Below are 245,484 nucleotides of genomic sequence, written 5' to 3'. Positions count from 1 at the left end.
GGAGCATTTTGAAGAGGAGCTCGGTGATAAAGTAGATCGGTCACATTATTGAACTGACCTTTAGAAAAGGTTTGAGACTTTGATAATCACAGTTTCCTCATCTAGTTCCTTCAAAGCTTATGAATACCTGTTAATTATTCGCAAATTCATCACACATTTTGTATCTGTTCAAAATGTACCTTAAAGGGAGATTTGTCAAGTATTTATTACTCTTATCAACATGGCAGTGGTGCTTGCTTTATGCAAATGTATGTGTATATATTTATTATTGTGAATTAACAACACAAAACAATAACAGATATTGTCCAGAAACCCTCACAGGTACTGCATTTAGCATAAAACAATATGCTCCAATCATAACATGTCAAACTGCAGCCCAACAGGCAACAACAGCTGTCAGTGTGTCAGTGTGCTGACTTGACTATGACTTGCCCCAAACTGCATGTGATTATCATAAAGTGGACATGTCTGTAAAGGGGAGACTCGTGGGTACCCATAGAACCCATTTACATTCACATATCTGGAGGTCAGAGGTCAAGGGACCCCTTTGAAAATGGACATGACAGTTTTTCCTCGCTGAAATGTAGCGTAAGTTTGGAGCGTTATTTAACCTCCTTTTCTTACAAGCGAGCATGACATGGTTGGTACCGATGGAGTCATCAGGTTTTTTAGTTTCATATGATGCCAGTATCTTCACTCTTCTCTCTTCCAACTGAGCCCGCTACAACCTCCCAAAGATCTATTGCATTAATGCGTTACAGAAGTTAGTTGAGTTAAAACGAATTTGCGTTAACACGTTATTAGCGCATTAACTTTGACAGCCCTAGAATTAATACAATACGTTTGGGTTCATTTAGATTAAATGTTTTAATTTTTGTAGGATATAATGAAGGAAGTCAAGACAACAGGGTGTGGTTGACTGTAAAGTTTATGAAAATGAACACAGTGCGGCCACATTTCAACATCATATGAGTCAGTCTGCTGTAGTGTAATTATACATCACTACAAAGGAAACAATCAGCAGTGAAAACACATGCCTTTAGGTTACATGTGGTGTCTGTGGGTAATTACAGTATGTCCAGATCACCTCAATTAAATATCAACTACTTTGCATGTAATTAATTTTACTGCAAGTTTTAAGTACAAGTGTCTCAACATTGCACTTGTCCAGTACCTGCCAATGACCACACAGCCAGGTCCTTAATGAAATGGTTCTCCCAGTTTGATGCATATAGACTGTATTTAAAGATGGACGACATGACACCTCCCCAAAAGTGATGTTAAAACATCTGGATCGCCCCCTGGTGGCTTGCTGGCTGCTGTATAGGTCATACATCCCTCAATGTTAGCGGATGGGACATGGGCCAAAAAAGTCAAAGTACACGTCCAGAGATGGTTTCTGTGATTAATTGCGATTCATTATTTTAATCGAATGACAGCCTTAATTCAGATTAGATTTTTTTTTGTAATCCAGTGGATTACGTTACTAATTAAAATAATTGTCATGCAATTTGTATTCGGCAACACCCTAACCCTGGTGACCGACCTCACTAATGCTCTTGTGGCTGAAATATAAGAGTCAATTTTTGGTATCTAATTTTAAATATCTAGGATTCTTAATTGATGACCACTTGTTTTTTAAGAAGCACATTCAGTATGTTGTAAACAAGCTGAAGCTCTAATTAGGATTTTACTACAGAAACAAGTCTTGCTTTTCTTTTTGTGTGAAACAGAAACTGGTGGAATCGACCTTTTTGCCTGTTATTGACTATGGAGATGTGTTGTATATGAATGCTTCTGCTCATTGTCTTCGCATGCTGGATAGCGTCTATCACGGGTCACTGAGATTCACTACAAACTGTCATTCTTTGACTCACCATCGTGTACTCTACTCTAAAGTGAATTGGTCATCCTTATGTGTCATTGGTACGTGTTTGTGTACAAAAGCATTCAGGGTATAATTCCTTCTTACTTGTCTTCTCTTTTAAAAAGGAAAACTGGAAGTCATAATCTTTGTTCTATGGACATTTTGCAATTTATTTTTCCCAAAGTACGAACTGAATTGGGAAAGAAAGCTTTTAGGTTTTCGGCACCTACTGCTGGGAATAATTTACAATCTGATCTTCAACTTCAAAACTTAGTTTCCTTGGATGAGTTTAAAGCTCTGGTGAAATGGCTGCAGTCCAGGTTGTCTGTGTGCAAGTGTTTTGTATGAGCAAGTTTTATAATGTTGTTAATTTACGTGTTGTCTGTTACTTTTACTATAACTGTCTTGCTGCTGTCTTGGCCAGGTCTCCTTTGTAAAAGAGATCTTTGATCTCAATAGGACTAACCTGGTTAAATAAAGGAAAAATAAATAAATAAAAAGACATTGTTTTTTCCAATCCCATATCGGTGTATTGTTAGGCTTACTTTTAGCTATATAGTGTATGTTTTCTTTGTTCAATATTAATCTGAAAGCAGTATAAGGGTGCAAAAAGTACAACATTTCTCTCTGAATTGTTGTGGAATAGAAGTATAGAGTAGAATTGAGTGTTAAAAGCACTGCATCCCTGACAGTCTGCTGCTTGTTGTAGCTCCATGTTTGGTCAGTAGGTGGCAACAGTTCACCACTTTTCTGCCTGTTATGAAGCGTGAAGTTGTGTGTGGTGCAGGTGTGGCTGTCAGTGCTGTATCGTAAGATATAAATATTAATATATCAGTCTTTTAACCAAATATCACTCCCCTATTCCCTTCATGCCCCACAAAGACTGTAAGATATTCAGGCTGGTGGGAAGAAGGTTCACTTTATCCTGATATCACTAATACTAATAATAATGAGCAGCTCAGCAGCCTTCCCATTTCAAAGAAAATTATATTCTGTGGGAAATATAATAAAAATCATTCTCTCTTTGAAGTAAACTCTCCTCGTGCTTGAACATCCACTACCCCAATTTGATCGCCTAAGTGAGACAGATGGCAGTCAGGCTGATTTGACAGTCGGCGAGCAAACCGGGGGTTTAATGTTATTTTGCAGTATATGCCGGATTTCCCCGGTGACGGCGAAAGGCTAATGTCCCGTTACCGAGCTCATTTGTCAACACCAATCCAGCAGACAGTGGCTCATCTATTCTCTCCCACCCCCTGGTCCCTAAATCTCTCTTATCTCTCTCTGACAATGACAGAGTTGGATACGAACAACTGTCAAGCCGTGGCTTGGTCACACCTAATTGATTGGGATTAAAAGTCTGAGTGTTTGTTTTAGAGACAGAGGACGAGAGAGAGTCTGGATGTGTTGCATAATAGAATCATTTTAAAAGGACACAAGCAAACTAATTCTCCCTCCATCCATCCATCCATTATCTGTTACCGCTTATCCTATTCAGGGTCGCGGAGGGGGCTGGAGCCGATCCCAGCTGACATTGGGCGAAGGCGGGGTACACCCTGGAGAGGTCGCCAGACTATCACAGGGCTGACACATAGAGACAGACAACAAGCCACGCTCACATTATTCACACCTACGGGACAATTTAGAGTCAACAACGAACCTGCATGTCTTTGGTCTGTGACAGGAAGCCAGAGAACCCGGAGAAAACCCACGCTAACATGGGGAGAACATGCAAACTCCTCCCAGAAGGTCCCCAAACCAGATTGGAACCTGCGACTTTATATTGTTTACACATATAAAAAAGGTTGATATTACATAAATAACAACAAATGTGAAGGAGAGGCTCGATCAGGGCACTCAATCGATTGAAAAAAAAGAGAATGCAATATTAAAAAAGATGGTAAAGAGAGAAAGAAGAAGAAGAAAGAAAAAGATAAGATTACAGACATTAGCAGACACCCATATATACAAGTAGACAAAGTGATGAAGTAGAATTAAGATTTTCATTATTATATTATCAGTAAAAAGTAGGGCTGTCAAAGTTAACACGATAACGCAAATTTGTTTTAACGCCACTAATTTCTTTAACACATCAATGCTATTCGATCTTTTGGAGCTTGTAGGGCTCAGTTTTAAATCTTGAGTGAAAATACTGGCATCATATGAAACTGGGAAACCTGATGAATCCATCGGTACCAACCATGTCATACTAGGTTGTTGCGAAAGAGGTTAAATAACACTCCGAACTTAGACTAAAGTTTGTCAAGGAAAAACAGTTATGGCCATTTTCAAAGGGGTCCCTTGACCTCTGACCTCCAGATATGTGAATGTAAATGGGTTCTATGGGTACCCACGAGTCTCCCCTTTACAGACATGCCCACTTTATGATCATCACATGCAGTTTGGGGGCAAGTCATAGTCAAGTCAGCACACTGACACACTGACAGCTGTTGTTGCCTGTTGGGCTGCAGTTTGACATGTTATGATTGGAGCATATTGTTTTATGCTAAATGCAGTACCTGTGAGGGTTTCTGGATCAATATCTCTCATTGTTTTGTGTTGTTAATTTGCAATAATAAATATATACATAAAGCAGCATATTTGTCCACTCCCATGTTGATAAGAGTATTAAATACTTAACATATCTCCCTTTAAGGTACATTTTCAAAAGATAAAACGTGCGATTAATTTGCGATAAATTGCGATTAACTCTGGACAATCATGCGATCAATCGCGATTGAATATTTTAATCAATTTAATTGATTCATTTACAGAGATAATCCATAAGGAAAACGTTGGGGAGATAAAAACAAACTGTTACCGGCTTTCGTAAATTGTTCTGGTGCCAACTTTAAAACATGGGATGGCAGAGCGTTCCATGAACCTCGGTAAATTAAACCAAACTGTAACTGAGATGTTCGACTCACACATCGAGGTCTGAGTTTGGAGTTCTTTCGAGTCGAATAATTGTGACTTGTTGATTGTTGAGGGAAGGTTCCTGTTCAAAGAGCTGCACACAAATAAAGCGGTCTGAAGTTGGTTAACTTGACAAAATGACTCTTTACATCCAATCTTTAGCACAATTACAGTCAAATCAACTGAGTTTTGACCACACAATATATGTTTGTGTAACCTCCCTTATTTGTAGCAACAGTTTAGAGCTAAAGGTGCACACTGTCTCTCTCTCTGTGATGATTTATATGCACGCGGTTGGTGGCATTTTGAAGCTGGCTGTGTATGACAGGGACTAAATGGCAGTGAGTCCAGGTCATTAGTATGTGTCTTGCTGGGCGCTTCTGACATATCATGCCCTGTCTGTGGCCCTGCCTTTGAGTCTGGACTCTCAGTCTGATCTGTGATATAAAGCCATAAATTAGGCTACAGGAGTCGCCCAACAAAGTGTAAATCAATCCTCTGAACTGGATGCTAAATGTTTTGACGACCTTTCAATTTGAATGAATTGTTTAGTTCTGACGTCAAGTCTCAAAAAGAGAAGGGCGTTGGGTGGGAAATGCTACCGACTGGGGGGACAAACTGGGAGTAATCAGGAGCTTGCACCATCAAGCAGAAAGTGTATGAACAGACATCAAGGGCAAAGACGGGAATAAAAGCACATCAAACAGGCTTTGAAAACCTGCAGTTACCCCGACCTGGCCGTCATTAAAGCACATGCCTGTTGCTGGATATACCAGCAGAGTATAATACGGTACAATATGGTGCAATCCAGTACAACACAAACTATATGCTGCCTCTTAGTTTTGGGATGTTTGATCCCACACAAGCTGCAGCTGTGCAGGTCCTGCTGTTCACTTAACATATTTGTAAGTGTACATATAAACACAGATTAAGGATAATATTTTTCTACTTTTACTTATTTTTTACTTTTCTATCATTGAGTAAACTGACGACCCCTGACTAAGTGACATATTTTGTGGATATTTCATATTATATTTGATGCATAACAATAACGGCACAGAACAACTGATAAACTGTACAATTAACCCAAATAGTGAACGCAATAACTGCAGGAAGTTTGTGTAAAACGAGCGATTAGATCAGATTATTTCTTGTAGGGATGTCCACAATTAACCGTTTAACTGTTTAACCATTAACCGACATTAAGCATTTTAACCGAGACCAAGATGTGACGGCCAAAAAGGAAGATGGCGACGAGCAAAATGCCGAACTCAGGGGTTCAAAACTGTAGTCCACAAACCAACGGGTGACGCCACGGTGACTACGTCCACTTCTCCTACAGTCTTTGGTTGAGAGACGGAAATTTGTGTTTACTACTGTATTTTGTATTTTTGTAAAATGAAAAGAGGTTTAGAAACAAAAAGGACCATAAAGGAGACACAAAGGTGAAGATACGAACAGATATATTAAAGACACAGAGTAGACTAATAGGAAATGAAAAAGAAGGAAGGAGACAGCCTAAGAAAGGAGGAGAGAGAGAGGGTGAGAAAAAGAGAGACACATCCTGAGTAAAGGACAGAAACAGACGGAGAGGAGGAGAGAGGACCAGATTGAGATAGAGAATAGGAAACAGGGAGACAAGAGAGGAGAGAAAGAAAGCGGAAGAGAGCATATTACTGGTGGCAGACTCTGTCATGGAGTTAATGGGGTTTTGCCACTTCCTATCATCCCAGTGCCTTTTGAACCGTGGCCTTTGCATACAGAAAGATCATTAACTCTCAGCTCTGCCTCCTCCAGGGGCCTCGTCTCCTCTTTGTCTGCGGGACGACTTGTCAGCAAAAAGCCTGGTGTCTGACTCCCCTGCCTCCATTTAAATCTGCACTGCATACTTTATGGAACAACACAACAGCATTAGCAGCCTAAATCACAAATTAGAGGCTCTAACGCAGAAGACAGAGCCATCATTTCCTCTAATTGAGACGCTGTAGAGTCTCTCTATTTACCTTCATTGAAATTCAGCTGTTGGATATGCAAACGATGCTGGGTATTATCATGGAAACGTGACACACAAAAGCTCACTGGTAGAAAAAAGAGTACTAAGTATACTAAATGTTAGTATGCTACAGCACACTAAAGTGTACTAGCACACAGACTAGTAATTATTATACTTAAAGAGTGTTAAAACGGAACAACTATTTTTGAACTTATTATACTTTAGTTGTACAAAAGCTCAACTTTAAGTGGGTTTAGTTTACTTTACTGTACTAAAATGGGACTATTTTAAGTATACTTGGGTACACTACAAATATACTACTGCATATGCATTGTATACATGCTGTACAGTGAAATTAAAATACATTTTATGAGTACTACAATAGCATTACAATTTCACTTTGAGCATATTTGAAATGTACTAGTAATAGACCACTAATATATACTCCAATATACCCTGCTACACATTGAAATACATTACAAATGAACTTGCAGAATGTAATCTATGTTATTTGAAATATTACAAATGTAATTGCAGAATAAATTTGTTATTTCAAATGTGTATTAAGTACACTAATGCAAGGCAAAACCATGTTTTAAGTCCTACTTTCTAACTACTATTATTTTATTTACAGAAAATAATATATTAAGTTTACTTGTTTTTCATATTGCAAATAAACTTATACGATACATTTTTAAGGGTGTTAAAAATACATTTGAATAATGCCATCACTAGCTATGAAAAATAACAATTTTCACTGAACACTGTATGTCTAAGGCTTTTAATTGTGCAAGATGTTGTCTTTTAACAAATCAATGAATACAAATGTATAAAAAGCAGAACCGCACTGGGAACCATCAGATTATTGCTGTTAAATGCAACTGGCAAGCATAGAATTCTTTACAAAATATATGTTCAAGGAATCTATAGTTTCATGACTTTACATGACCTGATGTCTGACCTCAGTTCGCATCGGAAAGTCCAGTAGTTACCTCATTACCGCCTTCACCTATGTACCTTCACCGATTCACCTATGTATCGCGATTTAAATTTTTTTTTTCAACGCCAGAATCAATATATTTGCTTCATTTGAGTCTATGTGGAGGTAGAAGGTAGTTACCGCTTTTATTGTTGTAGTCTGAGTAATGTGACATCATATCCGTTCCGTATCCGTCAACCAAAACTAACCGCAAGTGGTCGCAACAAGCCGAAAAGACAAAGTAGAAAACAACTGAGCGTCCGCGTGGATACGACCTGCACCCTCACATGTTAAATCCAGCGTGGTAAACCCTACACATCCAGTAAAGGATGGAAACACTTTGGGTTTCAGACATTGACAGGAAAAGCAGAGCTAGACATCACGGCTAAAGCTGCATGCTAACTCTGTCACGGACAGGAAACGTTATCGTATCGCGGTAACGTGGCGGTCGAGCCGGCCGTCGCTCTCATCTCCGTGGTCAAATGGGCCGACGCTACAACTGTAGAGCACCCATATACTGACATTTATGTTAAATGCGTTCAGACGGCCCCGATGGAGCTGAACATGGATGTATAAAGAGAACGGAGCTGACGGGAGAGCTAGAGACCACCTTGGAGAAGTTAGAGGAAGTAGACACGTGTGACTACGTCTGGTTTTCAAAATAAGGTGTTAACAAAGGGAACTGTAGATACTAAATACATCTATGGAAATAAGATTGATTGGATTATATTCCCCAGAAGTATAAAACATTACATGTCCCTTATAAATTAAAAAGAACATACCACTAATTTGTGAGGGACAAGTCTTTTTTCTTTGATTTTTGGGTTGCTGGGAAAAAAATAAATAAATAATGCCTGACAATGACTGATATATTTGACTTCAGGACATCTCTGAGTACATACATGCTGAAAATCAAACACTCTTACTGTATTAATTTAGATATTTTCCAAAGTAAAAGTCTTTAGAAGTGTATGATTCAACTTTTTCCCCATGGTCTAGTGTTAAAAAGTTAACAAAAATTGCAATATCGAATCGCAATACATATCGAATCGGCACCCAAATATCGTGATAGTATCAATCAGGAGATAGGTGAATCTAAGGAACACATGGAGATAATAAGGTAGATATCACCCTTTTGGGTAGTTTTTTACACAGTTGAACAGATCCATAAACAGGAACTGCAACCACCTCACATCTGCATTAAAACAGGTGAAGAAGTTAAGTGCCTTGCTCAGGGGCAAACACACAGCTGCTCCTGGGGAGGTTAAGGTCTTGATCATTTTAAACTGCAGCATGCCTGATATTATAAGCAGCTACTGTTGCAATAAGCTCTGGGTCACGGACTGAAGCCCAAAGGTGTTTATGCTGAGCGCAGCAGGGCCGGGACAGGGATGAGCAGGTGGGATACCTGCTGGGTAATCAGGAGGATAAATCCTCAGTCAGGCAGTGGAGAGATGAATGAGGCGGAGAAGGAGGGCCAGAGCCAGAGGGAGGTCACTGTCATACATCCCCTCCCTTCACCTCTCCTCCTCTATCGTAGCAGATTTACTTCACCCTGCGGCGCGCTGGGCCTCAACACGACTCACACAGGTTGATTCAAGATGTGTGAGTGTGATTGAACTCAAGGAGGAGAAAAGGGAAAGTAACTTCCCTGTCCTCTTATCTAAGCTTGAAATTGATTCAAAAGACAGCTTTCATGCTTACACAATTAAACACCTCGCCTCGAGTTAGACAGGAGGAGAATTAGGCACAACAAATAATGCCGGGTAGCTGATTTTGGGCCCGATTCTCCCATCCTGACGATCGTCAGCAAAGCCCTGATTGGTTGATGGTTCTAAAGATTGTCTTTCCAGATGTTCCAGTTGTTTGAGTCATGTTAAGAGTGTTTTTTTTACATCCCCCACATCCCAAGTCCATCCTGATTGCACTGATTTCAAATCGCAAAAATAAACATGTTCACGATAGGATATCCTGTTGTGTGTGTCGGGAACCCGGAGGACAGCCGATGACGCAGTCACGTGGGAAAGAACAACAGCCATTTGAGAACCAAGCTGACTGAAGAAGGAAGGACAACCGCCGTCATGGCGGCCGCAGCTAATGCTAAACGTGAAGCATAAAGTAGCAGTAAGATGGAGCTCAGAAATGGAGGACGGACTTGTTGATTTGTGGCAAAAACGTGTTTATTTAACGTGTCTCCATGACTTCATCTATCCATTCATCGTCTATTTTCAGTACAATGTAAAAACTAACATCTCTAACTCTTCCTGCCCGTCGTCTACCATGTTTGTTTACACTAAAGTCACGTTTGATCGCGAGAAATTAAGCGCGATTTTCATTTTTGATGAATGAATGTGTTAGTGTGTGGTGTGCTGTTTTGGTCAAATCGTTGCTCTCCACACACTATAGGAACAAACTGGTTAAACATGTCGTTATGTGTATCTGTTAAGATTTGAAAGAGGCCCTGACACACCAAGCCGACGGTTGGGCGTTACACAGTTTGGGGCCGTTGGTGAGCGTCCGTTGGCCTAGTTTTTGCGATGTGTCCCGCACCGTCGGCTCTAGTCTGAGTTGAATCGTCGGCGCTCCCCGTCGGTGAGAGAAATCACTCTGATTGGCTGTTCAGCTTAAACAAATCAGTGCACGAGAAGAGAAACGGACGGGAGGAAAGCAAGCCAACGAGTAAAGTCAAGAGGACACACACAGAAGGCTCTTCTCATTTTTCATCTTCATCTCATCTGATCATTCCAACACACGGATATTTTCACAATGAGAAGTGGTGAGTGAGAGTGGTGTGAAAATGGTCGACAGATGCCGCTTTGTTTCAGGTACGTATCATAACAACGGCTTGTATATCCGCCGTCCTCCGTCTTCCTGTTTCCCTTTTTGAATGGCGAATACAGACTACTGCCACCTGCTGGTGTGGAGAGTTATTTCATCTCACGCAGGCGCAGAATGTACGTGCTAACTGGCCGTCGGCTGTAGGCTTTGTGATGTGTTCAAGTGCAACTTGTCGGCAAAGACAAAGGAGACGTGAGGTGACGTAAAAGTTGGCCTTCATCACCTCTAGTTCTTTGATGTCGGCTTGTTGTGTCTGGGCCTTAAGATGCTGCTAATGCAAACCCAACATTTCCCACTGCTGCTGCTTCCATTAAGAGCATTCAAAACATGGTTGGCTTTTATTGTGAAGTCGCCACAGGAAACGCAGATCATTTACAAAAATCTCTAAATTTTTTGCACTTCACTTCCCGCCCCTCCTTCTCCTCGCAGAGCAGATTTATTAACTTCACATTCACAATTACAGGACAGCTCATGGCCTCATGGCCTCATGGTCTCATGACTCGTTTCCTGCCGTCACACCTGACACGACTGCCCTCCCAGGTGCTGACACGAGACAGAGCCCTCACACTGTGTGGAGCTGACACTGACATATGGCCTCCTGTGAGGAAACTTCCTCAGCCTGAGAAAAGGGAGAGTCTCTGCTGCTGCCGCTGGAACAGACATCACAGTCTTCCTCCCCTTCCCAGGACTTAATCTATCCAGCCTTAACCTTGACTTTCATGTGCGCTGCAGGGGCTTGTAGCGTACATCATGTTCCTATTTGGTTCATTAATCATTACTACGTGACAACACCATCAGGATATTCCTCATCTGGCCTACATACTCGAGCAAACAACGCTGGATAAATAGTCCCCTGTGATCTATCTCCACCATCCTGATCGCCATGCAGGTACATACAACCAACAAGCGAGCTCGCCAACGCCTCCATAAATAGAAGACATGTGTTATTTCAACACGGCTTAAGCATGTAATCCGTGTGTCGTGCCCTTCTGCATGCACTCCATCAACATGAAATGATCAATGATACGAGGGTGGTGTTTGTAAAGAGGAAAGCGTGTAAACAGAAGGAGGGAATACATGAAGCAGGAAAGCCTTTATGGATGAGAGGTGAGGAGGGCGGTCCATTAAGGATGGATCCACAAGGATGCTCTTATCTGCCTCTGCTGCTGCGGAGGAGATGAATATGGATCTGTGCGTACTGCACTCGCTGTCATTTATCAAGTTGGGATTGTTGCATCTTTGTCTGTATTCTCCATCTGAATTGCATCTCTCATAATAGACAGAAGGAATACGTGTCCTTACTTTCATTTTAACATAGTGACAACCTCATTTTCTAGTTCTACGTGCACAATGTAGAATGTGTAAGTTTGTCTTTATCAGGAAAATCCCTGAGGTGGCTGAAGTTTCTCCTGGAAAAAATGTGGGGGGGGGGAAACAACCAAGACTTACTGTCTGGCTCAAGGCCCAGACACACCAACCCGACATTAAGGAACACCAAAGAAAGGGTTGCGTCGCCTCACGTCGGCTCAAAAAGTGGCAATGGAACACAACGCAAAGACTACAGCCGACGGCCAGTTAGCACGTACGTTCTGCGCCTGCGTGAGAGGAAACAACTCTCCACACCAGCAGGCGGTGGTAGTCTGTATTCGTCATTCAAAAAGGAAAAACCAGGAAGACCGAGGACGGCGGATATACAAGCCGTTTTTATGATACGTACATGAAGCAAAGCGGCATCTGCCAATCGTTTTCCCACCACTCTCACTCTCACTCAACACTTAGCTTCATTCCCGGTGGCCATGTTGTTGTTAGAATATCCGTGAACACCGCAACGCGTGAGAGACGCAGCGGTTCAGTGTGGCCCGGGCGTCAGATATAAAACCACTTTTACTAAGCAGCCAGAGGCCGCGGGGTCAAGAGAGGAGTGTCTGTATCTAATCTAACCTTATAACCTCATAACAGGTGCTGTAGCGTCGGGCGCTATTATCTGTGTGTTATCTATGACACAGACACTGATGTGCAATTCAAGGCCACTTTTCTCTAACCTTTTCTGCACAATGCTCTTATTGTTATCACCAGCCATTATACACACACACACACACACTATACTGTATGTGGTGATAGTGAGTGGCGTCATTATATGTTATATACTGTTTATAATATGTTGGGAACTCCAGCGATTTAGTATTGGACTTTTATGAAGTTGGGGGACTCAGAAAAGACAGATTTAAAAAAAAAAAAAAAGGATGGTTTAACAGATGCAGCAGAGGCCAGAATATCCTGACGTTTAGTCCCTAGTACGGGAATACTAATTGATTTAAGTAAACCCAGCTTTAACGCTATGTGTGGAAGCACATTATTTTAACCAACAATTTTTTTCTGTGTAATTTAAATCATTGTGTTGAGTTTCACAGGAAGACAAAAGAAAAAAAAAACTTCTCACAGCATACAAATGCAGGCAATTTAGCCATTACAGCCTCCATAAAAGCTTCAAATTCAGCATCAATTACCATTTTCCCAGCATCGCGGTCTAGAAGTGTGCAACTAAACGCTTCCCTTGATAAAAAAGGTGTTTTATTTAACCGGCCTTCCTACTGTGATCCTCTACAGTCCTAATCATCTATCCCATTGTCCTTCTCTTAACATTTTCTTCTCTGCTCCACTGCTTCTCATATTGCTGTTTTCTCCCCCTCCCACCTTCATCACGCTGTGAGCAGCAAATATTTACTGGATGTTAATTAAAAGCCACTCTAATGTGTGTTTGTGCATCCTTATTTTTCTATTTTGTAAGGACCAATTTAAAACCTCGTAGAGGCGTTTTGAGAGAGCGAGGTTAGTCGGCACTCGTTACAAATGGCTGTTAGAGGGTTAAGACCTGGTTTTAGGGTTAGTGATAGGTATTTAGTAGGGCTGTCAATCGATTAACATATTTCATTGTGATTAATCGCATGATTGTCCATAGTTAATCGCAATTTATCGCAAATTAATCACATGTTTTATCTGTTGAAAATGTACCTTAAAGGGAGATTTGTGAACGTGGCAGTTGACAAATATGTTTACTTTATGCAAATAGATGTATATATTTATTATTATAAATCAATAAACAACACAAAACAATGACAGATGTTGTCCAGAAACCCTCACAGGTACTGCATTTAGCATAAAACAATATGCTCAAATCATAACATGGCAAACTGCAGCCCAACAGGCAACAACAGCTGTCAGTGTGTCAGTGTGCTGACTTGACTATGACTTGCCTCAAAATGCAAGTGATTATTATAAAGTGGGCATGTCTGTAAAGGGGAGACTCGTGGGTACCCATAGAACCCATTTACATTCACATATCTGGAGGTCAGAGGTCAAGGGACCCCTTTGATAATGGCCACACCTGTTTTTCCTCGCCGGAATGTAGTGTAAGTTTGGAGCGTTATTTAACCTCCTTCGCGGTAAGCTAGTATGACATGTTTGGTACCGATGGATTCATTGGGTTTTTCTAGTTTCATATGATGCCAGTATCTTCACTCTTTTCTCTTCCAACTGAGCCCGTTAACTTTGACAGCCCTAGTGTTTTGCTGTGATAGTTAAGGTTAGGGTTTCACCGAGAGAGTCCTCACAAGTGTGGAACAAATACAGATTTAAGAACACAAAAGTGTGTCTGCGTGCACGAACACAACAGCTGTGTGTTTATGTTTGGGCGTGCACAAGATATACAAGGATGAGTAGTTGGCAGTTATAGTGGATGAGTGATAAATCTTTGATCTGTTCAATTTCATTGCAAGTGTCAGTGTGTGTGTGTTTGTGTGTGTGTGTATGTGTGCGCGTGTGCGTGTGCGTGTGTGTGTGTGTGTGTTCTGTACAGTTTGGGCGTGGGAAAGGACGATTAAACTGCGTTCTGCTTGGTTAGCGACTGTTTCCTCCATCTACTGGCAGAATGTCTTTGAGTGTGTCCTGTACTGTATTTGTGTATTCCCAGACACACACAGACGAGGCACCTTGAATGTTGTCCTTCATTATTATTTACCTGCCAGCGCTGAACTAATCTTCATCTACAGTTATCGATTACTCATCTGTTTACAGCATCCATCCACTATCTGTGACTGCTCTTCCTTTACAGTGGGCCTGCACGATATTGGAATAAACCTGACATTACAATAAATGCATCAATCTGATGCACTTTGACAGAAAAGTTAAGACGCTAGATGTGTAAACAATGTTGTGTTCTAGTAAACAATTTTATCACAAACTAAATGGTGATGACAGCAAAAAAGTCACACCCACAAAGGCTGCCGGCATCATGGCAGACCCCTCGCACTGACTCAACGGTCTGCCCTGGTTGAAAGTCGTGCCGGGAGCTCCGTCCCTCCCCGCATGGCCCCGGGAATTGGCGAGGTCCGGGCTAGGCTTGCTGCGGTAGTCAGTGTTACCGGTGTTACACGGTGGTCGGGCATTTTTTTTTTTCAAAAGCAGTTTGCTTTTTTTTTACAGGAATAAAACCCATTTAGTTCATTTTCTCGTATCAGCGCCGTGTTATCAATAGATAGTCAGACGACAGACGCTATAGTGAAAGTGTCTGCTCCGCACAGTCTCAGCTCAGAGTAGCAGGAGTCAGATTTCACACACGAGACGAGAGAGAGTTGACAGACAAGACGATGACGGAGGATTTGGTGTCGAAGCGAAAAGCAAAAGCACCTATTTGGCAATATTTCAGATTTAAATGTTATAAGGGAACCGTAACGTTAATGAGGTTATCGCCTTGAGGAGGACGGAGCGGTCACAGCCGGTGTGCGCTGTGGAGCAGCGCTGGGTGGAAACCTGCCGCTCCCGTGTGCCAAGCGTGTTGGAGAGCTAAGTGGCCAACGCAAAAACACGAATGTCCCTCTCTAGAGCCATCTGGAGCTGAGTGTTTAGAATGTGTGTATGTGGGAAGTGAGTGCTGAAGCGAGAGAGAGAGAGAGAGAGAGAGAGCGGCGGCAATCAAAGCGAGTAACGTTATCGACTCCGGCCCAAGCGGGAAAAGTTAACAGTTTGGTTTATCCGTTCTGGGCTACTGTAGAAACATGGCGCCCTCCGTGGAGAGAGGACCTGCTCCCTATGTAGATATAAACAGCTCATTCTAAGGTAACAAAAACACAACAATTCTTATTATCAGGTGATTATACACTAAAGAAAACATACTTATTAGTATTACATCCCATTTCTGCCAACAGATCTACCTGATTGTGAGACACAGGTCCTTTAAGGAATGTCTTTTTTTCTATGATTTTAAAACAGATTTATGTACGTTTATTCTCGATGAACATCAGGGACAATAATATCCTCGGAAAATGTGAGTCACACTGAATCTAAAAATATGTTTGTGTGTTCAGATTTAACAGAGATATGACTCAGAGATTATTAGACGCTCAGAGCAACGGACGCAGTATAAAGAGCGAGAAAGTCCGCTAAGGCCAGGAGGGAGGGGCGGTGGAAGGACTTTTACTCAGGGAAACAGCGTTCGTGTCCAGTGTGAAAGCAAAAGTTCAGTGACCTTTTACCTTTTACCGAGTAGTTTTGTTGCCTAAACCTAATCGCCACCGTATCACAACATTAACTATGACAAGTCACTCTCCCCCCACAAACACAAACAAAAACAGACAATCTTAATATGGCTGGGGCCGTAACAACACCTCTCCATCAACGTTCATTATCTCTCTTTCAGATTTTGGTGTGTACACATTTCTGTTTCTGTTTACAGAAAACGCTGCGAGTGTTTAATTGGGTAAATGCAAGAGTCTCTCTAATCAGCCTGAAGAGGAAGTGAACAAAGCTGAGCGTTACAGTCTCCCTCCTTCTCCTCATAACGCTTTCCCATTTTTATACCTCATCATGTAGATAACAAGATTACAATGACGCTGTGGGAGGCGCTACTTTACATAAACTAAATAATTGCTTTGCTCCTGCCAGGTGCGTTTATCATCGCCGAGACCCCACCTCCCTCCCTCCACCGACGGAGCTTTCATTGCAGCAACAATAGCTTTCACTATTAATGACAGAGAGGGTTCACCACTACAGTGAGCACTTTCACCAAGCTTCAGTCTATTTTTACTGAAGCATGCATGTGTGAGTGAAGACCGGGAGGGACATATGGTGTACGTTATCATGCTTCCTTTTATAGAACTGAATGAATTAAGCTTTTAACTGCAGTGGGATCAATGTGTGTAAGAAAGTGAGGGAAAGAACGACAGTATATTATCATACTCCCACTTTTAGAGCAAAATTAACAATCTTACTTTACTGAATTGATCCCTTTTCTCTCGCTGTCTTTTTGCACGCTGTATGTGGGCATAGGGCTGCAGAGGGTGTGTGATTCCACTCCTTTATACAGTTCTGCAATGTTGTTTTAATGCACCCATTTTGAATGGTATCAGCTGATTGAATGGATGGGCGTTATCAGCGGTTATCACTTCCATTCTAATGCTTCAGACGGGCCAAACGGCCACCTCCACGTTGTGAATGGGAAACAAAACAACTTTAGTTTTTAGGCAACAAAACTACTTGATTAGGTTTAGGAGAAGGTCATGGTTTGGGTTAAAATAAGAACATAAGTTACATAATAGAAGTATGGTAAAATAGGACAGCGTTGACTTTAGGTTTCACACGGAACACAAAGGGAACTACCCATTGTTCGGACGGCCCATTGTCCGGCTCCGAAAATACACATTCTCTGTGCAACAACAGAAGCATGTGGCTAATTATTATGCATAATTACATCATCGGACCTTCGTTGCCTTGAATGCCTGCGTTGGTTGGGTTGGTTAGGTTTAGGCATGAAGAGTGACATTAGTTTAAGTTTGCCACGGTAGGAAAACAAATATTGGGGCCAGGAAGGTCCAATGACGTCATTTTGCATAATAATTAGCCATGTGCTTCTGTTCGGGATAAGGGACATTTTTCGGACTATTGTGGCTTTGGAATAATGGGCCGTCGGAACAATGGCGTGGCGCCCACGAATATCGGTCTCCTGGGTGAAAGTCCCGTTTCTTTGACCCATCCGCCATCGGCCCCGACTGCCACCCGAAACGGGCTTTGTTGCTCTCCATACTACGTCACTCGACGTCCTCCTTTGCTCCCGTCATAATTACTACCGCCGCTAGAGGTCGGCGTCGTCATCTTGTATTTGTATCGCTGATCAACCATGTGAATGGATGCGGGTGTTTAATGTGATATTAATGGCAAGAGACAACCACGTCAAATCCATAGAATGAAGAGAGAAATAAAGCATGAGGGAAAAAAAGGAAAGCTGAGATTGCGTCAGGAGTTTATTCTGATATGAACAGAGAGAAACGGAAAAGAGAGAAAACAGAGAGGGAGACAAAGTGAAACAAAAGAAAAGACAAAAGAAGAAAATTTAGTCGTAATTAGGTTTGACTTGCTAACATGACATTCTGTGATTCAAGAAAACCTTGTCTTCTCTTTTATCTACATAAACTGTCACAAACACAACTTAACTCCCTTTGAAGTGGGTTAAGATGGCAGCTACCGCTGTGATGGTGTCAGCTGTGAAAGCCAAGGGCAGCAGATGAACTGAACTGCACTAACATCCAGGCACTTTAGATAAAAGTGTCCACCATTGGTAAAGTATTAACCGTTATTGAAAATTAAACTGGCTAACGCCTGCTGTCGAGGCATCCGCCGGGATTAGCAATTTTCACACTGAGAGGCATAGCATTTTTTAAGAGGTTTATCTGAGTTATGTAATGTGGATGGAAAATTATTGCCCATAAACGTGACAGGGGAGATAGTGAGAGCCTCTGCATATATTTGCTCTGGAGAGGCTTTGGTCTGCGGCAAGCTGTGAGTTCTGAAATGAAGAGCAGAGGCGAATGTGAAGTGTGGGCCGAGGCTTAAACCCCACTTGATATGTTGCAAATGCATATATGGCAAAGGGGGAAGGGCGGAGATTGGCGTTTTGAGTTTGATATATATGTGTATATATGTGCCACGTTGCATGTGTGGGTGTATTTGTGTGTCTTTCCATTTATATTTTCATGAGGGAATGTTTTATTCTAAGGATACAGGGGAGAGGAAAATCCTAAGAGGACAGTTTGCCACCTTCACTTCTAAAGGGGGTGATTCAGCCATGTAGGTTTTTTATTCGTCAAGGTTTGGAAATATCTCTCTGAGATTTCAATCAAATACAGGAAGGGAATGGAATCTACCTTGTGGTGCTCAAAGCATTAAAAAATCCCATCTGTAAAACTCAACATGAAACTGTCAACTGTTTTCATACAGTCTATGTTGTCTGTATAAATAAATAATTAAATATTCTCGATTATTTGTATTATTTGTGCAATAATTCAACTGTCATTAATACTGCATTTTTTACTGTACATTTAAAGAAATATTCTTATTTATATCATTCTTACATTTATAGTTAACACATTTAATAGATCCCACTTCTCAGCATTTTATATTTACTTATTTGCACTGTGGTTATAAATCATATATTGCATGTCTTAATGCAAATATTTGTACATATTTCTTATATTTTTATTTCTTATTTTATTTTTATTATTTACTTATAAATAATAATAAGTATAATAATATTTCTCGACATATATTGTGTTATATATTGTAGCATTATGTACATAATTTACATATTAAATACTCTCTTATTTCTTTTTCTCTTACCTTTATTTATGTTTATATTAGAGCAACTGTAAGTCCCCCGGGGATCAATAAAGTATTTCCGATTCTGATTTTGATAAAGTGAAAATGTCCATATTTCAAGGTCAATTACTTATTTGTATATTAAATTGTAGATTAATTTTATCTGGATGTGAGGCATGCAAAAGGGAAAGTGTTGTAATGTGTCCTCTGGAATTTTCTATCGTGTCTCATCTGCCCTCTAGTTCTCCTCTGTGACTTCACCTTCTTTGGAGACCATCTGGTCCAATCACCGGCTCACTCAGCTGCATCTCATCAGCAATCAACCACAGCATATACAACATGTATTATACTGTATATATAGAGGCCAGTGGAGTTGTAGAGAGACTGTGTGTGTTACTAAGTGACTGTAGGATTCCAGTAAAACCTGTAACCTTCCTGACAAAGTGATGGAGGAAACGCAGCTTTCTGAAGCAATTGAATTTAACAATGTTCATTATTTTAAAACCTATGAGACAGTCAACATGACCATTGGTGGAGCTTGTAAAGTGTCATCTTTGTTATAGAGCAACTTTGGTACTTTTGCTGCCTTGCTGGCCACAGTATTGGTGTCTTTCAACTGGCAATACCAGAAGAGATCTAGGAATCCACCCACCCATTTCATCCATTATTTGCCATGCAGGACTATGAAATGGCAAAGGGGCCAGGAACAGAGGAAACTGATAGAATCTGATTGGCAGTTGGCGGTCGCTGACAGTAACAATTTGACAAGTTCACAATCTTATTCCCGTCTGAACGTCTTCTGAAATCCTGCCGTTGTCAAACGCATGAGTACCACAATCTGACAGCTTTTTTTTATTCTGCTGCCGTCCATCTACCTTTTCAAGAGAGAACATTTATTAAGAAGTACTAAAAAAATATTATGCTGTACGATACAAAAAAAACACAACTACAAGCAAACTAACACGCAGGTAATAGCAAAGTGTCAGAGAACACAGAGTGTTCATACTGGGAAGTTGATTCACCTCCAAATAAATTATCCGCTGAGTTACAGACGTCTCTTTCCCAATGTAAGTCTATGGGAAAAAGTATTTTTGGGCCCAATGGCATCACGTGACGGACACGGAAGTTGTAGTATCGCCGTTTGGCCACTAAGAAAGTTGGGATCGACGACCGGCGTTAGCATTGTGACCCGTACAGACCTCTGCTGGCAAACTTTACCTGACTCGGAGCTTTCAAACCAATCTTTATTCGCAACAGTCAACAGCCAGAACGGCCCACAGGACCCTACCCTTCTATTTTACTCGTACAGTGTGAGCACTCAGGTCGTGAGCTTTGGCTTTACATGGCAAACGATCTACTCGTACAGCAGGAGGAGGAAGTATACAACAACATTTCTAAAATCATACAGTGAATGTAAGGTCACACATGCATCAGAATAAAATGTGGAGCAGACCGAGGGACTGAGGTGACCTATTGTCTGTCAGTCAATAAGCTGATATCACACAGAAGTAGGGGTGGTGGTGGTGGGATGGCAGTGATGTCATGGTTCACTGCCCTGATTGGTACAGAGACAGACGCTGTCCACTCTCATCCAACAATACCATGTTCACTGGTCTGAGCACAAATCACAGCTGATTGAGCTCGGACCTCTTCCTCCATGTTAATGCCTTCCTCAGTATTCACCAGCCTGGTTAAGTCTCTCAGTGAAATCAATGCTCAATCAGTGGCGCTGTGCACCATCAGTTTGATCACATTTAGGTTAATAGATTCAAACGGTTGTTCAACATCACGGAATGAAACAGAACACATAAAATGCAGGAGCAGAGGAAATTAAATGATTATTGTCTTTAAGTGTGCATCAAATTCTGCTCTGACATATAAGAATCAGGATGTGTGTGTACCGTAGACCATTTATAAGACGTGGACGTAGTCGCCGTGCAGGCTGGTCTCATACACTGTTCATAGCTACACATACTAAAATGGAATGCACTGTAATTTGTGTATATCCCTCAAAATCAATTTGTGTGTAATTTCCGTAATCGTGAACTAGGAAATATAAATAGCGGCGAACGCTGCGTAAGGAGGAGGTCGGGGTGGATGGGTGGGTTTAAAAATACTGGACTTTCGCCCAGGAGACCGGCGTTGGTGTACCGCGTGAAACCAGAAGTCGACGTTTATTTATTTTTCATGTAACTTCCGTACTTAAGTAACATCACTTCCAGAATTATTTTAAGCCAAACCACCATCTTTTCCTAAACCTAACTAAGTAGTTTTGTTGCCCAAACCTAAGGAAGATGTTTCCTGTGAAGTTTACTTTGAAAAGACTGTATAACGAGCGGATATTGACACATGTTGCTGGTCATTCGTAGCAAAACGAACGAAAAAGGAGGAATAACTTTTTCTTAAGAAATCGTATAAACCGTTGCATGAGAATACGTAGTCACCGTGACGTCACCCGATGGTTCGTGGACTGCTGTTTTGAAGCCTTGAGTTCAGTATTTTGGCTGTCACGATCTTAGGTTTTCTTGGAACCAGGAAGTGACACGAGAGGGTGGAGCTAAGTACAACCGAACGCTGAATAACACATTTTTAGGCGACCAAAATGTTACAATTAACTTTCCTGAACTAAAAACACACTGAAAAGATTCAAGTTCGAAAACACGGACAACTCCCAGACTGGAAAACGCCGTGGTAGCGATCTGTCAATCACAAGGTAGCCCCGCCCGAAAGCATCCCCTGCTTTACGGTCTATTTGACTCTAAATGGGACCATAATTTACTAAATGAACACCACGCAGTATTGAAGAAGACTTGAAACTAGCGATTTGAGACCAAAATAAAAGCACAACGTAATAACTTGGACTTCCTGTATAAGCCCATTTTCTTGAACTTAACACAGTCAATTCACTTGTGTGTGTCTTTTTCCATCTTAGTGAGAGGGATGGCTCCCTCACAGCCGCTTTTGCCTCTAGTCATTTCACGCCGTGTTGTCTGTACTGACTGCATCTGCGTGAATATGCTACACGCAGTGACGTAGAATCAAAACTGAGAAAGACTGCTTACGGGCGGGAGGGAGGTGAATGGGTGTCCCAAAGTGTTAAATTATTTTGAAGTTACGTTAGTGACGTTTTTGACGTGTTTTCCGTACTTATTTTAAGCCCAACCATGATGTTTTTCTTAAAACTAACTAAATGGTTTTGCTGCCTAAACATAACTGTGGTCGTTTCACGGTAACGGCGTGGCGTGAAATGCCACGCAAAAAGCCAAAAATGCCACGCAGAATTTCGTTAAAATATTGTGCTATTTCTACACCTTTCAATAAGATCAGGTTGGGACAACGCTGTGGTAACGACCTGTCAATCACAAGGAAGCCCCACCCTAAAGCATCCCCTGCTTTGACTCTAAATGGGACCCTAATTTACTAAATGAACATCATGCTGTATTGAAGAAGACTTGAAAGTAGCAATTGAGACCATAAACTCATATTTACAATGTTTACTGAGGTAATAAATCAAGTGAGAAGTAGGCTCATTTTCTTATAGACTTCTATGCAATCAGACTTCTTTTAGCAACCAGAGGAGTCGCCCCCTGCTGGCTGTAGGAAAGAATGCAAGTTTAAGGCACTTCAGCATTGGCTTCACTTCTCAGACCCGGAGGTTGCCGCTTGGTGGGTACTCATCTTATCTCATCTTTTTATACACATTAGTGTTAAAACAGCTTTATCTCTCTCCAGTCAAACAATCCATATGTTATTATCCATACCTCCCTACTGTCCATCCACTCATTAATGTTGGGGGCTGCAGTGTTGAGTCGAGGACTCTGTTGAGGGCTCCAGAGCTCTGGGTTAATCCTCTCTCTCTCTCCCCTCTTTCCTCACTCTCCACCACGGCCAGCAGATGTTTGCCGTTAATTAACAAGCTGTGATGCGGCAGATGTAGAGGTCGAGAGCTTGATGGTGTTCACGTCTGCCATCTCACTGGGTGCCAAATGAAAAACAAAAAAAAAAGGTAGAGGGCTCTGTGTGCTGGACCTGAGGGGTTAGTGCATGGTGGGAAATGCCTCTGGAGTGCGTCTGGAGAGGTCGAAGCAAAACACGGTGGCCAATTAACGGCTCAACAAGAGATAAACCTATTTGTTGCTCTCGCTGAATTCAATCTGTGACATGTCGGATGTGCGGATGATGAAGGCCAACGGGCGAAGAAACGCAAATGCAAGGAAATAACCACTCGCATAACGGCTTCTGAAGTTACACCAAAATGACACAGCTGTTGTTAAATAAAAGCGGCTCCAGAGATTTTTACTACATACAAGTATAAATGAGGCACACCGACCTGTTGTAGTCCTTTTATCTGATCCCTGATCAATTCAGTCACTGGATGGTCTCTAGCATTGATCTGTATGGGTGAGAGAGACGCATTAATGAGAGCTGAAACTTTTGTCTCGCTCAAAGTTCATAAATATGATTTATCCATCCGTGCATGTAGCCCCGGGAAAACCAAGACGCATTGCAATTAGATTTGGGATCTGGCCGACGGAGACACATTCGTGTGGTAAGTTTGCCTCTGAATTTGATCAGCATACAAGTCACCTGAAGCGTAAATGGGGTGATAGTTTAGACCCAGGGCTGATTGTAACAGTTATATTGTGACCCAATCCCATGGTAAGGCGTATAAATAGCACAACATTTCTATGTGTCATGATAACGCGATTTAGGCTTTTTGTGTGTCATTTATACACCATGTTGTTACCGTGAAACTGTCGTGGTTATGATTAGGCAATAAAACAACTTATGTTTAGGAAAAACATCAAATACGTGTGTAACATAAGTACGGAAAACATGTCACAAACGTCACTAACGTAACTTCAAAATAACTCAACAACATTGGGAAACAAACATCGGTATCCTGATTGAAGGTCCTGTGTTTGTTGGACCCCTCCACCTCCCCTCCCACCTACCGTAAGCAGTCTTTCTCTCTTTTTATTCTAGCTCTGAGCGTAGCATATTCACGCAGATGTGTTTACATTGCAGTCAGTACACATGGCGTACACGTGACACACCAAAAGCAAGAACTGCATTGTTATTGCATGCAAAATTACTTAGAAATTACCATGCCATTCTGCAAACGGGCTTATATTGCCTATGCCACCTGGATGATTTACATAGTAAATATATATCTGATGTGGGGTTTGTGGGAAGGGTCGTCCCTGAGTTAAACTGGCAGTTCATAACCAACAGATGTTTTTCTTGGATACAACAACCCTGGAGTGTTAATCAAATTAGTCTTTGAGGGATGTTTAAATCTCTGTTTTTGCACCTCCAGATTTGTATCCAAGGACAGGACACAGAACAGCCTTTCTATTACAGGGTACAGCAAATCATGTCCGACAGTAATCCGCTTCACAATCAGACTTGAATGAGGCTAGCCCGAGCACTTGCCATTGGTTGCTATTGGTTACAGTGTACACTACATTTATGGCTAACGGGATTGGTCATCTTGCACGACTCATTAAAAAAAAAACTTAAATATTCTGATGTATTGTTCTTTGACTTATTATATATGAGCAGTTGAATCAGTAGCTTAAACTGTCAGTCTTAATTTGTCAGCAGCAGAAGAAAGACAAGTGGTAACATGGCAATTCAGCTTTGACAGCTGCGGATCAATAAGTCCAACGGACTATCAGCCTGGCAAAGCTAATGAGTTCACAGTGGGAGTTCTTCCAACCGCGTGACAGCAAAAACACTGAAATTCACAAGGACCTCCTATTTATTTATTTATTTGAATTCATTAAAACAAATGTATTATTTATTTATTTATTTATTCATTTATATTTTATTATTACAACTTTTTTTCTCTCCTTTGTTTTTGAATAGATTGTTTTTCAATTTACAGTTACTATCTGTTATATGCACATATTATTGTATTTGTTATGGTTTGGGTTGTTGTAATCTTTTTCCCTTAAGGAAACAATAAAAAGCATAATAATAATTAAAAAAAAAGAAGAAATTCGCAAGGACCTGCAACCTAAAACTGTTACTAAACTGCCGTGAAAGCATCATATCGAATCTGAATTGAATAATCATAAATTATAGGTGAGAGGAAACATTGCAACGGTCTTCTTCTACTTGTCTCTCCTCCATACAACACAAACAAACACGACCAGTTCATTTCCCTTTGGTTATATATATATATATATACTGTATACATGCTCAGTTAGAGACATCCTTCCATCTCTTCATCATTCAGATATCATTTGCTGCATTTACAGCTTGTAAAGGAGAAGATGAAAGAGAGAGAGAGAGATGAAGGGGGAAAGAAATAAGAAGAAATCAGAATTCACCCTTTTCCTCTCCATCTCATCACACATCTATAAGGTTTGTTGATTAGATGCAGTTAAAGGCGTTTTTTTCGCTGCTGTAAAGCAAAGGGCAGCCTTGAGCGCTACAGTAACAGAGGGCTCAAAGAGGGCAAAGATGTTACATCATGCTCCTCGTGCAACAGTCTAATTATCCAGCTATAACCTGGAGGAACAAAGGGGAGATCAAGTTAACATCAGTGGAACATTTAGGATGTTTACTAGTTCACTAAAGGTGCTGCTTTTTTTTTTTTTTTTTCTGTGTACAATGATCATTTATAATGATTTTTGCTTTAGTTGTCCACGGTTCCCAAACAACTGAAAAGTGCCTTTTAGGAAGTTAAGTGTTTATTAGAATAAGAAGACTTTATTGATCCTCAAGGGAAAATTCAATATTTTCACTCTGTTGATATTTACACAATACATGCACACACACACACAGGCACAAACAGGACCTATACGTAGTATATTTTCTTATGCTAAATGGGTTTTATAAAAATGGGTTATATGGGTACCCACGAGTCTCCCCTGAAAAACGTCCAAAAAATGTCAGAAAAAGTCTGAAACATATTTTTTTTAAAAGTCTGAAAAATATTTTTTTAAAAGTCTAAAAAATACTTTTTTAAAAAGTCTGAAAAATACTTTTTTAAAAAGTCTGAACATTTTTTTTTTTTAAAGTCTGAAAAATATTTTTTTAAAGTCTTAAAAAAATATTTTTTTAAAAACTCTGAAAAATATTTTTTTAAAGTCAAAAAACTGTCTGAAAAAGTAAAAAAAAAATCTGAAAATGTCCGAAAAAGTTTGAATTTTTTTTTTTAAAAGTCTGAAAAATATTTTTGTTAAAAGTCTGAAACATATTTTTTTTAAAAGTCTGAAAAATATGTTTTTAAAAATCTGAAAAAAATATTTTTTTTAAAAGTCTGAAAAATATTTTTTTAAAAGTCTAAAAAATACTTTTTTTTTAGGTCAAAAAAATGTCTGAAAAAGTCAACAAATGTCTGAAAATGTCGAAAAAAGTCTGAATTTTCTTTTAAAAAAAGTCTGAAAAATATTTTTGTTAAAAGTCTGAAACATATTTTTTTTAAAAGTCTGAAAAATATTTTTTTAAAAGTCTAAAAAATACTTTTTTTTTAGGTCAAAAAAATGTCTGAAAAAGTCAACAAATGTCTGAAAATGTCGAAAAAAGTTTTCTTTTAAAAAAAGTCTGAAAAATATTTTTTTTAAAGTCTGAAAAATAAGTTTTTTTTAAAAGTCTGAAAAATATTTTTTTAAAAAGTCTGAAAAATATTTTTTTAAAAAGTCTTAAAAAAATATTTTTTAAGTCTTAAAAAAATATATTTTTTAAAAACTCTGAAAAATATTTTTTTAAAGTAAAAAAACTGTCTGAAAAAGTAAAAAGAAATTCTGAAAATGTCCGAAAAAGTTTGAATGTTTTTTTTTAAAAGTCTGAAACATATTTTTTTTAAAAGTCTGAAAAATATTTTTTTAAAAGTCTAAAAAATACTTTTTGTTTGAAAAAGTCAGAAAAATATCTGATAAAAAGTCTAAAAAGAAAGGTCCCTTGACCTCTGACCTCCAGATATGTGAATGTAAATGGGTTCTATGTGTACCCACGAGTCTCCCCTTTACATACACGTTATGGTAATCACTTGCAGTTTGGAGCATATTGTTTTATGCTAATCGCAGTACCTGTGAGGGTTTCTGGACGATATCTGTCATTGTTTTGTGTTGTTCTTTGTTATTTCCAAATTTGCATAAAGCAGCGTATTTGTCCACTCCCGTGTTTATAAGAGTATTAAATACTTGACAAATACCCACATACCAATGTAGTTAGATACATAAATACTCCTTGGCTTTGGAAGCAATGCTAATTAGCTGGATATGCTAACACTTGCATTTTACATTGAAGCAGAATATCACATTTGTTAATCCATTCCTTACACTTTGCTTCTTGTGTTTCTGCTTTTGACAGGCGGCGTGCCCAGTTACAGTTGCTGAGATATGATTGGACGATTGCTGTCCGGGGGAAGGGTTTAGTGAACTGCAACAAGGGTGGCTGTATGTGACACAGAAAAACGATGATTGCACTGTAATGCTTGTCAGAATGCCTCCTCCTCCGTATGCACACACAACACACACAAAACATGCAATTTGTCCATGGAAGGAAAGGCGACACGGATGTCAAAGTGCTATCACGGTGTTCTACGGGAGTCATTATAATGTAAATAGGAGAAGAGGCCAAACAGAAGACCAACCTTGTGACCCTGTTTTCTCATTTAGCTCCTCTGGGCTCGACTCCCAAGACGACCGATGCTTTTGTCCTTTTCCTTACTAGGTTACTGCGCCACCGACCAAGCGGCGCTCTCCTCCGCCTCTCATTCCTCCCCGTCAGGCCATTTAGCCTGGGAATTACAGTTTAGCTGTATTTACAAATTACGTGATAGGATTCACACAACGATGCCCTCAACTCTCAATCACAATGATGTGCACAGGCAGGCATGCACACACGCACACACACACACACACACACACACACCTCTCCAGTCATTCCACTTGAGAGCCCACAGAGTCATTGCAGTAATAACATGGTTCATTTTCAATCTGCCTCTACCCCTCTTGAGCCTGCTTACACCTACGTACATGCTTTCATATACAGCCACACACTGGCACTTAATACATGCATATGATTAGCATTTGACAGCAAACTTTCACACCAGATTAAATTAGTTCAATTGAGAGGAACTGTCGCTATCAGAAAACTAAAGTAAATCTGTGATGTTCCCTTTGAACAAATGCTGAATAGATTTTTTTATTATTCCAGCATCATTTTGAGGGTTGGAAAGAAGTAAAGAATGTTAACTTTACAACCCGTTCTCACTCCCAAATCGTCAAATTTGTCTGATACCGACGCGTCTCTGTGTGACGCACCAGGCTTTCAACTAATGTAAACTCATCTGCGTCAATATTAGACGGTCAGAGCAACTGACGTAGTATAAAGAACGAGAAAGGGAGGAGGTCCGGGTGGATGGACGGGTCAAACAAACACAGATTTTCACCCAGGAGATCGATGTTGGTGCCCCATTTGAATCCAAGTCAACATGAACTCATTTTACCTTACTTTTGGTAGCTTACTAACTAACGGCACGTACGTAAGTTACGTAACAAGCATACTTATTTTAATCCAAACCACAATATTTTCCTAACCAAGCACTTTTGTTGCCCGCATCTAACAAAATAGTTGAAATGGTTCAGACTACATGATATCAACCTGATTATAGCCCAACATGGCCATCGACGACAATGAGTGTCGTGTGCGACAATCGATCGTTTATCTTGTGTAGTGTGTCATAGTAGACGTAAAACGATGCCGCGTCTGGGACGCCTCACGACAGAAATTCTAGCATGTTTGATTTCTTTTGCCTTCCACGATGTGTTTTGTCACAGCCGTGACTTACTGTAAACATTAACGAGGCAAAACAGGAACAATGTTGATGCTGTGAGGTTGAATTTGTGAAATGGAGGAAACATTTGTGGAGCTATGGCATCAACACTGCAGCCTTTTTGATGTTTCCTCGAGGGACTACCACAACAGAGTGAAAAAAAGAAAAAAGATGGCATGAAATAGGAGAGGCACTTCAGCAGCCCAGCGAGTAGGCTACCACCATTAGCATGAAGCTTCCTTCCTGATGACATCATGCAAGTTCGCCAGTGATGATTGGTCGGGGACTGACGTACGGCCTGTCATGTCTCTCGGCCAAATCACGACAAGCATTTATGACTCTCAATTGCCGAATCTGACATGGTGACAATCGTAATTGACAGAAATGTTGTGTAGTCTGAACCAGGCATAAGTAAAACTATGTTGGAAGTTTATTTTGAAAAGACACTATGCATGTAACGAGTGGAAACTGACACGCCGTCCCTGACACGCCTAAAAACTGAGGCTATAAGCTGTGATATTTGACGAGTTGGGAGTGAGAACGTGTTGAACTTTCCACTTTCAAAGTCGTGAATACCACATCAGAGGGTCGCTCAAATACACTCCGTGTGAACGTGGTAAACACGTCCGCTCAACACACCACTAATTGCAGCATCTGGTGAAATTTCGCTCAAACACTTTATGGCGTGACTGAGACCTTACAGGGTTGAATACATCTGCCCGGATAATGTTGGCATGTGTGTTGACAAGCAGAGAAACAGATGCTGGAGGTGGAAATTAGAAATGACTGGCTGAACCGCATCATTTTATTCAGTTCAGCTTGAAGATTTAGTGTAAAAGCCCCCCTGCAGCCAGTTTTACTTCCTGTCTTGTGGTTAACGTTCTTTCTCAAACAGAGAACGGGGGTGCGGTTAATAGTCAGACGTAATCCATTACCATGGCAACCAGATTGCATTGTTTTTTTAACCTAGTTTAGATGAATTTACTGTTCATCAGACCACAAATGAGACAAGAACTAGCGTAACACACCGACTCTCTCTCTCTCACTCTCTCTCACTCTCTCTTCTTCAGCGTCTCCTCCTGGCGAGGCGTCCATCTGGCTGCTGCTGCACCAAGGAGCCGCACCACATCACGCCGGCCACAGCGCACCTGAGGATGGATAGACGTGTTGCCGTGGTCACGCCGTTTGAAATGCAATTTCGGGACAATTTGGAGGTGCACCGTCCACCAGCACCGGCCGCTCTCGCCTCAGCTCCCAACACCGACACCGCTCTGTGCTGTGGCTGCTCTGTGATTCGTTTATTTCTCTAACGGGACTTTTCTCTTGTTTTCTCTTGAGCTGAAAGTAGTGCTCCACATCGTCCAGACCTGTTAGAGGCCCGTAAACCTCTGGTATCGGCTGCTTTCCGTTAATTTATCTCCAGCAGGAGGAGACGGTAAAGAAGAGAGTGAGTCAGTGTGTTGTGTTAATTCTGCCGGTGGGATTTTGTGTAATTCACTGCGTTGACTGCAGCCGTTCACCGTACATAAATGCAACAAGTTGGGCTAGCTAACTACACCTAACTAGCTAACTAAGTAACTAAGATACTAAGATAGATAAACAGATTTATCGGTTTGCTGCTCAGACTCAAACGAGCATGAGTTAGCCTGCAGCTTGGAGGATGACCTTTGCCCTGCAGCTCCTACTATAGTCATAAGTCATATTCCCATTTCATCAACAACCTTCTTTTTTAAAATTTCAGCACAATATTAAGTAATTTATCAAAAAGAAATTGGTAAATAGTGTGGCTAATCAACTCAGGAAATGACTCAAATAAATATGTAATATAGAAATGCCAAAACACACTGGAGGGGGGCTTTAAAGATTCATTCATACACGTACTTAACTCCTCTGCACAAACACACAATATCCATTCATGTTTAACTGCAGTTTCTATACACTAACATTTAGAAAGCAAAGCTGTGGGTTTTGTGTGATGGCCCCTGTATATGTGTGTGTGTGTGTGACGGATACAGTATGTCCATATGTGCATGAGTCACTGCATCTGTCTCTGCCGGCACTGATACAGAGGCCATCACTCTTCCATTGTCTCCCGGCCCTCGCTGGCTGCAGAGACACTGATGTGCCAGACCGCGCACATGCCTGGCACCTCCACACTGCTCATCTCTAAGCACTTCCTCCCATTGTGTCCTCCCGCTCTGCTCTGAATGTGCCGTCGGTGTGTGAGCTTTAAGTTAAGCCTGAGCCGGAGATAGGAGGAGGTAGGGATGGTAATTGCATGTCGTGCTCTGCAGCCCCCTCCTTTTCCTTGCCCTCGGCGGACTCTGATTGTGCAGCACGGCGCAGACGGAGAGGAAACACGCGTGAGGCCATCCCTCTGATTAATTGGCTATCTACGTCCCACCAGTTCACTCTCTGTGGCCTAATTACGTTTTTTTAATGGGAATCCGAGTTAAATTGAGAGAGTTCTTATCTTGTTATTGCACTGTGAATTCTATCAAGTGGACACACAGGGTTTGTCAAAGATGTGTGTGTTCAGTCCACTAAAACTAGTTTTTTCTCCAAAGAAATGATAGCAGCGTGGACCACAGCTGACCGGACGGCAACCTCCGAGAAGTGAAGCCAATGCTGAAGTGCCTTAAACCTGCATTCTTTCTAATAGCCAGCAGGAGGCGACTCCTCTGGTTGTATAGAAGTGTAGGAGAAAATGAGCCTACTTCTCTCTTGATTTATTACCTCAGTAAACATTGTAAACATGAGTTTATGGTCTCAATCACTAGTTTCAAGTCTTCTTCAATACAGCATGATGTTCATTTAGTAAATTATGGTCCCATTTAGAGTCAGATAGACCATAAAGCAGGGGATGCTTTAGGGCGGGCCTACCTTGTGATTGACAGGTCGCTAACACGGCGTTGTCCCAACCTGATCTCATTGGAAGGCGTATAAATAGCAAAACATTTTAACAAAATTCTGCGTGTCATAAACGCATTTTAGAGTTTTTGCATGTCATTTCACGCCACGTCGTTACCGTGAAACGGACGCAGTTATGTTTAGGCAACAAAAGCACTTAGTTAGGTTTAAGAAAACCGTCATGGTTGGGTTTAAAATAAGTACGTATAAAATATACCGTAAGTACGGAAAACACGTCCCAAACGTCACTAATGTAACTTCAAAGTAACTTAACACTTCGGGACATGAATACCCGTCTCCTGGTCTAAAGTCCTGTGTTTGTTGGACCCATCCACCTTTCCTCCCGCCCACCATGAAATGACACGCCAAAAGCAAAAACAACGTTGTGTCATTCGGATGCCATTTGGTGAAACCGGGCTGGTTGTAAGGTCTGGGAGTTGTCTGTGTTCTGGTCTTAAAAGTTTAACCCTTTCACAGTGTGTTTTCAGATCAGTTCAAGTTAATTGTAACATTTTTGGTTGCCTAAAATATGTCTTATTCAGTGTTCAGTTGTACTTAGCTCCACCCTCTCGTGTCACTTCATGGTTCCATGGTGACGGCAAAAAAATACTGAACTCAAGGCCTCAAAACCAAAGTCCAGAAACCAAATGGGTGACGTCACGGTGACTACGTCCACTTCTTATATACAGTCTATGTTCCTGACCCTGTTGCCACTTTGATATACTGACTGAGAAAACAAATTATAGATAATTATAGGTTATATTCTTATTACTAAACTATATGTGTAGGACCGGCACATTTTTCTGAAGGGGGTAATTTTGTATTCATCACATTATGTTCTAATCCACTGTTGGAGCTAAAAAAGTCACAGATGGCTGGATCGGAGCTGGTTTTGAAAATTAGCCTGTGGGTTGGACTCTTTATTTTAAATTATTCTTCAGAGGGAACTATTTTCAAGAGGCATGCGAGGCAATTAATTCTCCTTAATGAAGGGCAGGTCTTCTAGAAGTGAAGTTGTTGGCTCAAGTGACCAGCTTGACTCTCAGTCAGCGAGGCAGAGTGAAGTCAGTGACGAGTGACATTCATGTTTGTGTCAGATCACCTGTTGCTGTGGCATTTAACATTCAAGGGGATGACAGCTGTTTGAACGTTTCCTTATTAAAGTTCCCAATTAGGAGGCGCTGAAGCTCACTGCAGGTGGGCTCCTCCTGAAGTGGCAGGTACAAATGCTTTAACTAATGTCACAGCTGATGGAGACTTGTAGTATAATGCCGTGAAGGCTGTGAAGGCTGCTCTCAGCACACATACCTGCAGTGAGGAGCAGATGTGGAGCAACAAGATGAAGCTCTGAAGGCCTCACAGCTGTTCAACATCTGCAGCAGCTGGTGTCTGGCTTCTATCTCTCTCTGTCAGTGTCACAGTTTGGGAGGTTGGTTGAACTTTTTGAGGGATGACTCGACTGAGGGCATTGTATATTTCAGGGTTGTGTATTTTAGGACTCAAATACAGCTCAAAGAAAAGAACACTAAACGTTTAGATTGAATATTTGTTTGGTCTGTCATCGCTTTACCTCGCCGCCAGACAGCCCTTTCCGACGGGGAACTGAAGCTGTTATATCGCTCTCTTCAAAGCCACCAGACTCCATTGACAAAAACAGTAATTTTACTTTGCAGAACATGGACGTTGCTGGTCTACTGCTGCCTCGGTCGGTTAGTTCAGTGTGCCTGCTAGCAACAAGACTGAAAGCTCAGGATGAGGTTATTTTTTTTCTAAATAAAAGCCCCATAGAGTAACTGTATCTCAACAGGAAGCTAAGGGTGAGGTAATTTTTTCAAATAAAAGCCCCATAAAGTAACTTTTTCTTAATAGGAAGCTCAGAATGAGGCCTCAATTTCAAAATAAAAGCCCCCAACTCTCACTGTCTGTTAACAGGAAACTAGGGATGTAGCTAGTTTTTCAAAATAAAAGACCCATGAAATAACTGTTTCTTAACAGGGAACTCAGGATGTGGATGTTTTTTTTTTCAAAATAAAAGCCCCATACAGTTACTCTATCCTAACTGGAAAAGGGACACTGTCAAAATTTCTTGCAAAGTTTGTATTATTGTGTGACTTTGGTGAATCTGAACAACCCTTTAAAACCAAAGTCAAAAACACATTTTTTTTTTTTTTTATCTGGAGCATCAACTCCAGAAACTCCGTTCTTAGTGTTTTCCGCCATACTCCTAACTGCTCCTCCGTCACTATGGTCTCTCCCACATGATAATTACTCTCACTAGCTACACCCATTTTACATTCATCTATTTATACATTCATCCATCAATTAAACCACTCTCCCTCATTTAGCAATGACGTGACAGGTCTCACTCTGATTCCTGGTCATATTCAATTGATTAGGCTCTCACTACACACTGATGAATTAATTTGGACACCCCATACATGTGAGCCTGCTGTCTGTACACATGCTGCCTTTGATTGGATTACAGATTACGTCCCAGGAGACCTCCAGGTGAGGTGTGAGGTCTGCTTCATGCTAATGCTGAGTTGTAGCACGGCTTGGCACAGACTCAAGCAGTTACTTAAAGGTCACCTATTATGCAAAATGCACTTTTCCATGTCTTTTAAACATCAATATCTGTCCCCAGTGTGTCTACAGGCCACCATAGTATCATAAAAGACCATCCTCTCTCTTTTTCTCCTGCTCCGTTTGTCCGGAAATGGGTGCAGAAAAAAAATTCGCTTTTTTCCTTGTATTCTGACGTCATTAGAGAAATGCAAGCCATTTAAGGGTTTCCTGGTCGAACCAGAGAGAACCTTCAGTAGCTGACCCCGCCCCACAGCGCGTCACTGTCTCTCCTCCTCAACCTAACTTGAGCAAAGTAGCTCCTACAGTTAGTCTGCAAGAACCAGCAGAACAGGCTTCATGTACTCCCATCATCTAAATATAACATGTTCATTCACAAAGGCTTTATGTAATTACACTGTTTAAACAGATGATATTTATATATTATATATATATTTGATGTCATGCATGTAGCAGAGTACAGGTAGTAAATAGTGACTTGTAAGCAACACAACACATTTCTGTTTCACAGTCAAACTTTATTTGAGTAGACAGATGACAATATTAATTATTCACAGCATTTGTAATCATCTCACCTGTTAGTTAGTTATGTTAACATGGTACAGGAGAAAGTCTTCAGCTCTGGTAAACTATGGTAAGCTAAGCTCCGGTGGTCTGTAGTCATGGTAACACAGAGACAGCTACTACTGTAAATAATATACCATTACTCTGATCTTCCATACATTTATCTTTTAGCAGAAATAATGAACTGACTACTGTTTCACATCTTCTATTTTCCACCCTGATGGTCGCTGTGTTTACACACCGTGTCATAGCGGTAGCATGTAGCTAACGGGTTAGCTACATGCTAACAGGTTAGCTCTGTATCTCCATGTAAACAGAGCTAACCCGTTAGCATGTAGCTACATGCTAACGGGTTAGCTCTGTATCTCCCATCTGCTCACAGCTGTCTGCTCTCAGCTGTCTGCTCTCCTCTGGGATGATTCTGTCGGTCATTTCTCACAGATGGATCTGTAAAGACAGACGTAAAACAGAGTGTATGTTTACGGTTTACAGAGTTGATGCATGAGGTAAACACTGAGTTAACTAACAGAGATATAAATAGTATTATTTACCTGAGAGAAACCGTCAGGAAAACCTGGAATCTGGACCGCAGATGTTCATCATGTGTCGCCGATTTCTGATCAGATTCCTCCGGTAACGTGCGCTGGGTGAAGTTTCTGGTTTATAAACTTTAAAGTGGTTTATAAGCTCTATTCTAGCTCCTCTCTCTCCCTGCTCTCAGGGGGGCGGGGAGGGTGACGCTGTTGTTGAGGACGTTTGATTGACAGAAAACGCTGACCAATCAGAGCAGAGTGGGAGGAGACAGAGGCTACAGACACAGAAATCAGCACTTTTGGAAATGGGCTGAAACAGAGGTTATAGAGACATGCTGGAATGCATGATCTGATTGTTTTTTTGAAAAAAAAACTTCAGAGACATGGTTTGGAGGTGTCTGAGACCTATAATAACTAGTTTAAATGGAGTATAATATGTGACCTTTAAAGTCTGTGTGTGTGTGTGTGTGTTTGCAGAAGCTTGCTCCCCATGCATAACAGGATTGGCTTTGCTGGCGGAATTTTTTAAGTGACTTTTACTCAACCAGAGTCTTTCCATGTCCTACGACCAGAGACATGTTTGGCAGTTTTACTTGTGCATGCTGCTGCTCAGCTGTCAGTGCAGGAGAGCTGGTGAACCTCCATATCAAAAACCCAACCTGTCGCTGTATCAGTATTACACCTAGTGTTTATTCCAAAATCACCAATACCTAAACTGCAAAGAGCTCATGCTTGTCCATCATAACCATGTAGGTTGTTAGCTTTACTACCTGTTGCTAATGGCAGGCTTATCACAGGAGCCCACATCTGCTGAGTTATTCTGATCAGATAGTGGTATAGAAATCTAGTTCTTTAAGACCGAGCCAAGGAAACGTCTGTATAACAAAGCAGAACTCTGTAACTTACGTCAACATAACAGAACGTTGCCCCTGAGCAGATTGCCGTTGGCGCCAGTCTCCGCTCAGCATTTCCCCAATGTGTGCCAGCTGTGACAAAACAGATTATTACCCTGAGAAGGATGAATCCTACTGACTTTGGTGATTCACTGACTTTTCATCTGGCACATTTCAATTTGTCCAATACTTTGATTTATGGCCAAAAACCTGCAAAAATAATCAGTCCCTTCACAGCTTAGCGTACTTTCATGTGGACATTGATAATGATTGCCTTAGTACTGCGTTTATCTCGATTCAATTGGCTTCTCTCAGAACGTACATAAAGTTACCCACTGTTTTAACCCTAACCCTCGACCTTGTTCTGGCATATGGCATTGATACCGAACATTTCATTGTCTTTCCACAGAACCCTTTTTTATCAGACCAAGGAGTTTTTCCTTGCCCCTGTTGCATAACAATGCAGGCTCATGGGGGATCTCTTGTTGGGGTCCAGACCTGCTCTATATGAAAAGCGTCTCGAAATAACTTCTGTCATGATTTCACGCTATATAAAATTGAATTGAATTGACGTAGTCACCGTGACGTCACCCATTGGTTTGTGGACTGCCGTTTTGAAGCCTTGAGTTCAGTATTTTGGCCGTCACCATCTTGGTTTTTAGCATCCAGAAGTGAGAGGGTGGAGCTAAGTACAACCGAACCGAATAAGACATTTTTAGGCGCACAAAATGTTACAATTAACTTCTATGAACTGAAAACACACTGTGAAAGGGTTAAAGTTCTAAGATGAAAACACGGACAACTCCCAGACCGGACAACGCCGTGGTAGAGACCTGTCAATCACAAGGTAGCCACGCCTTAAAGCGACCTTAACCTATAGACCGACATGCATAACCGGTCAAAAATGTTGTTGATGGTTAACCGATTAACGGTTAACCGTTGACATCACTAATTACGATATTACAAAATGGGTGATGGCATGCTAGAATAATGACTCTTCTATATTCAAATGCAAAATGAATCAAGATGACACTGTTTCTATTAGCACACAGTGTGAATGCACTGCTAATAAAGCACCGGAAACATGACTGCTGTGTGGAATGAGGTTGCCAAAACTATTCTGTGAATGGGTGACTGGTCAGTCCTGTTGACTTATAATAGTATAAACTCCAGAAGCACGTTATGTTAATCCGATTTTGGTTATTTGATAAACTGTGAATTTGCCTGGGAGGGATCTTAAGGCATTATTTCCTATCTTGAGTCCCTGAGGTGTAAAGGGTTGAACCATTTTTCTCACAAATACATGTGATTAATCAAATTACTATTCATTAATTGACAGCAACACACCTTGGGTGCAGGAGGTATTAAATGTAGGAGCACTGTATAGTTTCTGGAGCTTTCTGCAAAATATATGTGGTCTGCGGGTTGCACTGTACTCGATGGTTACTTGCAGACGGAAGGGAATAATACATAATGCACATCGAGGGAGGGGACCAGAGCTCATTTTTGCCCCGCGGCACCCTACCGTTTTAATCCAGCCGTGCTTACAAATGTAAATGTGTTCTCATTCAGACCAAAGACAGAAACTACATAGGTGTAGAGCTGCATCTCTTTGTTCATTTATAATAACCTCCATGTTCTTTGTTGGTGCCACATGGAGGTTATTATAAGAAAGGTTCCACTGCTTTGTTATCCAGAACCTGGGAAAATGAGCAGAAAATAGAGTTAGAATTAATGTCTATGGGGGGTTATGCGATAGCAAAGCTGTGTCAAATATATTTCGCTAATGACATTTCTTTCGGAGTTGGCAGCTCAGCACCGTAATGGCCCCGGCCCGGGTGAGATCAGAGAGGAAAACAAGAGATGAAAGGGAGCGAGTGGCATCAGAGGGAAGAGTGGAGGCGCTTAATGTGGATTTGAGTGTAACTGAGGATGGATGGAAGGGTTAAATAGGGAAAAAATAATAAGAAAAAGAGAAAATGCACATGGAAGGAACACAGGAAGGAGAGCAGTTAGATGAATTTATTAAATACTGTGTTAAAGTTTGTGATTCCTCACTGTCTGGTGCTGCTGTAACATACCAGCGGGATATATTAGACAGCAAGTGAACATTTAGAATTTTGAACTTTCTGCTGGAAGCAGAAAAAAATGGGCCAGCGCAAGGATGTGAGCGACTTTGACAAGGGCCAAATAGTGCTGGCTGGACGACTGGGTCAGAGCATCTCCAGAACTGCAGCTCTTGTGGGATGTTCCCGGTCTGCAGTGGTCAGGACCTACCAAAAGTGGTCCAAGGAAGGAAACCGGTGAACCGGCGACAGGGTCAGACCCGAGGCTCATTGATGCACGTGGGGAGCGAAGGCTGGCCCGTGTTGTCTGATCCAATAGAAGAGCTACTGGAGCTCAAACTGCTGAAAAAGTGATTGCTGGTTCTGATAGAAAGGTGTCAGAACACACAGTGAGGAGCAGTTTGTTGCGTAATGGGCTGCGTAGCCGCAGAGCGGTCAGGGTGCCCTTGCTGACCCGTGTCCAACGCCAAAAGCACCTTCAATGAGCACGTGAGCATCAGAACTGGACCACGGAGCAATGGAAGAAGGTGGTCCGGTCTGATGAGTCACGTTTTCTTTTACATCATGTGGATGGCAACGAGTTGGAGGTGTTGACTCGGCCTCCAAATTCTCCAGATCTCAATCCGATCGAGCATCTGTGGGATGTTCTGGACAAACAAGTCCGATCCACGGAGGCCCCACCTCGCAACTTCCAGGACTTAAAGGATCTGCTACTGACGGCTCGGTGCCAGAAACCACAGCAGATAGGTCTGGTGGAGTCCATGCCTCGACGGGTCAGGGGGACCTACTCCATATTAGGCAGGTGGTCATAATGTAATGGCTGATCGGTGTATTTCAGTCTGGACTAAAGTGGTAGTCAGACTGACCCGTCCATGACCGTTCCACTAGCATAGCTAAAGACAAGCAGCGGCTTCCTTGTCAAATCTTTTACCACCTAACAATCTTTTTGCTTTGGAGACATGAAAGAGAATAAAAGAATTAACTTCATGCGTGCAGAACCAGAAAGAATGAATTCCGGTGTCGGAAAATCCCTGGGAACAACTAGATCAAAGACTACTCAAATGAGTAATATTACGATATATCCACACTCACAGTCTCCGTTGTGATTCAATTTGCCTTCATGGGTCAAAGCTGTTCTGTTTCAGAAATACGCTTCCTAAAAAAAACAGTCTAAGTTCCTTCATCTTACAGATCCAACATCTAAAACAAGCTGCAGCTTTTTTTTTTTAAAACAAACAAGAGTTTTACAGAAAAAATATGAAATATGAAGCAGTGATAGCAGAGCCCACATCTACTGTTTACAATGTATAAATATTTGTCTCGGAGATTATTTCCCAGGATCCCCTCAGACAGAAGAACAGCAGAACAGGGAGCAGAGAGCATTTCTCATTGTGTGTGGACAGTTCGATACCAGCTGAGGAATCTGTTTGCTGAGCTGAAACTAAATAACGCCGGAGGTAAAATTCTCTTTCTATCCAGGGAAAGAGGGATTCTGTATCAAAAGAATCAAAAGCTTGTGTGACTTATTAGAAGCAGTAAATGTTTATAGATCCATAAACCAAGTCAATGCATGTTCACTGAACTGCTATCGCTCCTTTCATCCAACCCAGAAAGGAAACCAGCAAATATTCTAAGTAGTAAAATAGCAGCTGAGTGTTATAGTGTAGTCTCTCTTCAGGGGACATAGCAGGAGAGGAGAGGCATAGAGTGCATCTGATCAAACACAAAGTGGGAAAAGATGCCAAACAGCCGTGTGTGGATGCTTTGCTCCTTCAGTTAGATTATCTGTGGATAATAAAGAAGGCGGAGGGAGAGTTTTCAAAGACTGACAGCTGATTGGGCCACACAGGTGGATCTCATAACATATCCTCCATAATACTAAAACATATATACCATGAACTAATGTTAATAGTGCATTTTTGTCAGTTTCAAATAAAAGTGTTTACCATAGATTTCGGTAACTCATCCATTTTTTCTCTCAACCCGAATATAATCGAGAATGCTAGCCGGCAAACTTAATTTTGCCTTTTTCTTCTTTTTAAATAGACAAAAAACGTAGAGTCGGTATGTATTAAAGCTGAAACATTAGGAGTCCCAAGTGGAGGAGGGGGGTTTTAGACGAAAATCCTGAGGCGATGCTACTTTCAAATTATGCTAGATTTCCAACATCGTCGACCCTATCTTACATTCGAAATTTAAGATTGTGAACACAGAGTTTCACGCTGTCTATACTACAGCACCTGACTTCCGCTTTTACTCCTGTCATCATTACTACGGTCGCTGTCGTCTTCTTTTATTCCTTCTTTAGGTGATCGCCCCTGTGAATCGATGTGTAATCGATCAATAAAACCTACGAGTGGGTGTAGCAGGCCCCTTCTGACCCACATCTATGAGGCTTATAACCATTGAAGCGCCCATTTAATGACCTGATAACAGTTTAACCGGCTGAGAAGTCACGGCGTCATATCGCATCATACAGTATCATTGGGGTACAACACGTGCAGAAAAATCTGGTCTGCATTTGCCAAAAGTTTCAATAGCTGACGCACGATCATAGAACATGAGGATGATTCATTTGTTTTACTGAGGCGTCCGCAGTCGGTCTTGGATCGGGATATGTTTTATACAAAAAATAAAGATATGAGGAATGCGGCTCGTGTCAATAAATTAGTCTGGAAGTCGTTAGTAGACTTACTTGAAGAGACTTGGGGGACTTGCTTTTCATGAAGTCGCTTAAATTAAATGTTAATACGTAACAGAAGTTCTGTCAGGCCAAGTAAGTACAGTTACGTCCCCGTTTCCCCAGTCAGTCGCCAGATTGTTAATGTTGCTTATGTCTTTGCTTCTCAGCCACCTGAACCCTTAACTTTAAAACCTTTACCTGCCTACAAGCTTAGGCTTCGTGTCTTCACTTTGTCAGTAAATCGATGAACTCTTACTCTCTGCATTTAGGTCCTTCCCCAACCGCTTCACAGATACTGTTGGAGAGAGGCTTAAATGTCAAATTCAACAAACGATTTGCTGCACATCTGCAGCAGATCAAAGTTGGTAAGTTATGAGAAAGAAACAAGAATTGTGGTCAGAGTTCACCACCAAAACATGCAAAATACAAGACCCAACATAGCAGTGCAAAGGTGGAGTTTAGTAATCAAACTTCTTTTTAAAGAAGCAGGCTTGAAAAGCTGTGAGATACCCAACATCCACATGAACAGAACCACGGGGCTGTGCTGTCGGCCAAACCTTCCATTTACCTTTTGTTTCAGTGCTCAGATGCTTCCTCAATAATGGGAACTACAAAGGAGCCGAACAAATCTTCTGGGTGCAACCTGACATTTAGGAAAAAACAGGAGAATAACTGTAACACTGCACCTCATCATTTGTGTCTAAATCCGCCATGAGCAACATTTTACATGAACACAACAATAAATTTAACGTAATGTGAATCTAATCCTAAATCTATAACATTAAATGCAAACGAGTTGGTTTTTGGTGTGTTTGGTGAGAAAGTGCACGGCTGTCCTGTAAAAATGAAAGCTGTAAGAAAATAAACAACGTTAAACATGAAGTAGACAAGACTGGTTAAATGGTGCATTTGACGTTTTTTTTAAAGACTACTTGTCTGGATGGTTTGTGCTCTTCTTGCATCTTGAGGGCTGAACTCTTCAAGGTATCAAAATGAGTGAAAGTGATGCAGAAGGAGCTTCATCAACTGTGGAAAAAGAGGACAAAATAACAAACCATTTACCTGCTTCAAGGCAAAACATGTGATGCTAAGAAGTGAAATCTGAATTATTCATTCAGATCAATTTAATTTAGTCCATTACAACAGTGGTTCCCAACCTGGAGTTCCCCTTAGAGGTCCGCCATAGATAGGTTGTCGAAATTCGATTTGCACATACATAACTAAAAGTCAATACCGGATAATTAATACAAAAGACTATATATAAAACTATTAAAACATATATATTTATTTGCTACTTAGTGGCAATATATTCAGCTTCAGTCCATATTTGTTGGCATTTAGCCTTTCAAAAACACTGTGGTCAAAAACCTATTTGCTCTCCCGCTTTACGCACGTATTAACGGGGCGGTCTAGGAGCAATCTAACAAATATTACATTACATTTATTTAACCACAATAAGAATTAATCTATTTAATATAACTAACTTTAATATAGTAAATTAAGTGTTTACAAAAAAAGATCATGTTATGTATCTGAATTCACTTGGCAAATCCGTCAAGATGTCATCACTTTATTTTTGTAAAATAAAGAAAGTTGATTTATTGAAAAAAGACTCATTTAATACACCGAGTCATTTCATCCAAATTGAGGATTTGAAATATTTTTTTGGTGTGACTCAGCTTTTCTTCGATCTAAGGAAAATGCATTACAGGACACTGCTCGATAAGATAAATTAAGCTTTTGGACTGAATGAAAAAGGAACCAACGTTGAACTTTGACAACCTTGAAAAACAAAAACAAAAAAAACATTTGAAAGAGAAACTTCAGGAGTCAGAGGTTGAAAAGCTATTTCACTTTTATATGACACTAGAATGACATTTAAGAGAGAACAGAAAAGAAAGAACCCACATGCATTTTGGCGAAAGAAAATCGGGGCGGGAAGAGATGGAGGGAAAAAAGAGAGAAAACACACACTCCAACACTCTGGGAATACATGAATACATCATCATCATCATCATCATCATCATCATCATCCTTTCAGTGACCTTTTGAATCTCGGTGACGTTTTATTCTAATACATGAATTCATAAATATAATCTTCTCTCACCATATTGTCTATCTATACGAGTCTCATACATCTAACTGTACATCTACTGTAGCATATTGCATATCTCGAATAGAGAGTGTGTGTGTGTGTTGGGGGGGGGGGGGAGGGTAGTCAATAGTCATTTAATGCTCCGGCTTCCCTGTGGAACGGAGATAACATAACTGAATGAGAATAAGGAGGGGGACGAAGACAGCGGAGAGGAAGAGATGAAGAGGTTTCTTCTGCCTCATCTCAAACAGAAACATCCTGCAGTGTTTTGACGTTGACATCTTTGTATGATATGTGTGTGTATGTAACATGTATGTATGTATGTATGTATGTATGTATGTGCTTCAATGTGTGATACTGTGTGTGAGTGCATATGGGTCCACCTGAGGTCTACCTGCTCTGGATTTTTCAATGATTATGACATACTATATGATGGGTCTGACAAACAAGTGCTCAACGTTACACCGATCTGGACCACATTGCTCGCAGGGTATTTTCGAATATCTTGCTACACTCAAGCAGACCTGAGTCAAATAATCATTTGGGTTTAATGCAGCAAACAAAAAAACTGTGAATCCCATCGTCTGAATGATTCCTGGAAGTCTGACAGAGAACTGAACCTACGTACACATGCTGGGCAGCACCCTCAGGTATATTACTATATCTGTTAAAGTGTATTCTGGGCCGTTTAACGATGGCAGAGGGTCATAAAGGCAGTTTGATGTCATTCAGTTCGCCCTGAATCTCCAGACTGGTCCCACAGAGCAGTGTATGTATATATGTCGATGTCCGCTCTTAATTCAAACTGGTGTCAGTGCACCGTCGCTTGGTTGGCGGCCCTACGGTTCAAACTATGACGCTCTAGGTACCCCTCTAGCATCAGTTCTGGACGTGTCAGTTTCCACTTGTTGCATGCATAGTGTCTTTTCAGATTCAGATCAGTTTATTATCCCACACGGGGAAGTTTGTTTGATCCAGTGCTTCCAAATAAACATTCGTGTTCACAGGCAACGTATCCTCACACAACGGTTTGCATGACATCTTACGAAAAGTCATTCCTCATTTTTCGTACGCAATTTAATCTATTTGATAAAACAAAGTATTGGATGAACTCAAATGTTGACATCATGTTGGCGCTGGAGGAAACATTTCAAGTTATTACACGTCATACTGAGGGGAACATGAATGTCATGAATGTGCAAGGTTTTGTGCTAATCCATGCTGTAGATGTTGAGATATTTTAAGTGATCTTTGAGATGCTGGTGGTGCTACGTGAAAATTCAGGGGACAATTAAAGTTATTGGGGTTCATTATCTGGACACCATGGATGTCTGCACAAAATTCCATGGCAATTCATTGAATAGTTGTTGAGATATTTTAGTCTGGACCAAAGTGGCGGACTGAAGCCAGACAATGCCATCCCTAGAGCCATGCCACTATCGTGTCCTCTAGGAGGGCTAATAGCTAGGTGTTTTTCAGTTGCAAACAGATGACATCAAACTGCCTCCTTCTGTTGTAAAGCCTATAATGTTCATGTTATATTGAGATGTTTTAATAATATTTGGTTTCCCCTCTGCCTTGCAAAGTCTATTTTGACCTGAAGGAGTCACTGCTCCCCTTTTAACATGCAACTAGAGGGTGCAGCTCGGATCTGTTAAATACATCTTTCAGGGAATTTGAAACATTTTCTGCGAAACAGTTTTACAAATCAATGTTCATTTCAGTGACACATCTCTCTTACATTTATATATTATTATTATTATAGCATCAGAAAAGTCTTTCTACCCAACAGACACTTTCAAACAGTGTGTTAGGCAGCAAAGGATTATCTGCCGATAAGGTTTTGGCCCAGGTCTGCACTCAATACATTTTAGCCCTTTCATGGGTATGTAGAAAGCACAAAGAGTCCACTCTGAGAGCGGCCAACGCTTCCACACTGACAACCCACATGTATTCTCAGCAGCAGTCACGTATCCAGTCTGCTATTCAAAGAGAGGCCCTTTTGTCAGTTGTCAGACCGGCCAGGCTCCTCGCTTGTCTCGGTCCCTCACAGACGGAGACAGACGCGTCTACATTCAACACAACTTCAATACATTGAAGTTGGAAAAAGAACACAGGAAATATACGACCTTTCAATTTCTCTGTTACCCACCGAATCTGCTAAAGAGGAAAAAAAAACAGGTTGGTCGATGCTACTGTTAGCGATGGTTATTACAACAACAAAAAAATGGCTGTACAAAGTTCAGTTCTTCCTCAAAAGAAGCTTCAGTTTGCCATCTGTCCGTGGTGACGACACTGTTTTTGCACAGAGGTTGAGGGCACGTTGGGTCAAGCAATTTTTGATATTGAATTTTTTCCGTTTTAACTTAATAAATAACATTTTAGTTCATCAATCACTGTAATTTTCAGGCCTGTCTTTCTAAATGGCTCTAATGTAAAGCCCAGGACGGCCACATCTTTCAAAGCTGAGTCCCGGTTACGCTAAAAGGCTAAGCCCCTCGTCATTAATCTCTAAGTCCTTTCAAAAGAGCGACCACATATCCCATGGAAAAGAGAGGATGTCAAAACTCAGAAGCAACTGTGTTCTTTTGAGAAATGACTGATCCCAAGCAGCCAGATCCGAGGAGGAATAGAGAGGGAACGCACGATTCAAAGAGGGTTCACAGGACGTGTCATAAAAGTCGCTTCCTGTTTCTGTTCAAGGTCCACAAATGCAAAAAATGCTTAAAGAGTTCCACTACGGAGAGGCAACGAGTGTTTCATCTATTCTTCCTGGAGCTTGTGTCTGTGCTGCTTTTCATGCTGAAGCCTGTGATATCACTGTCCTCCTCCTCGCCGCTCGCCCTTCCCTCCGTCCAGGGGTTGGACAAGTAACCGTGGGCGTCAATGCCGCAGAGGTGGCGGCCGTCTTTACTCCGGGCGGATAGATTAGTTTGGTCCAGTGAGCCGGTGCTGTTGCATTTCTTCACCAGCGGGGGCGCCAGAGAGTCCGGGGTGAGCAGCGACGTCAGCGAGAGACTGTTCAGTGTTTCTGACAAGTGTTCGCTGTTGAGGGTCTGGCGGCAGCCGTCCCCGGCCGTCCCCGTGCCCACGTCCTCGTCCGAAGGGTCCATGGAGTCCTGCCGGGGGCAGCCGGGGCTGGTGCTGCCGCCGCCGCAGCTGCTCTGGCTCCTCTGATGCCCCCTGGTGGCCTGGAGGGTAAAAGTGGTGCTGCGTCTCTTTAGTAAAGGGTGGCCCCGGTTTCCCGTGGCCGGTCCCTGGGGGTGTGAGGGGTGGCTGGGGAGGGGGCAGAGGAGAGGCACGGGGAGATCCAGATCTCGAGGCGGGGACACGCTGAAGCTGAGCCCCTCCTCCAGAGTGATCTGCAGGCTGCCCTCCGAACTGCCCGTGGCCAGGGAGGAGTCACTGTGGGACGGGTGCTGCACACGGAGGAGGGAGGTGGTGACAGAAAATACATTCAGTCTTTAGTAGGTCAAATATTACTGGGTTGCACATTTTAACTAGTTTAGCTAAACTTCCTTTAAAATGATTGAACCAGGTTTTAAATGAATCCCATCTGTAACATCGCTTAAAATACAGTATGACAAAATATATTTAACTGTTATTTGTATCTTCCCTTCAAGGCCCTGCACACCAGCACAAGTGTTTTCACTTACTCTGGTCGATCAGACCTCTGCTCAGGTTGAGACGGGCGGAGATATTGTGGTTACCAAACTCAACGTACCAATAAGACTAATCAAGGTGTAAAGACTCAGACATATTGCATTGGTCGCACAGACACGCACGAGGTTCCTTTCATATTAAAATTGAGGGTCCGCGGCGGACTGGCATTCCACACATGCACATTTTCCCGATCCACACACCATTTCGTTGTTTGCCAGGAGTTCAACGCCATTTGTCTGTCTTTGTATTCCTTTGAAGACAAATTATATAAATGTGGGTAACGGCGGATCTCCTCTCACAACCTCTCTTCAAAACAAGCATCCGCTTTGTTATCTGCTTCTTCTTCTTCTTCTTGGTAAACCAGCTAGAGGTGCGTACGCCACCAACTTGACTGGAGTGTGGAACGAACCTGTAGCATGTGCAGTAGGCATGTTCGGATGTATTAAGAGAACTGGATACAGCGTTGGAGGCGGGGCCCCGTTCATTCCTATGAAAGTTGCTCAGTGGTGCATGAAGCCTAAATGGCTCGACTTCCGTCTGGAAAAGTACCTGGATCTTGCGTACATTGAACATGCGCAGTAGCGTCCACCCGGTCACATGACTCGGTCACGGGGTCCCAACGTCACGCCATCGTCACTGTTTGCGCTCCAGCCTCGGTCTGGGTCTCATTCACATGAACGGAGGATGGGAAATAACTCTGGATTCGGCTATTAATGCGTTTTACAACTTTTATGACCTTCATTTTTAAATAAGGGCTATTTAGAGTGTTCATACTGGGAAGTTGATTCACCTCAAAAAAAATTAGCCGCTGACTTACAGACGTCTCTTTCCCAATGTAAGTCTACGGGAAAAAGTATTTTTGGGGCCAAATGGCATCACGTGACTGACACGGAAGTTGTAGTACCGCCGTTTGGCCACTACGGAAGTTGGGATCGACAACCGGCGCACTGCCTGGGGACTTGATGTGGACGTCTGCTGGGGCTTGGTCCACATGTCCACATAGGGTTGGACATAAAAAATGGCTTCGACCCCAGAGGTTTAAAACATAACCTGCTAAATTGATATAGTTATTTAAATAGGTTTACAGTTTTGGTGCAACAGAATTGTAAAATAAATACCAAAAAATCCCTGGTTTTAAAGTTTGTCCTGACTGGTGCAACCCACGCAATGTGTCATATAGCATTTGTGTCATTGGAAATGTTACATGGGCAGCAGGGAGTTAGTCATTACTCCTAATCCCAGCACTCTCAGTATACAAAACCACATGGGAGAGTAAGAGATTATGAAACAGGAGAAATGGAGGGATTGGCAGAAAAGAGAACCAAAAGATAAAGGAGGGGAAGAAGAGGCGGTAGAGAGATGGACCACCAGAGAAAGACGTAAAGAGGATAAAGGAAACACAATAAAACAGAAGAGAATGTGAAAAGAGAGTGTGAGCCAAGAACAACGAGCGTCGGCATCGGGCTCAGGGCTGGCCGGGATAATTAGCTGAGTGCCGCAGAGCATTACTGTAGCAGCTGAGGATCACAGAGGCACTCAGGCAAGAGCTAAACAAACCAAACAGGTAGAGAGGGGGGAAGAAAGATAAACGTGTCTCCATGGTTACACTGGAACAAGAACTAAAATAAGGGCCTTTTTCATTCCCGTTTGTTTCGTTGCAGAAGCCAACACAGGGGAGGTGTTAGATTCAATACGGATGAGATCATAGCTTTAATTATAACTAAATAATTTAACAGCAGGACATCAATGGATGCTGGTTAAGTGTCATGTGGACGTTCACAATTCCAACACAACAAGATGCCAAAGGGATGTTGCAGCTCAGCTACTGCAGACAGACTGGAATAAAATCATTTAAGTATCTTTATTAAAGCTGGGCATACACTGTAGGATTTTAGAGATGTTGTTGTGTACTTCCTGCTTCTTCTGGACGAGTAGATCGTTTGCGATGTAAAGCCAAAGCTCACGATTTATGTGCTCACACTGTACGGATCCGATCGTCAGCCACGACCTGAGTCATAAGTGGTCTGTTGAAACGTCTATAAAAAAAAGGTAACGTTATATGGATTCTCTGTGGCGAGGAAGACGTGGACAGTATGTCCTGTCCATTTGCAGAGAGAATTGGAGGTAAGCTAGCTACCTTTTACTAGCTATATCTATTATAGCCTTCATTGCTATCTTGATAGCTGCGCTCTGATTACTACGGAGCCCCCCGAGACCCCTAGGAGAACATTTTCATTAATCCGTGCCCTCTAGTTAGTAATGAGGGAACTACTTCATAGTGCACTTCTTCCAATCATTCCTGAAAGTCCACGCACTGCTGATGTACGAAGCCCCCCTAGATGATGTACTTTGGTAAAGTTGGAGAGATATTGACAGATTCAAACTTCCCGGATCAATAACTCATAACAGAAAACGTTGTTAAAACACCAACGAGAGCTCTTTCTAACCGTAGTGAGGTAGACAACGTGCTATAACCTAATTTTAATCACAACGAGCCTTTAGTCCTCCGAGCTGGACACATTACATCGGTCTCTATGTGCAGCCGGCTCTGAGATGAGGGGTCAGAGACCGTCTACAAAGTGCAACGCCGTAAAGAGAAAGATATTCAATAACTTCAGTATTATACAGTGTCGTACCACCAAAATTACTTACATAGTTGTACTGCAACACTTAGTTTGGAAAAATATGCTTTTGCATAATTTCGGTGAATTTTTAATAGGAGGAATATTTAATAACTTCACTTTAGGGGGAGCCTCCGTAGATTACTGTAAAAAGAGAAGAAAAAAGGCGTTGACGTTGGAGAATCTGCTTGTGGCTCTTCTTCAACTGTGTGAGAGCTTGCGGGCGTACAACAAAAATTTCGGACATGTCAGAAATTCATCCGACTGTCCAACAGCAGGTCTGGAGGAGTTTATCGGTCCCCCCCCCCCGTACACTGCACGGCAAACAACGCCCGACGAAGCTGAAATTCGGTCCAACTCTAAAATGAGTCGTGCAGCTCAAAATTGGGGACAGAAATGGGCTAAAATCGTACAGTGTATAACCGGCTTTACTGTGTGTAGCCTTGTATTGAGGCATGTTACAGTATGAAGCTTCCAGATCACCATATTTGGGCCCACAAGCTCAGTCTACATTATACATCGTTTAGCAAATCCCATCCGACTGCCTGAAGTGTTTTTGATGCATGACGACTCTGGATCAATGAGCGTTCTCACAGGAATGAACTGTTTACACTGCTCCTTCATGTCTCTGAAGGGTTACACAGAGGCACTGATGTCAGGTCTGTATGTCCATCCATCCATCCATCCATTCACCTGTCCATAATACCTGAGAGCTCAGGGGCCTGCTGTTGGCTCCGGGTGAGCGGAGGGAGGCCCAGGAGGCCGGGGAGGGCAGCCTGGACGTCCCTCTGTCTCCGGGGCTAACGCTGTTCCCAGGACTGCCTGGATGAGCCGCGGCAGCTGGGTGGAAGAAGTCTGCTGGGAGGTGGAAGACGGGTGAAGACCCGCCGCCACCTCCACTGCAACTTCCCTCATCTCCATCTGAAAGAAAAAAAAGTTATAGTTTAATACAGATTTGTCGGTAATAATGTTCATATTCTATATAATAATCAAATTATAGTTTGATCTTTACATGAGATAAAGAATAACGTTTTTTTCTTGGCAGGAAACACATCATGTAAACATCTCCTCCATGTCGTCAGTGACAGTGTGTGATGTTGTGTGCTGTTGAACAGTCGCCCTGAGTTGACTTTGCCTCGTATCTCTCCATCTGTCCCTTTGATGACGGTCACGTTACGGCGGGCAGTGAGCCATCAGCTATACCATAACACGTCGTTTCATCAACATCTATGTGCCTGCGACGCTGCTGGCCTCATCTATCACCGCTTTAATTGCAGTGGAAGTCAATCAACGGCGTGGAACATGAGACGCGTCCTGTGTGTCTCGTGTGTCGACTCCAGAGACGCTTCTGAGGAAAAAAAGCCTCGTCTTATTTAAACGATACTATCAATGTCACGTCAAAGTCACGGTTTAATGAAATCGTGGTTGGTTAAATACCAGCGAGGGGTCACACAGAACACTGATAAGGATAATAAGGAGCGCTGATGAAAGGTAACCCTGAGAGGGATTATTTTAATATGATTGGATGATGTGAAAGATTCAATTGAACCAATTCCTCTGCAGTTGGATAAAAAAAATGACAAAAAGCAGGTTTTACTGAAAAGAAAAACTGCTCACATTCTCATTTACATTTTTATTATTGAAACAATATAATAGGAATCTATATAGTAGCACAAAAGCTTGAGGGTCACTCAACAATAATGGAACATACTCAATAGAAAGCACTCCAAATATACTGTTTTTGTGATTTACACTACATTTATCCACCAAACTTTACAGGCATTTGGTAAAACTATGTTTACCGCTGGTCGGTCCAGATAGATTCACATCAGTTTTCCACTAACCTTGATGGCTGCACAATTTCTCAGACCCACACAGTTAGGAATCTGGTCATAGTGTATGCTATCCGTCTCTTACATTTGAACCACACATCAAGTACAAACTGTCTTCTTCCACCTTCGTAAAATAGCTCAAATACGCCACATTTTGTATCAAAATCAGACTCTGAAATCCTCGTTCATTCCTTCATAACATTTAAAATAGACTATTGCAATGCACTTTTCTCGGGCATACCTAAGGGGCTGATCACGCCAAGGCGCGTCGCAGTGGGGCTGCGAGCGCAACCAAGCGATTAAATGCGATGAAATGTGGTCTTTCTCTCTCTCTCTCTTTTTCTGAAAGACAGTAGCCTACATGAAACTATCAAGACATGAGATATGAATATCCCCCTTCCCCCTCACAGTCCAACAGCTAACTAGTTAGCTAGCTAGCCCTACCACATCTGCCGACATCTAAGCGGGAACAAAGTGGTAAAGTAATAAAGCTCGCCTCTTGCTTGATTTGATTGGCTGTTTGGGGCTAAGCTTGACATTTACGAGCAGTGCAACTCCGCGCCCGGTGCTGAAAAGTTGAGAATATTCTAACCGCTAGGAAAACAGTGTAATCAGCCCCTAAGAGAGCAAGAAAAGTTCTCCAACGGGTCCAGAACGCAGCTGCCAGAGTCTTCACAAGATGGAAGAAGCTGGATCATATAGCACCGGTACTGGTGTCTCCACATTAGTTACCGCTTCACCCAACAGCTGATTTTAAAAATCCTCCTTCTAACCTGATAAGACTTTAAATGAGCTGACTCCTTCATACATCTCCAGCCTTATTTCCCCATATGCTCCATCATGTTCCCTTGAGGTCTGTTACTGAACCATTCCTCGATTTAATAACAACTCTTATGGTGGTCGAGCCTTTGCCCACCGAGCTCCACTTCTCTGGAAGAATATCTGAGACTCTCTGAAGGGGGAGACATCCCGGGCAAAAACGTTGTTTTCCATGCATGCACCGGTCAATATTGAGATTTTGCTTCCATAACATGTGTTCTTGTTCAGACTAGTGGAAAGAAAACATCCAAAATACACATCTAGGTGTTTATTTTACTACTTTAAATTCACCAAAAGTTAGCGTTAGATAACGCCTCATTTGTCTTAGTTAAACATTTTTACCCTGTTCAACTGTCGTGCCTTCAAAATGTATGGCATTTTACAATCCATACCTTTAAAGGGGACATATTATGCTCATTTTCAGGTTCATGCTTGTATTTTGGGTTTCTACTAGAACATGTTTACATGCTTTAATGTTCAAGCAACACGTTATTTTTCTTATACTGTCTGTCTGAATATACCTGTATTCACCCTGTGTCTGAAACGCTCTGTTTTAGCGCATTTCAATGGAATTGTGTTGCTAGGAAACAGCTTGGGTCCATGTTTACATCCTGTCAGCTGATGTCCTTCACATACACTGCAACAGGAAATCAACTGGGACATATTTAGAATGTTTACGTTTAAAACTTTGAAATGGTCTAAATATTGTAGATTTGTGACATCACAAATGGACAGAAATCCTAACGGCTTGTTTCAAACGCACAATTTCTGAATATGGGCTGTGTGTGTTTCTCTGTATATTGAGCGTTTTGATAGTTTAACAGTATTTTTATATCACTTAAACCTGCTTTATTATATCAAATACATGTAGATCTTACTTTTACAATATGTGACCTTTAAAGGTCGTTTTCTCTAAATGAGATTTGTTTCACTCTGAGCCAGAAATCTCCACTTCAGCAGCACCAAACTTTCCAGTTTCATTCCTATCTATATTCTGAAGGTTTTTACAGAGGGGTTTGATCATATATCATTCATAGCCTGAACATTTCATTCATAAAAACATTGTGAAAATGGATTTTTTTTTTTTTATGGCCGTTGACAGTATTTTCTGATTTATGGAGTAATAAAGAGAGATATACAAAATTCAAATTCATTCCAAAAGGAACCTGGCTTTAAACAATGTTCAGATTTCTGTGCTGGAAATGTATGCAAATTAGCACAAATTTGATAAGATAATGCCTCATTTGCATATTTCAGAATGATTGTTTAGAAAACCTGTAATGCAAAAAAGTAATAGTCTTAATGTAAGTAATCAACTGGGGACGTTTAATGGTGTCTATCCCATCTATTAGTGTAATCTTTTACCCTATTCACCTGCGGTGTCTCTCCTGAAGTTGAAGTTATGTTCAGTAGCAAAGCATGGAGTATAACAATGTTCTCATACGGCCATAAAAGCTGTTCTGGGGGACTTTGGCCTGAATGAATGGGCATATAAAGCCAATGATAATCTACCTATTTTGTTATTTAGGCGTGAGAACTTGTTGATTTCAGGAAGTGGCACCAAGTAACTCATGACATTACTGACTAACGATCATGTGTACTTCGGTACCTGTGCAATGAGTCGGGCTCGGCTGCTCCAGCGAGGGACTATCCAGCCTAGGATGGACGCCCACCTCGAACAACTCCTGGACCACCTCCTCGCTTCCCGAGCTGGAGGGACGAAACCCTCCGTAGCCCCCCTGGGTGGGCAACTCGTCCGAACTGTGGGAGTCACTGCTGCCCCTCTGAGAGCGTGTGATGGGAAGAGGAGGAGAGAGATTGAACAGAAAGAGAAGGAGAAGGAGAGACACAAAGACGCAGAGAGAATAGAAGCGTGATATCCAGGTGCACCGATGCTCACCGGAGCAGGAAAGATATCAAACTGAAAGCCTTGTCATAATGGAAAATCTGAGAACAATTTCCAATTTCAAAAGTAGCTCCCTTTTCATGTCCCCTTTCTTTATCCATCTATACAAGTCTGATTAAAATTGGATGTGGTAAAAGGAACGCTTCAAAGCTTCAAACTGCTCCGCTCCGCAGTTGTTGTTGGCTGTAAACTGGATCAAATGAACTGGCCTTCAATAAGGCAGTGATGAAACAGGCCAGGTGGAACCGCTGTGAGCTGAGAGCCAAGTGGTCATGGGAAGATGGAGATATAAAAAGACGTGCTGCTCACACACATGCACACTTATCCCAGCATGCCCGTATCAGGAGCACGGAGGGAGGCAGGTGTTTTAATCAGTAAAGCATGTAAATAGTAATTAATGATGATTAGCAAGATGGAAGATGACATGAGGTGTGACTCCCCAAAGCCCCGCAGACATGGACCTGTTAGTATGTGTGTGTGATTATTACAGCGAATGTTACCCGCAATCCCGACTGACTTGCAAATGTGTTATTTTCGCCTATTCTAAAATGAGTATTTGAATATTTCTGCATACTGGGGTCCCTAAACAGTCTCAAAATTATATAAATTGGGTATCACTGTAAAGCTGAGACTCTTGTGGATCCAATGAGCCCAACTGTATTCATGTGTGATGATGTTAGTCCCCATAGTAGCCATTTCATTGTAGTGAGACCATTTTTTGAAACATGACCTCTCTGTATAAAATAACCTGTGGTGACCTCTAGGATAATCACAGCCTCATGAAACTTTACAGCCACAAACTAGAGACCTAGAGCATTCAGAAGATGGATGGCTTTCCTAGCTAGGTTGACAATAAGGGGGTTTCTGAGCAGTTTACACAACGGAAGCGCTTGCCATCCAGTCGCCGAAAAATGCAATTCTTGCAGAAATCTCATAAATGTCAAAAGTTTATTGTCACCAAATCACAGCACGGCTTTTTCTATGGTGTTCCTCAAGGTCTTAGTGTCTTAATGTGGTATTTTCTATCAATTCTCGAGTGGTAAAAAATGGTTAAATTTAGCACCGAATCTGTGTAACAAATGGTATCAACCCCAAAAATTGCTGCAACAATTTATGAGACATAATAGAGCATGGGGATGACCATCATATACTTCTATCATAATGTTCTAAGCCCTTATACACTTTTACAATTCATTTGAAATAATTCATTAATTCATGTTTAATTCTGATTTATGACTAAAGGAACTTGTCACACAGTGCTGAGCTGCATCTCAAATGAATCTTCAGGTTCCAGCTTTTAGATGATGATTTCTATGTGAAGATGGTTTTCAGTAGAGTACATGCAGGCCCACAACATCCCATTTGAACACTGCATTCATTTGCTGGTACTGTATAACAGCCTCCATTCCTCTGGGAAGACTTTTTTTCTCCAGACGTTGGAACCTGGCTGCAGGGATTTGCTCCCATTCAGCCACAAGAGCATTAATGAGGTCCAACACTGATGCTGAGAGATAAAGTCTGGCTCACAGTCGGCCTTCCAGTTCATCCCTAAGGGTGTTGGATGGATTGAGGCCAGGGCTCTGTGCAGGCCAATCAAGTCATTTTACACCAAACTGGGAAAACCATTTCTTTAAGGAGCTGGCTTTGTGCACCAGGGCATTTTATACTGACATAGGAAAAGGCCTTCCATCATGTCTAAAATATGATTGTAGCATTAAAGGGCCAACGTTTGGAGTTTTTGAAGTGGGGTTGTATGAGGTATTTATCCATAGTTGGTGTATTACCTACAGTAGATGATGGTTGGTGTGCCCTCAGTTTGGAGAAACAGATAGGACAACCCTTTCTCCCACAAAATTATGTTCCGCCAAACACCTCCATTTGGTCAGCGCCCTTCGGCATCGGACACCAACGCACGGAGGCACCATTTAGCGACAGTATGGGACAAACCGGGCTTTCAACGAACTCCAATGTAAACCCACCCGCGGCATCATTAGACAGTCGGAGCAACTGACGTAGTATTAATAGCGTGAGAGTCCATTCAGGGCAGACGGGAGCGGTGCTGAATGGGTCAAACAAAAACAGGACTTTCAACCAGGAGACTGCTGTTCATGTCCCGTGTGAAACTAAAAAAGTAACGTTGACTTATTTTGTCACGTCAGCCTTTAGTCACGTGACTCGTCAAATTATGCTAGCTTTCCAACATCGTCGACCCTATCTTTAACGTCAACCACGTCCGTTTCCTAACCCTAATTAAGTGGTTGTGTTGCCTAAACCTAACTTCCTGTGAAAACGGAAGTTTAATTTGAAAGGACGCTATACATGTAACGAGCGTATCTTGACACGCTATCCCTGACGCTTCCAAAAGTAACACAAGAGCCTGTGTGTCGGTCTCTGATGCCAAGGGGCGCTGACCAAGCGGCGGTATTGAACGAGTCGGGAGTGAGAATGTGTTGACCATACAACTAAACTGAATTTTCAATTACGTTTCGAACGAAACGTTTTTTTCTCTCCTGGCTTATGGTCACAGCTTTAAACATTTGGTTAACGTAGTGAATTGAAGCAAAACAAAAAACGCAACCACACTATTTAGTTAGGTTTAGGCTACAGAACTATCGTTAGGTTTAATAAAACGACTATGTTTCCTGTGTTTGTCGGACCCACCCACACACCAGTAGTGGGCCACATAACTTTCAATAACTTTATTAGTCCAATCCGTGTGAAACGTGTGTGTGTGTGTGTGTGTGTGTGTGTGTGTGTGTGTGTGTGTGAGTACCTGGCTGTCTCTCCCCAGCAGCTGGTAGCTGCTGTGTTCGTCCAGGCTGAGGTCATCAGGCAGCGCTGGAGACGACGACTTATCTGACAGCTGCTCTGACATCAGAGACGCCTGCTCCACCTCCGCCAGCTGGATCTGTCACACAAACACACACAGCAAGTAACAAGTCAAGTTGTTGCATCTGCAGTCTGACTGGTCAACAGGTAACGTGATGCTGATATGTTTCTCTTTCTCTGGCGTGGACGAAATCACATTTTTATCCCTCAATGTTCTCAAAAGGTGGAAAGGCTTCATGATATATGCACTTGCACCGTGTTATTATTATTATCTGCTCATCCTGTTTTTCATTTCATTCAAAATAAAATCAATTACATGTAATACCCAGATTTTATTTCTGCTATAAAGATAGAAACGGCTATATCCAATATCGGAGGGCTTAGCTGTCAAAGGGTGGAAAAGATGTTCAGACATTTTCTCTGCCTCGTACAATCAGGTCTATCTCAAAGGGGCAATCACACATTTCACCACCAAGTGATTTAAACCACGTGCATTCACTGGTGACGCACGCAGACATGCGAAAACATCAGTCACACATAAGAAATGAAACCAGTTTTAGCTCGGAGCAGAGGTGATTCCATGATTTCAACCTATGTGCAGCATACATATTTAATATCTGTAGCTGTGTATTGTAGGTGTGTCACTGTATGAGTCACAGCAGCTTACTGTAAATGTGTTCTAGATATTAAGATGCACATGTGAAGAAGTGTGATCTATCTGGGTAGCTCTTGTGTGCCGCTGGCATTAGATTAACATACAACATGCAAATAAATATTTAATGTCTTATGGTACTCCTTTATCCTGCAGCACATTGCTGCAGCTCCTCCTCGGCTTCTTTCACTCAGTACAGTCGTAATCGAAGCGTTTGTGGATGAAGGCGTCGCACATATCGCACAGTGTCATTGAAATCAAGGACACTGTGCACAGAAATGTTTTTTTTTTTCAATTACAGTGATTTAATTGCAATAACAAAGTCACCTTCCTCGGAACATTACTGTACATGTGAGCAGGGTTTCATCTCAATCTGGAGCATTGTGGATCACATGAGAGCGATTTTTTGCTGCAAACTTCAGTGACATTTTCTATGAAGCCCATGTTTATAATGCATCATAAACACACTTAAATAATATAATAAATATAATAATGCGTTATAATCTTTTTATAGCACTGTATAGTCATAGTTATAAGCACTAATACATATTCATAATACTTTATAACAACAATCATAACACAGAATTCACGGTCACTCACTGACAATTTATTTTTGCAAGGATCATAATGTATTATAATTCCCATAGTTGTAATACATTCTAATCTTTTTCTTTTATAATGGATAATGATCACTGTTATAATGCATTATAATGTGATTATAAGTGGTCATTGCTTGCTTTACTGTAAGTAAAGTAGAATTAATTTTACAACATTTTGTGTGTTCTTGCATAGATTTAATTATGCTTCTTTTTTTTACCTTAGAGTAACTTAAAATCACATTATAATGCATTATAACAACGTTTATAATGCATTATAAAAAGATTATAATGTATTACAACTATGGGGATTATAATACACTATGATACACTATGAAAAAGTAAATTAATGACCAGCAATGATATGATACTTGACCTTATAAGTCATTATACTTTACAATGTGTTATGATTATTGTTATAAAGCATTATGAATATCTATGAATGCTTATGACTATAATGCTATAAGAAGATTATAACGCATTATAAATATGCTTATTTATTAGATCTTGTTTTGTTTTTACTGATTGCTGCTGTACATTTCCCCGCTGTGGAACTAATAAAGGATCATCTTATCTTATCTTATCTTATAATGCATTATAGACGTGTTGTTACGCAAACTTAATTTTGAAATCATAACACTTCTATAGAATGATAACTTATCTGAAAATGTATCAGGGTTTTCATCAATGTGAAGCTGAACTGAAAACAGCAGCAGCATCACGTTGCTCATAAAAAACAGCAGCACAATATTTTCATCTTGTAGCGCTGGTGCTGCCACTCTGACCCCGAAACAACAATGAATAACTTGGTATATAACAGGTTAAATAAATACAGGAAATTCCTCAGCTTTGGAACAATGTGTAGGAGTGTTTTACAGCTCTTGATATGTATGTGTTGCGTCTTTTGAGCACCCCGGCTTTCTGTCTGCATCGGGATGGTTACACAAATGTATAAATAAATAGCATTTTTCAAACACCTTGGGGGGGGAAACGGAGGATGCTGTGGATTCACTGAGGTGTTTGATCTTACAGTATACTGACTGGGGGGAAATAGATATATGCACATGTGGTTCGGTAGAAGCTCCACACATTAATGAGATTTAATCATATGACACATATATACACACACAGCATGGCTAATGTGATATGGTATATAGCACATATTTATGGGATTAGACACACATGTTTCTTACTCTCTCTCTCTGTCTTCCCACACAGTAACACTGGATTTGTTTATTTCTGCAGACATGGTTTATGTGAAGAATCAAACTGCTTTGATCCTGAACTGTTCAAAACGGCAGAGTTTAGATGTGTCTGTTGTTTATTTTATTACCTCCGTCAAGGCCGAAGGCCTAGGAAGGAGGTTATGTTTTCACCGGCGTTGGTTTGTTGGTTTGTTTGTTTGTCTGTTTGTCTGTTAGCAGGATTACTCCAAAAGTCCGTGGCGATCCGGGCCATGATCCGGATTCAGGAATTTTTTTAAGGATTCCGATCAGCCAGAGCATTAAGACCTCTGGGTATAACACATGCGCAGTGTAACTGATGACGCATTGATGACGCATGACCCCGCCTCTTTCCTTCAGAGAGAGAGACAGAGAGAGAATCTACAAGTGTAGATTCTGCGAGTTCGACCAAAGCACACTTGGTGATTGTTGGAAAGAGTAACGACGACGGATTAGGTGAGTTTTATTTAGTTTCTGTCCAGTTTGAATGAAGTGTTTTACGATGCTCCGCTACGTACTGTACATAAAAAAAGAGAAGGGATGTCAGTGAGTGTGATGTGTGCGACCCCGCTCACCTCCTGTGGGTGGCCCTTACAGTCCTTGCAGACGGGAGGAGAGCAGTAGTGGTGGAAAACTGAACCGGAGAGATTGTCGATCATGTCTCCTTCCAACGAGTCCTTAATCAGCAGAGACACACTGTCCAGCCACTGGCTCTCCTGCAACACACACACAGACAACGTATTGACCTTTTGATCTGTTCGTAATGAGCACAAAGAACAACACAGTCGTGTTTCATTAGAAGACATTATACCAGCCATAACGTGCTATGGATGCATATCATCCATAGCAGAGGGTCGCACTGTAAATGACAGAGGGTGTCGTATCCTGTACAGATTGTAAAGCCCCCTAAGGCAAAGTTGTGAAATGTGATTTGACTTGAATGTTATCAGTCGCTATAAGCCCCATAGATGTGGGTCAATAGGGACCTACTACACCCACTAGTAGGTTTTATCATCTATTCACATCTGAAAGAAGGTACTGAAGTTGTAGTTTTGTTGCCTAAACCTAAAGAAGCCTTTTTGTTTCTGTTCAAAATGTGACGTTTCATTCAGTTTTACATGTTAGAACGTGTTACCTTTAAGTTTCACTTTCACCTTTGCAACATAGTAGGCGTAGTAGGCCCCTAATAACCCACATCTATGGTGCTTATAGCGACTGATAACGCCTTTTTAATGGCTTGATAACAGTCAAATCAGGTGTCATTTCACTCTGAGGAAGAGTGTAAATATTGTAGTGTATTTCCTGAAATGTTGAACTAGTCCTTTACAATTCTGTGTAATTAGGGAGTGCTAGCTGTACACAACCATCCAGCAGGTGTTGACTATGAATATGAACCAACAGCATTCTGGTAACAAGCCCAACCTCCTAAACATGATGATGTCTATGTCACCGTGTGCTCGAGGTGAACCGTTGCGTAGCACGTGTGTAAATTTGACGGTACAGAATCATCTATATCAGAGACTTATCGGCCGGTCACCAGTCATGGTGTCTGGGTGTCTGTCTGTCTGTCTGTCTGTCTGTCTGTCTCAGTAAAAGTCAGCGTCCGGACTCTGGTTTTTCTATCATCAGTTTTCCTGCCGAGGCTCAAAAGACTCAAAGACAGTTTCCCACTTTGTCAATCTGTCTCACGCTTCTTTCAAACAAATTCATCTTTCCTTCCGTTTCATCCCGCTCTCACACTGCAGCTCACTAATGTTAAACATTTTACAGCAAACACTTCCTCTGACTCAGTGTCTCGCCCATCTTTCTCCCCCCAACTCTTCTCCTCTCCTTTCTCTCACTCTTTCCTCCCTACTTATTTTTGTACATCTGTAACGACTGCATCTCGTGTTATTTAATTAACCTTAATCCGTTAGAGCCGGCGTTATTTTTCAGCCGCCGCTGGCAGGTGCAAAACAGAGATCGATGACTTTTGCCCGCTTTAAGCCGAGCCAGAGGGGCAGATAAATGTCAATGTTGTAAGATTAATTGCATGATCCCTTTGAAAAAAATAAATAAAAAAATACACTGGTCTACTTTAGGCAGGCTGATGGCTTAGAATTCCCACTGAGTGGCACCGGAGAACCTGAAGTAATTGGCAGATTCCGGAGCAGAGATTTTACAAAGTCAGCGGGATGCATCGAGAAATCAAATGAAGGGAAGGTCTTCAGGGTGGAATAAGAAATGAAGAGCAGTTTAGCTGTTCAAAGACTTGTTGTCCCAAAAGCACATGAGTGCTTAAACTGTGTGCCTCCCTCTCTCCCTAGTTTCTCCTCCTTGTCCTCTCTTTTCACTCAGGCTGCTCTGTGCTGGACACATCGGCCGTCCAGGGACCCGGTCTCTTTCTCTCATCTGGCTTTCGGTGCCTCATTCCAGATGTTTTGGCTCTTCGTCGACCAGGAGATTCAGTTTCTCTCTCTCCCTCCCTCTGTGTGTGCTTGTTTCTTTTCTCCTGTTTCTGTTTTGCTTCTTGTGTGTTTGTGTCTGTCCTCTTTCCAGGTCTCCACGGTGGAGGAGGTTACGTGGCTCAGGTCTATTTGGCGGCAGCTGGAAGTTGCTTGACATCCTCCAGTATCCATTTTCTACGTTGGTCTATTCTGTACACACAACATCATGTCTGTACGATGGATCCCTCGTCTGTTTCTTTCACTTTTTTCCCTGTTAAAGTTTTTTTTGGTAGGATTTTTTTTCATACCCGAATTGAGGGTGTAAGGACGGAGGGGTGTTGTGTGCTGTACAGATTGTAAGATTTGTGATTTGTGATGTTAGGCTATATGAATAAAATTGACTGGACTTGATAGACTGACTCTGCCTGTAGTGAGCTTCAAAAGACATCATTGACTATGTGAGCAGTTTTGGAAAGTTCACAACATTCTTTTCAGCAACAGACATTCATACGACAGTACATTAAGACAAATCCTTTTTAAATCCATGTGCAGAATCTTCCAGTTACAAATGCACCCATACGGCAGCCTGTATGTATAAAAGCTCAGCTATTGTCATCAAGATGAACACAGAGGTCAGTTACATGTCCTAATCTCTACATTGTACGTATTTGACAAGCATGTACGTTGACGAGGACTGACCATCCACCCTAGTCAGGGGTCAGCAACCTTTACTATCAAAAGAGCCATTTTAGGCATAAAGAAAAAAAAAAAATCTGTCTGGAGCCACAAAACATTTGAGCATTGTGATGAAGGTAACACAGTTTACTTTAGTCTAAGTATATAGTGCATAAGTCTAATGTAGTGAAGTCCAAAGTGCAAATGTACTACAGAGTATTAGGGCCACATTGATGGAAAACAATTTGCGATTTTCAGAATAAAGTCATAATATTACGAGAAAAAAGTCATAACTTTATGAGAAAAAAATTAAATAACACAGCTTCAACTGAGTTACTTTTAGTCTGGATTAAGTGTTTAACTTCTTCGTATTTGTCCAATATAGTTTGCTCTTCCTTTGTAAAATGTGCCGCTCTGCCTGTCTGTCTGCAAGTCTGTGATTGGTCAGATGGTGCAAACACCGCCCCGTTCATGTGAACGTGCTCGTAGCCAGACTGAGAAACCCTGGGTTGATTTACAGAGTTGATAACCAGCGTCGTAGGACCGTTTAGCGTGATCTCGTTTGTTAGGGTTAGTGAAGCCAGATAACGAGAAGATACCCTGGGTATGTTGAACTCGCTTCGTAGTACAGGCCTCAGATTGGTGGGATGAGGGTCACCAGAGCCACCAGTACACCTTCCGTACACAGTGATAACTGATAATAGGCTTGTCTTATGTACATAATGGTGAAATAACACTTTTAAATCTAACTGTCGTCTCTTTATCACTTCCTTCAGTCAGAACATCTTCATGAGAAATTCTTATCTTGTAGATGAGCCTCTTTGTTTCTCTCTCACGATTTTTCAGTATTATTTTTCTATGTCAGTCTGGTTTCTGTCTAAAGTTTTCCCTCCAGTACCTGCAGTTTCCTACTCTTTCCCTCCCTTTGAGAGTTACAGCTAAAAGGTGCGAGGTGAAGAGGGCAGCCACAGTCGATAGCCAGACCTCGGCAGCACACACTAATATACGGTACACACACACACACACACACAAACACACACACACACATTTCGAGTGTCGGGAGATGCACAGCGAGGGGGTGAGGCAGCCTGATTGATTGGCTAAGCTTGAGGCCTTGGTTGTGGTAAATGGTGCCCATGACCCTGTTTGATTCACTGCACTGCCATCTGGTTCCTTCCATCCAGGACGCTCTAATCCACTCCGAGACACCTACTGTGGATCCTCCTTATTTTACAGACACATACTGTATATGCATTTTCACTCAAATTCTGTATATTGAAGATGATTTACTGTATATCTAGTCAGTCTTTCAGTCTTTTTAAATTCAAGAATTTAACATTAGACAAAAATGTGACTCATTAAATAATCAAGATCGATAAAATTAGATAAATAGATAAATAAATAAATAAATAAATAAATAAATAAATAAATAAATAAATAAATATGCCTATGAAATAAATCCTGAAATAAATAAATGAGGCAATATATATATGAATAAATATACGTATAAATATACATCTATTTCATCTTTTATTTCATAATGCCACATTTTGTTATTTTAAGTGTTTATTTCATAGCCATATTTATTTATTTACATATTCATTTATTTATTATTTATGTAATATTGAGTCCATATAAAACAAGAAAACAGGCATCCCTCTGACAACGCTGCACACACCTTTTAAATCTGTCCTTTTGACAATAGATACAACATTATTTGTACCTGTATCCAGATCTGAAACTAATCACCTGTTCCTCGACACATGGCCCAACCTTCAGCACATTTCTTTGAAATCTGTTAACAGGTTTTTTTTTTAGACATCCTGCTGACAGCAAACAAACAGGACCCCAAAAAATAACCTCTTTGGTGGAAGGTGTAGTAATGAAAGTTTTATTAAGAATGTTGTTGGTGAAATCTTACCAAGATTCAAGGTCTTTTAGTTGCTGGAGATTTTGAGTGTAATCACACAGTCCTCCACAGCAGATGGATTTTATAAGCTACACTCAGGTCACACAGGAAGACATGCTGATGCTATCGCCTGCAGAGCAACACATCGATCATATTTCAGCCAGCCGACTCACATGGAATGGATTATTATGTGACGGTAGAAAATGTAGAGCTGATATTTAGTGTCCAGCTCTCTGACTTTGTCACTTGGCGCAGCAGAGAGTGGGGAGTGATGACGCTAATAACCTGCAGTACACTCAGAGCCGACAGGTGGATGCTGGGTGGAGGTTATTAATGCTACATGAACAGCCGCAGTAGCAGCAAGTTACTGTGGCATGAAGAACACTGACAGCTTACGTACACCGTCATCATGAAAAGAGTGCATTGGATATGTTGTAGTGAGTGGGTTGTGTGATTGTAGCAGCGAACTACACCCATTTTCAAAATTCATGCATGTCATTCTACGGTCTACGTCAGTACAAAAAATATTGGTAAAAATTATCATCTCTCTTCCCAAATCCAAAAACTGGAGTGCTAAAACTCAAATTGTTGAACTGTACATAAGAAGAAGTGGACCTAGTCACCATGACGCCACCTGTTGGTTTGTGAACTGCCGTTTTTGAAGCTTTGAGTTTTGCTATCGCCATCTTGGTTATTTGCAACCACAATGGACACGAGAGGGTGGAGCTAATGATGCCTTCAACTGAAACTCGTGAGCTTGTGTTTACAACATGGGAAGTCATGTACACAACATGCGTGGCGTTCAAGTGGTTAAGTCGTGAAGAACACAGAATATTAACGTTACTGTCGGCATCTAGAAGACACAGAGATTAACGATTTAGCAAGCTAGTAATCATAATGACAGAGGAAAAAGATGAGGTCGTTGGGAATATCAACATTTTCCTCAGACATATTATAAAATTTCCAAGAAAAACAATATACGACTAAAATTACAATAAATTCAATTATTATGCACCGAAAAATAAAGTTTCACAGGCTTCGGGGGGCAGTGAAAGGGACAAAAACACGGACAACTCTCAGACCGGACAACGCCGTAGTCGCGACCTGTCAATCACAAGGTAGCCCCTCCCTAAAGCATCCCCTGCTTTATGGTCTATCTGACTCTAAATGGGACCATAATCTACTAAATGAACATCATGCTGTATTGAAGAAGATTTGAAACTATCGATTGAGACCATAAACTCATGTTTACAATGTTTACTGAGGTAATAAATCAAGTGAGAAGTAGACTCATTTTCTCATAGACTTCTATACAATCAGACTTCTTTTAGCAACCAGAGGAGTCGCCCCCTGCTGGCTGTTAGAGAGAATGCAGGTTTAAGGTACTACCGCATTGGCTTCACTTTTCAGAACTGGATGTTACCACATTGGACCACTCCATAGACAGTGAATTGGGAGAGATGTTACAGATGACACTGAGAGAACCAAGGGGAATGTTCTGAGTAGATTTTCTGTTTCAGAAGTGAGAACACTATATAAATAAAGCTCACTTCCCTATAGGCCATGGGAATAACATGTTGGAATTATCTTCTGCTTGATCTAGCTTGCCGACTTTGCTTCATTTCTGTGCCGCTCGTTGTGGTTAACACTTTGTCTGCTCCGGACACACAGGGACAGCAGCGTGCCAGCAGCACAGAAGCAGCAGCTGCAGTCGTCCGTCAGTGTCGTCGACACAGAATCCGCTCAGCCAAAAGCACACCAGAGACTTCTCTTTTCAAGACAATTGAAAAAAGTAAAAGGAGGGATATCCAGGGATGGTTTGGTGCAGCTTTATAGAGCAACAGTGGAGAGCATCCTTACCTACTGTGAGTAATAACTGTGCGGTTTGGCAGCATGTCAGCTGAGGACAAAAGACAGCTGGACAAAGTGGTGCGTACTGCACCCAGAATCATTGGATGTGACGTCCCACCTCCTAGAGGGAAATCTAGAAGAGAGGAGCCTTAAAGCTCTAAAGGACCCCTCTCACCTGGCTAACAACCGTTTTAATCTCCTTCCTTCTCACAAAAGACTAGAAGCATCAACACCAGAACATATATCCTGAAGCTGTCCACCTCTTTAACACTACAAACAGCACTGCAGGCCACTCAGCAGGTTAAATAATAGAGCTAGATAAAGCTCTTTATCTAGTGGGTCGTTTATTGTTGCTGCCAGTTTTCCTTCAGGTGCCAGTGTTTTATCTATGATGTTCTTATGTGTTGGATTTGTTTGATGCTTTTATGATTATTTTATGGGTATGGATATCACATCTGTTTTATCCTCTGTTTAATGTATTATGTGCTTTATGAGTCAGTGGCTTTGCTATTTTTGTCTTTCTCTGTCTTTGCTTAATTAAGCTCACTAACGCTACCTTTCCACCAGATCCGGTGAGGACACCAGTGGACTCGCTGCTCCACTCAACTGGCTGCCTCCCACTGGTGACGTACCCTATCATGGAATGCACCCGATCGGTCCCTGGTTTTCTGCTCAGGCTGTTCTCATACAACGTTTTCTAGCCATACCTACAAAAAGTAAAGCACTGTAATTTTTATGTATATCCCAGAAAAATCAATTCCTATTTAATCAACTTAATCATGAACCAGGAAGTATAAAGAGCGACAAACGCCGCGTAGGGAGGAGGTCGGGCTGGATGGGTGGGCTCAAAAAGACCAGACTATCACCCAGTAGACCGCTGTTCGTGTCCCGTGTGAAACCAGAAGTCAACGTTGATTTATTTGTCACGTAACTTCTGTACTGAAGCAACACCACTTCTGTAGTTATCTTAACCCAAACCACCATCTTTTCCTAAACCTAACCAAGTTGTTTTGTTGCCTAAACCTAACCAAGTTGTTTTGTTTCCTAAACCTAACCAAGTTGTTTTGTTGCCTAAACCTAACCAAGGAGTTTTGTTGCCTAAACCTAACCAAGTTGTTTTGTTTCCTAAACCTAACCAAGGAGTTTTGTTGCCTAAACCTAACCAAGTTGTTTTGTTGCCTAAACCTAACCAAGTTGTTTCCTGTGAAGACGGAAGTTTATTTTGAAAAGACTGTATGCATGTAACAAGCGAAAATTGACACATGTTGCTGGACAACGCACAAAAAAGGAGGAATAACTTTTCATAAGATATCATACAAACTGCTGTATAAGGATACTGTATGTTACTGTAGACTCTGTTACTCACAATCCAATTTCATATTAGCACTATATCGCCTAGTTTGACAGCTTGGTCAGAGTTTCGTGAGCCAGGCGCGTCACACTAGACGGGCTCATTTGCATACAGCACAACCCCGCTCCATACTTGCTGCAACACTCCCGCCATGTGCGAATGCTTCTCCTGCTCTCTATGGGAAATGAATAGAAAGCATTGAGACGCCAACCGTCTCCAGATCTGGTGGAAACATACCAGATCAATCATGTTGGTATGGCAATAACATATTGAATCTTGAATTAAAATACGGCTGCACTCAGAAGCATGTTGACAACACTCAGAGCCCCATGTATAATCATGAAGTTGTAGGTTGAATGAAAAGAAGCTTGAAGCCTAAAAAAAAACTTGAGAGACGTTATGCGGCCGTTCCAAAAATCCCCAAAATGGAGCTGAAACGTGTCCTGCACCACTGAATCTGAACAATCTGGCTCCACTGCATCCATCAAGCCGACTATAATTAAAAATGACCAAGCAGCTATTATTTACCACTCTATAAAAAGTGTTTTTCTCTCTTGGTGTCTTTAACTTTCATTCTCTAATGCACTGCAAGCTTCGCGCCAACTAATCACAACCAGCGTGCGTCCACTTAATGACACTTGATTTCCTTTTTCCCCCTCATCTAAATGTTTTGTTCACAAATCACCATGATCATCTACTGCTGGAGTCATTACGTTCCCATGAATCATTCAACAGTGATGTGAATAATATTGGTCTGGCTTTAGTGCATGTTTTGTTGAGAATCAACTTATTCTAGATGTTGCACTTTCTTTTACATTATACATCTTGGATGGATGTTTTCTGTTCTGCAGGTATGGAGTTAAAGGTGAGTCTGTGATTCTACACCTGAGCTCGTATCTTCATTATTAGCATAATACAGCAGAGACAAAAGGAAGAAATTCACATTCTCCACAGGGAGCCTAAATGCAACTCCAGAAAACGAACGAGTTATTTGCAAAGAGATTCTGTGACTGCAGACTATGCATACAGTAATACGACTGAAATAAGTGGAGTAGTTTGCCCTCTCCACTTGTGCACTTTTTTTCCATGAGGAAGCTGTGTTTATGAGGGTATAAAATCTATGGCTCTGATTACTGCTGGTTTGAGCTCGTGTTGTTTATGATTTCAATCTGTTTTTGTTATTTGTCCCTGGGATGAGAAATAAATATGAGTGAAGTGCTCGACTGCCTCGTTATCACACTTCAAAATAATTCAAACCTGACACGGCTGGGGTTTTAAACGTTCAATCAAAGAATGTGTGACAGGAATATTCAAGGATTTTAGATAACACTTTATAATAACCATCACATATAAATGGTAAATTGATATTTTAATAACTTTAATAAATATTAATAACTTAATAGTTATTTTACTGTTAAAACAATGAAATGATAATTAATGTTAACTAATCATTAGTGATGCTATAATTTGTTATTTTATCATTAATCTGTGAAATATGAAATAATTTATAAATTATATCATAGCATAAGTATGGTGTAAGTGTAACTTCAGGGCGATGAGAGACCCCTCCGCTCCGCGTCAGTTTGCGGCATCGCCCTGTCGGGGTTTATTTCACAACAATGAATGGCTAGCTGTACATTATCCCGCTTATTACACGGCTACTTACTGAAGAAATCAATAATTTGACACAAAAGCTGTCCTCCAGAGTCCGACATCAGCAACGGTTGCCCATAGCAACAGTCTGTTATACATAGCAACGGTCGGTTATACATAGCAACGGTCTGTTATAAAAAAATAACAGACCTTAAAACGCCGTGATTGACCAATCAGAATCAAGTATTAAACACAGTCGTGTAATAGGAGACATTAACAAATACATTCTGATTATATTAGTACAATATCTATTAACAGTTTATTGTCGTACACATAACATTATATACTATATTAAGTATTTGTTAATAATTACCAAATGATTTGTAAACCTTTTAAAAACATTTAGAAACATTACACAGATAGATGAACATGAAATCAATTTTGACAAAACATTAACTATATATGTAAATATTGTTTATAGATGCTTTACAAAGTATTTATTAACCATTTAACAAGATATTATAATCATCAGTTGCAACTTTATAATATCCATCCGAATAATATTTATAGACGGTTTACAAACCAATTATTAACCATTTACAACGTGTTACAAATATCTATGTAATGTTTATAGATGATTTACAAACAATGTGTTAAAGGTTAACACATCATATTGTAATTAACAAATACTTATATATAATATATAACATGTTATAATGTGTGCAACAATAAACTGTTAAAATAACATACATTATTATATAATTTTAATATTATATTACATATATTGACATTACTAACAAAGAGTAAACACTATTTGTTAATAAAACTATAAAATAAAACTATTCACTTTGAGTTTAATGAATTATCAATTTACCATTTATAAATGTTGGTTATTATAAAGTGTTACCAGATTTTGTGACAGAATAAATAAGAAGCTATTAAAATGTCATCCATCATGCTTGGTTCCTGGCGTTTATGTATACAAAGTTTTACATCGCTATTATTTGTGTCACTGGCTGTGTTTTTCTTCTGTATACTTATTTTCCTTCATGTTTGTTGTTTTATCTGACAAGAGTTCTTTAGAAAACAAATCTAAATCTCGACGTGAAAGCAGATAAAAACAGGGCGGAACACTGTGCCTTTATTATGACAAAGCCATTTGCTGGCTAATCGGAGTAGAGATTTAAAGTACAGTGCATGTAGAAAGATTCCTCTGTCTCATCTCTCCTTTTACTCCTCTTCTGGTTAAAAATACCATTAGGCTGACAGACAATGAGCTATGAGCACAATGAGACTGTGGCGGAGCCCGCCACCCACTCACAACCTCCCTGTGTAACCCTTCCTCGGCCTCTCCTCCCTCTTCTCTCTCTCCCACCGAGTCACTGTCACTCTTTAAGATAGATGACGATATTCATTTTCTTTGGTTTGAACCAAAGTACAACTTAGGTTCATTATGTTCACTCTGCACAGTTTCAAACTAATCAGGGCTTAATGGAAAAACAAAATCAGACTTGAGTCCAGATAAATTCAGCATCCAGGGTGTACACACATTACGGTTGTTGGGCAGATTATAGTTATTACAACTGATCGAACAAAGTTGGTCTATTTCAGTCGGGTCCAGATGGGGTTGTTGATAGGGAGATACAATCATACAGAGTGTGGCGGTAATTCATTTTTTAGCCACTTGGAGGCAGCTCTGATAACTGCCCAAAGTCAGACAGATAAAGTCAGCGACGAGCTGGTGAACATAGTGGATCATTTAGCTGCTAAAGAGCCAGATATTTCTCAGACAGAGCTAAAAGAGAGAGAATATTGCACCAACATTCATCAGGTGGACACAGACAGGTCTCAAAATGAATGCTGATGTTGCTTTATATCTGCTGAAGGTGTTTGCTAAGAAGACATCAACTTAAAGGCGATAATATGTCAATGTTCTGTTAACATTTTCACTTTTACAATGTGTTAGAACGTGTTGTTTTTATGTTTCACTTTCACTTTTACAACGTAGTAGGCATAGCAGGCTCCTAATGACCCACATCTATGGTGCTTATAGCGACTGATAACACCTATTTAATGGCCTGATAATAGTCGAATCGGGTGGCCTTTTTGTGCTGAAATTGCAGAGTTTCTTCCATTTCCAATATGTGTTCCTTTCTGTGCATGTTGGTGGTGATGTTTGGGTTTCTAGTTTCTATAATAACGGCCTGTTTCCAGCTTTAACATGAAAGATAAACTGTATTAACGTACTGCACTGTAACTTTATCCGATTAAGAAATAATATCAAGCGCAGCATTAGTCCAGACGGCCTCTTTGTTGCTGTGGCTCTCTATGGCATAAGGCACAGCTGGCAATCAGATGCCAACAGCGAGCTCCTTCTACTTCCACTAATCAGTGTTTGTGTTTACGGGGTCACTTCTAATGAGCCACCTTGCAGTTTACGTGACACTGCTGTCACCTGCCCAAACACATTCAAGTTAAGGAGTAAACACTCCACCGGTGCAAACACACCTTTAGTCACTCCCCACAATCAGTAAGTTGCATCGAGGCAGTCAGTCATTCAAAGAGTCAAACACAGTTAGTCACTCACTCATTCATTCACTTGCTGCAGCCATCAACCATCTTTCCAAAGTACCAACCATTCACTTTTTTCTTTCTCTCCTTTTGTTGCTCTCGATTTAAATTTAGATTTGTTCTATTTTCTCCATTTCCTGATTTCTCTTGCCCCCCCCCCTCTCCCTCCCACACACACCTCTCCTTTGTTTCTGTCTCTGTTTGTTTATTTACTTGTTTCTTTCTCTCTGTGCCTCAGCTTCCTCTGAAACTACCTGTTCTCATCTGCAGGTGCTATAATTGTGTGTGAGTGTGATTATAGATGTAGCTTGTACTGACTTGCTGTTAGAGCTGCAGCAATCAGGGAGCTGAAGAATGAGAGCCACCACCTCCACGGCCGCCTCTCATGGTATTTTTAGAACGGCGGAGACAGCGGCCGTTTAATATCCTTGCACACGTTTGTGTGTGTGTGTGTGCGTGTGTGTGTGTGTGTATGTGCATGTGGGTCCTCTGCAAATGTATGTGTGTGTTACCTTGTAATTGCACAAGTAGGGCAGCGGTATTTCATGAATAAGAATATCTATCTATCTATCTAGCCATGGTCGGGGCCATAGATTCTATCTTACTGATATTTCAGAGCCATGGTCGGGACCATAGATTCTAACTTACTGATATTTCAGAGCCATGGTCGGGGCCATAGATTCTAACTTACTGATATTTCAGAGCCATGGTCGAAGCCTTAGATTCTAATTTACTGATATTTCAGAGCCATGGTCGGGGCCTTAGATTCTAACTTACTGATATTTCAGAGCCGTGGTCGGGGCCATAGTTTCTAACTTACTGATATTTCAGAGCCATGGTCGGGGCCATAGATTCTAACTTACTGATATTTCAGAGCCATGGTCGGGGCCATAGTTTCTAACTTACTGATATTTCAGTATTTACATCCCTCCTCATCCTCTTTCAACTCACTTACTGGGCCTCATGGAAGATGATTTTTGTATGCTTATATCTTAATACTTTCTTTGCATTTTGAGGTTTTGTCTCGAGGTTTATTCGTACTAATGTTCCATGTCGGATTCACCAAACTGTCTTAACTGCACAAACTTGGCATGAACTTCTTTCAACCTGATGAATACCGCTTCTAAATGAGGAGGTACATGCTATAGAGATTAGACTATTTGCATAATCGACGCCCCTGAATTGCTATATAAAGCTACATGTCCCGCTTCGGTTCATTCACTGAAATTTTACCAACATGTAAGAAGAAGAATTTGACACGGCAGAGCTTCAAGTCCTGCTTTCTGAAATCAGCAGGCACAAACAGAACAGATGCAGTGTCTATAGCAGTGTTAGGGGACCACGAAATACAGAGGCTAACAAAGCGTCACCCACTTAGTTCTTGCACGAGGCCCCATGTTTTGTTCTCAGTAGGGCTGCAACTAACGATTATTTTCTTGATCGATTAACCATTCCACACTTTTGGTGAGACAGCAGTGTCTCTTGTTGCATTAGATCAAACTCTCGAGGGACAAAACAACACTTCTCAGGCTGTGACTATCACTGAAGTGGCACTATACACTGTAACTCATAATATGCATCAGTGCTGTCAGTGATTAGATTGGTGATCTTGTGATTATATTGTTGAATGTGATGTTCAGTGGCCGATGACTCATCCGCTTGGCACAGCTATCTGAATTCTGTCAGGGTGTATTGCAGTTAGGAGCTCAGCAGTCTCAGAGCCTCATCAGCTCATCAACTCGTGATCCAACACCACCAGCTTCTGGTGAGAACTGGCCCTGGCTTTGGATGTAAACCAGCAGCATGCAGCTGGATCAGGTGTCTCTCAGCTCAAGGACAGCAAGCTTCCAAGGGGACAAAGGGATCGAATGATTTGCAGCCTCTAATTGTCCAAATTAAAGGCAAATCAATCAGTGTGCGCAACATTTCAAATGCTGCTCTGTTTTGTCAATGCTGCTCAGTCTTAAAAAGGGAAAGCCTGGATATTGTTGCTTGCTAACAGATGTATTCAAATGAATGCAGGCAACAGTCAATAGCCTTATAAGAACTGATTTGGTGATTTGCAGGCCAAGAATGGTCTCAACCTCCTGGTTAATGTTGGATTAAATTTGTTGTTGAAAAATGTAGCGCTGTCTTGGAGAGATGTCTATTTAGATAATAATCATCATCTGTTAAAGTGGCAGTATGTTTTTGGCATCATTGGGCAAATTATGGCTCTTATCTGCGTTGGTGAAAGAAGCATCAGATTATTCTCTGTGAATGTGAAACTCACCTGAGCCGGAGAGTAGAGCCGACATCGAGGGTGCGTGTGCCCCTCATGAGCCGCACCGCCTCCTCCTCCTCCATCTCGTAGTGGCGCCATCACCCCGCCACTTGGACCCACGACCGTCCCGACTGTAATCGCACCAGACGCTCCTCCGCCCACGCCGGACCCGCCCGCGGCGGCGCCTGAGGCCCCGGCGATTGCACCGATGCCCCCCATCATGCAGCAGAGGCCTCCCTGGGCTAGCTCCAGCTCGATCTCGGCGTCCATCTCGGCGTCCTCCTGCGCCTCCTTGTTGGAGTCGTCCAGATGCTTCATGAGCACGGCCACCACCACGTTGATCAGAACAAACTGAGCCGTGAGCACGAAGGAGACGAAGTACATCGGGGAGATGAACTGCAGTCCGGTGTTGCAGCCGTAGTCGGTGGCCGGATGACCCGGTGGGCACTCCCTCAGTGTGTCCTGGTGAGGTGGAGGAGTACAGGGAGAGTTCAGGGTGAGGAAGGGAAAAGGAACGATGGCTGGACAAAATGGAAGAAGAGTAAGACTTCAGGAAACAGGAAGTACAGAGAGAAGGTCAGTTAGGTGAAGAGGAGTTTGTGAAGAGAGTTTGTGCACTCGGGGCCTTCTTCTTCCCTGCTTCTGCCTCACGTGAGTGCACGATACAAACATAACTACTAGTTATCTAAAAGTCCACAGAGTATCTTTAACCCTTTACCTTTGATGATGCTGCTTTCAGCAATTACACTCCCAGCCGCTGGAACAACCTTCCAGAGGAACTGAGACGAGCTGAAAATATTGATATTTTTAAACGTAAAGTAAAAACCCATCTATTTAGTCTGGCTTTTATGTAGTGTTTTATAATTTTATAATTTTATAATTTTATGTTTTTTATTTTTTATACTTATTTTATTAATCATCATCATTATAGTGTTTATTTTACTCTATTTTATTTAATCAACATTTTATTGCTGATCATTATTATCTCTTTTATTTTATTGTATTGTATTACAATTTTTATATATTTTATTATTTTAATACAATCAGCTTATTTTGTGAAGTTTCATAATTTATATTTATTTATTTTTAATTCCTTGTATTTTATTTATCTTTTATCACCTTAAATACCCATCTTTTATTGCTTTCTTATTCAATGAACTTTTATATTTGTTGTTTTGGTGTGCATTAGTCTCTAAATCCATTTTTAACATTTTTGTCAATCGTCTGTCCAGCACTTTGAATGGTATTTGACTTGTTTGAAAGGTGCTATATAAATAAAGTTTGATTGATTGATTGATTTAATAAGCCAATTATTTTTCTGATTAAATGATTAATAATCATTTGGTCCATGAAATGTCAGGAAATATTGAAAAAGACCTATTTTAATTTACCATTGCCCGCGACGACATCTTCAAATTGCTTGGGAGAACAGCAGGGGAGAGGAGCACAGAGCATATTTTATCATAAAGCAGAATCAAATCATGTACATAATATATCATTTATATTGCTTATAGTAGATTATCAGCATTTTTTCTTGCCAAATTGGCTTGTTGCACACGGAGAAAATAGACCAGAAGCTGAAACTACTGTTGCAGATCGCAACCCGGCCGCGGAGCTCCTGTGTGAACAGCCGAATTGGTTTACATGCAGCGTTTCTCCAAAAATCCCGGTGCTTAGCGGCGCTTTCACCTCCAGTGTGAATGCGGCGTCAGACATGGCGGCGAGCCAGCAGAACCCTGAAAACGAAGTAGTTAAATGGAATTCAGCCATCATTAGTTTTAATATTTACACGTGTGCTGGTCCTACTTTGACAAGTCAAAATGTCCATGAAAAAGTTTCAAGTTTAGTTAATTCATAGAGCACATTTATTATCATCAAAAGTTGATAAAAAAAAGTGCTGGCTTATTAAAAAAAACAGGAAATCCTCACATTGAATTCAAATTCTGCCCAACGACTAATCAATTATTAATCTTTCAGAACTACTAAAAGAGTAAAAGAAAGCAATGATTACGACTCCGTTCAGAGCGACAAGTGTGTTTGTTTTACAAGAATCTGAATATTATTTTAAGAGAACAATCTGATGAGTGGAAAGCCTTTATGTCCAACAAAAGAGAGCAATTTGTAACGGTGTCAAACTTTCACAATCCGACCTGTTGAAAGCTCGCGGTCAGTCTCTCTCTCTATAAGAGCCTCATCAGCACTGATTACTGTCTCTCAGATATGAGCTTTGATAACATTTTAAGAGCTCGAGGTACTTGTGTGTGATTAGAGAGTGAGACTTGATTGAGGTGATAGATGCGAGAATGAAGAGGTGGATCAAATAATGTGAATTTAGAATCTTTATTCGTCCTTGGAAGTTTTTTTGTTGAGTGCCACATTTACATTTTCAACTGTGTCTTTGCTCAAGGACACGCTCATTACTCATCTCCCCTTCATACATAAATATCCTCTGGTCCTGGGATCTGAACTGAAGACCTTCAATTACTGTTCTGCTTCTGTCTGTGCTGAGATTGGTTTAAAATAATTTGGGCAGCTTAAAAAAACAATATCTCTGTCTCCTTTCTGACTGACCCTCATTTAAGAACATCTGTGCTGTCTGTAACGCAGGTGAAAGTGAGGAAAGTGAAAACCGAACAGCTTATGCTTAACTTGGCTTAGCCCAGTCCAAGTGACAAAAGTCAAGAGGTAAGTGTGATATGAACAAGTCATTGAACTATTGCATCAGTAAACCAAAGTACCTTCATGATGCCATTCCAGTTGTCGCCGGTGGAAACCTGGAAGAGCGTGAGGAAAGCCATTCCAAAGTTTTCAAAGGTGGCGTGTCGGCTCATTCCTTCACAGGGGTAGTCAGCGTTACACACTGAGAGAAGACACGATGAGACGAGAAGAAGAGGAGGGAAAAGAAAGGCTTAAGAGAGAGAAGCCATGGTAACGTCAACCTTTCATGAAGGTTGTCTGAGAAACATGACTTGGTTTCGTTGGTTAAAACAGTTGCTAAAAGGTTCGTTTTGTTGTTTGTGTCCATTCATACTGCTTCATTACAAAGAGCCAGAACAAAGCAAACACAATTCGGATAGAGGAACACACTGATTTGCAGCCTTTAATAGTTCAAGCATTAGAGTCAAAATGGACAAAGACATAGGGAAAAAAACATATAAAGTCAACCAGACCTTGGATGGTATGTTGAAGAGGATTTCAGATCTATTTTGGGAACTTGTTATCCAGTCAGATTGAATATTTTTTTGCCAAGGAGGAGTGAAAACAACCCTAAATCAAGTCCCTGTAACCTTGAATAAGCATATTGAACACGATTATTTTAATTCTTTGGTTGATTGATTGTAATTTCACATCGGCTGATTTTGACTCAAGGTCCTTTTTCTTTATTTTCACTTCCAGTTGAGAGCAGGATAAAGCTATTTTCAGGCTCCATTGCATCTGTTTGCCTGATAGCAGTCTCTGTCCAGGATGTACAATTTAAGAGATTTCTAGAAATTACCACGGTTAATCACGAAGAAAGAGACAAGTGATTTACATTTCATTCTGATTGTCCAAAGATAATCAGGGGATATCATTGTTTTACAGAGAACTTTCCTTTATTTGACCAGTCAGAAACAAACTGGAAAGCTAAACTCTAATTTAGACAAGACAGCTTAGCCTGGCAGAAGGGCAGCTCTGATGGCTACTGAACAAACACAACGCTGATGTGAACACATGGTGTTGTGATAATTGGTGACAGTGGGGACAATCTTGTTTTGGGAAGTTATTAAAATGTGTTTATCACTTGATCAGCAATGTATCCCCATACAACGGCTTGTATGATATCCTACGAAACGTTATTTACTTATTTTTCGCGTGTGTTCCTACGAATGTCCATCAACATGAGTGATCGGTGCGCCTGCGAGAGCCCCTGCGGTGTTTAGGCAACCTAAGTACTTGGTTAGGTTTAGGTTAAAATAGCTACGGAAGTGGCGTTACTTAAAAATGGAAGTTTCGTAATTTAACCAGATTTGTCCCATTGAGATCAAATATTTATTTTATAAGGCCTGGCCTAGAATAGCAGCAACACAGAGTTTCAACATTTAACATAAAAGCACATACAGTAGATTTGAGTAACATTAAAATGATCAGATAAAACATTTGCAACCAGACATCCTGGACTCACCATAGTTTTAAACTCGTTCAGGGTTACTATGTTACTAAGTTTAAGATAAGTCTGTAGACTGTATATGAGAACAGAAATAAGTTGGTGGTAGAGCAGACTTACCCAGCTCTCCAAACAGCTCCACTCCCAGAGCTGCGTAGATGAAGAACAGCAACATGAAGAGCAGACCGAGGTTTCCCACCTGCCACACAAGAAGGAATATTCACACGTTATATTAACAGAAGTAACTCATATAGTTGTTTTTACTGTATTCAGTCAGGTGTACCTCCGTTCCTACTGCTGTACTCACTGTAACCTTTAAGTGGCAGTTAAATAATAAACGTTTGTGCAACTACACCACATCAGACACTCCTATCTGACTAATATAACAACCAGTATTTTAGGAAACATCCTGTATAAAATGTTGTGGTATTGTTGAGTATAGATGATATATCTTTTATTTTCATTCTGACACAAAACAACATACTAGAATCATAATTTCTTATAAAATAAACAGATTCCAGTATTTCCCCCCATGGGTTTATCATCTTTTCAAAGTGTTAACAGCAATTTTCTGAAGATCTAATAGGAGACAAGAGGCAGGTTTCATTGAAGACGTTACAAACTACAACCAGTGAGGCTGATGAACGATTCATGCAACCCTAAAACGTTATATTCCCATACAACTAAACTGCGTTCTCAATTACTTTTCAAGAGCAAAGTATTTCCTCCCGGATTACAGTCACAAATTGTTTTCCTATAGTTTTAAACGTGGTTAACGTTGCAAATTGAAAAAAAAAAAAACTTCTTGGTTAGGTTTAGTAAAACATCATGGTTAAGTTATTTAAGCTACAGATATAAATTATGTAAGGGATAATGTACAGCCAGCCGGTCATTGTTGTGAAAGAATCCCCGACAGGGAGATGCTGCACCCCGACGCGGCAAGGGTATTCTTTCACAACAATGACCCGCTAGCTGTACATTATCCCGCCGCTTATTACACGGCTACTTACTGAAGAAATCAATATTTTGACAAAAAAAAAGGTCCGCCAGAGTCCGACATCAGAGCTGCGCCCTTAGCAACGGTCTGTTATAGAGAAATTACAGACCGCAGAACGCTGTGATTTACCAATCAGAATTGAGTATTCCTCACAGCCGTGTAATAAAACAAGTGAACATTGACATTTAGTTGTCAGACTTCCACGGAGTGTCATTGCTGACGTGTCTGCGGTACGTCAGAAACAAATGTAATCCGTAACAAAATACGTTTCCGTGGAAACAATGCAGTTTTGTATGGGGACGTAATTTTTTTGGAGACAGGGCTGGATTTATGGTGTGTCAGATAAATACAGTAGATATATATATAAAGAATCTCTCCCTGTGTTTCCCACCCAGCTGGATGGGCAGGATACTGTACAGAAAGCCTTAGTTTTGCATGACATGAAAACAGGCTTACTTTGTGAGAGATGCTCCTGCATTTTTGAAATGCTGCTTTAGGTTTTTAGAGCTTAAATGTCATGAAACTAAACAGACACATCCAGGATCCTGCAAATATTTCATTGAATAAGAAATAGTAGCAAACAGCAACTCTTGAGGTACACACACACACACACACTCACAATGTGAGCAACCACAACAAAGAGCCCTCCCTGCCTCAAATCAAGGATAATCACTCTATTACACGGTTTGGGGAGTATTTTACTAGCTGACTTCTTAACAGGCATGAATCCATGCGTGTAGAGAAAACGTTCCCAGATAGTGATACGTATGCAATGCAAATGGGTAAATGACTCCCTGGGGTGCTATAGCAGGCACTAAGCAGAATGCCATTAGCTAAGTCACCTCACGGGGAAGGCAATGAGGTGCTTTTGAAAACATGTTGAACTGTAGAATTCCATTATATAGCCAAATAAACTGAGAGAGTGGATTAAAAAGGATGAGACATATAGTTTTTATTGGAGGAGAGGGGGAAAAAAGGAGAAAGGGAGGAAATAAAGAGGGAGGAGAGAAATTAGGAAATTTCGAGGCGAAGCTCGAGGATAGAGTTCTTTCTCTCCCCAGTTGTGCATGTTGATGTTTCCTGGCGGATATTAAAAGCAGTGACTTGGCTTGAAGCGGTTTGTAGCATGTAATGTAAGCCCATCTGATGTCTTTAGATCCCTCCAGCAGAGAGGGAAAGCACACCATGGGGATGGGGATGCTGTGGTATAAGAAACAGATTGTTGGACGCTATGGAAGTATTAGAGCCGGCAACTAGGCAACAGAAGCTGCTGAGAAACACAGTTAGAGCGGACTTTGATATTTATGCCTTTCGGTTTCCATAGCGAGCAAACCTGCACTGATCTGCAAACTTTTAAGACTGTTTACTGAATGAGTTCTTTTCTCTACTCAGACTAATGCAACCTTGACTCAGTTATCTGCGCCACACTTTTTTGTTTTCACGCCGACACACGGAAGGTCATTACACCCACCTCAAACTGCAGCGAAAGAACAAAGTCCAACACCAGCATCTGTGATGAAAGAGGATCCTCACACTGTGTTATACAAGCAGCCAATTTAAGGAAATATATAATGTAAATACAATTAGTAGGTTTCGGTGAAACGGTGGATGGAGTGAGTCACTGCCTTAAGCGAGGGAGTTCAAGTGTCTCGGGTTCTTGTTCACGAGTGAGGGTAAAATGGAGCGGAAGATGGACAGGAGGTTTGGTGAGGTGTCAACAGTAATGCGGGCATTGTACTGGTCCGTTGTGGTGAAAAGGGAGCAGAGCCGGAAGGCAAAGCTCTCAAATTACCGGTCCATATACGTTCCGATCCTCACCTATGGCCATGAGCTTTGGGTAGGGACCGAATGAAAGAGATTGTGGATACGAACGGCCGAAATGAGAATCTTTTGTAGGGTGTCTGGGCTCAGCCTTAGAGATAGGGCGAGGAGCTCAGACATCCGGAGGGAGCTTGGAGTAGAGTCGCTGCTCCTTCGCGTCAAAACAGGCCAGCTGAGGTGGATCGGACATCTGATCAGAATGCTCCTTAGAGGTTTTCTGGGTATGTCCAACTGGCAAGAGGCCCCGGAGTAGACCCAGAACATGTTGGAGGGATTATATATCTAGTCTGGCCAGGGAACGCCTCGGGGGTCCCCCAGGAAGAGTTGGGAAACCCTGCTAAGCCTGCTGCCCCCGCGACCCGGCCCTGGATAAGCTAAAGATAACGGATGGACGGATGGTTCCGGTGACCATGGGTAAACCACAGTGTTAAAATGTTTCTCATCATTTATGATTGTACATAGCAAAGCCTCACCAATGTGGCAGGTTCTCATTGGACTTACTCCCAGTCCAATTGTTAAAACCTTTATGGTAGATCTAATTTCCAAGAACAGGAAGCTCACAGTACAGCCGTATATACTGTATGTCTATTTTCTACTGTAAAAGGGTAACAATCATAGATTGTATCACAAGTGGACGTAGTCACCGCGTCGTCACCCAGTGTAACCCCCAACTCGCTGACCGACAACCTATCACTACCTTAACCATTCAAGGTCAATGCCTATCCTTAACCATCTCACGAGAGTTAGTGCTTTACCTTCTAGACATGAACTTTGAAGCATTTTGGCCGTCGCCATCTTGTTTTTTTGGAACCAGAAGTGACAGTGGAGAGGGTGGAGCTAAGTACAACCAAATGCACTAACCTTCACAAACTGAAAACACACTGTGAAAGGGTTAAAGTTCTAAGACTAAAACATGGACAACTCCCAGATCGGACAATGCTGCTGTGGTAGCGACCTGTCAATCACAAGGTAGCCCCACCCTAAAGCATCCCCTGCTTTATGGTCTATCTGACTCTAAATGGGACCATAATTTATTAAATGAACATCATACTGTATTGAAGAAGACTTGAAACTAGCGATTGAGACCATAAACTCATGTTTACAATGTTTACTGAGGTAATAAATCAAGTGAGAAGTAGGCTCATTTTCTCATAGACTTCTATACAATCAGACTTCTTTTTGCAACCAGAGGAGTCGCCCCCTGCTGGCTATTAGAGAGAATGCAGGTTTAAGACACTTCAGCATCGGCTTCACTTTTCAGAACTGGAGGTTGCATGCGACAATGCATGCGACAGAAACTGTACAATACATTTTTGTGAAAAAGGGAAAACAAAGAACTGTTGAGTATTGGTTTGAAACAATATTCTGAACAAACAAAATGTTTTCAGCATCCTTGAGGGAAAAAAATATTTTGGCTAGACTGGTACTGTACTGTTTTTCAAAACACACAGCTGGTAATTTGCAGTCATCCTTGATACCACAAGATTTTTATTATATTTTATTCTATAAATAAATCATGTGTGCTAATGTTCACAACTCCAGCGACACACTCTTAGCTTGATGTGTATTTTTGTTGTGGTCTGAGCTTCCACCACAAAAACAAAACCGATGAAATCTGTCCAAATGAGAGAGCAGGGACTGGAAAGAAAAAACAAGTTAAAGTGCAGGGAGAAAAGGGGACTATTGATTGGTTTGAGGCACGACTGAAGCGGGGGAGACTTCTGTGACTGTAATTCTACCTCAGTGTGTTTATTTGTGTTAATATGTGTGTGTGTACAGAAGTCCTCCCACAGGGGCTCCAGTCAGAGTTGATACAGCAGCAGAAGTAAATCCACTCCCGGCTGTTCAGACTCACTCTTTTATAAATGCCTTTAATAAAGAGGCTGTTTTAAAGAGGGCAGACAGTCCAGATCCATTAGTGCATTTTTTCACATTAAAAAAAAAAGAAATAAAGATTTAGCTTCATATTAGTAAAAGGAAAAGAGAGACAAAACTTCACTTACTACTTTTTATATGTAGAAAATATAAAAAGATATATTACACCACAAAGAAGATGCAGAGGATAATGACATGTCTTTTTATCTTAAAAAGCAAAGAAGTAGCTTTGTTTGCGTACTTTGGTCCTGTGACCTTGTAATCTTATTTTGAAAATCAGATCTGTGTGCCACAAAGCTCCAATGTTGTCCTAAATCTAACTATAAAGGAAGGAATCTCTGTATGTATGTATTTGAATTTACTGAAAGGATAGCTTCTTCAGATGTACTGTAGCATGTGTGTATGTCCTTCACATATCTTGAGAACCGTTCATTCAATCTACTTCAGGCTTGGTGGGCGTATTGCCGGGGACCCAAGGACGTGCAATGGTGCAGTTTGGACACATGTCATGTTCAGTGTTAATAAACTCTGAATAAAGAAGCGATAGCGCTCTGTGCAACAGCAGCGGCAGGGTTTCAGGGCTCTGCAGACTGAGTCCAGCATGTCGTCCACAGCGGGCTGGGCCTTTACAGGCTGCGGTTCATTGACCTTTGCTGCTGGACACACTAACGTTATAACTGAACTCTTCTTCAGCAATCGTCCCGCTCTGAACGGGCACAACTAGTCAAAAATGATGAGCCACACCATTACACTGGCTTACATGTTCCTTCATTATATTAAACATGGGTATTATAGTTTATTTGGAGTTGATCCCACACACACAGTCCTGCTGCTACAAACAATATCAAGCACACCAAATCCGCAGGTGAAAATAGTGACCATAGAATACATGTTTCACTCCTGTTAAAGTGATGTTTGCTAAAAACAACCATGTCCTTGTGTGTTCGGAAATGATTGAAATTATTTTATAAATAAAAGAATATACTTGTGACCCATTCGTAAACATTCATATCTTCAGTGACGGACTGACGGATTGTTGGTCTTTTAATTGGATTTATTGACAATAACAAAACAAGATAGAACATCGCCAGCCTTGTCCTTTAATACACCAAGTAAATGCACAACCATTTGTACATATTAATGGAAAAGGGTATGTCATCTCTGGCTGGACAGATGTTTATTAATAACATGCAAAGCCACTACTGATTAGTTGGGCAATTTGTCAAGCCACATGTGCCAACGACACATCATCATTTAGCTGAGAAAAATCCTTTCTGCCACTAGCTGCTCTATGCTTAATCTGTCTCTATCATCAAATACAGTTTCTGCTTCAGGTGTAGGAAACACAACTAATTAATAACTGAACTGACGGAGGCAGGCAAAGACAAAGTGAAGTCCAGACAGGGACTGAGCAACAGGTCATATTAATGGAGAGATGTCCAGCTGCAGAGGCAGTCAGAGCACAGAGATAGGGGACAAGAAAACACCAAGGACAAGGAAGGCAGCCCAGTCATCAGTAAAAATTTTTGGCATCTTACGTTTATGCAAACCACGGATACGCTGAATGTGGACCTTTATGCATTCGGTCAAAGCAAGTAACGGAGTACAATGGGCGACTGTTATTGAAAGTTACGTGGTATAATAAGCGAGAAAGTCCATTAAGGTGAGGTGAACAAACACACCCAGGAGACCACCGTTTATGTCTCTTGTTTAACCAAAAGTCTATGTTGATTTCATGCTTGTTACGTAACATTGTTCCACTTGTTATGTAAGAAAGTCTGCTCAGGGCGGTTGTTATGTATTGATAATTGTTATGTTGTTATGGTTGTTACATTATTATTTGAACACAAACCATGACCTTTTTTCTAACCTTAACCAAGTAGTTTTGTTGCCTAAACCTAACCAATCGTCTCACAGCGTTAACCACGAGGCATTGTGCGTTTCTGCAACAAGTGTGATACAAGGTTGATATGAAACGTATTTTTGGTTCAGAAACGTCGACATTCAACGTATCCTGTGGTTTGCAAAAACGTACAATAGCAAAAAAAATTCTGCCGTCTTGGTAGAGGAAGGACTTGTGTAAAGTTTCATGACTGTTCCATGATTTCCCACAACCACAAGACATTTTCCCATAAATAACCCTGTTTGTGAAACTCTGTGACATTTACTCAGTTCACAGTGAGAGCTGTTACATTGCATAAATAAACCAGAATTACCAACTCCCAGTTGCAGTTTACATCCAAAATGTCATCACTTCATAATTTTATCCTGTTAGACATTTGGCCCTCCCTTCACACCAGGCTGTTACAACACTGGCTGCTCTTAGTCTACAAATCAATTCTGGGAATGACCCCTTGCTACCTCTCAAATCTTCTGCACATTTCCGACAGCAATCGACGTTTAAGATCCAGTGACTTCATTAGGCTCATCATTCCAAAAGTCCGTACTGTCTTTGGTCATAATTCCTTTCATTTTGCCGCTGCAAATGACTGGAACTCACTACAAAACACGCTCAAACTAACAGCTCTCACCTCTCTCAACATGTTCAAACAAAAGCTGCAACAAGTCATAGTTGACTGCTGTACTTGCTGACAAGCCCTCACTTCTCTCTCTCTCTCTTCCATTTTTACAAAGAACATCCAGTAATCCGCCTTTTTTTGTACATAGTGTTTATTAATTTCTGACCTATTTATTTACCTATGCTGTTTTTAGCCATTTTCCCATGTCTTTTTGTGTGAAATTGTCATAATTAGTAAATTAATTCTTGAGTTATGGCCTAAAATGTGTGTTGTTAGGTCACAGTGACCTTGATCTTTGACTTTAGGTCACCAAAATCTAATCAGTTGGTCCTTGAGTCCAAGTGGACGTTTGTGCCAAATTAGAAGAAATTCCCTCCAGGTGATCCTGAGATATTGTGTTCACAAGAATGTTTCGGACGGAGGGACGGCTCTCGCCGGCACAGAGGCATACAAATGTGTAATCCCACGGTTGAAACGCTGCTCTCAAAACTACCACAGTATTCCAGAAATTCCAAAAACCTTGATATATGGAACGCTGAGCAAAGGCTGCAGAACATAAGTCTTTTAGTGAACCAAGGGAGCAGAACTTTTTAGCTGCTCTTGTCTCATTAGCGACAGTGGGAATGAAACATCTTAAAGTAATGCCACAGAGGTCTTTATATTTCCCGTATAAATGAGAGTAGAACAGTGTAAAGTTAACAAGGTGTCGTAACATTGGGGGTAAAAATTCTGTCATGACCCGCCTTCCAGTTAGTCAGAATTCTCAGGGAGCTTCTATCGACGCCGATCGTTTATCATACTACAAATGTGAATTAAGTCCTCGGTGCTGAGGGATGGCATCTGTGTGTCTGTGTGTGTGTGTGTGTGTGTGTGTGTGTGTGTGTGTGTGTGTGTGTGTGTGTTTGTGTGTGATGACACCTACCTGAGGCAGAGCCTGGACCACCGTGTCTAGCAGAGCTCTCATCCCGGTCGCCATTTTCAACAACTTCAACACTGGAGAGAGAGAGAGATCACAGGGTGAGACGGCGTTAGCACAAACTGTGTATGTCTACATGTGTGTGTGTTTGGATGATAAACAACAGCCTATAGAGGGAGAGAAAGTGAAGCAATGGACAGAAAGACAAAAGACGCCACAGAGGCAGAGGGAACGATCTCAGAGGCGGGCAGAAAAAGAGGATGAGAGGCGTAACAAACAATCAGTTCACGAGGCTCCATTATGGACCCTATACGATTCCCAGCGGTCCAATTTCTGGAGGAACATGGCTGAGGACGCGGCCAGCAGCAAAGAGAGAAAAAAGACCACGGCCGTATTGTGATGGGGAACGGCCTGCAGACAATAAAACCTCCTGGGAGATGGACTTTTGGCAGGGTGGTTGGTGGTGTGTGTGAGAGAGAAGGTGGATGTAGTGGTGGTAATGCATCATGGTTAGAGCAACTCTAAAACATCACTTATGTGACTCTCGTCTCTTTGTTCAATCAATAGCTTCTTATGCTAACTACCAGGTTGTTGGAAACTTCTGATGCAGATTACAATGATAACAGTGACAGATTTATTATTTGTAATTTGCAGTAATTTTTTTAAAGGTACTATATGTAACAATTTACGTGTTTTAATCGCTTGATATTGCCGATGTGTGTACGGATTGTAACGTAACTTTAATACTGAGACCCTCCCCTACTTTCTCGGTTGCCTATAACAGCCTGTGGACTGATTTCTATGTGAAGGACTCGGGGACTGTTTTGCCGGGAAAATCCAAAGAATATGAAGTTTATGTGCGCTCCCGAGTGCCTACCCTCTCTTCAGCTCCCCTAAAGCGCCAACAGTGTTCAGATAAAATACAGTTACATTACAGAACATTATGTAAGGGATAATGCCCAACGAAGTGTCCATTATCAGGAATTAATGGACGACGTGGAGAGACGTCAGGACGCTGACTGCAGTTCACTTAACGGCCACAGGTATCATTAATAACAAGGATCTTCTGAAAGTTACACATAGTACCTTTAATCTATGGCTCTCTAATGACGGCCGTCGCTAGCAGTAGCGAGCATAAGCTTATATTAAAATGCTCATGCTAAAAGACTGAGGCTAAAGCCAGAGGTGCCAGTCAGCATCATCACCAGCCGACGATACGTTTAGAAGACGTGGGAGTAAAGGAGCAGCATTAAAGATGTGATAGGGTAGCATGTCCCACATTTCAATCAATCAAGGAGGACAAAATACATTTCACTTGTTTGATTGGCTCACATCACAATAGACACACGCTTACATGTTTCGGCAGGGAGCCTTTTACAGATCCTGAGAAGTATACCGATTCAGTTCAGTAATATACACAAGGGCAGAGTTAACACACAGCTGGGAGTTGAATCCAGTTATTTGGGAACCAATCACTTTTCTTTTCACATGGCTCTAGATACAGGGACCAATCACAGGCTGGGATGTGATTGTGAGTCCCAGTATCTAGAGACATGTGAAAAGAAAAGTGATTGGTTCCCAAATAATTCCCATAAATCCCATAAAACCTGGGATGTGCTACCCTATCACATGTTTATGCTTATTGGACTTTGGATCTAGCACTCCACCGTGAGTCCCATCGTTGAAGAGGCCATTGATGTGTGAAGTGATTGTGGTGGTACTTCACTGCATAATACTGAAGTTATTGAATATTTTTCCCATTAAAAATTCACCAAAATTATGCGAAATCATATTTTTTTCCAAACTAAATGTTGTAGTACAACCATGAGATCATTGATGTGTGAAGTCATTTTGATGCTACTACACTGTATAATGTTGAAGTTATTGTTACTGTAAAGCCACATTATAATACAGTGAGCTAATGACATGCCCCGTGTCTTTGGAAATAACACTATAGTACCATGGATGTATTCAATATAATACACATTCATTCTAAGACACTGCAGGTGAAATCAGCATTGTGTCGTTTATGTAAAACACATAGTGAGATGAGTACAAATCAAACAGTTGCAGCTTATTACTTTAAAAAATATTCAAAAAAGTGAAGCTAAATCTCTCCTTTTGTTTGTTGTATTTTTTTAATTTCTGCTTTGTGAAAGAAGCAGATGATGATGAAACATCTTAATATTCGTATATTAATATTCTTAGTAAGTAAGTTAACATTCAGGCAGAGTGGTGAAACTGTTATGAGAGGAGAGGGAGAGACTAAAAGTCACCGGTAGCCATCACGCTCTTCATCAAATACCCCTCTTGCTTGTTAATCATCACTGTTTGATTAGCATATTACCCACGGGTCCACTCAGCGGTCCCTGGGCAGTATTACGGAGGGCAGAGGGCGACGGTAAGAGGGCGAAGGATTAAGTGAGGAGTGATGTAATTAGCCGCTATCCTCCTCAGTGAAAAGTTAAGAGGAGTTGGTGCCGCCCAGAGAGCTAGTCCTGTATTCCCTCTGAATAATAAGAACAGAGGGGCTGAACGAGAGTCATATTCAAAAAGTGTAGGAATATCAGCTTTACCTTTATTCAGGGAGAACGATAGGGCGGTAAATGACACATGAGGTATGAGATGAACAGTGTTTCATTGAGCTTTGTCTACATCCTAAAATCAGTTTAAATAAGCTCAGGATGGCATACCCCTGCTCATCTCACCTCAAATCTCCTACTGCTCTTTACGAAGCTTTAACGTGAATTATTTGTGCAGGAAGTGTTGAGTTTCGGTAGAAATCATCAATCGAAACAAGAAATAAAGTCGAAGACTGGAATTAACAGCATTTTTTATATAAAATATAAATAAATAACTCTTAAACTCAGACCTCTATGTCTGTTGAACATCTCAGTTACAGTTTGGTTTAATTTACCGAGGCTCAGTGTTATGGAACGCTCTGCCATCTCATATTTTTAAAGTTGTCACCAGAACAATTTAAGAACGCCGTTAATTTTTGTTTTTATCTCCCCAATGTTTTTTTTCTTATGGATTATCTCTGTAAATTGCTTTCTGATAATGAGTTTTTACTGATGATATTATAATGTGAATCTTAACTCCATTTGACTTTGTCTTTGGAATGCATGTGATGCCAATATCTTTTTCTTTTTTCTCTTCTTCAGTATCTCTTTACCATCCTTTTTAATAATTTATTAACTTTTTAAAATTGATTAAGGTATGCACTGGAGAGTGCCCTGATCGAGCTCCACTGAGGTTTTTTTTGCACCCCTCCATCATATTTACTTGTACCTTTTTTTATATGTGTAAACAAATAAAATCTAAAAAATAAAATCTGAAATCTATAACATGTTGGAAATCAGTGAAATTAGTGCTGGGAGACGTCCATTATTTCTAATTCATCACGACAACTAGTAAACATAAAAGAAGTGTTGAGCTTCAGCAGATAATTAAAACAAGAGCAGAACAGAGAACACATCAGAAGATATGAAAAATAAACCTTTTAAACAGTTTCAAATGCAGTTCTGGGAGAACATGTGTGTGCAGACACCATGTTCGTGTTTGAAATGTGTCTTTGTGTGTGTATACCTCGTGCTATCCTGAGTACCCTCATGATCCTGATGATGGTGGGGTTGATGGGGAGGGAGGCGTTGATCTCAATCTCCTCCAGGGTGATGCCCATCACTGACAGCAGCACAATGGCCAGGTCCAACTGGTTCCACCTACACACACAAAGTCCAAAGTGAAGGTGAGCCATGAACAGGAGTCTTAGCTCTACATGTGGCTACACACATGCAGAATCTGTGTTATGGTAATATCCTAATGAACATTAATGTTCTACATCAACTTCATGCGTACTTTGCATGATTCTATTCAACACTATCCCCACCTTGTAGCCTCACAATCATCACTTCCTGTTTCTGTTTGTTATCTTGTCTCTCGTCATTTCAGGGCTGAACAACAAGCTGGATGTCGGATTGTTTGAATGTGATCACCATGTTTCTACGGTAGTCCAGAACGGACAAAACACTGGCTCTATATCCTCTTCCTGTTTTGGTCACGCAACGGTTGAAGCACTTCCTTTGTGCCGTAAATGGAGACTTTGTTTTTCCAGGAGATCGTACCCGGTGGCAGACAGGATTGCAGAGTGAAAGCGAGGGAACCAATCTAAATGCAGATGGTGTCATTATTCCATAGCCATTACAATGTGCGATCAACATTTACTTCATAATGATGAGTTAAAGCAAAAGAATTTGTCCATTGCCGCTTTAATAAAGTGAACAGGTCCTGTCTTGTGCTTTGAGTCACTGTTGACTTGTTCTGTTCTGAGTGGATAATGTGAGAACACAAATTAAATACGTTGCCGGTGAACGTTTTGAAGATCTTCCTGTGTTTTTTGACTTGCCAGACATTTCCTCATTATGATGATTGAAAACGTAATCCTTGCAGCATTTACATTTTGCAGTTTCAAATTAGTAGTATAAGCACAGTTATTAGGAGACAGGGTTGGATTGGATTTGGATCTCTGATAACACCAAACGACAAATAAAGGAAAATGATTAAACCAAGATTTTGACACACAGTTGACGTCTTAAACAAAGTGGTGATGGTGTTGCTCACTGAATTAAATGTTGGACTGTTAGTTTTAAAAATAACTCATATACACACAGTGTTTTAGACTAAGGAATGATTCACACTGAGGCTGTGCAGGTGCAGAAACTCTTTTGAATATGAATTGATTTCAATATCTCCACCCAACACCTGAACAGTCCAGTGAGGGGTCCTTCTCTCTGCACAGGCTGGTGGAGCAGCTGTGATGGTGTTGGTGAATATTATCTGAGATACCCTACTATGCAGATTTTATTATTGCAGCTTCCGATCCATGTTTAGTATTGTGGGTGTGCTGGAGGAAATTGCTTTTGTTGGTTCTTTTTCTGACCTCCCTTCTTTGCAAAATTGTTTCTTCCGAGCTATTTCGATGCTCTTTGCCTGTCTCACTGTCTCTTTGTCTTCATGTAAACAGAAACATTTTTAGTCATATTATTCCATCTGTCGTTCATATTAATTGCCGTCTCTCTCTATCCTGTTGTCTTTTCATGCTATCACAACCATGGCGTTATTAGGCGACCCCGTTTTGTGTGGGCCAGCTCTGCTGCTCTACAACTCAGATATTATCTAGAACAAGACACCTTAACTGTGGAGAATCATACCCCAGGCAGCAATTTAGCAGTAAATTGAGTTAAAAAGAAAAAAGAAAACTCCCCTAGATCTGGCAAATGTGTATTTAAGTGTTAAGAGTAACGGATTTTTAGACTACTGTCCTATAGTGCTTTTATTTTCCCCGGTAGCTATCCCCACTTACTAAAGATTATCAGTGAGAGTTTTTTGCAGTTCTACTCTACAGTAACTGGCTGGATATTCATATTCATAAGAGATCTTGTTTTTTTCTGTCAAATCGCTCAGCTCATGACCAAATAATAGGTAAGAGGTGTAACATACACTCACCGGCCACTTTATTAGGCACACCTGTTCAATTGCTTGTTAACACAAATAGCTAATCAGCCAATCACATGGCAGCAACTCAATGCATTTAGGCATCTAGACGTGGTGAAGACGACTTGCTGAAGTTCAAACCGAGCATCAGAATGGGGAAGAAAGGTGATTTAAGTGACTTTGAACGTGGCATGGTTGTTGGTGCCAGACGGGCTGGTCTGAGTATTTAAAAAACTGCTGATCTACTGGGATTTTCACGCACAACCATCTCTAGGGTTTACAGAGAATGGTCCGAACAAGAGAACATATCCAGTGAGCGGCAGTTGTGTGGACAAAAATGCCTAGTTGATGTCAGAGGTCAGAGGAGAATGGGCAGAGTGGTTGGAGATGATAGAAAGGCAACAGTAACTCATATAACCACTCGTTACAACCAAGGTATGCAGAATACCATCTCTGAACGCACAACACGTCCAACCTTGAAGCAGATGGGCTACAGCAGCAGAAGACCACCCGGTACTAGCAAGGTGTACCTAATAAAGTGGCCGGTGAGTGTATAAAGCAAGAGTTTTGTCTTCAGTATAATCTTTCAGCACCAAACCAATCCTAAAGATTACTCATGTCACATGACAGGACGTTTAAGGCTACCGCTCGCAGCTATTTGTGAAGTAGCCTCATGGAGAGACAATGGGTCACATTTTGTTCATTAAATTCCAGCAGTGTTAGTAAAATGATGTACATTTAAGAATGTGGTATCATATCAAATGTGCAGGGAGTGTCCTGGCATAGCTTCATAAACCTCACCAACACAACTCTATACAGTTGGGAGTGTCCCCTTTGTACCTGTCCTTGAAGAAGCGCCGAAAGCCAAAGGCCACCAGCTTCAGAGTGGCCTCGATCACAAACGTGGAGGTGAAGAAGTAGTTGCAGTACTTCAGTGCAGTCTCCAGAGACTGAGAGAGAGAGAGAGGGATAAGAGTTGAAGAGGCACAGATGTTAGGAAAAAAGAGAAACAGACAGGAAGAGGAATAGACAGCTAATTTCCTCTGTCTCCATCTCTGAATTCACTAATGAATTATCCTTTGTTCTACCACAGTTCATAGCATAACTACTTCTTTGTCCACAGTAAGATACTGTAAAGCGATTAACTTCTGTCACGTCAATAAAAGAACCTTTTGTACGAGATGAGAGAGGAAGAGAGAAACTAACGTAACGAGGAAGGATGAGAGTTGTTGTTCAGAGAATCTGCTCCGTCATCCTGCCAATGGATCTCTTTTAATAGACGAGAGCTTAATCGAGACCGACAACTAAATGATGTCAGACTCTTGGGAGGAACAGATTTTTTTATCTGGCACACTGGTATTAATGAGTCAAACAGAAAATCACTCTTGTAATGTTCAATGCACATAATTAAACCTTATTATCACAACCGCTGCAGCCAAATGAAGGAAGAACAAAACATATATGCTAAGCTATATGTTTATGCCAACAGTATATAAACAATTCAGTTCAGTAAGTTTATTTACTGTGTACATTAAATACTAATATGTATACATCATACATCATCACTACAAAATATTGCAGATTCAGATCCTTTACTTAAGTAATAGTACTAATACCACACTGTCAAAACGTGGTACCTGCAGTATTAAAACACATTTGCTGTTACCACCAGTAAATCGGGTGTCACCTCTGAAATCTTTACCACTTTAAGTGAAAGCATGTAAATATAATCAGTAAAATATACTTAAAGTAGTAAAAGTATATCCCATGTGACTGTTATACTATTATATACTATATCATGTTAAAGCAGGATTTTACTGTTATAGTTAGAAGTATAAAGTGGCGTAAGGAGAGAATACTAAAGTACAAGTACCTCAAATTTACAGGACTTGAGTAAATGTACTTAGTTACATTCCACCACCGGTGGTGTCTTATAGCTATTGGGTATCCATTCATATCATTAGTCCATCTATAGAATATATAGAATATATCTATAGAGTCTGATCATAGACAAAACTTTTCATTTTTAGTGATCATGGTGTGCTGAATACTCGATTCTGATTGGTCAATCACGGCGTTCTGCGCTCTGTAGTTTCTGTATAACAGACCGTTGCTATGTATAATAGACCGTTGCTATGGGCGCAGTTCTGATGTCGGACTCTGGCGGTCCGTTTTCGTGTCAAAATATTGATTTCTTCAGTAAGTAGCCGTGTAATAAGCAGGAAAATGTACAGCTAGCGGGTCATTGTTGTGAAAGAATCCCCTTCAGGGCAATGCTGCATCCCGATGCGGTGTACATTATCCCTTAGTTAATCATCATGTGTTTCCATCTGAAGAGTTTCCACACAGCCCGCTGATGTTCTGATGTTGTACTGTCTCAGTCAAGCTACGGTGTGTCAAGCTAGTTTGACATTTTGGGAAAAAGGCTTATTCACTTTCTTGCCGAGAGTAAGACGAGGAGACTATGGAAGAGTATCAGGGCAACAGGCATGAGGGAAAACAAATGAGGAGGAAGATTTTTTATTTTATTTTGCATTTTAAGAATAAAGTCAAAATGAGTTATGGCCAAAAAAAGTTCTAATAAAAATTCTAATCAGTTCATCATCCTTGAGTCCATGTGGACGTTTATGGCACGGAGGCAGAATAAGTATGTAACGTGAGTTAACTTACTTTTAGTGTCACATGGGACACGATCAGCGGCCTCCTGAGTGAAAGTCCTGTGTTTGACCCATCCATCTGTCCCCGACCTCCTCCCAACACGGACGGAGTGAATGGACGGACGGAACAGTTGGTCTGAGCGTCTAATATCGCTGCAGATGGGTTTACATTGGAGTTAGCTGAAAGTCTGCGTCAGATGCCGAGGGGCATTACAAAGCATCGACCGGGCTGCATATCTGGTGGTACAGCTCTGCTAAGACGTGGACTCTTAGACCCTTTTCCCCCCTGAGAGGACAATATGGTGGTTCGGTTTACCGCCGTCACGCTACAGGCCTGGTTTTTAAGTTTAACTCAAACTGAATTCATGCTCCAGAGCATCTCTGCCTCTGAGAAACATTTTACGTAACCAATACCCCAATCTGCCAGATTGTTGTGTATTCCAGCACGTGGATAAATGTTTTGCTTGTTGGCAGTTTTTGCTGCTGATTCAGAGCAGCAGGTTGGCAGCCTGTCTCTGGGAGTGCCCACTTTTAAAAAAAACAAAAACCTGCCCAGATGGTGCACCACCACCACCACCCACTCAGGTCTGCCATGTCTGTCTCACTCAACCACCCACACCCGGACCATCCCTCAATCCCCATCGGGACGCGTGTGGTCACCTGTGGCTGGCTGTAGTGCTCCAGAGACATGGTGATGACGTTGATGCAGATGATGAAGGTGATGACCAGGTCCAGGTAGTGGCTGGTACACAGAGTGTGGATAGCCAGCCGCGCTTTGCCGTATGACGCATAGTAGGGAAGCTTCTGGGCCTCTGGAGAGAGAAAAGGTAAAGGAGAAAGAGGTAGAGAAAGAGGAAAACAAAAGAGACGGATGGAAAAAAGTTTAGATATGGAGGAGAAGGGAGTAGGAGGAGACGACGAAAAATTAACCCAGGAGTGAGGAAACGAAAAACAAGAAGTGAAATAAGATATGGAAAAGAGAGAAAAATAGATATTTGGTTTAAGAGTGTGGAGAGAGCAATGCAGGGTGTGATTTATTTAATGATGTATTTATGCCAAAGGGGTGAAAAAACGAGGGGCAGAGCAAATGAAGGAAAGACGGAGAGGGAGATAAAACTGTGAGATAATATGAAGAGAAAAGTTTGATAAATGTGAGCTGGAGGTTAAGGAGTTTTAAATGAGTTGAAATAATGACTTATATAATTGCGAATTTGTAATATGAAATATCAAATTAGACGTCTTGGACACATGCCATTTGGATTATACCCAGGAAAGAGTCCAAAGCTTCAAGTCAACTTTTACTTCTTCTTATTATGTTGCATATTAATTAATTAGCTGGATTACATCTTGTCAGACATTTATGAGAGAAGACATTAGAACTTTATATTAATATATTTGTGTACTGCATACTAAATCTATTCCTGCTAGGGCTGCCAAAGTTAACGCAATAATAACCCGTTAATGCAAATTCATTTTAATGCCATTCATTTCTTTAATGCATTAATGCAACTTTTAGGTTGTAGCGGTCTCAGTTTTAAAGCTAGAGTGAAGATACTGACATCATGTGAAACTACAAAACCTAAGAAATCCATTGGTACCAACCATTGAAGTGAAGGAGGTTAAATAACGCTCCAAAAATATGCTAAATTGTGGCGAGAAAAAACTGGCATGGTCATTTTCAAAGGGGTCCCTTGACCTCTGAACTCCAGATGACCTCCAGATGTGAATGAAAATGAGTTCGATGGGTACCCACGAGTCTGCCCTTTACAGACATGCCCACTTTATGATAATCATTATTTTCTATGCTAAATGCAGTACCTGTGAGGGTTTCTGGACAATATCTGTCACTGTTTTGTGTTGTTAATTGATTTCAAGTAATAAATATATACACACATTTGCATAAATTAGCATATTTGTCCACTCCCATGTTGATAAGAGTATTAAATACTTGATGAATCTCCCTTTAAAGTACATTTTGAACAGATAAAAAATGTGTGATTAATCGCAATTAACTATTTTAATCCATTGACAACCCTCCACTTTTCTTCTATTTGTTTATTGATCCCCTATACTCCTCTTTTCCTAAGGGACTCCCATCACTCCATCATCCAGTCCTCCCTCCGCTCCTCTTCCTATCCCAGGAGGTGTATGTGTCCATCTGTCTTCCTCGCTCCCATCTATCCATATTCCCCTTGACTCTTTCCATCCATCCTCCTTTTCACAGCCTCTTCCTTTCCTGCTCTCCCAACGCTACATTCATTTTTTTTCATTTCACCCCGATTTCTATTCCAAATCCTTCTCTTCCTCTTCATGTATTTTTCATCTCTCCTTCCTGAACTTCAAAGCCTCTACTCCTCCCTGCCATGTTCCCACCTCATTTTTTATCCAAACATCATTCTCATTCTCCCTCTCCCTCCCCTCTGCTTCCCCCCGCCCCCAGGCCTTACTTCTCCTCTTCTTCTCCATGCGACGCTGGCGTTTCTCCTCCCGCCGCTTGGCCTCCTCCACCTCCTGGTGCTGGCGACACTTGTGGAAGTTCTCCACCACTACGCCTACGAACATGTTGAGGACGAAGAAGCTGACGATCAAGAGGAAGGAGATGAAGTAGAGCAGCATCCATGGGCTGTTGTTGATCGACGGCTGGAGGGAACAAGAGAGAGTGGGGAGAGTGGGGAAAAAAGAGATGAGACAAGGAACTATACAAGAAAAGAGAGAGGACTGGAAGAAGACTACCAGGAGAGTCGATAAGACTGTTGTCAGGCTATTAAATAGGCGTTATCAGTTACCATAAGCACCATAGATGTGGGCCAGTAGGGGCCTACAACCACTAGTAGGTTTTGTCATCTATTCATATGGTAGATCACCAAAAGAAGATATACAAGAACACAACAGCAACCTCTATAGACCGTAGTAATTATGACAGAAGTCAGGTGCTGTGGTATAGACCTGGTGTGAAACTCCATAAGTGATGGAGGTCGGGGACAATAGATGGGACACAAAACATTGATTTTCACCCAGGAGATCAGAGTTTGCATCCCGTGTGAAACCAACAATGTGTAGTTGTCTTTGTGTTAGTAGTTATTTTAACCTGAAACACAATGTTTTTCCTGAAACTTGTGTACAGTGTTTTGTTGCCAAACCCCAAAGAAGTTGTAGTTTTACTGCCTAAACCTAAAGAAGTTGTAGTTTTGTTGCCTAAACCTAAAGAAGCCTTTTTGTTTGTGTTCAAAATGTGACGTTTCATTCAGTTTTACATGTTAGAACGTGTTGCTTTTAAGTTTCACTTTCACTTTTACAACATAGTAGGCGTAGTAGGCCCCTTAATGACCCACATCTATGGTGATAATGCCTATTTAATGGCCTGATAACAGTCAAATTGGGTGCTCGGGAAAGAAAATGAAAATAGAGTGATGAGGCAGAGAGGAGAAAGGGACATTATCAGGGGGAAATATCACCAAGAAAAGAGAAAAAAAAATGAAGAATGGATAGAGGAAACCAAAGTAGAGAGAAAAAATGTAAGTGATTGGAAAGAGGAAGAGCGGACAGAAAAAAGTTGAAAAAACAAACCTGGAAGTAAAGTGAAAAATGGAGAATGGATGTACAAGCTGCAGAAGGCAGAGTGGGATAGAAACACTGAAGGAGCCTGGAGGAAGCTCAAGGTAACAACAGCCACCACTGGAGCCCTCCAAGCCCACAACAGCATGTCAATGGCACTCAGTGGAGGCTATTTGAGTTAGTCACTTATGTGTTTGTGTGCACAGGCGACATGTTCTCACTCCTAACTCGTCTCATACAGTATGGACCCCCTTGGTGTCACTTCTGAGCACACTGGGTACCCCTTTAGTGTCATTTTTCAACATGCAGAGTAGTTCGATAGACTTACGTAACCCTTCAGGGCGGGCGGGAGGGCGTGGTGGTGGATGGGTCAAACAAACACAAGACTTTCAACCAGTAGTCCGTTGTTTGTGTCCCGTGTGAAACTAAAAGTAATGTTGACTTATTATGTCATGTCAGTCTTTAGTCACGTGACTCGTCAGTATCTTCAGTCCTGTGAGTCACATGAGTCAATAGACAGTGAAGTTAACGTCAACCGTGACTGTTTCCTAACCGTAACTAAGTGGTTGTGTTGCGTAAACCTAACTTCCTGTGAAAACGGAAGTTTATTTTGAAAGGGCACTATGCATGTAACGAGCGTATGCAGATGACATGGCGATGGTGGGTTTAGTGTTTAAAGGTAACGATGTATTACAGAGTTCCTACATTAATGATATCAACAATCCACTAACATGGTGTCAAGAGCTTTGCTCATAAACGCTAACAAGACTAAGGAGCTTACTGCCAACGATAGGGGGCGGGCAACCAATGTGTCAGCCAATTACAACTGATAGCTGTAGAGAGAGTAGGTATTATAAATATTTAGGAATGATTTTAAACAATAAACTAAATTTTAATCAACTCTCAGACTACATTTTTAAGAAGACAATGTGAAGTTGTTTCTTTTAAGGAAATTAAATAGCTTTGATGTGAGCAAAGAAGTCCTGAGGATGGTTTACATCAGCCTGGTGGAAAGTATTATTTCCTACAACATCACATGCTGGTATGGAAATGTGGGGGCTAGGAGCGAAAGCAAGCTCACAAAAAATAGTTAACACTGCCAGGAAGATTATAAGGAACCCAGAGATATAGCTGGTGGAGCTGTACAATACACAAACCAGGAGGAAAACAACATTAATAGTTCAAGACCCCTTTACATCCTCTGTTTAATGAATTTGATACAGGGTACCCACAGCAACGAGAAACATCTTTAAGGGATCTTTTATTCATCTGATTTTATTAGATATGAGTGACTGCTGCTGTTTCTTTTACGAGGTCTATTTAAGATACTCTATGTATTAAGGAGTAAGGAACCTGGGAGTTGTCTTCGACCAGGATATGTCCTTTAACTCTCACATAAAACAAACCTCACGGACTGCCTTCTTTCATCTACGTAACATTGCGAAGATCAGGCACATCCTGTGTCAAAATGATGCAGAAAAATTAGTCCATGCATTTGTTACCTCTAGACTCGATTACTGCAATTCCTTATTATCAGGCTGCTCCAATAAGTCTCTAAAGACTCTCCAGTTGATCCAGAATGCTGCAGCACGTGTACTGACTAGAACTAGAAAAAGAGATCATATTACGCCTGTATTAGCTTCTCTGCACTGGCTGCCTGTAAAATCCAGAATAGATTTTAAAGTCGTCCTCCTCACCTACAAAGCGCTAAACGGTCAGGCCCCATCATATCTTAAAGAGCTCATAGTACCCTACTACCCCACTAAAGCACTGCGCTCACAGAATGCAGGGTTACTTGAGGTTCCTAGAGTCTCCAAAAGTAGAATGGGAGCAAGAGCCTTCAGCTATCAAGCTCCTCTTCTCTCGAACCAGCTCCCAGTTTCAGTCCGGGAGGCAGACACCGTCTCTACATTTAAGAGTAGGCTAAAGACTTTCCTCTTTGATAACGCTTATACTTAAGCTGCTATAGGCATAGACTGCCGGGGGACTTCCTATGACACACTGTCATAAGGAACTTCCTATGACACACTGAGCTCCCCTCTCCTTCTGTATATACTCATGTCCCATGTCCATGTTGTTACTAACTTCATTCCTTCCCGGGAGTCCTTGTGCCTCCTTGTCTCGCAGCTAACCGTGGAGCGGGATCACACCGGGAGCGAGGTTATACCTGGAGCATGGGTACACTTGGAGCAGGGTCTCACCTGGATCTTGGTGGTCTCCGGTATTGTGGCTGCATCTGCTGCCGCGTCGGTGCCTGCTTGACACCAACTGCTACCATCCCTAATTAACTACGTCTGTACGAGGGACTACCAATGCTAACGAGGGATTTCCAACACCTAGTGACAATGTGGCAGCCTGGAGAATAACACTTCTCAGTCACTGCCAAAGACATCAAGAGCTCCCAGCAAGCATGCTGATGCTGCAGGAACCAACGCACGGGCATCGATCGCAGGGACGTCCCACACCAACACACATGGACGTACTGAGGAGAGATGCTGGACAGTGCTGGCTTTCCGATAGTTGTATTATCACTCTTTCCATCCACCACTATTGGTTTTGTGTTATCAGTCCTACTTGTATTAGCTATTACAGCTGCTAGACTGCTATTGTGGCTGCTTCTCTATCTCTCTATCTATCTCTCTCTCTCTCTCTCTCTCTCTCACTCTCTCTCTATCTATCTATCCCCCCAGCCGGTCTCGGCAGATGGCCGCCCGCCCTGCGCCCGGTTCTGCTCCAGGTTTCTTCCCAGTAATCGGGGAGTTTTTCCTGGCCACAGTGCGCTTGGTGGATCCTGTTGGGTCTCTAAACTATGGTGTACGGTCATAGACCTGCTCTATATATAAAGCGTCTTGAGATAACTTCTGTTGTGATTTGACGCTATACAAAAATAAATTGATTTGATGATTTGATTTGATTAACTGTTAATATTTTAGCTCTTTCATCTCAACCATTTGGCCCACTTAGGCTACTACTTACTTATTTGTTTGTCTTTCTTTATCTCATGTAATTTAACCCATGGCAGAGGAAGCTTTTAAAGGTCCCATATTGTAAAAAGTGAGATTTTCATGTCTTTTATATTATAAAGCAGGTTTAAGTGCTCTATAAATACTGTTAAACTATCAAAATGCTCAATATACGGAGAAATACACACAGTCCGTATTCAGAAATTGTGCATTTGAAACAAGCCGTTTAGATTTTTGTCCATTTGTGATGTCACAAATATACAATAGACCATTACACGGTTTTAAACAGGAACATTTTAAATGGGTCCCAGTTTATTTCCTATTACAGTGTATGTGAATAACATCAGCTGACAGGACGTAAACATGGACCCAAACTGTTGCCTAGAAACACAATTCCATTGCAATTCCATTGCAATTCCATTGCAATTCCGCTAGAACGGAGCGTTTCAGACAGAGGTATATTCAGGCAGACAGTATGAGGAAAATAAAGTTTTTTTTGAACATTACAGCATGTAAACATGTTCTAGCAGAAACACAAAATACAAGTATGAACCTGACAATTGGCACGATATGGGACCTTTAAAGCATATGTATGTCTGTGAAGCTTTTTAAGTGTGTGTGTCTGTGAAGTCAAAGACAAATTTCCAAACAATAAAGATGTCTATTCTATCCTAAAATACAGTGATATGTGAGAGGTGCTTTTTAAATATCAGTTTTATTTTCTCCTGAAAAATTCTATATTAGTTTCTCATTGCTAAAGAAGCAGTGAATGAGTGGAACTCATCTATTTTGTCCAGTTTGGAAGAACATCTGAAATACTACTATAAGCCTCTTACGGTCTTCCAATTAACCAAGCCACTCCACAGCCAGTACTGTCCAAAAGTCCTGGAGCTGCTATACTGGTAAAAAAAAGGATGACAGGGTAAGAGAAGAAAAGGCAGGAAATGGGAGACAATGTGAAGAACAGATCGGGATGATTGGGTGTGGAGGTAGTCATCGCAGGAAAGTCATTACAAAACAAAAAATCAACTTCAGGTGCAATAAAACCGGAGATGAGAGTCAGATTTTCAATTTGGAGGAGCGTTGAGTGTTGAAAGCGCAGGGTGGAGTGCAAATAGGATTAGTCATTCAGAGCCATGTTGGACTGCGGTGAGGTTCCACCCTGAGGCGGGGAAACTGAATCATCCAGAATAATGCCCTCTCTTTAATAGATTCCCTAATAGATTTTCAAATAAAACCAATTCCAAAGGGAACCGTTCACTTTGAAGCCACTTCAGAAGACTGATTTGCATCGTGTCGTCGGACTTTGACGTCATGTGTGTGAGAGTGTACATGATTTGTGCTTTTAAAGGGAAGTTTGCTGAAATTCTGAGCTTCTCTGAACCAGTGCATTACGCATTAGAGTGGCACGACTGTATTTTGCATCCTAACTATCTCTGAAGAGATCGTGATTTGGGTTAAATAAGTCCTATGTTTGTTACGTTACGAACGTTAAGTCCCGTTATGTATGTAAATTAATAATGTAACTTAATAATGTAACTTAACGGTGGTCTCCTGGGTGAAAGTCTTGTATGTTGGACCCATCCAACCCCGACCTCCTCCCTATAAGGACATTGTTGCCCTGCGTCACCTGATTTCCTCCTTTGCTCCTGTCATAATTACTACAGCCACTAGAGGTCGCCGCTTAACTTTGTCTTCTTGTATTCGTATCATATCAACCATGTGAATACATGATAATGGCCTTCTGAACCTACTAGTAGGTGTAGCAGGCCCCATGTAAAGCCTCGGCCACACTGGGAACGTCAGGAACGCCTGGCGGCTGCGTTACCTGTAGTTTTCTATTTCGGCGTCCGTGTTAACAGGTTAGAGCAGCCACACTGCCCGCGTGAGACGCGTGTCTCATATTAACATCATATCAGCAACATTACTACATTTTTTATGTCTGTATCTGTAGAATATGTTACAGAGATGAAAAAAAATGAAGCGTGGACAGAATTCCTTCATTTATTAACACAAGGCTTTTTTCTGAAATATTTGCAGGACAGTGTTCTAGAACATGCAGTGACTTGGATTACGTTTCTCAACCTTTCTCTGTCTAAAATAAATATAAATGATATTTATAATGAAATGAAATGGCCATTAAAAGGCAAACTCTATGTAGAAAGAAAGGGCTGGCAGTAGCAGCAGAAACGCAGCTGGTGTGAACACCCGACGCGTTCTCAGTGTGGATACAGCATAACCTATATCTAACGGGCTGATAACCACTGATAACGCCCTTTAAATCGGCTGATAACATTTGAAGCAGGGTCTTGAAGGGGACCATCCTGTTTTAGTTCATCTATAAGGTGGAGACTGGATATTTTTCTATTGGAGCTAGCTGGCGATCTGATCAGGAAGCCTCCTTGTGGAGGAGTTGTGGGCACATCCAACTGGGTGGAGATCCCGGGGTGACCAGAAAGATGGATTTCATCAGAACGCGTGGGATTCCCTAGAAAGACCTGGAGGATGTTGTTGGACATCTAAGCATGTGGGCTACTTTGCTTAGTTTTTGTAACGGCAAACTGGATCCAAATATGTGTTGGAAAATGGAAGAATGAAGAAATGTCTGCGTCAGTATAATGACACACGTTTGTACCAGTGTTGTATATGTCTGCAGTATGCGTCTGTTATCACCTGCTGGTCTATCCCCACTGCGTCCAGTCCATGGTACATGATGTTGACCCAGCCGTCTTTTGAGGCCAACACAAACAGGGACATTAGAGCCTGGAGGAGACACACACACACACACACACACACACACACACACACACACACACACAAACACAAACACATACAACTTGACTTAGTTCTAAACTACTGCTGCTGATTATTGATTAATATCAAGATATGTGAATGTAAATGGGTTCTATGGGTACCCACGAGTCTCCCCTTTACAGACATGCCCACTTTATGATAATCACATGCAGTTTGGGGCAAGTCATAGTCAAGTCAGCACACTGACACACTGACAGCTGTTGTTGCCTGTTGGGCTGCAGTTTGCCATGTTATGATTCAAGCATATTGTTTTATGCTAAATGCAGTACCTGTGAGGGTTTCTGGACAATATCTGTTATTGTTTTGTGTTGCTGATTGATTTCCAATAATAAAAATATACATACATTCTCATAAAGCAGCATATTTGCCCACTCCCATGTTGATAAGAGTATTAAATATTTGACAAATCTCCCTTTAAGGTACATTTCGGGCAGATATAAATTGTGCAATTAATCGTGATTAACTATGGAGAATCATGTGATTAACTGCGATTAAATATTTTAATCTGAACATTGTGTAGCTGAGCATTAATCTACAGTATCACTCTCTTACTTAGTCTGCTTGCTTGTTAATTCATTATTATTATATTCGTTATTTTAGCAATGAACTTCTTTGTTTATTTCTTCCAAACAAGCTGCTGAATTTCAAACCCTCCCTTGTGTGCCGGAGGACTTTTACCACCCACTGTTTAGAGCAGAAAACATGTTTAATTGATTGTATTATGATATTCAGTAATATAATAGAGATAATTATGTCAGCTGTGACGACGTTGTTTGTTAGTGTGCTATAATAGGGCTTAATTCAACACTACCTTTCCCAATGTATCAAAATATCATGTTCAATATCTTTTTACATTCATATTTGAAGTTATACCTGGATTTTTAAAATCGTTTTTAGAAGCATTCCTTTTGTAATTGTCTATGTGCAGTTTACTATCATAGTTATATCATTTGAGTTATTCTTCTTGGCTAGTATAGTAGAAATGTGTTAATTACTATTACCACTTTTATGTGCACCATTGTTTGTGTTGACGTGAATGTGTTCAAAACAATTCAGACGGGGAGTCAGGGATGTCTTTTCTTCTCTCTTGTACCTGTCCAAGGTTGTCAAAGTTGTATTTGTGGTGAACCCATCGATAGTTGGCAGCCAGACAGTCGGACTTGTTAGTGATGTTCTTCACATCGAAACCCACACAGTAGTAGAACTTCCCTTTGAAGAGCTGAGAAGGAAAAGACACACACACACACACACACACACACACAGAGAGAAGGAAAAGTGAGAGACAGCAGCGGTGCACAAAGATGCATTTTGATGAAGTCATGACAACACTGGTGTGTACCCGCTTCCTGCCATGCAGCTTTTGAAGTACTTTTCATAATTAGTGCTCGGATGAAGCCTAAGTGAAGCACTTGATATGAACAGTGCGGTTTCCCTCTCGAGAGAAAATGTTTTTAATTCTCAATCATATTGAACACATCAAAGAGGGGAGTGAGTAAAATAATGCATAACGGCAGATGCAGGAATAATAATAATGTGAGATTATGTGGGGAAGAGCAGCGTGGGATTGACAACTAGAAGCAAAAGGGAATGCGGGACTGCACTGATGAAATGAAAAAAACAAGGAAAGCCAAGTCAGCTGTACGTTTGCAAGACTTATGAACTCGCCTGTAAATAGGATAAAAAAAAATATAGAATACTAATGACATAGCCTGTTGTGCATCAGCCATTTCTGACGGGACAGTGAAGGAAAGGAAATTAATTGTTTTCCTTTGTTTTTGTGTAGAAATAATATGTTCTGTTCATGGAGAGAGTATAGAGCTTGTTTGAATGTTAATACAAACTTTTGGGACTAACTCTGTCTGTGCTCTTGAGTCCCAAAGTCTCACTACTTAATCCCAAAAGGTACAACACTCATTAAATACCTCCGCTGGGTCAGTGGCCCTACGCTTCAAACTCTGACGCTCTAGGTACCCCTCTAATATCAGTTTTGGACGTGTCAGGGACGGCATATACGTTTCCACTTGTAACATGCATACAGTCTCTTTTCAAAATAAACTTCCAACGTAGGTTTACTTAGTTTTTGGTTTACTTCCGTAACAATCTTGGAACCCAATGGCCAGCGGTCTGGTGACGGATACGCCACTGGGGGCAAGATTTCTGGGGTTCCGGTGTAGCCAGCGGATATCCGGGCCAAGACTTCCTTCTCCGTGTGCTGCTCATGTTTACTCTGTTTACAGTCTGATTAGCAACTTAAGATGCGAGACTGGAGTTTGAGTTGAGAGTCGGCGTGTACAAAAGGATTGTTGCACAAGTAGCCAGTTTACAAACTAATTTCAAACCAGTAAAAAGTTAAATCATCGGCAGATGATAGCCAACGGGTTCCAAGATTGCATTTCGGCCGATGCGTTCTGCCTGTTTTCTCTTCCATTCTCCAGGAAACTTGCGGCGGTGACGCGCTTTGAGTTCAGGCTGGTGCACGCCAAGGGTAGAGTACGAGCAGGGAGGCAGGGAGGCATCTGATTGGTTCTTTCCAAGCGGACCTCGAGGCAGTGATTGGTAGACGTTTTTACAGGATTACAGCAGCTACAGATGACGGCTCTTTTCCGGTCCTTTTTCAGAGCTCATCAGTAATGGATCGCTGTCGGGGTGTAAAGACCATTTCAACCAATAGAACAAATAGTGTTTACTGGAGAACATCGTCAACCCTGCCTCTAATGTATTAATGCAAAATCTGTTTATAGAGATTACCTACGCAAAAAAACCCTACTTGGTTAGGCTTAAAAAAAGATCATAGTTTGGGTTGAAATAAGTACGTTTGTTACGTAACTGGCGTATGTTGGCGTATGTGTGGAAGTTACGTACCAAAAGTAAGGTAAAATAAGTCAACATCGTTTCACACGAGAGATGGACAGACGGGTGAAAGTCCTGTGTTTGTTTGTTTGTTTGTTTTCTCTTCAGTTGCTCTGACTGTCTAATAGTGACGTGGATGGGTTTACATTGGAGTTAGCTGAAAGCCTGGTGCGTCTCATACAAACGTTAAAGGGCGCCTCGGTGTGTCAGTATCAGACGCCGAGGGGCACTGACCAAGCGGCGGTAATTAATGAGTTGGGAGAAGAACGAGTTAAAATGTATGATGCCTTTTTTGCTTGTAGATAGATAGATAGATGTACGTTATTGATCCCAAATCCCAAAAGGATGTAAATGATAGATGAGGTTGTGGATCATTATGTGACTCATGTGCAGGGATAGGTGCAGAGCAAAACTTGGTCTTTTAAACTATGTTAGCGTTACACCTCTTCCTGTTGGATGCTGCTCTAATTAGCCTCCTCAGCCATGCTGTAAGAACGTGCTCTCATTGTGGGTGCAAACAGGGCCACACAGTTCCATCTCATGTCCTCCACAGTCCACATGTTTAATGATTCATCTCTCGGTTTTACTTTTTGCTCTGGACTGAAGTTAAGAGCACAATTGTGAGCTCTACCATGACCTACTTAAATTCCCGTGAATAAAATCTTAATAGGGCCGTGGTGAGCAGAGGGGTCGCTATGTTAGGTCGTAATATATCTGCAATAGTTTGATCACCTCAGGTCCAATTAAAAGAAGTCCTCATAGATTGTCAAAGGCTTGTGAGGTCCCCTGATTAATAAAAGACGGACACAAAAAAATCTAAATTGTACGGCGGAGAACATATGAATCCATATTAGATGGTGTTTACCTGAACGCCAAGAATACCAAAGATGATGAAGAAGGCGCAGCAGATGAGGACGATGTTGCCGATGGGCTTGAGAGACGTGATGAGGGTCTCGACTACCAGCTTCAGCCCTGGAGCTCTGCTGATCACCCTGGAGGACCGAGGGAGAGACGCAGAAGACACGGTTTGTTTTTAAAGTCGGAAAAATTCAATTAAATCAAGTAGACGTTCCGACATTTCCCCTCTTACAAGTTCAGTTTTAATTGGTTTTTAAAATGACGCTCATGATGCAGTATCAACAGCTTAAAGAAAGAGAGATCTGTCTGTACAAGATTGCTGGTGCAGTTGTGGTAATGAATTCATTCAGAGCTAAAACGACCTTAGTTGAATGTAATTTGAGCTCTCTGAACCCTCTCTTCCATCTCAGCTCCTTTCTTAACTGCTCTGTCAGGTAATGTTAGCCACTAAATAGTTAAAAACATTTCTTAAAGCAGGGTCGGGAGCCCCCAAGATGGGGGAGGGTCACGAAATAAATCTTGACTGTCATGAAATGATTAATGGAACAGGAAATCAGAAAGACAATTTCATAGCAGCCTTAACAAAATCAGTTTTGTTTTTTCATACAATTCTCAGATTTTCGGTTTTCAATTAATTAATGAACAATTTTACCTCTTTAAGTTGTTGCTTTTCTTTTGCTTGAATTGCTACTCATAAACATCCTGTATGTAACATGTGTCTAGTGGGGGCAAGTTGACCTTCCCTTATGAGCCACAAAGGTTTGGAAAGACTGTCTTGAACCATATGTAATAAATGCTGTAATATGTTTAGAACAACATTACTAAATCCAAGACAGCAGAAACATTGATTTTGACCAAAATATGTAATCATTTTTATTCTTTCTAATATATGTAATTGTTTACTACAGAGTACATTCTGTAAGTGCCTCTTGTATGCACTGCTTTCCGAAGTAATGACACTCTAACGGCACTTTCATACCAAGAGCGAAGCAATCTTTTTGCAAAATTTGCGTCATTCGATGCAAACTCCATTCAGAAAACAAGCATTTTAAAAGTTGTTTCCTTGTCGTCTTAAAGATAGACCTGACAAAGCATGAATTCAGACTTTTTACAAATCTGCATCATTGTGGAGTTATGTTAGCATCCTTTTGATCTGTTTATTGCAGATATGCAAAAGTGATGTTATGAACCTATACACAAAGGGTTTTGGTTTTCTGACATATCTGGGACTCCCACAATATGTACAACGCAGCAGCAGTGGTTATTTCTTCCATGGTTGATGGCGAAAATGTCGGAAAGAAAAGTTATTGGTATCTGTGGAGTCAAGCTCCTTCTCCTCTCCGCAAATGAAAACAAATGATACCGGCGGTCCAACTCACGCGACTACAGTGAGGCGATAATTTGCTTCACTCTTGGTATGAATGCAACAGTAAGGGAATAATTTGACATATTGGGAAATATGCTTATTTGCTTTGTGGGGTAGCCAATTAGCTTAGCACAAACACTGGCTGAAAAAGGGGAAAAAGCCCTGGCTCCGTCTGACGGTAACTAAATCTGTTTAAAGCTCACTAATCATCATGTTATAGCTTGTTTGTTTAATCCGTATAAAAGCCCAAATGTAAAAAATTATAATTTTATGGGGGGTTATGTGCTGGATTTTTTCCTTGGCTGGGACCAGTAACTGGAGTCTCAACTGGTCGCCTAGCAACTGCTGTGAGAGCAGGTGCTATTTCCCATCTTAATGCTAAGCTAAGCTCTGCTGCTTTAACAGAACAGTGTGTAGCATTTTGGGTGATCTATTATTATAAATGGGATTTAATATTCATAACTATGTTTGCATTAGTGTATAATCACCTGAAACTATGAATTGTTGTGTTTTTGTTAGCTTAGAATGAGCCCTTCATATCTACAGAGGGAGCTGATCCTCTTCACAGAGTCCTTCATGTTGCACCGCCATGTTTCTACGGTAGCCCAGAACGGACAAACCAAAGAGAGAGACTTTCACGATTTGGTTACCTGAAAGCCACCGTAGTTCTCCGACACGCTTGTGAAACTGCGGTAACGTGAGCTACAGAGTGCTAAACCGCCTGCCGCCATCTGAATTCTGTTGCTCCTAAAGTCGTGTTATCATAGTAAGGATGGCCTCTGAGCGAGGTGAACGGCGTTACCGCAGTTTAACACTCGGCGGCTCACGTTACCGCAGTCTTGGAAAGTACTTAGTTGTCTGCAACCTCACCACTAGATGCCGCCAAATCCTACACACTATACCATTAACAGACAGATATGAAAAACAGAACACATGACCTCCTAACCTGAGGGGGCGTAGCGTCCTGAGCAACCTGAGAACACGGAGAACCCCCAGGATCTTAGCCCCGCCCGCCATCGACACCACGATGTCAATCAGAGACACGAATACGAGGAAACCATCGAGAATGTTCCAGCTGCTCCTCAGATAGGCTTTCTCCCCCAGGTACAGACCCATGGACACCACCTGGGGAGATGAAGGGAGACGGACATGTAGAATCACACATAGGTAGTGTGGCCGGACGCACACACACACTTTGATATTCAGATTTATCATTTAGCTTCTCAAACAGGTATTTCATTTTCATGTCAGCAGAGGAGAGGAGAGGAGAGGAGAGGAGAGGAGAGGAGAGGAGAGGAGAGGAGAGGAGAGGAGAGGAGAGGAATCAGGAGAGGAGAGGAGAGGAGAGAAGAGGAATCAGGAGAGGAGAGGAGGGGAGAGGAAAGGAATCAGGAGAGGAGAGGAGAGGAGAGGAGAGGAGAGGAGAGGAGAGGAGAGGAGAGGAGAGGAGAGGAGAGGAATGGAGAGGAGAGGAGAGGAAAGGAGAGGAGAGGAGAGGAGAGGAGAGGAGAGGAGAGGAGAGGAGAGGAATGGAGAGGAGAGGAGAGGAGAGGAGAGGAGAGGAGAGGAATTAGGAGAAGAGATGAATCAGGAGAGGAGAGGAGAGGAATTAGGAGAAGAGATGAATCAGGAGAGGAGAGGAGAGGAGAGAAGAGGAATCAGGAGAGGAGAGGAGGGGAGAGGAAAGGAATCAGGAGAGGAGAGGAGAGAAGATGAGAGGAGAGGAGAGAAGATGAGAGGAGAGGAGAGGAGAGATGAGGAGAGGAGAGATGAGGAGAGGAGATGAGAGGAGAGGAGAGATGAGGAGAGGAGAGGAGAGATGACGAGAGGAGAGGATAGGAGAGGAAAGGAGAGGAGAGGAGAGGAGAGGATAGGAGAGATGATGAGAGGAGAAGAGAGGAGAAAGAGGAAGAGGAGACATCTGAAAGCCAAAAATGAAAGTAATAAATGTGGGAGAATGAGAGGTGTGTGATTCAGGGAGAGAGGTGTTAAATCCAAAAGATGAAAGGAGGCAAGAAATACAAGCAACAGCTCTTAAACCCCAATATGAGAAGAGTCATGTTCAAAATGAAGAGGGAAAGAAAAGACAAGGGGAGGAATAAAAAAAGGAAATGAGGAGAGGAGGGGAAATTAAAGGCGATTAAACGGAAAGCGAGTCTACTACTTTTCTGGCAGTAGTAGAAATCCCCAACACTGGACTGTCTACGAACACATCCACATTGTAATTATGCTTCATGGTCTTTGGAACGATGAATCAGCAGCAACAAAATCAGAGTGTCTTTGTGCAGTTAACCAGCTTTTATGTTGACATTTTGCTGACTGTACTCTAACTGAGAGGAAACGTCTGTTTTCTCTCTTTAAATTTCAGTTACAGTATTTAGGACTGCTGACATTGCACTTTGCCTCTTCAGCAGTCTGTCCCAAATCCTCTAACAGTAAATCAGACACTTCTACACTGTCGGGCCAAGCAAGACGAAATATTGATGTGACTGGAGCTGCAAATATCACAGCTGCACATATTTCACTTTAGTCTTAGATGTATAGTCTGTCACCTTGTAGCTCCAGCTGGATGGGAGGTCTCGCTCACTAGGTGAGCCCTAATGGAGGATATTCCAGAAACGAAAAAGGAGGGTATGGGTGAGGTGGAGGAGCTCAACAAGTTTTGTGGAAACAGTGAGACAGCTATCAATGAGAGGAATGAGATGTGGAAGTCAGGGGCGGAGGAGAAAGGCAGAAGTGGCTCAAAAAAAAATAACAGAAAGTTTTGAAATCAAAAAAGGAGTTGGTGAGGTTGGAGGAAAAGTCGCATGGCAGATGTTTCGACATCATTCGACATCTGTCAGGTGCTTTCCGGGCAAAACAACGCGGCGTGTGGCTGTCATTTCGAAACACAACGAGCTCAAACGCAGCGGGCTCGTCTGCCTTGTTTGGCAGAAAATGCCACCACAGAAATGCGTGGAACGAAGGAAAATTCGGGAAGAGGTGGGATTAAGTGGTGATGGTGTTTCTGCATCTGTTTGGGAACATGGCACAAGCATAATGATGGCACACTGCTGCAAAACAAGCCACTGAAAAATATTTTGAGTATGGAATAGATGCCACCTGTAGAGGGTGAAGGGAGGCTCTGAAAACGCCGTAGCACGCTCCTTCCTGAGCCGTAGTCAGCTGGGATTCAGACGAGTTACAATAGATCACAATAGTGATGCAGAGTTGTCACTGGGAACGTGTCAAACTATATGAAAACATCCATTGAGACTTCTGAAATCACTCCTACAACATGATCCACCAGACGCATCTGCCAGAGCAAATAAAACATGAGCTTGCAGATTCGTCTGGTTCCCAGGCACCATCGGTATCCACGGTGACAGATGCGAATCCAAGCTGACTAAAAATTATGTCCGACTAACTATTGACTTTTCAGAGCCACTTTTCAAGCCTCACACGGAGGCATGTGTTTGATATTTAAAAGATAGATTTTCAGTGGTGTATTTCCTCAAGGGAACAAGCTGAACTCATTTTAATGATCTTACTATACCTACTCACAATTATCCTCTTTTGAAACTGTGCCAACGATGTGACAGCAGCTCTGATCTGAAATATTGTATTAGCAGTAGATATCCCAGGCTCGATCACATCATATAGTTCAGACAATATTCATGAGCGACTGAGTAGGAAAACAACATTGAGGCCAGCCTCTTTGTAATTCCATCCATCCACCCATTATCTTCCACTTTTCCAGTTCACAGGGGCAGCAGGGTTAGCGAGGTATTCCTAGACATTCCTATTAGGCTTCAGTCAAAATCGACCCTGTTATTGTCTTCTAGAAAGGCTCATATAAAACTCTGCTACTGTATCGTGTTGCTGGCAACCCTCAACAACACATCCCACCCTCTGAACAAACACCACGACTGTCACCACAGTAACTCAAAGTGAGTGACGACAGAAGCAGCGGTGGAAGCGTGATAACGGATACTGCCATGCCAACTGTTGTCAGGGCATCCTAACTCTATAGAAATAATGTAGAAGCTGGGTGGGCGTCAAGACGATGACAAAGACAGAAAAAAATAGAGAGAAATGGGATGAAATGAAGTCAAAGTGGAAGAAGAACAAAGACAGACAGATAAAGGGAGAGAAGGATGAAGGAAGACTTATGTACTGTATCAGAAAACTAACTGAAGTTGTCCGTTTGCAGAATTTCCCACAGCCCTGTTTAGGAACAGACGATCTTTCCGCCTTGTTTTGACAGCCAACATGGTCCAAAACTCAAACTGTAAGAAAATATTTCATCTGTCCTCGCCGGTGAGATCTGCACGGCAGTAAGTCACTGTCACATCCTATACGATAGGTCTTTTGTCATGTTTTGACAGGCTGGATAGCGAGTTATAATACGTCTGCTCTGTTATTAATAGTGAAGCTCCTTCGGGACCGTCGGAGCGCCGTAGGGCTCTCCATTAAGCAGATCAAATATCGCCCTGATAAAACATGATGCATGGGCAATCTATAGCAGGTCGATGCCAGCGCATTATCAAAGCCTGCTCTTCTCCTCTCAAAGTACCAGCCGTGCTTTGGCTGACAGGGCGAGTATGTCAGGTTAATATTAAATTACATTCAAACTACATTTGCAATATTACTAAGAAGAAAATATGGCAATCATTGCACTCGTCACTTCAGCGTTAGTTTTACAATCTGATGTTTAAAATGGGATTTTACGAGCTCACATTGCTGCACATTGACTTGGACATGACCATAATGGATCTCTGATGAGTGTCCACTATTCTCTTTATACTTTTCTAACCCACATTTCAACAGTACAGCAGGACTGATTAAATACTACAATGACTTTGGTGATGAGTCTGATTATTTATTTTGGAGAATCTGAGAATGGATGTGAGACATATCTGATCTTTTTGCATTAACATCGGCCAAATTTACAAATAGGCTAGATCAATAATAAACATATTTATAATCATTAATCTAGTGGTTTTTTTTGAGGTAGTCACCAAGGTAGCTGAGTGGGGATAACTGGACCATGATCTGGCACCAGAGAGGGTTAGGGTTAACCGTAACCTCTTTGACTACAAACATGATTGCCGGAGTCAGTAATAATTAACATTTAGACTTAATTAAATTATTACATCAAGTATTATTTGTTCACCAACTTGCTAATTAAAAAGTTAAAGGGACTGTTTGTAACTTTTTAAGCGTATAAATGAACCGGGTCGGGACACAGGCGCGCTCGCTTATGCGCGCTCGCATATGCGCGCTCGCAACGAGACACGTTATCGCCTCCGACCGTTCAGGTATATTTAGAGCACGCGAGCCCGACACTGACTTTCGTTGACTTAACGGCCACAGGTGTCGCTGTTAACAAGCAATTCTGAAAGTTACAAATAGTCCCTTTAAACATTTTTGAATTTCTTAGGTGGTGTGCTCTAATTATCTGAGATGAGTTAAAGTTAAACTAACTATTATATTTTTAAACTTTAATCAGGGGAAATTTGTTGAAAGTGCACATCTGTTTCAGCATCATCTTTCCTTCTGTCACAAAGTACGGAGTTAAAGAAGTGAAGAACGTGAGTCATTTATTTTCCCTGGTTAGTCTGGTACTGACATTTGGTTGCTGCTACCAAAAAAAAAAAGAGTCTTAATGGAGAAGTTGTGACCAGATAACACAAACTGTGAATGCACTTTTAAAAAAATGGCATTTATTGTGGAACAGAGACACGGAGAGTCTAAAGTCTGGACGTGTCTTGAAAGAGTTTCTCACTACTTAAAGCTAAAAAGCAAGAACTCCATTTCCACTGCTTCTTTCAGCTCCTGTCACTACGCTCCTCAGTAAGTGTTATGAGGCAGTTTTAAAGAAAAGACAAAGCGTGACACTTTGATGGAAAAAAAATAATTTTCTGCTGACAACATCAGCTTCACATATTTGAAGCTGTTAGAGTATCTGCAAGTTTTGCCTCAGCCTCGAGCTGACTGTTGTTTCTCGACAGCCCCGGAGCTCGATGAGTAGTATAGTGCTGAGGTAACACACGGACCGACTGAGAGACGTGGAGCTGACAGAGTCTTTACCACAGTGTGATGTAACTATATATTAGGTATGATGACAGCGTAAGCACAGTGACAACAACAGAATGGCTGTCAGGCCTGCTTAGACCTCATAACGGTCTGATCGCTTTTAGCAGGCAAAAGACACGGTGTGACAAGAACGAGTCAACCGTGGACAAGCGTGTGTGAGTTTATGTTTGTGTGTGTGTGTGTGTCTGTGTGTGAGAGAGAGAGACGGGGAGGGGTGGAAAGACAACCAGATCAACACTCTCACACTCCCTGTTTCTAATTAGAGTCTGATGTTCAAGGTCAAACTCACTGTGTGCAGGTAACACTGTTTACACTGATCACTACCACTCATGAATGAGTGTATCTGTGTGTGTGTGTGTGTGGACAGGAAATTAGAACAGTGATGAAGTGTGTCTCAGGGAGGAAACTCTGTTTAATTAGTGCTCCTCCGAGAGTGATCAGACTGACCAGCCTGCAACAACAGATTAAACGCAACAAGCAGAGAGAGAGAGGGAGAGAGAGAGAGAGAGAGAGAGAGAGAGAGAGAGAGAGAGGATGGAAGGATGGAGGGTGAGAACACAATAATGTTTTATTGGTCTTGTATAGAAGAATATGATATATAGTTAATATGTGAATGTGTGCAGCTTCAAGTTAACAGATGATATAATGAAAGTAATTTGCCAATGTGTTGAGAAACTATTCTTCTTATTTCAAACCAACTGTAAAATAATCTGGGAGGGTGACATTTGACGGCTGTTTGAAATTTGATAAACAGATTGACTCTGTTGTTAAAACGGTCTTTTTACAGCTTGGTTTTCTGGCTAAAGTAAAGCCCTTCCTCAATCGGCACGATCTTGAGAATTAGCTGGAGACTTGATTATTGTAATGCACTCAACCAGTTTTCCCTCGCGCTCCTCCAACTTGTGCAAAAATGCTGCTGCTCGCTTTTTAACTAATACTTCCAGACGTGAACACATTACCCACCGTACTTTACTCGCTCCATTGGCTTCCAGTTGGCTTTAGAATCGATTTTAAGCTCTTGATGTTTGTTTTTAAAGCCGTTAACGACCTCACTCCACCTTATTTGTCCGAGATAAGTGAGCATAACGGGGCTTTGCAGTCATCTGGTCAACCTTTTTTAGAAGTCCGAGGTCGAGGTATAAGCTGTGGGGTGATCGTGTTTTGGCTGTCGCTTCTCCTAAACTATAGAACAAGTTACCCCCTGATATACGCACTATCACTGACCTAATACTTTTTAAATCTAAGCTCAAGACCATTTTATTTAGGTTGGCTTTTAATACCTAGTAGCGCTGTGACATTTTGCCTATGCTTTTTATGTACCTTTTTTCAATGTTTTATTCCTGTTATTTCTTGATGTTAATGTGAAGCACTTTGGGTACCTTTTGGTTGTTGTAAAGGGCTATACAAATAAATGTTGATTGATTGATTGATTGATAAATAAACTATGAGGCATTTCTCTGATATATCCTACGTCAAAAGACCAAAAGATCAAGATGATGAATATGAAACTAGTAATTGAGACCATAAACTTATTTTTACAATGTTCACTGAGGTAATAAATCAAAGTGAGAAGTAGGCTCATTTTCTCATCGACTTCTATACAATCAGACTTCTTTTAGCAACCAAAAGGTCGCCCCCTGCTGGCTGTTAGAAAGAATGCAAGTTTAAGACACTTCAGCATCGGCTTCACCTTTCAGAACCGGAAGATGCCGCCTGGTCGTAACCACAAGCTCACATTTGAAGGCTGCAAGTAATGAAGTACGTTGAGTACGTCAGTAATCAATGAAAACAAGCAGTCAAATTGCATTTTGATGGCATCCATTCCTGAGGATACACCGTAAATTGATTCAAAATGAGGATATAAATAAGAAAATAAATACATAAAGGCACATATAAGCAGTTTCCTCAGACCCTTTTTGCAGAGAGAGAGCGATCCAAAGGCACAGACTACTTCAGTTTTAAGCCTTGAGTGTGTGAGGTCGCTACATGACCATGCAGGGCTCTAAACATTATTGCATTATTATAAACGAAGAGTGTCCAAACTGTACTACTGTAAAACAGTAGGTTAACGAGCAGCAGAAGATGTGCTTGGCGAGCTGTTCTCTGCACGGTTTATGAAGTACTGGAACAACTTTTATAGCAGCACTGAGGACAGTATTGCTAAATGAGGTCTTTTCAGCAAGTTAATATCTGTGTTATGCTTTGGAAAATAAATGCCATGACAAGTATATTAACACAAATGAGTGTGTAAGTGTATGGCTTTGACAACACTGCGATACTACAGCTGTGGTAAAGCTCATGTGTAAATACGAAGTGGATGATCAGTCCCCTGATTTAGTGTCGGTTCAATGACGAGACAAATACTTTATTAAAGAGGAACAGCAGCGGTCACACCTTTGAGTGGAGGTTAGTGCTATTTGAGATAAGAAAATGAGCTGCTGGGACCACATTTGAGTGTGAAAATGAAACAGGGCACAGATAACAATGGAGCTTGACTGATTAAATTACAAATGGAGGGACAAAAGAGCAGAGAGATACAGAAGTGAATGTGAAATTAATCAAATGAGTTGCACAGGGAAGATAAAGCCAATGAAAATATGAGGGATCGGAAGGCTGATCAAAGGAGTGGGAGTAAATAGAAAACGCAAAGAAGGAGATGGAGATACAGAAGAAATAACAAACTAACGAGCTAAGTGCAACCAGGGGTCAAATGCATGTATGTGAACTCTGCACCACCGCAGTGCAGAGATGATCTACATATCATTATGCTACACATGTCTTCATCATCCCTGGTCATAAATAAATCACTATAGGGTTTCTAGCAATGTGAAGAACTCCTGGAGACACGAGGCCCTTAATAATGGATGATGCCCTGTGTTCAGGACAAGCAGATTAGTGGATTAAAAAAAAGAGTATGGGAATGCGTGTTTGTCGATGGGAAGTCCATGAGTAGCTAAAGGCCAGCTGAAGAGCGATAGCCTTCTAATTAACTTCGTTATCTAGCTGCCCGTCGCTAATGGGACATGTATAACTGATTAAACCGCAAGTTGCAAAGTTGTCAAGAAAAAGAGGAGGTAAGAGGGGTGGAAAGAGGATGGGAGGGAGAGAATAAGAGCTGGAGATGAAAGGAGAAGAGAGAGAAAGATAAGGAAGAATAAAAGAGAAGGAAACTGAGGAAATTGAGATATAAAAAGGAAGAGAGAAAACTAAACCAGATAGGAAATGAGGAGGGGAAAGAAGGGGACAGGAGCTAGGGGTGGGAAAAAAATGAATTCACTTATGTATCGAGTTTTTTTTATAACGATTCTGAAATAGACTGAATGCCAGAATCGATATATTTGCTTCATTTAAGTCTATGTGGAGGTAGAAGGAAGTTACCGCTTCTATTGTTGTAGTCTGAGTAACGTGACGTCATATCCGTTCCGTATCCGTTCCGTATCCGTTCCGTATCCGTCAACCAAAACAAACCGAGAAAGCACAAAACAGCGTCCGCGTGGATACGACCTGCACCCTCACATGTTAAATCCAGCGTGGTAAACACTACACATCCAGTAAAGGATGGAAACACTTTGGGTTTCACACATTGACAGGAAAAGCAGAGCTAGACAGAGCAGAGCTAAAGCTGCATGCTAACTCTGTCACGGACAGGAAACGTTATCGTATCGCGGTAACGTGCGGTCGAGCCGGCTGTCGCTCTCGTCTCCGTAGTCAAATGGGCCGACGCTACAACTGTAGAGCACCCATATACTGACATTTATGTTAAATGCATTCAAACGGCCTCGATGGAGCTGACCATGGATGGATAAAGAGAACGGAGTTGACGGCAGAGCTAGAGACGGACTTGGAGAAGTTAGAGGAAGTAGACATGTGTGACTACGTCCGGTTTTCAAAATAAGGTGCAAACAAAGGGAACTGTATATGTACAAAATATATATATGGAATGAGATTGATTAAATTATATTCACCAGAAGTATAAAACATTACAAGTCCCTTATAAATTAAAAAGAAAATACAACTAATTTGTGAGAGACAAGTCTTTATTCTTTGATTTTTCAGTTGCTGGAAAAATGTTTATGAATAATGCCTGTCATTAATGACATGATGTATTTGACTTCAGGACGTCTCTGACTACATACATGCTGAAAATCAAACATTTTTACTGTATTAATTTAGATATTTTGCAAAGTAAAACTCCCTAGAAGTGTATGATTAAACTTTCCCCCATGGTCTAGTGTTAAAAAAGTTAAGAAAAAATTGCAATAAATCGTAATATCGAATCAGCACCCAAGAATTGTGATAGTATAGAATTGGGAGATAGGTCGTCCCAGCCCTAATAGGAGCAAAAAGAGGAGGTGGAGACATAAGAGGATGAAGGAAAAGACAGGAAGAGAGGAGTGGAAATAATGTACAGAAGAAAGACGAGAGAAGAGACAACTCCAGTAGAGGAATGGAGATGAGAGGAGGAGAGATAAAAAGTCAAGACGGGAGAGGGAAGAGGACGAGAACACTGGAGAAGACGAGGATGTGATGAGAGGTGAAGAAAGGAGAGCGAAGAAAGTACAAAAGGTGAACATTTTACCTTGACAGTCATCTCCGCAACAAAGATGGCAGTAAAGATGTAGTTGGAAACCGTGAGAAGCAGCCTTTCCTGTAACAAAAGGAGAGAGAAAAGAAAGGGAACGAGTTTAAAGGACGGAGGCAGGAGGAGAAGAATAATTAAAAGAGACAAAAAGAAGTGGTAGCTTCGGAAGAAAAAGACTGACTGCACTTGGCTTTACTCAGAAGCTTCAAAGCAGGATATGAGACTTCATTTGTCAGTGATTTTGCTATTAAATTAGAATTAGATCTTGTTGGCAAATTAAATCTTTCAACTTTGAAAGAGTTGCAACACTTTCATTCGAACGCTTCAAAGGACTTGTTTTGAATAGTGCCTGTCATTCAGCAATTTGCTTGATTGCAGGAAAAGTGTCTTAATGCCAGAATCCGGAGAGAGCTCAGAGCGATGAAAGAATCAAAGCTGCATTTTAAAGTCGATCTAATTCATATAAATAATCGCATGTTTATAAATCATTTGAAGGTTGTTTTTTTTCTAAATGAGCAACATCTTGTTTATATGGAAGCCCTCAAAGGAAAGTGAGAAAGAATATATGGTGATCCATTTCCCAAGTTTGATCTTAGATACATAATTATTATTTTTTTCATCTGTGAAACAGGTGGAAAAAAAATATTTTGCCAGGATAATTTTCTAAGTTGTGAAAACATGTGATATATATGTTTTTAGTTTTCAAAGTTTGCTGTTGTAATCCTCATTTTGAAAGAAAAAAAAAAAGAAAAAAAAGTTACTTAGAAAAACGATACTTGATAGCGATACCTGGACTTTGGGTATCGGCCGATACCGAGTCCAATCCGATACCAGTGTTTAATTAATAAGCTGTATGCCTCACTGTGTGGAAGTGACTGGGTTCATTATTTTATGTGTAAGGCAACATCAGGTTTGACTTGCTTCCTTAACTTTGTTAAACAAAACATAACTAATAAATACATACATATATATATATATATATAAATATACTGAATTGTTATAGAGTATTAAAATAATAAATCGTACACCAGCAACTTAGTAAAAAACCTTCAAAATTAACAGGAATGAGAATTCAAGTGTAAACCTTTTTAATGCAGCAAAAAAATTGGTCAAAACTTAAACAGGAATTAAAATCCCAGTATATAATGTATAGTATATAAACATATAATTGAATTGAAAAGATCAGCCCCATTGGAACCGATACCTGATCCGGTATCGATGCATCCCTAAAAATGATACTGGCAAAACTTCTTTTTTTTTTCCCACACAGATGAATTTCTCAAATTGGTTATTATTATAACCAGAATTACTATTACTGGGCCTGTTCTCATATTAAATTTGTTCTTGAAAGACGTAGTTTAATATTATGTATTAATGTATATATAGTAATATAATAGTATAATATAGTATAATAGTATAGTATAATATAATCTCAATATCGTGTGCAATACTACTTTTTCCATTCTCATGTGCAATATCACTGTTCATTGTGTGCAATATTACTTCCTTTTCTGTTTTGTAGCTTACTTTACCTTATTTACTCATTTTACTAAATGTATCTTACTTTATTGTTATCCTATTAGGCACTGGTGCTAGAAATAGTACTTTTTATTTTATACACTTGAACTTGTTGTAATTTTGAGCAATCTCTGGCACAAGACTTTCCTTCGGGATTAATACATCTTATAATGTATACTCCATATATATATATATATTTACTCTTTTAATTCCACTTTCGTCACATCAATATTTTAAACCACAAAGGCTCTGAGGATGTCCACCTTATATGGCAGTATGAGCAGGCTCACCTCAGATGCACCTGCAGACGGTACCATAATATCCGTTGCATCACTCATGATGAGTAAAAGCAGCATTACACGGCCGATTGTTTGATGATGACACAGCTCTTACCAGACTGCCCTGCAGTATCCTCGGCCTCTCCAGAGCCACTGTAATGCAGTTGAGAAAGATGAAGGCCAGGACCACATAGTCAAAGAGCTTATGGGTGATAATGGACTGGCACAGCTGTCTGAACCTGACAGGAGAGAAACAGAGAGAGAGGGTAGAGGGAAGAGGAGGAGAATGAAAGATCTGTTCATGAAATGTCTATAAGGGTACGCGCTCATGTGTAACTGCATCGAAACAAACTTCAGGCTAAGATACCTTATAATATATGATATTATGTATGAAGGAAATATTGTTTACTGTTGACATCTGATAGAATGTCTGAAGCATGATTAAATGAATCAAGAGCACGTGTTGGGAGCACAAACACCTCCATCGGGCTTAACAGAAGTTTACTTTTTTTTTTTTTGTCTCAGGTAGCCACCAACATCCAATGACAGAGTTACACTCGGGAACATTACCATTAGTCCTGTGGAGGCTGGCAGGTTTAATGCCCCTCCAGAGGAGGACAGACTTTGTTTGTTGTGTGAGCTAGGGGAAGTTGAAAATGATGTTTACTTCTTGTTTTACTGTCCTTGTCTACGAGGACATAAGGGAGGTACTTTTGAGTAAAATGACACATCCATTTATGTTGATTTCTTTTGGCTGGTTGACTATTAAAAACTTGAGTTGTGCTTCAGGAAGGGAACCTTTTTGTCTTGGGAGAGAAGGACCGAATATTACCTTTAACACCGAGCGGTAAAATAACCTGTAATTTTGTAATTGAATGAAATGTTTGACCACTGCAACAATATTTTTGGCATCTTGTAAACACATGAGGGTTCGGCACTTTGTGACATGAAAATAAAGAAATCAATCAAAAATGATACATTTTGTATTTCTTTCTGGAGTGGCGATGCCTCGTCTGTAAATGCACAAATTGTTCATTTCTTTCCTCAACTTTTTTTGTTAAAATGTTGAATATTTTCACCTCCCGAGGCCTCTATTAATTATTCAAATAAAACAATCCAAGGTGTAACTTCTCAGCAAGCATACTGTTGTCATCATGTGATAAGAACTACTGGAGTAGGAACTACCTCTAAATAGACTTTAATATCCTCAGACACCTGCAGCGCTGCTCGTCAAACCCGTCGGCTCCAGAGTCGGTTAAAGGCAGCGAGCTCTGAGTGAAGCCCTCACACATCTCATCTCATCCTGCCGGCTATAAAAGGGAACAGAAGAGACCGACTGCTGCACCTGCTCTCTAGGTGAGACAATCAATGTGCTAACCTGACTGCTTTTCCTCCAGACCTGGCAACCCTCTTCCCTTTATCTATCGATTCAGATCTGGCAACTCCTTGTCCCCTGATATTGATCGTGACCAGCGGCGTCGCTGGCGTCGGCACTTATCCCACCTGAGACACAACTTCTGCAGTTGCGTTTTGTTTGTTTGTCTGCTTTAATTCTGTTAAAGTACACTTGTACACACGCTCACTACTCACTGAGGTGTAAACAAGGCAAAGACGCGCATATGCTCACAGGCTCCCACGTGCACATATGCAAAGTCATCCGCAAACACGCAACCCGACACTACCAGAGATATGGCCTAACGCTACACACACTGCCAACACTCACAGCCTTTTGCTTGACAGATGGCACCTGCCAGGATGCCAAAACACAGCCCTGGGGCCTGGCTTCCCTTAAGTGGCTATCAGCACGCAGGAGAATCGGGTGAGTGAGCGAACGGATGACTGAGTGATTTTTCTTTCATGTTGCTTTCAGGGGCCTTTTTCTACCAGCAACGCATTCAAGGGCTGGAGGAAAACACAATAACACAAACACACACACGACTCGGAGCCCAGAGTCAATAACATTGTCTAGAGAGAGAATAAAAAAAAATGGTTTGGAGGAAACACACAGAGACATCAATTTAACAAGCCATTTGTGAAACCAGAAGACAGCAGTTCTCTCTGTGTGAACAGACAAACGGTTTGACTATGCAGCTCGCTGTTCTTCCACATTATCGGGACAGAGCCGGGGACGTTCGCTAACATTTGTTTTTTGCTTGTCGACTCATCTCTCTGCACTCGGTTTCTCTGCACTTATAGCGCTGAACAAACAAACAAACCAAACCTATCACAAGTACTGACACATCCAGAGAGATGTTTCCTACTTTGTTTTCTCATTGAGAGGTTGAACTTTGGTGCACATTTTGAGTTCAGATCAATTCCCACTGACCAATCTGAAGTGGACCAAGGTTTTAAATAAAAGTCAATGGGTTTTACACATTGCCTGTTTTTAAGAGAGACTTTCCACAAGGTTGGAGGTTTTGGGGAGGATAATCAGAGTAGTGTGTGGTGGACAGAGGTCATCAGCATCCTTCTGTCTATCCAACACGTTCTCACTGCCAACTCGTCAAATACAGACTCTTAGTCAGTGCCCATCGACGTCTGATACCGACGCACCGAGGCACCCTTTAGCGTCTGTATGAGACGCGTCGAGCCAATGTTAACCCATCCACATCATTATTAGACGGTCAGAGCAACTGACGTAGTATAAGGAGCGAGGAAGTCCACTTAGGGTGGGAGGAAGGAGCGCATGGTATGGTCAAACAAACAGGTATTTCACCCAGGAGACCGCTCTTGTCCCATATGAAATCAAATGTCAACGTAACGTACATGACTTCCATACTTTACCAACACCAGTTTCATAACAAACTTGCTTATTCTAACCCAAACCACAATCTTTTCCTAAACCTAGCCAAGTAGTTTTGTTGCACGAGTAAACCTAAAAACTAAATAAACCTACGTTGTTTATTTTGAAAAGAGACTCTACGTTCCCGGAGGGAGGGGAGGTGGGTGGGTCAAACAAACACAAGACTTTCAACCAGGAGGCTGCTGTTCAAAATGAAACTAAAAGTAACGTTGACTTATTTAGTCACGTCAGTCTTTAGTCCCATGACTCGTCGGTATCGTCAGTACCGTGAGTCACGTGAGACTCTAGTCAGTGAAGTTAACGTCAACCACAACCGTTTCCTTACCCTACCTAAGTGGTCGTGTTGACTAAACCTAACTTCCTTTAAAAATTAATCAATTCTTTTGAAACACTATGCATTTAACGAGCGTATATTGACACGCCGTCCCTGGTCCGTCCAAAAGTAACGCAAGAAGGGAACCCCGTGCGACGGTCTCTGATGCCGAGGGGCACTGACCAAGCGGCGGTATTTGATGAATTGGGAATGAGAATGCGTTGATCTATCAGTCCTGAATAAATAAGCAACAACAATATTATATATATAAGTTTAACACTCAAAAAGTTAAGTAGTGGCGTCCACTCACCTGTTCCGAGGAGAGAACATGTAGACGGACCACTCCTCTCTGCTTTCGCACCAGTCCGGCTTGTACACCTCCATCATCTTCTGGACACGGAAACACAAACTCTGGAGGAGAGAGGAGGAAGAAGGGAAGAGAAATGAGCTGTGGGGGTGTTATCTTGAATAAATCTTTCATCTGTGATACGTATCATCCTTTTTCTGTTTTGATTACTGTTTTCAGCAAGTTATCATGTTATTAGCTCTTAGTATAAGCATTATCAGACAACTTTTTAAAGATGCCACATGGATCAACACTCACACTACAGTATATGGATGTTTTTTTTCCAGATAACTCTTTATTTGTATCCCCATTTTATCCATAATGTAAATGCAATTAAAATGATTGAATTTGTTTCTGGCACGCTTGGAGATTTCATAAAGTGACTGCAGAGGTTAGATAAACCAATACTGTTGCCTCATTTGTACACTAACTCCCACGATGATTATGATTAATGTTTTGTTTTGATTTGATTTTCAGTAATACCTACTGTAGACATATCTGGGAGCCAATAAAGAACAGAATATATATATAGCATTAACACAAGAGGTGATGATTATTCATTTATTAGTTGCTTTATGGTATTTCTTCTGTATGAATTCGTCCTGGTGAATAAAGAAGGAACAACTGATAGCTAATGTAGATCACTCACATAATCTGTCTCTTCATCGAGGTCTGCTCTGTCCTTGCGTGCGTTGACTTGAGGATAAACCTCAGTCATCAGCTGAGCGTGTGGACCTGGCGCCTTGCCATTACAATCCCGGTGGTCCACTCCTAAACCACTCCCAGCCCCAGACCCCCCAGTGATGGAACCCGTTGCCCCAGACCCACTCCTCCTCCCGGGGTCCGGCTGGACGGGGGGCAGGCTCGGGGGCAGGCCTGGGGGCAGGCCTGGAGGCAGGCCTGGGGGCAGGCCCGGGGGCTGTCCGCCCGCCCGGAGCAGCTCCGGGAGCTCCAGCGAAAGAGCCCGCCGGTCCCTCCTCGCCGCAATGTGTCTGGAGAGGAACAGCGGGGGCGCAGGTGGATGGTGAGGGGGCAGAGCGTGATGGGAGTGGGGCGGGTGGGAGAGAAGGGACTCCTGCTCGGCAGCAAAGGTGTAGGAGTAGGGCGAGCGGGTGCTGTGCACACGGAGGCTGCCTCCCACCAGAGGGGCCCCGCCGAACCTGTAGCTCCTCCGGCCCAGACTGTTTGAGCTAGACCTGCAGGAAACGCTTTTAATAATCATGAGACATTTTAAAATAAAGAGGTAATCAAACACTTTCTTCATATTGCACATTTAGTCATGAAGCTAATAAGAGCATAAAACAACAGGAAAGGTTTGCTGTTTCCATGTACAGTAGGTAATTAAGGCTTAATGGGGGTATTAAGAATTCATTAAGGCAATAGCTGAGAGTAAATCTGATGGTGTACCTGCGGTTCCAAGCTGACTGTGGATGGAAAGGGCGCCCCCAGTTGTGGTAGTTGGGACTGCGACCATGGCGCTAGAATAGACACACAACATTTAATTAATTATCATCAGTTTGCATCCAGTAAAACAACAAATCTCTCCAAGAACCAAAGACCCCGACTGGACAGTGAAGTCTACAAGAATGCATGAATAGATCTTAAATAATTCAATCAAAAACAATTCAACACAGTAAAGCATCCCGTCCCTCTTTACATCCCTCTATTGCACCATGTTGCAAAGAAACCTGACATTTCCCAGTGAATGTGTGCTGTTTATTAAAGGGTTAAGAAGGAGAATAAGGTGTTGTGAAACAGGTACTGTATATATGGATATATTGGGTTAGTATCTTGTTATATGTTGCTTAAACACCATCTTCCTTTTGATTTTTCCTTCAACATCAGCCTGTAAATCTGACATATTTACATCATAATAACGTTAAATCAGGTATAGTACACCATACAATAAAATGAAGTAAAACTTGCAAAGAAGTTGTGATGTAACTGTAATTTAAATGTACTTTAGCCTTTAAAATGTGACAGCCTCTCTTTGCTACAGGTCGTGGGGTTGCACTGAAGGAACCAAAGAAACAATCGTATTAATGGATCTATTTTTTATCATCCACGGTGTTAATTTGATGCATTTCAATGCATGTGTTACTCTCAATTAAATTTAGTTGTGCAGCTCCACTTTTAGAAATTGCTGCTCATCTTTAAACTCGTCCAAAAGTGAATACTCCTTAATTTGTTAGCCAGAAATGCTGTTGAGCCGGCGTCTCCCACCTGCTCCAGTGGCTGCCAGTAGAAGAGTGGATGAACTGGGCAGCACCAGTATATGAATATATGATCTCATTTACTGTTCGTACTTGTACCTATGGAAAGGACGCCATTAATCACAAGTTAATCATATTTGTTATCTGTTCAAAATGTACCTTGAAGGGAGACTTAGTCAAGTATTTAATACTCTTAGAGGACAAATATGCTGCTTTATGCAAATGTTTATATATATTTATTATTGTAAATCAATTAACAACACAAAATAATGACAGATATTGTCCAGAAACCCTCACAGGTACTGCATTTAGCATAAAACAATATGCTCAAATCATAACATGGTAAACTGCAGCCCAACAGGCAACAACAGGTGTCAGTGTGTCAGTGTGCTGACTTGACTATGACTTGCCCCCCAAACTGCATGTGATTATTATAAAGTGTGCATGTCTGTAAAGGGGAGACTTGTGGGTACCCATAGAACCCTTTTTCAAGTTGAGCGTTATTTAGCTTATCTTTATCTTCACTTTAGCTCGTTGTGTTAATGTGTTAGAGAAATAAGTGGCGTTAAAACTAATTTGCATTAAAGCGTTATAATCACGTTATTTTTGACAGCTCTAGTTGGAATATGTAGCAATAGGGATAAAGAGCACGCCTGCCACTCTACGTCCATCATGTATTAATAAATAAATAAGTAAATGACCGAACAAATGAAATATAAACTGGTCTTTATAAATCTGATAGCAGGCTGTCATCAAGTTTAATATGCAAAACCCCCGAGTGCCAGTTCCGCTTAGAGGAACATAACCAGTTGTGTTTGTTTCCGCATGTCTAATCCTCTCAGCATGATAAACCTAATTATGGGTTTTACCCTTGGAAACGTACATGTCGCCAGTCAGAGCCTGACTCTATAGAAACTAACACGTCGGTCCATGCGGAGCTGCACTCAGGAGGAACACTGAGTGTGTGTTTGTGTATATTACTGTATATGAGACAATTTGTTCCACACTATAATAAACCAGAGAATTGCTGGCACTAATGTACTGAACATTATGAACATATCGCTGCTAAACGTACTGTAACTACTACAACTTTTACTTGCAGAGTAAACAGAAAAAAAACACATTTATACTGCATGTGATTATCATAAAGTGGGCATGTCTATGAAGGGGAGACTCGTGGGTACCCATAGAATCCGTTTTCATTTACGTATCTGGAGGTCAGAGGTCAAGGGACCCCTTTGAATATGGCCATGCCAGTTTTTCCTCCAAAATGTAGCCTAATTGTGGTTCATTATTGACCCCCCTTACCAACATGCTAGCATGACATGGTTGGTACTAATGGATTCCTTAGGTTTCTAGTTACCTCCGCCAAGGCCAATGGAGGTTATGTTTTCACCGGCGTTGGTTTGTTTGTTTGTTTGTCCGTTAGCAGGATTACTCCAAAAGTCTGCAATGGATTTGAATGAATTTTTTTGGAGGGGTGGGATGTGGCACAATGAACAATCCATTCGATCATGATCCGGCTTCAGGATTGCGATCAGCCAGAACATTAAGACCTCTGTGATCAGTACCATCTTACTCGGGCTCCTTGGCGGAGGTCTGCGTTCTCCGAGTGTCATTCTAGTTACATATGATATCTGTAGCTTCCCTCTATCTCTAAAGCTGACCCTGCCACAGCTGCTGAAAGAGTGTAAAGTCGGTCGGGATCACCTGCGATCCCGCAGGTCTCAGGGGTTTAAAATAAAAAAAATGTAAATATGTCTTACACATATTAAGTCTAAAAAACATACTGTATATTTATACAAATTCAGATACTGAAAGTTTAAATAGAACAAAATAATCTCATTTGAGGTAACCCAATCAGTGATGATCTGCTAATATTATTATTAATACTATTATAGTTTTTTTCCTTGTTTATTTAATTTTATTGAGTTAAAAAGCAGACCTTTAACTCCATTGTGTACATTTGTTTCCCCAACTCTTTATGCGTCATTATGTAGATTTCATCAGAAACATGGACAAACACCCCCAACAAAGCAGCACACCCATTAGACTGATGCCGTTTTGATTGTGCTGCAAACACGACAGAGCGATGCATCATTGGCCCCGAGTTTCATCTGAGTCCAATCAACAATGTCTGATGTACTGAGTAAAACCAACAAACCAGCCAACAAACAGATGGAACCGATTCATAGCTCCGAGTGTGATCTCATCAAAGAGGACCAAACGCTATCAGAGCTGCTGATAAAACTGTAGCAATCAGTGCTAATCATGAAACAACTTTCTTTCTTGTTATTTCTGTACTTTTTGTTCCGAGTAATGCGGCGCCTTCTGATATCAATTAAGTCGTAGCGCTGTGAGAGAAGAGGAGGAGACTTCACAGTGAAGTGGATGTTCCACACCCACAGCGTTTCACATTATAACCTCTGAGGTAACGGCGTTGCTAAACTACAGCGTTATCATCGCTCTGTTTTTTTCACTCCCCTCCGTCTTCGCTGTCACTGCATCGCCATCATCTCTCTGTTCTGTTTCCTCCTCTCTACTTCTCCCTGTTGTACTTTGCTCTCTCTACTTCTCCCACTTTCTCTGTGACTGAACAGAAGAGAGGAACAGTCAATTAATACAAGTTGCCATGGCAACTGGATGCTGAGCCGAACCTTGCAACCTTGAAGAACTGTTTCAATTTCTCTCTCTCTCCCGATGGTTTCGGTTCAGTGGGCTCAACACCGGGGCATTCCTACTGTGTTTGTGTGTTTTAAAACCTGCAGAATATAAGCTACCGTATACAGTATGTGTCTGTGTGTTCACTACAGGGTGCAACCATTATCTGATTTGAATAAGGAAGACCAGGCTAGCGGTACAGCAGCTGCACTAATGGGAACATACATGACTCTTTCATCTTTTATGTCAGTGGATCAGAGTATGACCAGTATACCAGAGAGAGGGAGCGTCTCTCCAGGCTGCTCTTGCCCAGGCTCATCACGCTGCTCTTCCTGGACTCGATGGTGAAGCTCCGCCTCTCTGAGGAGTACGATCCCCGGGGCCCCGAATGGGCCCCCAGCTCCAGGTGGCCGTTGGGTGTCAGTGTGCAGATCCTTGGGTCTAGAGGTGGTTGAGCAGAGAGAGTAGGTAAAACAGTACTTTTGTTATATTATTTGTACCATTTATCTAATATGTTGCCAGCTCCCCTACTACCCATTTGGTGGGTTATGCTGTCATGAACTCTTTTTTGCTCGACCACTTTCTATCAAGCTGTCATGTACAATATATATATATCTTTACTTCACCTAGTGATTCTCTACATTTTCCAGAATGACATTTGACAACCCTGCAGGCATCGGGCTTCAATCTGCTGAGGGTTATAGATGGAGGTGCAGAGAGCCATCGCTGCAGTAACACAGTGAGGCTTTAATAAATAGAGAAAGGAGGAAAAACATCAAGCTTACAGAGGTCACACACTTTTGAAAGTTTAAAGGAATACTTCACCCACAAAATGACCATTTGCATATCAATTACTCAGCCTGTGTTACCTTGAATTCTGGGTTTTAAGGTCTAAAGGCCCTGACACAACAAGCCGTCGGTCGGCCAGTTTGTGGCCGTCGGTGAGCGTCTGTGGGTCTAGTTTTTGTGGTGTGTCCCACATCGTCGGCTCTAGTCTGCCAGTGTTGGAGGGTTTTCGGCCGATTCAGCTTGTTGAATCGGTGGCGGAGTCCGTCGGTGAGAGAAATCACTCTGATTGGCTGTTCAGCTCAAACTAATAAGTGCACGAGAAGAGAAACGGACGCGAGGAAAGCAAGCCAACGAAGGCTCTTCTAAGTTTTCATCTTCATCTCATCTGATCATTCCAACACACGGATATTTTCACAGCGACATCAACATCTGGAATGAAGCTAAGTAGTGAGTGAGTGTTCGGCAGACGTCACTTTGTTTCATGTTCGTATCATAACAACGGCTTGTATATCCGCTGTCCTCGGCCTTCTGTTTCCCTTTTTGAATGACGAATAGAGACTACCGCCGCCTGCTGGTGCGGCTAACTCGCCGTCGGCTGTCGTCTTTGTGGTGTGTTCAAATGCAGCTTGTCAGCCAACCCAAAGAAGACGTGAAGCGACGCAACAGTTGGCCTTCATCGCTGCTGGTTCTTTGATGTCAGCTTAGTATGTCTGGGCCTTTAAGTTTTAACAAAGATGCATGTGTTTGGGAAGTAGTGACCATACAACTGGATAAATGAGACTTTGGTTACACTGTACAAGTTGTACGAGAGTTTGTAAAAAGGGTGTTTTGATATAGATTTTTTTGTTTTTAAACGCGTGGAGGCATGTGAGAAAAAACAAAGTTTGCTTCAAGAATTCAAGGTAACACGGGGCGAGTAATTGATATACAGATGGTCATTATCTTTGTGAAGTATTTCTTTAAGACAGCTCATAGATTAAAATGGTTTGCATTCTGATTTTTTAAGCCTCCTGTTAGTGGAAAAAGGTGTAGCAATCTAAAAAGATAGATGTTTCTGAGACACTGAATTTGGATTTTTTTTTGTTTTCACTTCATAGCTGAAGATATTCCTCAAGTGGAAATACACAGAGAAAAAGTAGGATATCACCCTTGGCTCACTTCTTAAGCTTCTTAAGACAAAAAGAGGGATACACAGATTCAAAAGATGTAGAGAGAGACAGAATAAAAACTCACTGCCCACTCACACAAAAAAAGAAAAGAACCAAAGTTAAAACCTCTGTGCTGTGTAAGTGGACAGACTTTAAAACACATTGTTGGATTTCATCTACAGTATATAGGAGCCGACTGCAGGGTTTCTTCCTTTGCTTCCACTGCACTGCAGAGATCACATCTCCTCTGCAGCAGCAGCAGCCCACTCACACTGTATAGAAGTGATCCCTCCAGTCTGTGAACTGGTTTTTAATCCTCTCTGAACTGCGCTGTATGGCTGGAACAGGTTCATTGTGAGCTCTGGATAAAGATAGAGCTCATTCATATTTCAAGACGGCTGGTTATTCTCTGAGTTTTTCTAAGGCTTTGGCACAGACTTCTCTCTTACGTTTGTTTTTTTGGGGCTGAGCACATGAATAAGCCTCACTGGGAAACAACGAATACTGGCTTAAATGTGAGATGCAAGCAGATTGTTGGGCAGATTGTTGTTCAGTTTCGACATGAAGAGGAAAATCAGAGATTTGGCATTAGTGGTGAGTCAACTTCCAGAAACCAATGATTTGGTTTTAAAATCTCAAGTCAAGTCTAATCGCCAAAGACTTTGCACTATTCTTCTTATCATACATCATGTTATAAATTATTGTTCAATCGATACGGGGTCTCTCCTGATTGAAATCGAAATGTCAAGGAAAAAGTTGAAATTTCAGCATATGTGCAAGTCGTTTGATTTATTCTTGAAACGGTATTTAAACATTATTCTCAACAGTTTGACTTTGTTCCCGTCATTTTGGCTTTATTCTCAAAATGCAAAAAAAATCTTCCTTCTCTGATTTATTTATTTGTTCTGCCTGGCACTAATACTGAAAGTTCGACATTACTCTCGAAGGTTCGACATTGTTCTCGAAATGCAAAATAGCTAATTTTTCCCCTTATGCCTGGCCCCTAATACTCTTCCATAGCTCACCAGACAACTTTATGGAGTCGTGCTTCTCGCTCTCGTCAAAGTTGGAGGAGGAGCGGTCGTCATCCGAATAAGAGCGGTTGGCATCACCCTGGAGACAAAGAGGGGGGGTGAGAGATAGACAGAGATAAAAAAAGAGAGACAGGGAATTACACAGAGCTCATGCTATGGGGGGCTCTAAAGTGCACTGTAACTGATTTCACAGATTTTGTTTGACTCAGGAACCTCTAAAACTCTCCCACCAACTATCAAACATATTTGAGGTCATCAGGGTGGATCAGATCTGTGTTGTGAAAATCCTCAAACTATACACACTACTCCAGTGACCCCGCAGGTTTGGTTAAGTTCAATGGGATTCCCCTTTGGGTCTTCACTATGGGAACATCTGGAGTAAATTGGTTCAATAATCCCCAGTGTGTAGCAGTAGTAGGAAGAAGGTGAGAGAGAGAGAGAGAGAGAGAGAGAGAGAGAGAGAGAGAGAGAGAGAGAGAGAGAGAGAGAGAGAGAATGAAAGGCAGACAGACAGTGGAAGGCTGTGTTTTGTTTTGGCGTTTCATAAAGATCAATCATAAAGCATCATATCATAACGTGATTTGTGTCAGTGTTCCCCCTCCAACTCACGTGCCATGAATACGGCGCCGCTCTGATCCGTGTACGAACAAATCAACTGGCTTACTCAACCGCTATACAATTCTCCAACGATACATCTGTGAGTCTGACAGTTGATGGCAGATTGACAGCATCGTTTTCCACTGTTTTCCCACAGAGATGGATGGCTTCACAAATTACACTGTTGTGTTTAATTCACCACTATTATATGCTTTGACTGCTGATACAGCCTCGGATAAATATCATAATTGTGCCCAATACTGAATTTTTTTCTACAGTATAATAATAATACTAATCATTTGTTGTAACTCTAGCAGCAGCAGTAGCTCTATGCATGTCAATCTGCTCAGTTGTGTGATTATGACGATGGGCCGGGTAGAAGAGCCTTGGTTTATTTGAGCTGTGAAGGTTAAAGTCTAGACTCTGAGGAACACAGACAGATGGATGGATGTCAGCCGTCCAAAGGGGAAGGACTCCATGAACAGACGAGCTGTCAAAGTTGAAAAGTTAATGTAAATCAATTTACAGGCCAGGCCTCGGTAAATAATTAATTTCCAAAATATTATTTTTTTTTTTTTTTATCTTGGGTCCGTCACCACCACCCCCCCTCTTCGGAGGAATATATTTACTTTGTTTTCATATTAATATCCAATGAAGGAAAAGAAAAGTGATAATACTAATAATAATCATAATTTTAGTCAAATCATATTACTTAAAAAAACAACAACATAACAACATAAACAAATAAACAGACAGCAACGACAAAAAAGAGTAGACATGGACACATATACTATAGTATATGTAAACAACAATATGTCATTACCAATGACAGAAAACAACAAGCTGACAAACATAGAACAGAGACATAGACATATTTAGGGGGGATTGTAATATGAAGATGATACATTTACAAAATATTAAAATTTGGCACTTGTTTGGAGTAAGTTATTGAGTAATTGTGAGGTAAGAGCTTGTTGATTTGTTACAATCCCTATGTTGCTGTTAGAGGGCATCACATGCCAGTGATATTTTTAACTATTTCACCTCTCCTGACGCAGGTTGAACCAAATTAGCATTTTCAAAAGGTTAGTAATGAATGAGATCAACAAACCTGGCCTGGACACCTCGATCATCAACAACTAAATTCAAACAGTCTATTATATAAAACAAGCTCACATGCTGCAGTTTGAAGCCAATGAGCTCCTTTACCTCTGCCTGAAAGCCTTCAACCAAGATGGCTACCAGCAGGTTGAAGAGGACGTAGTTTCCAAAGGTCATGAGGGCCACGAAGTAAAGAGCAGCGAGGGGTGAAGTGGCCGCCATACCGTTGTACAAAACCGCGTTCCAGTCCTCCTGGGTCAGAATCTGAGAGGATTACATACACATACAAGTAGACCACATCAACAATTTAAATATCAAATACAACATACTGACGTTTACAGAAGGTGTTCCATAGAGTTCTAGTATTCTTCAAATATTGTTTTGTGCATAGATGATTACAGATTGGTGTATTAGCATTAAATATGTCGGAAAATATGAATCACATGGATTTACAACCAATACGCAACCAATCTTAAAGTAACTACAAGGAACATTTAACTGGTTATGAAACATACTCAATTGAATACTGATGTTACTATATGACCTACATCCTGTAAACAAGACCATCAGCGAGAAGATTAGCTTTTTCTATATAGTGATGGTGGATATTCTTAATGTTTGTCATCGAGTCTGATTCTCGCTCATTCCAGACTCCAGTGAGGCCTCCGGCAGCAACCAGTCCGCTATGGACAGACCAGGATCCGGCTTTACTGCTGCCTTCGACCTGCGGTCGGAGCTCCGGTGGGAGGCTGAGAGCTCCGCGCCCGGCAGCAGCTACTCGTCTGTGACTGCAGGACCTGAAACCCACCGCACGCTTCCTGGAAGCCAACACCACCACCACGCTGCTGGAGGCCCAGGCCGTATTGCTGGGCCCGCTGGTGGGAAGGTAGGCACGGGAGAACCAGAACCAGGACTAAGCAGAGCAGACTGTCAGACCCTGCTGCAGTAAAATGAGAGGTTTTCTAAAGGGAGTCTGGCAGCTGCAGATCTTTACGACACAAAGCGTTAGTGGTCATGGAAACACTACCGCTTTTGTCCACAGGGGACGCCAAAATCAACACAAAATGAAAGTTCCTTGTAGTAACTTTAAGAAATATGTGCAAGTCATCTGCATACATAGAGAAATGGTCGTAAGTGGAGTAGATATACAGAGATGTGTGCCAGTGTGTTTTGTCGGCATGCTTATCTAAACAGTGATATGTTGATTACCTGGAAAACAGTGACAATGGCCCAAAGCAGGGAGTCAAAGTTCTTCCTGTCTGGTACTGTGTCACCGGTCTCTGTCTTGAGACTGAATTTACAGCCAAAGATGTGCATCCCCAGGATACTGCAACACAACAGCAGAGGTCTCTGGTGATGTTAACATACTGCACACGGTAATTAAATATGGGTCTTTGCAGATTTTTTGAAGCATGATGAATATGAGTTCTACTTTTTAGAGTGGATGGTTCAGGCTTTTCTTTGTCTTATAGTTGGTTCTGATTTTATAAATGCAGATCAGTTTTATATGTTTGTTATCAGTTGTTTTTGTACTCTGGCTGCAACCAAACACTTTCTTGGCTGGGATTATAAAGATGAATGTGGATGTTTGTATGTGACTGAACCCTAAATTCTGGTTTCATGAGATGTTATCTACTCCAATGGCCCTGTTGTCACGGTAAAGTACCACACTAAACATTTAAAAGAGACGGAAGGGTCCTTTTAATGTGCAGTTAAGTGCACACAATTGTTATAGAGATAGATAATAATACCTTGCAGGGAATTGAATAGCCTTTGTAGAGCATCAAACTATGAATGTCATTAGTATAGTTGTTGTAAAATATGCCTGCTGTAAGCAGCACTTGAGGACAGCACTGTCATGGAAGTTGTGTCTTAAAGTTGAGTTAAATTGACAAACCAAACATGAACAAATGATTATGGTGCAACGTAGCTGGGATGTCATACGCTGTATTAACACAAACACACCTTAAAAGTTATATTAAGGTTTATATTAAGGTCCTTGTAGCGTTAATTAAAAGGTAATGAGGCCCTTACAAGTCCTTATAATATGCTTATTAACATTATTATGTGTTAATAGCATCATAAACATGTTTATTGTTTCATTATAATACATTTATAAGCTAACAGTTTATAGACTGCTTAAGAACATTAATAAAATGTAAATAATGTAATGTAATAAAAACCTTATGAGTTTCTTAAAATTGTTAACAATAGCATTACAAACACATTTATTGAGTTTAACTAACTTACTTATCATTTCATTGTCAAACCTTTACTTACATTTTTTTGTTGTTTTATTAAGATACTTTATCATGCATGTATTAGCAGCAATCTAAAGCGAGAACAATTCTTTATTAAGGTTAATAAATCCTTTATGATGTACTAATTAACATTTTTTTAAAGATTTGTTTTTGATATTTTTCTGCCTTTATTAGATACAACTAAAGACGACATGCAGCAAAAGGCTGCGGGTCGGATTCAAACCCAGAAAGCATAAACAAGTCTTGTATAAGTGCTTATAAATGTCTTACAATTGAACAAACATGTTTATAATGCTATTATTAACACATATAGTCTTATTAACACATGATAAGGTGAATAAGCCTTATTACTAACTAATTAACTAACTAACGCTTATCACAAGGACCTTAATACAAAGCGTTGATGTAAAGGAATTTCACAATAAGTGCTTGTACTTGTACGTATGTATGTGTCTGAACTGGCTTGAGTGGAAAGTGGAGCTGAGAAGGAGGGAAACAAAGACGGTGAGGACTGCAGTAATTGATCGACCACTGAAAGACCTTTTAGGCCTTCAGAGTGCAGCTGTGTCGGTGCTTGAGCATCTACGAATGTCTGCTTGTTATGTTGCTCCACTTCTTCAAGTGTCTGCTTGTTAAATCCTAACCAGATCTTCAAGTGTCTGCTCGTTATATTTCACCCTGCGGGTTAATAGCTGCTTCAGAACACTGTGGCCTTCTGCGCTTCAATGGCAGCTTGTTAAGCAGGTGAGCAGGACTTAAAAAAAAAAAGACAGAATCCAGCACACACAAACACAAAAAAAAGCAGAGGATGAAACAATGATCTCTCTCTCTTAGTCATCTACCTAAAAAACAAAACGCTGTTTCAAATAAAAAGGGCTCCAAGCCTCGGTACATCTGTCAGGTGATGAGGAGCAGGAGAAGCTTGTAATCTAGGATCGGCATCAAACGGACATATACAGCACATGATATGTATCGCCTTACCTGAAGATGAAGATGAAGAGCATGAGCAGCATGCAGAAGGTGGCCACGTTGTCCATGGTCTTCATGAGGACAACCAGCTGTCTCCTCAAAGCCGGCATGAACCTCACCAGCTTCAGCACCCTCAGCAGTCTGAAGGTCCTCAGCACAGACAAACCGCCGTCGGACTGGCCCACGATCTCACATACACTGAGAGGAGAAACACGGAGCACATAGACGACCGGGCAACAAAAGAGAAACGATGCTTAATACAATTTAAAGTATTAATCTGCAACATTTACATACAAACCCCTGTTTTACTCCACCAACAAGTGATACGACACTATCAACTTCAGCAGAGGTTCAACTGAGGACAGGGGGGGTTTAAATTTGAATTAAATTAATTCTGAAATGATCTAAACCAGAGGTTTTCAAAGTGTGAGAAGGGCCTCCCCGGGGGGGCTCAGTGAATGGAAGTGAAAACATATTACATTAGTTATCAAAAAAAGATCACACAGAATAGCCTAAATGTGTGTGATTTGGTTAAAGAGATAGTTCAGAGAGACAGAAATTTTACTGTTTTTCCCAGAGTCAGAAACTACTAAATGCATTTGGACCAACCTGTTCTCACTCCCAACTCGTCAAATAGCGCCGTTTGGTAAGTGTCCCAATGTTCAACTCCAATGTCCAACCCTACTGCGATGATATTTGACAGTCGGAGCAAGTTATAAAGTTATTTTACTTGCCCAGTAGCCAAACCTACTTGGCAAAAATAGGAATGTTGGCCCATTAAAACATAAATAAAACAGGGATATGGATAATTATTATAATTTATCAACGTACAAAACATACAATTAACATGCTCTCCTCAAAGCCACCAGACTCCATTGACAGAAACAGTCATTTTACCTCACTGATCACTGTAAAAACACACTTGATTCAAACTTGACAGAAACAAAATAAAACTCCTCAATACTGTTTTCTTTACACTGTTCCAACAATCACTAACACTGGTTGCTTTTTATTCAGAAGCTTTGGCTCATGATAACGTCATAATTTACCTTCACCAAATACTATTTTTTTTTAATAGAGCTTGAATGCATCATAGTGTATCTCAATGGAACCTGCGTTTAACATTAGCTGTTAGTTCCTTTATTTAGCCAAGCAGGACTGTGCTGCCCACCGGCTGCTAACAGCTAACATTAACTAGTTCTCCTTCTGCCAATTTCAATTTGTTGTTCACGATGTAGAATCATCAGGGATCGGCGACTAGAAAGAGTTAACGACAATCTCACGATCGTATATTCTTACTAAATATTGGCCAATCAATCGGGGCATTTCTAATAAAGATCACATTTCTTTTTCACTTGCCCGATCGGACAACTGCATGAGGCATTCCACTTGCCCGAACACAGAGTTTACTTGCCCCGGGAAAGGTGGCAAGCGTTAATGTTGAACCCTGAGAATAATTGGTTTATCTTATCTTGCAGTGATTAATGCGTCCACTTAAGAGGTTATTTACATTTTGGCCGCTATAAATCAAGCTCTTGGTTAATGCTCAATGCCTTTAATTGCTGTTTGCTGCCGTAAAACAACCACAGAAGGGGGATCACAGAAGTTATATCGTTCCTTTGAGATCTGGTAGGTATTTATCATGAGCAGAGAACCGTTCCAGAGTGGAAAATCTGCCTTGGAAGAAATTTGTGCTCTAATAGAGGTGTCTATCAGAGGAGCACTTTGAGCACATAAAAAAAAACATCAAAATAGCATCGGCTCTGCGTCTGCAAAGATTGAATGGGGGCATTTTTTAAAGAGCAGCTCTGCATGAATAGCTGAGGACATTCAGATAGATGAAGAGGGAAATTGGTAGTGGAGCGATAGATAAGAAGACAGATGTAGATATGTTCAATCAACATGTATCTCCTGTGACGGGCTGCACATTTGATCTTGTTCAGTTTTAGCTGCTTTGATGTGTATTTGATCTCGGGGTTATAATGGGGATCACAGACAAAGGCGCTCAGCCAGATGAATTGGGGGAAAAAACGCAGCAGATCAAAGGCACAGCCTCTCACCTGAAGCTCCGGGCTCACACAACAACAGACAAAAACCTGTCTGCCACTTCGGCATCCAAATACATACAGGTGGTACATTTCAATCACGTAGAATGCAGATGACAATTTGACAAAGCATGACATGAATAATTTAACTGCAGGATCTCTTTCCAGAACAGTCTGGCAGACCATAAGAAGTATGCTGCCTGAATTACATCAGTCAGTATTTCAGGAATATAATATTTTTGTCCTCCAAAAAATGCATCTCTTCCTGCCAAAACACTGCAGGATATCTATATAGTGTAATTACCTGATGATGACAATGATTCCATCAAACACGTTATAGGGGTTTCTCAGGTAGTTGAAGGAGCCAAACGCAGTGAGTTTGAGGATCATCTCCAGGGAGAACATGCTGGTGAAGACGATGTTGCAGATCTCCAGAACATTAGTGAGCTCCTCTGGCTGACAGAGGAGAGAAGACAGAAAAAAGAAAGGAAGGGAAAGAAGAGAGTAAGTTAAAGCAGAAAAATGCACTAAAAGGAAATATACACATATTGTAGCTGTAGGGCTCATTACTCAACACAAAACTAAATTGTTGGATGCATGAAAAGAAATAAAGAGACACGTTTGGTTTTCTTGCATCCTCACAGGTAGTTTGGCAAAACACAAACTTTGGCAACAGATGAATTATTATTAAAACAATTTATCATTTGTAATAGTGGACATTTAAGGGTCATTTAAGCTTGTCAGGAGTAGCTCTAAATTGTGAGACTTGACTCAACTTTAATCTGTCTAAAGGCCTTCACATACTGCGAAATACTCGCCTGCCAATATTGTATGCCTAGGGCTTTAATTGTGAAAGGTGAGAATGGAAGGAGTGGATCTGGTCTGTGCTGCCTTTGTCAAGGTTGAAAGGAGTAATAAAGATTGCGGTCCTGGTTTGGATTACGGCGCCTTCGTGTTGTTGTTTCATAAATATAGGTGCAATCTAAACCTAAAGAAGTTGTAGTTTTGTTGCCTCAATCTGTTTTGTTGCCTAAACCTAAAGAAGTTGTATATTTATTGCCTAAAATTAAATAAGTTGTAGTTTTGTTGCCTAAACTTAAATAAGTTGTAGCTTTATTGCCTAAAATTAAAGAAGTTATAGTTTTGTTGCCTAAACCTAAAGAAGTTGTATATTTATTGCCTAAACCTAAAGAAATTGTAGTTTTGTTGCCTAAACCTAAAGAAGTTGTAGATTTGTTGCCTAAACCTAAAGAAGCCTTTTTGTTTGTGTTCAAAACGTAATGTTTCTTTCAGTTTTACATGTTAGAACATGCTGTTTTTAAGTTTCACTTTCACAACATAGTAGGCGTAGTAGGTCCCTAATGACCCACATCTATGGTGCTTATAGCGACTGATTATTTAATGGCCTGATAACAGTCGAATCGGATGCACCAACAGACCAAACTACCATGCTAAACATGTCATGATTTCTAGTACTAGCACAGCAAAAAAATTAGGAAGCTAGATTATAAAAATGAGAGAAAAAAAAAAAGTGAAGGCAGAACGTTGCCAGAAGAAATTAAATGGAAATAAAGGGATACGAGCAGTAACAGGGTAATAGGAGAGGAAATGACAGGCAGCACAACACAAAGGGCAACATTAAATGTGTGAGAGGACATTATCTGCAGGAACATCGTGGTCCCTTTGGTCATAAATCCACAAACTACAAGCAGTCCTAGTTAATCAATACCTGGAAGAAGTAACACTACCACACACACATACTGTATACTGCACACACACGCAGCAGACTCGCAACTGTATTTCTGGCAAGAAATCTAAAAGCTAAAGGAAACTTCACACGGCTGAGTTCTTGCTTTCTCTCCATCTATCTATTGGTCTTTTCTTTCTTTTTGCTTCCTCAGCGCTTTGTCTAGTTATCAGCCATTTTACTCACCATGGATCGAATGCTCCAAATTGATTGGTGGAAAGGGCAAGGAGAAGGACAAAAGCTTTTCACACACACACAAAAAGAGTACTGGTTTAGCTACGATTTCAGAGGATTTACTGAATAACACGCTGACAAACAGTGAAACAGCCAGTATGTTATTGCTCTTTGTGTCTCTACTGTCAGCTCCTTTCCAACACAGCAGCAGGTAGCAGGCAAACAAAACGCAACACATGTTGTCATCAATTATGGATGCTGCAGATGCGGCCATTAAAAAAAAAGGTCCAATCACGCCTTTCACCTTGGAGACAAACTGAAAGACGTTAGTAGTTTTGCTCCCAACAATGGTGTGGGAAGCTATAATGTAACACTGCATTCAGTCCTGGAAGTTACACCAGCAAAGCGATTGTTTGTGAGAGTGATAAAATTAGCTCCTGGACACACTGCCAGTATTCAAACAAGTCTTGTTAACACTTGAACATTGGCAGAGACAGTTGTACTCATTCTTTTTATCTTCTACCATATGCCTTTACAATATATTTCACTTTCTTTTACTTGCTGTCAGTCTCACGTTGTTAATGTGCATCAATGTCTGTCTTTTCAGCTGTCTGACACTGTTTGAGTCCTCTCTCTTTCTGTCTTCCTGTTTCTGTGAGGATTTGCTCGATATAAGGAAGAACACACACACACACACAAAGGGCTAAATTTGGCACAATCATGAATTCCAGCACATCTCTATTCCACAGAGCTCCTCTGTAACTTTGGCGATGACGCTTCTGACATTTCAGAATCAATGAGCACTGTTTTGCATTTACATGTTTGTCTGTTTGCACTGCTTCATGTATATATGTGTGTGTGTGTGTGTGTGTGTTTGTCAGTACTAATGAGTGTTTAGCAGTGTGAAAAAACAGGCTAATGATGCGTGCCCACCAGTGTCGGTAACGATGTGACGGCCGACCGCTGTTTGCAGACCAGCCAAACAGCGTCGGCGGACCCTGGAGATCCATTACTGCGGTCTCATTACTGCAGACCTGGGAACAGATCTAAAGACTGGCGTGTTTTCCGGTCGGCTGATGTATGGAATAAAATAAGAAGATTGGGGATTTGACGTCACACTGAGGACAGCTGATTTAGGAAAGCAAACAAAAACAGCAAAACTTTAAAAAACAACCTGATGTGAAACAAGACCTAAAAATAAAGCCGATCCTTAATTCTAATATTAGTGAACACAAACTGGTGTGTGGATGGTTCCAGCATCTGGAGAAGCAATGCCGCCCTGAACACCAGCCTCTATACACACGGGTGACTAACTCTTTAGTATACATCGATAAACCTTGAATGCCTGTCCAGAGTAAAACAAAATTGGCATTGGCATGGTTTTTTAAAAACGCAGATGCAGAAAGGTTCAGCCTACCAAGTAGACTGAACTGAATGAACAGCACATTTGCAAACATGCATTAATCAACTGTACAAAAGCATAAGCAGGGGTCACTTGTGCTGCTCTGATCCAAATACTATCAAACCTCGGACATACTTTCCATGTTCGGCTGCAGACTTGTACCAGTCACGCAGATGTGCACGTGGTTACATTCATGCTACAATTGAGGGTCCGCGTCGGTCTGGCGTTCCACGCATGCTCATTCCCTGATCCTGATCCTGGTCATTTGTCTGACTGTGTAGGCTACAGAGTGTCTGACTTTGACACCACAGCCCACTCTTTGCACCCGTGTCCTAACAACAACAGTTAATAGGTTCCTTTTAAGCAGGACTGTGATCTTTCCAAACCATAACCAATGTGTTTTATTTGCCTAAACTTTAAACTTAACCATAGAAATGGCAGATCAGGAAACACTCACATGTTCTAATGGGTCATTTTGGAAGCTAAAGATGAACCTGGTTTGTTGTTTAGTAATATCATGTGATGATCCCATATGTGGACAGTTGTATAACATTTTGCAACAAGCTCAGCCTTTTTTAACCTTTTCACTACTGGGATGCTTTTAGCATGTAAAGCACAGCGAGTCTGAGTGCAACACCTTTCCACCTGTCTCATGTAACATTCCTGTGATGGAAAGCCACTGCTGTGGTTTCATAAATATCAGTAATGTGATAATGGAAATCACAACAAACCAAAATCCTCTAACGTGTCTCAAAAAAGTGATTTCCTGTAGAGAGCGAAAATATTTATTAAATAAGAGTATTTGTATGTTTCAGCAGAACCTTATTAATGCAGATAGCCGTCTTATTAAGGCTTGCCCCGCTGGTTATTGATTCTTCTATAATTCTCAGGTAGGGTTGCATTTATTCATAACATAAATTTTAGATGCAGGGTTTCAGAACCTCAGCTGCTCTCATTTTCTATTCTAAGACATCCGACTGTTTCCTGTGGATTGATTCATTGTCCTCCAAAACCCAATTATGATTTTATTTTTGAATTCTCTGACCTACTTTCGATTACCAAATATGTCTGGTTCCTGCCGTGATTTTTAATTTGCATGTGACAGCCATCCCCAATAAATCTGAAAGTCTGTGGGTGTTATTGAATATTTCGACCGTGGCCGCGGCTGCTCCTGCAACATCAATCTGGCGATTTCCTTCGGTTTTAATCTTGACACTTTGGCAGAGAGAGAGACAATCGTTCAGCCGCGTTGTTTGATCTCTATCCATCCCTGTCAAATCTCCAAAGTGCCCATCACGATGCTGCATTATTAATTCCCAAACAGCTGTTGAATTCTCTGAAGTGTCTTCTCACTCGAGCAATCCATCCTGTTCAATAGGATCTTGTATTTTCAGTAATGCACATGATACCATTGGAGCATCTAATGTCCCCTATGTCATCATTGTCATCTAAGATAATGACCCGAGAATTGTGATCATGTTTGTGAGTTAATCTCAGACCTTGCTCTTGAGAGCAAGGTCTGAGATTAACAGAACGAGTTAATAAACAAAACGATTTAATAAAAAAATTCTCCTAGGGGATCTAGGTGGGCTCCGTAGATGTCTTTCAATCTGATGTCTACGGTTATTAACTCGTTCCCTCGAGTTAGTAACTCGAGGGAACGAGTTACTTCATAGAGCACTTCTTCCAATCATTCCTGACAGTCCACGCATTGCTGATGTACGGCGAACCCCTAGGTGATGTACTTTGGTAAAGTTGGAAAGATATTGACAGATTCAAACTTCCTGGATCAATAACTCATAACAGAAACGTTGTTAAAATACAAATGAGGGCTCTTTCTAAATCAGGACACATTCTCTATGTGCAGCCGGCTGTGAGAGGGACCGTCTACAAAGTGCACTTCACTATTATACAGTGTAGTACCACCAAAATTACTTCACACATCAATGATCTCCTCATAGTTGTGCTATAACACTTAGTTTGGAAAAAAATATGCTTTTGCATAATTTTGGTGAATTTTTAACGGGAAAAATATTCAATTACTTCATTTTTATAAAGTGTAGTGCAATCAAAATGTCTTAATTAGTTTAATAAGTATAATCAGGAAGAGATCATTGATGTCTGAATTAATTTTGGTGGTACTACACTGCATAATACTGAAGTTATTGAATATTTTTCCCATTAAAAATTACTTCAAAAATTACCCTGAGTTACTAATGTGAGGGAACGAGTTAATAGAAATTGTCTCCTAGGGGATCTAGGTGGGCTCCGTAACTTTAGTTATGCCATTTCCAGGGTTATTTTTTTTCCTAAACTTATCTAAGTAGCTTTCTTGCCTAAACCTAAAGAAGTTGTTTCCTGTGAAGACGGAAGTTTATTTTGAAAAGACTGTATGTAATGAGCAGAAATTGACACGTGTTGCTGGACATTAGCAGAAAAACAAACAAAAGAGGAGGAATAACATAAGATATCATACGAAATGTTGTATGAGAATATGTTCTCCCATAACACTTGACACACACACACACACATCTCGCTTTCACAAACAAACTGGTTTGTTTTTATATAAGATACGCTTCCAAAATGAAGTCTGGTCGTCTGCCAAAGTGGCTGGTGGTCTAAATTATATCTACTGCAACTCAAGAAACAAAGCAAGGAATAAAAAAAAAAGGCATTTGGCTGACATTTCCTCTCACTGGTTATGTGTTGTTCCCACACCAACAGAACCACGGACCACAGGTGTAGCAGGACAGGTGGAATCGCCCCTCTACAGGATGAGGATCAGAGCGATGAGACAGATTAAGCCCTCTGATACCACTGTTCAAACAGAGAGAGGCACGACTCCGGTTTGCCAAACAGGCGGTGGAACCACACACATTCCAGCTCGCTATTTCCTCCCCAATAAAGGAGCAAAGTCTGTCTCTGCCTCTCTCGTTGTGTCTCTCTCTCTATTTTTAGAGCCCCTGAGATGAGAGACGACCCACCACTGCGGCGGTGGAAGGCGTAAGTGGGCGATGGTATAGCGAGAGCGAGAAATATTGATAGAAAGACAAAGAGTGCACAAAGCAGAGTGACAGAAAAGAGACAGGAAAGAAAAAAATCAGCAAAAGTTGAAAGAAAGCACCAGATTGCTAAGAGATCTTGATGATCTGAACCAAAGGTGAGATAATGTTCTGGTGGCCCTACCTACATGTCTACACTGTCGGCTATAGATTCACATTATACCGGTATCATAAAGGCAGATGGAGGAGAAGAGAGATGTAAGAAAGAGAGATGGATGTGCTGGAGAGAGAATGTAGAGGTTTACATTGCGGAGGAGTGTGGACATTGAGTGACAGAGAGAGACACTGAAAGAGACAGTGGGTTCACACTGCAAGAAACATGGCTGTCGGTTCACTCTAAAATAACTGTAGGCAGAGAGAAGGAGCAGCTTGTGCATCTATAAAATACTAAACAGGCAAATAAGCCTTTGTTTTTAACTGCTACCCATTCACAAATGTGCATTGCTAGCTTGCTGCTAATTGGGAAGTAATAACGAAATATAACAGATAGATAAATAACAAGACATTAACAATGAAACCTCCCTCCAAGCATTGTTCGATTTTTGTCTTTCAACTTGTAAAAGCTTGCGAAGCTAAGAATATTTCTAATTGGGTTCTCATTATTTTTTTCTATTGGCGTGAAGAGTTATTGATAGAATGAAATCACAAGACTGATGGCCATGGGAATTTAAAGCTAGGGTAGGGTCGTGTATTTTGCAAAGTGTTTTTGTTATGTTTGTTGAAATCCTCATTACATCCCGACAGCGATCAATAAATCAAATGCTCTTCCTTTGATTTGCTGAATCAGCCGAGACGTGCTTGCAGAGTCAGAGATAGTGTTGGACACGGTAATGTGCAAAGCATTTAGCGTGCAATAAGAACACCTTTCTTGCTTTTGGCGTGTCATTTGTACGACATGTAGTCTGTACTGACTGCAATATAAGCGCATTCGCGTACGTATGCTACAATCAGAGCTAGTGACGTAGAATAAGTAAGGGATAATGTACAGCGAGCCGGTCTTTGTTGTGAAATAAACCCTGACAGGGCGAAGCGGAGGGGGGTCTCTCATTGCCCTGAAGGGGTTTATTTCACAACAATGACCCGCTAGCTGTACATTATCCCGCTTATTACACGGCTACTTACTTAAGAAATCAATGATTTGACACAAAAACGGTCCTCCAGAGTCCGACATCAGAACTGCACCCATAGCAACGGTCTGTTATACAGAAATAACTGACCGTAGAACGCCGTGATTGACCGAATTGAGCATTCAACAAAGCCGTGTATTAAAACGTGAGAGAGACTGCTTATGGCGGGCAGGAAGGGAGGTGGATGGGTCCAAACGAGCATAACCAGGAGACCAGTGTTCGAGACCGGTGTTTTGTTTGGTAAGTTACATTAGTGATGCTTGTCACGTTTTTTAGTGACATTTGTTACGTGTTTTCCGTACCTATGTTACGTTGTTTTCGTACGCATTTTACTTAGTTTACGTACTTCTTTTAAGCCCAACCATGATGTTTTTCCTCAACATAACTAAAACGTTTTGTTGCCTAAACATAACTGTGGATATAGTTTTGTTGCATGGTGTACACATGACAAAGGCTAAAATGCATCCTCATGACACGCGGAATGTTCTTGTAATGTCGCGCTTTGTATGCACCTTCCTGTGAGATCGGGTTGGCAGAGTAGTTAGTGTATGCAATGATGTCTTTATTGACAACAATTTCTGCTTTTTGTGAGTGTGAACACATGGAACACCAGGAGAAGCTTTTTAAACATAAAGAAAGTTATGCAGCACAGAAGGAGGGCAGCAGGTGTCCGTACCTGCTCGTGGTGCTCGATGCCCATGCTGATGGTGTTGATTAGGATGGCGATCATGATGCCTCTGTTGAAGTACTTGCTCTCCACGATTCCCCACAGCTTCTTCCTGATGTTGCGCCCCAGATCCGTGCATTGTTTCTGAGGATTACAGCCCTCTTCCTGGCCTTTCTTGCCCTTCTCCTTGCCACCAGATTGTACCCCCTCCCTGTCCGTTTCCTCCACAGCTCCCTCCTCTGATTCATCGTTAACTGCACTGCGAGCTGGTCCCACCCCATCAGTGAGCGACAGGGCTGCGGCACACTGAGGGCAGCCGTCGGTGGCGGTGAGGGCCACGGCTGAGGCGTGGTCGGGTTTATTATGGTGGGGACAGGGTGGACCTGAAACGTTACAAATGGAGGGTGTTAAAGGGGTCAGTGTATAAAGCATGCATCTAAAATACTGCGAAAAATGCTTACAGTTACGTACCGCGCCTCGCCACTGCTCTCCTCTCACGTCCTCCTCTCCAGTTGGCCTTCCTCTCCCTCCCTTCTCCTCTTCCTCCTCCTCTACCTCTCCCAACGCCCCCGAAGCCGCGAGGTTTCCCCCGCAGGGTGTTGAAGAAGGAAACCGTTTGTCTCCTGGCCTTGCGGAGGATGTGGCAGACCAGCTGGAAGAGCGCCTCGTAGCAGTCCCCCGGTTCACTGGCCAGGGTGGAGGAGGACGAGCACCGCGCCCGCTGCTCCTGCATCAGCTGGTGCTCCCTCTGCTTGGTCTCTGAGAACTGAGTGGCGATGACCACGAGGCACAGGTTGATCATGAAGAAGGAACCAATCTGGGAGGATCAGAGCCATAAGAGATTTTTTAGACTCACCGAAATGATTATCTATTCCCAAAATGTAAAATGTGCTACATTTGAAAACACTGGCATGAAATGATCGGAGCTGTTAGCGGTCAGTTTCTGCCAGCTAGTCACACTGAATAAAGAACTCCCAGTAAGATGGCTCCAGGCCAGTGGAGTTTAGCTGCTGCTACCTCTAGCCTGTTAGCCCACTTGGCTGGACATAACACATTATACAATATGGTTGCAAACAAAGCTGCAGTGTGTTCAGGGAAAACATTGCAGCTACTGAGCTGGAACTGCTGCTGATTCTCTTGAGAGTAGGACCGCATTTTGCTACCAGAAAACCTCACCAGTTTTAGAACAGCCAACATTTCTTAATGTAGAACATTGACCGTACCTGCTTCAGTACCTGCTACATATCATATATTGCTGGATTCAGCACAACCATGCCATTTCAGCAAACTCTGATTGGTGTTTCTGGGACAATCCCAGCCAAAGCTACCTAAAAGTAAATGAATACAATCATCATAGACCTTCACATTTGATATTTCCACTTATTGTACTTATGTGTTTGTAGTACTGTATGTCCTCAATGCATCAATATATTCACATATATTCGTTCTTTCTTGTAAAACTTAGATTGAATGCCGTTCACACGGGACACATTTTACCCTTGAACCTCGTGTGATTTAGGGATGAGCTCCACAGGCCCCAAAGACTTTTTCTATTCTATCAATGAAACATATTGTAACCAAGTCTAGTACCAGTACTCAAAGTAAGGGCAGCTATTTGGCACAGCGCTGGTTCACAGTTAAAAGTCCAATTCATGTTCTCCACAGTGTGGATGTTAGATGACTCACAGTTGGGAGTACTAAAAATATCTGGATCTTTGATAAAGTGACAAAAGAAGCCTTTGTACAGAAGTCAACTATGACTGCCAAGGCTGCCCAATCTCACCAAATGGCGTATGAATGACACGGTAATTCGCCTTTGTTGCTTTTGACGTGTCATTTCACACCATGTAGTCTGTACTAACTGAAATGGAAACACATCCGTGTAAATATGCTACGCTCAGAGCTAGAGACGTAGAATAAAAACTAAGAAAGACTGCTTACGGTGGATGGGTCCAACAAACACAGGACTATCAACAAAAAAGGAACTTTGAATGCCAACTTACATGAAGTATATAGGACCAGTCAGACCTACATTTCCCTTTATTTATTTGTGGCTATATTATGACAGAGCCGTGTAGTCGTTTTCTTCCACATATCATTTGATAAGAGTTGAATCACTGTAGGTGGTTGTCAAGCTGTGCTGTCGGTTGCTGAACTTTAAACGCTGAACTCAGTGCATTACCGAAGACCAAAGACGTAACCAACCAGGGCAACACACTGAAGCGTACCCCTACTCAGGATTACCACCAAAAATAAGAAAGGCAAAATAACAAAGTGGCAGGCTCTTTAAACCTGCCTGGTGACTACAGAGTCAGGGTGCTCTAAACCAAAATTCCAAACTGGTCAAACAATTACCCAGTCAAAAGCACAACTAAACAAACAGCAATAACCACAACTGGTCTAGCAAAAAAGACAAACTCTACACTTAAAGGCCACAAGATACACACAAAACTTACGTTTACATCACCTCATGGAAGTTCTATCCCGGACGAGCCCCCATTTGTTACGCCCCACCTCCACAAGACACCATTACAACTCTCAAATCCATAGGATATATTAACAAGGAAATATGAACAGACAATATCAAGTCCTAAGCTGAGAGGCAGCAAAACCAGCAGTCCCCACACCAGAAGCCTCCGTCTTCTGCTGCTGGCACAGGAGCTTTTATGCATTTCCTTCCCAACCTCATTGAGCAAATGCAGCACACCTGGGCACCTCGTTGAGGAGTGCAGCACACCTGGGCAGAGCTACTGGAGAGGGAAAAGGGACAGCAGCATCGAAAACACATACAGCCGTAACAGTCATGATATCCACCAAACTCTTTTTCACTAAATCCCCCACAAAAAGGTTTCAGAGTACTTAAAGACATTTACACTTTTGTTCAGCTTTGCAGTTCCTTTGTAAAACCTGAAGCAATAGCTTTGAAGGAAGCGAGAATATCTGAGATTCAACACAAAACGTTCAGACCTTTTACCCTGGGGCCAACTCAACATGTTATCTAAAACACTTGTCTGAGAGATGACATAAACCTGGCCATGAGCCTGGTTGTCCTTGATTAGTGATGAAATGGTTGTTAGCAAAAGAAAGCCTCGTGAGAAATATTCAAACACGATAAAAGTCAGAAGAGGAAAAAAAAAAAATCCACTTTTTCTGCGCCCTATTCTCTCATTCATCATCTCTTTCTATCACTGTTGAACTCTCACAAGAATGTCTTTAACTCAAACCTGATTCAATGTGTCACTGTTAATCAAACCTAACCAGGTTTAAGGCCAATTTGAAGAATTTCCATTGCAGCGATCGCTTAGATTAATTATATAATCTGTTTTTAAAGGTTTGCTGTGCGGCAGTACGTTTGCAGCTCTTTACAGGAGACAGCAGGTGAAACAGATAAAAAGAGGAGTAAAGGGGTAAAGTCACCAAGAGAAGCTGATGTGGAAAAAGAGGAGGAGAGTGAAAGTGAGAAGGCAGAGAGGGGAGATGAAGCTGTGATCAATAGTGATTGTGAAGCTTGATAACCCCCCGTCTGCTCTCCCTTTGAACCGCTGTGACAAAGACTACGGAAGAGCAGGATAAAAAGTGTGTGTGTGAGTCAGTGTGTGTTTTTGCGTGTAAAGCTGCTCTTCATCGATCCAAGGCAGAGATTTGTGGTCGGACCGGCTGGTTTTCAAGCCAGCTCTCTGGACTCGCGGGGCTGAAAGGGAGAGCAGTGGCGGGTCCCAGCGCCCCGTTCAGCACCCTCGCTGATCCCATCAAATATTTATACTCACACTCTGTTGGAGCCCCGAAATACAATTAGATTGGTGTGTGGGACTGTGTGTGTGTGTGTGTGTGTGTGTGTGTGTTTAGCAGCTTCAGTGTTTGCAGCAGAGTGACATAATGACTATGTGTGAGGCAAGTGTGGGTGACAGTGAATGGAGGAACTATGTGTGTGTGTGTGAGAGTTTGCTCAAGAGGAAGGGAGACAAGGAATCAAGTAATGTGAAATGTGTTCAGAGAGGGAGTTACAGCATCTCTTGAAGCCTCTTTTAGCTCATTGTTTTGGTTTTAAAGGACATTTACTGTTGCCAGTATAGTATTTCTAACTGAGGGCAGTATACAAATGGACAGATTAGACAATGGGCCCCTGTGCATTTGAGCCCCCCCCTCATGTCTACAAACTCAAAGAGTTTACTTTTAGTCATTTGCATTTCGGTCATTTGTCATTTGTCATCTATTTTTTGTCGTTTTGGCTTTCGTTTGGCGTGTCTCTGTGATTGTTTCGGGTCTATTTCTGGTTGTTTAGCCTCTTTCTGTGGAGGTTCTGCATCTATGTTTAGTCGTTTTGCGTGTCTCCGTGATTGTTTCGGGACTATTTTATGGTCGTTTTGCGTGTCACTGTGATTGTTTTTGGGTCTATTTTTTTGTTGTTTTGCATGTCTTGGTTATTGTTTTGGGTTTATGTTTAGTTTTTTTGCATCTCTTTGTAGTAACTTTGTGTCTCTATGTGGTCATTTTGTGTCTCCTTGTAGTCGTTGCATCTATTTTCTAGTCATTATACGCTATTTTATATGTCATTTATGTTTTTTTGTGGTCATTTTGTGTCGTTTGTAGTTGTTATGTGTAGGTTCATGGTTGTTTTGTGTCTATTTTCAGTCATTATGTGTCTCTTTGTGGTCATTTTGGGTTATTGTTGTGGTTTTGTGTGTCTTTGTGGTCATTTAGCATCTTATTGTGATCATTTTGTGTCTATTTACATCATTTGGTGTCTCTTTATTGTCATTTGGGGTTGTTTGTAGTGGTTTTGTGTATGTTTGTGGTCATTTCGCATCTATTTGTGATTGTTCTGCGTTTTTTTCCAGCAACATTTTGTGAGTCAGGACCCCTGACCCCTCGGGCCCTTGGGCCTGTGCCCGGTAGGCCCGTTCAGTAATCCAATCATGCTTGCACAGTGTCAAATCAGAAGGCTTACCACGCTGCGCGGCTCTGTAACAAAACAGGTTGAGGCTGGCATTTAAACGGTATTAAACCTTAATTCCACAGGACCAAGCTACTTTCCATGGAAAGCCTTTAATTCCACTGAGTCCTCTCGTCTAAGCTGCTCTACATGATGCTAATCAGTGTACAGCAACTCTCAAACTCCCTCCATCTTTATCTCACTTTTTTCATCTGTCTCTCCATCTGTCACACTCTCTCTCTCATCACTGTTTGCATCTCGTCTTGCACTCTCATATCACTCACTCTCTCACTTCAATTCAATGCAATTTAACACGCTTAATCTGCATGAATATTACGTGAGGGAAATTGTCAAAGTATGTAAATACAGCCTGAACCTCTCTCTCTCTCTCTCTCTCTCTCTCTCTCTCTCTCTGGCTCAGATGCTGTCGCTCGCTCTCTTCTATCTCTCCATGCTCAGTGTCGTGCAGTATTAAAGGAAACATAATTAAAAGTCTCATCATCTGTCTGCTCGTGAGATGAGGACGAGCGGGGATATGAACAGAACTTTTAACATGTGAATAGTAACGCTTAAATCACTTTCCCCCACTAAGTCGGTTTGCGAGACAAGCCTTGAAACACGCCGCAACAAAGCCGACAACATCCTGACTGTCAAGTCGTGTCTCTGTGGAAGAGAAAAAGGCCGATATATGCAACGACTGCAGGGAGTAAAATCCTGCTATGATGCTTAGTCTATACAACGCTTTTAAGCATGATTAATTAGAACATCATTCATCTTGAGATGCATTACACAGCGAGAATCTGCTTCCTCGTTTAGATAATGTTTCAGGCTTTAGTTCAGAGGAGAGACATGAGGGAACATTTTAGTTTCAATTCTAGCAATTAAGTTGATTTGATCCAGAATCTGGAGATGCTTTTATTCCTTTAAAGGACCGGTGTGTAACATTTAACGGGAAGATAAAAACCTGAAATTAAGAATGGTTGTTTTCGTTAGCTTAGAATGAGTCCTTCATATCTACATAGGGAGTAGGTCCTCTTCACAGAGTCCTCCATGTTGCTGTGCCATGTTTCTACAGTAGCCCAGAACAGACAATCCAAACACTATCTCTAGAGAGAGACTTTCAGGTTTTTACGTTACCTGAAGGCCACCGTAGTTCTACAACACGCTTGTGAAACTGCTGTAACGTGAGTCGCAGAGTGTTAAACCATGGTACCGCCAGCCGCCGTCTGACTTCCGTTGCTGCTAAAGTAGTGTTATTATGGTAAGGATGTAGCGGTGTTACCACGGTTTTACACTCGGCGGCTCACGTTGCCGCAGTCTTAGGAAGGGAGGGGTAAGCAGAGGGGTACCCAAGTTGGTTGCAATCTGCAACCACAACACTAGATGTCGCCAAATCAAAATGTATGCCTTTATTTGTTAGTGATAATGGAGAGAGACAGGAAATATGGAGACAGAGGACTGTTTAATGCTGACAGATTTCAAGTAGTCCTTAAACTGCACATGTCTAAAAGAGCATTGGTAGTGATGCTAGCTGATGCATCTAAGTTATTGGAATGTGTTTTTGTTTTAATCACAAACTGTGACAAGGGAGCGAGTAGTTGCTGTGAGTTTTAAGACTTTGGTGAACCATTAGGTTACAACTTGGTTAACACTCTCCTTTGAAACTGATTCCCATCTCTACTTTAACATTAATGCTAACATAGCATGCTAACATCAACATGTTACAAATGTGCCAAATGTTAAATGCTAAATATTAGCATCTAACGCTAATATTAGGGCATTAGGATTAGGGCTGCGTATCGTTTAAAAGAATTGCGACACCAGTAACCTTAAAGTGATACTGATACCAATCCTGTATGGGTTGTAGCTGCATTGGTAGTAGGCCAATCACACAATGCATTAAATCAAAGAACACTTGTTGTGATTGGCTGCGAGCATAACCACAAATAGAATTTTTTTTTCTGATCTGGGATCAAAAAGGATTGAATGCAAGTATTGTTTGACTGCAGGAGTTCCGATACTACTTGGTACTGGGTTATTACAGTCGATAACTAAGCCCTAATTAGCATGCTAACAAACCAACGAGACAAATGTCAGCCTGATAACACCGAATTGTTATTAACATACATGTTAACATGCTTGAGTATTTAGGTTAAAGTACAACTTTTAAATGTATTTTTAAAGGGTTTCTTTACTTGCCATGTCTAATATTTCAATGCACCATGTAAATGAGACATGCTGTACAGTACATATGAACTTGCCTTTCCTTAAAGCGTTTTAATTCTAAATGTTGGGACACAGAACGACCTAATGTATGACACAGTGTTAAACCTGATTCTGTGATCGGTGTGTCTGTGAGCCCGGAGGACACGCTGAGGGACTCGCTCTAATTAATAACATTTCACTTAAGATCAAAGAGGGAGACCAACATGTGGTCGCTTCCTCTCTCCCGTCCTCCAATCCTCTCTCTGATTTCATGCCGACGCTTCTAGCCCATCATCACCACCTCCTGATTCCCTCTCTTCATTGATCCATCCACCCTTTCCCCACCCCTCCTCCACTGCTTCCCTCTCTTCAGCTCACTCACCATCTCCCTCCACACTTTCCCTCTCTCCTTTACACTTCCCTCCATCCCTCTATTTTCTCTTCACTTTCATCATCTCTTACTCCCCACCAGCACTTACTCCACTCCTTAGTCATTTCCTTCCTTCCTTTCCTCCTCCCTCTACCCCTCCTCACTGATGTTTTCACATCAAAAGGCAACCATGTTATCACATAATATCTGTGGCGATGGCAATCATGTTGCAGAAAATGATGTCCCAAGGCAAAAAACTGAAAAAAGAGTGTGGGAATGTCTCCTTTTCAGTGTGTCTGTCAATAATGTGTTTTCTGATATAACTATTACACTAGTGGAGCTCAATAATAGGGACGACTGCCAGAGCAGGCCATGGTATTAAAATGATACCGCCTATCAAACCAATGGAGCCAGCCACGGCAGTTTAGTGTAAACAGACACAACGTAGATAGAAGGTCAAGCCATGAGGGTATGGATAACTGGATATTTGTTTGTGCAGGTTTTGCATCTATATTTAATAATTTTGCCTCTTATTGTGGAGGTTTTGCATAAAATGTGTATTGTTTTGCCTCTTTTGTGGAGGTTTTGGGTCTATCTTTAGTCATTTTGCCTCTTTTTGTGGTGTTTTCAATCTATTTTCAATTGTTTTGACTCTTATTGTGGATGTCTGGCATCTGTTTTTAATCGTTTTGCATCATTTTGTTGAGGTTTTGGGTCTATTGTTAGTCATTTTGCCTCTTTTTGTGGAGGTTTTGCATCTATTTATAGTCATTTTGCCTTTTTTTTGTGGAGGTTTTGCATCCATTTTTAATCATTTTGGCTCTTTTGTGGTGGTTTTGCATCTATTTATAGCCGTTTTACATGTAATTGTGGATCTTTTGCATACATTTTTACTAGTTTTGGCTCATTTTGTGGTGGTTTTGCATTCATTTTTAGTGATTTTGTGCCTCTTTTTAATAACCGATGGCAATCATGATACAGAAAATGATGTCCCACGGCAAAAATCTGGAAAAGACCGGGGGAATGTCTCCTTTTCAGCGTGTGAGTCAATAAATGTGTTTTCTGATATAAATATTTGATATAACTATTACACTAGTGGAGCTCGATAATAGGGATGACTTCCTGAGCAGGCCATGGTATTGCAGTTTTTCTCAATTGTTTACACACAAATACTGGTACTTGACACACAATGACCACAACATGTAACTCATGCAGCAACCCCCTGAACCAATTCTGCTAAACTACAAGCACAATTCCTGCTTTACACTCAAATTGCAGTTCTAAAACACACTTTTTTCAAAACACTACACACAATTCTCTGCATTTGGCACAATTTTCATGAAGAAAATCTCGTTTTCACAAGGAACACACTGTCATTCAAAATTCTAAAGTCAATTGCCCTACTATGCACACTGACTCATCACATGGGCAAACACCTGTCACACAGTGTTACAATTAGCAATCAGAGCTTTAGAATAAAAGGGCAAACATTGCTTGTGATGTGGATGAGGTGCTGTGGCCAGACCGAAACAGAAGAGAGGATGCAGCATAGTTTTTTTTTTCGTTTTTTTTTACTGTAACTGTATACAGTAAATTCCTCTGTTGTTTTGTATGTAGACCACTGTATGTGCAACTTTGTGTTGGTTGGGATGTTCACTGTGTACATTGTTTTTGTGGGGAAAATAAAATATATTTGTTACCGTGTATTTGTGTGTTCTGAGTATGAAAACAATATTCTAAAATATTTTACAACACACTTATGTATGTGCTGTCTGTAGTAAGTGTAACACTGAACAAAAAAAAGGCCTAAGTCATTATGATGAATGGAGAAGAAGTGTTTTCCATTCATCATAGTGTTTTACATTGAGCACATCAGTGTTCAACTGGTTCTTATAAATGTCTATTCATATGATGGTTTGTGTGTGTCATTTGAAAACAAAATACCATTTTGAGAAGAAATAACATTGTTTTGAATGTAAAGTTTCATTTTGCAGGAGAATTGAGGGGTTTTGCCCATTGTGTGTGTGTTTTTTGATTTGTGTGTAGAGTTCTGAGAGTATGAGGCATGCTTTCAGAAAATGTGTGTAAACAATCAAGAAAAACTGTAAAATGACACCGCCTATCTAACCAATGGAGCCAGCCACGGCAGTTTAGTGTAAACAGATACAACGTAGATAGGAGGTCAAGCCACGAGGGATATTGATAACTGGATATTTGTTTGTGTGCCTCTTTGCAGGTGTGTGTTTCTGCGTGACTGAGAATAATCTGTAGAGTGACAGCTGCATGAATGATGCTCAGTATACATGCTCAGTGAGAAAATGAAGGCAGGAGGGGGGTGGATGAAGAGAGGCGGAAGGAGTGGAAGAAAGGAAATTAAGGAAAAGAGTGAGAAACAGAAGGATGGAAGGACATATTAGCAGAGTCAGGGATTGATATATGTCAGGAAAAATACAGAAAGGTAGAGGTAGATATTTAGGGAGAGTAATGGAAGAAGAAATGAGGGTGAGAAAAGAGGAGAAGGAGAAGAGAGGCAGAGCTTGTGCCTGAATCTGAAGGCAGGCAATTAAAAGTGTAATAAAAAAGACAAGACAGCCCCTGGGTTGGAAAGTAACCGGGACTGGCAGTCACGCTGCATTATGATAACACACACACACACATACTCACACACACGCTCTGCCAGGCTAAAACAGAAATATACTGAAGGGAACACGCATCAACACTCGCACACAAAAGCAAACACACCCACAGATACAGAAGCTAAAGGACTGGAATTAAAAAGTGTTTTATCAGAACAAAAGGGGGATTCTTCAGGGATTTCAGCTCAGCTTTCACTGTGACACTGACAGCCTTGTGTGTGTGTGTGTGTGTGTGTGTGCGTGTGTGTGTGTGTGTGTGTGTGTGTGTGTGTGTGTGTGTGTGAGTGAGTGTGTGGGTGGGTGTGTGCATGGGTAAGCAGGTGAGAGAGCGAGAGAGAGAGAGAGAGCTTTTCATTGAAGTCATCCGTAGCTTGGCAACAAAAACAGGAAGTGTAAATGTAGGTTGGCTGACTGCAGAAACTACATCACCACTGCATGTGTGTGTGTGTGTGTGTGTATTAGTAGGTGTGTGCCTGTGTGCATCAGACCTCAATATTATCAATATATTGAACTTTCATTGCATTGTAGTGATGCGACTTTATCATGTTAATGTTGAAGCAATTCAAAATGCCAATGGAACACAGTTTTGATTCGTTTATATGTGATTTTACAGTTCACCATATTCTAGGGCTGTCAATCAATTGTGATTAATCGCATGATTGTCTGTAGTTAAACTCGAGTAATCGCTAATTAATCGCACATTTTTTATCTGTTCAAAATGTTACTTAAAGGGAGATTTTTCAAGTATTTAATACTTTTAACATGAGAGTAAATATGCTGCTTTATCCAATTATTTATTATTGGAAATCAATTAACAACACAAAACAATGACACACATCGTCTACCAAACCCTCACAGGTACTGCATTTAGCATAAAAAAATATGCTCAAATCATAACATGGTAAACTCATGAAGCCCAACAGGCATCAACAGCAGGCACCCCTTTTCTAAATGGCCATGCCAGTTTATTTCTCGCCAGAATTTAGCATAAGTTTGGAGCGTTATTTAACCTCCTTCCCGTCAAGCTAGAATGACGTGATTGGTACCAATGGATTCATTAGGTTTTTAGTTTTATATGATACCAGTATCTTCACTGTATCTTTAAAACTGAGCCCGCTACAACCTTAACATTGCAAGTTAATGCGTTAAAGAAATTAGTGGCGTTAAAACAAATTTGCGTTAACGCGTTATTATTACACTGCTGTGTTGAATACTCGATTCTGATCGGTCAATCATGGAGTTCTGCGGTCTGTATTTTCTGTATTACAGACCGTTGCTATGTATAACAGACCGTTGCTATGGGCGCAGCTCTTACGTCGGATTCTGGCGGACCATTTTTCCTCCAAAATATTGATTTCTTCAGTAAGTAGCTCTCCCCTTCAAGGCTGCGCGTTGGGGTGCAGCATCGCCCTGTTGGGGATTCTTTCACAACAATGACCGGCTTGGTGTACATTATCTCTTACTTATCGCGTTAACTTTGACTGCCCTACTATATTTTCATAAATATCTAAAAGTATCCTCCTTGCAGCATTGCGATGCTGTTGATCAGCCAGCCCTATAAGAACACCTTCCTGTACTGTATGTGTGTGAGTGTGACTTACAATAATCAGCAGGATGAAGTAGATGAAGTTGTAGAAAGAATGAGCATCCATCACGTAGTACATGATCTCCACCCAGCCCTCCAGAGTGATCACCTACAGTCAGGGGGGGGAAAGGTCACAGTGAATAAACAATAGCATCCACAGAGAGTCTGCTCACACGGGGCTGAAATACTCCTGTTGAAGGAACAGTTTGACATTTTTGGGGAAAATGTGCTTATTTGCTTTCTGGCGAGAAACAGTGCTATCGAACTTCTCGTCTAACTTTCTGCCCGTTAAATATAAAAAGCTACAGCAGCCAGTGAGCTTAACACAGGAAGGAAAGGTTATATGGAGACGCTGTAAAGTTCACCGCAAATCTAGAATTCAGTTAACCTCTTTATTTGTCCTGAACTGCTGCCTTGGTTTGTGAAACTGGTATATATCTGATATGTATTCAGAATAACTTTTTGAACTTTTGTAGTGTCAGTGGTAGTTTTCACTATATTTTGGTTTGTGCTCTTTGACTATACTGTGAGGTTCTTATTCCATGAAGCTCAACATCTTGAGCCCACTTAGGACATCAGAACTTAAGTTATAAATTGTCATGAACCATGAACAACTATAGAATATTAATCAGTAGTTTAAAGGTGAAAAACAAAGCGGTCCGGTTGGTGCTCTGCTTATATGGCACCAAGTTGACCAAAAGCTCTCACCTGGAAGATGACAATCCAGGCATAGGCAATGTTGTCAAAGTTGATGGCTCCTTTGTGGGGGTTGCTGTACCCGGTATGACACCTGGTGTAGTACCGGTTCCAGTTGACACAGAGCCCCGCTACACTGATGCTGCCGTTGGCCAGAGGCTCGGGGCTCAGGCCCAGAGACTGGCGGTACAGGGCGTCGTCTTTGTCCAGGCAGCACGTCCTGCCTCCCTCGCGGCGGGCCGGGACGTCGTTACAGGACATGATGCCGTTGTCGACCGGCAGGGAGCAGATGAAGGGTCGCTCGTCATCCTCGTCGGCCATGTAGTAGGGCCGAGGCAGACTGATACCCGTAGTGCTGGGAGTGTGGGGGGGAGAAGGTGGTGAGTACAATGCTACACTAAAAACTAAAGGCTTGTGTTTCTCCCTTTTAAAACACCTTGGACTTCATTTCATGAAATACATTTAAAGGGTCAAGTTAAAGAAAAGAACAATTAGAAAAACCATCACATTAAAAACAAAGCATTACATTTAAGCAAGTTCTTCAAAATATATATTTATAACGTGACTTAATGTTGCACTAAATGGCCCAAATAATTGTGAGAATCGGAGTTGATAGCAATTTAAGTAGGTAATTATCATTCAAACCAATGTTTTCTTGCTTGAATTTGATCTGTAGCAGGCGGCAACCTCTGGGTCTGAAAAGATGCTGAAGTACCTTAAACCTGCATTCTTTCTACCAGCCAGCAGGGGGCGACTCCTCTGGTTGCTAAAAGAAGTCTGATTGTATAGAAGTCTATGAGAAAATGAGCCTACTTCTCACTTGATCTATTACCTCAGTAAACATTGTAAACATGAGTTTATGGTCTCAATCGCTAGTTTCAAGTCTTCTTCAACACAGCATGATGTTCATTTAGTAAATTATGGTCCCATTTAGAGTCAGATAGACCATAAAGCAGGGGATGCTTTAGGGCGGGGCTACCTTGTGATTGACAGGTCGCTAGTTTTTAAACAGTGACTCATACTAAATGCCATACTATGACATGCTGCAAATCGAGGCCGGGCGTAAACTATGACTGCTCGATTAGTAATCAGTAATATTTGGAAATCAATTTTAAGCCTGGCTGGTGCAGAGATGCCATAAATAGAGTTATGTAAAGTGTGTGTGTGTGTGTGTGTGTGTGTGTGTGTGTGTGTGTGTGTGTGTGTGTGTGTTTGTGTGTTTGTGTGCTAGTTTTCAATGGGAATTTTACACAGAGCAAAACCACTTGTCCTTCATGGCCATTTCCAACATTTTGTGTGGTGTGAGAACTGAAAGCAGAAGATATAATGATCACAGACAGAGAGACGAGTGGATGAAAGGATGGAGAGAGAGAGAGAGAGATGATTATGTTTGTAATGGTAAAATTGAAAGAAAATGACACCAGAGACACAGACAGAGAGAAGCAGTGATGGAGACACGTTAACCCCGACACAACGAGCTGATACCGTCTGTCTGACGGAGTCTGACGGAGCATTGTTGGTTGTATTCGACACATATTTGTTTCCTTCGGTCGGAGATAGCCGTCTGATTGGCTGCTCAGCCGAGCGAATCTAATGTGGCGTCTACTTATTTTTTCTACCTTTTTCTTCTTCCACAAACAGACTCAAAAATGCAGGCTGTCAATCATATCACAGGCTGAAAAACACAAAAGAAAACTTTGCGCTGCCTTCCGAGCATAACCTGTTAAATCAAAATCACAGCAGCGTAAACATGGGTGCTTAGTTTGTTGTGTTTGTCTCTCTTTGATATTCTCTGGACTGCAAATACGGAGATATACTGAAACGTTTATCCCATCAGAACATACATGCAGGCCAGCGGTCAGCTGGTTTTTGAAAGGCAATAAAGTGCAACCTTTAACAGAGAAGAGGGGAAGTAATGTGAAGCATCACATAGAGTTTGACCAGTCGGCCTTGCCAATGGTATTTCTTTGCAGTCGACTAGGCGTGTCAGGGCTTTTACAGAGAGACAGAATATGACTTCACTTTGTTAAATGAGTTCCAGTGAGAGAGAGGCAATTTCAACTTTTGTGTTCAAAGATGTTGAAGGTGAAAGAGAAGGATATAAGGATATAAGAAGAGGAAGAGAGGGACACTCTAGGGATAAAATGGAAGCCCGAAATGAAGGAAAGAAAATTGCATGGTGGAAAGAAGACATTAGATAGAGAAAGAAAAAAAAAAAAAAATGTAAAAAATAAAATGCCATATAAAGAAAGAAACTAAATGGAAAGAGATGAGAAATCCAAAAACTGAATCAATAACTGAAAGAGGGAAGGCAAAAAAACAAGAATAATATGTGAGGCAAAAAAAGCAAAGCAAAAGAGAGACAGTAAAGGTGTTTGCATTGCCATTACAAAAAGAGCAAGACAGAGAACAGCAAAGGTCTGTGTGATCTCACTACTTTAATCCGAGAGCAGGCTGCTATTTAAAGGGCAGACCGAAGAAAGGGATACAGATGAATGCAGACGTTGGTTAGCAATTACGTCTGACCTGGTATCTGAGAAGGCTCCATAGGAGCAGCATTGTGAGTGCTACCCTGTCCCTCACTCAGTCCACGTCTTTGTTACACTCTTTGTGTCTCTTTCAGCGACTCTGTGTCTCTGTATTGTGCTGCGCTGAATAGGAGCTATTATCAAGCCCACTGACCTGAGGAGGAGACGCAGCCTTTTTTACATCAGTTAAGTTTACCCTGTAGCTCTGGATATTTCTGATCACATCTCTGTATCCTCATCTTTTTTTCCATCACATCACCGATGAAATCTTAACCCAAATGTGCCACGAGCATGTCTTGGCGTCCAACAAAAGCATTTTGGTATGAATGTAATTACCACAAGTTTAGAGAGTTGTTGGCAAATTTAAAGCAAACTTTTGAAATGTCGCAAAAAAATGAACGTGAATTAGGTGTTTTCATCAACTGGTTTGGAATGAATAAACTCAGCTACAGCGTAGTTTGGTATGAATTTGGCGCTATAGGCTACGCATGGCTGTAATGATAAGAAGAAGTAGAGGTGGAGAACTGGAAACAAAACAAGTCGGCTTGGCCATCTAAACATCTACAGGAGAAAAATGGAGAGTGAACTTAGCTCCACCCTCTCATGTCACTTCTGATTCCAAAAAATCTAGACGCAACAGCCGAAAACCAAGAACGTGACGGCCAAAAGCCAAGAAGGCGACGGCCAAGAACCAAGATTTATTTGACCTTTATTTAACCAGGTAAAATCAATTGAGAACCAATTCTCATTTACAATATGGCGATGGCCAAAAACCAAGATGGCGATGGTTAAAAATCTAGATGGCGTTGACCAAAAGCCAAGATGGCGACAGACAAAAACCGAGATGGCAACCATCTTAGTTTTTGGCTGTCACCTACTTGGTTTTTGGTCATCACCATCTTTGTTTTTGGCCGTCACCATCTTGTTTTTTGGACGTCGCTTTCTTGGTTTTTGGCTGTTGCCATCTTGATTTTTAACCGGGCCAAAAACCAAGATAGTGACGGTTAAAAATCAAGATGGTGACAGCCAAAAAACACTATGGTGAAGACCAAATACCAGGAAGGTGACAGCCAAAAACCAAGATGACAACGCAATTTAGGAAAATGTATCGCTGTTTCCAAACAACTTTTCTAATGTGATATGTCAAAATGTACATAAAAATATGTGAATTGGAAACACGGCTATTGTTTCCACCAGCAGCAGGCAGATATTGTAACTATTGTAACTGTCAGACAGACTAAGTTTGGAGAGTAAATATTGGACTCATATTTCTCAGGTGGTCTAGAAACATTCAGTCAAGGTAGCGTTCTCTTCCTCTCTTCTGCTGACGTCTTGTTTTAGTGTCTCATTCATTGTGCACTTTGTTGAACAAGACTGTTTTTTTTGTTTTATCATGTTCTATTTGGTTTTCAGTTCTTTACTCCTGCGGGTGCAATTAGGTGATAAACACCCTGTCAAGTTTCTTTCCTGGCAGAGAGAAACTGGCTACCTAAACCAAACACAAGGCCAAAGCAACTCCAGAGAAAACATGTTTCTGGCTTTATTCAAAACCTTAATAACAAATATGAGCTGGATACAGTATATGTATTTATTTATGTTTAAATTAGTACTGCACTACCGATTAAAAGCTGTTTTTGGTGTAGTACTTATCAAAGTAAAAGGGTGATATATCAGGGCAGGGGGGAAATATTATCAATAACTCTGAGATTATCAAGTTATAAATTTGCGAGAAAAAAAACTCAGCAATTGTGTAAAACCGTGATAACGCCACCCGCCGTCAGAATTTCGTTGCGCCTATAAAAGTCGTGTTCTTATGGCCTCAGAGCGAGGCAAGGGTCCTGAAAGATACATAAACACGTTTTCTTTTACATTTTCCTTCTGTGTTATTTTATGAACATAAATAGATACTAATATCATTAATATCTTTTTACCGGACTCTCGCACTCTGTGGCTCACTTTACCGTAGTGTTTAACCGGGGTGTCTGTGGTGTGATCAGGTTGATCCAACCTTTCAAAGTGAAGCGATGTGGTTCCGTGACAGAAAAAAGTAATTTTCCCGTTATTTTCTTCTTTTTTTTTTCCGTAAATTTACAATGTTAATTTCAGAGAATATCCATTTTTGTCCCAGAATATTACCCCGGCTCCATAATTATTATTATTATTATTATTATTATTATTTTACTTACAATGGCCCTAATACGCCATAGATTTTAACTGGTGGAAACAGCGACAATTTAGTTTTCATAATACCTTTCTACCAACCAGTATGGTGAAATTGCTGCTTTTGTGAGACTTCTTCAGCTCATGATGCCGGGTGGGAGATGTTAGAAGCTACAAGTGATAATGTAGTTATAATTAAAACTTAAAGACAATATTTGTTTTATTACCTAGCAGATTGTGCATCTGATTTGATAACCACCTAGTATTAATAGTATTAATACTTCTCTATTCCAAGCTCTGGCCGCCTGTTCAGCACTCTCACTTCAAAAGACATTAGCTCAGCAAAGTTCTGGTTTTGGCTTTTATTTGTTCACTTTCCACATAGTTCTGTGTGTTTGTCAGGAAGAGAGAACCTGCATGAACTAACCATTGTTCCCAGATATGATTTCCTGTTGACCTGTGCCGTTTGTATTTCTGTCTCATTGTTAACCAGAGGCCAGCAAGTAAACGTCAGAAAACACGTGACTGTCCACCCACTTCTTCTACTCTTCTTCTCCTCAGCGCACCACCCAGCCACTAATCTCCACCTCTGCACATGACCGAGCGACAACATCCAGAGACAGCAGACATCACAGCCCAGCTCATTATCACATTGGACATCGGCTGTGTGTGTCTCTGTATACTGAGCTGATTATGTGCGCCACCAGACAGTGTCAGACAGACGGACATCATTTCACACCTGAGGTGACGTTGGACTCCTGACAGCGAGGACACCAGCCAAAGGTTTGTGTTTTGTGAACTCGGCGGTCGGATTTAAAACCATCGCCGTGGTTTGAATCAGCTTTGTGGTGAAAAAAAAAAAAAATCTGATTGTGTTTTACCAACGTTGGATGACATTGCTGAAATTAACTCAGGTGGGTCAGGACATCCCATGATTACATCCCCTCTCCATGTCCATTTCTGGATCGGTTACCATGGAGATGGCCTACCCCCGATGCCTCTCATCAGATCATTATTTCCTCTCTGGGCTCGGCACTGCGAGCTGACGTCCAGCCCACTCCTCTGTGCAGCCAAACTGGCCTAATCAAACGCTTGGCCGCGGATCCGGTCTCCCCGGGCTCTCTCGCTCACAAACCGACCCAATCCCAGTGATTGTCTGAGCTCTGTGTTTTCACAGTGGTATTAGCTGTGCTCTTAATCACAGAGATATTTGGGAACAAACAACACCTGCTGAGCTTCCAGTTCCTAATCCGGACATATTATTTCTTTTTGCTGCAGCAGACATGAGTCATCAGAATTATTTACTGATTGGTGATTTTTTTTTCCCAACATACAACTGAACAATGTAATTTTGTAGTTTGGAAAACTATTGCAAAAGCTTACTAAGTCATTTTTTATTAATGCAATTAAAACTGTGACTCTTTTCAAATCACAAGAGAGACAATTAAAATCGTGATTTGAAAATTGAGCTCTTCAAACTGCAGTTTTGCCATTAAAGGGATAAATCCTTCAGCCTTGATGTCACATCGTATCTTCTCCATTAAGTTGTCTTGCGAGGGAACTGTGGAGCGGTTCATGGAGTGTGAGGATGTAATCAAAACCAGCTGTGTGAAATCACCAAAAGATGCACAATGTTACGGGTAGAAGTTGAAGGATATTGACAGCTGTTGCTTCTGTTACTGTGAACAAACAGATGCTGTCTTACACACACAGAAACAGACAAACGAGTGTGAGTGTCTCGGGAGCCACCCTGAATCTACAACAGCGTTTGTACTTCTCTGATTTTGACGCGACATGACAGAAGAGGAATTGAATTTCTGACACTTCCACCAGAATAAACAGCCCACAGCCACTGAGATACAGAACATCAGTCCTGGAAATACCACGCAATACTGTCGCAACAATAACGCTCTCACACACATGCACCAAAACAAGATTTCACCCCAAAGAAAGGGGAAGAGGACAAATGAAAAAAAACAAAGTTCCTCCTGTTGTCAATCAGTAAAGATTAGAGGTAGCAGGGAGACGCCTGCTTCACAGTATTAACATCCTAAAGCTTTGACCTCCTCCAAAACCCCAGATACCCTGCTGGAGATATCCAATAGAGTGTGTGTACCAGTGGGGGGGTTTGGGATTATGCATGTGTGCATACAGATCATCAGATTCAAGCTAATTGAGAACAGCAGTGAAAAAGAAGAAGAAAACAGGTCAGCAGGCCCAACTCGTCTTCTCAAATGAGACAACAGGGACGGATTCAGCTAAACTAACGAGATTTATTTATTCATTTATTTTTAAAATCTCCACAGCACTGAGCGCTGCTGAACGGTCCGGCTCCACGTATTATCATTATCTACCTTGCACGGCAGCTGGATTCTCGCAAATCCGCAAGATCACGCAAGAAATCGCAGGATCAGGCTTCAAGTAATGCGTAAACCAGACTACGGGCCAATCAGCGTCCTGTGAGGAGCTATACGGGCGTGGCTTAGGTGTGTGTGTGTGACGACATGGAGAGGCAACTGTTGGTTCAAAACAACAATGGCGGCTCCTGAAGAGGTTAGTGTAGCTCCTTAAGCATCAGTTATATCAGAACTGGAGAGTATTTCTTCGTTGAGTGGCACCCTAAACCACAGACGACAGGTTCAGACGTGGTTAACCTGTTAAGCCCTGTAGTTTTATACCTCTGTGAAAAAACGCCTAAAATAACTACCCAACATTTAGCAGGACTTGCTCCTCAACCATAAGGCTTAGATGCATATATCTGGTCTCATTTGAAAGGTAAGAAGCTAAAGAATATGAATAAATTGTAAGTAAACAAAATTATATTCCCATGTAGATTACAATGGAGAAGAAAAAAAAAAGTTTTTTTTACCCACGCCTAGTATAAAATCGTATATACATGCAGGAAGCAGCGTTATATTAAACATATTGATCTTCATCAGTACAAAATGTATAACTTTCACTGTTAAAACACTTCACTCAGGCATGGACAGGTTGGCTGCCGTTAAATTACAAACTACAGGGCTCACAGCTTCACGCCGGTAACGTCTGTCAACATGCAGCTCCCGTCGCCACACCGGACGGCGACATGGGCCGGCTTATTGCCACACCTTCAGCTTCACTGAGCGGACCAGCCTGACGCGGAGGAGACAAAGGACAGACTCAGAGTCTGCGGCCCGCCAACAGGTGCCCTTTTATCACCCAATCACTGCCAGTGCAGGTCTGGCTGGACCACCCATTGGCTTTTCTCGATGGAAAACATGTTTTCGCTTTTCTCTCCTGACTGGCTTCGGCAATAATTTGATTGACAGATGGTTCATCCAATCACCAGCCAGGTGTTTTATAAAAGTGCCTGCCCTTTTCCAAACAGCTGCCAATGACGACTTCTCAGATGGTTCTGTGTAACAAACCATCTGTCGGGTCAGGTTATATGGTTATTTGGTATATGGGGAAAATAACAGTCTCGTTTGTGTTTCTTTAAAACAATCACAATCGTCTTTGGCGGCGCTAAGCACAGGATGCAGCGACGGCGCACCTTGCAAAAAGGTAAGATGCATAGCAGAAAGAGAGGAGAATAACGTGTGAAATATGCAGCCAATGGCAGACTTATACCCACAGCCTACATCCAGTGAGTCAGACTAGTCTGATGTGAACACAAAGTGGAAAAAGTGAACTTGTGACTTGGACACCGGGCTGCTGTTCTACATCCTGTTTCCATTTTTTTTAAACCAAAACTGCAATTTTTCCCAAATTCCTCATCCTTCATGCTCAAAAGGCAAAGGAAGAAAAAAAGACATCTTACATATCTGGCATTTAGTCTATAATCTACCTCCTGCTGGGCGGGTCAAACAAACAGACCGCTGTTTTGTTTGGCAAGTTACGTTAGTGACTTTTGTCTGGTGTTTTGTAGTGGCGGATGTCATGTGACACACTGACTTTACATTGTTTCCATACGTGTTTTACTTAGTTTATGTACTTATTTTAAGCCCAACCATGACGTTTTCCCTTAACCTAACTAAGTGGTTTTGTTGCCCAAGCCTAAGTCAGTGGCTTTGTTGCCCGCCTGCTGGTACAGCACGTTAATACAGGCGTGTAAGGGTGCTTTCACATCAGGAACACGGGCCCGGATCCGAGTACACTTGTCCCCAAAGTCCAGTTGGATTGATTAGTGTGAACGCTCAATAGCGTTCTCGGGCACGGTTTGTTGATCGATTTTGCCACCCTAAGATTCACGCCTCTGCGAGGGAAAACGTGACACTGACACGCTGTCTTCTGGTGGACAGGCGGGTCTATTACACGCTTTGGCGTGATATCGGGTTGGTGCGTGCCAATATCAAACCCCTCACAAGTTGGGTGACCTTTCTTTTGAAGTCATTTTTGTTTCCTTGTTTCATTTTCTCTCTCTCGGTCCTGTTTTTCTGTTCTCTGTTATTTTGTCATTTTAACTTGTTTTTTTGGAACTACATGATTACATGGAAGCTCTCTTGAAGTCCTTATTATAGCTGACAGCATCTATGCTAAAATAGTTTTAACGATTTGACAGTGTGTAGCAGAGGTTGTGAAGGGGACGGGCCTGGGAGGGTGAAAGAAAAAGAGTTTAGTTTTTTAATTAAATGGCTCTGAGATAATGATATTTGCTTTGTGCACATTTTGGTTTGCGATCAGCCTCGTTATATCAGAGAGAGAGAGAGAGAGAGACTTCATCTCTCCATGGTTATAGCAGTAAATTGAGAAGATGATTTAATTAATTTTCTAGAGTCACACTGAGGGGGGGGATAGGAGAGGTGACAGACCCATGTTGACACACACCTGATGGAAACACATACATGAATCAGTGTGTGTGTAGATATTACACACACTCACAGCTGACGGACCGACAGGTCACAGATCCCCGAGCATCACACTCTCACGCTTCCTTTTTCACACACACACACAGACAGACCAAACAGTGACTCACAGCGTGAAGTTCTCCTCCGGGTAGCAGCGGTTCCTCAGCAGCCCCGCCCACAGCTGCACGCCGATGATGCCGAAGATGAAGAAGACGAAGAAGCAGAGGAGGAGGACGTTGCCCAGCATGGGCAGAGTGTCCAGCAGCAGGTTCACGAGGATGCGCATGCCTGAAGAGACAAAAGCATTTATATCATGATGACACATATAACCAGAACCCCTCAGTACGACAAGCTCAGCTCTAAAGGTGACGTATCTCTAATCTGAACTATACTGTGACACTTTTCTTGTTGGCTCGGAGGTGAGTCCAGCTGCATCTATAAACTGTGTCCTCATCCACTCTCCATGAAGGACATGACCCACAGATGTAACCTTCGATGGACTGAAGGATAGTGAGTTGAACTTGTGCTTGTTCCCAAAATGGATTGGTTTGCATCACCATATCATTAGTTTTAGTTTATCCTTCCCTCAAACAGTCCGAACAGAACTTTCAGGATACTTTCAGTAGCATTTATGTGATGGATTTATTAGTAACGACTCCAAACCACAAATTTATTTAAACGGCCTAAACGTTTTGATCGCAGTCAAATCTTCATCAGGTCAAAACTGCTTTTTTTCTTATCTTTTTTTTTTTTTTAACCCTTTGAGACCCACAATAGACCCATTTTTGTCTTTTTAAGGGGGGTACAGGGGGTCTTTAGGGGGAGACAGCAGGTCAACAGTAGATGTCACATAGAAGTGGTGTACATCATCTGAAAGCTGGGAACCTGAAGATTAATTTGAGATGCAGCTCGGCACTGTGTTTCAAGTTGTTCTAGTTATAAATCCGATATAAACATGAATTAATTAATTAATCAATTATTGAAATAAAAATAAAACTGTGTAAGAGCTTAGAACATTATGACGGAAGTATCTGATGGTCATCCCCATGCTTATTTATGTCTCAAGAGTTGTTGCAGCAAGTTTTGGGTTGATAGCATTTGTTACACAGATTTGGAGCTACATTTAACCGTTTTTTACCACTGGAGAATATATCAAAATGATTAATAATCCCTCCAAAATACCACATTAAGGCACCAAGACCTTGCAGAACACCATAGAAAAAGCCATGCTGTGATTTGGGATCAAAAACGTTTGACATTTGGAGATTTCTGCAAGAATTACATTTTTCGGCGATCACTTCTGTTGTATAAACTGCTCAGAAACCCCTTACTGTCAACCTCGCTAGGAAATTCATCCATCATCTGAATGCTCTAGGTCTCCAGTTTGTGGCTGTAAAGTTTCATGAGGCTGTGATTATCCTACAGGTCACCACAGGTCACTTTATACAGTGAGGTCAAATTTCAAGGTAGTGTGATTACGTGATTCTATATGGCGCGGGGCATACTGTATGAGGCTGGGTAAATCTTATGTTACTTTAAGTTCTTGGTATGAATGTGTCTATGCATGCTGTACCAAGATCTTCTCTGATATCAGATTTGTGTTGTATTAAACTTCAAGTAAGGACTGGATGTAGACTGTGGGTATGAGCCACCGTGTATTTCATGTGGCATTCTCCTCCCATTACACTATCTATTGTGCAAGGGTGCCGTTGCTGCATCATGTGTTTAGCGTTGTTCAAGACGATTGTGATTGGTTTAAAGAAACTTTCTCCCCCCTTTATACCAGAGTGATAATGTGCGGAGACAGACCTTTCTTTAGCGCTGACACAGCACAGGAGAATGGTCTGGCTATGAGAGACTATAATGATGCTGAATGTGTGAATGCTTTGTGTCCTGATCTTTACACAGATCTCTGACTGAAACATTTTAAAAGCACAGCGACAGCGAATAAAAAGAGTGTGTGAGTGAGGACCAATAAAACATTACTTTTTGTGGATTCCACCATATTTCATTTTAACATCGCCCAATAGACTTTGAAAACTCAGCGCACAGAGGATACTAAAGGTTAGTTGTGTCCTCCAAATTCAGGCAAAAGATAATTACATTTCGCTTCCACGTCTGGAGGAGGTGTAGCAACGGAGCGGCCGTGTTGACCTTTTGATGCGCGATGCATCGGACCTTAAGTCTTTGACGGAGCCAGCCACAGACAGGTCTACACACACATTAGCCTGGCTGACCACTACATATAGTGTAGGCTATATAGTTTTGTAAAGAGCCATCAAAGAATTAGCTTTGGATGACAGTGTTTCCAACAGAATTTTGAGAGACTGTTGTGTGATGCTCCCCCGAAAGAAACACTTTGAACATATTAAATTGAATCATCAACCTCACTTTTAAGCATGTATTGTCGAAAAAATTGCCTTGAATCGTAAATAAAGGCTTCAGTTCAGGTTGCAGTTACGTGAGACTCAGCTGAGACGGAGCCGTGCAGACAGCTGCTGACCAGATCAGAATAAGAACTTCTGACACCCTCCAGTCTGGACATGCACGGGGTGCACGGGAATGATTGAAATTACTTTTTTTACCCTTTTGCAATAAAGGGGCATTTACCGAGATACAGTGATTCATGACCTTAAAAGGAAAGTGGGACAGGGCCGTAAAGTACTTCCGGCAGCCACGCTGTCCACTGCTGCTTTAAATCCAAAATTTAAACCGTGGAGAAAGAACCTGCGACTGATTCTCATTTTTCATTGTCTTTCTGTACTTAATGGTGGAAATACACAAACACACATATTGATGTGTCTAATTTGTGCACTCGTACACAGAAACACTCCCATTTCTCATCGTTCCACCTAACTACCTCTCTCTCTCTCTCTCATTCAGACCGGTCCTCTCTCATCCCTCCCACTCTTAAAACTTACATCACGTCGGCATTTCCATATAAGCCTCGGTATTATCATAATTAGCTAATCAATCTCTAATCTCCCACACTAATTGTGATCCCATGGCCCATTACTTTGGCTCTGATCTGTATAAGGAAACTAAAGCAGGGGTTAAATTCTATCTGTAAAATAGATGGAGGATTGATACAGCGTTTAGCCGACTAATCAAGGGTAAGTGGGCAGGCGGTCCTCAGACCTTCTCCCAGGGGTCCTGCCAAATGTCCTGATGACTTAAGATGTTTCAGTCTGAAGAAGCAGACGAGAAGGAAGCTGTGAACCGCCTTTAAGGATACTTGACTGATGTATATTTCAAAAATGAAAACATCAAATATTTGATTTGTTGTCTGTGTGAATAATAAAGAATCATCCAGTTAGAGATGGATGCAACTTTCTGGTTTTATATCTCCTTGTGTAAAATGTTCTTTAGCGTTGCAGGAGCTGGCCAATCACAACTGGTGAGTGCACATTTCCCATGAGAATTTAAATCCCCCTCAAAGGGCGAGATTTCAGTTTTGTTGGGGAAAATATTAGACGTCCTTCTTCTCTCATTCTGTTGGTATAAACACAGACAGACACCGGCATGACCTCTGGTGAAAAGTCTGCTGAGCTTAGTTTGGATTTTCGATGTAAATATTTAATAATTTGCGGGTATGCAATTCCTCAAAATTCTCAAAAAGCTGTTAGCTCTCACTACCAGCCAGGGCAAAGGATATATAATACAGTACATACTTGTATCCATTTCTATTGATGGCTTAAACTCCAGTCAAATCAAGCTAGTTTGATCTGAATCCAACTAAATTACCCTGATGTGAACCGTACCGGATCTGAAGTCAAACCGCGGCTGCGTTGGTGCCAAATATAACACTTCATCACACAACCTGATTTCCTTTGAGAAAGTTGAAACAGAAGTCTCTTTTCCTCAAAATGATTTAGTCTGTTTGAAGTCTTATAGTGCTGCAATATCACTCAAGACACCCTGGTATTAAATTACAAGTGATTAACAGAAATAACAGTAAACTTTATGTATCCAAATAAGCAGTTAAATAACAAATAAAAGAAGGAATGCTAAAGAGACATATAGTATAGAAAGCAGAGAGATAACACAGCACATAAAAAGGACGAGATGTGATTAAAAGATGAAAAGACTCAAAATCGTTTCCTCCAGGAAGTAGAATTAAAGCTATAATTAAGTTAAAATTAGCCTGGCTATTTGATCACGGAGTATTACCAAGTGTTCGGCTAAATAGAATAACAAATGTTTGTTTTATATAAAAAGGGAACTTTAATCATTTACAGCAGGCAGGCAGGCGGGAGCAGGAGGGGAGCGGAGAAAAAAAGGAAATGAGCAAAAGTGAAAACTAGATTAGAAGTGAGAATAAACAGAATATAAATGAAAAGAATAAATGAAAAGAGAGGGGCGGCAGATGACGTTACCTTGGCTGCTAATGCGGCATTTTTCCCAGAGGGGGGTACTGTGGGTAATGTAGTAAACAAGCCCAGTCCTTTAAGCTGTGGCCAGTGAGAACCAGGCCTGGATAGTTTCCATTAGCGTCCCATTAACTGACTCTTCTGTTCACTTCACATATCCTCCGCTGATTCAGTCTGTATATGTGTCTACGACGGGGTTTATGCAAGTGTTTGTTGGCTTTGCATTGGTTGTGGTTTTGTCCCCCTGCATATATTGCCTGTGCAATGTCTGTGCATGATAGTGTGTTTGTGTGTCCCTCCCGCAAGCATGGAGATTGAATTACTCCCGAGACGAGCTCTGTGGTAAATTGTCTTTAATAAAGGAGAGAATTGCTTCTTTATTCATCCAACAAATAAAGAGGAGTGAAATAAGTGGCTTTTGGCTGCTAGTGCCGGCGCAGAACGAGCGCACACGACTGGGTTTGATATAAACTGACCTTTTCATCCGGCTGGAGGTTTACAAAATAACCTGACACTTTTCATATTTATGTCGGTAATTGTCCTGTTAATACTTTATGAAGCATAAGTGTGCCATTCGATACCAGTTCAAGAAGGCGTTTATGCTTTCCTAGACAGATGCGTTCTACACACAAACATTCAACTATTTTCTTCGATGTCAAGTGTAGGGAAAGATTAAGTTTATTGTAGGGCTGTCAGCGTTAACGTGATGATAACGCAAATTCATTTTAACGCAACTAATTTCTGTAACTCTCATAAAGCAATTTTTCATCTCTTGTTCGGAGGTTGTAGCGGGCTCAGTTTTAAAGCTAGAGTGAGTGATACCGCTATCAAATCAAACTAGAAAACCTAATGAATCCATTGGTACGCAAAATTTTAGCAAGGAAAAACTGACATGGCCATTTTCAAAGGAGTCCCTTGACCTCTGACCTCCAGATCAGTGAATGTAAATGGGTTCTATGGGTACCCACGAGTCTCCCCTTTACAGACATGCCCACTTTATGATAATCACATGCAGTTTGGGGCAAGTCATAGTCAAGTCAGCACACTGACACACTGACAGCTGTTGTTGCCTGTTGGGCTGCAGTTTACCATGTTATGATTGGAGCATATTGTTTTATGCTAAATGAGGGTTTCGTTAAATAAAGGGATCACTGCTTCCTGCACTTGCATTGAACATTGGCATGGGGCATGCGCCAAAGAATCATCCAGTATCCTCTCACTATCAGGCACTTTCAGTTAGTTTCCTCAAGGAGTAGCTGCAAGAGCTTCGGAGATAGTTAGTTTAGCATGAAATAATCATCATGGCTAAAGGAAAGGAGATCACAACCGACAGGTAAGACCTAAGATGACACTGAAACCACCCAATTACTGCAAATGTCTTAGAGATACAGTGCACGGGACCATGATGGCTTCAAATTAGACAGTGTGTGTGGATCTACTTTAGACTCGAGGTCTGAGGGAAATTACGACATTGGGATTAACGCATCAGCCAACAGCAGTTCATTAAATTTGAAGAACATGTATTGTGTATGAGCGTTTATGTGTATGAATAGGTCTTGGGATTGTGCTGCTTGTCAATCAACCTGCATATTATATACACAAAATAATAATAATACTAAATAAATGAGTGTAGTGGTTGCATCGCCTCTTCCTCTTCTCTAAGATCTAGTCATCTCCCGTCTCCCGCCTGATCTTCCACTCTCCGGTCCTCCGTCCTCTCTGTGTCCCCTTCGCTCATTTTATCTCCATCTCCCTCCATCCCCTTGCACTTGTCTCCTCGGCTCTATCTGTCATCGTAACAGCCTGCTCATCTGAGTACCCCCGCATCTCTCCTCTCATCATCCCTCTCTTCCTCTCGTCCATCTTCGCCTATCCTTTGGAGCTGGATAATCCCCGCTTCCCTCCCTCGTTTGTCTCTCTTTCTGTCTTGTTTTTTTCCTCTCTCCCTTTTCACCTGCTTCTTCTTTTCTTTTATTCTTCCATATCCGACTTAGAGAGTACTCATAGCTCCTTAAGATTATTGCCTGCTAGGTGCAATTTAGACCCATGAAGCACAAAGCGAGTATAGAAGCGAGCTCTGGTTATTCTCATCAAAATGGGACGCAGAGACTCAGAGACAAAGTGACGGGTTTTGGGCGTTCAAAACACTTCACAACGTGATGGTTCTGGGTGCTGAGGAGAGGAGATTTGGTCCAATTTAGAACAGCTCAGGGTGAATCAGCTTACTTTTTTTTAGGAATTTAAATAGCTCTGTGAACTCGGCGTCCTCACACAGGATGAAATGACTTGAGCAGCTAATAATATACGACACACTGGCTGAGCAGAGACGAAATGTGACCTCCCTGTTGTTATTTTTGTGTAGATAAATGTGCTCACATGGTACCTGCAAACCAGCAGGCCAGCTCAGTGAAACAACAGGTACACAATCAACATAATCACAGCCAAGACAACGAGGCATTCGGGCTGCGTTTGGCAGTCGGGTTTGTGTCGACATGTACGGTGCTGCATCCAGAATGAATAACGGCGTGGCACTGTATCAGTACTGCAGCATTTACTGTGTCGCTAACAATACCGGGAGCCATCTGTGAGCATCTAGGAGTGACTAAATCTGATGTACTGGCTCAATCTATTTGTGTTTTGTTTGTGTTTAATCATAAGTTTATCTTCAGTACATTCTGCTGCTACATGATGAACCTTCCAGACCTCTCAGATCGCCTGGGACAGGATTGCTTTTGGTTAGCATTTAGTTTCTTTGCAGTACTCATCTGGAACAAACTCCCAGAAAAAAGGCTTTTATTTTTGCTACTGACTTTTATTAAATGAAATGCAATGCCAAAATGTGTATTCTCCTGTTTAATCAACCCGTTCTCACTTCCAGCTTGTCAAATATCGCGGTTTGGTCAGCGCCCCTCGGCATCAGATGCACAGAGGCAACCTTTAGTGACAGTTTGTGACGAACCGGACTTTCATCTAACTCCAATGTAAACCCACCCGCGGCATTATTCGACGGTCGGAGCAAGTGACATAGTATTAATAGTGTGAGAATCCGCTTAAGGGCGGGTGGGAGACAGTGGTGGTGGATGGGACAAACAAACTAGACTTTCAACCAGGAGACCGCTGTTTGTGTCCCGTGTGAAACTAAAAGTAATATTTGACTTATTTTATCGTATCAGTCTTTAGTCACGTGACTCGTCGGTATCGTCAGTCGCTATTCAGTGAAGTTAACGTCAAACATGACCGTTTCCTAACCCTACCTAAATGGTTGTGTTGCTTAAACCTAAACTTCCTGTGAAAACGGAAGTTTATTTTGAAAGGACACTATGTACGTATCGATCATATATAGAGTGCTGCAGGGATGACTGATTTTTCTAGGACAAACCGGGAAGTTAGTATCACCCTGGTTCCCTCGACAAAAAGCCAATGGGATTGTTCCATTGGGTTTTGGATTATTACAGAATATAAACTCTGTGGCAAACTAGAATGTAGAATGGCACTCGGAGAGCGCAGACCTCCGCCAAGGTGTCAGAGTACGATTGCCCCCCCTCTCCCTTAAGCTTGCGCCATCATCCATGTGTATTTGTGTTGATGTTGAGATCAGCTGTACGTAGCGGAGCATCGAAAACACTTCATTCAAACTGGACAGAAAAAAAACTCACCTAAACCGTCGTCGTTACTCTTTCCAACAATCACCAAGTGTGCTTTGGTCGAACTCAAGTAATAGAGTTTAATGTGAAAAAATGCAGATTCTACAGTTTTAAAAATATTCCTGAATCCGGATAATGATCCGGATCGCCACTAAAATCAAATGGCTTCTTTATGGGGCAACACACCACCCCTCCAAAAAATGTCATTCAAATCCATCACAGACTTTTGGAGTAATCCTGGTAACGGACAAACCAACAAACTAACGCCGGTGAAAACATAACCTCCTTCGTAGGCCTTCAGCCTTGGCGGAGGTAATAAACGTTTATGATACTTACATGTTTTGTTCAGCAAGATAATTTCCAAAAATGAACGCCACTTTAATTATTTTTGAAGAGTGAATGCAATCACCAGGAGTAAAAAGCTAACGTGAGGCTATAAACAAACTACACCACGTCACATGAACGCAACTCTACACAACGAGGCTGTAAAGGAAGACGAGTCGGCGCGATGACGTTTAGTAGTCTCATTTAGCCGCTCGTTAGCAACCGCTATTAGATAGTGTACCTCTGATACAGGTGTGGTAGGGGATGGTTATGTTATGTTATGAAATGTAATGGCATGGTACCAGTCACTGAATTGTTAAAACAACAAACAATGTTTTCACATTCATAAGGTACATCAAATAAACTTTAAATACCACCACGGCTCCACAGTAATCCCACTCTCTCTCCAGCGAGTGCTAAGTGCAGCTTGTTGTCATCTAATCTGAACGTGTTCACAGTTGAGGTATTTCTGGCTCAATGACTCATGTTCAGCACCTCGGACAGCGACCAGGCTCCCAGACTCTGGCAGGCTGGCAGCTGTCCGTGGTGCTGAATGAGAGCCACAGCCGGCATTACATGAATGAACAGCCTTTCTTAGTTTTTCTTCAGCATGACTTGAACATTTCGTTTATAAACAGCAGATAAATCATTTGATGACGTGTCGGAGTTGGCACCAACTCTCTGCCTAACTCAGAGATGAACACACAGCTAAGGCCGGCCATCATGTGTAGGCAGCCAAAGTTCACTCTCTCCCTGGTTTCGGCTGAGAATTGTATTACGATACATTGAATTCATTTTGGTAACAGGAAACCCCCGGTCTGAAGTAGTGGTGTTGTGACTTACTTGGCACCCTGTTAATTGCTTTGAGAGGCCGCAGTACCCTCACTGTTCTGATGGCGGTGAAGTTGACGTTCTGCAGGTCCAGCGAGTATTCAACCATCCTGGAAAACACACACAAAACATACAGAAAAAAAGATGTTAACAAGTCTATAAGGGGTATCAGAGAGGATGAAAAGCTAGACCAGAGGTCTGCAACATGCGGCTCTTTAGCCCCTCTCCAGTGGCTTCCAGTGGATTTTTTTAAATGGAAATGAATAATAGTTTTTTGTTTACATTTACATTTTTATGTATCATTGTTGTAGGTCTATGGTACGAAAAAAATAAATCTGAGATTTCGAGAATAAAGTCATAATATTATGAGAATAAAGTCATAATATTAAAAAGTAGTAATTTTATGTTTTATTTTATTTTTTCCTCATTAAGTTATGACTTTATTCTCATAATAATACAACTTTTTTTCTCGTAAAGTTATTACTTTATTCTCGTAATATTACAACTTTTTTTTCGTAAAATTATGACGTTATTCTCGTAATATGACTTTTTTTCTCGTAAAGGTATGCCTTTATTCTCGTAATATTCCGACTTTTTTTCTCGTAAAGTTATAACGTTATTCTCGTAATATTACGACTTTTTTTCTCGTAAAGTTATAACGTTATTCTCGTAATATTACAACTTTCTTCTCGTAATATTATGACTTTATTCTGGATATGTCAGATTTTCTTTCCCTCAATGTGACCCTAATACTCCGTAGTACATTTGCACGTGGGTCCTCACTGCATTAGACGTATATACTATATACTTAGACTATAAACTTTGTTGCCTTCATCACAATGCTCAAATGTTTTGCGGCTCCAGACAGATTTTTTCTTTTTCCTAAAATGGCTCTTTTGATAGTAAAGGTTGCTGACCCCTGAGCTAGACCAATGCAAAAAAAGAAGCGTCCACTATAACCCTTGTGATCATCACAGAGAAGCAATTTCACCTGGACTTCCGAGTTGTGCTGATTTAATATACTCCCCTCTCCATGTTTGTTCCAAATAAAAAGCTTAAAACAGAAGCATGCGCACACACCCTCGCACAGTCAGGGTCCTGCTGTGCGGCGCCTAATATGAATTAATGAGCTGGAATTTGTGCACCTAATAAAGCCAGACATTCAAAGAAAACAAGGGTCAGTGCTAGACTTTGTAACAGCAGCTGTGCCTGTTGTTTCTGTGTCTGTAAAACACACTGTAGGACAACAAATCGATTTGTTTGCAGCTGAACACGATTAATAATGTGTGTGGGTGTACTGCTTTACAGAGTGCTGCGCTGGCATTAAAAACTCCTTCATTTTGACACATATGGAGGAAGATGTCAAAGCACAAGTGAGTGAGTACAGTATAAACCCTGAAACTGGATACACTTTTCAGCACATGTAGTGGAAGTATCAAATTGTATCTTGTCGTAACACAGGCGTTCACAAGCTTGAGAGGCTGTGAGATTAGACCTGCACCCGTCTGAGATGAAAGCAGAGCCTTGTGAAGGAGCAGGGATCGGAGGTGGAGGGAATAAACAAGCTTGAAGTAAAACTAGGTGTGGAAGAATGGAGACAGAAGAGGGAAGCATTTTGCTATGTGACCTATTTCTGACAAATTCATTACGGGGGGGGGAACATACTTTGCTCGGAGAATGGCAAGAAGACAGTGAGAGCTCAGAGAAGGAGGGAGGAAGGAGGAAAGGTGGAAGCAGAGGGATGACAGGAGACGAGGAAGGACGGATCAGAAACCGACGCGAGTAAAGCACCGAGGGGATGATTAAGTGCAATATAACGATGGCAATAAAGCGAGATTGAGAGAGGGAGCCTGAGGGTTTTATCAAGTGTTGGAGATAATTACAACGTTAGGAGCAGAGACAGAGAGACATAGAGAGGAGGGCAATGTGCATATATACCTGGCTGAACAGAAGAAAGCTGCTCTCAGGCTGAGACGGGGGTAGAGGCTTGTCAAGAGAAAAGTACAAAAAAGCCGAGGCGGATCTTTCACACAAATATTCTACTCCAAGATATTCCAGCACTCCATAATAACAAGCTCATCGCAATAAGAGGTTGGAGAGCCTACCAGGTGATTTTTCAAGGGTTTAAAAAGCCCCAGCCAATTATTCGCTTTCAACCTTTCGACCTACGCACCTGGAGAGGAGTCTTCAGATTTTTTTCGACAGCAAAATAACAGTGAAACAGACAGTAACATAGACATCTTCCAATTTCCTGGAGTTTCACAGTTTGAAGTGGAATCCTGCGCGGTTTCAAAGTTGGAAAATATGAACAAGAGGTCAAAGTTCTGCCGGGATTCAAGAAAGTATAGGCACCGCCAACTTCAATTAAAGGTCAGATTGGAAGAGCATTCTCAGAGTTCATTCTGAAGCTGGAACAACATGACCGGGCCAAAGTTTCAAAATCGAAACCTGCGCTACCGCAGCAGCTCAAAGGTCTGCTTTATTCTTTGCAGTCCAGCAACCAAATCTCAGTTCAGTGACCAAACCTCTGCATATGCTTCAAAGCATCCGTAAGGTGTGGATGTGACTTAGTGAGCCATGGAATATGAATCTCCCCACATGCCAGCGTATTACCTTGGTGGTGACAGGAGGCGGCGGAGCCCTGATTCTGCTACAGCTCCGCACAAATCAGACAAAGCCAATGCTAGTGAAACACACCGACCATGAACACTAAGGTCGGAGTTCGCAGAGGGACTTGGACACGTTTGTATCTGTGTGTGATCACAGAGGTTCGCTCTTCAATGTGTGGCCATGATCTAATCTGACAGGCTGTTTTCTAGAGCACAGAGCAAACACGTCATCCATTTCACCCGATTCAACCGTTATCAGGCCATTAAATAGGCATTATCAGTCACTATAAGCACCATAGATGTGGGTCATTAGGGGCCTACTACGCCTACTACGTTGTAAAAGTGTAAAACTGAATGAAACGGCATGTTTTGAACACAAACAGCTTCTTTAGGTTTAGGCAACAAAACTACAACTTCTTCAGGTTTAGGCAACAAAAAGAGTTTAACCGTACTGCAACATTTCAGCTGTTAATTTAATCACTGTGTTGTAGTGCGTTGACAGGGCAGGTGTCTCTGTGTGTGTGTGCGTGTGTGTGTGTGTGTGTGTGTGTGTGTGTGTGTGTGTGTGTGTGTGTGTGTGTGTGTGTGTGTGTGTGTGTGGTATGGGATGTAACAGGGATCTGTCATTTTGAGCAATTTTTCTGCAGCAATTTTAGATAAGACAGCTCATTTTGACCACACATACACATACGCAAACAATTATACTTGCACACATTGGTACACTCATTCACACACACACACACAAACACACATTACTGCAACACAGTCTATTATACACATGGGCACAATAACACATACATAAAAAGCATTACCACTGATACAGACTAGTTTTTCACACACAGCAGATATACAGACAGATAACCTCAGTATCACACCCAGATACAAAATCACACGCACACACACACACACACACACACACACACACACACACACACACACACGCGCACACACACACACACACACACACACACACACACACACACACACACACACACACACACACACACACACACACGCACACACACACACACACACACACACACACACACACACGCACACACACGCACACACACACACACGGGCTCGGGGCGACTCTCGGCTCTCACAAAGCTGTGTCAAATCAGAACACAGAGGCCACACACACACACTTTCTGTCTTTCTCACACTAATACACACTCACATCCCCAACTCACACACACACACACACACACACACACACACACACACACTACTGAAGAGTGTAGTTATGTAAGCAGTGAACCCACACACTCTTACACACACACACACACACACACACAAGCAAACTAAATTTAGTGTTTGTCTGTGTTTGAGTTCGGACTGTTCTCTAACCAAACAGCTTCATGAATATTTGAACGGAGGAACTAGATTACTTTTGTTCCTAAGCGGCATTAAAGGGGCGGGCGGAGGATGTGGATTTTTAACCGGATCTTAAACATCCTCCTTCTCTTTTTGGGTTTTCTCTTCTCTTCTCTTGAGGGAGCTGCTCGGTCTCCGCTGTTTACTTTACCCCCCAAAAAGAACCGTCACACGCTGACATTATGAAATATTCTGGTGGAGTCCTCAGAGTGGAGCAGTGGGGGGGGGTTCTCTCTAGGGTTTCCCTGCTGGTTGGAGGAGGAAGCTGGAGGATATAATGTAAGGGGCAGGCTTCACAACACTATACAGGATTCATGAGTACATCTAAGTGAAAAATTCTGTTTCGAAATCCAAAGTGGAATTTACAATCGCAAATGACCACAATCAATATTTGATGAGGTTGTTGCTTAGTGCATCCAGCCCGATCTCATTGCCAGGGCATCAAATACTGAAGTTTTGTCACGGCCATCGACGTTTGATACAGGTTCAGGTTCAGGTGACTTTTTTTGCACTTGTAGGTAGATTTGTTTTGCAGCCAAAATAGAGGATGGCATCCATATTGACAATAAATTAAGCAGTAGAGCACAGACAAAAGACAGACACAACAAAAACATGACAAAGAGTACTCCAAGGCTTACTGGGATGAGGACCCAGCAAAAAGAAGGCCACAAGAACAATATAAAAAACACTGAAATATCAGAACAAAAGACGCAATGAAATGACAATAGTACTAGTAATAATACTTTCCATAAATATATGCAAATGTTGCTAGGACTTATTTAAATGAACAATTGCAGCTGATACCGTCGCAGAAGGTATGAAAAGCACCGGGCGCTCCATTACCTCTGAGATAGTGCGGCGGGAGTGTAAAAAGCAGTTTTATGCCCAACCGTGTATTTCTTTCCTAGACTTAACTATAGTGGTTTTGTTGCCTGATCCCAGAGTGACGCCACGGGTAACTAAAGTGGTTTTGATGCCGAAAAATAAACGTGACAGAGCGGCCAGAAATCTCCACTTCAGTAACACTTACATTCACTGAACTTTCCAGTTTCATTCTTATCTATATGTTGAAGGTTTGTACAGAGGGGGTTGTTAATATATCATTCATAGCATGAACATTTCATTCATAAAAAATGGTGAGAATTGATTTCTTTTATGGCCGTTGACAGTATTTTCTGATTTACGGAGTGATACAAAGATATATCCAACAGTTCCTTTTGTAAAAACATTTGACTCTAATGTGTTGACAATATTAAACAATACTTTTGAACCTGGCTTTATCCAATGTTCAGATTTCTGTTCTGGAAATGTGCGGTCGTATGTGACGAGTTGGGATGAGAAGGTGACCCACTCATTACTCGCTGAGATTTCTGCATTTCAGAGCTCACTTTTAGGATCAAACTCAAACGGAAAAGGAAACTAAGGTTGCATTCTATATCATTTTACTTTTAGTACATACTAGAGCTGCCCTTACTAAGTACGTACTGTTGCGTGTAATATGCATTCAATCGGGACATTCTACTTCATCATAACATTGCACCATAAGCTTCCCTCTTGCTGTGCAGAGGATTGTGGGTCACAATAGCCAGAAAAGCATGCAGGCTTGCATACTGCAAAATGTGACCGGATGTAGTAGGACATCCTGGTATTTTCAGCATACTGCCTTTGACATACTATGTGTTGGGACATACTAAATATTTTTCTTAATGGTATGGTAGTATGGGTATTGAACACACGGTAGATGTGTTTCCCATTGACATGTGAAGTTGCAGGTTATGTTTTCTCCTCTCAGTGACTCGAGAAACCAAATGAACGTGGTGTTTTCAACAGTGTTAATTATTTTGCTATGGTGCAGCGACACATTCAGTCGGTGTCAAACACTGTACTCCATCATCAGAGTGTGAGCACAATACATTATGTCTGTTTATTGATTGAAGTAATCACAGGATTAATAATATAAATTAAAAAAAAACAGCAACTTTTATTGGTTTGCACAGCGAGTGTCCAACCATACGCTCAGAATGACAACCCTAACATGCAGATGTTTAGCAGGTATAACGTTTACCATGTTCACCACCTTAGATTAGTGTGTTAGCATGCTAACAGTTGCTAATTAGCACTAAACAGGTATAGCTAAGGTATAGCTGAGGTATATGAGCTGTATGATATCTTAACAAAAACTAATTCCTCCTTTTTCTTTCGTTTTCCTACGAATGTCCAGCAACACGTGTCTATTTCCGCTCGTTACATGCATACAGTCTTTTCAAAATAAACTTCCGTCTTCACAGGAAAAAAACCTCCTTAGGTTTTAGGTAAGAAAATTACTTAGTTTGTCTTAGGAAAAGATCGACTTGGTTAGGATAAATGTCTGCAAATAATTGTACTGCAATCCGTCCAATAAATGTTGAGAGGACCAGAAGTGGTGGACCAACCCACATACTGATATTATCATCTGTAGCATCACGATGCTAACATGGCTAAAAATGACCAAAAACACTGCTTATACACTGCAGTATAGTTTGTAAATATTACAGCATTAAATCATACACATTATACCAATCCAATAAAACGAGAAAAAGAAAAAAATAACATTTCACCTGCAGGCACATGTGGCTAATGAACGCTGAAAAATCAGCAGCTATTCTCTCAATTTCACTGGCCAGATTTATTAATAAAAGCTCTAAATCATAGTTGTTTATCTGCTTCATGCAGACACTTACAAACACACACACACACACACACACACACACACACACATTACAGCTCACCAGCATTAAAGTTAATCTGCTTTTAGTCACATTAGGTGCAGCATATATAAGGTATTTAATTGGTGATCCAGGCAGCAGAATAGCTAAATGATGGAACTAACTAAATAGATATTGCACATTTAGGGCACCACTCTTCTGGCTGCTCACTGGCCTGAAAGGCGAGAATAAACTAATACGGCAATTACCGGAAAGCACTAAATGTCTCACAGTCCAGACCAAACTCCTTCTGGAGGAGATGGCATTAATTATTAAAATGAGATTAATGGATGCAGTAGATCTTGTGTCCCAGAAGTGGTTTGCAAGTCAGAGAAGATACACACATGCACACAAGACGAGTGAGACTCACACTCATTTACAACGGCTCTGACGCACTCGTCTCCCTAGTCTTTACCTTTTCCCTCATGTCCTACTCTTTATTTTCCACCTCACAAACTCTCTCTTAAATCTCCTCCTTTATTGCTGAAATTATTTTTCTTCTCTTTATTTCTTCACTATTTGTTTTGTCCTCTGAGTGTTTGTTTTTTCCATTCTCACATTCCTGCAGTGTGTTGTGTGGCATCAGAGCTCTAATGAGCTACTGTTACACCTCCAGCTGGGTACAGATACTCATACACATGTCCCAGTGTGTGTGTGTGTGTGTGTGTGTGTGTGTGTGTATGTGTGCGTGTGCGTGTGCGTGTGCGTGTGCGTGTGCGTGTGCGTGTGCGCGTGCACGTGCACGTGCGTGTGCGTGTGTGTGTGTGTGTGTTATATGCACGGACATGTGAATATCTTGTCAAAGATGAAAGCCATCTGCCTGCTGAAGCTGTAACGGTCACATTACCTCCTCATCCCTCTTCCCCTACATGTTCTCCTCCATCACTTCCTGTTAGACTCTACACACGTCATGTGTCAGCCTCTGACTTTGATACCACTGTGAAATAAAATACACAGCGGGAGAGTAAACGGTCGAGTAGTCCCAGAAAACTGGACTGTTTTTAAAGGTCTCAACTTTGTAAACACTGAACCAGGTAAATATGAAAATAGGTGCTGATGGAGAGAAGTCACAAGGTCGTTAACACGATAATAACGCGTAAACGTAAATTCATTTTAACGCCAATAGTTTCTTTGACGCATTAACACGAGGAAAAACAGGCATTGCCGTTTTCAAAGGGGTCCCTTGACCTCTGACCTCCAGATATGTGAATGTAAATGGGTTCTATGGGTACCCACGAGTCTCCCCTTTACAGACATGCCCACTTTATGATAATCACATGCAGTTTGGGGCAAGTCATAGTCAAGTCAGCACACTGACACACTGACAGCTGTTGTTGCCTGTTGGGCTGCAGTTTGCCATGTTATGAATGGAGCACATTATTTTATGCTAAATGCAGTACCTGTGAGGGTTTCTGGATCAATATCTGTCATTGTTTTGTGTTGTTAATTGATTTGCAATAATAAATATATACATACATTTGCATAAAAGCAGCATATTTGTCAACTCCCATGTTGATAAGAGTATTAAATACTTGACAAATCTCCCTTTAATGTACATTTTGAACAGAAAAAAAATGTGATTAATTAAATATTTTAATCGATTGACAGCCCTAATTCTTACTGGGAGTTAAATTTAAGCAATTAATATTAGTTTCAAGTCTGTGCATTAAGTACAGCAGGGATGTTTGTTCTCACTTAGAACAAACACTGAAGGGAAATTGGCTGACCGAGCTCTATTAAAGGTGTCCAGTGTTTCCCAATATTTCCGTCGGTAAGTAGCTACAGCCTGCTAGAAGTATATAGTATAAGTATTACACAATAATTTCCATATTCATAAAATATTAAGGTGAGACACTACATCCAACATACACATCTAGGTGTTTATTTGACTACTTTGTCTATTTGTGTCTGTAGATTAGCATTAGATAATGCATAATTTGCATATTTAAACATAACATTTCAGAAAAGTTAATACAAAAAAAAAAATAGTCTTAATGTAAGCAATCAACTGGGGAATATTTGAGGTGCTATCTATTAGTTATTTTTTTATCCTCTTCACTTGTAGTTTCTTCAGAATGTAGTGAATTTTACAACCCATATCTTTAAAGTCTGTTTTCTCACAGACTCTGAGCCAGAAGTCTCTACTTCAGTAACGCTTACATCACCACCAAACTTTCCAGTTTTCTTCCTATCTATATTCTGAAGGTTTTTACAGAGGGGTTTGTTCATATATCATTTATACCCTGAACATTTCATTCATAAAAACATAGTGAAAATTGTTTTTTTTTATGGCCGTTGACAGTATTTTCTGTTTTATGGAGTTATACAAAGAGATATCCAACAGTTCCTTTTGTAAAATCATTTGACTCTAATGTGTCGACAATATTAAACAAGAATATTGAACCCTGATGTTCATATTTTTGTTCTGAAAATGTCTGCAAATTAGCACACATTTATTAAGAAAATGCCTCATTTGCATATTTAAACATACCATTTCAGAAATTTTGCAACGCACAAATAATTGTCTAAATGTCAGTAATGAACTGGAGAAGTTTTATGGTGATATTGATTAGTTATCTTTACTGTATTCACCTGTAGTTTCTTTCAAATGTATGGAATTTTACAATCCAAATGTTTAAAGACTGTTTTCTCAAAAAGAGTATTTTCTCAGACTCTGAGCCAGAAATCTCCATTTCAGTATCACCAACATCTACCAAACTTTACAGTTCCATTCCTATCTATATTCTGGAGGAATTTAGATAGGGGTTTGATCATATATCATTCATAGCCTGAACATTTCATTCATAAAAACATAGTGAAAATGTATTTCTTGTATGGCCGTTGACAGTATTTTCTGATTTATGGAGTGATACAAAGAGAAATCCAACAGTCCCTTTTGTAAAAACATTTGACTCTAATGTGTCGACAATGTTAAACAATACTTTTGAACCTTCATATTTCTGTTCTGGAAATATCTGCAAATTAGCACATATTTAATAAGACAATGCCTCATTTGCATATTTAAACATACCATTTCAGAAAACTTGTAATACAATAATTGTCTTCAAATATTTAAAACATCTTCACAAAATGAAGTCAAACTTTGTGATCAGCAGTGTTTATTTACGCTGCTATCACCTCATCAATATGTACAAATTGGGTATATTGGGTAAAAAACTGAATTGAACAAATGATAATTAACTCTTATAAACTATGTGAAATAGTTATAACTATTTCATTTAGAACAAGGACAAAGGAGAAAACTGCAGCGGCACGGCATTTCCCTCTGCTTCCAGTGTTTGTGCTAAACTAGGCTAAACGTGTACTAAACCTAAACCCAATCTACTCACTTAACACAGATTAAAATGATGGATATTTACATCTAACTCTCAATGTGTTAGTAGAAGATCACTTTTTCGCAGAGTAGCTTTTCAACAAGTTAGCTGCATTATCCGAGAGAAAGCGACATACAGTAGGAACCATGACTTACATTTCTGTTTTGGTTGGCCAATTTATTTGAAGCAACTTGTATCCATGTTCTTATGGGTATATACTTTGGAAGCATTGGTGGCTTTGAGTTTTAATTGAAGTTTTGACCCCATCTTCCAGTTATACTACTCAGTCAAAGTGCATCCATCATCAAAGTGAACGTATGACACCCGGGGGGCATTTAAATAGATGTAAGGGAAATATTCAGTACTCTGGGAGACAGCCTGTAAGTAGTAATCCACATCATTTTAATAAAAATACATTTTAGTTCTCACTTCTGATGATTTTTACATCAGGTTCATGAAAGTGTTAAAAAAAATGTACTACAGTGCCAGGTTTAAATTTACCGGGGAAAGTAATTAGAGTTTACAGAAACTGGACTGAACTGACAAAGATTCACAGTTCTGACCGAGGGGAAATAAAATTACCTGGAAAGAAATTACCAGTATGCATTTATATTCTATATCAGTTATATGACTTTATGGCTTTATCCGGGAATAATGAGCCATGAATGCACACACATCTGTTTAGACAGTTGGTGCTATATGATACCAGACGGCTTCCCAGGCTTCATTTACTACACGCTTAGTGTCAAAAACTATTCAGGATCATTAACTCAATAACCTAATGCATCCTCTTCCAATTAAACTAATTAGTGCATATGACAACATGTGCACCCAAACACACACTGAGCAAACACATATGCACGCAACAGACTAAGATGTAGTAAATAAAACGCTTCATTTACTTTGTGTCGATCACTCATTGCATTAAATATGCAGTGTAAACTGTAGCATTTAGAGGAAAGTGTGTATTTAACTTTTGTTTTCACATTTAGAGGTGCGCATAATCACTGTTACATCTCCCATTGGTTTGTGGACTACTGTTTTAAAGCCTCAAGTTCGTCATTTTGGCCGTCGTCATCTTGTTTTTTTTGCACCAAGGAGTGACAGGAGAGGGAGGAGCTAAGTACAACCAAACGTTGAATAAGACATTTTTAAGCGTCCAAAATGTTACAGTAGCTTTGATGAGCTGAAAACACACTTTTAAAGTTGCACGACGAAAACATGGACAACTGCTTTATGGTCTATCTGACTCTAAATGGGACCATCATTTACTGAATGAACATCATGCTGTATTGAAGAAGACTTGAAACTAGAGATTGAGACCATAAACTCATGTTTACAATGTTTACTGAGGTAATAAATCAAAGTGAGAAGTAGGCTCATCTTCTCATTGACTTCTATACAATCAGACTTCTTTTAGCAACCAGAGGAGTCGCCCCCTGCTGGCTGTTAGAAAGAATGCACTTCTTTATTGGCTTCACTTTTCAGAACTGGAGGTTGCCACCTAATTTAGAGTGTATGGACACAGTATCAGGCTGCACGGTGGTGCAGTGGTTCGCAGGTTCAAACCCGGTTTGGGGCCCTTCTATGTGGAGTTGCCCTGTGTGTGATAGTCTGGCGACTTGTCCATGGTGTACCCCCCCAACAACCTGAACAGGATAAGCGGTTACAGATAATGGATAGATGGATATAAATACACATGCAAACACAACACAAATGTATTGGACATGTTACAGTACCGCACTGCACCACCATGATTAGCAATTCAATTCTCATTCAGGAGCCTTGCATCGGATGTTAACACAGCACACATACAAGCACGAGCCACATCGCTGCAGCATGCTCTATGAATATGTGACACCATATGGTGTTGATCCAAGATGGCGTCATTCTTTGGCACCGTGGTGCTGTTCTGTTTGTCTGCTTCTGACTGCTTGTTTTTCTCGTGTTCTGTCAGTGGCAGTGCCAGTCATCATGTGTCATCATATGTTAACTGTGTGATTAGAACATGCCATGTATAATCAATGGTAAATACGAGTGCGCTATCATAAAGTAATGTGCAAATATTGACTTGTTTAATATCTTAATATATTGTCTACTCATTTAGTTGTGTTATTGGTACTCCAACACATCGTCACTCCCATTTTGTCAAATACTGCTGCTTGGTCAGTGCCTCTCAGCATCGGAGACCGACGCATGGGGTACCCCTCTTGAGTTACTTTTGGATGGACCAGGGACGGCGTGTCAATATACGCTCATGCAAAGTGTCTTTTCAAAATAAACTTCCATTTTCACAGGAAGTTAGATTTAGGCAACACAACCACCTGTTAGGAAACAGTTGTGGTTGATGTTAACTTCACTGACGTATGACTCTAATTTACTTACGACGTACGTGACAAAATAAGTCAGCGTTACTTTTAGTCTCCTGGTTGAAAGTCTTGTGTTTGTTTCACACTTTCATTTACTTATTTGTTTACATCATCTTATTTAGTCTTATATAACGTTGTCCTTATATTAAGCTCATTGATTTCTGTAGTAATCTCTTCACAAGAACTTAACTGCCCAGTTCGACCAGATGTACTCTGCAGATGACAAAGGATCTTTTAAACCTATGGATCAAAACCATTCACTCATATATCTGTTGAGAAAAACACTCAAAGAAACAAGGGGGTCAGGGATTTGATGAGACATCGACAAAATACTAAAATACCCCTCCTTTGTTGAGCATTAAACTCTCCGCTGTGCAGACTTTTGCAGTAATGACTAGATGATAGAGTGCCTGATTCAGCTCTGCAGCAGCACAAGTTCTTTCTCTTCAGAGCTGACAGGATGGTAGATTCACTAAAACCACTGAGGGAGCAGCAGATAATATGTGAATCGATAGTGGCGCACTGACTCAAAGCTTTTGAGAGTCTAACAATCAGATGCAAACTATTGATAATTCACCTCTATTATATTAGCAGCCACCCTGGTTCCATAACCGGAGAATTCATTGATTTGATAAGAGGAGATTTCAGTCATATTAAATAAGAAAAGACATCACCAAGCATCGCTACAGTTCGATACCACAGGCAGACTGACTTAGAAAGAGTCCCCTTTGGGCAGCCAGATCACAATTTGATCATTTCTATCTCATCAATCAAACAACGGTTCATATGATATCTTACGGAAAATGATTCCTCATTTTCTGTGCGTTCTCCTACTAATGTCCAGCAACATACACCGATCAGCCATAACATTATGACCGAATATTGAGTAGGTCCCCCTGACCCGTCGAGGCATGGACTCCACTAGACCTCTGAAGGTCTGCTGTGGTATCTGGCACCAAGCCGTCAGTAGCAGATCCTTTAAGTCCTGTAAGTTGCGAGGTGGGGCCTCCGTGGATCGGAATTGTTTGTCCAGCACATCCCACAGATGCTCGATCGGATTGAGATCTGGAGAATTTGGAGGCCGAGTCAACACCTCCAACTCGTTGCCGTCCACCTGATGTAAAAGAAAATGTGATTTATCGTACCGGGCCACCTTCTTCCATCGCTCCGTGGTCCAGTTCTGATGCTCATGTGCCCATTGTAGGCGCTTTTGGCGGTGGACACGGGTCAGCACGAGCACCCTGACTGGTCTGCGGCTACACAGCCCCATACGCAACAAACTGCTCCTCACTGTGTGTTCTAACACCTTTCTATCAGAACAAGCATTAACATTTTCAGCAATCTGAGCTCCAGTAGCTCTTCTATTGGATCAGACAACACGGGCCAGCCTTCGCTCCCCACATGCATCAATGAGCCTCGGGTCTGACCCTGTCGCCGGTCCACCGGTTTTCCTTCCTTGGACCACTTTTGGTAGGTCCTGACCACTGCAGACCGGGAACATCCCACAAGAGCTGCAGTTCTGGAGATGCTCTGACCCAGTCGTCTAGCCAGCACTATTTGGCCCTTGTCAAAGTCGCTCGCATCATTACACTTGCCCATTTCTTCTGCTTCCAACACGTCAACTTCAAGGACAAAATGTTCACTTGCTGTCTAATATATCCGCCCCACTGCCAGGTGCCATTGTAACCAGATAATCAATGTTATTCACTTCCCCTGTCAGTGGTCTGAATGTTATTGTTGATCAGTGTATATCAAATTTCCACTTGTTACATGCAAACATACATAGTTCACAGGAAACAACTTAGTTAGGTGTAGGAGAAGATTGTGGTTTGGGTTAAAATAACTACAGAAGTGGCGTTACTAAAGAACGGAAGTTACATGACAAATAAACGTTGACTTCTGGTTTCACACGGGACATGGAAGTGGCCTCCTCGCTCTTTACACTTCCTGGTTCACGATTACATGGATTAAGCATGGAATTATTTTCATGGGATATATACGAATTACAGTGCATTACTTTTTTAGGTATAGCTAAAGGTGTGTGAGAACAGCCTGAAACAAAGCAGTAAGCAGAGAGAAACACTTGTTTTGGTTGGGCAAACTTACTGAACAAACTGACTGTTGGGAACATACTGGTCATACAGAGTATGAGTTTGTGTAGTTTGTGAGAATTCAAGCTGACAAAAGCTGCTGTTTTCTATAAGAAATTGTGTCTTATCCTGAATTATATCTCACTTCTATGCTGTAAACCAAACAAATCAGCATTACAAAATCAGAAGATTCAGTCCTTCACAATAAATGTTGAAATGCACCTGGTTAATCACTACGTCATCCAAGAACATTATAACTTCCATCCAATGTTTCAGGAACCTATATGAGCGGACAGCACTTATTTCTGTCAACGGAGGGGGGAGAACATCTGATATATATGTAAATATAGTTCTGCCAACGCAGATCGGGATCAATTATGGTCTCCCATCTGCTCCCCTCGCCGGTATAAGGTTTGGCAGCTCAGAATGTGAAGTTAAGATATATATAATGGCAGCATATGTTTGATATATGAGGGACTGCACATTTAAAGTGTTCACATGTAAGCACATATACACATGAAAACAATACCAGAACAGAGAGAAACAGATGGCACAGATAAAAAAGAAATATATAGACACCCTAACCCTGACATAAACAGACAAATACACAAATTAACTTCAAACACAAGCACGATCTCACCAACATGACACGACTGTCACATTGAAATCTCACCAACATGACACATTATGGGCTGTACTTTGGGAATTCCTGGAAATGGCAGATGAAGGAGGGAGTGAAGAACAAATAAATCAAACAAACTATTCGCCAAAGAAGAAGCAATAGCAGTCATGTGGTCCTAATTTTGAGTGCCACTGATGTCAGATAGACACTATCTATACTCTTGACACTCTTCCTGCAGCAGCAGCGGCGGCTGTCCACTCTGATCTGAACTAATCCGCTGTCATGTCTCCCGGCCTCCGCCTGCCACCACCTCCTTTTTCCTGGGTTCAGCAGTCAGTCCGGTTCTCTCCTGATCAACTGGATTGGCCAGCAGCGTATAGAAACCAGCTTACTAGCTGTACGCTAGCAACCTAGCGTGCTATGAATCAATGAAGTGGGCTAACGCCAGCCAGCTCAACAAATGAAACTTACACACTAAGATACTAAAGGTAACCTTTATAAGCAATGCCAAACCATGACTCTTCTTCGACCACGGTCCCCGCTGGTGTTTCATCAAATATTAAAGCACACACCGGGTTCATGAGGCGCAGTCCTAACCGGGCGACCGGAGCGGACACTAGGGACATATTGATTTCAGCGGCATTTAAAATACAATTTTATTATTGAAAAAAAATGATTTAACAATTTCAAATGAGTCTCAGAACATCCGTTTAAGTGTCATGGAAATTAGTCATTAGGAACATCCCTAATCTTAAAGATGCTTTGGGTTAATCATTTTCTGATGAAAAAAAATATATATATCAATAATAATTTAGAATTATTTCAGAAAATATATTTTTTTAATGCCTGAAAGAACTATTGCTATAAACAGAACAGAATAAGAGGATCCCATGTACTGCAAACTGCAGAGAACAGTGTCCTCTTGCAGCAGAAAACAGAAAATATAAATGTTTTATTATTAACATTTGAAATCATGTAATAAGATCTGAGGAATCTGTAAAAGCTGATAAATCCAGCCTGCCTAACTTGTGTCACTTGATGACTAAAAAATGCCTTTCTCGTCTGGTAATAATACAATTATCTGTGGAACAGAGTATCATTTGTCACTGTGGTGAATCTCTCAGCAGTTGAACTTCAGTGCAGCATCACCCATCAGGAGCCAATCACACAACCAGCATCTAAGGCTGTAACAATGGTGGCAAGCAACGGCACGCAATTAGCTGGCTCCGATTGCCCATTGAACAGCGGTGGTTCTGCTAACACGGGTAATGCTCAGAGCAACAGTCGAGTGAGCGAGCAACAGAGGAAACGGTCCTGGCTGTCGCTCTCACAATGGGTTTGATAAGAATGCATATGGAGCGTAAAATGTGTAAATTTATGAGCCCTGACATTTCTCCATTAATACGCCTTGATGTCCCTCGCTGTCGCCGTTATATTGCAGAGTATTTTTTCATTCATGCTCTCTCGACAGATCGGCGTGTCTTCACCTCCTCTCCTGCTCCCGCTGCTGAGTGTTGGCGACAGATAGAGGGCGTGGAGGGAGAGAGGAGGAGCTGAGAGAATGAATGGACCCTGAGAGAGGAGGTGTAAAGCTGCAGCCTGCACTCACAGATAGCCTCTCCAAAACTACCCCAGATGACAGACTGACACAAAAGGATACACACACATGCATATTTTTAAATACACAGTATGCACTTGCATACACACCAACACAAGTATACAATACATGAGGATCATGAGGGGGCAGATTCCAGTTATACAAATATTTCTGCAGCAGAGACGTGGGTGAAAAAAATAAGAATCCAATGGCAAAGAAAAATGTCTGTTAAGCAGAAATGGATAGTGGAGAGTGGCATAAACAAGCAATCTTAGAGACTTATTGCAAGTTGAAGTTGGATGGCAGGGTCAAAGTATGGAGACGACGTGGAGAACGCTATGCTTATTGTTGCACTGATCGACCAAACACAAATTTCCAAACTTTTTTTTCCGAGTTCATGATGCTCTATGTTGCCATAGTTATGGCGGGAGTAAAGGAGGAAGTCAAATGACGTAGTATAATGGGCAATAAAGTCTGCATATAGGCAGGAAGTCGGGGTGGATGGACGGGCCAAAAATCACAGGATTTTGACCAAGGGACAACTCCAGGGTCTGAAAAGTGAAGCTAATGCTGAAGTGCCTTAAACTTGCATTCTTTCTAACAGCCAGCAGGGGGCGACTCCTCTGGTTGCAAAAAGAAGTCTGATTGTATAGAAGTCTATGAGAAAATGAGCCTACTTCTCACTTGATTTATTACCTCAGTAAACATCATAAACATGAGTTTATGGTCTCAATTGTTAGTTTCAAGAGTTTATTTAGAAAAGAACAGTGTGCATGTACCTAGCGGAAATTGACACAAATTTGACGAGTTGGGAGTGAGAGCGTGTTGGATAGTCAGCTATAACCCTCACATTTAATTTACTGTATGACGAGAATTTGTTTATTCATGATTTCAAGTTACTTTCAAACTGAAAACTGGTTCTTGCACAATTCACACAGAAGTTAATCCAAGTCAATATTTTCCTTACTCCCGGTGCCGTTTCAAAAAAAAAAATTCTACAGAAAACTTCCAATCTCCTCACGAGGCAACAGTCATAATGTTGAGCAATCGCAGGTGTCAAGAGTTAAAGACTGAAGGCAAACTCCTACCTTCTCTTGCTTTCAGTACATTCTGCTGCGGGCCAACACCGTGGCGCAGTGCTCCAACAAATTAGGATCAGATTCACTCATTGGAAGTAATGTTATTACTGCAACCAAGAGCCGAGAGCAGCCATACTGTACATATAATCACCACACTGGAGATCTGAATATGGAGAGACAGATATCCTATGGCGCTGGTCCTGTTGTGCATAATGGAACTGAAGTCATTATCTCAGCTGTGAGAAACCTCAGAGAAAAAACCTGAGGATGAATAAGGAAATGTATCCAGTTGTTCAATAAGGAAAAGACCGACAGGTTTCACTGGTTATGTTTGTATAATGTACGAGTGAAAGAAGATGTCTGAACGCAACAGTGCATGCATGTGCACATACCGACATCATTGTCAGCTTGCAGTCCTTCAAGGACTCCTTGACGGTCTTAAGAGTGGTAAATGGACTGCATTTATATATAGCACCTTTCTACCTTACCGGACAAAGCACTTTACTACTCACCCATTCACACACATTCATACACCGATGGTGGCGGAGCTGCCATGAATATTGTTGGCCTTTCCATCGGGAGGAATTTGGGACACTTCAACATGCAGACAGGTGGAGCCGGGGATCAAACCGCTAACCTTGTGATTACAAGACGAACCACTCTACTTCCTGAGCCACAACTGCCCAACAACATGTTGTCTTCTATACATTAACAATGTGGAAAGATTTGCACTCTTGACTCCAGGCCTACAAGAAATTGATCACGTATAGCATCTGAAGAGCCTCCTTCATAGTGCAGTATGCTTCATCACACCCTGGGCTGGACCCTGGACACCAGCATGAACTCACAAGGGAGTGATAACAAGATTAACACCTGCAGACTGACCGCAGACATTTAGTCAAATAGGGAACCCAGTCAGATCTTTGTCAGGTCAAAACATATTAGAGACACTTGATTAATGCATTGTATCTACATTTATGAATTCAGTTAGAGTCCTTAATTGACAGGGAAGGACAGCCGGGGGGGAGGAGAGTGTCTCTGCTCTTTGCAGATGATGTGGTTCTGTTGGCATCATCAGACCGTGACCCTCAGCGCGCATTGCGGCGGTTTGCAGCAAAGTGTGAAGCGGTCGGAGTAGAGCCGCTGCTCCTTCTTGTCGAAAGGAGCCAGCTGAGGTGTTAAAACTGGTAGGCGATCCCGGTGTAAACCCATCTGGCCTGGGAACGCCTCGGGGTCCCCCAGGAAGATCTGGAAAATGTTGCTGGGGAGAGGGATGTCTGGAATACCTTACTAAGCCTGCTGCCCCCGCAACCAGGCCCCGGGTAAGCAGAAGATAATGGATGGATGGATGTTTTGACACTGTGAGCAGTGACTGTCCTTTTCAAGTCAAGCATAATGGAAACTAGCCAATTCAACAACATCTAAACCAATGAAATACAAATGTCCATTTGTCCATTTGAGTCACAAAGCACCAGAATACAATATGTGAGGCTTTCAGTTGGAGTTTTGTTTGTGAAAATTAAAAATGCCTGACAATGAGGCATTCAGCGGGGGGGTTGTGTCTGAGGGAGAACTCGCTCAAAGAGCAAACTTTTGGATTAATGTTGGACACCTGCCTTCTCCACACCAGTCCACACACACACACACACACAAACACCACGCTCCATACAATCTGACTGTGTGCAGGGGTTTGGTTCAGCTGTACAAGCAAGCTAAGCAGAGCCTGGTATGGGACTCATGCTGCTCCTAATCCCTTTCCTGCAGCTCGCCTACTGTTTGTGTTTGCAGCACACTAGTTCCCAGGGGTGTAACGTTTTATCACACCCCCCTCCTTGCCGCTACATGCGCCACATGTGGTGATTGTAAGGCTGGGGAGTAATTGGTGGTGGTGGTGGTGGTGGAATCTCTCTGCAACGCACGCGCTGAGCATTGGGGTTTAACGCACAGGGACGAGGTCTCTGTGGCTGCCGCTTAAAGGATGACGACTGAAAGGAAAATCGAGGAGAGGAAGAGTGAAGAAAGATATGATGTGCTGAAACTGTAGGATCAGAGTGGAGGAAACAGACCAGATACAACATCATGAGAAAGCAAGATGGTGGCAGCAGTATCTTCTCTAGCCTGAGGGCTGGAACAGTGCGCTGGTGAATCTACAGAAACCAGGGCAATAAAAGTGAATGAAAAATGTCCACCTTCCCTTGAGGGGAGAATAAGAAGAGGAGGATGAAGAGAGTGGAAGCGAAAAGGAAGAGGAATATCTAAGATAGAAAATTGCAAGTTAAGTTAAAAATGGTGTAACTCTACTGGGGGACAATGGAAAGGAAAAAAAGTGAATAATTCATCTCAGAAAGATGTAGCAGAGATATATAAATATTAAGTACAAACATTTTCTTTTAAAGCAATATTTAAAACAACTATTTGAATATTAATTAAAAAGGGCATTGTGGGAAGAGAAAATGTTGGTGGAGAAAGGTGATTTGTTTTTATCATGTTCAGTACTACATGTCTCAACCTGATCTCATGAGAAGCCGTATACATTTTAAGGACATTTTAGTCTTTTTGCATGTCATTTCACTCCACAGGGTTTACGCAGTGAAACAGCTTTTCCCGTCATTTAAAACCACGTTATTACCATGAAACTGTCACAGTTATGTTTAGGTAACAAAACCACTTAGTTAGGTTTAGAAAAAAAGGTCATGGTTGGGCTTAAAGGGACTGTTTGTAACTTCTTACACGTATTAATCAATCAGGTTCGGTGTCCCATGCGCGCTCGCGTGTGGCTAGGCTGTTCAGACTCAGACTCCAACCGGTGAATAACATCTTTTTTTGGCTCTGGATGAGCTTTGCCAAGCCAGGAAATCACCAATTAAGTCATAAGGGTTGTCTGTATAGTAAACAAGGAGATCTAAGAAAATATCATTGCTGTTGAGTTTTTATTATTGGAAATGTAGGACCCAGCATGTTTTGGAGATTGAACCATACTGGCTTCTAGAGCTTCCTCAGTTTTAAATCTTTTGGAAACTATCTCTTGGGGGCGCAATATTAAATCTCTGGAGTACCGCTTTAAGACAATTCATATAAAAGTGAATTAGTACTGTATAATTAGACAGGTGGTCTATGACTTTAGAAGCGATACTGAGGGTAGACTAACTGAAGGGGAGATTATACAGCTTGTTCATACATAGTAAAAACTTGGCCCGTTTGATGAGAGTCTAAATGATGACTAAAAGCCCATGACATTTTATTCAGATACTTTATCGTGTTGTTTTTGAGTATTCCTAATTGCTCTGTGCACAGTATGTCAAAGTTAATGGAAAGTCTCCAACAGAATGGAGAGTGTCTCTTTAAAAGAGCTTCAGCCAACAGGAGACACAGATGAGAGATATTAACACAGCATCAGCTCCTTTAAAGGGGATCTGTTTACTGATCATGGGGTGGGGAGTGCCACTCTGCATGCTAATCATCTCTTTAAAAAAAAAGAATTGCAGAACATAAAAATGAGAGGATACAACTTGATTGTTTTGAGTCATCAAATTATGGTAATTACTTTAATTTTTATGTGCCAGGAGATAATGTGGTGTCCCAGCTTTGGAAATGTCTGCTTCGTGCCAGATTGTTTTTTTTTTCTGTTGTGTTCTTTATCCTGTCACCAAGTCTGTCTTTTTAACATTTAGTCGAATTGATAGTTAAACTAAAAGCCAACCATGGTGCATGTGAGAATGCAGAGCTCTTGTATTAAATCCTGAAACTAATTTGAGCGATGCACACATCAAAGAATGACGTGTTAATCATGTCTCAGAGAAAAAATAAGATTTCATCACAGTGCTACAGCAGTTAAAATTATCAACTCAACTCAGCTGTCTTCTGGTGTGATGTTTGGTTGCCATGAAAACTGATAATGTATTCTGTGGCGATAAAACGTCTGTGGTGGATTAAGTGTGTAAAGAAACAAGCATATGTTAAATTACATTCCCATACAACTTTTCTCAAATATGTTTCAAGGTAAATGTATCTTTTCCTGGAATACAGAAGAAAACACAGGATTAATGTTGTAACGTTGTGTACAAAAAACTAACTACTTTGTTAGGTTTAGTAAGAGAAAATATGATTAAAATAAGAGGAACACTGACTTTTAGTTTCATACGAGACACAAACAGCAGCCTCCTGGGTGAAAGTCCTGTGTTGGTTTGACCCATCCACCACCCCGATCTCTTTCCTGTCATTATCTATCATTACAAACGTAATGCAGGACATGATCAGCGGTCTCCTGGGTGAAAATCCTGTGTTTGTTTGACCCATCCACCACCCCGATCTCTTTCCTGTCATTACCCATCATTACAAACGTATATGTGATACGTTAAAAATAAACGTAATCTTACGTAAAACGTAAATAGTGGATTTTCAAAATAAACCTCCAACGTAGGTCTACTTTGATTTGGGTTTTACTTAAAAGATAACAGTTTGGGTTATTTTTGTGTAAAAAAGAAGTACGTTCGTTATGGAACTGGCATTAGTTAACTGCATAAGATACGTCACAAAACTACAGTGAAATAAGTCAACTTTGACTTGGTTTCACGCAGGACACGATCAGCGGTCTCCTGGGTGATAATCCTGTGTTTGTTTGACCCGTCCAACCTCCCCTACCGCCTGTCTCACGCAGACTTTCTTAAACTTTATACTACATCATTTGCTCTGAGTATCTAATAATAACATGGATGGAGTTAGATGAAAGGCAGGTGCGCCTCATACAGAAACTAATGGGTAACTCGGTGCATCAGTATCAGTATCAGGCACTGACCAAGCGTCAGTATTTGACGAGTTGAGAGTGAGAAACAAGCCCCCAGGAAGCGCGCCGGTCATCGATGCCAATTTTCCTAATAGCTAGTTCGCTGTGACCCCGTGACCGAGCCATGTGACCGAGCGGACTCTATTGCGCCTGCTCTACGGGCCCAATGGATGCGGAAGATCGCCGGAAGATTCTGTACTTTTCCGAAACTTTCATAGGAGTGAACGGGACCCGGCCTCCAACACTGTATCCAGTTCTCTTAATACATCCGTGGTTAGAACGGGTTGAGAGATCCCACAGCAACTATCCCATAATATAACGATACAAGGCACCTCTTTTTTGTATTGTTTCTCCCTCTTATTTTTTTCCCCTGCTTTTACCTGTTACGTTATCTATGTCAAATGAAGTCCAGTTGCAGACTCGACAACTAAAGCTTATAACCAGTGAATTACTTTGTGAGCTATTTGTGGCAGCAGAGAAGATATATAACAATAAATAAACAAACGCTAAGTATTGCATGACTTGCTGTCATTTCCCCAGAATCTGGTTATACCTCGGGGGTCCCTGCAGTGCACATGGTGCAGGATGACTGTCGCCAAAACCGTCCAATGAATTTGTTACATATACAACTTCAAGGTTGTAACCAACCTTGAAGTTGCAATACTACAATCACAGACTGTAACTTAAAAAAAAACATCTGCATCCTTTCAAGTCCTAACTCAGTAATTACAAAGAGACACCCCCAGTCCCTGTCCTGCTCAGTAGAGGAGACATGAAATGATTTTAAAAGGGCACAACTTCTCTCGCTGGCAGAGCATCGCTCAAGAAAGTTGAAGAAGATGTTCAAAGGGGAACCGAAGGCAGTAAGAGCAATGCAGCGCCATCAAAAAAAGACTGCAACAGAAGACTGCAAGATAGTAAGGTAGCGACTGTACTGTATATAGGCCACACTGTAGGAGATGAATACACAACATCACAGAGCAGAAATCACATTGCTTCGCACAAACTGAAACAGGATGAGGTTAAAGTTAGGTTAAGATTTTCACGTATTCATTTTGTCAGCAGTATGACCATGTGGTGAATTTCTGACAGGGTAATTTGAGCTCATTCATTGAATTACATTGCGGTGATTAGCGCAGCTGAATTACATTATCGGTGTGTTATTGTCAGCCATGTCCCAGGTGAAAGCCGGCGACTATCAACATGTTAATATTTAATGTCATGTTTCATATTCAACACTGACGTGATTGACCACGCATGGTAGCACAATGGACCACGAGCTGTCGGGGCAGCAAAGAAAGCCGAGCCTGGAGCCTGGCGTTTAAATAGACCCGAGGTAAATCATTATTAAACATTTGAACTTTAAACTAATTCACTAACATTAATAATAACACTTATGAATAGAAAAACACATTACTGGGAATGAATGAGCTTCTGTTTTCCCATTTAATCCTACATATGAGTTTTATAAATATGCCGTTTACCCATTATGCTTTAAAACATGTGGACTATGTAGCTTTGCAAGATGTGTTTGGAACAAAACCTGTCACTGTTCACACGCATGTGAGACATACAAAAGGGATAAAATAAAAGGAAGAAGAGGAGGACCTCACCCTGCCATGACGATAAAGAAATCCAGTCGGTTCCACGTATCCCCGAGGTAACAGCGTCGACCAAAGATTCCCAGGGCGACCATCTTTATAACCATCTCCATAGCGAAGAAGAAGTAGATGAATGCATCGAAAGCCTGGCAGAAAGACACGGAGAGACAAAGAGACACAGAGAGACAAGGAGACACAGAGTCAAGAATGAAAGAAAGAGGAAGAGAAATACATTTCTCAGTGCTTTAGGAGACCACAAACATCCATTCTTCTCCATCGGAGGTGGAGACAGAAACATCATCTATAAATGTTAGCTGGTCAAACTAACAGAAAGAGATGAAAAGATATACAACAAGAAAATACTAAATTTGTATCTAATCTTTGCTTTTATCTTGTGAAATTACTGTATATGTGTGTATATACCATTGGCCTCTAAATACTATTCAGATTGTTTAAGTCTTAGAAAAGAAAATGACTTGTTGATGGAACATCTCACAACTGTTTGGCGTGCACAATTTGACGAGAGGGCGAAATAAGACTTTGTTTTATAATACATAAGCATGGTTGGGAGGATTACTTAAAAAAATGTACTCCAATACAATTACTTCTGAGGTTATTTCACAACACACTCTGGTGCTGGTTGTTCAAAATGTAACCAGCGGATCTGCCGTGCGTGATTGTGTCTTGACAGTGCGCAACATCAGTCCAGTTAGAGACTGCAGATGGAACAGATACCTGCTGCCTTCAGATGGCGGTACTCATAAAATGCACTGACTTCAAAGACACCAAATCTCACTGCAAACTAAAACGAAAAGTTGGCATCTCTGTGCTTTAAATACAAAATAATGGTGATATCTCCAGTCAGTGAAAGCATTTTTTCATTAACGTTAGAGGCCACTGTGTGAGACACGTGCCGTGAAGTGTTGTAATATATACACATGTACATAAGGTCGGGTACAACTGTAATAAAATGTGTGATATAGGACTTTAAATATGATGCGATTGTTGGTGCAGGTTTCCTAATTTAAAAAAAGAAGAGTTTGCAGAAAGTTCAGTACAGTAGATGGAACTAAAATGCAGCAGCTGGTGTTCTGAATCTGTAGCAACATGCTGATGGCAGTTGGAGTCAAATCTTGGAGTCAGTGGGTTCATTCTGCCTGCTGTCAACAAAACACACATTGATGCTACTGGGGGGGTAAATGTTATGTTTACTTGACTCATATTTATCAAATAGGCGCTTTGAGCCAAGGCCAAGATGTGTGCAGACAAGATCATCTCATCAGGGTCGCTCCAGTAACATGAACTGTCTGGGCTGTCCAAATCCACCATTTATCAACTTTGTAATAAGCCTGAAGAGAACTTCCTGAAAACTTTTTGCAGACTTATAGAGTCTGTTTCAGGTACACACGTCGTTGGATTTAGCCAATAATCGGACACAATTTAGATATTCAACACAAATATATATATACAGTATATATATATATAAAATTGTATATGTTTAAACAAATCTGTAAAAGAACAGATATCTGAATTAGGGCTGTCAAAGTTAACGTGATAATAATGTGTTAACGCAAATTAATTTGAATGCTACTAATTTCTTTACACACTGACAGCTGTTGTTGCCTGTTGGGCTGCAGTTTGCTATTTTGTGATTTGAGCACATGTTTTATGCTAAATGCAGTACCTGTGAGGGTTTCTGGACAATATCTGTCATTGTTTTGTGTTAATTGATTTCCAATAATAAATACATTTGAATGAAGCAGCAGATTTGTCCACTCCCATGTTGATAAGAGTATTAAATACTTGACAAATCTCCCTTTAAGGTTTTGAACAGTTAAACAATTTGCAATTAATTTGTGATTAATCGCGATTAACTATGGATTAAATATTTTAATCGATTGGCAGCCCTAACATAAATGTATGAAGGCTTGATATTGCAAACAAATGTGCAAATTCCATTCAGACCCATCAGAAATAACAAAATACTCTGAGATGGACTATAAGGTCAAGATCTTGGCATTGGAGTTCTCTCCTCACTCCCCCAGTTCACTGTTAGACTTTATGTCTGTAATAGAGCTGAAACAATTAGGTGATTAATAGAGTAGCTGATGAATTTTCTGTCAATTGCTTAATGGCGACCACTACAGCCTTTTTGGCAATTAATTAATAATCATTCGTCAAGCAACAATTCCCTGGTTCAATGTGACAGTTTGATGCTTTTCTTGGTCGTGCATGACAGTAAACTGAATAGCTTTGTGTTTTGGACTGTTGGTTGGTTTAAACTAGATATCTGAAGACGCCACCTTGGTCTTTGGAAAACTACCAGGCATATATTTCACTTTCATTTCCTGACATTTTTACAGACCAAACACTTGATTTAGAAAATAACAGATTCATTGTTAATGAGAATAACTGCTAGTTGAAGCCTGGACAGTAAGCAATTCTGTAAGCAAGTCCAGAAGGTGGAGATTCAGATTCATCCAATGACTCAACCCAGCGGCACCTTGGGGATGAAGTGGGTGATCATCCTGCAGTGTTTCCAAGCACACATTCAGATTGGAGTGATCCTCTCCTGAACCAGGATACTTATAAAAGGCATACTGAGCCAAGCCAGGTTTCAGTAACCTCCTCTCTTTCCTCCTCTTCTCTCCTCACCCTGTTTCCCTCCCGGGCTTCTCTCAATCATCAACCTCCCCATTTTCTCTCCTCCCTCTTCCTGCCAATCTCTTACTTCCATCTCTATTCCTACAATCGTTTTATTTATCTTCTGCGTCCTATCTTTCTCTGACAATTTAATATCTCTCTCTCTCTCTCTCTGCCAGCCTCCTTCTCTCTATTAAACCTCTATTGCTCTCCTCCCCCCTCTCCCCAGTTGAGCAGTTTGCCCTAAACGGTGGGGTAATGGAAAATAATTTGTTTGTACAGTAATCAGAGATAAGCCCCACATCGACATCCCCCCACCTCACTCCAGCTTTAATCAAGCATCTAATTAAAAGAAGGGAGCAAAAAAAAATAAAAAAAATAAAAATAAATCAAAGATCTCAGCTCGCTAATGCGTGTTATTGCTGTTGTGAGCAAAGAGCCTAGATTAGCTGCTGTTCTTTTCTGTGTATACAGGGGGATTAGGGATGAACTGACTCGCTTGGCGTTGCCTGTAATTTGATTTTCAGAGGGAAGTACTGAAGGCAACATGATCTGAATCCGAAACCATCGATGTGAATCTTTGTTTTTGTTGCTTGGCTCCGAAAAAAGCGTCCTACTTAGCAGTCCTGGAGGGGTGGATATAAATGCAGGACTTGCCTACTAATGCGGAGAAAACGCTCACAGTTTTGCAACCTTGACCTTTGTCGAGAAAAGATGAACGAGGCGCTGCCTTTTGTAAAGTTTGCTGAACCAAGCGAGGTGAAAACTCATCTGACATTTGCACAGCTCTCTTCTCACACCTCTCGCTCTGTTTTGCTTTTTTTATGCCAGTCGTCTTGTGTCTTTTTTCTTTCACTTCTTTGTCTCTATACTTCTCTCATTATCCATCTTTCTCTTGTTTGTTACTCCCCTTCTATCGCTCTCTATTCTTTCATGCTCCGATGCTTTCAATTGTTTTGTACTTTGGCAGGTAGAAAATTGTGTATATACGCAAGAGTATTTCATTGTGTGTGTTTTGCAAGTATAGTCCAATTCATATTGAGGTGGATACTGACATTGATAACGATATACTGTATATATCAGTGGCGGCTGGTGACTCCAAAAATTGGGGAGGACAGGAGGAAAACCAACCCATGGCATGTTATTTTACACAAGTTGGCCACTTATCTCTACTTTCTTTATTTATTCATTAAACATAAGAACATAATTCACATTCAGTATAACAATAACAAAAGAGCCAGAGGTATATCGCACTAAACAAAAATATTAAAACCTACACATATTTAGTGTCTTAATAGCCTTTTTCTTTGTCAAATTAGAAAGTAGTTTCACATATTGTTAAACATCAATCAAGAAAACAACAAAATAAGGTATTTATTGTTACATTTATATTTATGATTAAAAGATTAAAAGAAAACATTTCAAATTTATTATGAGAAAATACCGTTTTTCTTTTTTTGAGGAAACCAAACACCACATTATCCCATAATAATGGCTTTAAAGATAAGGTCAGTGATAAATCTGCAAAAGTCTTAATGTTTGTTTGTTTTATTTCTGCATGTAGTGATTGACAGGGTAATATTTCTGAATAATGTTGAAGGACACTTCCTTAGCCTTATTCACTATTAGGTATTTATGAGGAGGAATCCAGACCTTCTTCCAACCTCTTGCCTCTCAAAAATAGAGCAGGAGCAACCTCTTCTGCCTCTATGGACCAGCCTCTACTGGTATATGTATCGCCCCAAACTGCATGTGATTATCATAAAGTGGGCATGTCTGTAAAGGAGAGACTCGTGGGTACCCATAGAACCCATTGCATTCACATATCTGGAGGTCAGAAGTCAAGGGACCCCTTTGAAAATGGACATGCCTGTTTTTCTTCTCCAAAACGTAGCGTAGGTTTGGAGCGTTATTTAACCTCCTTTGTGACAAGCTAGTATGACATGGTTGGTACCAGTGAATTCCTTAGGTTTTTAGTTTCATATGATGCCAGTATCTTCACACTAACTTTAAAACTGAGCCTGCCACAATTTAAAAAACGCAAGTTACACATATTGTACATGTTAACTTTGACAGCCCTAGTTTCAACACATCCTTTAGAAGTCCGTTAGAAGAGGATAAAGCATCCACAATGAGTCGTGAAGCATCATAAGGACCAAACTACTACTCTAGTTGCGTCTGACTCTCACAGAACAAACAAAAATGCAAAAACTGTAGATAATCCGGAATTCACTTATCATGCAAACAATCGTTTACCCATCCGCTCATCTATCCACCTACAAGCCGACTAAATAACTAACTAAGCCTCCAGAGGTTTTAAAGTCCACATGTGTTACAGTTTATAGATTGTGCTGGTGAGGCACCGATGAAATCACGGTATTGAACAACGGATTTTCTGAGAGGAGAGTATCGACTGTGGCGCTGCAGCGCCAGGGAGCCGAATCAATCTACTGTGTGTGTTTCGCCTGTTTCATGATGAGTGTGGTGCCTTGTGTGTGTGTGTGTGTTAGTGTGAGAATGTGAAAAACACAGGACGCCGGGGTGATTCAACGAGCGCTTCACACCGACAGACTGAAGACATACGCGCACACGCTCGCGCACAGATGTTACACCCACTCAGGCCACCTTTTGACATAAGTGAGGAGGGATTCTGTGTCCTGCCAGATGACGGGGGAAAGCTGCCGGGGCGCCGTACGTGAGAAAAGTCAAGCTCGCTGCACCATAAAGACCACATGCTAGCAAGTGAGTCACTGCGAGGAGTTACAGGCTGCAGCACGGGAGGGAGAGCGAGACGAGGGACGACCAAGAGGAAAGGAACACGGAGAAGGAGAGTGTGTGTGCATTTGAATCAGTGTGTTCTCTAGGTGTGGGAATAAATGGATACAGGTGAACACTTCCTAGAAGCTTCACTCTCTGCTTCTAGGAATGCGAGGGCATGTGTGTGTGTGTGTGTGTGTGTGTGTGTGTGTGTGTGTGTGTGTGTGTGTGTGTGTGTGTGTGTGTGTGTGTGTGTGTAGTGAGCACATGTTGTTGTACACAGTGTTTATGTGAGTTTAGTATGTCGGCTTTTGTGTAGGCTATATATAAAAATATGCATGGCTGAGTATAAGAGCGCAGATTTGTTAACGCATGTTTGTAAGTGCTTTTCCACCACGTAGATGTATGTTCTTTAGAGCCTCTGATCAAATATACATGATCCTGTGTAACTAAGTAAATGTTATTTATAGCGCACTTTCAAAAACAGTAGAAACAAAGTGCTTTCTGAGAAGAGAAAAACAAGAGTAACTCAGCCAACGCAAGTGGCTCTGCAGAGTTGTAAATGCTCATCGTGAAGAATGTCAAACTGTAAGATAAAGGTTAATGGGCGGGTCCATCCGTGTTCACATAACAGTGTTAGCTGTGGTGAATGTCCCTCTTCACTGGTTAAAGAGTGCGTTGCGTTAATTGTTCAAATTAGGGCTGTCAAAGTTAAAGCGATAATAATGCAAATTTGTTTTAACACCACTAATTTCTTCAACGCATTAACGCGACTTGCAATTTTCAGGTTGTAGTGGGCATAAACTATATACTGGCATCATATGTAACTAGAAAACCTAAAGAGTCCATTGGTACCAACCATGTCATACTAGCTTGTCATGAAGGAGGCTAAATAACATTCAAAACTGTCATGGCCATTTTCAAAGGGGTCCCTTGACCTCTGACCTCCAGATATGTGAATGTAAATGGGTTCTATGGGTACCCACAAGTCTCCCTTTTACAGACATGCCCACTTTATGATAATCACATGCAGTTTGGGGCAAGTCATAGTCAAGTCAGCACACTGACACACTGACAGCTGTTGTTGCCTGTTGGGCTGCAGTTTGCCATGTTATGATTGGAGCATATTGTTTTATGCTAAATGCAGTACCTGTGAGGGTTTCTGGACAATATCTGTCATTGTTTTGTGTTGTTAATTGATTTATAATATTAAATATATGCATACATTTTCATAAAGCAGCATATTTGCCCACTCCCATGTTGATAAGAATATTAAATACTTGACAAATCTCCCTTTAACGTACATTTTGAACTGATAAAAAATGTGCGATTAATCGTGATTACCTATGGACGATCATGCGATCAATAGTGATAAATATTTGAATCGATTGACAGCCCTAGTGCAAATAAAAACTTGAGTGCACTAAGATACTTCAAAAACAGCTTCAAGCCCTCTGAGAGCTGATCCAGCTGTGCAGTTGTCATTAGTAACCAAGATGTCACTACTCAGGGCAGGGCGTCTCATTTATTAAACTGTGTGTTCCCTGAATTCCTCCTTTATTGCATCTGTCATTTGCACCTTAAACACGAAGGACATGAATAAGATACATGTGGACATAATTAAAGGAACTGGATAAATCAATGGACAGATCAAACAAACCTTCCCTTTAGCTGTGGTAGGTTGCAGTGACACGATACTTTTGTGTAAATGCTGTTAGCCGTTAGCGCGGTCACAATGACTCCAGCATGTTGATATAGTGATGTTTTGTAAAAGAAAAAACAAAGTTGGGAGATTAACAAGTGCATTGGGATTCCTCCTATTCATCATTCATTCTGTTGTTTTCCGTTTGTAGGATGTCCTTGGTTTTGTTGCTTATTATTTTAGGGATTCTGTGAGTGTTATGTGTGATTGTCTGTCCTATCTTTTGTCCTCTATATATCCATAAATCAAATCAAATCATCAAATCCTATTGAGACCAATTTCATGGCAATCCAATCAATAGTCACACACCAAACAGGCTGACATTCCCAACCCTAGACGGCACTAGTGTGTGTAAAAACATCAATACAAAACGACACAAACCACAATATACTGTTTAGTTATCACCATTCAAATAAAAAAGGGTCACACTTTATATTTACTACCATTTATAAATATTTTGTGGGAATATGAAGAGTGAGAATGGCAAAAGTATGAAGTGCTTATGTGTGTTTTAGTGTGTACCTGCAGTATTTGGCATCGGTCTGAGGAGCAGTCGATGTTCTCGCAGGGCTGGTACATTCCCAGGGTCACGCAGTTCAACAAGATCACCATCATACTCACTCGCTCGAACCACGTGGAAACATGGGCGGTTAAGGAGAACAGCTCGTAGTAGAGCGGAGACACAGAACAGGACAAATAACCTGTGACATTCAGAATTCAGAATTATCTCAGTGATTAATGATGAGAGATAGGTAGGTCTGTGCACATGCCTTCGACAGTCCCAAAGTTAGTATTATTGTAAAACTGCAACAGCAATATGAGGTGAACCCTGCATGGGTCCAATTCAGTCACAAAATGTCAAAGTTTCAGAGTACAGCTTTCACTTTCAGGATCTTTCTTGGACAGCTAAAGCCTACATGTTGCTGTTAAAGTGTAGAGTATAAGAGCAGTTATAGCTGTGGATGTATCGTCTGCAGTAGCAATGAAACATATAATGTGTGATGTTTACGACGTGAACACTATTAAACAAGCAATTTCAATTTCTATTACTCCCCCGACACTCACACGTTGAAATGTTAAAGCTAAACAAGTTAGAAACTAAGGAAATTTCACAGAATTGAATTCCACCATCCTCTACTATCAGTGTGTCCTCGAGCACGGCACTAAAACACTACTTGTTCAGTGGTTCCTATACATGGAGGACGGAACCTGCCAAAATTAAAAAGAAAAAAAAGAAAAATAAATAAATAAATTAATGACTTGATAAATGAATACGTTTCTCATTAAATGTAGAAAAAATACCATTAAACATAAATGTAGCCATTTATGAATTAATACAATGTGACATAAATTGATATTTCTGTTTTTAATTATTTATCTTTGTATTAATTCCTGTATTTATTTACATGATTTATGTTTAATTTTGCCCTTTAATTATTTACATATTTATTTTTATTAATTTTTAAATTATTTTTTGCATTTATTTGTATTTATTTATGCATTTATTTTGATTAATGTATTTATTTTTTTATTAATTTATTTTTTATTTATTTTTGCATGGTTTCCCTTTTGCATTTTAGCCCTTATCTATGTCCCCAAACTTATTTATTTCTGTATTCTTTTCTTCATACATTTATTTGCATATTTATTTTTATATTCCTTGAATGAGGCGGCTGTCACTCAATGTGTGTCATCATGGGGTCAGATTGCGTGACTCCATGAAATGAATATAAAATAAATGAAAAAATTAATTAATGAATAAAATATAAATGCAAATATAAATACAAATAATAATAAAATATAAAAAATAAATACATAATGAAATAAAAAGGAAAATTTAACAAAAGTGTAAATAAATAAGGGAAATGATACAAAATGAATGAATGAAATGAAACTGTCCCATTTTATCAATTAATGGCTACATTTATTTTTAATATTATTTTTGCTACAATTAATAACATATTTCTTCATTTATACTACTACTACTCCTCAGAAAAAGGCTGCAGAACAAATGTCAGACAATATCTGTGGTGATGTTTAGAGAGTACCACAGCATGAACAACACTTGTTTAGAGGAAAGGTTAACGGAGCGAGCAGAACATGCAAAAACCAGCTGTATGCCAGAGAATAAAACGAGAGAAACAAAGCAGCAGAGTGTGACGGACTGATTCAATATGCATTTTCTGTGTTGAGGGAGCGAGCGCGCTGCTTGGTTAACAAGCGTGTGAAGGAGGATGTGCTGTAACAGCCCTGGAGGTCCAATCCCTCCCTGAGGCGATATATAGAGCACAGGATGTTGAAATGCTCCCCCCGGCAGCCTACAACCACACAGCCTGCAGGACGGGAGGGGAACACGGAGCCTGCTCTTCTCTGAGAGAACTACGCTGTGCACGTTTGAACTGACAGAAATCCCACACAGAGATTCAGTTCTCCACATGCTTCTCTTGGCCTTGAATGAACCTTCCAAGAGAGAGATGGACTACTGTGGATATCACAGCACGTATAAAGATAGGCTGTGAGTGGGCAAAACACATGCATACGCGGAAACACACAGACGCACACACAAACACCCACTCATCAGCAGCACACACACACACACATACACAAGCAGGGAGGTACGCAGATATGCACGTGCAAAACAACCAACGTGTTCAAAAGCATAAACGCTCACACTCACCCACCCACACGTGAGCACACATTCACACACACACAACACACACAAACACACACACCTTCACATTAAATCAAACATGAAATCAGTGTTTGTCAGCTGATTGGGATCATTTAAAGAGAAATATCCAGCACTGCAGGGAGGCAGGTTTAATATCCATATCCTGCAGGCTAAAGTAGACAAAGTAAAGAAGTAAAGATTTGTCATCAACGTCACACACGGTGATTAATTGACCTTTTTAATTGGGTTATACCTTTAAAATATTGCTTTAAAAAGCGTCTGGCTATTAAATACACAGCAGGGGGTTAATGAGACACATGCATACACAAACATATGCACACCTACTGTATATACGTGCGCTAATTTTCTAATATGGAAACGACAAAAACTGTATGTACTGTAATGTTTGTACAAAACATCCCAGACTGTTTATGTGTTAATTTGTTAAAAATGTATGAAGACTTACTGTAAACTCCTAAATAAAAGCCGGTTTGAGACAATACCAGAGTCTCAATTTTTAATTTTTTTTTACGTCAAGCTTCCATCACTGAAACTCAACCTTTCCCTGCTAATGTGTCAAAGTGAGTAATTCTGCTTATGGATCCCGAGGAAAGCTTTTATTGGGCCACAACTGTGCAGGAAGTGTTGTGTTTCATTGACAGTAGCTTAACTGCCAGTCCAATCACACAGCAGCTCGTGAAATAGTCACAAAATGTAATGTATTGATTTGTGTACATCAACACGAATTTCACTTTTTTTTTTTTTTCGTAATGAGTCAGCGCAAAATCAATTTGTAGGTAATCCACGTAAGTATAGAGAGCGCCGAACAAAAAACACAGGACTTTCGCCCAGGAGACTGTTGTTCAGGTCGCGTGTGAAACCACAAGTCAAAGTTGATTTATTTGTCACATAACTTCCGTATTTAAAGTGGCAGTAGGCAGTATATTTTTGGGCAAAAATTCCATAATAACCTTTCATCATATTGTAATTCAAGTGTTCTGAGAGATAACTAGACTTCTGCTCCTCCTCATGGCTCTGTTTTCAGGCTTTAGTAAAATCTAGCCCGTGACGGGAGACTTTGACCAATCACAGGTCATTTCATTCTGAGAGGGCGTTCCTATTGGCTGTGCTCCGGTTATGTGACCAGAACTTGGCATTCTTTCAGGCATTAACGTAACATAATATACAGTATATTCATATTTGATCAGCGCTGCATAGTTTGACTGTTTGGTCTGAGTTCGCGAGTGATGTACAGCCGGCTCTCATAGACTGCAGATGGACAGCAGACCTCAGATCAGCTCTTACTGCTTGTTTTCGTCCTTCCTTTTAATCGATTGACAGCCCTAGTTTTGAGTTTACATCAACAACAACTTACACATATTGCAAATAAACATTATATTTGTGTCATTACTGATCAAAATATCTTATATTACACTTAACACTTAATATAAGACACAATCACCCAACAAGTTACATTTCAGTGAGATATACGTAGGGTCTTGTTTTTAGACGATGCATCTTGAATGACTTGTTAAGTGAAAAAAATATTACTTGTGAGCATTACAGGCTCTTTATGACACACAACTAATACTAGTGCAATATAGCTCAACATGAGTTTTCACAGCTAATTTCTAGATCTACTTTTGATATTGAAAAGAATTTCAAGAAATGAATTTTCATATTAATTTAAGTGAATTTTCACTTGGCGTGTGAAACCACTTGGCAAACTTTTTCTACTTATTACAAGCAAAAACACTTTTACTTATTTTCTAAGTGGCCTTTTTCTCCAGTGTAGAACAGAGGAAATGAAAAATAAAGCCCAAGTAAAGACCTTGTTATCTCTGCAGTTGAGCTACTATTTGTGAATTTAAGGTACGTTTGGTAATAAAATCAATTTTAGGTCCGCAAATAGTAGAAATATTCATTGAACAGGCGAGCACATACCGCAGGTTAACACACTTTTGCAACCTCAGCTCTTTCCTGTAGCCACCCCCCCATAATGAGGACACAGATATCATCCACAGGTGTCACGGAGCTCCATGGTGAGACCCTCCAGGCGGCGCCTATGAACACGGCGCCTTAGAGAGCGCAGCTTTTCCAGGCAGATATACACACTTTAATGTGACTAGCATGGCTGGATAAATCCGCAGGTCAGCTCTTTCTTATTCCCCCCTAAGTCTGAGTAATGATGACAGCCTTTGGGGCTAATGCTATACGGATTATCTTTGGGTTATTTCCACTGTCAAATGCATTCTTTAAAAACAGCCTCTGCGAGTTGCCAAAGTGCCAAAGCTTTTTTTCTCATGCACGCTGCCGATACATGAGCTGCCTTTAACAATGTGCAAGTGTCTTTCTGTCGCTCTCTACTTCTGAAAAATGAGTCAATTAGTGAAGGTGCCTCGGAGGAAGCTCTGTATTTTTCCTCCCTCACACATCAACACTGCAACTGGATGGTGAATGAGGTGAAATTCAAAGCAAAAAGCTCTATTACAGACGGAGCGTTCCAAGAAGATTAACTCAGAAATTGTTTTCTAGAACTGTTTCACCTCCGGTATTCCTTAACCTGCTTTTTTTTTTTTAGGGTGGTGTTTTTCTGTATATGCTCTGCTTCACATTCATCCAGCGCCTGTCACTCACTGCTGGAAGCTGCCCGGGAACACCTACAGTATTTCAATGTGGGCCACCGAGCAGCTCCATTAAAATAGCTGGAAGTACAGTGTCACTGATGGCTCTCTGATCAATCTCAGCTTTTGTGTCAAATAGTGGAGGATTTAAGGTGTTCCCTAATACATTGTTTTGTCATTGGCAAGGTGAACAGCTTCTAAACGAGAATGTAAGACACATATATCCTCCATTAAAATCTATATTAAGGGAATTCAGAGAGCAAGGCAGGTGTTTTACATAAGTGACATACAGGATATAACACACTTATTTGCACATGAAATCAATATACTGGTCTAATCCCAGTTTGCTGTGAAGTACCTTACTTATAGGGGACGTATCATGCTGATTTCCAGGTTCATACTTGTATTTTGGGCTTCTACTAGAACATGTTGACATGCTTTAATGTTCAAAAATCACATTATTTTCCTCATCAAAATATGGTGCATCTTTGTAAAGGTAGTTCTCAAGCTGTGGGCGGTATATTCTAATGAGGCTGCATGTGACATAGGAAGGGGAGCCAGATCTGAATGGCTTGTTGAATCACATGTTTTCTGATCTAGACACAAAAAAAACTGACTGGGATGTTTTATTTCACAGTTTGTGGGTTGGTAGACTCTCCAGATACCCAGATAGATGTGAACATGCAAATACGTTTTTCAAAACATTGATATGTCCCCTTCAAAGACACTTGTTGATTGTTGGTAATGTTGATTGTTAAAGGAGGCAAAATTATCCTCTCATTTTAAGAACTTGAGCGGAAAATGAACATCACAGTTTTAAGTGAAATTATAGAGAAAAAATAAATATGACCTAGCCTATGTCTCGATAGAAACAATAATAAAAAAATGGAATTGTTTATATTGTTTTGATGATATATATCATCATATTACCCAGCTAAGGATCCATCAATCAACGCAATAACAAAAGAAGGAAGAACAGTGAGATCATGGGAGCTAGTTTCTCCCGGTTAGGATTCCTTCAGTGTTCATGTTTTTACCTGGAGCCAAATTATCCGCCGAGGTCTCTTCCTCTCTTCAAAACAACCGCTGATTAAAACCGGTAAAAACACTGAATAAAGCAGCTTCATATTAAAAATCTGTGTTTCTCTGACGCTGTTTAAGCAAACACAGGACGTCCTGGAGGAGCTGCGAGCCGAGCTGCCGCTAAGGTTTGCTCAGCTTGTTTCTTTGATAACTCCAGATATAGACGTCCAATGACTAAAACCATTCATCCGGTAAAAATAGAGAGTTAAAAACCACCAAGATCTATAAAATATGTCATAAAATGTGACTTAAAACTGGATAAAAAGTCAGTTTATGACAGCTTCTGTCAGACAACCACAACGCTGACGAATGACCAAAGGAGATATGATGCCATTACAATGAAACACACTGTTACCTTGACTAAAATTAGATTTCTCTGGGTTTGAAATGTGTTGGAAACATTTAGGATAATATACAACATAGGTCATGCTGGTTTCATACACTGTTTGTAGCTATACCTATGAAAAGTAATGCACTGTAATTTGTATACATCCCACAAAATCAATGCACGTGTAATCCATGTAATCGTGAACCAGGACATATAAAGAGTGAACGCTGCGTAGGGAGGAGGTCGGGGTGGATAGGTGCGTCAAAGAATACCAGACTTTCACCCAGGAGACTGGAGTTTATGTCCCGTGTGAAACCAGAAGTCAACGTTGATGTATTTGTCGTACTTAAGTAACGCCACGTCCGGAGTTATTTTGAGCCAAAACACGAAGGTACGACACAATTTGATCCAAAGCTCCATGAGCCGATTCAGTGACATCACACAGCTGGCAGGAGACACATCCAAGATGTTAGAAAAGGCCAGATAAAATTCAGTGGCATCAGAGACCATTACCCAACAGATTTGGATGTGCTGAAAGCATCAGCGTGACAGAGCCGGAGAGAGCTGGGAGGCTGAAAGTGTGTGGCAGCGGGGGCCAAATGAATTCTTAATACCTCGCTGCGTGGCGTCACTCTTTCCAACCCCGTTCTCCGTGTCTCTCTGCCTTTTTTTTTCTCTCTCTCGCCTTCCCTCCCTTGTTTTTATTTTATCCAAAGAGACACGCAGGAGGCAAACGACCTCCGGTTTCCCGTGGCAACCAATCGACTATCAAATGAAGTAAGTAAGTCGCAAAGAGAGAGGGGAGAAGGAGAGAGAGAGAGAGAGAGAGAGAGAGAGAGAGAGAGAGAGAGAGAGAGAGAGAGAGAGAAGGCGAAGTTACTTCTAGTTGGGGGCTTTGGTGTCCTCAAGATCCCATCATGTCACGAGGCATCACTGTTAATTAAACTAGGAGCTCCATTTATTATTTAAGATACAGACATTTAGAAAATATGATGATCGGTCACAAAAGAGTAAACTGAACTTTTAACCTCAGTGCGTCAGATTCTGGTGTGGAGTTTCAAACAGCAGCTCAGGTAATATACCGTATCTTGTGATTTTAAGGAGGCGTGCTGAATAACAGCCGGGGGCAGTGAGGTGTCCCGGTTTGGACCTGTTAAAAGACTAATCCACCTTTTCAGCATTGCTCTTCTATAAAACTGTCAGACTCATCCTCCACATTTTTTTTTATTTGAAAGGATCCAAATCGATGCAGTAGAACCAGAGAGATTGAATTTTGTATTCCATGCAATCTTCTTCCTCGGTAAAACCCGCCACCTTTATTACCCACCATGCAACTCACCGTGAGACTTGGGTGTGTTATGCTACAAGATATACTGTATAACAAAGCAACATATCCTCATACAACAGTTTGTATGATATCTTGTGAAAAGTTATTGCTCGTTTTTTTTGTGCGTTTTCCTACGAATGTCCAGCAACACAGTTTCTGCTCGAGTTTAGGCAACAAAACCACTCAGTTAGGTTGAGGAAAAGATTATGGTTTACGTTAAAATGACTACGGAAGTGGCGTTATTTAAGTGCAGAAGTTACGGGATAAATAAATCAACGATGACTTCTAGTTTCACACGGGACACCAACGCCAGTGCGTGTGTGTTTTTGGAGCCGACCTCCTCCCTATGCGGCATTTGTCAGGACATAACCTCCAGTCTCCTCGGTGAAAGTCTGGTATATTTTGACCCGACCTCCTCCATACACTCTAAATATTTCCTGGTTCACGATTACGCAAATTAAATTAAAAAATTGATTTTGTGGGATATATATAAAAATTACAGCACATTACATGTCGTAGGTACAGCTAATACATCTCCTCATCTCACAGAAAGCAACAGTATTTATCAAAAGGTTCCTTGAAACTAATTTAAAGCAAAGATAAACTAGTTCAAACTGTTTCTAAATGGGTTTGAAGTGGAATCATTTATTTTCCCCCCCTGCGTTTTGCAAAAGGAAATATGTCACTTCTGGATTGCTTACTGAGAATTAAACTTCATCTGTCAGTTAATTTATTTTGTTTTAAGAGCAAGAGTTTGTCTAAAAGTTGCGATTTACTGTGCTTCTCTCAGCACATTCAACATTCAGCCTTTTATTCCAACAACATGTACTGCTTTAGTCGTCTATTGTTCTTTCTTTACACATTTATCTCACCAAAAACTGTCCATTACCCTCTCTCTCTCTCTCTCTCTCTCTCTCTCTCTCTTTCTCTCTATCTCTCTCTCTCTCTCCCTCTCTACCCATCCCCTTATCCTCTCCTCCATCACTATATAACGCTCAGAGAGGCTGGCAGGTCTTTTTCTTTCCTGGAATCTTCCATCAGGGGTTCTTCGATCCCGTACAGCTGACTGGATAAAGGGAGGATGGACTGAGTGTGTGTGTGTGTGTGTGTGTGTGTGTGTGTGTGTGTGTGTGTGTGTGTGTGTGTGTGTGTGTGTGTGTGTGTGTGTGTGTGTGTGTGTGTGTGTGTGTGTGTGTGTGTGTGTTTTGGACAGCAGCAAATGTCATGGGATATCACACGGTGATGCTTCACAGCGTCTCATGTCAGCTCCTCTTCTCCCTAAGCTGTCAGGTCAGGGGGAGTGCACTAACACGCACTAACACACACACACACGCACACACTCACACTCACTCATGCATGGTAAAGGTTATGTGGATAATTGTCAGGATGTCGGTAACGACAGAAGCTATTACTCTTTCTATGAATCTGTCACTGCTCATCGGCCCGCTGCCTTGAAACTGATGTTTGGTTAACGGTGTGATGTGAAGCTTTTAAACTATGAATCATTAACACATTAACTCGGCAACATTAGTATAATTACGATTAACAAATGAGACCATCTCTCTCTGGAGACTGGCAGCCTCCACCTAGTCTGGCTCATGCTGACTTCATCCCCTACAGTGCAGTAGGTCTGTGAAGTCTCCACACATTGGTCAACATTTTAGATTCTTATTAGGGCTGTCAAAGTTAACGCGATAATAACGCATTCATGTCATACTAGCTTGACGTGAAGGAGGCTAAATAACGCTCCAAACTTACACTTAATTTTGGCGAGGAAAAACTGACATCGTCAAATTCAAAGGGGTTCCTTGACCTCTGACCTCCAGATCAGTGAATGTAAATGGGTTCTATGGGTACCCACGAGTCTCCCCTTTACAGACATGCCCACTTTATGATAATCACATGCAGTTTGGATCAAGTCATAGTCAAGTCAGCACACTGACACACTGACAGCTGTTGTTGCCTGTTGGGCTGCAGTTTGCCACGTTATGATTTGAGCATATTTTTTATGCTAAATGCAGTACCTGTGAGGGTTTCTGGACAATATTCGTCATTGTTTTGTGTAAATATATACAGACATTTGCATAAAGCAAGCATCTTTGCTACTCCCATGTTGATAAGAGTGTTAAATCCTTGACAAATCTCCCTTTAAATAAATTTAAATTTATAATAAGACATACGAATAGATCATGATTCATTGCATTAAAAAGAGGCAATGTTACTGCACACACGTACGAATGGAAAGACCTGAAGGGATGTAAATAGACATGGGCTCGCTCTCAATGTATCCTCATACAGCGGTTCATATGATATCTTACGTCAAGTTATTCCTCATTTTTCTTGCGTTCTCCTACGAATGTCTAGCAACACGTGTCAATTTCCACTCGTTACATGCATACAGTCTTTTCTGAATAAACTTCCATCTTCTTAGGGAAACAACTTGGTTAGGTTTAGAGAAAGATCGTGGTTTGAGGTAAAATAACTACGGAAGTGGCGTTACTTAAGTACGGAAGTTACGTGACACAAAAATCAACTTCTGGTTTCACACGGGACATGAACAGCGGTCTCCACCCACCCATCCCGACCTCCTCCCTCCTACGCAGCATTTTTCGCTCTTTATATTTCCTCGTTCGCGACTGTGTGGATTAAATATGCATTGATTTCAAGGGATATATAACAGTTACAGTGCATTACTTTTCGTGTAGCTATGAATGGTGTATGAGACCAGCCTGAGGTGGTAAAATCCTGTCTGTGCAAGATGAAAAGAAGTCAAGAGAGGAAGAAGAAGGTCTGGAGAAAAATGACAGAAGGGAACTGGAACTCCTACGTTTACACAGACACACAAGTCAGCGTCTATTAGCGAGACAAGCCTCTATCAGCCTCTATAAGCCTCTATGCTGCAGTTTGCGGTGTGTGCCAACAAGCTGGATTTGTGATATGCTCGACTAGGGATTTTTACACGAACCAGACAATGTTCATGTAGTTTAAAATTAATGTTATCTTATCTTGTCAGAATGCTCAGTTGGGCTGTGAAGTGCTGTTTCACCTTTTGGAAAGGTCAGAAAAAAACTGTATTACTGGCTTTCAGAACTGCAACAGATCCTCAAACAGACTTCCTCATTAAGGGAAGACACTACAAGCAAAAACACTGCTTTCCATGCACTGATCAATTTTGAGATTTTGGGCTATTTTTGTTTCCATAACATGTCTCCTTTCAGATTAGTGGAAAGAAAACATCCAAAAATACACATTTAGGTGTTTATTTTACAACTTTTTCTATTTGCATCTGTAGATTTCTCCTAAATTCACTAAACATTAGCGTTAATGCCTCATTTGCATAACATTTTAGAAAACTAGTAAAACAGAAAATAATTGTCTTAATATAAATCAACTGGGGTTTCATGGTTCTATCTATTGTTTTTTTTTTTTTGGCCAATTCACCTGTAGTGTCTTCAAAAATGTATGGAATTTCCTTTAAATCCATAAATTTAAAGGTACAGTGTGTAAGATTTGGCAGCATCTAGTGGTGTGGTTGCAGATTGCAACCAACTGAGTACCCCTCCGCTCACTCCTCCCTTTACAAGACTGCGGTAACATGAGTCACTGAGTGTTAAACTGCGGTTATGCCATTTGCCTCGCTCAGAGGCCATCCTTACCACAATACCACTACTTTAGGAGCAACTAAAGTCAGACGGCAGGTGGCGAATTTTTACTTTCACAGATTTCTTTTTTTGTTACTTATTACAAGCAGAAACACCTTTTATCTGTTTTGCACTCTGCGGCTCACGTTACCGCAGTTTCAAAAGCATGTCGTAGAACTACGGTGGCCTTCAGGTAACGTAAAAACCAAAACACTGGCTCTAGAGAGAGCCCGTTCTGGGCTACTGTAGAAACATGGCAGAGCAACAGGACCCACTCCCTATGTAGATATGAAGGGCTCATTCTAAGCTAACAATTCTTAGCTTCAGGTGGTTATACACTAATGAAAACATAGTTATGAATAGTATATTACATTTCTGCTAATAGATCCACCTAAATGTTACACATTGGTCCTTAAAGGCTGTTTTCTAAAAATTTGTATTTTCTCAAACTCTGAGCCAGAAATCTCTTCAGTAGCTCTTACATCGACCAAACTGTCTAGTTTCATTGCTATCTATATTTTAAAGGTTTTTACAGAGGGGTTTGATCATATATCATTCATAGCCTGATTTATGCAACATTATATTCACAAAAACATGGCAAAAAAATATTTTTTTTATGGCCAGTATTTTCGGAGTTATTGAGTGATACAAAAACTTTTGAGTCTAATATGTCAACAAAATGAAACAATAATTTTGAACCTGGCTTCGCAAATTAGCATGTATGATAAGATAATTTGCATATTTAAATATAACATTTCAGAAAACTTGTAATAAAAAAAAGAATTGTCTTAATGTGAGTAATAAACTGGGAGAGTCTCATGGGGATATCTATTAGTTATGTTTACCTCTGTTCACCCTGTCTCTCTTAAATAAATGATTGACATTTAGTCATATAAAAGATTGTTTTTTAGGAATTACTCAGCTCTCCACCTCCTCACATCTCCGACTTCTCTCTCTGTCTGTCTCCCACTCTGTTTCTCTTCCAGATGGCCAGCGCACCGCTGCCATAGGATTCCTTAAGACAAGCTGTTGCTGTGGCAACCAGCGCTGACAAAAAAAAATAAATATTAGGAAGCCTCTCTTGAGTGTGCATGCTGTTTGTGCATTTTTTGCATTGTGAACAATTCACATTTTGGCCAATTAAAATCACACGTTCATCATCGAGGATCCGTTCTGTAAAGAAGTGTTAACTGATCAGTTAGCTGCCATCCCGCCAACGAGACCACGATGTAGTTTAATAATGTAATCAATCTCTTTTGTATAAGATGATGCCACTTATGATCAAACTCATTTGTTTCTGCGAGCCCAAAACTGCACGCCCACGAGTATCAGAGTACTATGAGTTCATTTAGAAGTCCATCACCTCCTGGACAATAGACTGAGGTAGATAAACCGCAGCAACATGGAGGACTGAAGGCGAGGAAGGAGATAGTAAACCAGTGGAAGTAAACTAAGGTGTCTTTTAGCAGTGATGGCGAGATACGAGGAACGGAGGTAGTGTGGCACACCTGAGACAGTGTGGCCACATTTCAGTGATAATATGGTGTGTGATGATTTAACTTATTATTTTGGATCATTATTTGCATTTATGTTAGGACCTTTATTTATTTATTTTCTTACATTAATGGAGTAATGACACCGTTTTAAAAAGGAAGTTGGGTTGAGAGAGCGCACGCTTCCGCTGTTTCCTCAGAAGCAATTTGGCGCGAAACAAGATGCACCGTCTCCTCATTGTTTACTCTTCTACCTGCTTAATACAGGTCGGTAAACTGTAAATAAACTATTATTATATACTTTACAAGGTCGGGTTTTGTTAATGAGATTATTAACTAAATGTGTACGGAGTTTATATTGATTTTTATATGCATAGAAGACCAACGGGAGTTACGTCCGTCCTGGCGCAGTGCGTACATATCGGCGCCATTTTAGGTCTAAAGTGGCCCGACAATAGAAGAGTGTCTCTCAGGGCTATTGTGAATATTTAGGATGATTGTGTACTAATGTGTTTACTGATGTGTTTATTGGGTCTCAGGCACTTTATTAATAGTGACTGAAAGTTATAAATTGAATGTAAGTTGTTAATTACACTAAAGTATGTTTTGTTCCTGTAGCACAGCATTTTCTTGTTTATACATTTCTGAATCCTGTAATTATTACAGAATAGCGCCTGGAGCGCCGAACTGAGCCAGTTGGCATATTGGCATAGTTAAAGGGGCATTGTGTAAAACTGCTGAATTGCTCTAAATGAGTATAATACTGTCTAAACCAGTTAATTACTGTGAGAGAAGAAGTATTTTAAGACTTAAGATGTTTATTTAAATATGAAAATGGATGTTCATCACAGAGAGAGTAACTGACCAAGTGAATGTGTGTTTTATTGAGACTGTGAAAATACTGAAGTAAGTAATGGACTTTAATGAAGAGTATGGAAATACAGATAACAGAAATATGTTGTGTTTATGGCTACATGTGTTGAGTGAGTGTAATAAAACAGAAGCAATTTGGCGCGAAACAAGATGCACCGTCTCCTCATTGTTTACTCTTCTACCTGCTTAATACAGGTGACATTTCTGTTACGGTGACACCCGTCCCTGGGACCCGTAACAGCAGCACGGAAATACTCAGTGTGCAATTACAGATGAGATAAGACAGGAAACACGACACACAAACTTGCACACCGAGTCTTCCTTTAGACCATCTGGTGGGATTTTCTGTGCTTTTTTCCTCCCTCCCCTTCTCGTTCTCTCTCTCGCTCTCTATCTGTGATGTAGTATGGTGGTAATATGATGCGGACGTTAAGTGTGTAGGTTTCCTCTCCTGCCCACGTCCACTGTTACACACTATTTCCATCCAGCAGCACTGCCAGGCTTGTGTAACTCAGAGGAACAGGCTGACCACCAATTACACAATACGACTACTGACAGAGCTAAAAATACTGAGACCAGTGGAAAATACATAAAACACAACACCATACTGAAGTTTACTATACGTCAAAATAACAGTCAAAAGATGTGTTTTCTATCTGCTATCAATCTGCAACATGGAAGTATCCGTGAATATCTGCTCTTTTCTCACATACGGTTTTAAAATTGACAAAAGCTGCTTTCATTTGGTGCTGAGTGAAGGAGACGTACCTGAGTAGAGCAAGGTAATGAGAAAATGATGGAGATGAACCCAGAAAGGAAAAACAATGAGGGAGAGTTTGGGAGAGGACAGGGATGTAAGTGGATGAGAGGCAATTAATTAGAGCAAAAAGCAGATGTGTATCTCTTGTGTATATCTGTGCTATATGACAAATAATAATCACAACAGTATACTGGCAGTAACAGACTTACTTGCCGCAGCAGTGTGTTCTCTCCTGTTCTCAAACTATGACGCTCTAGGTACCCCTCTAGCATCAGTTTTAGACGTTTCAAGGACGGCGTGTCAGTTTCCACTCATTACATGCCAGCCCATTCTCATTCCCAGGGCGTCTCTGCTCCCCAACAGTTTTTGGAGCTCCCCGACAAAAGCCCCCAGATCAGAGGCAAATAGGCGCTCGAGCGTCATGTGTGAACTGCTCAAAGCCGAGAGGCTCGCCGATGCTCACCGATGCCTTGCAGACACATTTCAGATATCTAGCGTGCTTAATATCTGCACCTGTCGGGGACTCCAGACACGAGTTAAAGCCAATGAGAGCGCAAGACACAGGTTGAAGGGGAACCTGTGGGAGGAGGGGTCGCCTGTCACTACAGCAACTTACTGTATGTGTTGCATTTACAACACGGAGCAAAGTTGTTGTTGCACCTACATTAGAGGAATAATAAGTAAAAAGAGTGTGGAAACAGGCTATTTTGTGAACATGTGCCAAAAACAACATCAGCAATGTGTCTCGCGTACGGTATCACGTTTTACATTTTCATTTGTTTTTTGTATTTCCCTCGTGTGTTTTCGTGACCAAACATAATTTGTTGACCTCATCGGGGACTCCTCCTGGTGAAAGGTCTTGTAGTGTGTGACTTCCTGTCTGCGGTCAGTCATGTAGTGTGAAAATCACAATGACTTTAAGACACCAAAGGTTGTGTAGTGTGAACAGTACAGCGATCTGAAGACTTTGAAAGTCGTGTAGTGAGAAACTTGGCTGAAGTGGTTTTGTTGCCTAAACCTAAGCGAGTGGTTTTGTTTAATTCACAACATTAAGCAGGTGTTTACTGCGACCGAAATGTGACGCCGAGGGGTCTGACGAAGCGTAAGTATGTGACGAGTTGGGACGACAACGTGTTGTACAGCCATAGTGTCTTTTCAAAATCAACGTAGGTTTACTTACTTTTCAGAGGCCTGTACTACGAAGCAGGATTTGGCATTAGCGAGGTAACGTCAGGGTTAACCCTTCAAGGTTTTCAGTCCTATGAAGATGGTTCACTTCTTACCGGGGTAGATCGCCATGGTAACTTATGCTGAACACGCAACCTGCTCCAGAGCAGGTTATGTTCCAGATAAGAGATCAACTCGTTCAAAAGCACCACATACTGAACAATCAGAGCTCGGTGTGGGGATCGTATGATAATATCACACACATATGAAAAAGTTACAGTCATAATCCAGACTGAAATCAACACAGTTTAAACCGGCAAATGCAGGAAGAACAGCTGGATTTATGCTGTGGGTGTTTACCGCTTTGAAATATGTTTTTATATTAATTTTTTTACTTGATCTCAAGTCTGTTTCACACTGCCGGAGTCAGGGACACAGCTGAAAGAAGGCTGAAATACACGCCACAAATTTGTCAAAGGACATAATAAAGTGCAATCCATTCATCCATTACACTAATGAAAGCTTTTTATAATATCACTGCCCCATCTAGACGACTAAATCTGACTTTTAAGTATTCTATTCAATTAATAAATCTGCTTATTTACGCATTCACACATCGGCAATTGGTCTTCTTTTGCCAGCTGTCCTTCCTGCATTTGGCAGCTTCAACTGTGTTACTTTTAATCTGGATTATGTTTAATTTCTTCGTATTTGTCTAATATTATAGCTCTCCCTTTGTAAAAATGTGCCGCTCTGCTGACAGTAGACTTGTCCATGTTTGTAATTGGACATACAGTATGCTGCAAACACCGCCCCGTTCATGTGAACGCGCTCGTAACCAGACTAAGAAACCCTGGGTTGATTTACCAAGTTGATAACCCCCGTCGTAGGACCTCTTAACTGGATCTTGTTTATTAGGGTTAGTTAAACCAGATAACGAGAAGATACCCTGGTTATGTTGAACGTGCTTCGTAGTACAGACCTCTGGTTTACTTAGGGAACAAAACTACTTGGTTAGGTTTAGGAAAAGATTGTGGTTCGAGTAAACATAAGTATATTTGTTACGTAAAATAACTGTGCTTGTTATGTAACTGTCGATAGTAAGTTAGGTAACAAATTTATGGTAAAATAAGTCAATGATGACTTTGTTTCAAACGGACTCATACAGGCGCTAAAGGGTGCCTCGGTGCGTCGGTATCAGACGTTGAGGGGCGCTGACCAAGTGTCAGTATTACACGAGTTGGGAGTGAGAACGGGTTGGCATATTCACCGTTTCAGTATTTGTTAATAGCCTTTCCCAACAACATCCCGCTTTAATTTTCCATGCAGTCAGACTGAATGATATTACACATCTGCTGCTGCCTTCATGCCAAAATACTGGGCATAATTAATGACAAATTGAATGTCTTTAATGTTTTTGTTTTTATGCACATGGAATTGGGATTAGGTAAATAAGACTCACTAAGATTCTGTCAGCAGCTGCAGATAAATGATTACTGATGAATCTCATAGTGAACTGACGTTGTATAGATAATGTTCTGTTAAGCTGCTATGGGTTTAATTATCAGTAGATGAGTACCTTTTCAGTCTTGTTACCGCCAGCTGCCCACAAGCTCATACTGCTGTGGAACTATAATGTTGACCACCTGTCTCTCATCATTTTCTCTATCCCGCTCCCTTCACACCGACCTCTTCTCACATCAAAAACTAATTAAATCCCCACGTAATAATGCTTTTTCTTTCTAAGACGTTGTATAAGAGACAGAACACGACCACCTGCTTATTCAATATTAAGTAACCACTGATATATCATGCACACCAATGGTAGCTATGATCTGTTCTATTCTGCTAATCAAATCTCTCTTTCAAAGCCGTACTAGTACTGTCTGACTAAATAGGCCTAATAATTATGGTCTGCCTGCTGCTGTCTTACTTTTTATTGTTCTTATATTTGATCAAGTCAAAATCTGAAACTTGACAGAATTCAGGTCTCAACAACAATCAAGTTAAGAAAAAAAAAAAAAAATTTGAAAGGCTAAACGCCGACAAATGTTTTATTGAAGCCAAATATTTCGTTAGAAAAAACATGTTGTGAATTCTGGAAATGATTACTTCTATCTTTATTCAGTAAATTTTGACTTTTGGACTTTAAAAAAAGAGAAAAAAGTTAAGTCTTTACACATTCAAATTCAAGTGTTGGCTCAAGTCTTCTTTTTTATGACTTATTTGTGATCGAGTCCAAGTCTACTTCTGCAGCTCCTTCCCTTCCCTTGCTTCATCTATTCCCTTCTTAGCCTTTTAGATTTCTATTTTCTTTTCTCTCTCTGCATTGTTCTAACATCTCTATCTGTGCAGGGAGGTCATCAATTAGTCCTGAGTGTTTTGAGAATGCACTGTCCTCTTCATTTTGCTATTGTCTGTCATCATCATAATTTGGCTGAGACATTCATATTCCTGATATTAACAAGAGGAACAAAGTGTGGTATCTGGAGGGACAAGTATTACTTTCAGCGGGGACGAGACGCTTCCTAAATTGAGACGCAAATTTTCGGTTCACAGAACAACATTAACAGACGCCAGTCAACAGTTCCCATGATAACACCATGCAGATAGCAATCATTAGAAGCCAGTGTTAATGACAGACTAATGACTCTCATTTACCAAACTTGGGAGGATGGCTTCATTTGGGTCTGTCTCAGTTTTTCACTCTCCGTCTGCCTGGAAGTTTATTACCAATGTCCTATCTTAAAAATGAATTTATAATATTTGTGTCTTAAAAATAAAAGTAATTCTATCATTTCTGTAATTCATCAGTCATTTGCATGGACTTATCCATCCTCATTTATAGTTTACCTGTGCTGCAGTGCTTGGATGTGTTCACTCCAAAGGCTAAGCAAACTTTCGTTTCATCAAACACAGCCGAAACAACCACTACTGCTGTGTTGAACATGTCGTGGAAGTCCCAGATACGTCCGAAAAGCGAACGCCATCGTGTTTGGGTTCATAACATCATCCTGAGGCGCACACAGCTCGGTGAATTTCTATCCACAACGTATTGCCGATGACGTCCTGCTCTAAACCATCATCACCTGCCCAGCGTCCAGCAGCAGAGCTACGCTTCTGCCTTTTCACAACAAACTGAGACTTTCTTGACTTGCAAAACTATGTTAAAAATAAAAAAAAATATCAGTTATATTGTTGAATATGAAAATACAAATTAACAAATAAATTCTGCTGTATAAAGTTGCAAAAATGCCTCATACTTTAAGTACAGCAGGATTGTATAGTGAAAGTAATTCCAGTGAGTTAACAGTGGTTCTCTGAGGATAGCCAGACAGGCTGTTATAAATAACACACACAAGCACGCAGGTCTGAGGGAACGCAGCACCGGGTCGGACCACCTGACTTCTACCACGTCGCCATGGCTGCACAGACGGCTGCGAGGTGCGTGAAAGCAAAAAAAATGAAAGGCACGAGAGGAGGCAGGAGGACGGAAACACAGGAGAGGAACAGCAGAGGTGATGCTAGTGATGCTGACACACACTCAACCCCGCGTACAGGAAACCTTCTGAGCTAATTACTGGCTCTGCGGTTCTTTGAAGGCTGCTGCTCACCTTGAATGACCCCTTACCTATTCACACACACACAAACACTGGTGTTATACCCTTTAACCATCTCTCTACAGGAGCCAGTGTGTTATTGCAGCGCCCGCAGGCCCAGTGGGCGATGCCTAGCTGACAATAACATGTATTGGCAGCAACCAGCATGAAGGCAGAGCAGCATTACATGACATCAGCAGCACGGGGCTGTCTGGAGCAGAGGGGGATGAGACACACGGGGGGGAGTTATAAATTAAATCTGTGGGGTCAACCTCTCTGGGGTCTGATTACTTGTTGAAGTTGTTAAACTACTAATTAATTTCAAGATATTGGCGCAATTATAATTCAGAATTCGTGGGAATCACATTCTCTACTTACTTTCAAACTGTGATTCATGTTATTTGGCACCGGGTTGGGTTCCGCTAACATTTTTTGGCATAGCACTAGAAAAGTGTGCTGCTTTGAGTGCAGATGTAACTCAGCTTTTCAGAGGTTCTACTAATGTCAGATTGACAAAGTAGTGGGAGGCCATTGAAGACCTTGGAACGTGTTACTTAATCACTCTTAAAAGCACACTGAGAGTGACACCAGAGGAAAAGAAGGAAGCTCCACATTAATACCATCTTTACAACAGAAAGGGTTTAGATTCATGGTCTTAATTCCACACAGTCACACCGGACTTACAGGTAGAAAGTGCAACAATCTACATCTACACCCCAACTTAATCAAAAGTAGCCCAGAATTGATTTTAGAATTTTATTTCAGTATTTATCTCCTCTAGTAACAGTCAAATGTCAAGTCCAATCATATCTAATTATCAAGTAGCAAATAGAAAATGACGAGAGGGGAGTAGATTTTGTATTTTTTTATTGAGCTCTCTCTTTTTTAACTCATTAGGTGTGTGAATAACATATTATAAGCTTTATAAAACCAAGAATGTAGCATTCAAAGTCTTCCTTTCACGTGTGTCCAATATTATCCATCACAGCAGGAGATGTTCAATCAAAGGAGCTGAAGAGTTAATTAAGGCCGGCGGTGTTTTTACTAGACAAAGCTCAATAATCCACTGTCAAATTCCCAAGAGAACCCAAAAAAAACCAGCCAAACCAAATCCATCTAAACTAACCATCCTCAATCAATACCGTCCACCTGATTGCACAGAGAACTATTGATGACGCTATTGAATTATCGATTGCTTCCTTTAAATAAATGGCCTAAATATTATAGTTGACATTCAGCACAATGAGGCGAGTTACACCGCAGACGACGCGAAGCTGTGAGAGGTGAAGGGAAACATGGGATAGAATCGATCCATGGAAGTGTGATGAGGTGGATGAAAATTTAAGCCGAGAAAAAAAGGTGTATGTGAGGGTAAGCTGAACTGTTGTTGCTTAGCTGCAAGCACATTTAGGCTTAATGCGCCACTGAGAAACTTTCATAGGAATGAACGGGGCCCCACCTCCAACGCTATATCCAGATCTCTTAATACATCCATGATTGGACCCATAGAGTAGACGCAGGAGCGGCCGCTCTCTCACGGGGTCACAGCCGTCACGCTGTCGTCACGGCTTGCTAACTCCGCCTCCCAGCCCTCGCTCAAGCCATCGGTCTGGATCTCATTCACATGAACGGAGGAAGGGAAATAACTCTGGATTCAGCGATTGGTGCATTTTACAACTTTTAGGACCTAATGATTTAAATAAGGACTATTAGAGTGTTCATACTGGGAAGTTGATTCGCCTAAAAAAAAAATTATCCGCTGAGTTAAAGACGTCTCTTTCCCAATGTAAGTCTATGGGAAAAAGTATTTTTGGGCCCAACGGCATCACGTGACGGACACAGAAGTTGTAGTACCAGCATTTCGCCACTAAGAAAATCGGCATCAACGACCGGCGCTCTTCCTGGGGGCTTGATTCACAGTAACCCAATGACTTGTTCCACCATCTGCCACTGCAAGAAGCTGAAAGCTCTAGCTCCATTAATGTTTGAAGATCAGTGCCATTTTAGTGACCTTCTAACGCTTTATGGCACAAGTGTTTAGTGCCATAAAAGACAGCGAGAGAACATTACTGTTATAAGTATGAGATACTCTAGGTTACCAATTTAAAATTAATTTTCTCTCTCTCTCACTCACTCCTACACATGTTACCCTCCACCAATAAGTGTCAGCACATTAAACTAAAAAGTACCTGCGCTCTGTTCCACGGCCTCTCTGAAATTTTATTAAGCCATCTCATTTGTCTGCGCTGTCGCCAACGCCGGCGCTTAACTGCTGTAAGAAGTGAGACTTATAGATGTAACAGAACGCTTAACTGGGGAAAGGTTGACCATTAAAATGAATTGCAGCTTCTGGAAGGAACAAATTGTCTATTCAGTGAAAAGAGATCTGCCAATCCTGTGATAAAAGATGGTGTAGAGAGCCTGAAGAATATACGGTATGAAGGTGCTCATTCCCAAATAACTTGTCTCCATTTTGGAAAGAAGCTGAAAGTAAAGGTAATGTATTGATGAGGATGACAGTTAAAGTTTCCCAGTTTAAGGTTAGTATAATAATAAATCAGAGGTTCTGTGCGGACATGTCCAGCATGAATTAATTTCATTGGTTATATTCTATCATTGGCTATAGTACATTTAAAAGTGAGATGAGTTGGTTTTCTAACACTTAATACAATTCCAGTGTATTGTCGGTGAATAATGGTCAGGGAGTGATTACAGCCAAACTAAATAGCAGTGTAGTTTGGTGGCGTTAATGCCTAATAACAGGCCTTTGTCTCAGAACACAAACAATGGCTACTGACACTCGTGGACTCAAACAAAACACAAGCAGGAGAGAGACAGACTGAAGCAGAAAGAGCTGTTTTAGAGAATGAGGGCGAGGATGGACTGGACAACATACAGATGCAATACTAGATTCTTTTTTTAGTGTATGTGGAATTAATCAGAGGCAAATTAAAGACAGAATGAGTCGGATTAGTTGATTCATTCAAAGTTGGCCCTTCCTCTCCCGCTCAAGGAGGGTTATAGTGCTCGCCAGCGGGATCGTTTTGGAACAAGCTTTGTCCGCTTGGCGTCTCGTCTGGCTATATTTGTGTTTTTTTCCGCGGTGTCTACCATTTTTCGTAGCTTCCTCTTGGATGCGTGCTTTTTTACCTGTTGGTAGGGTGCCATTTAACCAACCCATTCTCACTCCCAACTGAAATACCGACGCTTAGTCAGTGCCCCTCGGCATCGGACACTGACGCACAGAGGCACCCTTAGCGACTGTATAGGACGCACCGGGCTTTCAACTAACTCCAATGTTAACCCACCCGCGGCGTTTATAAGATGGTCAGAACAACTGACATAGTATAAAGAGCGTGCGAGTCCGCTCAGTGCAGGTGAGAGGGGAGGTGGATTGGTCAAACAAACACAATACTTTCACAAAGGAGGCCGCTGTTCGTGTCCCGTGTGAAACTAAAAGTAACGTTGACTTATTTTGTCACGTCAGTCGTTAGTCAGGTGACTCTTTAGTATCGTTAGTCCTGTGAGTGACGTGAGCCGTTAGCCAGTGAAGATAACATCAAGCACAAGCGTTTCCTTAGTTGTTGTGTTGCCTTGACCTAACTTCCTGTGAAAACAGAAGTTTATTTTGAAAGGACACTATGCATGTAGCAAGCGTATATTGACACGCCGTCCCCGGTTCATCCAAAAGTAACCCAGTGCGTCGATCTCTGAGGCCGAGAGGCACTGACCAGGCGGCGGTGTTTGACGAGTTGGGAGTGAGAATGTGTTGTCTCTGCAGATACAGACACCACCACACACTTCTAGTGGGTCATGAATGATGATTGAGAGGGATTATTTTGGTATGATTTAGTAGTAAAATCCTACTCATTGTGTCTTTAAAATGATGAAGGATGAGCGTTTTGTCATTTGTGTTTCTCTCTTGACAACAAATACAAGTAGAAATTGGGTAAAAATTCAACAGCCATCAAGCCTGAAAAGACACACAAACAAAATAAAGTTTCATCTACATAAACTTAAACTTCGTCAAGAGATCATTCCCGGTAAAAAGAGAATACAGCACTCGAATGACTGGTAGACGATCTCTGAAAACTGCGGTGCAAAAACACCGCAGCATCAACTACTGAGCAGACAGATGGAGGTAAAATGTAAAAGCCAAGAAAACAAAGTTATCACTTCATATAAATAAACCACAGAAATTAATATATTATGTTTCTGTGTCATAATAGCAAGAAAAATGGAGATACCATTAGACTATTGTTATGTGTTTTTATGTGCTGCCTCACAGCATTGCATTTTTTTGGAGAATATTTAGATTTTTAAACTGGGGAAATCTTTTTTTTTTAAATACCATATGCTATGTTAATATATAATAAATATATGTTATAAACACATGTTTTATTTATTTATTAATGCTGAAGTAGGTGAGATTGGAGAAAATATAAATAAGAAAAGCTATTTTTTTTAAAACGGTTGCAATATACTGACATCATGTCCCTCTGTGTCCTCCGGTGCTCCTAACAGCATCTGCAAGATTTCACAGACCGGAGGAAAACAAGCAGTAAGAGCTGATCAGAGGTCTGCTGTCCATCTGCCGTCTATGAGAGCCGGCTGTCAATCACTCGCGAACTCCGACAAAACGGTCAAACTAGGCAACGCTGATCAAACATGAATCAATATTTTGTTACGTTAATGCCTATTTTTCTCCTTTAAATGGTATTTTTTGGTGGGAAAAACTAAACACACACACAGATCATTATCATTTTAGTTCCACTGAGATTGGCACAGACAGGGATCGGTTGTGTCGGGTTTTGACTGCTGTCACTAGCAATCATTTATAACACACACATCCACAGAATCACACACTAACTCCTTTTTTCCCACACACATACTGTATACAGCATACTGCATTATGCATGACTGCATATGATGACACACATGAATGCTCTTATTCTCTCTGTCCCTCACACATATGTGAATGTATATGTGGGATTTCCTCGTGGATGTCTATTCCCCGTCTGTGTCACGCCGCTCTGTCAGCGTGTGGCAGCAAACATTTCAAAGGGAGGAGAGGCAGAGCGGGCGGAGGGGAGGGGGGAAGGTAGGGCAACAGAGCCTTCATCAGCTCACGCATCCACTATTGCAACTCTCTCCCAAACAAAACTATCCACAGACTACAATATGTCCAAAAACGGTGCCGCCCAGGATCCTCACCAGAACTTGTAAATCACAGCACATCGCCCCAGTCCTCCACTCCCTTCACTGACTCCCAATAAACCATCGGATCATCTTCAAGATAGTCCTCCTGGTCTTCAAGGCACCTCACTCCTCACCCCTCAATCCTCACCCCGGACACTCAGGTCTGGCAACTACAACCTCCTCACCGTGCCACGGACTAAGCTGACAACCATGGGGGATCGCCTCAGACTCACTTGCTGTTTATAAATCTAATCTTAAAACTCACTTGTTCCTTTTAGCTTTCCCCCAGGGTTTTATAATCACTACGATTTCATAGTATTTTTAGTTGCTTTTAAATTACGTCAGGAAGCAATTTGTCTATAATTTTATTTGTCCTATTTCGACGTTTTTAATCGCATGTTACAACGTTGTCTGTGATTGTTTCACCCTTGTTGTGAAGCAAGTGTGCTATATAAATTTAATTCATTATCATTATTATTATTAACAATACAGGATGAAAGAGAGAGAGAGCAGGATGATACATGGAGGAGTGAACCAGCTTATCAGAGTAGAACTGTGTGATAAAGGGGTTAAAAAATATGTTTGGCTTGAATGAGGCGTTTTTTAGCTGCTATTTTACAGCACTGTTTGTTCAGTCATGATGAAACAATAGTGATGAAAGAAGCAGGAGATGAACAGGTGGAATAAACAGTGTAGTGGGAGAAAGTAATAATATCTGTAGAAAATGTAATTTACTAATAGTGTGGATTTAAATATAAACTGAAAGATTAAATACATGAAGGGACAGAGGGAGCAAGAGAGAAGAGAAGAGGACAGGTCCTTGTATGCAGCCGTTCCACCGGTTTTATGGGGAGGTACAGTGACATTAGCATAGTGATTAACAGTCACATTAGCATAATGATTAATACCAGCATTAGCATAAGCACAGCTGCTGGGAGAGAGCCAACGAAAAGACGAGAGGTAAGAGAAGAGAACGAGAGGGAAGAATAATGAGAAGAAACTGGAGAGGAAAATGGATGAAGACACAAGCTGTCTTTTTTTTTCCCCCCATCACAGCTGCTGACAGCTTGAGTCCATTCCAACATGTCTTCATAAATAAGTTTAGCCTTCATCCATGCTGCATGTCCAGTTAGGAGAGACGAGTGTCCCAAAGAGGGACACTAGCTGTCACTTCTATTCCCCCCAGGCCACACAGCCACAACCCATGGCCATTTCTATAGGTGTAACTGTAGAATAATTCAATACTCTGCCATTAATACTGCAGTCATACTGGACATTTCTAGAGGTATTCTTATTGAATTATTATATATACCGTGCTTGCATTTATATTTAACACACTTAATAGATCCCACTTCTCAGTATTTTGTATTTACGTATCTGCACTGTGGTTAAAGTATATTTTAGGTCTGAATGCATTTATTTCTTATATTCTCATTTCTTATTCTTATTTGTATTATTTACTTATATTTCACTAAGGGCTGTCAATCAATTTAAATATTTAATCGCGATCAATCGCAAGTTAACTGCATATTTTTTATCTGTTCAAAATGTACTAAGTCAAGTATTTAATACTTACAGATTATCTACAAGTTTTGCACCTTAGTTTGTTCTGTGAGAGTCAGAGGCAACTAAAGTAGTAGTTTGGTCCTTAAGATGCTTCACGACTCATTGTGGACCCTTTATCCACTTCTCACGCGTCTAGGATGTGTTGAAACCTCTTTAAGACAAAATAGAAATTGAATTTACATTTGACTTTCCTCTGGCTGTCATCTGACCTGGATGGGTGGTCACATTGTTGTGTAGAGCAGGGTTATTATAGTAAACTAAAACTGAAACTAAAAAGGAAATAGGCAGTGAAAAATATTGTTAGTAAACTGAAACTAAATGGAAACAAAACTCTTTATGAAAAACTAAAACTATTACAGCCGTCAAGTGATTCAAACAATGACAGATATTGTCCAGAAATCCTATGTCTTATTATAAATAGAGTGTCATAAAACCGCCATGTAACATCATTCATCTTTTCCTGATTAAGCACATATCATTTCTGGCAGGTGAAGGGCATTCAAATATAAGAATTAAAAAAAGTCTGAAAAATTTGAATAAACTTTTTATCGGACATTTTTCAGAATTTTTTTTGGACTTTTTTATCAGTCATTTTTCAGTTTGTTTTTTGTTTTTTTACATTTTTCAGGTTTTTTTCATTTTCAGACTTTTTTATCGGACATTTTTTAGACTTTTTTACCAGACATTTTTCAGATTTCTGTTAATCGGACATTTTTCAGATTTTTTTTTTCATTTTTTGGACTTTTTTAATCGGACATTTTTCAGACTTTCTTTTTTTTTTTTTTTTTACATTCTTCGGAATTTTTCTTTTTTTTTTCTTATTTTTCTGATTTTTTTTTTCATTTTTCAGACTTTTTCATCGGACATTTTTCAGACTTTTTTTTTTTTTTTTTTAGATTTTTAAGATTTTTTTTTTTCATTTTTCAGACTTTTTTAATCGGACATTTTTCAAACTTTCTTCTTTTTTTTTTTCAGATTTTTTTTTTTCATTCTTAGATTTTTTTATTTTTACATTTTTCAGACTTTTTTTTCTGAAATTTTTCAGACTTCTTTACCGGACATTTTTTCAGACTTCTGTTAATCGGATATTTTTCAGACTTTCTTTTTTTTTTTTTTTAATTCTTCAGACTTTTTTTTTTGATTTTATTTACATTTTTCAGATTTTTTTTTTCATTTTTCAGACTTTTTTATCGGCCATTTTTCAGACTTTTTTTTCTGAAATTTTTCAGACTTCTTTACCGGACATTTTTTCAGACTTCTGTTAATCGGATATTTTTCAGACTTTCTTTTTTTTTTTTTTTAATTCTTCAGACTTTTTTTTTTGATTTTATTTACATTTTTCAGATTTTTTTTTTCATTTTTCAGACTTTTTTATCGGCCATTTTTCAGACTTTTTTTTCTGAAATTTTTCAGACTTCTTTACCGGACATTTTTTCAGACTTCTGTTAATCGGACATTTTTCAGATTTTTTTTTCAGTTTTTGGACTTTTTTATCGGACATATTTATTTTTCTTTTTTTTTTATTCTTCAGACTTTTTCTTTTTTTTTTTTTTTTTCAGACTTCTTTATCGTACATTTTTCAGACTTTTTTAACTTTTTTTTTTTACAAACATCCCTGCTGTACTTAATGCACAGACATGAAACTCATATTAATTGCTTAAATTTAACTCCCAGTAAGAATTTGGGCTGTCAATCGATTAAAATATTTAATTAATCACATTTTTTTTCTGTTCAAAATGTACATTAAAGGGAGATTTGTCAAGTATTTAATACTCTTATCAACATGGGAGTGGACAAATATGCTGCTTTTATGCAAATGTATGTATATATTTATTATTGCAAATCAATTAACAACACAAAACAATGACAAATATTGTCCAGAAACCCTCACAGTTACTGCATTTAGCATAAACAATATGCTCAAATCATAACATGGCAAACTGCAGCCCAACAGGCAATAACAGCTGTCAGTGTGTCAGTGTGCTGACTTGACTATGACTTGCCCCCAAACTGCATGTGATTATCATAAAGTGGGCATGTCTGTAAAGGGGAGACTCGTGGGTACCCATAGAACCCATTTACATTAACATATCTGGAGGTCAGAGGTCAAGGGACCCTTTGAAAATGGCCATGACAGTTTTTCCTCACCCAAAATTTAGCGTAAGTCTGGAGCGTTATTTAGCCTCCTTCGTGACAACTCAGCCCGCAACAACCTCCGGAAGATAGATTGCATTAATGCGTTAAAGAAATTAGTGGCGTTAACACGTCATCACGTTAAAGTTGATAGCCCTAATTTACATATCTCTCTAAAATATAATAAATAATCAGACCTGAAAGACGAATCTTATAGTTGTGATTTTTTCACATGTGCAGAAGCTCAGTAAGAAATCCATTGAGCACTATGAAGGCTCAACGAGAGACACCGGAAAACATGTCTTCCCCTCTGACTGATGAACACCTCCTCTGGGTCTGAGCAAGAAAAACGCTATCTAGTTATAGGCAACAGATGTAGTTCCCCTCGGGGATTCAGACAGTGCAGCAGTGAGCAATGCATCATTCCTAAAAGTTTCAGCAAAAACTAGGAAACTAATGTTGCACCACCTGAAGTGTCACTAGAGGTTAGGTGGAATTGCAAATGTCAGAGTAGAGCAATGATACACAGCCTCACTAATCAATTTGGATATGGAAGTATATTGGTTCACATGTAATATCCAACACATGGCAGTGGTCCTCTCCTCATCCTCACCATGACGACAAGCTTCTGTTTGGATTCATATCACTGTTTATAGCAAACAGAGATGGCACCATGTTTTAATGTCCCCTGCTGCAGCGAGGCAGGACAGCAAATGGACAACCCGGTCATGACATGCAAAAATGATGACAAGTAAAGCCTGGAATTAAGGTGCTTTCAGACAGCGAGTGGTTGCCGCCGCCGCCGCCGCCTCCGCCTCCGCGACAGCATCCACACGCCACCGCGGTCAGCGGGGGGAGGGAGGGCGGCTGCTGCTGCATTCAGATTTTATGATGATTCAACTTTTCCAACTTGCTCTCCGTGTGACCATGACAACCACTGACACTACAGCGAAGGGACACGATATCTGAGTTTCTTTGAATTATATACCTCTTCACCAGCAGTGAACAGACAGATCAAGGACAAGAAACGGTGCAACATGAGCCTCAAAATCTGATTATCCTGTCTGAGACAATTAGCAACTTTTATGAGACTAGTTAGCAAAACTTGCTGTATTAATGGTGGCATCGTTGTTTCCCTATTTTAAGATACAACCTGCTCTATTTAGCTGTGTGATGAGATTAGATAGCAGCAGCCTGTAGTATATGGTACAGAAACCCAAAGTGTGTAATAGACCCACCTGTCCACCAGGGACAGCGTGTCAGTGTCACGTTTTGCCTTGCAGAGACGTGAATATTACACACCTGTATTAACATGTAGTACCAGCAGGGGGCGACAAAGCCACTGACCTAGGCTGAGGCAAAAAAAAACACTTAGTCAGGTTAAGGAAAAGCATCATGGTCGGGCTTAAAACACAACCGTCACTACAAAACACCTGACAAAATCACTAACATAACGAAACACCAGTCTCGAACACGGGTCTCCTACTTGAAAGTCTCGTTTTTGTTGAACCCATCCACCTCCCCACCCGCCATAAGTTGGCTTCCTCACTTTATATACTACTTTATACGACTTCCAACACTAGACAATACGTGACAAACCTTGTAATCACGCGACAACCGCCACTACAAAACACTCCATGCAGGCGTGTAATATTCACATCTCGGCGACACAAAACGTGACACTGACACGCTGTCCTCTGGTGGACAGGCGTGTCTATTACACGCTTTGCCGCGAGACTGGGCTGGGTACGAGGTGGTAGACTCGGAGGTAGCCAGGAGCCGTCGCGGCGGCTTTGTGTCCTGCTGCCACTAATGTGAAATACAGAGCACCGTGGCAGTAGCCACTCGCTGTCTGGAAGCACCTTTATGGTACACATCTCTGCAGGTCTACATAGAGAAGGGTGTCACGGGCAACCATACATCGCTGAGGCTTGAAGAGGAGCAGACACACAAATTCAAATCTCACCGACGCATCATGCGGACATTAACATTAAAGAAGTTGATCCAATTCCTGTCAAACATGTTTGAAGCAAAGAAAAAAAACATGTCAGTGCTATACTTAAAAACCATACAAGTAAAAACAGCAATGCAATCATCTCCAAACAAACCCCGGGCACATTCACTTCTGTGCAGCCCGGAGAAACATGTTCCATCCTGAACACCCCAAAGTCAATTAAAAATCCTCCAGGATGCAACAAAACCAAACAAAATCAAACCAAAAACAGATGGAGGCTGACTTATGCCAAGAGCACCAGCAATGCAATGTCATCCTATACAGCAGAGTCCTGCCAGAACTAGTCGCATCTTGTTAGTTAAGATCGCAATTACAGTCTCAAAGGGCTCCACAGGTGGATGTAAAACAACTTATTGACAACTTTTGAAAAAGAAGATGGGAGACACCATCCATGTTTACCAGCTCCAGAGACACAACAACAACAACAACAAAAAAGCATGTGGGCAATTTCCCAAAACACCAGTGTGGCCAATCAGATCGCTGCTCTTACAGATGGCGTGTTGCTGCGGTACGCAGCCTGCCAAGCACTGTTCAGCAAAACGGTATCTTCCAACATCATTAAAGGAAACACTTGTAGCTACTGCCAGGAGATTAATTCACAAATTAAACTGATTTTGTTGAGCAGACATCTTGTATAAGATAGTTTAGTTTAGCTGCATTAATCCAATCATCATCCAATCAGATAAACCAACGGGTATTTCACATCCATCCCCTCGTGTCTGATGATTATTCCAGAACTGTCAAGTTGTATTGAATGGAGCTGAATCTCATTCTCTTGATGCAGAGCCAAAGCCAACATGATAGAATATCCATTATCCAACATGATCTATACACCCCCGTTCATTAAGATGCACTTATCTTGACGTGATGTACGCATCCTGCATTTGAAAGCTCATAGAATTTAAGTGGCAGGAACTTGTCCAAATGCTCCATTATACAGGCATCAGATGTTGTTAAATCAAAGAGTATAGAAGCAAAGAGACACATATCTGGTGCTTTTTTGACAACAGCGCTGCCGCCATTTTGGACTGAAAACGCCAATGAGTCTTTGGCCATGAATGTATAAAGACACGTCTGTAAATCAGAGGATTTTTTTTTTTTCAGTACAGACACCTAAGCAACCCTCATTTAAATCATTATGTCCTAAATGCTCATATGACATATCGGGTTCTGCCAGCTTCCTGCTAGCTGTATGTGGCTGTAATAATGGATATATTGGCTGTAATTCATCACTTTTATGATCTTATAATACACCCATGGGCTGTGTGCTGTAAGACTGTACCTTGGTGGATGTATTAACGTCTCTGTTCCCAAACAACCGGCTATCGGACAGTAGCTAGTAGTGCTAGTAGCGTGACATCAACAGAATTTAATGGAGTTGATTCAGATTCAGATTCAAACAACTTTTAAATCCCAAATAGGGCAATTCAATTCACAGCTTACCCCGTCACGAACACACAGGCAACATCCAGACAACATACAAAATGTTATGTCAAGCACAGATCAGTAATACTGACAAACAGAGGTCGGTAAAGGACAGCAGATAAGTTAATAAAATGTGTAGGCTATTTACTAACATGCAGGGCAAAAGCACAGGACACAACCTCTTCTACATCCATCGTCTGAGGTCTATTGGACTACATTTCGGATCCTTGACATGAAAAAGTTTGAGATTGCTCTCAAAATCTGTGAGTTTTCTTTCTTTATGCTCGTCTGGGAAGCAACCGGGCAAAAAGTTGAATAAATAAGTAAATAAATAGTTATAATAGTGTGCATATTTATAATATTTTATTAGGCCATTTCGGTAGAGACATTAAATATGAAAATAGAGTAGTAATAATTTTATTTTACTTTTGCACGGTACTTTGTAGGCGGACGTTTTATCGGCGTCCGGTAGTCGCTTTCAGTCCAACATAGCGGAAGCGTGTCTCTTCTGCTGGGTATTGATGTTCCAATGGAAAAATCACTTGGCTTTCATTTCTTAGCATCTTACGTTCTTTGCACATACTGTGAGAGGTTCTATCTATACACTGAATATCTGTGTGTGTGTGTGTGTGTGTGTGTGTTTCGATATGCGTGAAGGTGAGAGAGTGTGTGTATGTGCAATAACGCCAGTGGCACGAGGGCCACATGTGTTGGTCCAGAGGAGATTGAAAGTGAATTGGAAGCTATTAATCTGACCTTCCCTTGCCATCATATTTGGTTTGGAGCAGAATATATATTCAAGCCCACATGCTCTGTTTCTCTCTGCACAGCCTGCTTCTCTTCTCTCTCTCTGCCTTTATCTCTCCACGTATCTCCCTCCAGTCATTCCTCCTTCCCAATCCACAGGTACAGGTTTAGATGTGGGAAGCAGCATTTAACATCTCAGCCTTCTTCCAAATGATCTCTATTAGTCCCTCCCCCATGCTGCTCTGATTATCCCCTCTCTATGTGAACGAACCGTTTCTGCCTGAGAGCTGGTTAGAGTGATATTTGCAGCTCCGCTCCACTCTATCGTCGCTTTCAGCCCAGCATTAGTGGAAACACACAGATGTGGACGCAATGGCAGTACTCCCTATTGGCTTTGTTGTACAAAGCAGGGAAAGAGAAACCACAGACCGTGACAAGTTTGCCTTGACGTTTCATTTCTTGTTGCAACTTTGGAGTCGTTTCAGCATGGGAAATGTACAATTTAGCAAAAACAAATAGCAAATTTCACAAGGATGGTAACACTGTTGGCAGCACCTCAGTTTGAATATGTTATACTGTTCAGAAGCAGAAAACTCAGTTCCAACTAAAGTGTTTCTCTTTACCACTTTTGTCCCGGTTCTTCGATTCAGTGAACTGAATTCATTATGTTTACAAGTGCTTTCCAACCACCACTTTCAACATAACACTGCATGGATGAATGCCTTTGGGTAGGAATATGTTTAAGATTTAATAAGATACAGGTTTTGTTGTAGCTACATAAAGCATACAACTGGAAATAGTGTCTGGAGGAAACCATTTGGCCCTTATTCCAGTTTAATTAATGCTGCCTTTTTCCAAAGTCTGCTCATCTAGCAAACAGGTTTTAAAGAGAAACAAGAAGCTCCATTAAAACACAATTATTAACCCTTTCATGCATGAATTATCCCAACATCAGTCAGGATTTAATGTTAATGTCTGAGTCATTAACATTAACTCAAATGACTCCCTGTAACATAAAAGGATTGGTAGTGTTATATTGAAGATCCTACTGAGTCCCAGTTGGCAGCCCTACAACTGCTTCTTGCTGCCTTAAAGGTACAGTGTGGAGGATTTGGTGCCATCTAGTGGCGTGGTTGCAGACTGAGTACCCCTCCGCTCAGTCCTCCCTTTCAAAGACTGTGATAAAGTGAGCCGCCGAGTGCAAAACCGTAGTAACGCCGTTGGCCATGAGGTCATCCTTACCATAATAACGCTACTTTAGGAGCAACGGAAGTCAGACGGCGGCTCGCGATACCACAGTTTTGCACTCTGCAGCTCACATTAGAAGAAGAAGAACTACGGTGACCTTCAGGTAACGTACAAATGTGAAAGACTCTCTCTTTGGTTCGTCCGTTCTGGGCTACTGTAGAAACATGGCGGTGCAACACGGCAGACTCTGTGAAGAGGACCCGCTCCCTATGTAGATATGAAGGGCTCATTCTAAGCTAACGAAAACACATCTTAGTTTCAGGTGATTATACAATAATGAAAACACAATATTATATTCCATTTCTGCTAATAGATCCCCCGAAATGTTGCACACTGTTCATGCAATGAGACTAAAAGCGAGATCGGGAGCATTTCTATTGCCTCCACATGGCTGTCAACATGGTGACGGCTGAGCCAGCGACTCACAGCTAACAGCGCTAACAGTGGAAACAAAGGCAAATGTGCTAACAGTGTTAATCTGGGGGGGACCTACCTAGTAATATATCCACCTCATCATGACCACTACACCACTGGGCACGCTCACATGCACTAACATGCACTAAAAGGCAGACACGGCCGGCCCGGCTTTGTCAACAAAGCACAGAAAAGCTCTGATTACAAAACACACAGAGGGAGAGAGACTTCATTCTCTGCTCAGGTAGACATTACTCCACTATATCTTTACATAAACAATAGTTGTTTGCTGTTAAACCTTTAACATTATTATTTTGAGTCACTTGAAGTAAACAAGCTAATTTTAGCAAGTACACCAAAACATGAACTTAAGCTGTGCTTTGATTTACCCATATGAAACTGTTGTACATAATCTGTATAACATATTGCCCACTGTAGAGTTCATGAGAAACTGAACATGTTTATGAAGATGTACAAACCACTGCTATTGAGTTACTCATAAATGGTGCATTAACTATTGATATCTAAGCTAAAACTATACGTTGAAAGCTGCACAGAGCTGCAGACTGTTGATTCTCAGAGGGATCAGCAGAACTAGCGGGCCGCTTTCACATAAAAGATGAATCATTTCAGTTTATTGCTGTGTTAAAAATATCCAAAATATTGCTTTGTTGAGCATAAACAGCAGTGACTTTTTAGGGCACTGAATAACATTACTTTATTGTGATAATTAGTGCTCTGCGCCGATCCAGACATGTTCCACCCAGACGTTAAGCTATTCATAGTTTTGCTGTTATGAGCTGTTATTTCATGACTTGGCAAAGTGAGAAGAACACTTACATATAAATACAATTAAAGTGTACACACTTGTAAG

General features: G+C 41.0%; 1 protein-coding gene across 1 annotated transcript; it reads right to left on the bottom strand.

Annotated features, from left to right (window-relative positions):
* Window positions 1-44,370: 44,370 nt before the first annotated feature.
* On the bottom strand, window positions 44,371-210,927 carry LOC141765075 (voltage-dependent T-type calcium channel subunit alpha-1I-like). The gene is made up of 36 exons (XM_074630929.1): window positions 210,821-210,927; window positions 203,209-203,342; window positions 179,003-179,100; window positions 169,950-170,109; window positions 160,320-160,662; window positions 159,628-159,720; window positions 148,354-148,699; window positions 147,892-148,265; window positions 140,008-140,159; window positions 137,671-137,856; window positions 135,638-135,755; window positions 134,537-134,692; window positions 132,722-132,809; window positions 130,034-130,200; window positions 126,293-126,363; window positions 125,535-126,093; window positions 124,850-124,950; window positions 121,539-121,662; window positions 119,625-119,693; window positions 109,914-110,092; window positions 107,609-107,735; window positions 104,987-105,112; window positions 103,753-103,842; window positions 97,009-97,201; window positions 95,222-95,373; window positions 92,745-92,854; window positions 90,000-90,133; window positions 86,418-86,488; window positions 78,404-78,482; window positions 76,878-76,999; window positions 74,149-74,601; window positions 60,076-60,216; window positions 56,974-57,108; window positions 53,904-54,078; window positions 50,350-50,564; window positions 44,371-46,778 (listed from the first exon to the last, which is right to left on the bottom strand). The coding sequence occupies exons 1-36, from the start codon at window positions 210,911-210,913 to the stop codon at window positions 46,119-46,121; spliced, it is 6,594 nt and encodes a 2,197-aa protein (XP_074487030.1). The 5' UTR covers window positions 210,914-210,927; the 3' UTR covers window positions 44,371-46,118.
* Between the last annotated feature and the right edge of the window lie 34,557 nt (window positions 210,928-245,484).

The sequence above is a fragment of the Sebastes fasciatus genome, chromosome 3 (assembly GCF_043250625.1).
Source record: "Sebastes fasciatus isolate fSebFas1 chromosome 3, fSebFas1.pri, whole genome shotgun sequence".
NCBI lineage: Eukaryota > Metazoa > Chordata > Actinopteri > Perciformes > Sebastidae > Sebastes > Sebastes fasciatus.
This window is presented reverse-complemented; position numbering and strand designations above follow the sequence as displayed.

Excerpts from the sequence above, each read along its gene's own strand:
- LOC141765075 (XM_074630929.1), bottom strand. The coding sequence starts at position 210,913 with ATGATGGTGATCTTGTTGAACTGCGTGACCCTGGGAATGTACCAGCCC. Across the intron at positions 137,857-140,007 it reads GGAATCATTGTCATCATCAG|TGTATGTGAGATCGTGGGCC; the intron begins GTAATTACACTA and ends TTCTCCTCTCAG. Across the intron at positions 126,364-130,033 it reads AGAGACGCTCCCTCTCTCTG|CGCCATGGTCGCAGTCCCAA; the intron begins GTATACTGGTCA and ends TGTCTATTCTAG.